The 288358-nt window shown below is 44.4% G+C and overlaps 5 protein-coding genes and 2 long non-coding RNA genes across 24 annotated transcripts in view; 4 read left to right on the forward strand and 3 right to left on the reverse strand.

Annotated features, from left to right (window-relative positions):
- The first annotated feature begins 4192 nt into the window (after positions 1 to 4192).
- NBEAL2 (neurobeachin like 2) lies at positions 4193 to 27444 on the forward strand. Of its 3 annotated transcripts, XM_032317919.1 has the most exons (55): positions 4195 to 5800; positions 6312 to 6400; positions 6482 to 6610; positions 6718 to 6799; positions 6893 to 7017; positions 7177 to 7259; positions 8883 to 8968; positions 9065 to 9347; positions 9528 to 9634; positions 10124 to 10204; positions 11600 to 11683; positions 12076 to 12174; positions 12657 to 13258; positions 13343 to 13475; positions 13565 to 13684; positions 13863 to 14184; positions 14405 to 14487; positions 14600 to 14692; positions 14924 to 15098; positions 15229 to 15362; positions 15735 to 15894; positions 16102 to 16204; positions 16362 to 16515; positions 16611 to 16769; positions 16928 to 17087; positions 17263 to 17348; positions 17508 to 18023; positions 18670 to 18848; positions 18944 to 19103; positions 19305 to 19442; positions 19534 to 19896; positions 19982 to 20131; positions 20251 to 20408; positions 20589 to 20713; positions 20803 to 20938; positions 21411 to 21571; positions 21671 to 21804; positions 21880 to 21987; positions 22091 to 22186; positions 22531 to 22655; positions 22751 to 22891; positions 23071 to 23201; positions 23319 to 23428; positions 23539 to 23656; positions 23760 to 23857; positions 23928 to 24044; positions 24689 to 24778; positions 24868 to 24977; positions 25150 to 25322; positions 25431 to 25525; positions 25760 to 25876; positions 25972 to 26130; positions 26207 to 26355; positions 26725 to 26860; positions 26956 to 27444. In XM_032317919.1, exons 1-55 carry the CDS (start codon positions 5450 to 5452, stop codon positions 27055 to 27057), a joined length of 8478 nt encoding a protein of 2825 aa, XP_032173810.1. In that variant the 5' UTR covers positions 4195 to 5449; the 3' UTR covers positions 27058 to 27444. The 3 variants fall into 3 exon arrangements, with proteins under 3 accessions (XP_032173805.1, XP_032173817.1, XP_032173810.1); XM_032317914.1 differs by having other exon boundaries at positions 4193 to 5800; positions 8883 to 9347; XM_032317926.1 differs by lacking the exon at positions 10124 to 10204 and having other exon boundaries at positions 4194 to 5800; positions 8883 to 9347.
- A 101-nt stretch (positions 27445 to 27545) lies between these two features.
- On the forward strand, positions 27546 to 31100 carry LOC116576175 (death domain-containing membrane protein NRADD-like). 2 transcript variants are annotated; one of them, XM_032318090.1, is made up of 5 exons: positions 27546 to 27936; positions 29130 to 29288; positions 29954 to 30137; positions 30252 to 30382; positions 30469 to 31100. In XM_032318090.1, exons 2-5 carry the CDS (start codon positions 29183 to 29185, stop codon positions 30786 to 30788), a joined length of 741 nt encoding a protein of 246 aa, XP_032173981.1. In that variant the 5' UTR covers positions 27546 to 27936; positions 29130 to 29182; the 3' UTR covers positions 30789 to 31100. The 2 variants fall into 2 exon arrangements, with proteins under 2 accessions (XP_032173981.1, XP_032173990.1); XM_032318099.1 differs by having other exon boundaries at positions 29207 to 29288.
- A 2408-nt stretch (positions 31101 to 33508) lies between these two features.
- Positions 33509 to 160869, reverse strand: SETD2 (SET domain containing 2, histone lysine methyltransferase). 5 transcript variants are annotated; one of them, XM_032317937.1, is made up of 21 exons: positions 160581 to 160869; positions 128784 to 128799; positions 122648 to 127008; positions 118990 to 119121; positions 117503 to 117631; positions 115769 to 115892; positions 114723 to 114800; positions 112155 to 112252; positions 109717 to 109843; positions 100715 to 100849; positions 99521 to 99640; positions 97479 to 98141; positions 73723 to 73771; positions 70844 to 71027; positions 62980 to 63649; positions 55521 to 55655; positions 52974 to 53113; positions 50219 to 50330; positions 36534 to 36614; positions 34663 to 34764; positions 33509 to 34339 (listed from the first exon to the last, which is right to left on the reverse strand). In XM_032317937.1, the coding sequence occupies exons 1-21, from the start codon at positions 160649 to 160651 to the stop codon at positions 34178 to 34180; spliced, it is 7689 nt and encodes a 2562-aa protein (XP_032173828.1). In that variant the 5' UTR covers positions 160652 to 160869; the 3' UTR covers positions 33509 to 34177. The 5 variants fall into 5 exon arrangements, with proteins under 5 accessions (XP_032173828.1, XP_032173834.1, XP_032173857.1 ...); XM_032317943.1 differs by lacking the exon at positions 160581 to 160869 and adding an exon at positions 134348 to 134437; XM_032317950.1 differs by lacking the exons at positions 33509 to 34339; positions 34663 to 34764; positions 36534 to 36614; ... (1 more) ...; positions 52974 to 53113; positions 160581 to 160869 and adding an exon at positions 62402 to 62464 and having other exon boundaries at positions 55567 to 55655; positions 128784 to 128823.
- Positions 151624 to 156597, reverse strand: LOC116576185. Its single transcript, XR_004280069.1, has 3 exons — positions 156587 to 156597; positions 155373 to 155376; positions 151624 to 152387 (listed from the first exon to the last, which is right to left on the reverse strand). It is a non-coding gene; the product is annotated as an uncharacterized LOC116576185 (long non-coding RNA).
- A 32794-nt stretch (positions 160870 to 193663) lies between the features above and the next one.
- Positions 193664 to 218798, forward strand: LOC116576181. The gene is made up of 2 exons (XR_004280068.1): positions 193664 to 196430; positions 217651 to 218798. It is a non-coding gene; the product is annotated as an uncharacterized LOC116576181 (long non-coding RNA).
- Positions 201025 to 251615, reverse strand: KIF9 (kinesin family member 9). 9 transcript variants are annotated; one of them, XM_032318017.1, is made up of 22 exons: positions 250857 to 251612; positions 250075 to 250274; positions 245687 to 245784; positions 243871 to 244036; positions 241878 to 241984; positions 239888 to 240112; positions 233081 to 233164; positions 232887 to 232979; positions 231691 to 231838; positions 230568 to 230632; positions 228116 to 228193; positions 221010 to 221078; positions 220188 to 220292; positions 218593 to 218648; positions 217747 to 217837; positions 217128 to 217261; positions 215586 to 215777; positions 213575 to 213789; positions 210209 to 210385; positions 209803 to 209918; positions 209300 to 209404; positions 201025 to 201126 (listed from the first exon to the last, which is right to left on the reverse strand). In XM_032318017.1, the coding sequence occupies exons 2-22, from the start codon at positions 250091 to 250093 to the stop codon at positions 201076 to 201078; spliced, it is 2394 nt and encodes a 797-aa protein (XP_032173908.1). In that variant the 5' UTR covers positions 250094 to 250274; positions 250857 to 251612; the 3' UTR covers positions 201025 to 201075. The 9 variants fall into 9 exon arrangements, 7 of the variants coding, with proteins under 7 accessions (XP_032173908.1, XP_032173871.1, XP_032173891.1 ...); XM_032317980.1 differs by having other exon boundaries at positions 250057 to 250274; XM_032318000.1 differs by having other exon boundaries at positions 250057 to 250295.
- A 112-nt stretch (positions 251616 to 251727) lies between these two features.
- Positions 251728 to 288358, forward strand: part of KLHL18 (kelch like family member 18) — a 54253-nt gene continuing 17622 nt past the window's right edge. Inside the window, exons 1-4 of one of the 3 annotated variants that reach the window (XM_032318066.1) lie at positions 251811 to 251896; positions 258107 to 258211; positions 283128 to 283258; positions 285631 to 285771. In XM_032318066.1, coding sequence (XP_032173957.1) covers positions 283194 to 283258; positions 285631 to 285771 — 206 coding nt within the window. In that variant the 5' untranslated portion in view covers positions 251811 to 251896; positions 258107 to 258211; positions 283128 to 283193. Of the gene's footprint in view, positions 251897 to 258106; positions 258212 to 283127; positions 283259 to 285630; positions 285772 to 288358 lie in introns of all 3 variants that reach the window. The other 2 variants (XM_032318076.1, XM_032318059.1) reach the window with 2 other exon arrangements.

Below are 288358 nucleotides of genomic sequence, written 5' to 3' on the forward strand. Positions count from 1 at the left end.
GCTTGTCTGGACCAGGGAAAGCTCCTGGCCCCCTGGGGTCCCCTCACTCAGGCCTCTCTGTCTACATCTCCAAGGGTTGGTCCTTGTGAAGAGAAAAGATTCAGAAGGAAACCTGCATCTGGCCCTTATGCCTCTGATTGCCCCAATGGCTGTGGGCAGATTCTTGGGCCTTGGTTTTGCCACCTGTGACGGGATGAAGGGGGGCATGAAGCGGGTAGTGAGTCTGAGGGATGTTAATGTTAGTGCTGTGGGGCGAAGGCCATCTAGGTGTGGTCTCCCAGGACTGGACCTCCAGTGGAGCGTGCTTGCCTCCTGCTGCCCCTTCTAGGCTGCGCTCTGCAGAAGGTCAGCGCCCCCATTCCCTCAGGAGGGGCTTAGCACCATTTCTGCCGAGTTCCCTCTACCGCCCCAGCTCCTCCCCTCACCAGGGCAGGTCTGGGGCACGGGCTGGCTGGCTGGAGCCCTAGAAGCCCGGGCAGTCAGGGGGCGGCCTAGGGCCTGGCAAACAAATCCAGGATGTGAGTGTGAACCGGAAGCTTCGGCCAATCTCCCAGCGCTGCCTTCCTGCCCGCTTGGTCCTGCTCCTGCTCCCGGAACAGGTCCCCACCCCTCCATGCTGGGCTCCCAGGGAGTGGTGCCTGTGCTACTTTGAGGCCTGCTAGGGACCTATTGTGTGTTGTGTGCTTGCGTGGGAGGGCGGGGGGGGGGGAGGCAAGGGAAGAGACTGAACTGATAGAGGGTGTTGAGAGACCCCTGAGCTGGCCAGCCACCCACCCAGCCAGAAGGTTCTCCCAACAACCGCGCCCCTCCCCTCCGCTGAGAGAGCTGACATCAGCTGGGAAACCTGTTTTCCCAGTTGTGGGTCTAGGCCCGCCCAAGGGAGCACCCCCTTTCTGCCCTTCCGTTCTCCTCACAGACCCCAGGTTCAGACCTGCCCTCCCCCCCTCCCTCAGTGGGCCCTACTCCGTTGGGAGTCACAAGTGGGGAAGGTGACGCCAGGTGGCTTCTGAGAGAGGAAGGAGGACCAGAGCATTCCCGGACATCACTTAGTCTGAACCCCTCAGGGCCTCGGTGGGGAAAGCAAGGCAGGGTCATACCAAGGTCATGGGACACGTTTGGGGTAGAGTCTGTCAGAGCTCCAATCCAGTCTTCCTCCTGTGTTCCTTTGCCCAGGAAAGATCTAGTCCTGTGGGCAGGAAGCCTCCGGTGGGTTCTGCACCCTAGGATGGCACAAGCTGTTTCCTCTGCGTGGAGCCTTCTCCCTTCTGCTTGAGCGGACATTTGTCCCCCTGTCCCCCTGACCAAGCCGGACCTCAGCGCAGGTCCCCATTTCACCCTCCCTGTGCTTGCTGCTTGGCAGTTTCCCTGCACCCCACACTTCGAGAGGCCCTCTGCATATCCACTGCAGGGTTGGCTGCAGGAGACAAGCCCCCCAGCAGTGACTGGTTGTCAGGGGGCGGAGTTTGGGCTCCCGGGGATGGGAGATGGGAAGATCAGAAGCAAGCACCTGGAGAGGCCAGGGGTCTGGAGTGAGAGGAAGGCCTGGGTGACGGGTGGGGCTTCCCCTGGAAGGTCCAGGATGGGGGCAAGGATCAGAGGCCTGGGGCTGGCCCTTGGGCGGCATATAAAAGTTATGCAAAATAACATGCAAATGAGCAACTCCTTTGGGCTGGAGCAAAGTGTAGCTCCACAGCCCCCCAGTGAAAGGGAGTGCTGGAGGGCCTGACATCTGGGGCACTCAGGGCCACAGAGGTCAGGACAGGACAGACATTCAGGTTCCAGGTGGGAGCCCAGGCTGAACTCTTCCGTGATGCCAGCGAGGACTCAGGGTCCAGAGTCAGAGAGAGGTCAGGACAGAGCTGGAGTTGACCTTGCTCTGTGCACCCCCCCTTGGTCCTTCACCCTGACTGATGAGATCTGTTGCCTCATGGAAACCTGGTCAGGCTCTCTGCTCCCTCTGGGACCTCAGCTGAGTCCTATGCCTCCCTATGCCTCAGTTTACCCTCTCAAACCGGGAAAAGGGAAGGTAGGCTAGTCTCCTTAGGGCAACCAGGGCTCCCCCTTCCCTGCATTTATTACCAAGGCAACTGAAGGGGGCCGGACTGAGGTGATGGGGAGAATACCACAGAGCCCAGACTTGGGGGGAGGGGCTGGTAATCCCTGGAGTTGTTATGGCAACTGGGGCGCTGATGTGGAAGTGTGGGGTCCCCATGGAAACGGGGTCGGTTACTATGGGGACCCTGAAAGGAAATTCTCGGTTTCCATAGTGATAGGACAAGGGGAAGGTTAAGCCCTGGGGGGCATTATGGAGACCAGAAGGTCTGCCCCTTGCAAGACCCCGTCCCCAGGTAATGGGGAGAGACTGGCCCAGCCACCTGGGCACTTGCACCACTGTGCCTCAGTTGTCCCTGCCTCTGGCAGAGTCCCCATCTTCTAGCTTCCTTCTTTGACTCAAGGTCCTCCAAGTCTGACCTTCAGGCATCCTGGTGTAGCCAGAAACCACCTTTGGCTTGACATTGCCATCTCTCTCCTGATGCTGAGTGGGGACCCCCCCCCAGGCCTGAAAGAGGTTATCCTGATCAGACCCCACCCCACTCTGTCCCGTTTCTGCTTGCCTGTCTGGAAATGGGGTACTCACTACCACCCAGGCAATTCTGACTAGGTGGGGTCACCCACTTTGGAGCTACAATCTTCTCTCCTTACCCTGCTCCTAGCTCTAACCTGGAGACCACCCACGCCATTCTACCTGCCTGGGCCAGACACCCAGGAGACCTTGGCTCTGCCAGTGAACCAAGGTCTGCTACTTATTGGTCACTGTTGGAAGTGCGTGGGGGAAAACATTAGTGTTTTATCTATCCCCCTAGATACCAGGGGCTTGGGAAGGCAGAGCCCCTGGATTTGGGGAGGGAGCTCCCCCTCACCTTCTCCCATGCTGGGGGGGGGGTGCGGTGTGGTTGGACAGGATTTACCTGTGAGTTATGGAGGGATGGGTTTCAAGGGGCAGCTGCAGTGCGGAGAGATGAATGGTGAGTAACAAGCTATGGAGTCTGAGAACCATGGCTGGACTCCAGAACCCGTGCTCTCAACCACTGGTCTGAGTTGGCAGCCCGACCTCCGAAGCACCAGCCAGGGCTGGGGCTCGAGAAAGGTGCCGGCTCTGGGGAGCATTCAGGCAGAGGAAGCACAGAGGGCAAAGTGCTTGTGGACCTGTGGGTATGGGGACAGCGAGGAATGCCCTCGGGCTGAGCCATCTGGAGGGTAGGGGCTGCTGGGCAGACAGGGGTGGTGATGTGTGTGTACTGGGGCACACGGGACGCCAGGTGGTGGTTAAGGACATTTCTGTGTATTGCACCATTATGAACTCCGAGAGGAGATGACGGGCTGGGATCGGGGTTTGAAGCAAGGTCTGGGTGTCCCCTCAGGGTGAGCCAGGTGGAGGGGCAGCACAATGTCCAGCAGCTCGGTCGTCCCTGTCCCCTGGCAGACAGCCCCCAGCCCCCTCCCCCCGTAAAATGCTACAGCCACCTGCCTTCAGCCATCCTGGGATACCTCAGAGTTCTATGGAAGCGGCAGTTCCATGCACCCCCAGTGACTTTTTGGGCCTAACTAGCCCTTGGGAGCCCTGCAGCCCCAGAACTGAGTGCCCTCAGGGCTGGCCACGATAGACAGAGGCCCACCCACCTTGGGGTCACTGACCTCCCTTTCCCCACAACTTGCTCCCCGGACCTCCAGGTCCTTAGTACCACTTACAGCTGAGCCTCAGGGCCTGAGGAGGAGTGTGGCTGCTCCTGCACTGCCTTCCTGAGGCCCTGGCCCCTTCGAGTTGGGGACTGGGCTGGCCTTGCCCAGCATTCCTGCTCCGAGCTGGAAAGGGAGGGAGGAGCTAGTTGAGGTCTCTCTGTGAAGTGTGGGAAGGCCGGGCACTATGGCCGCTTCTTCCAGCTCCAGACCCCCTGGCATGCTACATGGCCACCATGGCCCTGTGAGTCCCGACCCCGGCAGGCATATCTCCCAGCATGGCAGCCACAAGCCGTGGGTCCCAGGTCAGAGGCAGGACAGGCAGAGACCCCATCCCTCCCTAGTACCATGCTTTAGAGACCCCTTGTGCTCTCCCAGAGCCCAGAAGGCCACCTTGACCGCCTGAACCCTGAACCCAGGGCTACTCTTCAGGGGCAGCCCTGAACCCAGCCCAGCCTGGACCTGCTGAACAGGCCGTGGGTGTGGTTCTGGGGACAGAAAGTCAGGGTGTGCAGAGTGTTGAGGGGCCCACCCAAGTTCTGGAAGGGTCAAACCAGGTGATGGCCATGAAGAGGTACGGAGGCTCCTGCTTAAGTACCGAACGCCCAAAGCCACGGACGGCAGTGGGGCCTAGGATAGACAGAAGCCTGGACTAGAGGATGTGACTCAGATGGAGAGGCTGGAGAAGCAGCTGTGATCAGACTCGGGACCTGGAACGCCAAGCTCAGTTCAGGCCTTATCCTCAGGCCAGGGTGGAGGGACAAGGTCAAATCTGGGCTTTCAGGTACTCAGTAGAATGGCAGGGGGAGACAAAATGAACCTATATTTTAGGTGAGACATGTCTATGGCTTGACGGGGGTGGTTTGAGGGTAGAAGGGGGCAGATAGTGTTGGGCCATTTTTGAAGCTAGACCAGGATCTGTGGGGTCACTGAGGCAGAGGCCACGTGGTCAGCTCGGACTGGCTGGCCAGCAACCATGAGTGGCCCAGGCCTAAAACAAAGGTCTGGCTTTGTTTCAAATCTGGCACCTCCATGGCCCCAACCCTTCCCTCAGTTGCCTAGGCCTCCGATCTGTGACAAATGCACAAGGAAGGTGCCCAGCCGCAGGGTGAGGGGTGCTCTGCCTCGGTTTCTTGTGGACCTGGCCCTGTCTGCTGGGCTCTAACCCCTTCCCTGGGGCCCATTCAGTCCCTACCCTGAGGTCAGGAGCCTATAGGCAGCAGAGAGGAGCCAACCACCCAGGGTAGTTCTGGAAGACCTTGAGTCGAGGTGCACGGCACCGGGGACACGGCACCTATGATGTGTCCCTTAACCCCTCCGGCCTTCTGCAGTCTGGTCCCTGCCCCACCCCCGGCCCCTGGGAAAGAAATGTGCCTTTGGGGCTCAGCTGGTTTGGGGGAGCTGCAGATGAGGTCAGCAGGTAGGGAAGGAGGGCTGGGTGGGAGAAAGAGCCCCAGACCACCACCCACTCTGTGCTTACAGGGTAGAACAGACCGGGGCTAGGCTAGGATGTACTCAACTCTCTCCCGGGAGTAGAGACCAGTAGAGCCAAGCAGGGAGGCCAGGACACAGGGAAGGGGGGCCAGGGCAAAGGTATGACCGAGTCCTCCACATCGATGGTGTTCCCTAGGCCTGAGGCTTGGACTGGGGTCAGGGAGCTGTGGGTGCCTTGAACGAAGGGTTCTATAGCAGCAGGTGTGGGAACTCCAAGATGGAACCTCATGCCAGAAAAAACGAGTCTCTGGTCCACAGGCCCCACCCTGGGCAGTGTGGCCCTGCCCCTTTGCACTCCAGGCCCCGCCCCCGGTGCTGGGCCAGGTCCCTCACTGCTTCTCTTGAAGGGCCCTGGGTGCCCCGGTGGGGCTGGCCCCCCCACATCCCTGCGGTCTGCCGGGAGGAAGCAGCCCTCCTCCCCCACCGTGACTCTGCGCTTCCTGCCCCGGCGGGGCGGGAGGGGACGTTTCCCGTTCACACCAAAGTTTCCCTGGCGGCGGGGGCCCAAACTTGGGCTCAGCCGCTGCCCCTCTTGCCCATGGAACCAGCTTTGGGGCCTGGGGTCCAGGTAACCAGCCAGGGTGGGGCATTAGGTTCCCAGGGTGAGGTAGGGCATTCTGCCTGTTTGTGTGGGGAATGTGCATGTGCATGGGTCCTCCTGGCCCATGGTGTGCATGCAGCACGGTCTCCTGGAGGTGGTGGCTGCTGAGCTGGGAGAAGGCAGCCCAAGGCTTTGGATCCGGGTGGCTGGCGGGTGGAAAGCCTTCAGCCCCAGCATCAGTGTGGGCCATGGCCCCATCCCAGGAGTGTGCACACCAAAGCCCCATGTCAGGCTTGCCTGAATCCCCAAGGGTTAGGGAGGTGGGAGCAGAGACTGGGAGACTGGGAAAAGCAGACAGGGGTCCTGGGAGAGAGGTCAATGTGCAGGACAGCCCTCTCCGGCTGACCTTCCAACTTCCTGTCCTCTCTCCTCCCCTACCCACCCCTCCCTCTGTCCTCCCACACTGCCCTGCCTCCAAACCCTGTCCACGGCCCCCGGTCTGCCCCCACCCCCGTTGTCCCCCGCCCCTCCCCCACAGAAGGACCTGGGCTACCTGCAGCAGTGGCTGAAGACCTTCGTGGGTGCCTTCGAGAACAGCATCTCGCTGTCCTCTCTGGAGCCATGCAGGTGAGCCTGGATCTACCTGGAGGGCGGGGACCGGCGCTGGGAGACAGGGTCCGTGGTGCCCTAGCGACCCCCTCCCTGCAGGCCGGAGGAGGCGGGTGCCGAGGTACCGCTGCTGCCCCTGGACGCGCTGCATGTCCTGGCCGAGCAGCTGGACGCGGGGGACCCGGAGCAAGCCCTGCTGCTGCTCAGGCTCTTCATCGTCCTCTGCAGGTGGGTCCCTGCTTCCTGCTCTGGGGAGGGTGGGCAGCTGGGAGCGGGGTGGGGGCCGGAGGTGGGGCTGCTGTACCCCCGGGACCTCTCTCCCCATTCCCTCCCAGGAACCTGGAGAATGTAGAGGCCGGTTGGGGCCAGGTGCTACTGCCCCGGGTGCTGGCCTTGCTGACCCGGTTGATGGCAGAGGTGAGGTGGGCTCTAGCCTGGGGCGGGGGTGGGGCGTGGTAGGCGGTATCCGGGGCCCAGCGAACCCCCTCCGCCCTCTCCCCATGCCTCCAGCTGAAAGGAACCCCAGCATCACAGGAGGGCCGTGGGCTGCTGCTGGAGAACGTGGCCCTGCACGCCCTGCTTCTCTGTGAGGGCCTCTTTGACCCCTACCAGACCTGGCGGCGCCAGCACAGTGGGTGAGAGCCAGCCCACCTCAGAGGACCCACCGAGGGTGGCCTCTCTGGCCGGGGTCTGGAGGTGGCAGGGGGCCCAGCTGGTGCGGGAGGATGGCCAGGGCAAGGGTGCAGTGCCTGGCCTCACCCGGGCCCCTGCCCATTCCCCACCCCCACCCCCAGGGAAGTCATCAGTTCCAAGGAGAAGAGCAAATACAAGTTCCCTCCAGCGGCTTTGCCCTGTGAATTCAGCGCCTTTTTCCGAGGTCAGGCCCCGCCCCGGCCCCTTCGGGGGCCCCCACCTGGCCCCACCCCCAGACCTGAGCCCCTTCCTGCAGTTCCCCATCCCAGTGGCCACAGGGGCGGGATGCCCTTAGTGGTGGCAGCCAGCAGGGCTGGGAGCACCACGGAAAACTGACGAGGCCTCCAGGGGCGAGGGAGTTCGGGGCCAGAGAGGAAAGAAAGGGCAGGTCTGGGCGAAATGAGTGATTTCTCTTCCTGGCGGGAGTGAAGGCCTTCCATGAGGTGGGGGAGAGCAGTTTCCCTTCCCTCCCGCTTCCTGGGTCCGAGAAGCCCCTGGGATCGCATTCTGATCTGGACCTTCTTAAAACTCCCTGATCTGATCCCTTTACCGCTGGAGGCTGCACCCTTCCTTTAGACAATGTCTATACCGACTCTGCTTCCTGCTCCCGTGGTCTTGGACAAGCCGACCCCCAGGACATCTCTGGCCACCTCTGGCCCCTGGGGACCCTCTTCTCTCCGGTCCCCTCTTTCCCTCTCATCCGAGGGAGGCTGGCCAGGACTTTAGATGGGACAGGGCAGGATGACTGTGGACTGGGGCAGACCAGGCTTGGTGAGGCCACCGCCTGTTAGCACAGAAGGTGTGGAAGTGTCACTGGGCTGTGCCATGTTGCTGCAGGCCTGGGGTCTGGAGCAGGGGCCACGACTCCAAAAGGGGAGACACGCCCCCCACACACACACACCCCAGGAGCTCCTGCCTCTGTTCTCCCACAACCTGAGTGCTCTTTGCAGAATAGACTGGATTTTGTTCCTCTTGCTGTCAGTCCCTTTCCAGTCCTACTGGCCTCCCTTTCCAGTCCTACTCGCTCTCTGCACCCTGTCCTCTCCCTCCTGAAATGCACTGTTATTCCGTGACTTTCCCTACTGCTTCCTGTCCCTTCCCAGACCACCTGCATTCTTGGGCTTCAGCTCGGATGCCCTCTGCCCAAGGAGCTGGCTGTCCCAGCCCGTCCCACCCAAATCTAGTGAGCCCTGCTCTTGCCCCCATCCCCCACCATACACACCACTCATGTGACCCAGGGCTGGTCCCTTCTGCTCTGTGAGTTTCAGTCTGTGGCCTGGCATCCTGTCCAGCTTGGCTGGAGCAGAGCCAGGTGGATCTCCCACATGGGAGACTGTGAAAGCCCCTAGAAGTCCCCAGCGGGGGCATGGGTGGGGGTTGGGGGGGCATCTGTACGGTAGATACAGCGAGGTCCCCAGAACAGGTCACAGGAAGCTCCAACCGTCGCAGGGTAGCGGGAGCAGCTTTGTATCTGAGAAGCTCAACTCTGGCTTGCCGTGGGGAAGTGGGGTGGGGGTGTGTGTTGCCTACCCTGGGGTCCCCGCTTTGGAGGTTAAAGATCTGGGGGACTGGCTAGGCTTTCAGGGCAGGACCACAGGCCTTCCAGCTCCCCGAAGAAGGGCCATGTCTTCCCTAGACCTCCCTAGCAGAGAGCCGTGACATTTTAGACCCCCAAGGACAGAACGGGGTCTTTTCCCCTCACACGGGACATCCCAGTCCTCTCCCCCGACCCCAGGGCACCTCCCTCTTGGGTAGTCCCCCGCAAGCTTGGTGACGTCATCCTGTCCTGCCCACCCACCCTATCCAGAGAGCCTGCAGGGGGCAGATGGCTTGCCCCCCATGCTGCTGCTTCGCCTCGTCCACCTGTTCGGGGCTATCCTCGCGGGAGGGAAGGTAAGCCCGGAGGAGCCTGCGAACCAGAGGGCGGCCACCTCAGGGGCTCTGCTGCTCAAGCCCTTTGACCATTGCCGTCTCTGCCCACACCTGCAGGAGAACGGGCAGATGGCCGTGAGCGCTGGCTCCGTGCAGGGCCTGTTGGGTGTGGTACGGGGCTGGGACCATGGGCCGGCGCAGGACCCCCGCCTGGTGCCCCTGGCTCTGGAGGCGCTCGTGGGGGCCGTACATGTCTTGCATGCCAGCCGCACGCCCCCCCGTGGGCCAGAGCTCCGCACCCTGCTTGAGGGCTACTTCCGCATCCTTAATGCCGACTGGCCAGCGGGCCCAAGCCCAGGCCCCGAAGAGGCCCTTGTCGCCCTACGGGTCAGCATGCTCGGTGGGTATGGGCCCCCAGGCTCCTGGGGAGGTGGCTCGGCCGGGGAAGGTCCACGCGCAGATGGAAGGCAGGACCGGGCAGCGTGGGAAGAAGGCGAGAGGTTGAGTGGGTGGGGTCGCTGATGGGATGGAGCGGGGGGGGGGGGGGGGGGGGGGGGGCTGACCGGAGACCCGTCTGCAGACGCCATCCCCCGGATGCTGGCGTGCGAGGACCGGCCAGTGCTGCAGGCCACCTTCCTGAGCAACAATTGCTTCGAACACCTTACTCGCCTCATCCAGAACAGCAAGGTGGGTAGGGCCCAGAGGCTGGGGAATCCCTCGTGGGGGCTGCCCGTCCTGAGCTGGGCTGGGCTGGACTGGGCTGGGGCCGTCTGTGGCAAGCAGGGTGGCCTAAGGCTCGGGATGGCTCTGCACCCCATAGGAAGAGGGATGTGGCGGAAGGACAGGAGCTGCCCTGGCCCCTTGTCCCCCTTTCTCCCGCCCCAAGGCCAGGGGCAGGAGGAGGGCCCGCTGTTTTAGATATAGTCCCTGCTCCTGCCCACTTACCTGCCCTGCCCCCAGACCCAGGTCTGTTCTGAGCATGGGCAGCTCTCGGATCCCTGACTTCCTCAGTGCCTGGTGGGGCTCTCTGCCTGGGTGTCAGGGCACACATAGCCTTCCCACGGGGCAGAACCCTGGCAGCTGCCCCTGGTCCCGCTCTAACCCCCCCTCTCCCCATCTTCCTCCTCTTCTCTCTCCTCTGCCTCTTCCACCTTGTGCCCTCCCCCTTCCCCACAGCTGTACCTGCAGGCCCGGGCGCCCCCTGAGGGGGACAGTGACCTGGCTACCCGGTTACTGACCGAGCCCGATGTCCAGAAGGTACCACCTTGGGGCTGATCTGCTCAGGCACTCACCTCCTTGGGCACCCACCCCCTGCGGCTCCCTCTTTGAGCCCTTCCTGCCTGTGCAGGGGGAACGAGCAGATACGTGTAAGGCCTGCGGTGGCCTAGTAATGGGGCTGGATCCCCCATGCTGTTTCACCCACCTTCCAGACGCTGCTTCAAGGGAATGGGCAGGAGTGATCTGTGCCCTACCCAGTATTAGTATTGGGAGCTAGGGTTTGGCTTTGCCAGGCTGGAAGGAACCTTCGAAACTCAACCACCTACCCACCCCCCATTCCCAGAAGGGGAAACTGAAGTCCAGATACTAAGGGACACGACTGTGACAGAAAAGGAGGTTTCCACACATGGGTCCACTTCTTTCCATGGATCTTTGTGCCGGCCTTAAGCAGGTCCCTGGGAGTCCCTCATCCCCTTATGATGTCTCCCTGCCTCACCTGGCACGGGAGCTGGAAGAGGCAGCAAGCTGTCAGGGGCTCGCATGGCGAATCCTCTCTCGGGGGTTTACTGCCTGGGCCCCAACCCTGAGGGGCCTCTGGCTTTGTCCTCATGAGGCAGCCCCTGTGGCTGTTGCTTTAACCTGTTTTCTGAGAGCCTGCATATCTACTTTTCCACAAAGCAGACAAGGCGGGTGAGACCCCCTTGTTTTTACAGATAGGAAACTGAGGACTGGGGAGGGGAAGGAGGTTGTGCGAAGCCGCTGGGAGAGTCAGGCCCCATGGAGCCAGGGTACAGCCTAGCAGTCTGGCAGCTGGGGACACATTCTCGAAGCCCATTCCCAGGGGTGGGGCAGGGCAAGTGAATGGCTTGTTTCCAGCGATCAGGTTCAGCCAGGGTGAGCCTCAGTGCCCCCACCTGCATCTAGGGGCAAGGGGGAGGGTAGGACTCAAAGGTCTCGAAGGTTCTTCTGGTTCTAATCTCCTGTGATTGGCTGTCCCTCGATTCCCCCCCCCCCCCCACCGTCAATCATCATGGGTGATGGAGCACTTGCCTGCATGTGTGTGTCTAGCTTGGGTGGGGACGGGCGGGGAACTGAGGCCTGTAAGCCTGCCGAGCAGTGAGCGACAGAAGAGGTACAGTGAGAGGGTCCCCTGTTGATCTGTCATGGTGAGGGTCTTGGTTTCTTCCCTGGCCTCTTTGTCAAAGGGGATCTGGCCAAGCTACTCAGAGAGGGCCCTGGGGTCAGGGTGAGGGTCACAGTAGCACGGGCAAGGAGTAGAAGGCCCAGAACTCCACTCCCAAGGCTTCCAGCCAGCTCAGCAACGTGCCTTGGGGCACCTGCTCCTAGCCTTACACCAGGAGCAGGGGGCTGCCAGCTGTGACACATTGGTACCCCCTGCTGCTGACTCCCAACCCTACCTCACCCCACCCCAAGGTTCTGGACCAGGACACAGACGCCATCGTAGTACACGTGGTCCGAGTGCTGACCTCCATTATGAGCGGCTCCCCCTCAGCCAAGGTGAGGACATTGCAGTCTGGCTACCAGAGGGGTGTGGAGTGGGGGGTTAAACTGACCGCATGTCCCCCGAACAGCTCTGGCTGGTGGCTGTTAGAGCAACGGAGCTGAGGGGGCAGGCGTTTTGCCCTGTGGGGTGCAGGTCAGAGCTGGCAGCTGGATCTCTGGGGTCGGGGCTGGACTGGGGAGGATACTTGGGGGCTGACCACCATCTACAGCTTTCCAAGGGGACCCTTACCCCCGCAGCCATCCGAGAGCTCTTGCCCTCGCCAGCACTGCGACCCGGAGGCAGAGCCAGGTGGGGGAGCCCTGAAAGATGCTCCTTCTTCTGGGATTTCCATGGGGTTTGGGTTTGCCCTGGGGGCCCACCTATGTGCTCCCTTCCTCCTGCCCAGGAGGTGTTTAAGGAGCGCATTGGCTACCCACACCTGCTCGAGGTTCTGCAGAGCCATGGCCCCCCTACCCGCAGGCTGCTGCAGGAGCTCCTCAACATGGTGAGGTCCAAGGCGTGGGTTTGGGGTCCCAGGGGTGGTCAGCACCGAGTCAGGCTTCCCGTGGAGGGTGAGCCCTTCACCTTGGGGGCTCTGTTGGCCATGGGTGTTATGTAGTGGGACCCGTGGCCCGACCAAGGTGTCCGTGTCCCTGGGATGAAGATCCAGTGCAGGGGAGCGAGACACCCCCACCCCCCACCCCCAGATCATCCCGGAACAGGCCGTTGGGGTTGAGGCCACCCCAGACCCAAAGCCAGGGCTCAGGGGGTTAATGGTGCCAGAGGCCTGGTGTAAATAGTGCCACGTGCCCACGCGCCTCCGTCTCCCCCGAGCTGCGACCTGCATGAGCAGGACAGGGTGGCACACGTTGCCCTCCAGCACTGGAGGCCGACACCCTGAGCCATGGAAGTCCCGTGGCCAGCAGGGCAGCCCTTCCCGTCACCTACCAGCTGCCCCAGGAACCATCCCGTGCTCTCTACCCCCAGGCTGTGGAAGGTGACCACAGTGGATGTCCGCCGCCACCGATTGTCAATGAGCAGCCCGTGCTTCTGCTGATGCAGTGGCTGCCCGCCCTGCCCACGGCGGAGCTGCGGCTCTTCCTCGCGCAGCACCTCCGCTGGCTCTGTGACAGCTGCCCTGCCAGCCGGGGCACGTGTGTGCAGGCCGGTCTGGTGGGCCACCTGCTGGAGACCCTCACCGCCGGGGTCGCCTTGGGGGCCCACTGCCAAGAGCAGCTTCTGGCGTTGCTGCAAGCCTTGGGCCGAGTGTCCCTGAGGCCCTTGGAGCTGCGCCGTCTGCTGCGCCCGCCACCAGCGCTGGACTTGGAGCCCAGCGGGACAGAGGCTGGGAAGGCCAGACACGCGGGGGCCATCATCCGTGCATTGTCAGGCATGGCCCGGCGCCAGGGCCCCGCGAGAGCCCTGCACTACTTTGATCTTACGCCCAGCATGGCGGGGATTATGGTGCCCCCCGTGCAGCGCTGGCCGGGACCCGGCTTCACCTTCCATGCCTGGATCTGTCTGCACCCCGCAGCTGCGGCCCCTGCCCCAGCACCCTCCCGGCCACTCCAGCGAAAGCAGCTCTATAGGTGGGTGATAGCCAGGGAGCGGGGTACGGTACCATAGGGCCGAGCAGGAAAGCCGCAGGTTTAACTGGCACCGCCTGTCCCCAGCTTCTTCACCAGCAGCGGCTCAGGGTTCGAGGCCTTCTTCACGGCGGCTGGGACACTGGTGGTGGCCGTGTGCACCCGGAAGGAGTACTTGACCATGAGCTTGCCTGAAGTGTCCTTTGCTGACTCCACCTGGGTGAGCCTCTCCCTCATCCACTCGGATGGCCTGGGTGGGGGGTGGAGGAGACCCCAAGCACCAGCCTGATGCCGAGGCTTCTGTTCTAGCACTGCGTGGCCATTGTCCATGTGCCTGGGCGCCGGCCCTTCAGCCAGAACCTGGTCCATGTCTACAAAGACGGCCAGCTGGTCCAGACGGCAGCCCTTCGCTGCCCCTCCCTCAGTGAGGTGTGCCAGGCAGGGTTTGGGGAGGCCTGGGGTAGCTGGGGCATCTTGGATGCGGTGGGGCCTCGGACTCCAGCCTCTGGGGTCCGCGTGGCCACAGGGGTCCGTGTGAGGAACTGGATGCAGGCGGAACCCCGGGCTTCGCTGTGATCTGACCACTTGCCCAACCCCGGCCCCGCAGCCTTTCTCCTCCTGCTGTATTGGCTCCGCTGGGCACCGCACGACGACCACCACCACGGGGCTGCCTACGCCACCAGTCCCCACGGCCCTGGCGCCCCCTCACCCCTCCCTCTCCCGCTCACAGTCGGTCCCGGCCACTGCAGGGCTTGGCTGGGGGTCCGGGCTGGTGACCCCCTTGCAGGAGGGCAGCATCAGCTCCACCCTTGCAGGCACACAGGACACCCGGTGGGGCAGCCCTACGTCCCTGGAGGGTGAGCTGGGGGCCGTGGCCATCTTCCATGAAGCCCTGCCCATGTCGGCCCTGCGGGCCCTGTTCACCTTAGGTATGCAGCACCACCACCCACCCCACCCTACCCCCGCGCCCTGCCCCTGGCCCAGCTCCTACCTGGGGGGTGGGGGTTCCTACAGGGTCCAGGCTGGAAACTAGGGGTCCAGGAGGGAGAAGGCGTTCCTGGGGGTGTATGTCCTCTGACATATAGCAGGCTCTGGATGGCGTGGGGTGAGACACCCAGCCAGGTCTGAAGCCCCCTGGCCACCCCCCAGGGCCCAAGGAGATGGCACCCTTCAAGCCCGAGGGTGAGCTGCACGAGCTTAGCACCAAGCTGCTCCTCCATTACTCACCTCAGGTATTGGGTGGGGGGCAGTTGGCTCAGCCCTGCTACATTCCCCTGCCCCCCAACTCCTGTGCCACCTCCACTTCTAACTGACCCTGCCTCCCCGCCCACGCCTCGCCCCCAGGCCTGTAGGAACAACATCTGCCTGGACCTGTCCCCTGGCCATGGGCTGGATGGCCGCCTGACGGGCCACAGGGTGGAGACCTGGGATGTGAAGGTGCGTGTGCATCCGTGCACAGGCCAAGGGTGCCGGGGGCACTAGCACGGTCACGCGTGTGTGCAGGGTGGGCTGGGGAGCCACACTGTGCCCTGCAAGGTCGTTAGGGGAGGTCCGCTCAAGAGAACCAGAGTCCCCTGGACCCAGCTTCCCAGACTGGAAGGTCATCTGGGGTGGAGTGGGGCGGGAAGTGGCTGGGAACTGCCTTCCCACAGCCAGCCCTTCCCCTAGGATGTGGTGACTTGTGTGGGAGGCATGGCTGCCCTGCTGCCCCTGCTGGAGCGAGTGGCCTCCCAGCCCCAGGAGGCCGAGGCAGGTCCAGCTGAGACACATGACCTCGTGGGGCCTGAGCTGACCTCCGCCCACAATACCCAGGGCCTGCTTCTCCCACTGGGCAAGTCCTCAGGTAAAGTGGCCCTGGCGCCTGGGTTAGGGCGGTGAGGGACTCTTGGCTTGATAAGGAGGCTGGAGTGCCTATGGCCTCTGCTGCTGGCAGACCCTTGACATACTTCTGTCCCCCTCCTGGTGGCCGGTAGAGGTGCGCATGGAGAGGAATGCCGTGGCCGCCTTCCTGCTGATGCTGCGGAATTTCCTGCAGGGCCATGTGGGGAACCAGGAGAGCCTGGTGCAGTGCCAGGGGCCGGCCATCATTGGAGCCCTCCTGCGCAAGGTGGGGCAGGTGACGGGGGACAGGGGCGCGGCTGGCCCTATCTGGTGGAGGGGACAGCGTTGGGGGGCTAAGAAGGAGAACCTGATGTTGTCGGGGAGAGCCTCCTGGTGGAGGGGCTGGCATCTGAGCAGGGCCTTGCCAAGCTTGGCAGGGTTTGGCCAAAGAAGTACCAGCACCCCACTGGGGCAAGGGACCCACCCAGTAGGCTGGGGAGCTTGCCCCTCGGAGGCAGTGGGGAGCCACGAAAAGGCTTGGAACAGGCATGATGCTCCTTCCGTCTGCCTGTGCGGGGCAGGGTGGATGCTGGGGGGGGGGGGGCTCAGTGGCACCCATCCTGGGCCTGCCGCCTCACACTGCCTCCTTCCACTCCAGGTCCCCAGCTGGGCCATGGACATGAACGTGCTCATGTCTGCGCAGCTGCTGATGGAGCAGGTGGCTGCAGAGGGCGGTGGGCCCCTCCTCTACCTGCTCTACCAGCACGTGCTCTTCCACTTCCACCTCTGGAGCCCCAGTGACTTTGCTGTGCGCCTCGGTGGGTGTGGGGACTTGGGTGGGGGGATGCCAGCGGGCGCAGGTGGGGGTAGAGGTTCCAAGAAGTTAGAACCCCGCCTTGGGCCATCTGAGGGAACAGCTCGACCCTGGGGGATGTGGCAGGGACACAGCCCTGTCCTGAAGGAACAGCAGAAGGGGACCAGCTCAGGAGGGGGGGAGCCTGAGTCCTCCGATGACGCCCATCCAGGCCACATCCAGTACATGTCCAGCATCGTCCGGGAGCACAGACAGAAGCTACGGAAGAAGTACGGGGTCCAGTTCATCTTGGACGCGTTGCGCACCCATTACAGGTGAGGCCGGTGGGGGCGGACAAGCTGTGGGCCTGACACAGCAGCCTCTGGTCTTGGGGATGGGGTTCGGTCCCCGCAGCTCACCTGCCTGCTCTCTCCCCTCGGTTCCCCTGCGTTCTCCTGGCCCTGGCGGCTGCACCTGCTGGTACCGGCCCAGCCCGCCGCGGGAGCTCCCCCTAGTGGCCGACGACGTGCGCACAGTGCAGACTTTGCTCCTGGGCCTGGTGCGGGAGTTCCTGGTTCGGAGCTCAGCGGCGGAGGACATGCAGGTGGTGCTTAGCTTTCTGGTGGCCTCCACTGATGATGGTCAGGTAGGCTGGAGGCTTGGGGGGGGCTTGGGTGCGGGGTGGGCTGTGGACCGTGTCGAGGGGAGTGGCCCGTCCACAAGGAGACTTTGGATCCCCAGGTGGTGGGAGCCCTGGACCTGTTCCTGGCGCTGCTGCAGGGCTCGCCGGCGCAGGAGTCTCTGGCCGTCTTCCTCGTGGAGCCAGGGAATCTTGAGGTGCTGCTGGCTCTGCTGGTCCGGCCGAGGTCACTGCCCCTGGTGCCTGACCGGGTCTGCAAGGTACACCCGGCCTGCCCCTCGTGTTCCCTTTGCCATGGCCCCACCTACCAGGGAGGTAGAATAGGTCCCTTGGAGCCACAGACCGGCGTGGTGACTTCCCCTGCTCCAGTCACTCCTTCCCCATGAGGACAACCCTCTATGTCACCCCCCACCCCCAGATCCTGCGAAAACTGCAGCAGAACGAGCGCTTACCTGAGCGGAGCCGCCAGCGCCTCCGGCTACGAGAGTACGGTCTGCAGGGACTCGTCGCCTGCCTGCCGGAGGGGGCTGCTTCCCCCCAGCTCTGCCAGGGCCTCTACAGGCTATTCCTGGGGGCAGGTACCACCTGGGTAGGGCCAGGAGGCAGGTCAGGTGGAAGGGCGATACGGGACCAGGAAACAAGGCAGAAAGATAGAGGAAGGGCATGGGCACAGGGGCTGAGGCTGGGCCAGTGGGGAAGCGAGGTCCCCCGCCTGTGCTCAATCCCTCAGGGCCTCTCTGGCCATTCTTCCAGATTGCCTGAATCTCTCAGATCTGTTGGCTGTGGTACAGCTGTCCCTCCAGGCTGACCTCAGCGTCCGCCTGGACATTTGTCGTCAGGTGAGTATGGGGGGAGACAGCTTGAGGAGGATGGGGCTTCTACCATGGGGGCTTTGCTTTACCTGCCTGTGAGGGGGCTCCCTTGCAAAGGTCCTGGGGTGGGAGTCCAGGGGCAGAACGCTGGCCGCGTCCCTTACTGGCTGTGCCCTGGCCCGGCAGCTCTTCCACCTCATCTACGGACAGCCAGACATAGTGCGGCTGCTGGCCCGACAGGCTGGCTGGCAGGACGTGTTGACCCGGCTATACGTCCTGGAGGCGGCCACAGCTGGCAGTCCCCTGCCCTTCTCCCCAGAGCCACCCACCTCCCCAGACCCAGCCCTATGCCAGCCACCCACTGAGTCGCCTGAGACTTCGGACGTTTTCCTCCCCTCGGAGACCCCCAGCCCTGACCCTGATGCCTTCTACCACGCTCTCTCCCCATTTTGTACACCCTTTGACCTGGGCCTGGAACGGGCCAGCGTGGGGTCGTGCAACACCGGCGGCGGTGGCGGCAGTGGCAGCGGCACTCTTACTCCCGCCAGCCAGCCTGGCACCCCTTCCCCTCTGGATGGGCCCCGGCCCTTCCCTGTGGCCCACGGCCGCCACAGCTCCAGTCTCTCCAACGTACTAGAGGACGGCAGCCTCCCGGAGCCCACCATCAGTGGGGACGATACCTCAAACACCAGCAACCCTCAGGTGAGGCGGGCCCGCTCTGCCACTGCCGGGCTCTGAGGGACCCCTCTGGGACCCCAGGCAGGCAGTATAACCTTTCCAAAGGTGAGGGCCTATTAGACATCAGGGCTATAGCCGCCGGTCGGCCCCGCTGCTGCCCCCTCGGGAGCTCTCATCTGCAGCTGTGTTCCTGGTTGGGGTCCCAGAACAGGACAAATGATGCCAAGCCCGAGTGGGGGCACCAGCCAGGCTTTGGGGAGTCCCCAAGAGAGCCTGCAGGGCAGAGACTTCACAGAGCCCATGAGCAGCATCGCTCTAAGGGATCTGCCTTGTGTTTCCGGATTTGGGGATGGGTTTCTGCTTATACTGTGGCATTCTTCTAGAGGATTCCAGGACAGTTCTGGGGGCCAGTGAGAACTATGGGGTAATTTTGTGAACCATACCTTCTCTCCCCTGAGGAATCCCTGAGACCCCAGGGTCCTCCTTGGGATTCAGGCAGCAGCTAAGGCCCCTCCACCATTCTTCCAGGCCCCAGCCTGTCTGTTGGCTGAAGGCTGTCCCTCCTGGTAGGGACACCAGGGAGTGGTCGGCAAGGGGTGCTCAGCAAGGCTAGCGGGAGAGTCAGCAGTTCCCTTCCTCCCCGGCCCACACCCCCGACCTGTGCCCCCAGCAAACCTCCGAGGAGGAACTGTGCAACCTGCTCACCAATGTGCTGTTCTCGGTGACGTGGCGTGGCGTGGAAGGCAGCGACGAGGCCGCGTGGCGGGAGCGCGGCCAGGTCTTCTCAGTGCTCACCCAGCTGGGGGCCTCAGCCACGCTCGTGCGGCCGCCCGACTGCATCAAGCGCAGGTGAGGAGGCCAGTCGGGAGGGTGAGGGTTCTCCGGGAAGCCCACGGGTGAAGAAGGCAGTCAGACAGACGCCCAAGTCCATCATCCATCCCCAGCCTTCTGGAGATGATGCTGGAGTCAGCCCTGACCGACATCAAGGAGGCCCCCGTGGGGGTCCTGGCCAGCCTCACCCAGCAGGCGCTCTGGCTGCTACGCCTGCTGCAGGACTTCCTGTGTGCGGAGGGCCACGGGAACCAGGAGCTGTGGAGTGAGAAGGTGCGGTAGCTCCGAGGCCTGGGAGCCACACGTGAGCCCGTGGGCGTCTGGTCTGGGAGGGGGACGAGCGTGCGGGTGCTTCAGAATGCGGTCTGTGTCGGCAAACCCCACCTGGCGCCCAGCCTAAACCTTACCTTCCTCCTTCCCCACGGGCTGCTGGCCCGCTCTGCGGATGGCGGCCTGGAATACGCCCTGCTGCAGCTCTTCGAGGGCGTGTGCAGTCTGCTGGATCGCCTGGGGGCCTGGCCGCACCTGGCCAACAGCACGGCGGATCTCCGAGAGATGGCCCAGATTGGCCTGCGCCTAGTGCTTGGCTACATCCTGCTGGAGGACCCGCAGGTGAGCCCAGGGCCGGTTGGGGTGCGGCAGAGGCAGGTGTGGGGAGCCTGGGGAGTGGCTGGGGCCACCCACACCCCTTTCTGCTCCCCAGCTGCATGCCCAGGCCTACGTGAAGCTGCACTGGCTGCTGCAGACAGCGGCGGTGCCCATGCGGCGGGAGGAGGCCTGCTATGTGCTCTCCAAGCTGGAGGCGGCACTGGCACGGGCTTTGAACACCTCCCCGTCAAAAACGACCACCGAGGACACGGAGCCCACAGGGGCAGCGGCCGCAGCAACGGAACGCTGCTCGTGGCTGGTGCCCCTGGTGCGCACGCTGCTGGATCGGGCCTACGGGCTGCTGGGCCTCCAGTGGGGACTGCCTTCCTTGCCGCCGACCAACGGCAGCCCCACCTTCTTCGAGGACTTCCAGGCCTTCTGTGCCACACCTGAATGGCGTCACTTCATCGACAAGCAGGTGCCTGGAGGAGGGGGTGCGGGAGGAGAAATGGTGGGGGGAGCTGCGTGGAGCGCTGATCTCCTGTCCCTGCCCGGTCCTCCAGGTGCAGCCCACCATGTCGCAGTTCGAAATGGACACTTATGCAAAGAGCCACGACCTCATGTCGGGCTTCTGGAACGCCTGCTATGACATGCTCATGAGTAGTGGACAGCGGCGCCAGCGGGAGCGGGCACACAGCCGGCGGGCTTTCCAGGTGTGCAGACTGCGGCCAGGGTGGGGAGCTGCTCTACTCCTGTACCCAGAGGACGTCTGGTGGGAGGAGAAGCCTGCTGCAGGACTGACCCATTCCTCCACCCTGCCCTCACCCCGCAGGACCTGGTGCTGGAACCTGCGCAGAGGCGGGGACGCCTGGAAGGGCTGCGCTATGCAGCGGCACTGAAGCAGCAGTCCACGCAACACTCCACCGCTCTGCTGCACTGGGGGGCCCTGTGGCGGCAGCTCTCCAGCCCCTGTGGGGCCTGGGCCCTGAGGTGGGCGGGGCCCGGGCCCTGAGGTGGGCGGGGCCAGGGCGGAGCCTGGTGGTGGCGGGGCTTGGGAGGGCTGGAGGGTCCTGGGCCACCAGACTGTGTTTGGGATGAGACCGGCGAGGAATGGGGACTTTGGCGGTTGCACATGCCCACCCATGACCACCATCCCGGACGTATCCTCAGGGACCCACCTGTTCCACGCTGGAAGCTGTCCAGTGCCGAGACATACTCGCGCATGCGTCTGAAGCTAGTGCCCAACCATCACTTCAACCCTCATCTGGAAGCGAGCGCTCTGCGCGACAACCTGGGTGAGAAAGGGTGTCCAGAGCAGTATCTGCCCAAGCTCCTAGGCCCTGCCCTGCCCAGCTCTGGCTGAGCACCTCTGGGCCCTCTGCAGGTGAGGCCCCCCTGACCCCGACGGAGGAGGCCTCGCTGCCTCTAGCGGTGACCAAGGAGGCCAAAGTCAGTGCCCTCCCCGAGGAGCTGCAGGAAGACCAGTTGGGGGAAGATGAGCTGGCTGCGCTGGAGAAAGCGTGAGTGTGGCTGGGAGAGCCAGGACCGGGATCCGGGGAGCCGGTGGGGGGGCGGGGGCAGGGCGTGTGCCTCCCATGGGACTGACTCCTGAGCTACTTCGTCTTTGGTTATGGCGGTGAACACCCTGCAGGGACTGTCCAGAGTCAGGTGGGCAGTTGGGGAGAGCTGTCTAGCTGAATGGGCAGCTAGTGATGAGGCACCTCAGGGCAGGGCTGAGAAACACAGACCCACCCTGTGTGGGGGCCCAAGGGAGTGGAGAGGTGCTGAACAGGGGAAGCCAGGGATAGAAGCCCAGGTTTGGGGTGGGGACCAGGGTTGGTGGGCACTGCACCTTGGACGGTTCCTCCCTTTCCTGTGGGAAGCACAAGAGTCTGTACCCCGTGACTTGATGGCGCTAGGAGAGTGTGGTTCTTGGGCTTATCTGGAAGGGGGTCCCGGAGCCTGGAGCCTGAAGTGAGTGCCGGCCCCCAGGATGCAGGCGGCGGAACTGGACGAGCAGCATGAGAAGCTGGTGCTTTCCGCGGAGTGCCAGCTGGTCACAGTGGTGGCCGTGATCCCAGGGCTGCTGGAGATCACTACCCAGCACGTGTACTTCTATGATGGCAGCGCTGAGCGTGTGGAAACAGAGGAGGGTGCGTCCTCCTAGGGCTGCTGAGAAGGATGGCAGGGGGTGGATGGGGTCTGTTGGGGCCAGGGTGAGTGACTGCTGCCCCTGGTGTCCGTTGACATAGGCATTGGCCACGACTTCCGGCGCCCGCTCACCCAGCTGCGTGAGGTCCACCTGCGGCGTTTCAACCTGCGCCGCTCAGCACTTGAGCTCTTCTTCATTGATCAGGCGAACTACTTCCTCAACTTCCCCTGCAAGGTGGGCGGGACCATAGCCTCATCCCCTTGCCAGGCCCCCAGGCCCCAACCCTGACCCATCCCGCTCCACACCCAGGTACGGAACCAGGCATACTCGTTGCTCCTGCGCCTCCGACCCCCGAGCCAAGGCTACCTAAGCAGCCGCTCCCCACAAGAGATGCTGCGTGCCTCGGGCCTCATCCAGGTGAGAGGCCTCAAGTTGGGTTGGGGCAAGGCCAAGGCCCTGTGGTTGACAGGAGGGATGGACAGCCCAGTGGACTCATCTCTGGCCTGCCCTTGCCCCCCAGAAATGGGTCCAGCGTGAGATCTCCAACTTCGAGTACTTGATGCAACTCAACACCATTGCAGGGCGAACCTACAATGACCTGTCCCAGTATCCTGTGGTAAGGGTCCACTCCTTACCTCCACTCCTGCCCCTTTGCTCTGCTGGCCCTGGTTCAGCCCGATGTGGGCGCTGGTGGTGGGCCAGCTCTGAGCCAGGCCCGGGTAGGGGGTGGGTGCTGCCTAACACCTGCCTCTGTTCCCTGCCCCTACCCACCCCCTCCCTGAGCCCTATCCACCTCCTCCTCAAGCCTTACCCCCCTGCCCCCTGAAGAGAAACCTGTTCTGGCCCCCTCCCCCTGCTGCCTGTGGGCTCTGCCCATCTTCCTGAGAGTGAGGGCTGGGCAGACTGGGCAGGGAGGCCATCAGGACCCTCACACAGCTCCTTCCCTGGGTGGGTGGCCAGTTCCCCTGGGTCCTGCAGGACTACGTGTCTCCAACTTTGGACCTCAGCAACCCAGCCGTCTTCCGGGACCTGTCCAAGCCCATCGGTGTGGTGAACCCCAAGCATGCCCAGCTCGTGAGGGAGAAGTGAGCGAGTGGGCAAGGCTGGGCTTGGGGGCTGGGATGGGCGAGGGCAGGGCTTCTGCTGACTCCCCCCACCCCCACCCCGACTGTGGCTGCAGGTACGAGAGCTTCGAGGACCCGGCGGGCACCATCGACAAGTTCCACTACGGCACCCACTATTCCAACGCCGCAGGCGTGATGCACTACCTCATCCGTGTGGAACCCTTCACCTCCCTGCACGTCCAGCTGCAGAGTGGCCGGTGAGGCCCAGGGGCTGCCGGGCAGATGACAGGGGTGAGGGTGGATTGCCGCGGAGGAGGGAAAGAGGCAGGTCCTCTGGGCGTCCGGGGCCCCTGGGCTCCCTTCCTGCCCCCAGCTACAGCTCTCCCTCCTTGTCCCAGTTGTCCCCACCTCACTCTGGCCTGTGCCCCTCCCCCAGCTTTGACTGCTCCGACCGGCAGTTCCACTCAGTGGCGGCAGCCTGGCAGGCCCGCCTGGAGAGCCCTGCCGATGTGAAGGAGCTCATCCCGGAGTTCTTCTACTTCCCTGACTTCCTGGAGAACCAGAACGGTAGAAGCTGGCAGGGGGCACGGGGAGGCCCCAGGGCCAGAGCGCACAGGCCAGGCCTGGCCCGGGAAGTGGGTGGAGAGGGCACAGTGAGACCGCTGACCCCGTCCTCCGGGCCAGGCTTCGACCTGGGCTGCCTCCAGCTGACCAACGAGAAGGTGGGCGACGTGGTGCTGCCGCCGTGGGCCAGCTCCCCCGAGGACTTCATCCAGCAGCACCGCCAGGCCCTGGTGAGGAGATGAACACGGACAGGGTACAGGCGGACAGCCAGGGTTGAGGGGCGCCAGGGGGAGTGGGGTATCAGCCGTCCATGGACTAACTGGTGCCTCCCCGCCCCCAGGAGTCTGAGTACGTGTCTGCCCACCTGCATGAGTGGATTGACCTCATCTTTGGCTACAAGCAGCGGGGACCGGCCGCGGAGGAGGCCCTCAACGTCTTCTATTACTGCACCTACGAGGGTGGGTGGCACCCCGGACTCCTGCGGGGGCCAGGGCACAGCTGCGGGGGGCTGAGTGCGGAGAGCACAGAACAGGTCCTGACCGCTCTGCCTGCCTTACCCAGGGGCCGTGGACCTGGACCACGTGGTGGATGAGCGGGAACGGAAGGCTCTGGAGGGCATCATCAGTAATTTCGGGCAGACTCCTTGTCAGCTGCTGAAGGTGAGGCCAGCTCAAAGGATCGTGGTCAGGGATGCCCATGCCGCGGTGCTGACCAGTCACTCGTCCATAGGAGCCACATCCCGCTCGGCTCTCCGCCGGGGAAGCAGCCCAGCGCCTTGCACGTCTGGACACTAACTCACCTAGCATCTTCCAGCACCTGGACCAGCTCAAGGCCTTCTTTGCGGAGGTGAGGGGAGGCAGAGCTTTATCATCCCGCTCTGTGCAATGGGTTTACCACCACTGTCCCTTACCAACCTCTTGGGGGTAGATGGAAAACCTAAATCAAGGTCACTGATGTTAGACATCTTTGAAAAAGAGGTAACGGGAGAGGGATAGGGGAGCAGGGATGGGGGCGCCTTCTTTGCCGAGGCCGGGACAAGTTGTTGAGCCCCTAACCATCTCTGAAAACCTTAGGGAGACCAGAAGGAAGGCCGTCTGGCCGTGAATCATTTCCCTCAGAGTCCTCAGAGATGGACTCCCTCCATGAGAAGCCCCCGCCGCCCAGGCCTGACCTTTTTAGTTTCCCCTCCCCTCCTGCCAGCAGGCTGGGGGATGTGAAGTCAGAAGCTGGGAGGACCAAGGTCAAGACTGAGAGAGCTGCTGTCCTGCCCGTCCCAGCTTGTCACTCCCTCGCCTTTGGAGATGCCTTCCTGAAGGCCCAGTGAGCTCTCCCGACTGTGTCGCAGGGGGACCTCTGCCTCTGTGACCCCCTAGTCTGTGAGCACTGGGGATGAGAGGAGAGGAAAGAATGGTGCCCCAGGTGGCAGGCAGGAGAGTGGGGTTTCCGGCCGAGCACGGAGGCAGAGCCAGCTCTGTGCTCTGCTCCCGCAGGTCATCAGTGATGGCGTGCCCCTGGTGCTGGCCCTAGTCCCCCACCGGCAGTCCCACTCCTTCACCATCCAGGGCTCCTCAGACCTGTTGGTAAGTGCACCGCGCAGCCCCCAGCTCAGCTCCACTCCTGCTCCGACTCCGCCCTCCACCGCCCCACCTCTGCCCCCTCTGGCCCCCAGGTGACCGTGAGCGCCAGTGGGCTGCTGGGCATCCACAGCTGGCTGCCCTATGACCGGAACATAAACAACTACTTCAGCTTCAGCAAAGACGCCACCATAGGCAATCCCAAGTAGGACAGAGGGAAGTGGGCAAGGGTGGGCTCTCAATGCCCCATACCCCCGAGCTGGTGCCCCACCCGGTCAGGGACCAGCCGAGGTCTCTGAGGGCCCAGGTCTTCTACATCAGCCTGGTCTCACCTGCCCTGTTCCCCCTCTCCCCCCGCCCCCCCTGCACTGGGTCAGGATGCAACGACTGCTGAGCGGTCCGTGGGTGCCAGACCGTGGTGTGGATGGGCAAGCTCTGGCAGTGGCCCCCGATGGAAAGCTGCTGTTCAGTGGTGGCCACTGGGACGGCAGCCTGCGAGTGACCGCACTACCGAGGGGCAAGCTGCTGAAACAGCTCCACTGCCACCTGGGTACGCACAGCCCCGGAGCTGGGGGGCCGGGGGGGATGCAGGGCAGGCTGGTCGGCCAGGGAGGGGGTGACCGCTGCGTTCCGCTTGCCCCCTCCCCTCCCCATGCAGATGTAGTGACCTGCCTCGCACTGGACACCTGTGGCATCTACCTCATCTCAGGCTCCCGGGACACCACATGCATGGTGTGGCGGCTCCTGCAGGAGGTGGGCTGGTGGGCAGCCCCAGGGGCCCTCCCGTAGTCCGCACCTGCAGCCCCCATCCACCCCTCAGCTGACTGGCAGTCCTGCCCTTCTCTCTGCCACCACGAGCAAGGCTGGGGCTCCACAACCCTCCAGCGCTCTGGCTCTGCACAAGACCGTCACTTTCCGGAGCCTCAGCCTTCTCGGGCCAGGGCAGTGAGGTATCCCCAGTCCTGAGCTGGCCCTGGCTCCCCACAGGGTGGTTTCTCGGTGGGACTGGCATCAAAGCCTGTGCAGGTCCTCTACGGGCATGAGGCTGCTGTGAGCTGTGTGGCCATCAGTACCGAACTCGACATGGCTGTTTCTGGATCTGAGGTGCGTGTGTGTGCCTGCGCCCAGGGGAGGCTGAGTTTGTTAGGCAGTGCCTCCAGAGATTAGAGACCTATGCTCCGCACCCTGTCTTCCTGCAGGATGGAATTGTGATCATCCACACCGTACGTCGTGGCCAGTTTGTGGCAGCGCTGCGGCCCCCAGGGGCCATGTTGCCTGGACCTGTGTCCCATCTGGTGCTGGGGTCTGAGGGCCAGATTGTGGTACAGAGCTCAGCGTGGGAGCGTGTAGGGGCTCAGGTATGGAAAAGGGGTGCTCGGCCAAGAACAGGGTAGTTGGGATTTTGTCCTTGCGGACACATCTTGCTTTTTCCAGGTCACCTACTCCTTGCACCTGTACTCCGTGAATGGGAAGTTACGGGCTTCATTGCCCCTGGTCGAGCAGCCCACAGCCCTGGCAGTGACAGAGGACTTTGTTCTGCTGGGCACAGCCCAGTGCGCCCTGCACATCCTTCACCTGAACAAGTGAGTTCCGCTTTGTTGGAATTCATGGACCTGCAGGGTGGTAGTCATTGGCAGAGGATACTAGAAGGTGCTAGCCTCCCAGGCCCCCCTCCATCTCCCCACCCCTACCACAGTGGGCCTACCCATGGCCTTTATGGGCCCATGGGCACATTCTTCGGGGCCTGTCCCTTGTCCTCCAGTGGGTTGATCTTGCCCTGGGCCTCCCTTAGCCACACACCTGTGGGAGGTCCCTTTATGTCTTAGAGTTTCAGCTAAGCCGTCCCTCAAATGCAGAGAGGGTATGGGGGCTAGGGGTTGGGGAATTCGGGAGAAAGAAGACACAAAGCTCCTTGCAGCTGAGAGCTCAGACCCCTCCCTCCCACCCTGCAGGCTGCTCCCGGCTGCTCCTCCCCTACTCATGAAGGTGCCTATCCGCAGCGTGGCTGTGACCAAGGAGTGCAGCCACGTGCTCGTGGGCCTTGAGGACGGCAAGCTTATTGTGGTGGGCGCTGGGCAGCCCTCTGAGGTGAGGATAAGGGCAGGGCGGGCCTCGATCGGGGTGGGGAACGACGGTCCCGGCCCACCTCTCCCCAATCCTACATCCTCCCACCCCACCCCCAGGCGCGCAGCAGCCAGTTCGCGCGGAAGCTGTGGCGGTCCTCCAGGCGCATCTCACAGGTGTCCTCAGGGGAGACGGAGTACAACCCAGGAGAGGCGCGCTGACAGCCGCCCCGCCCCACCGCGCAGGCTCCGCCCCCAGCAGCCTCCGCCCGTGGAGGCCCCGCCCAGGAGTCGGCGGGAATCCGGAGGAGGAGACCACGCCGCGGCCCTCGGCCCGGCTCCGGGGGTGGGCGGGACCCCACCCCCGCCCAACTCAGGGATTGGTGGGCGGTTCACTCCAGGAAGTCCCGCCCCTCGCCGGCAGAGGGGCCGCCAGGAGTGTGGCACTGGCCTCCGCGGCCGCACAGCACTTTTTTGCACAGTGTGGGGAGGGAGCCCAGGCTCCCAAACCCCGCGTCCCCGTGGAGCAGGGGCCGGGCTGTGGCCTTAATCTCTAAAAGCGGCCCCCCGCGCTCCCGCTCTCGGCAATAAACCTGGCCTACTTTTGTAGCTGCTTCGCCTCCGAGTATGCGTGCGCGCGGCGTCTCCGCCTGCCCAGGCCCCCGGCCCGGGCTCGCCTTCCCTCGGCCCAGAAGCCCTTCCCGGGCGACTCGCCCCCTCCGCGTGGCCTCAGTTTCCCCAGCCGCGCCGCCCCCGTCCCCGGGGACCCCACCCGCGGATCCTCCCCGGCGGCTCGTTCTCTCGGTCCGAACGCTCCCTCGCGACACCTCCGCACGTGTGCGCGCCCCTGCGCGGGGTGGGGCCGCGGACGGCCGCGCCCCCCTGCGCGCCCCCGCGCTTCGGCCTAGGCCCCTCCTCCGTGGGCGCTCGGGCTGGCTCCCGGGACCGCCTGCCCCGCCCAGCTCCGCGCCTCGCCGGAGCTGGCCTCCCCAGGGACGGCACGCAGCCTTCCCGGCTGGCCCACTGGAGCCTGGCGGCGCAGAGGCGCGAGTCTCGCCAGCCTGAGTGGATCCTGGGAGACACGAGGGGCGGCTGCCGCAGGTCAGGAGGGGGTTGGGAACAGAGCCCGGGATCTTACCCCCGACCGAGAGGTGGGGGCTGCTTTTCTGTCCCCCCACCTCGAGGCCCGCGATCCTGCGGGTGTAGGCCGTCGTGGTGCGGGCGTCCGTGTTGGCACGCGTGGACGTATTTTGTGGCCCGGAGACGAGTGTGTGTGTATGTAGGCGGGAGTGGGGGTGGGGGCTTCAGCCCCGCAGCTCAGGGTGGGTCGGGCAGACGGAGGCCTGGCGTGGCTAGGCGCGCTGGTCACAGGCCCACCTGCCATCCAGGATCCAGGAAAGGGCCCCTTATGGGGTAAGTGATAAAAATGTATAACCCTAACTCGTGACAAGGACCACTGCAGTCTCTGTCCCAAACCCACTTGCTGACTGGGCAGGGAAGTGAGTTTGGAGACCAGACCAGGCCGGATGTGGTGGTGGATGTTGGGGAGTTAAAGGGCCTGCCCCCAGGTTTCTTTTTGGTGCCTTTCTGGGCAAGATCCATTCTCAGCCCAGATGGGGCTTCTCTTATCCAGGCCTTAGGAAGCAGATTCCAGCAGGATCAGCCCTGTAGGTCCAGGTGGGTCCTGGGACTAAGTAGTCCTGTCCTTTAGGTTTCTTGCCTCCAGGCCATCTGAATTCCTAGGTGAGAAGGGACCAGGGGGCTCTGGGCCACCAAGGAACTCTTCTGTCCAGTTTCTGGGCAGGAGGTGAGGGCTGGATCCTGACCCTGGAGGCAGGAGTGGGGCCGTAGTCACCGGAAGCCCTGCCTTAGAGACTTGGGTTCTGCTGGCTCATGCTGTGAAGTCTGGGGGAGCCCCCCACCCCACCCTGCCAGCAAGTCTCCAGCCTGGCTCTGGTTGAGGTGGGGATGGGAGTCTCTGTGGTCTTCCCGTGCCATCCCTGGACTCAGACCAGGGGTTTGCTAAGGTTTCCAAGCTGCTCTCCTCCATCCTGAGCTGCACCCTGGCTCCTCCAGCTTTGGCCTGTGGGGACTAGCTCTGTCTACCCCACCCCATCTCACATAGGAGGGAACTGGTCCAGGTTGGTGAATGGGGATATTGGAGAGGTGGGGTGGGTAACCAGCCCTGGAGTCAATCAGGATGGAGTGAGCCAGGAGACGGAGACAGACGACACCAACACCAAGGGACTCCCAGCATCTGGCCTGAAGAATTTTCCCCATCTCACTACACGTAGCGGATTTTGGACTCAGAGAAGACCTCTCCCAGCTCCCTTGCCTGAGTGTTGGCATGACACTCCAACCCCTTCTCCAGGAGATGCAGTCCCTGGGAGCCCTGCTGGCTGGCAGAGCCATGCTTCACAACTCCAGCCACAGGGAGGGCATGCTCCATGTGGGTAAGTGTCTTTTGATCCAGATTTGGGGCACTGGGTAGGTGGCTAGGTTCCACACAAGTCCAGTCACAAGCTTTAGAGTCTCTGTACCGTAAGCCCTGCCTGCGCTGGATCGTGGAGATAACTGGCTTCCAGGCAGAAGCAAGCAGCAGCATTCTTTTGCCTTCTAGCTCAGCTTTATTTTGCAAAACTTTACAAGGTCTCCTGTGCAGAAGCCCCCATGGGGACCAGCATGTATCAATTTGCTCTCACAGTCCAAACATGGTGGGAGACACAGGACACACTGTGATGCTGCCATAGACAGAGGAGGTACAGCAGGAGCCAGAAAAGGGAGAGACTGGGAGAGATCAAGGAAGCCTTCCCAGAGTAGGCAAGACCTGCCAGTTGGAGAAGAGCAAGAGCAGACGTCTGGACACCAGAGAGGAGAACCACCCCCCCACACACACACCCCGGGAAGGGCTAGGTGTCTAACAGTGGTGAGCAGAGAGGAGGAGGCTGTTGGAGACGAGGATGGGATAATGAGCCAATCTTGATGCTGTGGTATTTTTGATTCTGTGAAGTGGGGACACTTGGTTCAAACCTTTCTGGCAGCCAAGTCTAAGTGACCGCTACTTGGGGCCCTGGCCTTGTTTTCGTGCTCTTGATCCTATTTGTCCTTTTCTCTACAGATAAGACCCGGAGGGTACAGGACAGGGACAGGGAAGAGGTATGGGTAGGGGGAGCTCTGGCCCCCAATACCTCCTCCCCATTCCCCCCTGAGCCTCCAGGGGCCTCAGGCAGCATTATCCCTGTCTACTGTGCCCTCCTGGCCACGGTGGTCCTTGGTCTGCTTGCCTACGTGGCCTTCAAGTGGTAGGTACTGCGGGCACTGCCCTGTGGCGCACCCCTCCCCATCTGGACTCCCGGCCAGCTCCCTGTCTCAGTGAAGGCTGGAACAGGTTGGCGGGTCCCCCCTGCTCCCTACAGCTGGCGCTCACATAAACAAAGACAGCAGCTGGCCAAAGCTCGGACTGCAGAGCTGGGGGCCCTTGACAGGGACCAGAGGCATGGGGACAGCGTTGTCTTCCTGGACCATCCCCAGCTGCCCGGGAGCCAGGGTGAGCCTCCTTCCCCAATCTACAGACTTTCAGACCCTCTCAGCCATACCGCCCATCCCATCTGATCCTCTTGTCTCCCACCCCAGGGCCACATCCTGAACTTGGCTGCCGGCTCTACCTTCATCTCCCTCGGCAGCAGCAAGAGGAAGTGGAACGGCTCCTGGAAGTGTCCGGTGAACCTGACAAGGGCTGGCAGGGCCTGGCCAGCCGCCTGGGCTACCACGCAGACGCTGTGGAGATCATGGCCCAGGGCCAGGTGCCAGCCCACACCCTACTGAGGGACTGGGCCGTCAAAGAAGGCAGCGGGGCCACCCTCAGGGTGCTGGAGGACGCCCTGGCCGCCCTGGGCCGTGAAGATGTGGTCCGGCTTCTGAGCTCCCCAGCTGAGGGCTGCTCTGTGGTGTGAGCGATGCCTCCACAGCCTGGCCTCTCAGGGAACCTGCTTTGGTGCTTCCCCCCTACTCCACATACGCTTTTCCTTCCTTGAGCTTCCTGGCATTGGTGGCTTCAGCCTGCTCGGGTAGGAGGGAACAGAGAAGACCCGGCCACCACTCACCTCCCCTTGTCCTACATTCCTCCAGGACAGGGACCAGGACATGGGGGACTTAGCCGGGAGGAGTGGCCCTGCCCTCATCCTCCCCACTCCATCTCCTCTTATTTAGCCTCAGCTGGTTTTTCTACTTTTGTATCTCCTATTAAAGGCAACTTTGGACTACTGTGCCGCCTCTGACTCCTTGGGCCTGTGGGACAGTTGGGTGGCTGTGAGGCGGAGGCCCAGAAAAAGAAGAGGGTCCCTGGGATGTGGGAGGAGCGTGTGAGTGGCGGTGTGTCCCTGTAGAAGACGTGCTCGCTCTGGAGGCACCGGCTGGCATTCACGTCCTGCGCCTGCCGTGCCCTGGCTGCGCGTGGGAGCGAGCTGGTTTAGCTTTCTGAACCTCAGCTTCCCTCGCTGGAGGACAGTAACTGGGATGGCCCCCCCACCCCCCAACCCCTTACACTCTCAGATTGGTACCAAGAGGCCTTGGGCTTGAGACCATTTTTGTGACTTCTGCTGTGACCAGTACCAAGGGGGGGCTGGAGGCAGACGCCCTGGGCCGCAGGTCACCTCTAGGTGAGAAAAACAGGAGAAAGACTCTTAGAAGACTCACGCAAGTTCCAAACATGACTCCATAGCTGCTTCTGTGATTTTCACACAAGCCGAGGGCCCGCAGGTCAAACCCCCTGCCCAAGGGGCCTGCACCCCACGAGTCTGCCCACCCGGAAGAAGCAGGCAGGTCGGTTACTGCCTTCAGAAGGGGTTGCTGCAGCAGACAGGCCTCTGCCTAGGAAGAGTGGCCACCATCCTGGCAACCACAAGGGTCAGAGCACTGAAGCGACAGCCACCCGAGCTCAGGAGTCGTGGGGTTCAGTGGGGGCCCAGGGAGGCCTGGGCTTCATCCTATTCTGCTGTGCCGTGACAGGGAGCGGCTGTTCTGAGTGCCCAGCATCAGACCGCTGCTCCTCAGAAACCCTTCGCCAGGACTGCTTAACCCTGGAAACCTCATCCTTAAGGAAAGGCAGGTGAAGATGACTGTTGGGCAAAAACCTGGGAAACCCAGAAGGGAAAGCAGGAGGGGCTCAGCGTTCAGTTGGATGAAATTAGACCGGTCCCTGCTGGGAGAGCTCACACCTCGGGGGGCTGGGAGTCAGTCCCAGGGCTCCTGAGGACCGGACTGGCCCTGGATGTGCAAGCCGGTGCGGACCTTCTCCATTGGCTGGCAACCCTTGTCATAACTAAGGGGGAGTGGAGTCTCAAGGTGTCAAGAGATGGGGAATGTTTCCGAAAAAACTTCATAGGGAGCTAAGGTAACACAATCCCTCTCCAAAGGTGTCCTGTCTGAAACTCTGCAACTCCCTGGTCATGCCCCTTTAATGGAAGGCCACCTAAATGTCCTTGGAACATCTGAAACCTGGAGCCTCGGGTCAAACCATGAGTTTGACTTGGTTGGGAGCAGCAGCAGAGCGTAGAGCCGCAACCCTGCACCACAAACCCCCCCCAAAAGGGAGCCACTCCCTTTTCATGCGCACATTAACGGAGATATTCTCTGTAATAGCTCTCAAATGTTAAGAGGGTTGAATTAGAGTCCATCCACTTGAGATAATGTGCTTTAAATAGTTTTGAGAAGGCCGCAGTAGCCTGGGAAAACACTTTGGCTACATTATTAAATAGCATGCCTAATGAGCAGGACTTTAAAATAGGTGTTTTTCTCCTCTTTTAGCAATGAGGATATGAGTTCCTGAGCCTCTCTGAGCCTGAATCTCCTCCAAACAGTGCCAGCCCCCGTCCCCAGGGTTGTAAGGATCAAGCGAGTACAACCCGAGCTCCAAGTGCCAAGCACAGCACCTAGCAGGCGAGTGCTGACGGCCATCCACCCTACCCAAGACTGAGGGGGCCACAGCCCCTTCCCCAAGGGCGTGGCTGCAGGGAGCAAAACAGCCCTGGAGAGGAAGAGATGGGACCAATCTCTGCAAAGATGGCTCCAGACCAGCCTGCAGCCGGCGGTCCTCCTGAAGCCCAGGCAACTGGTCCATTAAAGTGGAGGGAGGGGGTGGGGGGACGACGACACTGAACCCCACCTCCTCCGGGTGTCCGCTTTTTAATCACAGCCTGGGCACTGTACTCCCTTACATGGGTCCTCCCTCTAGTGCCCAACCCCAGTGTCAGGGTGCCTGGTGGGGGAGGGCAGGGAACCTGCCCACCGAAGGAGCATTCCAGTGAGCCTGGGGACCTCAAGTTCTGGAGGGAAGAGGGTCAATGCATCTCTCCTCAGCTAGGAGGTGTAAAGGGGAAGACTCGTGCCCATCTCCTGCCTGACCTATGAACCAAAGTGAAGAAGCCACAGCCAATGAGGCCCTCGGGTCCGCTTCTTTTGCTCTGGAATACAGGTAGCACAAGCTGACTCCAGCCTGAACACACACATAAGATCCCAAGGCCACAAGTGTCAGTCACAGCGAGACCTGTGGAGAACTCCAAGCTCAAGGATTAACTCTGAACTTCAAACAACTACGGCCACCATCTCTCCTGTCTCCAGTGACACCACTATTTACAAATATGCCTAACTAGCTTTTAGGGAACACACATGCCAAGTTCTTTAATTGATTTTATTTTTTACATAAAAAGTTCAGTAAAAATTGGATAAAGTAAAGTGATTTTAAGCAGTAAATCAATCTTATCAACATAGCACAAGGCTGGCCGAAACCACAAGGCAGCCTGCTTTGGAATATTTACATGATAACAAATTAAACCTTGCAGGAGAACTTAAAACTGTCCTTACAAAGTCTTCCTGTGATCTAGCATGTAGAGGCTAAAAGCAAAATGAAAAACAAACGAAACCAGGAAAAAACAAATTATTTTCAATATATTCACATATACATTAAAATATTATACAGATCGTCAGGGTGAGGGGTCGTGGGTGGGGATGCGCATGGGTCTGTGCGCTGACAGCACCGCCAAGGAGGAGACCCAGGTTTGGGAGTGGGGCTAGGCCTGGCCAGGATCTTAGCGGGGTCCTTCCCTAAGCCCTTGCCTCTGATGGGCCTCCAACCACACCCCAACAGCTCATGACCAGGGATCGCTTGTTGTAGAGGGGGCTCGTTTTCGTGGCTTTCAGCTGAAATCTGCAGGTCTGAATTCCCCAGGGCGACGTGTCACCAGTAACACAGCCCTGACGGGGGGGGGGGGCAGCGGGCCCGCAGGGTTACTTCTGCCGAGTCTGTCCCACCTGCTCACCTGTCCTCCCACCCTGGCCCCACAAGTCACTCTAATTCAGTGTCCTCTTTGGGTTTGTAAACAGCCCCAAACTTCTGCATGTACTTCTTAATGTACTCCTTGGTTTTGTGTTTCACGTTCTCATTGCACTCCAGGTCCTCAGGGTTCTTACAGTACTTCAGCTCCTTGTTCATCACGCCATGGGTCAGCTGTCCAGGAAGAGAGACCAGAGTGGAAAGGATCTCAGGGGGTAAGGCCAGCCCAGTGCCACGGGGCCCTTCTCACCAAGACTGGGGTTGAGTAAAGAGACAGACTGGGGCCAGCTGGGGCGGGGGTCAGCAGAAAGGGGAGGCTAAGCTCGGCGAGTCCGTGAGAAGCCCACCAGCCCTACCCTCCAGCAGGGTGCCCTCCCTTCCCTAACCTTCCCTCCCTCTCCCTGGGTCCCCAGCCCCGGCCTCTGGCAAGGAAAACCCATTTTCTATGATGAAGGGTACACGGTTTGCCCAGAACATCATCTGGGCAGAGGGGATACCTTGCGAGCTAGGTGTTTGAAGTCTTCAGTTGTGGTGATCCTTCCCACTTTGCAGTCAGGTTTCCGGTAAGGGTTCAGGCACTGGACGATGAACTGCGACATCTGCAGGCAGGAGAAAGAGCACACGCTGCTCACAAATACAGAGAGGGCAAGGGGTTGCGCTGAGGACATAATGAGACAGCCAATACTTCCTGTTTCGCCACTCAGGTTGGCTGGTTTTGGATAGAAGAATGCTATGAGGCCAGTGGGGTAGAAGAGAAAAGGATCCTAGGTCAGCCCCAAGAGGGACAGAGCTGCCTTGGATAGACGAGCAAGCCGGACTTAGAGCAGAAGAAGCAGACCCGGGCAAGGGCCCCCACTGCTGAATCTCATGGCAGCCTCGGGTCTCCGCTAAAAAATCTCCCATCCTTGGCATAAGGAGAGACTACAGCCTTGGAGGCAGAGCAGAGAAAACATTCTGGTGCTACCAGCAGGCTCAGCCATGCCACGAACACAGGCATTTGTTGCAGAAGGTCACTTAGATCTGCTGTTACACGTCACCTGACCCCCACTGCAGCAACAGGAAGCACGTCAGGCCTGGTGAGCTAGCCAGTGCGAGAAGCCCGGGGCAGGACCCTTTCCCATACACAATGTCCAGTGTCCTCCTGAGCTGTCTCTACAGTGTCTATCCTACCAGAGGCTCTCAGAAGAGACCCCTGCACAGGACCTCTCAAAGCACCTGCGGTGCTAAGACCCCAGAGTACAAAGGAAGCAAAGAGGTCAGCGATCGCCACTTTGTCAGGGAGCACCATGAACAGGGTCTCCCCATCCCTGAAACTCCAGAATGCTCCCGACGTTCAAAGGATAAGGCTGTTATCACCAGGCAGGCACTGAACAAACAGCTGCCGGTTGGCTGAGCCGAAATACCAGTTCACACAGGGAGAACCACAAACTAAATTTTAGCTTTGGAAAGGGCTTTTACTCAGTTTTTCTATGGTCTTCTGGCCCCCATACTCTCTCACTTCAGTCCACTTCCCCAAATAGTCAGGGAATTCCTTCTTCCTGGCTTCCAGCCCTGCACGGGTGCCCCGTAACTGCCCAACACACAGGCCCTGGATGAAGCAGCCGCAGAGGCCGGCCTCATCCCCCAACACCCTGCACATGCCCTCCGCTACAGCCTGTCGACTACTTACAATTCCCTCGAAGGGAAGATGATTTCTTTTGCTACTGTGTGTTCTACTGCCTGAAGTTCCATCCCTCCCGATCCACCTGGTCCCTTCCTAAGCCCGACTCAACAGCCCTTCCTGACACCCCGAACAGTGGCCTCCAGCCCCCAGATGGCATGCTCGGCACACAGCGGCCATTCCTTATTCACAGGTCTGTTTCCTCCAACAGTCAGTGAATCAAGACTGGAGTTCAGAATCTAGATGCCCTGAGACAGACAAGGCTGGTGCTCTGATAGCTGGAGACACACACTGCCAGTAGCATGAAGAGGAGCTGCTTTCTCCCAATCCCCTGAGGATGAGGCAGCCACCAAATGAAAGGCTGCAGGAACAGAACTGGACTTTGAGCCAGAGGGCTGGAGTTCAGGTCTTCTGTCTAGAACTTATCTTCCCTGAACCTTAAGAGGTCCTCCACCTGCATAAGATGACAGTTCCTGACTTGCCTACCTCAGGAGCAGCTACAGGGATGAAATGACAATGGATATGAAAGTGTTAACCACCCACCTACAAAGGACCGTTCCGGCGGGTCCCCCTCACGTGGTGACCATACAGTCACACCACAAAAGCAAGGGAAGACCCAAATGCAGGGCAGCCTAACACTCAGGACAAGAAAGGAAAGGGCTCAGGCTTAAGCCTGTGGAGCTTAGGCCCACACCCACCAAACCTTACCTCTTTTCTGAATACTTCTTTGCTTTTCTTAGCCAGCTCACTGGAGGTGTCCGCTTCTGCTGTCTTGGGCTTTTTTGAGGTCTAGAAATGGAAAAGAAAACGTTAACAGTGCTGGCACAAGAGGTCAGGTCAGTGATGTCCTGATGTTCCAGAATGCTCCTTTCTTTCCCCCAGTTGGGATACCTGACTCGTAGTATTAAGATCCACTTAGAATCCTAAGCGAGCATGGCTGGGAGTCAGCTTGGCTGCTGTTACCCCCAGTCTCACCTCACGTTTCAATCCTGACACCTGGCTGTGGCCTCCTTCCTCTGAACCGCATTCTCTGCCCTAAGTTAAAGTTACATCCTTGATGTTCCTAGCATTTCCAGTTGTTTCAGAGTCACCCTCTCTGCAGAGGAACGTGTTGTTTGATGGACCTCTCAGGTTCCTGTTCTGAGCGTCAGGACGCACACTGTCAAGTGAGGCCTGGGCTCAGGGAGTTCCACTTCTCCCGGCTCTGACATTCTAGGATTCCAGGATAAGGGCAGAATGCTCTGTTCTGAAGACCTTTCACACGGAACTGGACAGTCAGACCACACCACGGTCCTCATCCAGGCCTCTCCGTTCCCCCTGGGTACATGTCCTCTTTCCTCCGAAGGCAGTATGGCTGCACTGTAGGGAAGAGTCTCAGCCCTCAGCAGAGGCTCCCTGCGGGCTGGTATCTCCAGCTCAGGAATGTGAAGACTAAAGACAGGTCACGGTCCGGGGGGCAGGGGTGGGCCAAGGAGACGAGGGCCGTCCAAGTAAGTGAACAGATTAATCGATGCGAAGACACAGAAAATACTCTGTCCCAAGCTGGTATGATGATAACAAACCTAAAAATACTCCTTCCCCGCTGTGCTAGAGAGGAGGCTGCCAAGCTCCTCCTCAGCAGCCACTGCCGAGAGGCCAGAGGCTGGCAGCCCTGGCATTCAGAGCACCTGCCACGCAGGGCCATCTCCCCACACCTCTGCCCACCAGCAACCATCAAGCCCCTCACTAGTAAACATAATTTTCCAGAGAAAAGATTTACGAGCATTCCCTTTGGAAAGCTTTCAGACGGACAGAGACACCGCAGTTGCTATTAGAGGTACTTCATGTTTCCACTAGCCACTGAGAGCAGAGAATTTCTCGACTCCCCTCCCATCCCCCAGTGCTGATTATCCCATTTCCATAAACAGTCTGAAGGCACTGGTGATGGAGGAGCTGTTCAGCTCCCTTTGCTCTGGACTGGCTCCAGAGAAAGGTGGCACTCCCTTGGCTTTGGGCTGCTACAAATCTGCTTTCTCTGATTTGTTATAAAAACCTCACATATTTGCCATTTTTCTACTTTCTGTGGCTGTGGGAGCAGCAAGGGGAGGGCAGAGTACATACAGATTCAGAACATAGAGATTCGACCTGTTTTCAGGAAACGGGACCAAAAAGCACACTGTAACTCTGTTTCCTAATGTTTTGCTTTGGGGTTTTGTGGTTATTTTTTCCAGTAGGGGAGTGGGCCGCTGTGCTTCACGGTAAGACCTCAGGTAGCAAGGGCTCAAGAAGGGCCTGAATAAGCCAAGGAAACTTCGACACACCCTCAGCTGCTCTCAGAAATGAGGAGCAACAGGAAGGCTTCCAGAAAGCCCCTGGAGGTAGGACAGCCGTCTCAAGGCTCCTGGCCCTAGAGGAGAGGCCAGGCTCTCAGTAAGGGCGCTGTGTAAAGAGGAGTGTTCGGCTTCCCTCTGAATGGGGTATGTGTTCAGAAAGCTAATAAGTAAGCCTAGTGCATATGTAACAGCTTTCTAATTTAATCTCTGACTTGGTGAGGGTGGTAGAGCATTAAAGACACAGTTACAGAGTGCAGCCCACTCAGTTCTGTCTAGCTCTTGTGGTCCTTTTGAGTGCTGAGCAACTGGGGCTGAGAAAAGAAAATGAAGGGTGCCTAGACTTACATCATGGAAATCATTACCCAAAGGAAGTGCTCAAGGGAGTACTTGAAATTCACGTATCCCTCCTTGGTCTGTGGTCTGCAAATGGCATGAGAGATGATTTCAGAAACCGGCTAACACTTCCTCAGGCCCAATGCCGAGCAACACCTGGAGCCAGAGTCCGAGTGAAGGACAGCACCTGACGGACATGGACATGAAAAACCTCCCCAACTCCAGGAAAGTCCCATTTAAAATGTCAGCCTCTCTATAATATGTAACTTTTAAAAACCAGTGTAGATAACCTTCTCAAATGCCTACTGCCAATTAAAAATCCTTCCACACCAGAAAAGACCGAATTAGCCTGGACCAATGGTCCCAGAAACATAACGAGCTCTCCCATGCGGCAGAGAACATCTAGCTGTCATGCAAGTGGTCTTCCTGAGATTCCAGGAATCCATCAGAGAGGGGGAAAGCACTCTGATAGGCAAAAAAACAAACAAAAAACCAACAAAACAAAAAAAAAAAACCCCACAATGTTTTCCCAGGGTTTCTGCAATAATCAGCTTGCCTTTTCCGCCCACTGGCTCATATGGGGCATTATCAGCCAATGGAGGATTCGGGCGGGAAACTATGAACAGCAGCCAGATGAGAGCACACAATGAAATGTGGGCGGAGGGCCTGGGAGACAGCCAGACCTTACTGCCTCTAGCAGCTCGCCCTGCTGTCAGCCTTCATCAGGGGTATATCTGGACTCCAGGGCATCTGGCTAGAATATGACCAGATATGAATATAACAGGGAAGGCCTAAGTATCTTCACACTACCCGAGGTGAGGTTTCAAGTCTTTCTAGATCAGAAAGGGAATGACTTTAAGCGTAATGGGTGGCTCTGGTAACCACCCACAGTTTGGCACAACAAACGCAAACTCCATCCTCTGTTATATAAGCAGAAATGACCATGTTCCAGAGCTCAAGTGCCTCAGAACTCAGGAACACAGGCTGGCTGGAAGGAGTCCTGACAAACAGAGCAGGATATACCAACCTAATGTTTCTCTCTCCCGGGATTTTAGTAAATGTCCTTTGGAACACAAAATGTAAAACATTATTCAAGGAGGAACTTTTGTATCTTTCAGGGCAGCATGAATCCAGAAGCAGAAGTTGAGCTTATCAGAAACACTATACAATTCAACCTAAACTCTGCAACATGTGAGCCTGTGTACATCAATTAAAAGGTGAAGTAAGAAGGAGCCTTGAAAATAATAAAAGCTCAGTATATTCTGTGTTGGAGTTGCGACCACCTCTGGTAGTAGAAAGAACAAAAATACTTATTTCAGTGTTAGTTCTAAATAAGGCACCACACTTCGTTCTGTCAAGAAAAAAAGGGTGGAGACTGGATAAGAACAGAAAGATCTCTAAAGTGGCTTCTAGAAAGAGTGTTTCAAAAGCCTGAATAAATTACACACAGGCCCCATCTACTTCCCTAAAAGTGGAGCTTATCAACCCGGAACGAAGGTCCTAAAGCCATCACTAAGAACCAGAAGGCCTCCTACTCCTTCCATCTGGCCTTGAGTGTAGTACAGTCCTGGGAGTTTCTCTCTGGTCCCCCAGCTATCAGGCAGGCTGTGCTTACTGGGCAACTTAACTATCTGGTCTGCAGAGATCTGGGCTCTGGTTTTTGACAATCCTCTCTCAAATATGATTTCCTGGATCCCTCTCCATTGCTGGGAAGTGATTTCATATGGAATCCTTTTGCAAATTACCCCAATGCCAAAGATGGGACCATTAATTGAAAAGACTCTTGGCCTCTGATCCCATCCTCTTCCGACTCCCTCAACCCAACAAACACTCCACATAGTTACACTTAGGACATCTACTACACTTGTGTCTGAATGTTCATTAAAAGCCAGAAAGCAGCAGTAAAAGCTGCTCTCAATCATGCAAGCAGTCAGGAATGATTCACGTCTGAGTCCTCAAAGGGAAGGCTTGACATTACACTCACCACATGATGGATGATGGAAGAGAGCACAAGATGACCAAGAGGAGGGAACAACACCGGAGGAAAACAGAGAAGGAGGGCTCTCACAGATGCTTAGTCTCAGCATCAAAAGCTTTCAAAACCAACCATCCAGCACCTCACAGCACTCCTTAAAGAATTCTCTGCCCATTACACACCTTACCCATATGGGTACCATATCCCCCTAATGTTTCAAAAAACCACCAATTTACTGATGACTCAAACCTAAACAGAACTGCCTACCAGCCATTTCTTATCCTGGATCCTGTAAGAAGCTCAAATTCCACACTGAACTTATTTCCAAACCTCCTCCTCATCTTTCCTTCATCCCCTAGACTGAATAATGAGATTTTACCTCCCCAAGCCATCGTTAGGCTATCCTTGCCTCTTCCATATCCTTGTTTGTGAAGCCTTGACCACGATGCATCTTAAACATCTTTGCATGAATCCCCAAAATCTCCATTCTTAACCCCCCACTTTGCCTAAGCTAATATAATACTCTCCAATCCGATCTCCCTGCTACCATTCTTACCTTTACAAGTGAGCCCATGAGCCCCCAAAATGTATTGCTCAAGGGAAACACATTTAACTGATTCCCCTGCTTTAAAAGCATTCACTGATTCCCAAGTACCTATCATACAGTAATCACATCAGTAGGACACCAAGATCTTAAGACAATTAAAATCTGACCTACATTTCCGTATTTTTGTCTTGCTCACTACCCCATATGCACCGAACTCTCATTGTACCAAATTATATTTCCTATATATACTCTGTCTTATCCTGACTTTATGCCTTTGCAAAAACTGCTTTATCTACCTAGAATGCTCTTTCCTGCCTACCTTGGCTACAGGTAAAATCATGTTTTCTCTGACATATCACTGATGCATCTTCTCAGACCATTAATCACTGTGCTCCCACAGCATTCTATACATATATTCTTTTTTATTTATTAAATTTGAATTAATAAATTAATTAAAAAGATTTTATTTATTTATTTGACAGACAGAGATCACAAGTAGGCAGAGAGAGGAAGGGAAGCAGGTTCTCTGCTGAGCAGAGAGCCCGACGTGGGGCTCGATCCCAGGACCCTGGGATCATGACCTGAGCCGAAGGCAGAGGCTTTAACCCACTGAGCCACCCAGGCGCCCCTCTCTTTTCTTTTTAAATATTTTATTTATTTATTTTAGAGAGACTGAGTGAGAGAGAGAACACAAGCAGGAGGAGCAGTAGAGGGAGAAGCAAGTGCAGGGCTCAATCCCAGGAGCCAGGATCATGACCCAGCTGAAGGCAGACACTTACTTAATGACTGAGTCACACAGGCGCCCCCACAATCAAATTCTTAAAAACCAATTATAAGGACAAAATTAAGGTTTTTCTCCACACAGACAGAAAGGGAACAAAGATATATATTTGGGGGAACAAAGATAAGTATAGTCTTATTAGAAACAACTGTTAAGGGGTGCCTGGGTGGCTCAGTGGGTTAAAGCCTCTGCTTTCGGCTCAGGTCATGATCCCAGAGTCCTGGGATCAAGCCCCGCATCGGGCTCTCCGCTCAGCAGGGAGCCTGCTTCCTCCTCTCTCTCTGCCTGCCTCTCTGCCTACTTGTGATCTCTCTCTGTCAAATAAATAAATAAAATCTTTAAAAAAAAAAAAAAAGAAACAACTGTTAAGCAAGGAAAAAATGGAGTAACACCTTTTAAAGTGATGAAAGAGGGAAATAAAGTATCAACTTAGAAGTCTCTACCCAGGAAAAAAAACCTTCAAAAATGAAGGTACTCTTGGGCGCCTGGGTGGCTCAGTGGGTTAAGCCGCTGCCTTCGGCTCAGGTCATGATCTCAGGGTCCTGGGATCGAGGCCCGCATCGGGCTCTCTGCTCAGCAGGGAGCCTGCTTCCCTCTCTCTCTCTGCCTGCCTCTCCATCTACTTGTGATTTCTCTCTGTCAAATAAATAAATAAATAAAATCTTTAAAATAAATAAATAAATAAATAAATAAATAAAGGTACTCTGGCAGTTTCTTACAAAACTGAACATACACTTATCATAGGATCCATACCTGTGATTCTCGGTATCTACCAAACGAATGGAAAATTTATGCCCATAAAAACTTCCACAAACTTGGAAGCAACCAAGATGTCCTTCAGTAGCTAGAGGACAAATACATAAACTGTGGTAGATCCAGACAGTGGAATATTGTTAAATGCTAAAAAGAAATGAGCTAGCAAGTCATGAAAAGACTTACTTGTATAATGAAGGAACTTTAAATGTATAATGCTAAGTGAATGAAATGAATTTGAAAAGGCAACATACTATGAGTCCAACTCTATGACATTCTGTAAAAAGCAAAATTAGAGAGACAGTAAAAAGATCAGTGGTTGTCAGGGATAGGAATGAGGGAGGTAGAAAAGGAGGGAGGGACGCACAGAAGGTACGTAGGGCAGTGAAACTATTCTGTTTGATACTATAATAGTGGATACATGCCATCACACGTTACCAAACCCACAGAGTGTTCGACATCAAGAATCCTAATGCAAACTACAGACTTTGGGGAACAATAATATGTCAAGGCAGGTTCACCGTAATAAACGGACCACTCTGGCAGACTGTTGATAGTGGGGGGAAGCCGCACATGTGCAGTGACAGGGAGGTGTTATATAGAAACTCTCTGTACTTTCCACTCAATTTTGACATGAACCTAAAACTGCTCTAAAAAATAGTCTATTAAAAAATAAAAGAAAACAGGAAAGACAAGAATCTTTTCAGACAAATGAAAATTGAGAGAACTCATCACCATTAGACCTGAAATATTAGAGGAAATATTAAAGGAAACTCTTCAGTCTAAAGGAAAAGGGTTCCAGAAAAAGCTCAAATCTACATGAAAGAATAAAGAGTATGAAAAATGGCAAATATGTGGTCAAAAAAAACCACTTTGCTCCCAAGTTTAAAAAATTTTCTTTAACCTATAATAAACTATTTAAAGCAAAAAATAATAAATTCTGGGGTTCATAGCATATGAAAGAATAAAAAAATATATGGCAACAACAGAACAATGGACAGGAGGGGGCAAAATGTAAGGAGGTTCTTAGAATTATCCATAAAATGGTATTTGATGTAACAGGACACTCTAGTAAGATAAATATTCATATTGTAAGCTACAGAGCAGTAGTTCTCAAACTTTTATGTCTCAGGATTCCTTTCTGCTCTTCAAATATTGAGGATCCCAGAGAGCTTTTGTTCATATGGGTTCTATCTAACCAAATTTACTGTATTAGAAATTAAATTCAGGGGCGCCTTGGTGGCTCAGTCGGTTAAGTGTCTGCCATGGGCTCCGGTCATGATCCCAGGGCCCTGTGATGGAGCCCCACATCAGGCTCCCTGCTTGGCGGGAACCCTCTGCCCCTCCCCCTCAACTTGTGTGCATGCTCTCTCTCTCAAATAAAATCTTTAAAAAAGGGGGGGAATTAAATTCAAACAGAAAAAAATATTCATTTCTTTTTAAACAACATTAACAAAACCATCATATGTGAATATAATTTTTTTGTGGAAAGATAACTTTCTTTTCCAAAACTAAAGAAACTGGTAAGAGTGGCACAGTTTTTTATATTTTGGAAATCTCTTTAAATGTCAGGCTTAACAGAAGACAGCTGGATTCTCACTTCCTTCTGTATTCAATCATGTCATGTATCTTTTGGAAAATTCCACGGTATACTTGTGAATGGATGAGAGTGGCAAAGGCTTATATTTTAGCATTATTATGAAAATAGTTTTGGCCTCATGGCTCCCTTGAAAGGGTCTTAAAATCCCTAAGGATTTATATAATCACTATACTCTGATAGCCACTCCCTAGAGCAGCTACTAAAAAATAAAAGAGGAATGGCTAATAAGCCAATAAAAAAGCCAGTGAACTATTTTAGGCAAAAATATAAATTTAATCCAAAAGAAAGCACACACACACACACCCACAGAAGACAGATGAAAAATTAGAAAATAGTAAGAGGGTAGATCTTAAACCCAACCTTACTGACACATTTACTAAATGTCCATAGATTAAACACACCAATCAAAAGGCAGAGACTGTCAGAGTCATGGGTAATGAAAAGGTATGTTGTAAAACCATTCATAAGAGTTTGAGTTTCTCTGCTTTGGTGCTTACAAATCCCTCTATCTGAAGCGTCATTCCGAACTTTAGGACTCTGACAAAAGCCCTGAGATATAAACATTGTAGACACTGAGGAGCCACTCAGCTACTCTCCTGAGAGATTCATTCAATCAATTTTTATTTTAAGTACCTCTAGGTCATAGATAAGCTGAATAAACCTCCTTTTATTCTTGATAGGTAAAACACCTAAAGCCAAAATCTGTACAAAACCTTCTTAAATCTTTAACCTGTGAAAATTTCATATATAGTTTATTTCTCCTCTGTGAGGAGATTTTAAAAAATCTCTGAAGAACAGCTCTCCTACCACCCAAAGTGCCTGCCCTTCACCAAGTAATGTAAATGTTCCTGAAGTCAGGCATCTCACCACATCACTGCCCATTCAAAGATTTCCCATATGGAGGGGGCAGCCTTCTGCGGCAGGTGATGGGCAGACTTCTCCCAGCTTCCACAGTCCACAGCACCTGAGTGGATTTCACAAGTATTCTCTTCTACCCTCTAGGTAGTGAACCAAAACAACGCCAAAAGAATTATGCATACTCAAAGATCACTAAACTCTAATTTCATAAGAGCTGAAGGTTCAGCTCCTGGCTATCCAGAAATTGATCTTACTGATTCTTTATGTGAATCACTAACTGAAAATCAAGGACAGTTAACACAGGAGTCGCAGGGATCACCCCATGAGCAGGCGAGCTGAGTGGTAGGGGCTCAGGGCACACCACCGTCATCCCTCACCCTCAACCACAGCACACAGCACTTTACACAGGACTCCTAACTACTATGAGCTGTTCTCCTTAAAAGAATTTCCACACTTGACACTTGCTGTGTTTACACACAAGACAGAAGCAGAATCAAAGACTGCAATAATCTTCGACTCCGAAGTTATACAGACCAGTATGTCTCTTTATGTTTATGCCGGCTTGAGCTGCATTTTTGTTATTTACAACTGAAAGAGCATTTGCAAATATAAAGGTGTAATATTAAAGATGCTGCAGGGGAGCCTGGGTGGCTCAGCGGGTTAAAGCCTCTGCCTTCAGCTTGGGTCATATCTCAGGGTCCTGGGATGGAGCCCCACATCGGGCTCTAAAAATTCAGAACGGCGCTACAGATAGAGGGATTTGTAAGCACCAAAGCAGAGCAACTCAAACTCTTATGAATGGTTTTATAACATATCTTTTCATTACCCATGACTCTCTGCTTAGCGGGAGCCTGCTTCCCCCTTCTCTCTCTCTACCTACCTCACTGCCTACTTGTGATCTCTGTCTGTCAAATAAATAAATAAAATCTTAAAAAAAAAAAAAAAGATGCTGCAAACAACAAAATATTTTATATGCAAGAATAGGGAGAAAAATTTTAGACAAAAGCAAATGGCCATAGAAAGACAGTTTGTTTTCCTTTCTTCTGAATTACATGGCTAAAGTGTTTTGAGCTGATTACGTAAATATGCCATTTACGTAAAATCTAACATTAGGTGTAAAACCTCAAATTGGTTTTTACCTTCTGCTCAGGTAGAAATGGTACACCTATTTCACGAACAGGCAAATGCACTCAAGAAACTGAAGTTATGTTATAAAAGTCCTGTTTTGGTCTGACTCTGATTCCATGTGGGAGAGAAAACATCTCTAACCTATCATTATCTGTTCACAATAAGAACTGTATTTGGGGGGCACCTGGGTGGCTCGGTGGGTTGAGCCTCTGCCTTCGGCTCAGGTCATGATCCCAGGATCCTGGGATCGAGCCCCGCATTGGGCTCTCTGCTCAGCGGGGAGCCTGCTTCCTCCTCTCTGTCTGCCTGCCTCTCTGCCTACTTGTGATCTCCATCTGTCAAATAAATGAATAAAATCTTAAAAAAAAAAAAAAACTGTATTTGGCAGCCTAATTACTTTGTGCACTCTCACTATGATCTGAATTCTCAGAGAGTGAGTTATGTATGTATTTGTACTAAGGCAAAGAAGAAGAATGGATCAGTTTCTCTCCTATTTTCTCTGAAAGGAGGTATCTTTGTATCTCTATTAGAGGTCTCACTCTGGGGACACCAGTGGCTAAGTCGGTTAAGTGTCTGCCTTTGGTTCAGGTCATGATCCCAGGGTCCTGGGTTTGAGTCTCACACTCCCTGCTCTGTGGAGAGTCTGCTTCTTCCTTTGCCTGCCGTGGCCCCAGTTGTAATCTTTAAAAAAAAAAAAAGAAGTCTCATTTGTAACCCCTCTCAGGCAATTAAGAGGTAGGTGGAATGTTTTCTCTTTCTAATTTCTCACTCCTCATCTTTACACATACATCATCCCCTTATCCTGACACACAGGGGGCACGGCGATACAGCAGAGTTATTTTTGAGTTAAATGCTGGACTTATATTTGCTTTTACAGACTCCTGAATGGGCTTCTTGTTGTCTGTTGCTTAACATTCCTGAAATAATTTAATGATATAATTGAAACAAATGTCAGGAGACTAGCCTTTAAGAAATGCTAGAGAAAGGCTACACTATGTGAATTGGAGAAAACTCTAGTACTCTTACAAGTATACATTTCAGTCCTTCAGTCAAACACCTCTCTGCTATAAATGCAAGTATGCTGATTTCTTAACTTTCCTGGTCTGTCCTTCTATAACAAATGAGGCACACTTTGAGGGATAAAATACATGCTCACATATTAAACAAAGTAACAAAAATAATAAACCAAATATAATAAACCAAAATATGATAATAAAAAAAATAATAAACAGAGTAACAGTATATAGTTAAAATAGATTATTCTTTCAGAAGCCTATTACCCGGCTTCAAAAAAAGTATTAAAAATACATAGAGTTCTTTGCAGTCTCTTACATTAGACCACTAATTTAAATTTAAGCTAATGAGTGGTGGGGTACCATTATTTAAAAACAAAATCTTCCCTCTCATCTCTGATATTTTATTTATTTGTTTATTTATTTATAGTGGGGAGAAGGAGAGAGAGAATCTTAAGCAGGCTCCCTCCCCAGTGCTTATGCAGGGCTTGATCTCACAACCCTGAGATCATGACCTAGATGAAATCAAGAGCCAGACGCTCAACCAACTGAGCCACCCAGGCACCCCTTATTGCTGACATTTTAGAAAATCACGAAGGAAAGCTCTTCCATTATTAGATAGGAGAAATTCCACCATTTTGGTCATTCCCAAGTGCAATTTCATCTTGGGGGTCATCTCATTATCTCACTGCACAATTAAAACAAAAATTACAATTTTTAGTTGGTGGCTTAAACCCCATAGAAAGCTATTTTCTTCCTTCTGAAGTCCTTAATCATAGTCAAGTTACATCCACCATACTCTGACCAATTTCCTGGCTGAGTTCTGGCCCTTCAAATTTCACACAGGCTTCACAACATAAGCATGCAGTAAGAGCTTCATATTTATAATTCATGAAAGGGATACATGCATCCCTACATGGTCCACCTGTGGACTATTCTCTCCCAACTTTCAAATCTGGTCAACCAAACGAACATGTGTTACTCTGCCATCTATTAAGAACAGTAGTAATTCTAATCCTAACTTTGAACTGATGCTCCAGTATGTTTATAGATTAGAACTGTTTTCCACTGAAACCTAATTATACAGCCACATATTTTTCCACAGTTGTCGCTGTGAATATCACACGAATTTAGAGTACTTTTCGGGAATTCAGTGTATGTATCTAGTGAAACTAATCTAGGGCAGGAGTTAAGAACCCACAGCCTTGACTGGAACAGGTTACTTAGTTTCTCTGTATGTTACCAGATACAACCTGATAAATACAGTCACTTTGAGTAATACGTATATAGTGAGCTTTTGCATTATGTATCTCCTACAATCAAATAGTATTCTACAGACCAAAAGACTGAATCATGATTAATAGTCAAGGTGCAAAAGGTAATGTCTCTTGATATGTTTCATAAACTTGGTCTCAAAGCTCAGCTGTATTTCTGCACCAGTGATCTCTTCTCAAACCTTCTGTTTATTTTTCAAAAGATATAACTAACAGAGCTACAGAAGTCTGGAAAGAGGGAGCTACTGTGGTTTCTTGTTAGTAAGCTTCTGGATACTTTCAATGGCAGCTGCCCAACAATCCTGTGCATATTCCTAAATGAGTCAAGAAAATGCGACAATACCATAGCTACAGTGATGAGGTTAAGTAACTCAAATGATTCTTTTGAAATTTAGTAAGCTCCACATGGATTTAACTTAAGTGCATACTTTTTTGGGCAAATGCCAAATATATGAAGAAAGAAAAACATTTCTCCCAAACTGAATAAAATGTGAAAGAAGGTATGTTGTTTCCATTTTACTCTCTCACTCCAGCTCCTTCCTTTCTGTCCCCTTCCCCCTCCCAGCCTCTCCAATGACTTAACTAGTTAAGAGACTCTTCTTGTTTGGGAAAAAAAAAAAAAAGGTACTTTCACATCTTAGGACACAGAAATATGGTCTTTGATTTCAGACACCTCACCCTAGGAGACAGTGAGTCCTGTTACAAATGGGAAAAAAAATGGTTGTAAGTCAGTCACTGAGTATTTAATTTACTTAATCTCTAATTGTATTTACTGTATTGTCAGAGAGAGAGATGAGGAATAAGCTTTTTGCCTTCTTTGTTCTAAAAATAGTATCTCCGTAGTAAAATATTCTGTTCCAACTCTTAAAAAAAAAAAGGGGGGGGTGGGAGGCATGTAGCATATTCCTTTGGTGAGGTTTTATGTAAACAGTTAACCTTTTTCGAGACCCATCAATCCAAAAATGGCAGGACACTGAACCACACCATCTATGTAAGATTTTAGTTAATGAGCTAAAACACATTTAGAAAGAAACACAGAGCATCAAAAAGAATGCAGCATATCTACAAGAGCTAAGATAGATAGATAGGTATTTTTAAGATTTTATTTTTAAGTAATCTCCACACCCAATATGGGGCTCAAATTCACAATCCCAAGATCAAGTGTCACATCCTCCACTGACTGAGCCAGTCAAGTGCCCAAAGAGCTAAAGGAGGTTAAAGGAGGTTATGATGGAGTACAAATACCATGATTGTATCTATGTGTTTAAAATGGAAGGAAGGAAGGAAGGGGAGAGATACCTGTGTGTGCTTTCCAGAAAGGTCTAGAAGAATATATGCCAAGGAAAGGTTTCATAACCTGGCACTACTGACATTGTGGGCCAGTTCTTTGTTGCGGAAAACTGTCCTAAGCACTGTAGGATATTTTATGACTTCCCTGGCCTCTACCCACTAGAAGCCAGTAGCATCCCCACAGCTGTAACAAACAAAAATTTCTCTAAATATTATTATCAAATGTCCTCTGGTGAGCAAAACTGCTCTCAGTTGAGAATTCCTGCACTACTTAACAGTATCTATCTCCACAGAGGGAAGTAAGACGACAAGAGAGCAACTGAAAAGAAATGAGGGCTTTTATTTTTTGCTCTACATACCATATTTCTGTACAGTCTGGATGTCTTAGTCCTCTCCAGCATTTATTACATGTGTTAATTCTCCAGAACAATGAGGAAAATAGAATCACAAGACCACATGGCTACTGGCCCTGCAAAACGACAGGACACAGACTCCCAATGATCAGAAAACACGTGTAAGCCACACTCACCTTCATGGGGTTTTCATCATATGTTGGGGTTCCCAGGTCCATCTCAGCTTCATGCTCAAGGCTGGCATCATCTCCTGGGCTTTCCCAAGTAGGAGGATCCCACTGAGTCTGCCTAGAAGAAGGTAAGAGCAGCCATGCTGTTATGGCCAGAAAGCAGAGAACTCTGGCACAGGTATCTCTGCTCATATACACATAAAACACAACATATATAATGAGACAGAATAAGTCAGCTTCGTAAGATAGAGACATTCTTTTGTTACCTCTCCAGCAGCATGATTCTATCCCAGAGACATACAGTGTTTAGCCCACTGTATTTCTCTAGCCAACGAAGTGGCAGTGTTTACTGGGTGTCAAAGACAGCAGTAATACCAAACATTCTATTTCTCACCTGGCTCTAATGTTCTGGAAAGAGGATTCGGCAAAACCTAAAAAGTACATGGAGTCAGTGCTTGCCTCTGCCTCCCCTCTGCAGGTGAGGAGATCAATAGTGACTGTACCTAGCATGTGCTTGGAGCAAAAAAAAAAGACTTGAGGTTAAAACCTTGTGCCCTGGGGTGCCTGGGTGGCTCAGTCGTTAAGCATCTGCCTTAGGCTCAAGGCATGATCCCAGGGTCCTGGGACTGAGCCCCACGCTGGGCTCCCTGTTTGGTGGGAAGCCTCCTTTCCCTCTCCTACTCCCCCTGCTTGTATTCCCTCTCTCGCTCTGTCAATTAAATAAATAAAATCTTGAAAAAAAAATCAAAACTTGTGCCCTTGGCTCAAAATATTCTCAACTGACTGCAAGAAGGGCTCTACCCTGTTAGCTCACTGCACGTTTATTAGTTGCTTTGAAAATAAGCAAGCATAGATTTTTTTTTTTTTTTTTTTTTTTTTAAGCTAGATTTGTGAGTTAACAACTGGAAGACAATTCATGTTCAGGAGTCTGAAGTCAGCTGCCACAGGGATGCTATAGGGAAAATCACTTAAAACGTCCAAAGCCTCAGAGAACTAGCAGCCTATCTGACAGGCCAGTCCTGCCATTGCAGTCTTCCTGTGCTCTCCAACCACTCTATCTTTAGTCAGCAACATCACACGCGCTTGATAAAGCATAAAGGAAACTATCTGTATAAAATTTTTAAACTCATAAGGCATTATAAACAAAGACATCTGCAATACTCTTGATAAAAAGACCTAACAATAATGACAGAGAACAGGGAGATGCTCCCAAACAAGTAATTCGCAAAAGATACAAGTGGCCAATAATTTACTTTAGATAGTCCATTTCAACAATAAAAGAATCAGAAATGAATATAAGCTCCCTCGCCTATTAGATTTACAAGAGTAGAAGAAATTACATTAAGACAAAGACAATACTGTATACTTTTTGTGGGAGTCTACAGTGGTATAATTTTTTTTAATGGTAAGCTGACAATAATTATCAATTTAAAATGTCAATTTCTTTTAACCAACAGCACAGTAAGATTAGTGTCTTTAAGGATATCCAGGGTTGGAGTTATATATAAAACAGTGAAAATCCAGCAATGATGGTGGGTTAAGTAAAATTTCGTACAGCCATACAAGAGAGTAGGAGTTGGCAAACTTTTTTTCTATAAATGATCAGGGAGTAAATCATCTCTGACTTTGCGGGCCATATGGTCTCTGTCACAACTACTCTACTCTGCCATTATAGTGTGAAAGCAGCCATAAATAACTCCTAAATAAATGGGGGTGGGTGTGTTCCCCCCAAAAACTTTATTTGCAAATTCAAGTGGCCTGTGGGCATAGTTTGCTGACCCCTGAAACAAAGTATAAGCATGCACTGAAAATGTAGTTCTATCTATCTGTAACTGACAAAGTCCTCTACAGATTGGTAAGAAGATTATAAAACATGTACCCCAACAACTCACATAAAATTATATACCAGTGAGTAAACACACACACACACACACACACACAGAAAGAGAGAGAGAGAGCACACATACATTCACATAAAACTATCTGTCTAAAAGATGTATTTTTTTAAACTTCTAGGTAAAAGATAAATTTGGCTTTTTGCATATAGCAGGGATCATCAAACTATGGCTCATAAACCAAATCTGGCCTCCTGCCTATTTTGTAAATCAAGTCTTATTGGACACAGAAGTGACCATTCATTTATATATGGCCTATGGGCCGTCTGCACAACAATGAGAGTTGAGTAGTTGTGACAGAGACTGGCTGGCTGGCAAAGCCTAAAATATTCATTATAACTGGGCTCTTAGAGAAAAGGTTTGCTTATGACCCCTCATACCTACACAATATTAGATGAAGTCATTATCTTTTTTTTAAGTTCTTTTTTTTGTTGTTGTTGTTGTTGACAGAGAAACACAATGAAAGAGGGAACACAAGTAGGAGGAGTGGGAGAGGGAGAAGCAGGCTTCCCACTGAGCAGGGAGCCCGATGTGGGGCTCAATCCCAGGACCCTGGGATCATGACCTGAGCCCAGAGCAGACGCTTAATGCCTGAGCCACCCAGGTGCCCCGTCATTATCTTTTTAAACTCCAGTTTTTTCCAAGAGTCTTGCAGATTAAAAATATACCAAAATATATCTCTAAAAAGGACCAAAGTCTATGGTCTGACATAACATTTAAGACATGATTCTAGAAATCTGGCCGCCCTCAAGCACAATGAACAACAGACAATGACATCAAGCCCACACCCATCAATCTCCTCTTCTGACGGCAGCTTCTTCCACCAACTGAAAGCTGACCTGGGATGCCCACACAGCCCTTCTTACCTTGTGATCACATGGTAGTAATAAATCTTCCCTTCTGGATCTCGGGCTGTCTTCCAGTTGGGAGGTAAGACGATGGTTTTGGGTTTGGGAGGAGAGGGGGGTGGCAGATCCAGAAGGTTATTTGTCACCACCATTTCAGGCTAAAAAGAAACACACACAAATTCTTGATCAGTGACATCTCTTCTAATCTAGCCGAAAAGGACAAAGTAGCCTACTTAATATGTAAAAACATATATCCTCCACCTCTTTTTGAGAAACAATAAAACAAAAGTCCAATCTGGGAAATGATCAGAGATGGCTCTATGAATAGCTTTAAGGATCTATCAGAAAACTGACAGTTGGCTCCAAGTTCACCATCCAACAGATCACCTTTAAAAATATTCAGCAGCTCATTATCTAGAGCAGTATCTTTCAACCTTGACAAAACCAATGCTAAATGACATATACCAACTTCAGGATACTAATTATATAGAGCTCACTCTCTCTTTTTTTTTAAGACAAAAACCTGAAAAGCAAGTATGACAGAATGTTAACATTTATCCATTATCTATTTTTCTGTATGTTCAAAACTTCATATTTATATCAAAAAATTTAATGTCACATTTTGAAAAACATAACAACTTCAGAATCACTGCTAGGGACTGAACTGTTTCCCCCAAATTCATACGTTGGAGACCTAACTCCCAATGTGACTATTTGGAGAAAGTGCCTTTAAAGAGGGAATTAAAGTTAAATGAGGTCATAAGGGTAGTGCCATAATCCAACAGGACTGGTACACACATAAGAGGAAGGGACATCAGGGAATGTGGGCCGAGAAAAGGCCATGTGAAGATACAATGAGAAGACAACCATTTATAAGCCAAGGAGAGGCCTCAGGAGACACGAAGCCTGTTGACAACTGATCTTACAGACTTCCAGCCTCTAGAACAGTAAGAAAATCAATTTCTGTTGTTTAAGTCACTCAGTTTGTGGCATTTTGTTACAGTAGCTCTGGAAGACTCGTAATAAACTGCTATAAGTATATATGCCCTAAACTGTCCATTTTATGTAAACCAGTTAACATAGAATCATTTTTCCAGCTTTACCTTTGCTTGAGCAATCAAAGAGGAACCCAAGATCCCAGGCTCAGGTAAAATGCAACCACTTTTTTCTTTTTTAAAAGATCACTTTTAAGCAAACACAAGTCTTGAAGCATCACTGCTTTGTGTATACCACTAATCCCTACTTCATGTAGCTGCTGTTTTTGGTGTCCTACTTCAGTTCCGCTTCATTCCTGTAGTTCTCTAGCCTATAAAGTGACCTCTTTTCCCTAAGCTTCTGTGTCACTTAAGAATACTTCAAATCCAGGGGCACCTGGGTGGCTCAGTTATTACGCGTCTGCCTTTGGCTCAGGTCATGATCCCAGGGTCCTGGGATTGAGCCCTGTGTCAGGGGAGCCTGTGTCAGTACTTACTGTGTCAGTAAGGAGCCTACTTCGCCCTCTCCCACTCCCCCTGCTTGTGTTCCCTCTCTCGCTATCTCTCTGTCAAATAAATAAATAAAATCTTTGCGGGAGGGAAAAAAGAATACTTCAAATTCAAAAACAAACAAACAAACAAACAAACAAAAAAACACTTAAAATCATTCAGAACTTAACCAAATTACTAATCCTTCCCAAACTTGGGAATGGTTCTTTCCCTCCTCAAACTAGCTGTACTTTTTTTGTGACACTAATTGTACTTTTTTATGATACTAACCTCTACTTTTAGGATTATTCATTGTGATCTTCAACTCTCTAAGTGGAATGTGAGCTTCTGAGAACAGGAATGGAAGCTTAGGTTTGTATTCAGAGTTCCTAGAAGGGCCCAACTCACAGCAAGCCCTCAAATATTCCAACATCTGCTGGAAGTGCAAACGGTCTCAGCCCCCAACTGTCTCAAACGCGGTCTTTACACTCCATCTCCACTCACTGTCCTACCCGCCAAAAGCCACCATCACTCCTGGGATCGCTGCAGGAGCCTTCTCTGAACTGTCAGAATTCCAAAGTGCTAATGGGTAAGTTACTCTGTTCGGCTGCTCAACTGCTTCCAATGCCAGCCTCCTAGTTCCCACTTCAAGATTTCCCTGTACCCTCCTCCATATGTGGAAGAATGCCATACTGTACAACGTGTACAGTGAAGTATATCACTTGTTTCTATACCCCCAGGCCACAGTGTCTAGTGTAGTATCATATTCTAGGGCTCCATAAAATAAAAATAGCGACTTGAGAAAACTGTTACATTAGAATTCCTACCAAAGTATAAAAATACAAGTCAGTTAAAATTACAAATAAAATGGGTAGCAGGAGCAAAATATGTATCTATCAACATCGCTGTAAATTTCACAGAATTTTTTAAAAAATGGTTGAGTAATGCTTCCTCTGGGACATAAGCACTTACGCGAAACTGGGGACTACAAAAGTTAAAAACAAAAAACAGAGTGGAAAACCAAACCAAACAAAAAAGTAAACCTTCTAAAGATGAGATATGCAGCCAATGAGCATTTTATCAACTGAAATATTTCTCTTACTGGCTGTAAGGGCTGAGGTTGCCCTGGTGCAACTATTGTCGTCACGGCCGCGGCTGGCTGGACCACCACCCCTTGTGGGTGAGCTGTGAAAATCTGCTGTCCCTGGATATACTGAAGACTTGGCTGGGCGTAATTCTAAAAGATAAAATGAAGAAATCCAAAATTTAGACTTTTCTAGCTCTAATACAGCAGTAATTAACTTTGAAGTTGGCATCACCTTATTGGAATCCATTAGTTTTTTAAAACTTTTAGTAAAGAATATTTGGATACAAATGTGTAAAAGTCTTCTGTTACAAACACATAAGATCTTTTTTTAAACAATTCCCTAGTCATTGACTTACCTTGGTTTTATCATAAAAAAAGAAAGAAAGAAAGAAAGAAAGAAAGAGAGGGAGGTAGGGAGGGAGGGGGGAAGGAAGACAAACAAACAAACTCACCAAAAAAACCCCAAAATGCTTGGGCAGGCTGTGGGTGGTGCTCCTAAGAGCTGTCCCAAGCCGCAGTACCAATGGTGTGTGGCACTTATGATATCCAAGAGATTGCTCCCCAGGACTCTTTGCAGAGAACCTTTATACCACCAACTCCTAAAAACTACCAGGTATTCTGGGCACCTGGGTGGGTCAGTGGGTTAAGCCTCTGCCTTTGGGGGCGCCTGGGTGGCTCAGTGGTTAAGCCGCTGCCTTCGGCTCAGGTCATGATCTCAGGGTCCTGGGATCGAGTCCCGCATCGGGCTCTCTGCTCGGCAGGGAGCCTGCTTCCTCCTCTCTCTCTCTCTGCCTACTTGTGATTTCTCTCTGTCAAATAAATAAATAAAAAATCTTTAAAAAAAAAAAAAAAAAAGCCTCTGCCTTTGGCTCAGGTCATGATCTCAGGGTCCTGGTATCGAGCCCCGCAACTGCTCTCCGCTCAGCAGGAAGCCTACTTCCCCCTATCTCTCTCTCTGCCTGCCTCTCTGCCTACATGTGATCTCTGTCAAATAAATAAATACAATCTTTAAAAACAACAACAACAACAACAAAAATCTACCAGGTGTTCTGACCAGAAAATGTCAGAGAGTGAGGTAGCAGAGGAAGTAATATGGTGATCAAATTTTAAACTTGTTTTTTTAGCTTTCTGTAGTCTTCAATAATACAACTCCTTCCAAGGAAGACAGCAGAATTCATTTGATCCAAAATTCTTACCACATACAGGTTCATACCGTGCTTTATGAAGCTTAGAAAGAACCCTTTCACATACATGGTCTCATTAAGTCCTGATCACCATCAGAGGTGGGTGTGTCCCACATGGAAGCAACCTAAGAAAGTGCCACAGCTGTAACTTACACCTAGTCTGGAATTAGTTCTCATCAACAGAAAAACTGCTTAAAGAAGAGGTGACGAACATATCCCGAAAAACAGCTCTGGTGTCTTAAGAGGTGATGAATACCAAGGAAAAATAGGTATCCTGTACTTAGGGACAGATTTTGATCCTACAGACTGAGATTATACCACATAAAATGATTTCAGAGGCATATATTACCAAACACCCAAAATATAAAATATAACCATTCCAAGTGATACCAGTAAAGAACCGAGGAGTCTGAAGAGGCCACTGGAACTAAAAGATTTCTGGATGAGGTAGTACTGAGAGGGCACCAAGAAAAAGAGAAGAGGAGTACGACACAGTTGACCCTTGAACAACACGGATTTAAACTGCATGGGGCCACTTATAAGATGGATTTTCCACAGTACAGTATTGTAAATGCATTTTCCTTATGATTTTCTCATTTTTTTTTCTCTAGCTTACTTTAAGAATACAGAACATAACGCATATAACATACAAAATATGTGTTAACTGATCATTTGCCATTAAGGCTTTCAGTCAACAGTAGTTAAGTTTTGGGGGAGTTAAACATCATATGCAGATTTTTGTTTGGGGGGAGTTGGTGCCCCTAACCCCTGAATTGTTCAAAGGTCAACAGTACTTGATTCAATATTCTGGAATAGCTTAATCTACAGAGAGAAACCAGACTCAATGTTAATTGTCACGGCAGAATTATTATCCAAATAATATCACAAAATAGAAATGCTTTCATCTCTAAGTATTTGGATACAAGATGGGAAACCTGCACAGCATCAAAGATTTTGTAGAAACAAGTATTATCTCCCAACCTAATTCTGGTAACGAAATCTGGTTAAACCAAAAGGACTTTTTAACGCTACTGCATACCCAGACAATACTGAATCAAGAGTTTAGTACAAAACGATGATCAGCAAAAAAGATGATCAAATACTATTCAAGAAATTTAAAAGTATACTCTTAAAAGTGAAGTATAAATAATTCTTTTAAGTTCGATTTCAACTTTGCTGAAAATAAGCCATAAAACAAAACATATCTAGCTGGGTTCTAGTCTATGATCACCACTTTACCCGGAAAGTGAACTTCCAAGAGCCCTGATGGCCAGCAGGAAGAATCTTGAAGAGTGGATATAAGAGGGAAATTACCGCGCATGTAGGCGGTTAATATATATGTGCTGGGAAATCTGATTCTGAGTAAAAACAGTTTCTGGGGGTGCGCCTGGGTATGTCAGTAGGTTAAGGGTCTGACTCTTGGGTTTGACTCAGGTCATGATCTCACGGGTGGTAAAGACCAAGCCCCACACTGGGCTCTGTACTCAGCGGGGAGTCTGCTCAGGCTTCTCTCCCTTTGACCCTGTCCCTACTCGCGCACACACATGTACGCACGCTTGGTCTCTTTCAAATAAATAAATAAATCTTAAAAAAAAAAGTTTCTGGGGGGCTGAAGAAGGCAGTAAACTGATAAACATGTTATCTCCAGAGTGATCAGGAGGTCAAGCACCCGAATCTACAACAGAAAAATGCTAATATTTTGGAGGCTAAAAATTCCTTTGACCTTCACTGAAACTTTGCTCCTGGAAAATCTGTCTGACAAGATCATAGTTAGTAAGTAAGGCTCATCAATGGAGACACTTGAAAGGACCTGATTAATGTAAAGTAATGAGGTAAAGCTATGGTTTCTTTAGCATGAAGACTCTCGCTCCAAATGCTGGCTGTGTGGTAACTTCTGAACTACAATGGCTTTATCGAGCTGAATCATTCTCTGTATTTGCCAGAGGAGGCTCCAGACAAATTTCACCTGTTTCTAAAAAGCAAATATATATTTAAAGGATGATACTTTATCATCAGGAGAGAATGGAACACTTACTGGAAATAACTTCCAAAGGAAATGCCAAAAATATCTGAACCATATCAGCCTTGCTAGACTAAAAAAAGTCACCCAAGACAGCAACAATCATTTAGAGGTACAGTCTTTATTTTATTTTTTTTTAAAGTTTTTTTAATTTTTATTTATTTGAAACAGAGAGAGAGAGATCACAAGTATGCAGAGAGGCAGAAGCAGGCATAGAGGAGAAAGCAGGCTCCCCGCTGAGCAGAGAGCCCGATGCGGGCCTCAATCCCAGGACCCTGAGATCATGACCTGAGCCGAAGGCAGAGGCTTAACCCACTGAGCCACCCAGGCGCCTGAGGTACAGTCTTTAAAACCCAGACTGTCAAAAAGAAAGAGGAAAATGAACATCCTTCAGGCTTCTATAGAAGCTATCCTAACCAACGGCCAAACACATGTCAATGCCAAAACTAACAACAGCAATAAAAAGGGAAAACAGGTTTGCAGTCCCACTGAGGTTCATATGGAAGATGTACACACTTGTGAGACACAAACAGCATATGCCGATCAAGTCTCTCTAGCTGCTGGGGGGCAATCTGTAGGAAACTGGCTCTCTCCTTCAAGAGACATAAAATTACATAAAAGCTAACTTTCTCAAACATCAATCCAGTCTACAAATATCTTTAAAATGGGACTTCCCATGGAATTTACAAGAGAAATCTAAAAATGTCTAAAATGTTATAAGAGGGAAAATATGATTATTCTGCCCCTACTTCTAGAGAGGGAAAAAAATCACTACTACTTTATATGAGTCACTTCACTTTGTAATGTGAAAAATTATAGTCGTTAGCACCGCATTCTTTGAGATGTGATTCAGTAGGCCACTTAGTAATGTCACAAAACCACTATAATCATGTGGTCTCTGTGGAAATAGGGCTTTTATGTTTAATAAGCAATTACAGCAAAAAAAATGAAAGTCACCTTCTGATCACACATCTGCTCCAAACGTCAAAGATATTGCAAATGTACACACACACAAACTTGTGTTATATCACCTACTACCTCCACTGTCAAAGTTATCGTATCTTGCAAACTCTCACTTTCACCTGTTTCTAAAAAGCAAATATATATTTAAAGGATGATAATTTATCATCAAAAGAGAATGGAACACATTCTCTCAGTAGCCCATGGTCGATACTATGCTCGAACACAAACCTCAAGGCCTCCTCCTGGAGGTCAGATCGTTAGACCAGACACTAGAAGATGACCCTGACTAGGAGGCTTTCACACCCCACTAACATCAATACTCTCAGTATTATTAAGGTAACTGAACAATAACTATAATTAAGCCTTCAAGGTACATCGTGCTTTAAATCTACCATTATTAGTATCCATTAGCTCATGCAAACCTCAACCACTATGAGGCATTCAGCTCATTTCATAGATAAGTAAAACTGAAGAATATAAATGAAGCACCTGTCTCCAAGACATACATGAAATGATGGACACGGACTCCAAACACACACTGACAACATTTCTATGATTCTCATCACCCAAAGCCCAGCATCATCTCTGATAACTAATCTTACAGAGAAAGAAAGAACAGTCTGGACCATCCAACTCCATTTACCTACCACTCTAGTACAAACAAAGTACATTAGGGAGCTAACACATGACTCCTTGGTAGAAAGGAAAGGAAAACTGCAAGCAAGCAAAATTGTAATGCTTGAGTCCTAAGGCTATGCCTAAACCTTCTGCTCAGTGGGATGGAAAAAACAGACTCCATTTCATAAGAATGGCCAAATGACCAGTTAACTCTCTCCTGGCGGGTCTTTAGTAAGTATCCTCCACTGCTGTTGTTTATGCTCTAAAACCTAGGTTAAGAACATACTTCAGGAATAGAAATGGGATAGCCGCAGACCATAATTCTTACATCTGATACACATTCTCAGGGAAAATCTCAAAATGAATGGCTTGGTCCAAGAAAGAATACGGTAAGAAAGCAGAAGTCAGAATCTAAGAAACTTGTTTAAGACGCTTAAAACATTCTGTAGGAGGCAAAATTAAACATACAAAAAGAAAGACAATAGTTAAAAAATTGATACCTAATGGCCAATAATACCCATTTTCTTTTCTTTTCTATTCTTTAAGATTTTTATTTATAAGGGGTGCCTGGGTGGCTCAGTTGGTTAAGTGTCTGCCTCCACTTCAGGTCATGATCCCAGCTGGGGTAGGGGAGAAGAAGTCTGCTTCTTCCTCTCCCCACTCCCTCCCACCCCCCCATCTCTCTCTCTCTCTCTCTCTCTAGTAAATGAATAGAATAAAAAAAGAAAAAAAAAGATTTTTATTTTTATTTTTTTTTTTTAAGATTTTTTTATTTATTCATTTGACAGAGAGAGATCACAAGTAGATGGAGAGGCAGGTAGAGAGAGAGAGAGGGAAGCAGGCTCCCCGCTGAGCAGAGAGCCCGATGCGGGACTCGATCCCAGGACCCCGAGATCATGACCCGAGCCGAAGGCAGCGGCCTAACCCACTGAGCCACCCAGGCGCCCCAAGATTTTTATTTTTAAGTAACCTCTAAATCCAACATGGGGCTTGAACTCACAACCTGGAGATCAAGAGTTATATGCTCCACCAACTGAACCAGCCAGGCACCCCAACACCCATTTTCTTATTAGCCTTATTTAGCACTACAATATTCATTGTATGCCAAACATGAAAGAAAAAAGCAAAAGAAACCTAAGAATGTTCAGTGAAGTGCTATTTCTAATTATGAGAAAAACTTTTAAATGACTATCCCCAGAAAAATGGGTAAGAAATTATTTGATAAGCAAATGGGATGTTATATAGCCATTAAAATGCATATGTGTATGTATATTCACATACGCATATATAAAAATACAGAGTAATTTGGGAAAATGGTTAAGAATCATGTTAAGTATAAACAATGGGATAGTTCCAAATCTTCAAAATTACAAACACATAAAATATATAAGCATGTGGATAAAGAGATCATTCAAAATGAACACAGTTAACACTTAAAATTTTAGGAATTAAAACTGGATACCTTGTCATGGCCTTACAAACTAAATTTTGACGCAGCTTCATCACAAAAATAGTGACAAATCACAGTATTGGTTAGTACTAAGTAATGTGTGCAGGAATTATCTTTGCGAATCTCCCCCATCCACAAAAATTCATCTTAAAGGAGTGATGTGAGAGACGTAGGAATGTGGTGAGGATGATGGTTTATACATTCTTTTTTGTTTTTTTTTTTTTAAGCTTAAAATGTACTGCTATATTCTACAGAAAAGAAACTTGATTTAAAAGTACAAAAATAGGGACAACTGGGCGGCTCAGTGGGTTAAGCCACTCACTGCCTTCGGCTCAGGCCGTGGTCTGGGGTCCTGGGATTGAGCCCTGCATCGGCTTCTCTGCTTGGTGGGGAGCCTGCTCCCCACCCCCACCCTACCCCCCACCCCCCACCCCCGCCTGCCTCTCTGCCTACTTGTGATCTCTCTGTCAAATAAATAAAATCTTAAAAAAAAAAAAAAGGCACAAAAATACACTTTGAAATATAAAATCAGTACACTCAGCTTTTAAATTTAACATTACTATTTCCTACTACAGTGATATCCCCAGGCTCAGTGCATCACAGACACTCTGGCAAAATTTGTGATGATAAACATGTAGGGGATAGAAAAAAATATACACACCAGGTCTCAGAAGAAAAGGACAAGCCATCTCCTGACTCAATTACCATGACAAAGGTTCTCCCACTGTAGCAATATAAAAGAATTAACTGTGTATTATTTACTGCCTATAAGCGAAAAGGAGAGAAGTATCCAAAATCTTCTCTCCATCTCTTGCTTTAGGGGAAGTCATCTGGACACTGTAAGAAGCCCTATAGAAAGGTCCATATGAAGACAGAAAACGGAGTTAACTACCATGTAAGTGAGCTTCAAAGTGAATCTTCCATCCTTTGCCTAACCTTCAGATGACTATAGCCCTGGTTAATAGTCGGACTCTAATTTCATGAAAGACTCTGAGTCCAAACCATCCATCCAGACAAGCTACTTCTGAATTCCTGACTCACAACAACTGTAAGATAATAATTACCAGTTGTCTTAAGCTGCTAAATTCTGGTGTAATTTGTTACACAGCAGGAGATAACTAATACATATGTAACTGATTGATATGTAAAAGTAATCAATGGCAGGACTCCCCCTTCACATCAGATTTAAAATCCCATAAACAGAACAAGACAGACAAGAGAGGTTCCGAAATTGGTTACCTGTACAATTGGTGGAGTTGTCTGTGAATAGGGTGATGTCACACCATAGACAGTTGGGCAAGTCTGTCCTTGATAATATATGGTTGCTTGAGACTGTGCAGGAGAATACTGCTGCTGGACACTGACTGACTGTTGGTTTGAATCCCAAACACCATAATTCTGTCCTTGGACTGGGCCTGGGGCTGGCACTGGCAAGACGGTGACGCTGGAGTCTTGATGTACCACACCTTCACTTTGGGCCACATACTGTGAACTGGAAACTTCCACAGGGGCTGCCACATGGGGCACCACTGGCACAGGTGGAGGGGCAGCAAGGGGTTCTGTAGAATGTCCCACCAAGGGCTGAGAATGATCGTAAGGAGCAGGAGAACACACGGGGTCCATGTTGGGTGTGGGAAGGAGCACCTTCCCAGCATTAGGGTTGCTGGGATCCACATAGGCCTGCATGGGATAACCTGGTGGGTAGCCGGCAAAGGGGTGATGAGGGGCATTGTAAGCAAGAGAGTCATAGGGCAGTGGAGACGTCATTCCCAGGGTCTGCATCTGCTGCTGCTGTTTCTGAGCCTCCCGCTGAGCCACCTCTTGCTCAAATAACTTCCGACGCTCCTCTGTAGAAAGTTTATTGCGGTCTTTAATTCGTACTTTCTTTTTAGAAGTTGGTGTATCATATCTAGAAAGAAAACAGAGCATCACAAATGTTTTTCCCTAAATCAAGGACATAATCAAAGCATTAATAAAGGTATGTCACTCAATACTAAACCATTAATCATGCCAAATCCAATTTGGCATTGGTTAAAAATCAGTCAAAATTACTTAAGGAATCCTGCAGATAGAAGAGAATCTCAAGAAAACATTTAGAAGAAAATAGTAACTTTTTTTAAAAAATATTTTATTTACTTATATTTAACAGAGAGAGATCACAAGTAGGCAGAGAGGCAGGCAGAGAGAAAGAAAGGGGGAAGTAGGCTCCCTGCTGAGCAGAGAGCCCGATGTGGGGCTTGATCCCAGGACCCTGGGATCATGACCTGAGTCGAAGGCAGAGAGGCTTTAACCCACTGAGCCATCTAGGCACCCTGAAAATAGTAACTTTTATCTTTTTTTTTTTTTTAAAGACTTTATTTACTTATTTGACAGAGAGACAGATCACAAGTAGGCAGAGAGGCAGGCAGAGAGAGAAGGGGACACAGGCTCCCTGCTGAGCAGAGAGCCAGCCCAATGGGGAGCTTGATCCCAGGACCCAGAGATCATGACCTGAGGGGCCAATAACCTCATCTTTATTCTCAGATTCTAGAACTCCAAATTAAATATACATATAATATTCTAAAAATATTCTTCTTTACACTTGCATAGTTCTCTATACAGTTCTAGGTTTATAAATTCTGAAATTAAAACAAAATACACTAACAAAAGCTACAGAATTCGATGTCTGTCTGACCACATGCATTCATGACAAATTCAACAGAGAGCAGTTCAGTGAAGGCTGAGAATGCACACAGAAGAGTACGGAGAGTTACATTCAGCTCCTCTTCTCTGTGCAATACCAAATATAATAGATTTTACTGCTAAGCCTAACGCCCTGTGATGGTTTTGACAAGGCCTCCTGGAAACCATCAGCTCTAACATTCAAAGAGAACTGAGGGCTTTTCTTTTATTTTTTTTTAAGATTTTTAAAATTTATTTATTTGACAGAGAGAGAGACACCGTGACAGAGGAACACAAGCAGGGTGAGTGGGAGAGGGAGAAGCAGGCTTCCTGCTGAGCAGGCAGCCCCATGTGGGGCTCAATCACAGAACCCTGGGATCATGACCCAAGCCAAAGGCAGACACTTATCAACTGAGCCACCCAGGTGCCCCAAGAACTGAAGGCTTAAAAGAGTTTGTTGTGAAGTTCTATGGAGTGAATCAAACTTCTGAGAAAGTGCTCCTTGCAAAAATTTAAAAACAACAACTAATTTCAAGAGGTTTCATTGCAAAAAAACATCTAAGAACAGCTTCACGGACAAGGGCAAAACATTTATCCAAACAACAAAAAACAAATGGTCTAAAAAACTCTTAAGCTGAAAGTTCCTTTAGAGTGTTAATGGGGGGTGCCTGGGTGGCTCAGTGGGCTAAGCCTCTGCCTTCGGCTCAGGTCATGGTCTCAGGGTCCTGGGATCGAGCCCACATTGGGCTCTCTGCTCAGCGGGGAGCCCGCTTCCCCCTCTCTCTCTCTACCTGCCTCTCTGCCTACTACTACTGATCTCTGTCTGTCAAATAAAAATCTTAAAAAATATATAATAAAGTGTTAATGGGATGGTAGTATCCTTAACTGCCTGGCAGAAACAAATGCAATTAGTCTACAGAAGAAAGCACCTTAAATCCAAAAATCTAGGCTTCAGTGAATTCCCATAGATCAAATTCTAAAGAACATGATGAGTTCATTAAAAAATAAAATTATAAAATTATACATATACCTATATAATCAAATGAGAGGAAGAAACCCACAAAAACTGGTACTGGAATTATCTGACACAGACTATAAGAGACATTTATGTTTAATGAAATAAGAGGCTATTAAAAATATTACTAAGGAATGGGACCATAAAAAACTATCAGGTAGACTTGAAAAACCACCTCATGAAACATCTAGAAAGGAAAAAGAGTGGAAATTAAAACTCAATTATCATATAAAACTGAGCATGCACATACCTGACAATTCAACAATTCTACTCATATTCCCAAGAGACCCTATTGCATATGTACCTCATAATTAGATAACAGCACTATACTTAACAGAAAAATCCAAATGCCTATCTACATTTTACAACAAAATGTTACGTACAACAATTAAACAATCCAAACAAAACAAAAACAATCCAAATGCCTATCTACATTTTACAACAAAATGTTACATACAACAATGAAAAGGAATAAACTGATACATACAATTGTGGATAAATCTTAGCAATACAACATCAAGTGAAAACAAAGTACCCTCAAATTAAACGCAGAAGAGCGGCCTTTTCATAAAGTTAAAAATATATTATTTTAAAATATATATTAGAGGACATAAAATGGTACTTTAAAAAAGGAAAGCCAGGGTATAATGAACACAGGAAAAAAAACAGAGGCATCTCAAGTAGTAAAGGCAGGGGATAGTATAGATACATGGTATGGTTAAGCAAGAGATCAGATCTGAAGAGAATTAGTAACAGAAGACAATCTTCAAATTCAAAAAGCTCAATGAATTTCAACCAGAGAGAAGAAGAAATTCTCATATAAACACAGGGTAGTGATACTGCAGAACACCAAATAAAAAGAGAACATCTTAAAAGCAGAACCAGAGAGGGGCGCCTGGCTGGCTCAGTGGGTTAAGCCTCTGCCTTTGGCTTGGGTCATGATCTCAGGGTCCTAGGATAGAGCCCCGCATGGTGGGGGGGTGTCTCTGCTCAGCGGGGAGCCTGCCTCCCCCCACCCCACCTGCCTCTCTGCCTACTTGTGATTTCTGTCAAATAAATAAATAAAATCTTTTTAAAAATAAAAAAATTTAAAGAAGAGAAAAACTTTAAACTCAACAAAACTTCCTTTTAAAAAATGAAGAGTCCAGGGCGCCTGGGTGCTCAGTGGGTTAACGCCTCTGCCTTCAGCTCAGGTCATGATCCCAGGGTCCTGGAATTGAACCCCGCGTTGGGCTCTCTGCTAGGCGGGGAACCTGCTTCCCTTCCTCTCTCTCTGCCTACCTCTCTGCCTACTTGTGCTCTCTGTCAAATAAATAAATAAAATCTTTTTGTGAAAATGAGAGTCCATGTTCACATAAAGACTCATACATGTATATGTCTTACACTTGTAATATTCACAACAGCCACCTGGAAACAATCCAAATGCCTATCCACTAAGGAATCTGTAAACAAACTCTGGTATACCTACCCGATGGACGACCACTTATTAATAAAAAGGAATTACTGGAACACATAAAAACATGAATGGATCTCAAACACAATCTGCTAAGGAAAGACACATCAAATACTATCTAGAGTATGATGTCATATATACATGACATTCTGGAAAAGACAAAACCAGTGGGTCAAAAAGCAGGGTAGTGGCTGGCTGCCAGGAACTATGGGTAGGAGAAAGGGACTGCCTACAAAGCACTCAAAAGAATTTTCTGAGGTGACAGAAATGTCTATATGATGACTGTGGGTGGTTACTTAATTGCATGCATTTGACAAAACACACTGAATTATATACTTAATACTTCTGTAAGTAATTTATACCTACTGATTAAGTAAAGCTGATTTTTAAAACTGAAGGTGAGCAATGCAAACAAGATTTTTTTGACAAAAACTGAAAAATAAGATGAACAAAAAGTCACTAAACAAAATCTTCTAAAGGAAGGTCTAAGGAGAAAGAATGGAGAACAAGGAAATTGACAAATGTAAACAAATTAGTAAGTTTGTGTACACATAAAAAACTGACAATAACGAATGGGACGAAGCAACAAGAAATTACAATGCTGGACAGCAGCAGCATATAAACTGAACGATCAGAGTATCCTAAAGTACAAACGTTGTCAGGATATTGGTTAGCTTTAGATTTTAAGTGAAACAACCAGTTAAAGAAATGCCACAAAGAATTAAAAAAAAAAAATCAATCATCCATAAAGCTATTTATCTATCAGACACAGAAAAGTTAAAAGTAAAAGGAAGGAAAAATACATTATCAGTTAAATCCTACCAACAGGAAGATAGCATACTTCTATTAACATCGATTAAATAGATTCTAAAGCAAGTCTCAATAAAATTCTAAGAGCTGGTATAATATAAACTGATTAATAGCAATTAATTTTGAGATTTAACAAAAATAAATTTAAACACATTGCAAACCATAACAGTATCTAGAACTAGGTTATGATAAAACTGCACTATCAGGGTACCTGAGTGGCTGGGCCATTAAGCGTCTGTCTGCCTTTGGCTCAGGTCATGATCCCAGGGTCCTGGGATGGAGCCCCACATTGGGCTCCCTGCTCAGTGGGAAGCCTGCTTCTCCCTCTCCCACTCCCCCTGTCTTTGTTCCCTTTCTCGCTGTGTCTCTCTCTATCAAATAAATAAATAAAATCTTTCAAACAAAACAAAACGAAATTGTGCTATCAAAAGAGTAGTTCAAATAGTACTTACGGAGAAATTTAAATCCTTCAACACTTTACTTTGAAGAGAAAAATGCTGAAAATTAATGAGCTAAAAAATCTCAATTATTCCAATTAAAAATTTATAAAATAATATAATAAGCCCAAAAAAGTGGAAGAAAATAAAACATGACTAGAAATCAATTACCCACTCCCCCCAAAAAACAAAACACTGTTATTCTGTGATTTGTACTGGAGGCACTGCTAGCAAAATAGCAAGAGCAAGGCAAAAGAACTAGAAAGGAAAAACAAAAATTTATATGATGGGGATTGTTGACAAATACAAAAACAAAAAGGGAAAAACCCCTATACTTTTGAAATATCTGTCAGTTTCTATGTGGTCACCAAACATGAGATCAATGTAACAAAAGTCAACTGCGCATCAACAAGCTGAAAATGTAACCAAAAATTAAGGTTCTCAGAAATGAATATACCAAGATACCTAAGTCTGCAGGAAACTATAAACAAATGAGATTAAACAAAAAACTCAATATTTAAAATATTAAAGAAGACCTAACTAGACAGAGCATATCTGAATACTCAGTTTGAATATAGGAACAGAAATACTCAAAAAACTGTTAAAGATGTCAAGTCTCCTCAGAATCACCTTGGTGAGGGGGCGGGGTGGAGAGAGTAGGAGAAATCTGACAAGCAGATTCTAAGGAGAACAAGTCTCAGAAAAAAGAGATGACATCCCAGAAGATCAAGCAGGGGTTTGCCCTACTTGCTATCAAGACTTAATATAAGCTACAGTCACATTATGAGCCCCAAAACAGATCCTTCCATATATAAAAAAGCTTATTAGAGAGAGACAGTGTTGCAGATCAAGGAGAAAGGACAGGCTTTCAAGTAAATGGTGCAGAGATAACTGGGTATTCACTTAGAAAAAAATGAAACTATATCCCTACCTCACAGCATACATAAAAATTAATTCCTAATAAATTAAGCACAAGAAAAGAAGAGAGTATCATCACCTCAAGGACAGGGAAGAATTTCTAAAACACAGCACTAACCATGAAGAAAACATACATGTGATATAGTCAATTACACCATAATTAATAAATTCTATATATCAAAAGACACAAAGGAGTCAAAATATAAGTTACAAACTGGGAAAAAATACTTGCAAAAATTATTACCAAAGCAGAATTATATTTAGAATATAAAGAACCCCTAAAAAGTAAATCCTAAACTCAAAAAGATAAAAACTAAACAAAGAGCACCTATTAAAAGACACTTCACATTAGAGGAAACAGGGATGACCAATAAATATATGACAAGATGTTCGATCTATTTAGCTATTAGGGTAATGCAAATTAAAATCACGATGAGAGGTGCCTGGGTGGCTCAGTGGGTTAAAGTCTCTGCCTTCAGCTCAGGTCATGATCCCAAAGTCCTGGGATTGAGCCCCACATCGGACTCTCTGCTCAGAGGGGAGCCTGCTTCCTCCTCTCTTTCTGCCTGCCTCTCTGCCTACTTGTGATCTATGTCTGTCAAAAAAAAAAAACCACGATGAATTTACTATTACAAACTCTGACAATCCCAAATTAAAAATTCTGACAACTGCATTATATGAATGCAATACTTCATGTTTTCAAAAAAATAAATTTAGGGCGCCTGGGTGGCTCAGTGGGTTAAGCCGCTGCCTTCGGCTCAGGTCATGATCTCAGAGTCCTGGGATCGAGTCCCACATTGGGCTCCCTGCTCAGCAGAGAGCCTGCTTCCCTCTCTCTCTCTCTGCCTGCCTCTCCATCTACTTGTGATTTCTCTCTGTCAAATAAATAAATATAATCTTTAAAAAAAAAAAAAAAAAAAAAAAAAAAAAAAAAATAAATTTAATTTTATTTTTAAAAGTTTTTTTATTGGGCGCCTGGGTGGCTCAGTGGGTTAAGCCGCTGCCTTCGGCTCAGGTCATGATCTCAGAGTCCTGGGATCGAGTCCCGCATCGGGCTCTCTACTCAGCGGAGAGCCTGCTTCCCTCTCTCTCTCTCTGCCTGCCTCTCCATCTACTTGTGATTTCTCTCTGTCAAATAAATAAATAAAATCTTTAAAAAAAAAAAAAAAGTTTTTTTATTATTTGAAAGAGAGAGGGAGGGAACACATAAGCAGCGGGAGGGGCAGAGGAAGAGGGAGAAGCAGACTCCCGGCTGAGCAGGATTAGAGTGAGGGACTGGATCCCAGGACCTTGAACCATGACCTGAGCTAAAACCAGACGCTTAATCAACTGAGCCACCCAGGCACCCCCCAAAATAAATTTAATTAAAAAAAAACTTCTCTGGAATAAATGTTTTTTAGTACCCAGTGGGTCACCATGTGGCTTGTTTTTCTACAAGCATGGCAAAGACAGCCTCTGACACAGGGATCAATCAGCATTTTGACTGATCCGCACAAGACTCGTTAGAAAACAAAGTTCTGGCTTTAGAAGAGTTACCATTATTCTTAAAGAGTTATCGCCAACCAATCTCCACTCCCCTTTAAAGAACCAATCTTTGGCTCCTCAAATAGCATTTCTATGTTATCAAGTAGAAACCCAGTCTTCACTGTCAAAAGAAACTCTATTTCAATATTTATCAGTAAAGTTTTATACTCACTCATCAAGAAAACATATTTATTCCAAAACCCCTTGGTGCCCAAAATCAGAAGTATTGACTTGGGAACTTTTTGACTGGCTCAGAAAAGAGAGTAACTCACACAGGCCACTTACCTGTCATCTGGCCTTTTTGTTCCCCGCTCATAGGCAGAAGAAGGTGGTGAGAGAGAGCCCCTTCGTTTCCTTTTCTCTTTATTTTGAGTTTGCTTGTCTGGGTCTCTCTCTCTTGACCTGTTAGGAGTCTTTGGGGCAGCTGTTTGATCTCTGAAGCCAACAGCATCCCTTCCTCGTTCAGTTACTAAGGGAAAAGGGTTTTTAAAAAATTTACTTGGCAGACTCGTCTCCATCATGATAGCATGTCAACTGCATAATACAATTTCTATCCAACAAATGGGTCTATGGACTCTCCTCCCTCAAAGGCCCATCCAGAATTTGGATGAGACAGAAGGTGTTGTGTGTGTGCACGCACTCTATCCTGCAAGTCTCTGCCATGAATTCACTTTTCCACCTTCCCCAACAAAACTCTCAGTCCAAGCCTTCAACATTTCTAACAAGTTCTGTGGAATAAACGCATGCAAAATGTTCCCATTACCTTTAACAGGTGAGTCTGCTTGCAGTTCAATATGTAAAAGCCTTCTACTGCCCCCGTAACTCTGCATATTTAGTTTATGGAAGAGCAGCCTGGCATGTTAAGCATAAAAACCTCAAATGGAAAAAATCTCTTCAATTAAAAAAAAAGGTGTGTGTGTTGGGGGGGAATTAGACAATTTTTTTTTTTTTTAACAACTACCATTTCAAAAGGAAAATATTTCAAACACAGGTGATGACAGGTGATAAATCAGGACATTATCCAAGCCAGAGAGCTACATCTTCCAAAAAAAAATGCCATTTTCCAACTGAAGGATACTACTATTAACCTTTTCTACTCAGCTTCTTTATCTAGAATGGTCCTCACTCAATTCCACTTACTTACTGTATTCCAAAATACAGTTGGGTCAATACTTACTGCTCCCAAAAGTTGTGATTTACTTTTCACTGACCTCACCTCTTACTTTCTTATCCCCTTACGAAGTCTAAATCCCACCACAGACTATTTCAATATAAATTAACTGGTACTACATGCTGCTGCTGTGTTAGCACTGCTACCCTGATTAATCAGATGCCTCTCTTCTTAAGAGAATTTCTTATAAAATACCTCTTACAGCACAAAGCAGATTCACAATAACCATTAACTGCTTTTTCTTTTCCTCACCTCAGAAAAACATGCTATTACTTGTTTTCTTCCCTAGTGGCAGGATTAGGTTTATATCTGCCATTCTTGTGGATCTTCTGTTGGTGAGCCCAAAGCTCCATTTATTTGCAAAAATGGTTAATCAGTGGCCATGTATGAGCATTTGTCAGTGAGAACAGAACTCACCTCCACACAATAGTAGAAAACGCTTACAATTAGAACAACTGTTGCAGCTCACGGGGTATTAGAGCACAACATCCTTTTGGGAAGTACTACTATCTAATTACTTCTGGGTCTGCCCATGACTACTCTATTTCCTTCTTAAAACAAGGTTCTTTGGGCTGGTATTAACTTTCTTAAAATGCAGCTATTTCTTCAGTATATCCTTATAAAGTAAGAAAAGGAATCATACTAACAGTTCATATTCTGACTCTGCATCCTAGAATATGTGAGGTAGAGAAATTGTTTCATTTATGCTGGCTGATTTTTTTTTTCATATTATAAAAGGAAAGTAAAGCTAGACTACATATTTCCCCCAAATATTTTACGGTTCTTGGGAATTTTAAAAGTTCTAAGCTCTTAATTGTTTGACATTGAGGGGTAACATAGAAGCCAGGCTTTAATTATAAGTATTTCTTATAAAATGCCTGAGACTGATCGGGGGCACATATGTGGAGGAGAGTAAAGTTGGCACACAAAAGGTGGCTTCCTGAAAAAATTAGTCATCGATTATAGACAATTTTCAGAAAGCATCTCTCAGAGGACACATCAGACTAGATATTTGCAAAATATTGGGGATAAACCCTCACGGATATTTAAGTTTTGCCCATCTTGCTAATGATTTCAACTCACTGAACCCAGAGAAGCTAGGCTCTGATGACCAAGTTTACAGTGCCACTGGTTTTGCCAACCAGCACTACTCAACCCTGCCTTCTTTCTTATGGGAGAAATTCTCTGTAGCCTTAAGCACGATGTTTGGCTATAAAGAAACTAAACCAATAGAGTTAAAAATATTCAAAACAAAAATAAAACCCCCACAATGATGCAAAGTACACCTCACAGGGCTTTAACCTATAAGATTATTTAACCAGTAAGATTAAAATTATAAAAAGTTTTTGATGCTAAAAATATAGAGAAAAGACCAAAAACAACACAAAACAAAAAAAGAAACAAGAAGGGAAAAAGCCAAAAATATGATCTTTTTTTCTTTTTAAGATTTTTAAGTAATTTTTAAGTAACCCAACGAAGGTCTCGAACCTACAACCTTGAGATCAAAAGTCGTATGTTCTAGTGAACTAACCTGTCAGGCACCCCTGTGATAATGATTCTTAACCTTGTAAGGGATCATTGACTTCCTGAGAATCTGATGAAAGTTCTCAATTTTCCCCAGAAAAAATTAATGTAAATAAAGGATCCTGCATATAAACATCTATAGGTAAAGACTTACAAAGACATTCAGGAATACAGGTCTAACAATGCCTGCTCTAGAGGAACAAACACATGAAAGAAAAGCAACTACAAGCCATGACTTCAAGGAAAGCAACAGCACAGGCAGTATAAAGGGACATCTCCTTTGGCAAAAATTCACTAAGAAAAAATAAAAAGGCAAGTTTCCGAACTTTTACACTAAATATCTCATTTACCTAATTACATACTATCCGGTTTCAAAAACAAAATAGCTGAAGTTCTTATCATTTACCTCTGCATATTTCCAAAAGAGTATTTGTAAAGCCATATACACAGAGTACCTCTGAATACCTACTTGTGTTCTCCTTTTCAGTTTGACTTTTCTTTGGAATTCGATATACCTCCTGCAAAAATAAACCAAAAGAAGGGTTGTTAGTATGGAGTGGAAGTGGTGATTGTGTTGAAGCTGATTAATTTCACATGGTGACAAAGAAATAGGAACAAGCTGGTATTTAATTACTCTCCAAAATTTGACTTACATTGAGCTTTAAACAAGGATACTGATCACTTAAAAACAAGTAAAAACTTGTAGCATTAAGCTACACATATCATACACACAAACATTATGTATAGTATGTTTCATTTTGTTTATTGAACATCTACCAAGAGGCTTATATGATCTCATTAGCCAAGTAGCAGAGTAAGTAACTGGGACATTATATTTCTGGAATATACTTCCGGATAATCTTCCTATCTATATGCTTTCTGCATATAAAATGAAGTCACCCATAGTTGCATTACTGAGAATATTCCTAAGAACAATTCTAACCTCTCACTTGCCATCCCTACTTAAGGGAAGAAGGATTTAATTAGTTAGTTACCCTAAGAACACCTCAGAAAAACTGTATGTATTAAAGACAATGTCTGTTGTTCATATTTTTCTATAAATGCAAAACCTATTTGGCTAATGGCCAATTGTAATATTTCCTTCATACTGTTATATTTCCTCTCATATTGTTATTTTAAAAAAGAAAAGCATTAGATCATTGTTGCTCTTGAAACAGCATCTAATAGCATAACAAAATTGTTCTTGACAAATGTAAACTAAGTTTTTAAGCCCTGAATACCTTTTCTTGATATAGAAATTTAAGGCTTAGAACATGTTCTGTTCCCTGACAATCCCTTGCTGTTCTAGTCAACAAGTAGCTCAACATTTCCTTATCCAGTCACCTTGGTAAGTGGGCAAATAGAAAATCCACACATTCTCAATGGTATATCACACGATACTCTCCCTTTAGAGTAATCTCATATTACTGACCATACCCCTATGACCTGGTAATTCCAATTTTTTAGCAATTGTACTCCAAGAAAATCAAAGAACTCCTCTTTCCACATGATTTTTGGTTCTAGCAGTATTTATGGAAAGTAATAAATAATCTAATACCACACAACTGAGGAAGGGTCAAGATTTAATATTCAGTTGCAACTGAAGATGATAAATACAGACCACAGACATTGGGCAATCTAAATGAACACCGATTTTTTAGGAAAAATCCTTCAACATTCCATGCATGCTGACAAATTACCTAATAAAGATGATGACTGCCACGATTAGATGTGTACCTATCCTGTGTGTCAGGTTATCATATAAAGCATTTCAAACGCATTATCTTTTTTGAGCTTCAAAACACCTCTATGAGGTAAGTACTATTATCTCCACTTTACAAATGAGAAAACCCACTTTAAAAACTCAGCAACCTGACCAAGGTTATGATGCTATCAGACAGTATGACTCACAGCAATGTTATCTTCTGCACGAGATGACACAGGATATGGCGGACAGTCAGCATTATCTGGGAAGGAGGACCACTTCAGGACTTGAGCATACATGCAGGCGGCATCCTCTATTCCCCCAGCCCCTCTTTCCTATGGAGGACTTCCACTAGAGCCGTGATTCTCAACTCTGGCTGCACAATTAGACCACTCCAGGAAACTTTCATAGAAATACTGTGCCAGACAAATAAAATCTGAAATTCTGAGCATGAGTTCTAGGCATCTACATCATTATTATTATTATTATTATTATTATTATTATTATTTTTGAAGCTCTCCACAGGATTCTGATGCCTACATGTAGAAGGCTGAGAACCACTGAACTACTAGCTTCTCCTAGCAGCCTTCACTCATTCCTCCTCACAAGGGAGAATTTGACAGAACAAACTGTGTATGGCTGTCCTCAGCTCAAAGCCACGGAGGGATGGCTCCGTGGAGGAATGTCTGGAGTTGTCCAGCTGTCATTGTCTAGCTGTGGGTAACAATGAGTCAGGGATAAATACAGTAAGGACAAAGCAGACACTCTTAGTTCTGACTCTTCTGTCCACCCCCAGGAGGTTACCAAACTTGGGGAAAAAGTAAGAATGCTACTTATTAGCACCTACCCACACCATAAGAAAAAACAGGTATTCTATTAATTTTTAAAGGCTTGAAACTGAATGTTGCATTCGATACTCTGTAAATTTAAGCACTCCAGAAGGCAACATGTTCATTCATAAAGGGTGCTTAGATACAGACACGCATGTCTGTGTCAACTAAGGATTATGCAATATTTCTTTTGCCTCGGGTCTTGGGTTCAAGACTTGGGTCAAGTGTTCATTACAAGCATTTATAGCAATTTATCACACAGACCTCAAGTTTAGAGCAAATGCTAAGTAGAAAATGTATTCCGAAGTTCACAAAATGGATGATCATTACTGACGTGTGACCAAAAGCTACTGACTTTTTACTCTGTGCCTAATACTATGGGGAACAAGTTAAATCAACATGCACCCAAGCACTGAGGAGCTATTAACTTTTCCTCCTCTTCATATAAATAAAGCTGTGTATAAAATTTAAACTGGAAACTCAAATTACCTACTTCAAGGCCCTGAATTTTTCCAAAGTCCCACAACAATGTAACCTGAAAAGGAAGCAGTCATGTGAAGATTACTGTAATAGTTCTTAAAATCATTATATGTTGTGGATAAACAGCAGTAAATTTAGCTTACATGACAGGGAACGCTGGAATAATGACATACACCTGCAGGCCACTGCCGAAAAATGTTTTTCTGAGTTGGCTTCACTCACATTAACCCTCCACGTAAAACCACTTTCCTCTGTTAAGGATTCTACTCAAGAGACTGGCATGTTATGAAAGAACACTCAATTGTGAGTAAGGAGGCCTGGGTTTTGGGACTATCCCTGCCCTCAGAGGGACCTAAAAGAATCTGGTTCCCCACCCTACCTAATATTCTTTACCTATCATGCTGTTTTATTTCTTTGGTGTCTAGGTGCTTCTCCTAAGTAACACACACTCACATGCACTCAAAGCTGTAATTCTTATTTTTTTAAAGTGATATTTTTGAAAAGATTTTATTTGTTTGTCAGAGAGAGAGTGTATGTGTGTGCAAGAGCAGGGGGAGTGGCAGGCAGAGGAAGAGGGAGAAGCAGGCTCCCTGCCAACCAAGGAGCCCTGTGTGGGACTCAATCCCAGGCCTCTGGGATCGTGACCTGAGCCAAAGGCTCAACCAACTGAGCCACCCAAGTGTCCCTCAAAGCTATAATTCTTAAGGGCTAAGACTGTCTTACTCTGCTGTATCTCTAGCACCAAGAAAATGTCTGACACACAGGCAACGCTCAACTACTTGTTCAGTGGACCAGTAAGTGAAATTCTACTCATAATTTGCAGAAATCACCACGAAGTGCTAAATAACTTCAAAGTACTACACAGCTTGCTTTTTAAAAATCACTACTTCTATACCTTCATTCTCTCATCCCTCGTAAGAATGCTGTTTACGGGCCTTTATATATAACCACAAACACGTTTGTGGGGTTGTATTTCCAGGATCAGATTAATACCTGTGCCTCTGCAACATTTTGAATTCTCATCAATGCTTAGAACAGCCCACCCTTGGTCAATTAATCATTCCTCTTCAAAGGCTCAAAATCAATCTTCAGAAATTATTTGATAAACACTGAATAGCTCATGCACAAGCAATGCATCCAATATCCCTTTATAAAAGTATGTAAATATATGTGGAGTTGTTTTTAATTTGTAGAGACAAAGACAGCACGAGTTCTTTGATGGTTATTTGTGGAAATCTGGTATGCTCATTTATATAACAAGTATTTAGGTACAAACTAGGTGTTAAACGCATATTATCAAGAGTCTCCTATTTTCGGGGCACCTGGGTGGCTCAGTGGGTTAGGCCACTGCCTTCGGCTCAGGTCATGATCTCGGGGTCCTGGGATCGAGTCCCGCATCGGGCTCTCTGCTCAGCAGGGAGCCTGCTTCTCTCTCTCTCTCTCTTTCTCTGCCTGCCTCTCTGCCTACTTGTGATCTCTCTCTGTCAAATAAATAAATAAAATCTTTAAAAAAAAAAAAAAAAAAAAAAAAAGAGTCTCCTATTTTCAAATACTGGAGATACCTAGGAACAGCCACTAAGAGGTTCACAGACCAACAATGGTGGCTGGCAATTCTTTTACTGTGTGCCATGTCCTTTAACTGCATTCTCATATACTCTTACACTGCTAAGGCTGACTTGAAAGAAAATAAAATTTAAAGGTGGAAGGTCTTTATACCTAATTCATACAGTAGGTTCTCTATTTTTTAATAAACACTTGCCAGCCATCCCACTTCTGAGCATATATACAAAAAGAATGAAAACAGGATCTCCAAGAGAGCTGCACTCCCATATTCATGGCAGCATCACTCACACTAGCCAAGATATGCAAACAACCGTCAACAGATGAGTGGAGAAGATGTACTGTACAAGTATATGACATGATATTATTCAGTCATGAGAAAAAAAGATATCTTGCCATTTATGACGACATGAACGAACCCCGAGGATATTATGCTAATGAAATGGTGAGGATGCAGAGAAACTGAAAACCTTATATGCCACTGAAAGGGATGTAAAATGGTACAGCTATCATGGAAAAGGGACTGGCAGTGCCTCAAACGTTAAATATGGAGTTACCACAATTCAAAAAATCCATTCCTAGATACATATCCAAGAGAAATGAAAACCAGTATTCACACAAAAGTTTGCACATAAATATTCATAACTGTATTATTCCTAACATTCAAAAAAGTAGAAACAACACAAATGTCTATCAGCTAACAAATGGATAACAAAATGGTTAAAAAATATCTATACAAGGGAATATTATTCAGCTATAAAATGAAATTAAGTACTGATAAATGCTACGACACAGATGAATCCTGAAAACATTACGCTAAATAAAAACCAAAAAGAAAAGGCCATTATTATAGGATTCCACTTATCCTTGTTCACAAACTGTGCAAATTCACCAACTCACTAAAACTTCTTTGTAATCCTCAAATCAACACGTCAGAAAAAACATCACTAATTCTTCCCCCCAAAGTTAAGACCATCACTTGTGTATTTTGATATACTTTTTCTAAATAATGCCTGATAACATGATGCAACACTTTATTCCCCAGTCTCTCAGAATCCTCTCATTACTCTTTTTGGAAAGGCTTCTAGTACACTCATACCCTTGTATATTTTCTTTCCAACTTTTTTAATATCATTTTCACTGACTTTATGAAATCAATGCATTTTTATTTTATAACAGCTCTATACTACATTTGTACTGCATTGCCCAATTTTTATAACAGTGAGACTTTAGCTAAGAAGGACAACACTTCAGATAAAGACAGATGCTAATGTTAACAGAGATGGGATATTTAGATGACAATTTTTTAGTGTTCAGCTCATCAATTAATGTTTTTTGTCATAATGTTTGTTTCTCTAAGCAATCTTGAAACTGAATATTAAGATACTGACAGAACACCATATATTTGTGTATCTGTGTGTACATATATGTGAATGTGGACTTACATATTTAATTACATGTGATGGAGCAGCTTTTCCAAGGTAAATGAATGAAAATGATTTCAAAAAACCCCATCAAGTGGCAGGATATAAAATCAATGCACAGAAATGAGCTGCATTTCTACACACCAACAAGAGGACAAAACAAGAGGAGACAATCCCATTTACAATTCCACACAAAACCAAAAGATGCCTAGGAATAAATCTAACCAAACAGGGGAAGAATCTGTACTCAGAAAACTATAGAATACTCATGAAAGAAATTGAGGAATACACAAAGAAATGGAAAACGTTCCATACTCATGGATTGGAAGAACAAATATTGTGAAAATGTATAGACTACCTAGAGCAATCTACACAGTTAATGCAATCCTTATCAAAATACCATCAACTTTTCTCACAGAAATGGAACAAATAATCCTAAAATTTGTACGGAACCAAAAAAGACCCTGAGTAGCCAGAGGAATGTTGAAAAAGAAAAGCAAAGCTGGTGGCATCACAATTCTGTACTTCAAGTTCTATTACAAAGATGTAATCCTCAGGACAGTATGGTATGGGCCAAAAACAGAACACAGATCAATGGAACAGAATAGAGAGCCCAGAAATGGATCCTCAACTCTATGGTCAACTTATCTTTTTTTTTTTTAGAAAAAGAAAAAAAAAGATTATTTATTTGAGAGACAGAGATCATAAGTAGGCAGAGAGGCAGGCAGAGAGAGAGAAAGGGAAGCAGGCTCCCCACTGAGCAGAGAGCCCGATGCGGGGCTCGATTCCAGGACCCTGGGATCGTGACCTGAGCCGAAGGCAGAGGCTTTAATCCACTGAGCCACCCAGGCACTCCCAGTCAACTTATCTTTGACAAAGCAGGAAAGAATGTCCAATGGAAAAAAGACAGTCTCTTCAACAAATAGTGCTGGGAAAATTGAACAACCATATGCAGAAGAATGAAACTGGACCATTTCCTTACACCACACACAAAAACAGACTCAAAATGGATGGAGACAGGAATCTACCAAAATTCTCAAAGAGAACACAGGCAGAAACCTCTTCAACTTCAGCCACAGAAACTTCTTCCTAGACACGTGGTCAAATGCAGGGGAGGCGAGAGCAAAAATGAACTACTAGGACTTCATCAAGATAAAGGGCTTTTTTGCACAACAAAGGAAACAGTCAACAAAATCAAAGAGAAGGTATTTGCAAATAACCTATCAGATAAAGGGCTAGTAGTATCCAAAATATACAAAGAACTTATCAATCTCAATACCCAAAGAACAAATAATCCAATCAAGAAATAGGCATAACACGTGAACAGACAATTCTGCAAAGAAAACATCCAAATGGCCAACAGACACATGAAATAGTCCTTAACATCACTTGGCATCAGGGAAATACAAATCAAAACCACAATGAGATACCACCTCACAGCGGTCAGAATGGCTAAAACTATCAAGTCAGGAAAAGACAGATGTTGGCGAGGATATGGAGAAAAGGGAATTCTCCTACAACTGTTGGTGGGAATGCAAGCTGGTGCAGCCACTCTGAAAAACAGTATGGAGGTTCCTCAAAAAGCTGAAGATAGACTACCCTACGATCCAACAACTGCACCACTAGGTATTTACCCCAAGATACAAATGTGATCCGAATAGGCAGGTGTACCCCAATGTTTATAGCAACAATGTCCACAACAGCCAAACTATGCAAAGAGCCTAGATGTCCATTGACAGATGAATGGATAAGGATGTGGTGTGTATATATACAACAGAATATTATGCAGCCATCAAAAATTGAAATCTTGCCATTTGCAACAACATGGATGGAACTAGAGGGTATTATGCTGAGCGAAATAAGTCAATCAGAGGAAGACAATTATCATATGATCTCATTAATATGTGGCATCTGAGAAACAAGGCAGAGGATCATACGGGAAGAGGAAAAAATGAAACAAGACAAAACCAGAGAGGGAGACAAACCATAAGAGACTCTTAATCTCAGGAAACAAACTAAGGGTTGCTAGAGTGGAGAGGGGTGGGAAGAAGGGGTGGCTGGGTGATGGACACTGGGGAGGGTATGTGCTATGGTGAGTGCTGTGAATTGTGTAAGACTGATGAATCACAGACCTGTACCCCTGAAACAAATACTACATTATATGTCAGTTAAGGAAACCCACCATATACCAGGATTTTAAGGCCTTCATGAAGCAAACATACCAAACATTTATCTGGATTTACTGAACACTGAAAATTTAGAAAAAGAGGTGAGAACTTAGAGAAACATACATTAAGAAACATACAACTGGGGCGCCTGGGTGGCTCAGTGGGTTAAGCCGCTGCCTTCGGCTCAGGTCACGATCTCAGGGTTCTGGGATCGAGTCCCACATCGGGCTCTCTGCTCAGCAGGGGGCCTGCTTCCCTTCCTCTCCTCTCTGTGATCTCTTTCCTTCCTCTCTCCTACTGTGATCTCTCTCTGTCAAATAAATAAATAAAATCTTAAAAAAAAAAAAAAAAAAAAAAACATGCAACTTTGGGTAAGACGATATGACCGTTTCATGGAATCTGATTCAAAATTCTATACACTAGTTTAAAGATTAAAAATCAGGGTGCCTGGGTGGCTCAGTCAGTTAAGCATCTGACTCTTAGTTTTGGCTCGGGTTGAGACCTTAGGAGTTGTGGGATCAAACCCTGCGTTGGGCTCCATGCTCAGCAGGTAGTCTGCTTGGGATTCTCTCTCTCCCTCTGTCCCTCCCCCTGCTTCTGCGGGCTCTCTCAAATAAATAAATAGATAGGTAGAAAATAAAGACTAAAAATCCATTTTCTCAACAACAAAATTTAAAAAATGAACATAAAACATGTTTATGGCCCTACGCCACCCTACGGCCCAAACAAAGAAAAAACATTACTGGAAAAATACTGCTGCTATGTACACTAGCTCTTGGGGAAAAAGGAGCCAGGGTACAAATCAGCACAAACTCTGTGAAAAACTTGCAGTGATAATGGCTCTATAACCAGATATAGCTTTCTTTAACAGAAGGAAGAACTGTTAACTCCTATCATGTCCTTGTACAGCATTTAAGAGTCTGTGGTTTTACCTCACAAACTATATTACAAATGGTAGCAGAGGGGTCTCCATTAGGTCACAGAGATCTTGAGATCTGACTACAAAGAAAATTTAGAGGAGAACATAAATGTCTGGAGATTTCATAAAATCACACACATAAGAGGGGCAGAAGAAGGGAGAGTGAAGAAAAAGTGGAGTAGAATAATTTTATTTATTCTTTGAAACCCCTGAAGATACTCTTCTAACTTCAGACAACTGTGCTCCCATGAAATCAAAGATGTTAAGACTGAATTTCTGTTTTCACCCCCTCAGACAAATGGGCAAAACATATGGTCACAGTTCTTAAAATAGGAAACAGAAATATAAAGATACTCAACATTTCATGCATAAGAGACATGCAAATTAAAACTACAATAATATTCTATTTCTATCAGTCCATCCAAGATAAAGTTAGACAATACTTGAGTTGGCCAGGGTGTAGTAAAATATGCACCCTTATGCATATACATTACTGATGAGAGTTAAATTGGTATAACTATAAAAATCAATTTGGAAGTAACTATTAACTACAGATAACACAGACCAGGACTCAGATATACCACTTTTAGTAATCTATCCAACATGTATATTCCAAACACTTGTATATGTGAATGTGTCTGAATGACCTACATAAAAGTTCCACACTAAGCTAAAGAAAGGAATCAATTACAATGGCCAAAGTAGAGACGGATAAATATGATTAACAGGAGACTGATTACGCCATATGTTTACAATAAAGTACCACGCAGCTATGAAAACTAAATTCTTTAAAGCCTGGTCTATAAAACAAACTTCATAATGTATTAAATAAAAAACAAGGAGCTCAATAGTGCTGCCAGCTTTAAAACAAAACAAAACAAACAAAAAACAACGACTAAATACATGCACACAGCATGCACAAATTATCTCTGGAAGGTTATACAAGAAGTTGGTTGTGCTGGCTGACTTCAGGGAACAAGACAGAGGGAAGGGCCAGGAGCAAAACATTTTATCTCTATGCTTTTTGAATTTTGTATCATGTACAGGAATAGCCTATTTAAAATTTTAAATGAGAAGAAGAAAAAAAGGTTAATATGCCTCAGAAGAAGCCCTCAACAAAGTACCAAAAGACTCAGCACATTATGGCTGTACTCATGGTAAAGAACAGTACCTGAGTGTTCTGAGGTCTCAGGCAGCAAGGCCTAAGAAATTGAAGACTCTGGGGCGCCTGGGTGGCTCAGTGGGTTAAAGCCTCTGCCTTCGGCTCAGGTCATGATCCCAGGGCCCTGGGACTGAGCCTCGCATCGGGCTATCTGCTTAACGGGGAGCCTGCTTCCCTTCCTCTCTCTCAGCCTGCCTCTCTGCCTACTTGTGATCTCTGTCAAATAAATAAATTTAAAAAAAGAAAAGAAACTGAAGACTCTCAAAACAACTTCTAAATGCTGCTCTTCAGCAAGTGCCATACTTTAAAAGCCCTCCTAGGTCACTGCCATTCACTTTAAACTTGTCCCCCCAGGCCCTCCTTCTTTTCCAGCTTGACTCTAATTCAAAGAATGTATCCTAACAATGCTTAGTTTTATTCAACATACACCTTAACATGCTGTGTTTACACTAAATACTATAGCACAAGGTGAACAGCAGAGCCAAGTTCCTGTTTTCAGGGCCTCCCTAGCCCAATAGCAAATGTGTGTGTAGAAAAATAAGTGTTTTCATGCTGATAAATAATAACTGAAGAATAATCAAGGTCATGGTGATTAAATGTTTCTCAATTTCAAAGTTCTGTTTTCCAGGCAAATTAATTCCAAATCTAAGATTTTTCTTTACACCTTTGAAATTTAACTACCTCTTCTGTAATCTTTCTAATTAAAACCTAAAAATCACCATAGCCCTCCAAATGACTGCTTGGAGTTCTGAGTTGCACTGGTCAATGCAGCACTGCAGTGAAGAGTACGTGGTCGTTATTTAACAAAGTAGTAGACGTCTCAGCCTCAGCAATCAGACAAGAGTAAGGAATGAAATGCATCCGAATTGGTGAGGAAGACATAAAACTTTCACTATACACAGATGACATGGTACTATATATAGAAAACTTTAAATACTTCACCAAAAAAAACTACTAGAATGATAAATGAATTCAGTAAGGCTGCAGGATACAAAATCAACATACAGAAATCTACAGCATTTTTACATACCAATAACGAAGCAACGGAAAGAGAAATTAATAAAGTAATCCCATTTATAACTGCACCAAAGAGAATAAAATACCCAGGAATAAACTTAATAACCAAGGAGGTAAAAGACCTGTACTCTGAAAACTGTAAAACATCCATGAAAGATATTGAAGACAACACAAACTAGTAGGTATTTTATGCTCACGGGCCAGAAGAACAAATACTGTTAAAATGTCCATACTACCAGCAGCGCCTGGGTGGTTCAGTGCATTAAAATGTCCATACTACCAAAAGCAATCTACAGATTTAATGTAATCTTTATCAAAATGCCAGCAACATTTTTCACAGAACTAGAACAATCCTAAAATTTGAATGGAACCAGAGAAGACTCTGAATAGCCAAAACAATCTTGGGGCGGGGGAAGGGAAACAAAGCTGGAAGTATCAGAATTCCAGATTTCAAGTTACAAGTCTGTAGTAATCAAAACAGTATGGTATTGGCACAAAAACAGGCACACAGATCAATGAAATAGAAAAGAAATCCCAGAAATAAACCCACATTTATATGGTTGATTAATTTTTAACAAAGGAGGAAAGAATACACAATGGGAAAAGATAGCCTCTCCAACAAATGGTATTGAGAGAACCAGACAGCTAAATGCAAAGTATTCAAACTGGACCACTGATTACACCACACACAAAGATAAATTCAAAATGGGTTAAGGACCTAAATGTGAGACCTGAAACCATAAAAATTCTAGAGGAAAACATAGGCAATAATTTCTCTGACACTAGTCGTAGCAACACTTTTCTAAATAGGTCCTCTCCTGAGGCAAACAAAAGCAAAAACAAAAAACAAGAGCAAAAGCAAACAAAAGCAAAAATTAACTACTGGGACTTCATCAAAACAAAAAACTGCACAGGGTGAAGGAAATAATCAACAAAACTAAAAGGCAACCTATGGAATGGAAGAAGATATTTGCAAATGACATATCCGTTAAAGGGTTAGTATCCAAAATATATTAAGCATTTATATAACTCAACACCACAAAAACAAATAATCAAGTTTAAAAATGGGCAGGGGCACCTGGGTGGCTCAGCTGGTTAAGCGATTGCCTTCAGCTTGGGTCATGATCCCAGAGTCCTGGGATCAAACCCATGTCAGGCTCTCTCCTCAGTGGGGAGCCTGCTTCTCCCTCTCCCTTTGCCTGCCACTCTGCCTTGTTTGTGCTCTCTCGCTCTATCTGTCAAATAAATAAATAAAATCTTTAAAAAAAAAAAAGTTTAAAAGGGGGCAGAAGACATGAACAGACATTTCTCCAAAGACATTACTCATCATCAGGGAAATGCAAATCAAAACCACAATGAGATATCACCTCACACCTGTCAGAAAAGCTAAAATAAAAAACACAAGAAATGAGTGTTGGTGGGGCACCTGGGTGGCTCAGTCAGTTAAGTGTCTGCCTTCAGCTCAGGTCATGATCTCAGAGTCCTGGGATCAAGCCCCACGTGGGGCTCCCTGCTCAGCAGGGAGTCTGCTTCTCACACACCCTGTGCCTCCCACTTATGCGCTCTTTCTCAAATAAATAAAGCCTTTAAAAAAAAAAGAAAGAAAGAAAAGAAAAGAAAGAAAGAAATGAGTGTTGGGGAGGATATGGGGAAAATAGGAACCCTCCTGCACTGTTGGTAAGAATGCAAACTGTTACAGCCACTGTGGAGACAGTACAGAGCTTCCTTAGAAAGTTAAAAATGAACTACCCTACAATCCAGCAATTGCACTACTGGGTATTACCCAACGAATACAAAAACACTAGTTTGAAGGGATATATAACCTCTATGTTTACAATTATGGAAGCAGCCCGCGTCAATCAACAGATGAATCGATAAAGAAGATGTAGTGTATATATACAATAGAATACTATTCAGTCATAAAAAAATAAAATCTTGCCATTTGCAACAACATGAATGGAGCTAGAGTACAATGCTAAGCGAAATAAGCTAGTCAGAGAAAGATAAAAACGGTATGATTTCACTTATATGTGGAATTTAAGAAACAAACAAATGAGCAAAGGAGAAAAAAAGTGGGGGAGAGAGAGACAGACCAAGAAACAGACTCTTTCTATAGAGAACAATCTGATGGATACCAGAAGGGTAGAGTAGGTAGGAGGATGGGTGAAATAGGTCATGGGGATTAAAGAGTACATTTACCATCATGAGCCCTGAGTATGGAAGTGTCCAATCACCGTACTGTATACCTGAAACTAATATAACACTGTAATGTTAACAACACTGGAGTTAAAATTAAAAACTTAAAAAAAAAATTTTTAAAAGGAGTAGGCTGTCAACCCAGCACTACAGTTAAGAGTAGGAACACCCCTCCCTTGGTGCCCAAATCATCTATCTAGAAAATACTTTTGGGACCACAGCTCATTCCTTCCCAACTTACACATATACACATCCCTGTTTGAAAAGCTACTCATATTTATGAGCCCCTGCCCCACAAAATCCCAGCTTTGCTTATAATTTCAGGGGTCCTGAAAATCCCGAATTTCAATCATAGATCACAGATTGACAACCTCTGCAGCACTGAGAAGAAAAAGATATTGAACAAAACACTAAAATGGTAGTTTCTATGATTTCAGAATGAATTTGAACTTATTACAGTTTCTAAATCAGAAGCAGATTAAGAGAAATCTGAAGTATTCACCAAAGATACATAATTATGTGAATTGCCTAGCAAGGATATAGAAATCACTACTCACTGAAACAGAAAAAGGAATGGAAAGAATATGGGATTTAAATCAGAAGACTTGAGTCAATTTTCAGCTCTCTCACTCAAAAGATAAGTCACAATCTCAGGGCATACAAACAGCACCATTTACTTCACAGGGTTATAAAAATCATATGACACGCACGCAAATGTTTTCTGATCACCTATCAAGTTAAATACACAAACCACGGATTCAATAAGCAGCCTGATACCATGGTAAAAGACTGACCCTCCTCACGTCTTCATTCAAAGATTTATGAAGTGCCGAAGGACATATCAGGCTCTCACAGTACCCTGGGGAAACCTGAGTGAACAAGACAGAAGTGTTCTCTGCCCTCACACTCTGTACTAGCATGAAATGTTACATGCTATGGCTGGAAAAGATGTTATGAGTGCGTATATAGAAAGGGCAGAATAATCTTAGAGGAATGAGAATGGCTTTCTGGGGGTAAAGGATGAAACTTTAACAAGAGACATCTAAACAAAAGTGTTTTCGGGTCGCCTGGGTTGCTCAGTGGCTTAAGGCCTCTGCCTTCAGCTCAGGACATGATCCCAGAGTCCTGGGATCAAGCCCCGCATCAGGCTCTCTGCTCAGCGGGAAGCCTGCTTCCCTTCCTCTCTCTCTGCCTATCTGTGATCTCTGTCAAATAAATAAATAAAATCTTTAAAAATACACATATATATTTTTATTTATTTTTTTTTTTTTTAAAGATTTTATTTATTTGACAGAGAGAAATCACAAGTAGATGGAGAGGCAGGCAGAGAGAGAGAGAGGGAAGCAGGCTCCCTGCTGAGCAGAGAGCCCGATGCGGGCCTCGATCCCAGGACCCTGAGATCATGACCTGAGCCGAAGGCAGCAGCTTAACCCACTGAGCCACCCAGGCGCCCACACATATATATTTTTAAAAAGACTGTTTTTCACAGCTGAGCAAATGTGTTTGTGTGTGTATGAACATTATTAGCACAGACCCACTGGTAGGTCAGAATGGCTTGAGGTGATATGGCGTAAATGAGTAACTATGCCATGGTATGCAAGCCTTGTAAGAAAAATGGACCTCATGGAGCAGTGTAATGAGGAACCATTTAAAAGCTTTAAATGGGACAGTGACATGAACAGATATGCAGTTCCGAAAGAAAAAAAAGTAGGGGGCATATAGTAGTCATTCACTATTATTAAGAGGTATTATTATAACCCCTATTTAAAGATACCATAATAAAAGTAACCCTTACTCTAAAAATCAAAAAATGGTCCCAGCCCTGGAAGATGTCAAGGTCCAGTGAGGGGAATAAGCATCTGAACAACTAACTTTAGTAGTACACACACACACAGAAAAGGACAAAGCATCACAAGGGGTGAACTGCAACTCCAGATAAAGGACAATTTTAAAAAGGAAAGAATGAAAAGAGATGATATTCCAAGCAAAAAGAACAGCATATACAAGGACACTGAAGGGTGAGTATGTATGAACAGCCTGATGTGACTCATGCACTGAATGTGTAAGAAACACTGCTGGGCACGAAAGTTAGATAAACACAGAAGTACCTCCCAAGCCATACACTAAAGGCTCTATAATTAACAGAAGCCTCTGTGATGCTACAAGAGGTTCCTACTGATCATATCTGTGTTTTTAAAAAGATAACATCGAAGTTTAATAAAGGATAACATGAAGAGGGAAAGAATGTAACAGGAGGTTGTTACAACCATTCTAGCAAGAAATGACAGGAGCTTGAATTAAAAATGGCTAAGAGGAGACACTGTGACCTATTTAACATATAGGACAAAAGAAATCTCAGGTGCTCCAAAAAATACCAGTTTTTTAAAAATTTAATTTTATTTATTTATTTGACAAGAGAGATAGAGCAAAAGTAGGCAGAGAGGCAGGCAGAGCTTGGAGAGGGAAAAGCAGGCTCTCCGCTGAGCAGGGAATTCCATGTGGGGCTCGATTCCAGGACCCTAGAAACATGATCTGAGCTAAAGGCAGATGCTTAACCGACTGTGCCACCCAGGCACGCTGAAATATCACCTTCTAAGGGAAGGCAGAATAAGAATGATCAGAAAGAGGCATGGGAAAATCAAATGATTCAGCAGAGGGTGTGGTCTCAGACTAACAGAAGGAAAGACAAGGAAATTTCAAGTACATGATCACACATTTACTCATATATAGAAAAACACACATACATATATACATGTAAATATATACATATGTATATGCATGGATCTATAAATACATGTGTGTATATTTATATACATGTATGTATATAAATATGGATGTATTTACAGTCTGCTGACAGCTCCTACAAGCCATGCCCCAGTAGCAAAGACGACTTCATCTAAAGCCCAGATTTGGTTTCTAAATATCATTTTCCATTACAGGAACCTGAGCTTCTTGGACAAATGGCCAATGCCAGGGTAAGGGAAAATATATGATAAGCCTGGAAAGGCATACTGTACCAGATTAAAAAAAACTAATGGCGACATATTGAAATCACACAGAAAAGAACTTAAAGGGTCTCACACTGGCCAAACGAGGACAATTTAAGCAAATACATAATGAAATTAATGGGTCACAATACACTGTATAAAACAAGAATCCATGAGGCTCTGCAGCATAACTTGGGTATTGGAGATGCTGTGGTTGTCACACTCTACAAGACAGGTTTCCCTGAAACTGCCAGTTCTTGGAGAACTCATCAAATTGAGGTTGCTCCAACCAGATCTGCAGTTGGTAGATTTAAAGCAAATCTTGTTTTTGAGGAGACTCAGAAGAAGCTTTAAGAGGAAGAGGAGCAATCTGGGAAGAAATTAGTGTTATTCTTGCCTTTAAGATGAAGGATGGCCCTGGGGGTAAAGAAACCACCAGCTCCATACCTATTGTGGGGCTTGAACTCTTGAACCTGAGATTGAGATTTGCATGCTCCACTGACTGAACCAGACTGGTGCCCTGAGATTTGTTTTTACATGGTTGTGACCAATTCTGTTCTTCCTAAATTCTGGGTGAACAGAGCCTAATGGTATATTACTGCTTTGATGAACTGCATACAACAGAGAATATTACAAAGCTAATACGGTAATTATGGTTTGGATTAAAATTGAGTTTCAGAATAAAACTGGGAGAAGCAAAATCTAAAAGCTATGTAAACAAAAGCTCTCAATTTGCTTATAAAGTATATTTAAGGATCATTCTGCTGAAGATTCAATTTAAGTTTTCCTTGAGAAAACTAGGGAAGAAACACCAGTAGCTGGCTGGTAATTAGCATGGTGCACTTAATGTTCTTCATCTACTCACCATTAATAGTTTTTTTAAAATTCTGTATTAAAATGTTTAGAAGTTGGGGCACCTGGGTGGCTCAGTGGGTTACGCCTCTGCCTCAGGTCACGGCTCAGGTCACAATCTCAGGGTCCTAGAATCAAGCCAGGCATTGGGCTCTGCTCAGCAGGAAGCCTGCTTACTGCCCTCCCCCACCATCCTTTGCCTACTTGTGATTTCTGTCAAATAAATAAATTAAATCTTAAAAAAAAAAAAAGATGTTTAAAAGAAAACCTTTAAATTTTGCATTACATGCCATCAAGTGGTATTTTCTTCCCAAATCAAAATAAATGTGATCAGAGTTTGGGGGGGAAATATCTATAGCTGAACACAGGCCTATTTTTAAAATAAAAAAAAATTTTTTTAATGGGTTTCCTTCTTGAAAAATCAGTGTAGTTTTGTTGTTAAAAATTAATGCACAGGGGTGCCTGAGTGGCTGAATTGGTTAAACATCCAACTCTCAATCTCAGCTGAGGTCTTGATCTCAGTGTTGCCAGTCTGAGCACCGCACCCCCCCCCCCGCGCCAAAATTAAATGAACAAAGAAAGTTTGCTCTGAGATCCACTTTTTAAATTATAATCTCATATTTAACTAAATGTGTAAAGCTCTCAGTCCTTTGTGATAATTTTCCTTCTTCATAAGTTTAATTATCCATATTTATCTTTCTTCCTAGTTCTAATGCTGATGTGATTCCTTTTATCAGTAAGATACAGGGTAAAATAATGCTTTTGGAATAATGTTTAATAGAAAACTAAAATAGCAACATACACACACACACACACACAAAACAAATAACCAAGAATCCATGAGTCTGAACTTAAATTAATCAACAAGTAAGAACCACATGGGAGAGCAGGAAAAGCTCTTGCTTACAAGAGGGTCAACCAAAACATACAGAAGTTAAAGTAAAGAGGGTTAGAAATCACCACTTGGCAACCATCATAGTTTTAAGTGATTCAGGCAAATTCACCAGACGTTGAAACTAATGAATAAATTTGATAAAAAACAGAATATTTACATACTTCCAAAGGTGTTCCTCTATGGTACTTTTTAATTATAAGGAGAAAAGAGTAACTTTACACTGGGAAAACCTGGCAGACACCATCTTAATGAAGTGATCAAAGCTGACAATGCCAATAATGGGACAAATCAACATCATATGGACACAATTCAATACTCCTCACAAAACGTATGACCTGAATCCAAAAGAAAACTTCAGATAAGCCCAAGCTGAAGAATATTCTAAAAAATTCAAAAATATTTTAAAAATTTGAAGTTTATAAAAAGCAAATAAAGACTGAGGAACTATTAAAGAGATACAACTCAATGTAACACTTTAGCCCAGATTCTGGATCAAACTTTTTTTTCTTTTTTTCTGCTATAGAACACATTAGGTATACAATTGGTAAAATCTGAATGAGATCTGCTGGTCAGATAATAGTATTAAGTCACTGTATTTTGCTGGTTTTGATAAATATATTGTAATCATAAAGAAAAATGTCCTTGTTTTTTTACAAAATATACACTAAAATATCTAGGGGCAATGGGCATCATATCTGTAACTTATTCCTTAAAGTTAAAAAAAAATTAAGAGAAAATGATGAAGAAATTTGGTAAAATGTTGACACTGGGGAATCTGAGTAAAGGGATAAGAGGAATTTTTAGCTGACTTTTTTCTGCATTTGTCCCTAAAATGTATATACCATGCAGAATACACAGAATAGTATTCTTACAGTTTTCCTGTAAGTCTGAAATTACACAAGTAAAAGTTAACAATATTAAGAAGGAAAATCTATACATTTTTATTATGGTTACATATAAGATTAGATTACACCAATTTATCTATACTCAGAAAGTCCCTTAAGTTTCCAACTAACCTGATCATGGTCCTGAGGAAAAAACAATACTCTTTAAAGGTCTCTTGGCCCAGTAGTTCTATCATATATATCCTCTCCCATTTCTCAGTCTTACATCCAAATCATTTAAAGTAACTTTCCCTAAACAGAGTCAAGACTTTTTTTAAAAAAATACTTCATGAGATATAGAAACATGATCATTATGTCTTTAGGGAAACAGAATTAAGACGTCATCTCAAAGGATAAACTGTCAAAATGACTTCACTCAAAATCAGAATGTTTTGGGGCGCCTGGGTGGCTCAGTCAGTTAAGCACCTGCCTTTGTCCTGGGATTAAGCCCCACATCAGGCTCCCTGCTAGCGGGGAGCCTGCTTCTCCCTCTCCCCCTGCTTGTGTGCTCTCACCCTCTCTCTGTCAAGTAAATAAATAAACTTTTTTTTTTTTTTTTTTAAACCAGAAGGTTTCAAAGCAGCCAGGCTCTGAACTTTACCGTTTAGATCACTTATTGGCAAACTTTTTCTGTAAAGGACAAGATAGTAAATATCTCAGGCTTTGTTGGCCATTCAGTCTCTGAGGCAACTACTCAACTCTACCCCTGCAGTGCAAAAGCAGCCATAGACAATATGAAAATAAATGAGTACGGCTCCGTTCCCAAAAAATTTTACAAAAACAAGCAGTAAGGCAGATGTGGCCAACCCCTGATTTAGATGAAAGGATTTATCTGATAATAACAAAAGGGACTACCAATAAGTTTTAGACCAGGTTGGTCTTTTACCAAGTCTGATACTTACAAAAAAATTTCAATGAAGTAGTATCAAAAACCATGTTCTTTAGGGGCAATTCTTTAGGGGCAAATTTTAAAAAGGATAATATTGATCCTTGCGGATACAGAATAATCTCAATGAAGGATTCTGAAATTTACTACAGAAATCCAGGGAACATAATTTCATTTTGAAATGTTGCATAGCAGATTCCACATACAATATTTGTTACAGACTAAGATCCCAGTAGTCACTCAAAACTTTTGCAACTCTGTATTTTATTTAAACTTTCTACAAAGAGTTTAATGTTTAACTTTCCTGGCAAATAATACGTTTGTTGAATTAAAGATAATGTCTTGAGATAAATATGAATAAAATAGGAGTAAGGATATCATTAAGGGCGCCTGGGTGGCTTAGTCAGTAAATTGTCTGCCTTCAGCTCAGGTCATGATCCCAGGACAGGGATCAAGTCCTGCATTGGGCTCCCTGCTCAGCAGGGAATCTTCTTCTCCCTCAACCCCTCTCCACTCCTTGTGACTTCTCTCTCTCTCAAATATATAAAATCTTAAAAAAAAAAAAAAGTATCATTAAGAATAGTGCAACTTGGGGCACCTGGGTGGCTCAGTCTGTTGAGCATCTGCCTTCAGCTTAGGTCATGATCCCAGAGCCCTGGGATCAAGCCCAGAGTTGGGTTCTCTGCTCAGTGGGGAGCCTGCTTCTCTCTCACCCTCTGCCTTCTACTCCCCCTGCTTGTGCTGTCAAATAAATTTGAAAAAAAAAGAATAGTCCAACTTATCGCATTTACAGAATGTTGCCGCTAAATCATCTAATCCAGGTGTATTATAACTACCCAGATCTCTTTATAAGGAGAAATGCACATCCTGTAATCTCAGTATTTACAAGAGAGGCTCTGGAATCACTAGCCATCATAATCTACTGGGTATTTAACGGAAACAAAAACTGCCAAATTCATGGGAACCTTACCTCTTCTTCTCATGATCCAAATGAATGAAGACTTTTCCAGTCAAATTATAATTAATCACCACTTAAAATCAGCTGTTTTGCCCTGTGAAGTCTAGGGTAGATTTTCAGCATGAGGGGTGATGTACAATAATTCCTTTTGCGAACAGAAATATATGCACATGTCCCTGCTGAAAATGTAGCCTGGTAAATCTGCATGTGAAAATGAATCCATGCTTATGTGTAGCAATGTGTTAGGTGATGTTTCTTGTTGAGGTCTACTTTAGGAGTCAAAATGTGTAAGCCCTGTGAAGCCAAGGCAGCAGTCCTGTGTATAGAGGTATAGAAAAAGTAGCTCACTTAATCCTTTCTCGCCAGGAGTCGGGATTTTCCCAGAACGACATCCATTGTCGGCAATGGACGCACCAAAATAACGCCGGCGCCAGTGAGTTAACCACCTCTGTCCTCTTTTCACCTATTATATTTTTCATGCATCATCCAACTTCCCAACCATCTTCCTGTTTCTTCACAGAATGCACGCTAGGTTCTTGTTTTTCTTCAGCACGAAGTTGAAAATGGAGTTGAGAAAAGGAGACACATGGTCAGCTGGTGATGTTAACAAGCTCCTTGCTGCCCTGAGAAGCTAGATGGAAATGGTTCAAGTTACAAGGGGGATCATCATCAGATCTGGGAGGACAAAGAGTAATTCATGAAGCTTCATTCCCTTCCCTCCCCCCCTCTCTCATTTACTGATGATCCCTATGGTCTGCCTTCACAGCAAAATCAAGATTAAGGATCTGAAGCAACCTCTTTCAGTTCTTCACTCCATCCAGTGTGTAGGAAGGCCAAGTGGAACACATGTCCAACAACGTTACAGTGGCCCCAGAAGGTCAGGGAAGCTTGGAGTGGCTAACCACAATCTTAGATCAATGCTTTTTAGTATGATCTTGGAATCAACATCAGCAACTAACACAGTGCTTGGCAACAGGTGCTTAACAAAGGTTGGTTGAGTAAGACATTTTCTTTTCTGCCAATGTCTACTTGAACACATAGGTGGAAGTCAGACAGAAGTAGTTAACTCTTTCAATGCCGGGATAGTATGAGTATATAGTAATCACATCAAGTCCATGTGTTTATCTAAGACATGTTCATATTACAGGTTTCTGATTTCAATGTTCTGGTTAAATGCTAGCTAAAATATTTTATTTAAGGACAACCACAATCAGAGTTTTGAAATTAGAACCATGGTAAATGTTAATTAGAATGATAGATGAATTAAGAGCCCCAGCACCAATGTGTAACAAAACATCACAGTTCAGTCAAGTAACCACCTCTTTCAGTATCCCAATTCTAGATGGGTAATGATTCCAGAGCAAAATAGAAGTGTGAAGAAGGAAAATCTTATTTAATGGCTTCTTTGATGCTAAGAATCAGATAAATCCAAAATATGAAGGTTAAGAAGGCTATATTTTAAAAGTATGAATAAAATTTTAAACCTCAAATCAAGAGGATCATCAAACTATGTAGTACTATGCAACTGCTTTGATCTTTCAGATAGGAGGAGGGAGGACGACAAGCAGGGGAAGGAATAACTTTGTAGGACTCAAAAATGTCTAGAGTGTGAGTTTAAATGACCAGTTATAGCTAACTGAGTTAAGGATATCCCAGAGAGCTATTCATACCACTACCATGACAATAAAAACTACCACACAGAGAAACAAAAGTACTTACTTCTCCTAGATTTTAAGACAGGTTTTTAAGAAATGATGATTATGTCTCATTTCTGAAAATTATGTCAACCAGAGACTTAGCAGGCAGAAGTGTACTATGGGTCTGCCCCCCACCCTTGCTATATAAAACCATGTCTGTAAGGTCTTTCTATGTCCACTCATGTTCATGTTTCCATTCCCACCTTCCTTATGAAGCCAGTCATGCCAGAGGCTCTACTAGCAGTCTCTGAACACAAGAGGGACTTTCTTCCAGCCTCCTGTGCCCTCACAAAGCAGGCCTTAAAGGAAGGTTCATCCAAACGACCATCCCAGCATCTCTTTCAATTTAACTGAAATTTTGGTTCCTGTAGTTCAAATGTCGTATCATTACCAGATTTACTATGAATCCTTCCTTTTACTAAAGTTTATAAAAAGGAAGAATTTCATAAGATTGAGTTAATGATAAACTATAAGTGGTGAGAAAGAGTAGCATGAATAGGTCAATGAGAGCTGAAACCACACAATACTTAAAGGGTCTCAACACAGCAAATTACAAATGCCAAAAGTAAGCACAGTGCACAACCAACCCACTACTCATTCTGCTCAGTATAAGGCCAGTTTCGTATGGGTCAAATTGCAGGATCTACTGGGTGAGCTTTGTAGTCATAATTGGGGACAGAGAGGATTCAGATGTCCATCTTGCTGCACATAAACCTGCACTGCTGGTTTATCTGGCTGCTTCACTTCTGGGAGAAGAGAGGAACAGAAAAACAGAAGATAGCAAGTAACCTGGTCCCACGGGGTCCTCAAGACCTGAACCCCAGATCCAGATCACTTACAATCAAAATGTAACACCTCTCTTCTAGGCTCATCCTGTTATCCACTTCTGTGTTTATCCAAGACCCAGCCTGGGATTTCTACAGAGCAAACCCTACACATCTTGCTACATTCTTTAACCAGAGATTATGTATGTATTAAGCGTTAAGGGGTTCCAGACCCCTCTATTTTGCCTCTAGGTCACATCTTTTGTACAAAGAAATAGGCATTTAAAAGGCAGGCCTATTTCAAAAACAACAGGGGAACTGAATACCAACTACCTCCATATAAAGTTATTTTACTGGAACAGAAATTTATGTTCAATCATTTTTGAGGAGAAGTTGCTAAATTACCTTGGTTTTCCATTTAACTTTTAATTTTAATTTCTAATTAATGCAATACATTAATTTCCAATCAACTTAAACATTCATTCTTTTTTTTTAACCTAGGACCTTACAAAGAACTTTCAAACATAGAATCATACATTTGTTCCTCAAAGGATTTCTGGCTTTGTTTTTAATGTAAAGAGCACTTGAAAAACTGAATTCACTGCTGTGATATGCTTTTCTAAATGAAGAAAAGGGGACATCTGTATATTAGTTTGGCTGCTATATCTCTTGCCAAGGTTTAAAAGATGTTTGAGACATTTATAATCAGCTGTCAGTAAAAGAGACGGCATTCCATTTTTCAAATAGATGTATAGCTAAAGAAGTAGGTAATTCAACGTAAGATTCGTGGAACTCTAGATGTGAGTAATTCAGGTTAAAATAAACAAAAATGTTTTCTTACCTTTAGGTCTTTCCAACTATCCAGGAGCTTGGTGGCCAAATCGCTTATATCTACTGTTTTATCTGGCTGTTCCTGGCTCCTCTCACTCTCCACATCAGATACACCCTCCTCTTCATCCTGGGACGGCGTTTCCTCAGCAATGGTTTCTTCCAGTTTCGGGCCATTGCCCTCTTTGGGCTCTATTTCAGTGTCAGCCTCTGGTTCAGATGTGGGTAGCTTACTGGCTTCCACAGTGATTTCACTCTCAACTTTAGATTCAGGTAGCTGTTGTGTGAGTAGCTGCTGTGACTGTAACTCTTCCTCTTCTTCCACAGGGACGTTTTCTAACTGGTCAAGGTCCTCTTTGCCGTCCTTGCCTTCCAACTCACTGGTAGCATCAGAGATAGCACTGTCCATGCTATTTTCACTTATAATTTTAAGTCTCCGAAACATGAGCTTCTTGGGGGTGTCTGTGTCAGCTTCGGTGCTCAGCTTGGCGGAAGGATCAGGTGTGTTGAGTGGTGTGTGAGCACGTGACGTATTCTCACTTGAATATCCATCTCCTTCACTCAACTGAGGAATGGCAGTTTTGGTCTGAGACCAGCGTTGAATAATTGGAAGTACTTTGCTTTCCTCCAACATATTTTTAGTAGGAATGGGTAAGTGTTCCAAAGTCTTTATAATCTGATTAAACAAATTAAAAAAAAAAGTCACATCACTCTACACAGTTGACTTTTCAAATCTCTGGCTGGGACTCAGATCATTTTTGAAAGACCTGTGGGTTTTCTTTACTGTCTTATCAAGACCTAAGTCTCTATAACTACAAAAGGGTTAAATGTTATAGTACTAGTTTCCTCTGGAAAGGAAGGAAAACTTTTTAAAGACTGACCAGCAAGAATAAAATGCAGAACAGGTAACTGCTCCCAATATCAAACAGGATCGATTAATATCTTCTACCAGTAGTTCTCAAACCTGTGTAGATCTTTCAAAATATATATACTAGTGGACCTTATCCTGGCTATGTTTTTCTAAAAAGTTTTCCAAGTGACTATGATATCGGCTTGGGAACTATGCAACAACATATATTTAAATGATATTTCATCCACAAAAAATGCAGCTATTACTTACCTCTTTTAGCCTCTGATAAACAGCTAACAAAGAAAGACTCTCTCTCCAGAGATAACCATCCCCTCCACTCTGAAATCCAAGAATTTCTTCCAAAGTACTCCCCAATGTAGATCTACAGAATCCCCAAAGTAAGTTGTTCCTCTCTACTTTCTAGATAGAATACTGCTGAATTCATTTAATCATTAATCACAGAATCATTTAATAAAGTCAACTAGATCTGTACAAAAAGGAATAGGGAGGGGCGGGAAAAAGGGAGAAAGGAAGGGAGGGAGGAAGAAACTCCAAATCTTCCTCAACTTCTACTTATTGACAAATCTCCTGGGAGGAAGAAGAGAGGGAAGACAACCACTTACTTGCTCACTCCTGTTTTGTTTTTAAAGTGCATTTTTAAATGACTTCGGTATTATATTAGAAACTATGATTAAAAAGAACTACATTTAAACTAGATTAAAAATATTATTTCATGGGAAGGTATAAATATCACAACTCCACTAATGACATTGCCAAGGAACATTTATTTAGATCTTAAAAAACTTACTGATTCCTCAAAATGTTCTTACTCTTGCCATTCCAGAATTCGCCTCTTCACCAATTTTTTAGAGCCCCCAAATGTAAGTTTCACATGGTTTCCCATTTAAAACTATGGCTTTAGCAACAAACTAGATCCTTCACTTAACTATGATGTGATATCTTGCTCTTGCACTTCCCAATTATGCAGTCTCAGCTACAGGGATACTTTAGGAAAAACCATGGGGCAAACTCACTACTAGCAAGGTCTACGTAAAAGGTTATAATTACAGGAATGACACTGAGATGATATTTATTTAATTCCAATGGTAACTATAATGGTAAATTCATTATTACTCATATTATCACTCAACCTAAGCACTCTATATGGAGGTTTTAAGAAATAAGCAAGTTGATTGTGAACTGACCTCTTCCTGAAGCTTCTGGTTACTTTCCCGGCCATCACCTAGCTCTGCCATCCAAATCCACAACAAAGACAGTCCATGACGTTCCAGAAAAGACTTCAGGCAAGACTGTGAATGTGTGTTCTTCCGTGGGGGAAGGGAAGCAGGATGCAGGGTATTGGGTTGGGGGTGGGTAATACCACACAGAACATTAAAAAGGGTCCACAGAGAGGAATAAAAAGTCTATTTATATTCACAAAACTTTACCTAGAAACTCTATTGTGATTAATGCGACTAAAAGTGTACAAATAACAAATGCTTTAAAGAAATTATAACTTTTTTTGATACCTAAATTGTATCCAGTCAACTTGGACTTTATATAAATAGACTTTACAGAAAAACAAACATCAATATGTCATTTACAATGAAATTCAAATCTGAAAGACCAAGAACCAAATTATATTCATTTTTATCGAAAAACCTAAAACTATAATAGTGTGAATCATTTTCATTTCTCTCTTCCCTTCAGATGTTTTTTCAAAAGGCTTTTTCTCTTAGTTTTCTTTTAAATCATCCTTTTTTTAAAATTATTCAACTTCTTGTGGCATACTTAATAAACTGGAGTAAACGAGATTATCATTAAAATTCCTTGCTTCAAGATCCTGTGGTAAAAATGGCCTTGACATACTAATAATCATGGGGGGACTATATCAAATGTCATGAATTGTTACACAAAAAAAATCCCACCATGCTCTTTGGCTAGAGAGAGAAAGCAAAAAAGATCTACTAAAAAACTAAATGATGCTGAACTTGACATTTTTAAGAGGACAAACTTTCAAAATCATATAGAATTTTCAAACCATTTTAAAAATAAGAGTAACTTTTGGGACGCCTGGGTGGCTCAGTTGGTTGGACGACTGCCTTCGGCTCAGGTCATGATCCCGGAGTCCCGGGATAGAGTCCCGCATCGGGCTCCCAGCTCCATGGGGCGTCTGCTTCTCCCTCTGACCTTCTCCTCGCTCATGCTCTCTCTCTCTCACTGTCTCTCTCTCAAATGAATAAATAAAATCTTTTTAAATAAATAAATAAATAAATAAATAAAAAATAAGAGTAACTTTTCTCAGAGTTATCCCTTCTCCTGTCATCATTCTAGACTGCACATTAGATGCCCCAACTCAAATTCAGAAACAAAAAATAAATTAATATCAAAGAACTCACCTGTATAAGCTCAAGACAGGTAAGTTTCTGTTCCAAGGTTTCAATTCTAACCATAAGCCGGGATAAGCTGAGCACCTGGTTTTTATCAGAGAGACCCTCACCATTCTCCAGCAGAGCTTCTAGCTCTCCATCCACCTGCCATAGCAAAGAAAAAGTATCTGGTTATAAAAACAACAACAAATGTGCCACTAATCTAAGAATCAACCTAAAAAGATGCTCAACCTTGCCAGTAATAAGGAAAACACAAATAGATCCACAGTGGGAAATCATGTCATATTTACTAGATTAATCTGGGGAAAAAATTAAGTCTGATAATGTCAAATCTAGGCAAAGATGTAGATCAAAAGGAATTTTACATGCTGTTGATGAAAGTAAAAATTGGATTTGCTTTCTTCTAATTTATTATCAGCGCATTCTAGAATTTATCATTTCAGGCCATACTGGTTTACTGCTGTCTTTATATCTCTTCTGTGTTAGTTGCTGTCTCGTGTAGATTTTATTCTGTTATTGCCGCACTACTTATTCTCAAATTCCATGTTGATCATATTATTCTCCTTTTTTGGGTTCAGTAATGGAGCTTTCTTGCTCATTCACATCAAATACAGATTCTTTTACGTAACACCTCCAGGATCTTCTGATCAAACACCAGCCTTCCTTTTGATGAGGTTTTTCTTATTTTCTTACTTCCTCACCATACCTTATCTGCTCCAGCCTGGCCAAGCTAGACACTATCACAATTTGAAAAGCATTTCATTCACTCATCAAATATTTACCAAGTACTTACTATATGTCAAGTATAATCCTAGTTGCTAAAGTCACTACAATGAACCAAAACGAACAAAAATCTACTCTTACAGGAGACAGAGCAAATTAATGGTGAAAAGTATGCCAAAAGAAATAAAGCACTGGCTTCAAAAATAAAATATCTGTATCCCCTATGCGTAGCACTGCACACCTAAGAATAAATCCTAAAGATATTTCTAGACACATGTTATACTAAGTTCACTGAATAACCACTGTAAAGTTCACTGTAATATCAAAGAACTATTAACAAATGTCTGTGGCCAGGTTATATAAATTAGCATTTTCATACAATGGATTATTATAGCACAGAAAAAGGAATCAAGTGCAGCCCAATGCAACAAGATTCATCAATCTTATGAACATGTTACATGAAAAAAGTTCCAGAAGATTATATGCTGTATGACTCTGATTATATAAACCTCAAAAACAAAATTTTCATAGATGCATGCCTAAAAAATCAATTTTAAAAAGACAATGGAGATACGACACAAAATTCAAAACAGTGGTATCCTCTAGGGGCTAAGCAGGGAGCACAAAGGAGAGAAGTGCTCACAAGTGGTTCTTTTATAATTATGCTTTGTAACATATATATTTTCTCTGGAAGTTTCAAATATTACATTTAAACAATGGGAAACAACAACAAAAAACCCACCAATAGTTGTTTTCCAGCTGTCTTACCAAAGATATAAAGATACCTTACAGAACTTATTATTGGGGAGATAAAATTAATTCATATGAAAACAAATAATGAAGCATTAATTGTAAAATGTTAGAAAACTATGAAGGAAGGGAGTGGTTAGAATGAGAGTCACCAGAAGCAGGGCTAGCAACAGGTAAGATAAAGGAGAGAATGAGTAAAATCTTGAGCATAGGGAAATGGAAAATTGTGATAGTGCCTAGCTTGGCCAGGCTGGAGCAGATAAGGTATGGTGAGGAAGTAAGAAAATAAGAAAAACCTCATCAAAAGGAAGGCTGGTGTTTGATCAGAAGATCCTGGAGGTGTTACGTAAAAGAATCTGTATTTGATGTGAATGAGCAAGAAAGCTCCATTACTGAACCCAAAAAAGGAGAATAATATGATCAACATGGAATTTGAGAATAAGTAGTGCGGCAATAACAGAATAAAATCTACACGAGACAGCAACTAACACAGAAGAGATATAAAGACAGCAGTAAACCAGTATGGCCTGAAATGATAAAATTCTAGAATGCACTGATAATAAATTAGAAGAAAGCAAATCCAAAAGACAAGAATCTTTTTTTTTTTCTTTAAAGACTTTATTTATTTATTTGACAGATGGAGATCACAAGTAGGCAGAGAGGCAGAGGAAGGGAAGCAGGCTCCCCGCTGAGCAGAGAGCCAGATGCAGGGGATCATGACCTGAGCAGAAGGCAGAGACTTAACCCACTGAGCCACCCAGGCGCCTCTAAAAGACAAGAATCTTAAGGAAATTTTCTTTTCCTTTTATTCAAATATTTTATTTATTTATTTGCCAGAGAGAGAGAGATTAAGAGCATGAGCAGGGAGGGTGGCAGGCAGAGGGAGAAGCAGACTCCCCACTGAGCAAGAAGCCCGACCAAGGACTTGATCCCAGGACACTGGGATCATAACCTGAGTGGAAGGCAGAGGCTTAACTGACTGAGTCACCCGGAATCCCTTAAGGAAATTTTCTGTTACTTAACTTTTTATCATCTCAACATAATTTTAGGCAAGGCACTAAACACTTCTATTTTATATTATACCACAAAACTCACATAACTCTAAGGAACAAAAACAAGAAAACATGAAATGCTACTTACAAGACTCTGAAGAAATGTAAACTCACTTTTTTCCTTCTAAAATGTACACTTAAGGCTCATTTCTTTTTTTTTTTTTTTAAAGATTTTTTAATTTATTTGTCAGAGAGAGAGAGAGAGGAAGAGAGAGCGAACACAGGCAGACAGAATGGCAGACAGAGGCAGAGGGAGAAGCAGACCCCCTGCCGAGCAAGGAGCCCGATGTGGGACTCGATCCCAGGACGCTGGGATCATGACCTGAGCCAAAGGCAGCTGCTTAACCAACTGAGCCACCCAGGCGTCCCAAGGCTCATTTCTTTTTCATTTCCAGTATCACTTATGTTTTGAAGAGATTAAGGACATATACAGAAAAACCAGTTTATGGTTAAACATTAATTCAGGACAATTTCTTTAATGATGGCTTTCCCCTGCATATCCTAAATGTAAAACCTCCTGTGTCTTAAATTCTAGAGGATTAAAATAGGAAAGACCAAGGGCTTTAAAATTCTACTTTTCCCCCAAGTGCAACAGTCAGAACCTCACTTTGGACAGAGTTTTGAGACACAAATACTACTAGGCTAAGAGATGGGGTTTTCTGGTGCACCTGGGTAGCTCAGTTAAGCCTCTGACTCTTGAATTTCAGCTTGGGTCATGATCTCAGGTCCTGGGATTGAGCCCCACATGGGGCTCTGCAACCAAGGCAGTCTGTTTGTCCCTGCCCCCACCAAAATAAATAAATCTTTTTAAAAGAAGAGAGAGAGGTGGGGTTTTCTTTTCATAATTAGCCAAGAAAGGCCTCTCTAACTCTGAAGACTTAAGAGATAAAACTGAGTTCTAAAAAAAAAAAAACTGAGTTCTTAAATTTTTCATTTAATAAACATTTATTGAATAGACACTACAGTATATAAAACTCCACTGGTAAATAAAAACAGTAGCATTCTTTCTTAAGGAAATAAACAGTAAACCTGCAGAAACTTAAGTAAAAATAACAAAATTTTGCAAACAAAATATAGAAAGTGAATAACCTTTGAACCTCCCACTACAATTACGAGCTTAGTGGTTGTACTGACATACATAAAAATTATCATGCCAATCCTATGTATGATACAGCGTCCATAATTTTGGGTACTCAAGTTGATAATCAATTGTGAATTGTGGGATTAATAGCTTTTAGGATACCTGGGAGGAAGGGAGCCAGGAGGCCAACTGATTGCTTTCATTAATTTACATTTACCAGAAGTACTTATTTTTAATTTATGCATCACCGCCTTCCCAAAAGGATCTAAAGTAACTAAAAATCAACATGAATGGGGTACCTGGGTGGCTCAGTGGGTTAGAGCCTGTGCCCTCAGCTCAGGTCATGATCCCAGGGTCCTGGGATCAAACCCTGCATTGGGCTCTCTGTACAGCAGGGAGCCTGGTTCCCCCCACCTCTGCCTGCCTCTCTGCCTACTCGTGATCTCTGTCAAATAAATAAATAAAATCTTTAAAAAAAAATCAATATCAATATGAAAGTATAAAAATGGTTAAGGTATATTTTAATTACTGGTACATGAACATTTATATATACAAAAATGCAAAATTCTATAGCATTTAAAAATTTATTCTGTTAAATGCTTAATCGGTCCAAGAAATTATTTACTTTTTTTTCTTAAAGATTTAATTTATTTGTCAGAGAGAGAGAGAATGAGCAGGGGAGGGGTAAGCAGAAGGAGAGAGAGAATCAGGCTCCCCATTGAGTAAGAAGCCCTGTACAGGGCTTGATCCCAGAACCCTGGGATCATGACCCGAGACAAAGTCAGATGCTTAAGCAACTAAGCCACCCAGGTACCCCTAATTTACCCTTTTTAAATACTTTAGTATTTTGGCCATCAACCATCTTTAATTGCTCTAAGCAGTATTTTTAATACTTCCTGATGAAATACAGTACACATAAAGTATATAAGTGATTTGTAAACAAGTAAGTTTAACAAACAAGTGAGCATTATCCGTAAAATCAACATGCATGTGATGAGAAGGCCGGGGGAGGACAACATTGCCAGCATCCCTGAAGTGCTCCATGTGCCCTTCCCTTCTTATAATACCTCCTCTTTGCTAACATCTCCTGACTTTTTTAGAAAATCATTCTTTTATTTTTAAAATAGGTTTATCATTTATACAAAAACCCTAAATATTATAATTTAATTTTATCTATTTTTTAAATCTTTCTGGAAATTATACTGGACAAAACTTTTGTCATGCTTGTGTTTCATCCTTACATTTTAGAAGTCCTCCGTTCTGTTGCATGCAGCCCTAGTCCTTCACTTTCATGACAAATTTTTAAGTCTAGGATTACATTATAAATTGTCTATATTAGTGTTAATGGAAATTTGTTTCTACTTTTTCTAATATAAGCAATGCTGCTGTGACTCTAGATACATATCCATTCACTTTCAGTAATTAATTCCAAAGTGTTTATAAAAGTGGTTGCACCCAGGGATGACGGGGTGGTTTAGTTAGTTAAGCCTCTGCCTTCAGCTCAGGTCATGATTCTGGGATCGGGTCCAGCATCAGGATCCTTGCTCTTTCTCCCTCTGCCTGCCACTCCCAGCCCTTGCATGCTCTACTCTCTCCCTCTCTTGGAAAAATAAAGAAAATCTAAAAAAAAAAAAAAAAAAAAAAAGGTGGCTGTACCCATTTACAACCCCCAAGCAGTGTAGGAGCTCGTGTTCTTACAAGTCATCAGACTTTTTACCAATCTGATAGGCATGTAAATGACACCTGATAGTTTTAACTGATACTGCCCTGATTCCTAATGAGGTTGAACATCTTCCTATGTTTATTGGTTATTTGGATTAGTAAAGTGTCTGGATGGTGTCTCTTTATTTTTCCTTTGTGCTCGCTTTTTCTTTATTAATTAGTAGGAATGCTCTATATACTTTAGATATTAATACTTGTTTTGTGTTCAAAGCAAGTATGTACCTTTTCACCCTCTTTATTGTGTAAATTAGTTATCATTAGTTTCACAAACTCAAAAGAGACTAAGAAGTTTCAGACTATTTCCTGCTTGTACTTTACAAACTACAAATATCATCAGGTTATAGGGACTTAATATATTTCCATCAGCTAAGTACTTAGTTACCTAGTAAATTACATTGGGTTATTAGTTACCTGGTTTGTGACATCCCCAAAAAAGACAACCAACTTCAATTGGAAGAGCTTTTAGCTTTGTTAAGGAGATGACTTAGGACAATCATAAGAGCAAGAAATAAAAAAAATGTTTACTGATCAAGGGCTGATATGGAGGTTGTAGGCTATAGTACTATTAATATACTCTTCTTAATAATTAAAATATGCAAAACTACATTTTAAACTGTCCTATCTTGTCCTCTCCATAGCATCCTCTACCCAAAAGAATTCCCAAGACTCTCAGCTATAGCTGACTAAAATTCAGAATCTAGGCATGCAAAAGGGAATTTCAGAGGGCAACAATCCAAGAAAAAGTAAACTAGAGTTCAACTCTTCATTATCGGCAGGGCAAATAACCCTCCTAGGAATCTAAAATCATTCTGGCTCATTCCTCTATCTGGCCAAAGTTTTATCTACAGCATTCTATTCCAGAATAACTTCAAATTCATACCTGGAGCAACCCATGATGACTGGATTCATGTTACACCTAATTTAGTCTATAATGCCAAAGCCTATACTGACACTGACACACCATAATCAGAATAAACACAAGCAAACAAAGGAATGCCTACACTTGGTGCACTGGGACTGTTCCTGAATCTTATCAGACAGAAAGCCATCTGGGGGCGCCTGGGTGGCTCAGTGGATTAAAGCCTCTGCCTTTGGCTCAGGTCATGATCTTAGGGTCCTGGGATCGAGCCCCACATTGGGCTCTCCACTCAGCGGGGAGCCTGCTTCCCTTCCTCTCTCTCTCTACCTGCCTCTCTGCCTACTTGATTTCTGTCAAATAAATAAAATCTTTTTAAAAATTTTTAAAAAAAAAAGAAAGAAAGCCATCTGGTAATGGTATGATGGAGTTATAACACTGCCTAAGAAACCATCACATTATAAGGATACTCCCCACCAATAATACAGTTTTTAAGAAATGTTTATTCTGTAAGCTTTGAGAGTAGGAGATAGCCAAAGGGAAGTTTTTATGGAGATTTTAGCATAGGTCAACATGTTTAATGACTATTTTGTGGCTATTCTGATAAACTATCAAAAAAAATGAGAGCTGGGGCGCCTGAGTAGCTCAGTTCTTTAGCATCTGCCTTCGGCTCAGGTCATGATCCCAGGGTCCTGGAATCGAGTCCCACATCAAGGACCCTGCTCAGCGGGAAGCCTGCTTCTTCCTCTCCCACTCCCCCTGCTTGTGTTCCCTCTCTTGGTGTCTCTCTCTATCAAATAAATAAAATCTTAAAAAAAAAAAAAGAAAAGAAAAGGAGAGTTAAAAATAAAAGCAATATTAATGGAGTTTAGAGAAAAATTTCCCGCAACAGTCAAAGTCAAGAAGGCTAACAGGCGGGGGGGGTGAAGGGGGGTGGCCTGGGTGGCTTAGTGGGTTAAGCCTCTGCCTTTGGCTCAGGTCATAATCTCAGGGTCCTAGAATCAAGTCCCGCATAGGCTCTCTGCTCAGCAGGGAGCCAGCTTCCCTCTTTCTCTCTGCCTGCTTCTCGGCCTACTTGTGATCTGTCAAATAAATAAATAAAATCTTTAAAAAAAAGAAAAAAGAAGGCTAACCAGCTAGGACCCAGTGACTCCACTTCCATGGATATGCCTTACAGAAACATGTACAGATGCTGTGACAGTAAGAGCAAAAGCTTAAAAACACTAGTGTTCGTTAGAAGGATTATATATAATAAACTCATATGATGAAAAACTTAATAGTAGTTAAAAATATGTTTACATATTTATCAATGTGGATCAAATTTTAAAATAAAGAGTAAAAAAAACAAATTGCAGAAATAAACATATACCATTTCTAAAACTCTAAACAAAACAATGTAATAGATTTTAAAATTTATTTTCTAGCACACAGAAACATTGGTTGTTATGACCACAACTGTCTGAGTTGGAAGAGGATGGAACTGCTCTCCACAATCTGCAATGCAACATAACGGTTAAGAGGAAAGACAAGAGCTAGTTCACTTCCATTACCTACTAGGTGATACCTTAATGTTCTCATCTGTTTAAAAAAAAAAATCCCTATACCTAATTTCAGGGCTTATTGTGAGCATTACATGAGTTAATGTGTCAAGTGCTTAGCAGAGTGCCTGGCAGAGCGTTATGGTACATATGCTCTCCAAAAAGGACAGCTAAAGCACACACAATACTTTAAAGAACGTGTTCATCTTGGGTGGTATTTGTTGAAACTTTCCTTTTGGTAATTTTCAAAAGTCCTTTTTAAATTTTTCAACTGCCCTTTCCAATGCTTTTTGCTATCTGTATCTCCTTACAGAATTCAGATGTTCCATAATTAATTCTCTCCAATTAACTTGGACTTACTGACATCACCTTTTAACCATTACACTTTTATCCCTTTGTCCCAATACATCTTCTATCTCCTCATCTAAACAGTAATTTATACTTAATCTATGCAGCCATTTATAAGAAAAGCCGTGGCATGAGCTAACTGCTAAAGAATCATAAGGGAATTTGCTGACTAACCCCCTTAGACCTCTAGCTCCTGCTCCTAGCCCTCCACCAGGATTCATAGGTCTGGGGATGGACCCAGGAATGTGCATTTTCATTACGGGCCCTGCCAGGTGGTTCTGAGGCTAAGAAATACTGTTTTGGTGTAGGGACTCTCAGAAAAAGGGAGGGGGGATTAAAAAAAACAAAAACAAAAACACAAAGTCCTTGTCCCAGGCAAGAGTCCCTTTATTAACAAGATAGCTCCTTCCTCCAGTATAACTGAGGTGAGCTGAGGTATAAAAAAGGCCATTAATTACTATGTTAATATAGTAAATGAAAAGACCACTTTCACCATTCCATTCTCACTCTTTGGTTGCCTGTCACATCTCAAAACTCACCTTATACTCCAAAGAGGGTTTTCAGAGATTATAAGAACACTTGCAAACTTTTAAGAGTTCCAAACAAAAAAACAAACCACTATGAAAAGATTAGGAATGTAGATCAGACTTAAGTAAGCTAGTGGATAAACGTTTTATTTGTACTTAGGATTAGAAGTTTTACAGGCCCCCAAAAAACTACTGGCCCATGTGTTTACAACATGACTTCAATAGTTCTCTGTACCTAATTCTAATCTCTATGAACTGGAAATAAAAATAGCAACCATACTTCTTTTCCTGATTATCTCATCTGATCCTGACTTTCTCTGATTGTAGTTTGACTTTTCAAATTTCAATCAGAAAAGCTACCTCCCTTCTTAAAACATACATGGTAAAAATTGAAAGAAAGAACAAAACACTTACTGAATCCTTCTTACGGGACCGCTCCTTCTTCATTTTTCCTCCTGCTGCTCTGATACTGACTCTGTTCTCTCCTCCCAGGTAACCTCGGCAATTAGCTGACCCACAGAAACATTTCTGAGCTTCTTTTCTGTTTAAAGGGCACAGGAAACATGTTATGTGAAAGTAAACCATGTAAAAATGTCAGCAATATAACAATCACATATGAAAGAGAAGTCTATTCAGCTTAAAACAAGTAATTATTTTAAGAGACTCCAACAAACCTGGTACTATTTAAAGGAAATGCCTGAAAATTGCTCTTAAAAAATATTTATTCTTTTTCCAACCTTCCCTTATTAAAATCAGCCAAGAAGTTAATGAGAAATTTCTTCATTTTGTGAGTACCTACTAATATATAAAAATAAAAGAGCATATACATATTTGAGCTGAGAACAAAACTGCTTAAATAGTTCAACATCTCTTATATGTAAATGTAACAGGCACACAGAATAAACAAAACATACTGTTATAAATACATATACACAGATATAAAATTCAGTATGTCCAGGTTATTTAAAAGGAAACATGTAAAAGTTACCACATAAGGATGAGATATTAATAAGAAACATTGTTAAGAAGTAACTACCACCACGGAGTCAAGGAAAAGTGGTGGACAAGCTTGGGTACAAACCATCACGGCCATTTATTCTGTGACTTGAGAAAAGCATGAAAACCTATATAAAGTAAACTGATAGATTCAGTTTATGACAGCAGTAATCAAAGGCATAAAAAGAAATTATTCAATAAATAGAGCAGGACATCACAAACACTTGATTTCTAGTACCCTTTCCTTCATAAGAGCAAACATAAGAGGAAAAAAAGACAGAGCCCTACATACAACCTGGTCTGGACTCATCCCGTGACTGCTAACACCACTGACTGCCTAGATCCATTAGTCCATGAGGTGCTGCAAAATGCTGATACTGTTACTACTTCATTTATTAGCTGAAATGACCTCCAAGAAAAGAACTTCTTCTCATCAACTATTTGGTTTAATCTAAAGCAGAATTCACTTGGGGAAGGCAGGATAAATGCTTGACTCTTTTTTTCCCCCCTTTTTTTAACTTTTAAACTACTTTTTAAAAATCATTAATTGATTGATTCACCAGTGTTCACTGCAGCATTATTCACAATAGCAAAAAAGTGGAAACCACCCAAATGTGCATTAACATATGAATGGAAAAACAAAATACGGTATATACATGCAGTGGAATATTATTTAGCCATTAAAAAGGAGTGAAATATTGGTATATGCTACAACATGAATGAACCTTGAAAACATTGAATGTTTTCTAAATGAAGTCACAAAGGACCACATTTGCATGATTCCACATATGTGAAACATCCAGAAAAATCCACAGATATAGAAAGTAGATTAGTGTTTGCCAGGGGCTAAGAAAAGGGGGAAATCGGGCATGAGAGCTTGTTAATACATATGGGATCTGCTTTTGGGGTGCTGAAAATGTTCTAGAACTAGACAGTGGTAATGGTTGTACAAAATATGACTGTACTACTAAACTGTATACTTTAAAAAGTTAAAAAGGTGAACTTAATGTTATGTGACATTTTCCACAATAAAAAATATCTAAAACATGGAAAAAAAATCATAAATTGGTTCCCTTCTATTATAACTAATGCAGTTTTATTTTTAAAGTATCATTAAATCTCATGGGTTTTACATAGTAAGTTTCAAATCACCATAGTTATTATCCTTATTGATGCTTAAGTGTTAATGAGAAGTCTCTCACTAATATGAGAGCCTATTCAAGCTACCTCCAAGTTCCTTTGACATGACTCTCACCTATTATAACTGGTTTTCTGACACAACAAAATAATCCAAGATCACCTTGTTCAATTTCTGTCTTAACCTGAAATCAACACTCCTCCAAGGAACCCTGTTCCTTTTAGTGGGGTTCTATGAAACCACAACATAGATGCTAGGGGTAGTCACTGCTACTTCATCAGTTATTATTTTGGCTAGAGAGAATAAGTAAATTATCTTTCACAGTACAATGAGTAGATATCAGAAAAAATTAGTCATGAGCTGGTAACAAAAAGATAAATGATAGATACATAGGGATTATATTATATTCTCCTTACATGCACACACACACAGACACTAGACATTTCCATAATAAAAAGGGTTTTTTTTAACATTACATATGGAACATAATTATATAAATAAGACAGCATGGAATTCAGAGGAAGATTACACAGTTCCTGCATAAATCCCTTAATGTCCTCAAATGTCATACAGTAGGAAAAACACACAAAACTGAAAGAGTAAAGACCTGGAGGCACATACAACTTTTTAGTAGTTCACATTAAAGTTTTATATCTCTATATCTGAACAGTCTATTGCCCCATCAGAAGCAGCAAAACAGAATCAAAACAATACTCACCCGTATCTTTGAAACTGATAGTCAAATGTTAACTCTGAGCCTGAAGTAACCAGTTTGGTGGTAAAAAACCCGACCCTCAGTTGTCCGTTCACAGTCCACTGAGATGTTGTTTTTAAAAGAAAAGAAATTAGTAACTGATTAATCTGTGTGTTTTTCTTTTTTCTTTTCTTTTTTTTTTTTTAAAGATTTTATTTATTTGTCAGAGAGAGAGAAAGAGAGAGCGAGCGCGCAGGCAGAAGAGTAGCAGGTAGAGGCAGAGGGAGAAGCAGGCTCCCTGCTGAGCAAGGAGCCCCTTGCGGGACTCCATCCCAGGACACTGGGATCATGACCAGAGCTGAAGGCAGCCACTCAACCGACTAAGCCACCCAGGTGTCCCAATCCGTGTGTTTTTCTTTAAAGATCCTCATCTGCCTTAATTATGTGTGTGCCTTTAGAAAATAAAAGCTTTTCCAATTAACAAATAGGGAACTTTCTTTTAAAATAAATGTATTTGTTACTCTTACTTAATACCATCATCTAAAATTCGTCTCTAATAAAAGCAACTGCTACTTTAATTTGTGTAATATACATTTCCACACAGTAAATATTCACTTGTACTAAAAATAGACAAATAGGGAATGCTTGGCATCACTGACTATAATTATAGGCAAATTGGTATTACCTTATGTTAAAAGTAACTGTATTCTAAGATAAAATGGAGCATGGAACCATGTAAATAATGATGCCAAATGTTTAATTTCAACAAAAACTGGTGGTCATAGGACTCAGTGTAGTGAAAGGGAAGGAAAGCATGAGAACAGCTGCATGAAACTCAAAAATTAAAATGGGATTAAATACACAGGGGTTAGAACTTGTAGTTCCAGAACATGTAAGATGTAAGTCAACTATAGAGCTCCTGTCCAGACCATGTGAACATGTTACTGATGAAAAAACCCAGACTTAAAGTGATAAAGGGACAGAATACACCTGGAGTCTCCACCAGCTACAGGCAAAACTAGAACCAGAATTTTGGTTAAATGATTATGGACTGGGTTCTCCTATTTATTATATGGCTTGGCTCTTAGAAGAGCCGTATCTAAGATCTATTAGTACACAGATTCAAAAGACAAAAAAATTTAAAAAACACTATTTTAATATGAAATGGAACCATTGATTGAGAACCATTAATATGAAGTGAGAACCATTACTTCTCTAGGGAGCAGGTCCATAGCCTTCTTAGTCTAAAAAAGAACCAATGTTCTAACATATATATTGTTTCATCTAAGCTCAAAAACAAATTCAATAAATGAATTTATCAAGTGTCAACTATGTGCCAGGCATAGGACATTGAGATGAGCAAGACCCAGAGCCTAGCCTTGTTGAGGAGAAGCAGTGTAACCACATGTGTATCACATATAATCCTTCTCATCTGTGGCTATTCAGCCCCTTAAGTTATTAAAACAGCCAAATTTGGCACCTGGATAAGAGCTGATAAAAATCTGAATATAATAGTACACGCTGGACTTCATCAAAATTAAAGTTCAGTTTGATACCTTGAAATAATAGCTAAAATTAGGGAGCCTAGGTGGCTCAGTTGCTAAGCGTCTGCTTTCAGCTCAGGTCATGATCTCAGGGTCCTGGGATTGAGCCCCACATTAGGCTCCCTGCTCGGTGGGAAGTCTGCTTCTCCCTCTCCCTCTTCCATTCCCTGTGCTAGTGTTCCCTCTCTTACTGTGTCCCTCTCTATCAAATAAATTAAATCTTTAAAAAAAAAAAAGATAAAAATTTATGGGCAAAGAGAAGTGACAATTAAATGCAATGGGAGGGCGCCTGGGTGGCTCAGTGGGTTAAAGCCTCTGCCTTCGGCTCAGGTCATGATCTGATCCCAGGGTCCTGGGATCGGGTCCCGCATCGGGCTCTCTGCTCAGCAGGGAGCCTGCTTCCTCCTCTCTCTCTGCCTGCCTCTCTGCCTACTTGTGATCTCTGTCAAATAAATAAATAAAATCTTTTAATAAATAAATAAATAAATAAATAAATGCAATGGGAGTTCCTGGATTGGCTCCTAGTCAAGAAAAATGACAAATAACAAAATCTGAATAAAGACTTTAGATTAGTTAACAGTTAATAGTATTTCTTGGATTGGGTACCTGTATAATGGTTATAAACAATGTGAGCATTTGGGGAAGCTAAGTGAAGCATATGGAACTCTATACTGTTTCTGCACTATTTTATATACTTAAACTTATTTCAAAATAAGATTTTTAACAAGAGTAGGAAAAAACAATTCAAATGATTGAAAAAATAAAATCCACAGGTACCCTTAATGTAGAACAGCAATTTTTTTTTTAAGATTTATATTTATTTATGACATAGAGAAATAGCGAGAGGGAATACAAGCATAGGGGAGTTGGAGAGGGGAAAGCAGGCTCCCTGCGGAGCAGGAATCCCAATGCAGGGCTTGATCCCAAGACCCTGGGATCATGATCTGAGCCTAAGGCAGGCAGATGCTTAACGACTGAGCCATCCAGGTGCCCCAAGAGAACAGCAATTTTGAACAAAATCCCAAACTCTAAATCTACCTCAACTTACTTTTTGAGTTTCACAGTTTGGCTCACAGCTGTGATTCATGAAACGAGAACAGTTTCCTTTCTGAGTGGCATCTATTATCTAGGGGAAAGGATCATTTTAAGAGTTAGAAATGAGACTTTAAAATACATGTATATTTTGTGAAGGAAAGGCATTAGGCAAATGTATGACCTATATTTCCAATCCCTCCTCCTCTTTTATGTATAGACACATCCAAGGGACAAATACCCAACGGCCTCCTCTAGGAGATCTGCTAACCATAAACATCTTACTTATAAGCAAAATTATCTCCGTATCTACCAATAATTCTTCCATTTACTTTTAGCTACTTCCTATATCCTCTTATATTACAATCTCATTTCTCATGTACAAAACTCCATTTTAAAGCGCATGTTATACTACAGTGCAGGAGCTCTCAAACTCCAGTGTCTATCTGAATTCCCAGAGAGCTTGTTAAAACTCCTGCTGGACCCACCCTCAGAGACAGATTCAACAGGTGCTGGGGTAGGACCTAGAATTAGGTTTTCCAGGACTGAATAAAGAATAAAGAATAAATAAAGAATAAAGATATGAGAATCTAGCTAAATTTTATTACACCAGACATTAAAGAGATTTGTAAAAATGTAAAACAATGTACTCATGTTTAAAACAAAAATCATTTGAAAATGCTTTATTTTCATAAAAACATTTATGTCAACGTATAATGGGCTTCTTGCTTTTCAGTGGTTTAGTAAGTATTTTTCCATTTCTCAGCTTTAATTTTTATTTAAGTATTGACAAATGTAACCCACATCAAAAAAAAAACAAAAAACCTCTTTGGAGATATCAGTCATTTTTAAGAGTTATAATATGAAGCATGTATGTTTACATTTACCTATATATGTAAATATCTCCCTCTCCCACTCTTTTTATAAACAAAAACTATATATACTATTCTGCTCCTCTTTTTTGTCACTTAATGTCTTTTGAAAAATCTGTCCGTTCAATGACCCTTTCAAACTCAACAATTTCCCGATCTGTTTCAAAGCAAACACATTCATGCTGCTCACCTCATCATTCTTCAGGGCCATGAAATAGTAGTGGATGTTTTTGTTCCGTGCATACTCCTTTACCCGGGCTTTAAACTCTTTATGATCAAGTACTTCTCCACAATATTCTAGCACAAAGGTGTTCCTGGCAAAACAAAGGGGAAACAATAGCACTTCCTGCCTAGGAGCTTTATGGAAAACATACATCCATGTAAAAATAATGGATTTAATAAAATACAAGTGGATAGGGGCGCCTGGGTGGCTCAGTGGGTTAGGCCGCTGCCTTCGGCTCAGGTCATGATCTCAGGGTCCTGGGATCGAGTCCCACATCGGGCTCTCTGCTCAGCAGGGAGCCTCCTTCCCTCTCTCTCTCTCTCTGCCTGCCTCTCCATCTACTTGTGATTTCTGTCAAATAAATACATAAAAAATCTTTAAAAAAAAAAAATACAAGTGGATAAATTTGGTATCATGCAAAATATATATAAAGTACCAAGCATCTAACTGAGGTTTTCTCCTTCCCAATATTTTTCAAAAAATGTTGATTATAAGACACTTTTACATTTATACATACTATCAAAATATGTATTCCTGATCTAACCAGATATTAAAACAAACACTCAAGTCTGGTTTATGATCACGAAAACAGTGATTTACAGCTGAGAAACAGCTCTGAAGAAATCAGGATGCACTGAAATATTAAAGGCTTTATGCTCTAAGAAAAAAGATGGCAATTTAAATATAGCGGCCCTTCTACTGCCTTTATTCAAAGGTCTCTGAAGATGTTAAAGGTCAAATAGACCTTTTCTCTCACAACATCCTCTGTGAGTTTTCTCTAGTATCTATCAATAATCACGATTAATCACTCTCCTTAGTGTCTCTCAGATACCTTCCAACCCTGACTGGGCTTTCCTTGTTATTTAGTATCTTCAGTACTGGAGAAGAAATGAGTATACTATACACAGGGAATGTCATGTTATTTAACAATTACTAACTAGCAGATTAGCTCCAAAGCCTTCCTCACCCTGTGCATATCTCACAATATGTCCTCTTCGATGGGAATGACCTACCAGTGAAGATCTAAACAGTTTGGAAATAAAGCATGAAAAACACTACCATCAGCATAGGGAAGTTATATGAGTAGGAAAATGTGGGAAACCTGGGAACATTCAGTGCTAGGGTATTTTACCAAAGCAGGGTTCTTTGTGAGAAGCTTAGAAAGGCTAAAGAGCTTTAGGAAACAACTGAAAATATTTTCTTTAAAAAAAAAAATTTTAGGGACACCTGGGTGGCTCAGTCGGTTGAGCAGCTGCCTTCGGCTCAGGTCATGATCCTGGCGTCCTGGGATCAAGTCCTGAATCGGGCTCCTTTGTCCAGCAGGGAGCCTGCTTCTTTCTCTGCCTCTGCCTGCCACTCTGCCTGCTTATGTGCTTTCTCTGACAAATAAATAAAATCTTTGTAAAAAATTTTTTTTATTTATTTACTCGTCAGAGAGAGAGAACACAAACAGGGGAAGCGGAAGGCAGAGGGAGAAGCAGACTCCCCACTGAGCAAGGAGCCCGACTCAGGACTTGATCCCTGGACCTGGGGATCATGACATGAGTCAAAGGCAGATGTTTAATCAACTGAGCCACCAAGGCAACCCCATAATAATCATTATTAAACTTCAGTGTAACAAACACATTATTTTCCTACAAAGTAGCTAACCAACTTCAACAATACAAAAATAAAGTGAAAGGGGATTAAGACATAACTTACGAAGGAAGGTCTTTGGCAGCTCTCAAGCCCCAGCCTTTCTTTTCTGTGAGTATGACTTCCACATCTGCATGCTGTTTTCTCTGAAATCGTCTATTGGAACAATAATCCCCATTTGGACACCGAGAAGAACTAAAATGAGATGTGGAGAAAATTAATCTCTAACGACACATAAGATGTGGATAAAAACGAACAAGTAACAAAAACAAAAACAAACAAGAGATACAACAATGGCACCTGCCTCGGTGCAGAAACAGGGAACAAGGCCCACTTGAGGAATGGAGAAAACAGCAGATGACTGATAAGAGAAGTGCGCTGCAGGAAGACTGAAGGGCAGGTCGTTGGTCTATTATGTAGAGTTATGAACACCAGCTTAAATTTGAACCTGATCCTGACAACTACTTTAAGTTTGACTGTGGTAAACACATAAAGAAAGGTATTCTATACTTCTCATCTCTTTAGCAAGGTTGGAAGGAAAAGTAAAAATGTGCAGAGGCCAGGGCAACAATGTCAAGTTAGGAGAATAGTGTTAACTCTTCTGTCTCCTCTTCTTACACATGTATGTCATCTCTACTTTCAGTTTAATAAAGGAATATCAAAGTGCTTTCTCTTTATTTTTCTGAGTAGGTTTTATTCTCTAACACTAGAACATGAGCAAAATAAAAAACTGAGTTTGAAAGAAAACACTTTATTAACACTAAGAACAAAATATCTACATTATAAATCACCTTCATATTCTCTTCATGTTAAAAAATGATACAATTTTTCATCAAATTGGTAAAAAAAATTAACCACACTTTTTTAAATGTAAAGATGCTTATGGCTTATAAGAAAAATATAGAAGAAAATTTCTTAAGAGGAGATAAATAATTATGAGTTAACTATAAACAGACTATATAAAGCAACCTAGAGAAGATTAAGATAGGTCTGTACACTTTGCTCTCAATAGGCATCCAAAACACATTTAATTATCTGATCATGTGTGTTTGGGCCAGGGTGAGGGGATAAAATTCAAAAAAAGTACATATGGTAAAGATTTCATTTCTATATGTAAAAAGTGGAAATATCTATGAATGTTAGTATAGGTATAAAAAGTACTGGCAAAGACCAGAAATAGAGGGATTGGGGTTTGGAAGACATTTTAATTTATGCACTTTTGAAATGCTAGGGTTTTATCTCATCTTATAGTAAAAGCTAAAAAAATACCAACATTTACCTCTCCAGACACAAACATTATAAGAGATAAAAGGTTATGACATTAGTTTTAGGGCTACTTTACAGAGCACTGTCAAAGTATACTATAATGTACAATGAAAGAAAAATCTACCGCCTTATAAACACTGTTATACATTGGAGATTTCATTGCTTATAAATACTCAACAACAGGTAGAAGGAGAAAGGTTAAATCTGATTCATCACTAATTCTTTCTACTATTTTGAGACATTTAATAGAACGATTGAGCAAAATCAGAACATCTTAATTTACTTACCATTCAATCATGAGGAGACGATTAAGACAATCTTCCCCGCATGCTATTTCACCTTGAGCTCTTTCATCTTTAGAAAGAGGTGTACACTCACACTGCATTCGCTTAATATCCCGATGGGATTTATTCTTCTTTCTATTAGGTAAAATTTCGTAAGAATTGGTTTAAAAAATCTGGCAATGATACAACATACACAATCAAATATGTGCTAAATCTCCTTAGTTTCACATTTAATGATTCTGGTTAAATCAAACATTCAAAAAGAAGAAAACATCTCCTCACTACTATCTGTGAGACTAAAAACACTAAGACTTATGCTGCAAAGAGAATGAGAGGAAACCTTCAGCCCCGACAAATGGAAGGATAGGGTAAGTTCAAGTCTATCATCTGTCATTTCCTAGTTCATTTCAGCTAAATCTCAAATTCTGAGCAATTTCAAGTGTTAATAGTTATATTTGGCTCAGGAAAAAAATGAGAATCAAAAGGTGACACAGTTGATTAAAATGAAGTTTAAGAATCAGTCCTGGGAATGTGTGGGGGCCTCAGTCGGTTGGGCATCTGCCTTTGGCTGGTTATGATTCTGGAGTCCTGGGATTGGGTCCTACATCAGGCTCCTTGCTTAGAGGGGAGGAGCCTGCTTCTCTCTGCCTGCTGCTCCCTCTGACAAATAAATAAATAAATAAATAAATAAATAAATAATCTTAAAAAATGAAAAGAATCAGTCCTCCTCGATGAGGTTGAGAAAAAAAGATACTTAATTTATAAAACACAGAGACTGAGGAAGGAAAGAAGTTGCTAAAAAAATAAATTAAAAAATAAGTTCTTTTTTCTTTAGAGAGAGCATGAGAGCATATGCACACACAAGCAATGGAGAAGGAACACAGGGAGAGGGAGAGAGAGAATCTTAAACAGGCTCCATGCCCAGATCAGAGCTCAATGCAGGGCTCTCTCTCACAACCCTGAAATCATGACCTGAACCAATATCAGAGTCAGACGATTAACAGACTAAGCCACCCAAGAACCCGTAAAAATAAGACTTTTATTAAGAGTTTAACTCAATAAATCTTTCGGAGAATCTTTCAGTAACAATGAATTTCTAAAAATCTTATTTAACAGAAAATTAAAATGATTAAAAAAAGAATGAAGTATAATTTACAAAAGTGTATAACAGAATAATAAGGCATTGCAGAATAATCAGAGGACTAAACTTTTTCAACACAGATTGATTTGGGGGTAAAAAGGGAAACTGTTCAAAACGGACTGGGTTCATAAATACCTACACCAGATATTGCAAAGAAAGTGAAAATGTGATTATTTCCTGGCTTTTATGTTGAACTTTCTTTCTGACCCTTGTCCAAAAGGAAGGAAAAAAAATCAAAGAAGTCTGAAGAAGATCGCCTTAAGATTAGGGCAGTCTGACTCCAACTATCAGACAGTGAAGAGCATAGCTGCTCTATGCAGCTGTCTTAATCTCCTAACTAATCTGCTTTCATCTTCAACATATGGTCTATTACAGTCCCAACTTAAAAAGTACCTGAAGAGTGTCCTGACAGCTTCAACTAAGTTTGAGTAACAGGAATGACTCAATCTGGATCAATTCAAGGTATCATTCATTAATAAGTGTACGACTATTCTCAGTCTGAAGAAACGGAACTAAAGATAAACCATATACCTATTTACAAGTACTTTAAGAACTGTAGTTTTGGGGGCACCTGGGTGGCTCAGTGGGTTAAAGCCTCTGCCTTCAGCTCAGGTCATGATCCCAGAATTCTGGGATTGAGCCCCGCATCGGGCTCTCTGCTCGGCAGGGAGTCTGCTTCCCTTCCTTTCTCTCTCTGCGTGCCTCTCTGCCTACTTGTCTATCAAATAAATTAAAAAAAAAAAAGAACTGTAGTTTTGAAAAATTGGCAAAAGCTTTATTTTGTATTGCTCTGTAAGGACTAATGGGCATGGATTCAGATAACCCTATTTTCATTAAACCTAAGATAATTTTTTCACTATACTCAAAACCATTGCAAAATTTGTGTTCTTGGTGGCTCCTAAAGGCCCAGCATATAAGAATAAGCACTTTAAAAATGCGGAATATGGGGCACCTGGGTGGCTCAGTGGGTTAAAGCCTCTGCCTTCGGCTCAGGTCATGATCCCAGGGTTCTGGGATTGAGCCCCGAATCGGGCTCTCTGCTCAGCGGGGAGCCTGCTTCCCCCTCTCTCTCCACCTGCTTGTTATCTCTGTCAAATAAATAAATAAAATCTTTTAAAAAAAAATGTTGGATATATATAAATGCTTCTCACTCCAAAAAAGCTCTCCAATGTTCCCACCAACCAGATCTATATATATGGTGTTACATGTATCTGGATCTCACTGCTGAGCAAATCCCAGAGGACTGGGTTGATTAGTTTTACTTTAGTCTTTTAAAGACCCTGTGCGTGAATACTCACGCAATTCCTAAAAACTACTACTTAAAATATTCAGTATTTTAAACTTAAACTTAATTTACTAGATGTAAATTATTACTGTAAGAGACTCTCTATATCATAAAAAGGTTTTTATTTTTCAAGATTTATTTATTTATTCAGAAAGAGAGAGGGAAAACGTGTGAGCAGAGAGAGGGGCAGAAGGAGAGAGAGAATCTCAAACAGACTCCAAGCCCATCACGAAGCCTGACACAGGGCTCGATCTCACAACCCTGAGATCATGACCTGCATTAAAACCAAGAGTCGGATGCTCAACTAACTGAACCCAGGAGCCCCAAAAAAGCTTTTTTGTTTAAATATGAAAAACTTATCATGAGACCTAATTTTAACTTTACCTTAACCACAGTGAAAAAAAATTACATTATAAAAAAAAATTTTAACACTTAAAAAGATGATGGCTAGGTAGAGTCTTACGTAGAAGAGAAATTTGCAAAAGGAAAGACTACAGGTTTTTTTGTTTAAAAAGGCACATTTAACACATATTCATATTGGGAAAACAAGAGGACTGTCGAGGAAACGTGAAAGAAAGCGGGCTGTGCAGCTCTGCTTTGGAGGACTATGTTTCATTACTCCTATTCTCATTATACTTGCTTCTTGTTAGGGATCTGTAGTAAACCATTTTATCATTTAACTCTAAAATAGTGGTTATGCTATTGCCAAATTTAATCATTTAATCTATTAGCAATAGACTTAAAAACCAGACAGAAAATGGTGTTCTAGTCTAGTTCCAGTTTTATGAAGTACCTTTTAAAGATACTTCATTCTGAGCATTTTTGAAAAGGAAAAAAAAAATCAAGCACAATTACTTTTTTCTTTTTCTAAGAGCAGACTATTTTGCTGAGATTTTGTTTCACTGTTCATCATAGTTACACATGTAAAAGGAATTTAAGAAAAATAGGGCTGGCCTAAATCACACTTCCAGAACCCAAAAGGTAATGAGACTCCCCCCTCAAATAAAAAATAGACATCCCCTTCCTAGGCAGTGGGGGATGGATACTAAGGGAAGCAACCTATGACATCAAATCTAAACAGGTAAATACTTTTTCAATTGTTTAATGTATATCTTATCACAAACCTGTATTTCATACAATTGACCTCATATAACGTGAATCATTGAAAGCTGTTTTGTTTTGTTTTTTAACAAAAAGAGTTTAAAATTTGCTGCACAAGCATTCAGCAAGCTTACCTTTCTGTTAAATAAACATTTTCTTCAATCAGATCGAAGTAACAAGGCATCTTCCCTTGCTTGGCATATTCCTTCCATCGCTGTGGGTCCCTGAAGTCCTCCATGACACAAGAAGGCCCAACCAGGGCTGAGCCCGGAGGCACTGCTGTTTCCCCTGGCTCTACCGCTACTCGAACTTTCTTTCTGTCCTGAAGTTCACCTTCACTTTCAGAATCACTCTCCAATTCCTGTCTCCTTTTTTTTGGAGGTCCTCTATCTTTCATATCATTTTTTTCTAAGTTTTTTGAAAGATCTTTCTTTTCATTCACAGTTAAAGAATCCTTAACGGAATTGCTGCTTATTTCAGGTGCTTGTACTGACCCCTTGTCCTTCTGAAGGGACAGAAAAAACTTACTGGACTGCGTTGAAAAATGAGATCCTCCACGTTGATCCCAATTCTCCTCCTCTTCACGGTCATCTGTTAAGGAATCTGGTACCTGCCCTTGAATTCGATCATACACAACCCCAGTTCCAGGAGGTCTACCTGCTGATCTTGGATCCCAGTAGCCATTGCCTTGCCAGTAATTACGTGTCCCACCATAATGCTCTGCACTTTGCTGATACTTGTGTCCACCACAGGCTCCATAGCTGCTGTCAGGTTGTTGATACGTGGTAGTAGGTTTTTCTTGTTGAGAGAATTCCCACCCTAGGTTTCGGAGCTCTTCTGATGAACGGAAACCATCCACTCGCTCACAAGAGGAAGAAAAACTCAACTCTGTTTTTCCCAGTCGACTATCCGGTCTGTTAGGGAAAGTGATCTGTTGCCGAGACTTACTTGGGACATCTTCAAAATCATCAGAAGAATAAACTGGCAGTTCTTCCTGCTGCCTAGAAGCTATTTTGGCTTTTGTGGTTTCCTCAGAATTTGGATGACCTAGAAAGTCAGATTTCACATCTGTATGACTTGTACTATCAACCCCATCACTCTGAGGATGAGCAATTTCAGATAGGTGGTTATCTATTTGTTTTCTGCTAGGCTGTGAGAAAGAAACTTCCAGATTCTTCTCTGTCCCTTTATGATGGAAGAACTTCTCGGTTTGAGAACAGGGTTTGCTTGCTACACTCTCGAATTTTTCCTCATATGAATGTCTCCTTGACTCTAATCTCTCATCTTCCCAGTGGTCAGAATAGTGTCTGTAACTCTGACTACTCCGAGAAGAACAAGGACTGGTTTCTTCCATGGGCAAAGTAGAATTCTTTGGCACTACCACAACAGACTGAAGACGGTTTCTTGGAATACTGCTATCATCAGAATCTGTATCTTCAGAGTCACTTTCATCACTTGAACTTTCAGAAGAACCTGAATAATCTTCATGGACAGTAGATACAATCTCTGAGGCATGCCCACTACTGTCACATTTTAAGGTGTATGTTACACCATCACTGTCTTCCATGGTTAAATTCAAGTCACAAGACGAAAATACGACTTCTGAATCATCAGAGGTATGCACATGTCCTCTTCCTCCTTCTTCATCTAAAGAGATTTCTGCTCTTCCTCTTCTATCAGGCAATACGGAATTCCCTTCTTCTTGAGCCTCTTGCACACATTTCCCAGACAACCCATTATTATGCCTATTTTCCCAAGAAGCAAATCCTCTTCCTGAATCAGGAAGGCCACTACCTACTTCTGCTGTTTCTTTCTCTGCATGCTTTAAAAACTCTGTGCTTTTACTCTTTAGCACAGCATCCAAAACCGGAGATGTGTTCTCTCCACACTGCAACAGAGTTAAACTGTCCACTTTTATTCCTGGTGGAAGACTCGGAAGAGATGAAGCAATGCCTGAACTCTCAATAGGTTGATATAAATCATCAAAATGGTTAACAGAAGCCGAACTAGTGCTACCAACATTCTGCTTATATTCTTCACATGCAAATTTTGAGTGCTGATCTGTCAGATTTCTATTATCACATATAACTGTTTTTGATTTCAAATGCACATTCATAAAGTTATTTGAAGAAATCTTCATAACTGAAGGCTCAATCTTTTCAGCTTCAGAATGATGCAATGAAGGGTTCTTGTCATTTGAAGTACAGCATATATCTGAATCTTTGGTTTTACAGCAAGAAACTGTCATATCGACTGGTTCTTTAATTACAGTTTTAGAATAATCTATAGTCATAACCGGCAAAGACATAAGTTTATCTTGGTGTGGTGACACCGGAGGTTCTGCTTCTCTGAATGGGCTTCCTGACTTACTATGCAGCATGCAACTATCATCTGAGTCTTTTTCTTTACATCTATTAACATTCTGAAATCCATTTGATGGAAGCATGCATCCTTTGACCAAAGGGGACACCTCCGATCCAGTCACACTATCATCAGAAGACATCAAAACAGTGTCAGCTTTAGAAGTGCAAAATGTTGCCAAATCAGATTCTGCCCCAGGAGATCCATTTATATTTAATTCTATGGGGCAATAACTTCTTAATTGATCATTCTTCACCTTAGATAAAGAGTCTAATTCCTTAATACTATCATGGCTATCATGTCCTATAAATTCAGATTTAAAAATAAGTGATTCATCTAGCTTTTTAAAAGTAGGTGAATCATTTAATCGATTTGATGGAGATGGAGACCCAGTCTTTTCTCTTTCAGGAATTTTACTAATCATTCTTAAATCACTACCTTTTGAACAAGGAGCCTGTAAATTAGAAGAATGAGACGGTTTGATTTCCTCATTTAATTCTGTACAACAGAAAGAATTTTTAAATTTATCAGACTTGGATATAGATTTTGAAAGGGTAGATTTGTAACGGGAAGCACTGTTATCATGCTTGGAATAGGATGACCCCCGTCGGAATACCAGTTCATTAGGGGGAGAACAACATCTTTTCATTGCTTCATTTTCTGAAGTCCTTTTTGATTCTCTTTCTAATTTGGAAGAATATTTTCCTCTCTTCTCCAACTCTAAGTAAGAGGACTCAGTTTTGCAGTCCCTATCAGATTTAGAATAGGATGATGATGTCCTTAGGTCTCTGTAAGAGAAGGAATGAGAGGAGGTACGCCTTGAGTAGGTCTTCTTATATTCCTCTTCTGAGTCAGAACTCTCTCGAGCTCTGTTATCTGTATATGGCCGAGAATAGCGTGCCCTCTCTCGATAAGGGGAACTCCGATGGTAGCGACGATCAGAGTCGTAATAATGGGATCGCTCCGACCGAGAATAGGATAAACTAGTTCTAGAGCTTCTGTCGGATCTGGAACGAGATCTGCTCCGCCTTCGCTCTCTCTCTGATCTACATCGAGAAGATATATACCGAGTATCTCTTTCAAGTTTTGAGTAGCTAAAATATTTATCATCTCTCTCTGTTTTAGACCGTGAAGATTTCCCTAAATCCTCGTTTTTTAAAGGTGCTAAGCTCTTTTTTGAATCTCTTTCCTTTTCAATGCTTGCTGAAAATTTTAAATCATGTGATCTTTGACTTGAGGAAGTCCGTACAGAATCTTCATCAGATTCTGAAGCAAGAAAGGTGCCTTCAGATTGCGAGGATTTCTTCTTAGAACCTGTTTTTTTGGAGCCCAGATTACTCTTAGAACTATCTGGAATTTCTTCTTCCTTCCCAATATGGGAATCCTCTTTTTGTGAGGCAATATCTACTTGCTCATTCAAATTTTGAGTTATGTGTTCTTCTGAACTATTAGATACAGCAGCCTCCTGCTTAGTGTCCACTTCTGAAGATTCTGGTACAGTTGTAACTGGTGGTTCCTTCAGTGCTCTAACTGCTACATCTACTGGTGCTGTCATCAGAACTGGGATTGGTGTGTGTGGCAAGGCCACTGGCTCTGTTACTGGTGCTGGTGGTGAGGGTGCTGTGGCCTGAGGAGGTGGAGGTGGTGGAGGTGGAGATGAGGGTGGCGAGTCTACAGTTGTTGATTCTGCTATGACTGCTGGTAATGGTGCTATGGGAGGAGGTGGAGAGCTCACTGCTGTGGCAGGAGTCAGCAGTGGTCTGGATGTCACATGAAGCAGATGTTTCTTAAAATGAATTTTGCCCAATTCTACCCTTGATTTTGATGGGGAAGAGTCTTCGGTAGTAGATAAGGTATCTGCAATGTCCATTTTAATTTTAGGGGTCAAGTCTACTTGAAGAGGTCCAGCTGAGGAGTTTGGAGTATCATTTTGCTTTTCATTGCCAAGTGCAGTCAGAAACCTGTTCTGCAAAGTTTTCTTTGTAAGGCTGAAACTGAAAGACACCTTCTGTCGTCCCTGTTCCTCCAAATTAACTTTAGTCTTGGTGCCTTTGGGTAAAAATCGACTAGAAGCAACACCTTTGAACATTGGTCCTTTGATGAAACCTGTTTTCTGCACATTTTCAATCTTTGCCTATAAATGAACAAAACAAGCAGTTACTACAACAATAAAGTTACTTTCAAATGACTAGTATCACAGTTTAAAATGTCAGAAAAATGAAAAGTCCTTTTTAAGGACAGTATGAATTTCACTAAGCTAGATAAGCACTTCTTTATTATAGAAAATTTCAAACATACTTAAAAGTATAGAGGATAGTATAAAAAATCCTAAGTACAACACCTCAGTTTCAACAATTACCCGTATTTTTCTATTCTTGTCTATTACACAAAGAATTTATCCATTTTATAACTTTTTCCCCCAGGCAGAATTTTCAACAAGAATGAAAAAAAAAAATCCTATGTAATTCAAGACACAACACAAAAAGACAAGCGGATAGAGAGCAATAACTAACAACTCAATGAGAACAGTCTAGTCCTATGTCATAACTGAGAAGAAACAGCAGAAGTCATTAAAACTAGTGGTCTCCTGACATCACACAGAATCACTTCGGTACTTGGTAAGAAAGCAACAAAATCTGCAACAAAACTCCAAGGAACAGCAATTCACTGGTTCTAAGGTAAGGCAAGAAAGTATGTTTTGTTTGGTTTTGTTTTGGGGAACTAAGCATGTGAGGCAATTCCAACAGACTTTCCAGATTTGAAAACCAATGGTCTATACCAGCAATCTCCCATCCTATTTTACAGATGAGGTAAGCAAATGAGGACCAGACTTTTCTGCTTCCTGTAAATTAATCCGTCCTTGCACATTACCACTGTCTCTGCCTGGGCCTCACATACTCAGGCCATGCTAATTTATAGTCCAATTCTACCGTATAAGTATGAACCACAAAGTATACATCTAAGAAGATTTTTCCCTCCCTTTTTTGCCAAACCACCAAAGGAAATAGTGGGCTTTAGAAGTTTAAGGCATAACCTAGGTAGTAGAGAGAACATCAGAAAACTCTATCACCCTCAAGCCTAGATTAAAGATGGTATACTGGCCATCTGCAACACTTTTCTAATTGATATTCTTTAATCAACTCTCACTGTTTAAGAGAACAAGCTTTCCCTTTCAATATAGTAAAATCTGAAATCAGTTTTCAATATTATACAGTAACATTTCAAATGGGAAAGTAAATGTTTCCTCACGCATTATCACAGAGCAGTGGTCTTCAAATACTTTTAGGAAACAGAGTCCACTTGACAAATGACATCTTACATTGTAGCTCAATACATAAAAACAGGGAAAATGCTGTCTCCAGATCTGCCAGTTTTCTCTGCCTTGCCTAAAGCTTCTGAAGCTCCAAAGTTTAAAAACCGTTTTCTCAAGATATAAAGCGTTCCTCACTGGATGAGTTACTACAGATCTTAAAATTCAGCAAAAACAATTACTTCATTTCACATTCAAAATGATAGCTAGGGTTGCCTGGCTGGTGCAGACAGTAGAGTGCTCAGCTCTTGGTCTCAGGGTTGTTGAATTTGAGCCCCACATTGGGTATACAGATAACTTTAAAAATAAAAACTTAAAAAAAAAAAAAAGGTAAATTCTGAGTTATTGTGGGTGGTTTTGTTTTTTGTTTGAGAAAGCAAATACACACACGAAAGCAGGGAGAGGGAGAGAAACCTTAAGCAGGGTCCATGTCCAGCTCCTCAGAGTCTGACATGGGGCTCTACCTCACAACCCAGAGATCATGACCCAAGCCAAAAATCAAGAGTCAGGTACTTAACCAACTGAGCCACCCAGGTGCCCCATCAATTCTGAATTTTTAATACAATAATTACTGAATAACTAGTTAAAATAATACTTACCTCATTTTCTTCTTCTCTATTGCCATCCAGCCAAGAAAGCATGCAAAAGAATAAACAGAAATCGTAAATACTTAAAACCAATTAAAATCAAAGTTGTTTTTTATTAAAACCTAGGATACTACAACCTATTCAATATGGTATTCGGTAAAGTTTCAATTACATTTGGTATAGCAAATATTTATTGAAGATAGCACCACGAACTGTGAAATAAAAAGGTGAATAAAGCAGAGTGCTTGCCCTTAAGAAGCCTACAGTATCCTATAAATACAAAATGTAATATTGTTACAAAAGTTAATTCCAACATAATAAAATATACAAGGATAGAAATATGTACAGTGTAACAGCAAAGAGGAAGATAGCTCAGTTTAGTAGAAAGATAGGAAAGCAAAGAATCCTTCCTAAAAGAAGAGTAGTTTCTCAAGATGAAACCAGAGATGGAGACAAACCATAACAGACTCTCTTAATCATACTAACCAAACTGAGGGTTGCTGGATGGGAGAGGGATGGGGTAAGTGGGGGATGGATATTGGGGAGGGTGTGTGTTGTTTGTAATGAGCATTGGTTATTATAGAAGACTGATGAAGCACAGACCTGTAACTCTAAAACCAGGTGATACATTATATGTTAATTAATTGAACTTAAGTTTAAAAAATAAAAATATAAATAAATAAATTTCAAAGATTTACAGAGAAAGAAAAAAAAAAAAAAAAAAAGAAGAGTAGTTTCTGAAGAATATACCTGTAGGGAGATTCTAAGCAGAGGGAGAGTCTCCACAAAGGCACAGAAATGAAAACATAGAACAACATGCACTAGAAAACTAGAAACAGTTCAACATTACCTGAGTATAAAGTAGAAGGCAGAAAGAAGCCAATAATTAGGTGAAGAAGGGGGCAGTAGCCAGGTCCAAAGGCCGGTTTCTCATGAGGCCAAATAGATTTTATCTTACAGATTAGGTGTTCTTAATCCTTTGTGGTGTCCATTCAACAGTCCCTTTGCTGATTACAAGGTATATACTCTATTCAAGGTCACAGTGTGTGGCTCTCTGAGCACACAGTTATGTTCTAACAAAGCTAACCACACTGTGCCCTGAGACTGTGGAATCAAAAGCCCTAAGTCTGGTATACACCAGTGCACCAAGGCATACTGGGGAAAGGGAAGCTACAAAAAGGGCTTTAGGTTATGACAGCCAGATTAGTACTTTAGGCAGGCCACTCTTTAGGCTATATGGCAAGACTGCAATGTAATAATCTGTTTTAAATGCCCCTTAAAAGAAATGTACAAAAATCCTGTCTCCAAATGTAGGCCTGACTCCATCATAATCCAGTCTATTCACCAATGTCTACATAGCCATACAAAACCCAAACAATGAAGGGGGAAAAAGTTGGCAATACATGGATGAGATCTGAATCAGAGTCAAGGTTAAACACTTTCTTCTACTCCAAAACCACTGAAAACTTCACAGATGCAATCTTAGAACAACTTATTTCATTAATTCTGTGATGTACATTTTCCCCACATATAATACTTCTGCATCACACCATCGATAACATCATAGTTTGACAGGCACCATTTTTTCCTTTCTTAGTGGTTCATAAGATAGTTGTGTCTTACAACCTACGACATTCTAGATTTGGGGACGCCTGGGTGGCTCAGTGGTTGGGGCATCTGCCTTCGGGCTCAGGTCATGATCCCAGGGTCCCAGGATAAGGCCAGGCGTCAGGCTCCCTGCTCAGTGGGGGGCCGGTTTTTCCCTCTTCCATTCCCCCTGCTTGTGTTCCCTCTCTCACTGCCTCTCTGTCAAATAAATAAAATCTTTTAAAAAGATTTGATTTAAATTAGTACCATGTGGAATTTTTTCAAAGAACATCAACGGTACCTGGACACACCCAAGCATTTGGAATGTCATTCATATTTGTACTCTCCTTTCCAGTGTACATTTAAGAATGTTCATGCTTGGGGCGCCTGGGTGGCTCAGTGGGTTAAAACCTCTGCCTTCAGCTCAGGTCATGATCCCAGGATCCTGGGATGGAGCCCTGAGTCAGGCTCTCTGCTCCACAGAGAGCCTGCTTCCTCCCCTTTCTCTCTCTGCCTGCCTCTCTGCCTACTTGTGATCTCTCTCTCTCTCTGTCAAATAAATAAAATCTTAAAAAAAAAAAAAAAAGAATGTTCATGCTTATCCCATGCTTGTATCCATCTATATCCATACAGGAGTGCTGGAAATATTGAGGTGACCAGAACTCTTTCCTAAGCCTCAGCAGTTCTACTTTGGACAAGCAAATGAACAGGATAATCCTGACTAACTATAATCAGCATCATCACATGATCAAAAGCTGGTGAAACATTACAGAAGTAGGATTCAGGGGTGGAGGGGGAATAATGATCCATTTCAGAAATCAGAGAATTGCTTAACAGAGATGGCAAGACATTTCCCAGAACATGATAATAAAATGTTTTATAATAATAATAATATAGGCATGTATAGAAAATATGGGGGACAATATAAAATTTTCTCACTTTAAAGGCATGTCGTGTTAATAGAGAAAGATCAAATTACAAATAAGCAAAAGGAAAAGTCCACAATCCAACATCCAGAGACAACTTCTATTAATACCTTGGTGCGAAAAGCCTTCCAATGTTTCTTCTGTGTATGTGATGGTGGTGGGGAGGAGAAGGATAAACAAAGATCTTTGTTTTCAAGTATAGCAATCATACCATACAAGCCATTCTGTGTCTTCCCTCCCTCCCTCATAATAAATAGAGCAGGGGAGCAAACAAGTTGTTTAGATCACAGAAAAAAATATGGAATCACTACAACAGACCAAAAGGAATGATCTTGAAAGAAGGAGATATAGATGAGTGAAGACATGGTTAAATTTTAAAAACAAAGCAAGCATATCCTTTTGGTTTCTATTTCTCTCTCACATCCTCACTTGAGCATTGAGAGAAGGAACAGAGCAAAACAGTTAAAATTCAAGTGTAAGTAACAGAAATGGAAGTGGACTATAATCTTCAATGTTGCTGCCCAAAGCTGGACATTATTAATTTATAATAGAGCTTGGAAGCACATTTATTCTACTTTTGCTGGCAGCATTATACTATCTAGAAGCAACTAAAGGAACAACTGGTAAATTACTCCAGAAAGTTGGGTGGGACAAGCGGGGTAGATGACAAGGAGATGAGAACTGAAGGCATTCCCAAGAATACATAAATGAGTGACCTAGTAACCCACAGATAACAGAAGAGAGTGAAATCTGAAAGCAGCTGATAAACTGAAAGAACAGGGCAGGGGCAAGATACTAGAATCTTCAAAGAGTAAATCTTCTGGAAACCAGAAAGAGAGGTAGGAAGGGTAAGGTGAAAGAATTGGAAATTATGGTCAGAGCACCAGAGTTGGGGTACATTTCCAGGAAATGACAACACCCAGCTGTGGCCACGGAAGCAGACTGCCATTGCAGTAAGACAAGACTTTTTTGAAGAAACAAAATTCTGAGCCCACAATAAGTAGCAAGAATCAGCCACAAATGTTTTCTAATAAAAGAACACTTGTTTTGGTAAACAGTATAAAATAATGATGAAGGAAGGTTGACAGAACTAGGGTATGGAAGCCAGAACTAGGAGTACAGAATCCCCAATATCCCTACCATGAAAAATAAACAGGCATGCAGACACAGCCATTTAATTCTCTAGCAAACAATCATGTTAGAATGGCCTTATTTCTTCTTTTGAAAAGCTAATATTGAAAAAAAAAAAAAAACCAGGAAGACTGAAGCCAGTTGTCTGTCAAAAACGTATAGTATAAGTATCTGCAGCTTGCTGAAGAGCTACCTTTAAAGAATGTTGATTAGTCCATGTCAGCACGGTGCCAGATCTCCACCAGGCCACAGGGTACATGTGGAAATGACTCAATTAAGAGATATAGTCATAGCAAGTTCAAAGAACCAATGAATTACATGACTATTAAAATCAACCAACTAGGGGCGCCTGGGTGGCTCAGTGGGTTAAGCCGCTGCCTTCAGCTCAGGTCATGGGATCGAGTCCCGCATCGGGCTCTCTGCTCAGCAGGGAGCCTGCTTCCCTTCCTCTCTCTCTGCCTGCCTCTCCATCTACTTGTGATTTCTCTCTGTCAAATAAATAAATAAAAATCTTAAAAAAAAAAATTTGTTAAAAAAAAAAAAAATCAACCAACTAACTACCCAATCTCTCTGGTTAGGACACAAAAACTTAAGTTTCCAAAGGGAAGCTTGGTATGGGAGATTTGGCCGTATCAAGAATATTCGCAGATGGGGACACCTGTGTCCTGAGACTGCTTGTGCTCCCTCTCTCGTGTGTGTGTCTCCCTCTGTAAAATAATAAATAAAATCTTTAAAAAAAAAAAAAAGAATATTCACAGATGAATACTCACAGCTGGATAGTAAGGAATCTATTCTGGATACCATGTCACATAAGAAATGATACAGTTAAAACAGAAGTTTGTTGTTTTTAAGATTTTATTTACTTGTCGAGAGTGAGAGAGAGCACAAGCAGGGGGAGCTGCAGGCAGAGGGAGAACCAGGCTCCCCGCTGACCAAGGAGCCCAACTCCAGACTCAATCCCAGGACCTGGGGATCATGACCTGAGCCAAAGGCAGATACTCAACCAACTAAGCCACCCACATATCCCAAACAGAAGTACTTTTATTACACCGGAAAAAAGACCACTTACAAGACCATAGTGATTTATTTTAAAATACCACAAAACTCAAAAGATAAAATACTCTTATTTTGCACAACTCCAGAAGTTGGAGCTGTGATGCACAGAATGACAGATTTTAGCTCATTTTAAGTCTGAATATTTTAAATTCATTTTCTTTCTTTGAAAAATACATGCACTTAGGGGGAAATTCATAATATAAAGAGATACACAACTCAAATTAGATCCCTTTCTCTACTGGCAACTAATGTTAAGTTCTTCACACCCTTCTGGAAATTGTGTGCATAAATGAGCATATATATCTCTTTTTAAGGAGAAAACACATACACGAAAGGAAACCTACCTTTCTATAACTTATTTTTCTCCATTTAAAGCCTTAGATATCATTATATATCAATACATATACATGTAGCTTCATTTTTAGTTCTACTATCGTAATAGCTTTTCATGTTTCTAAGTCACTGGTATTTTCTTTCTGCTGGGAAGTGCTTTTTCGAGTCCTCTGCCAATCAACTGAATTGTTGGTCTTTCTTACTGATTTATAAAAATAAGATGTGAGGGGACGCCTGGGTGGCTCAGTTGGTTAAGCAGCTGCCTTCGGCTCAGGTCATGATCCCAGCGTCCTAGGATCAAGTCCCACATCGGGCTCCTTGCTCAGCAGGGAGCCTGCTTCTCCCTCTGCCTCTGCCTGCCATTCTGTCTGCCTGTGCTCGCTCTCTCCCCGTCTCTCTCTCTGATAAATAAATTAAATCTTTAAAAAAAAAATAAAATAAAATAAGATGTGAGGCATTTGCAACTGGAATATGTCACTGTACAGGACACTGAAGTTTCCTTGTCATCAGAAAAGCTTAAGAAGAATCTGGATGAGAACTTACCTCAAATGAGACAGAATTCCTGTTCTAGATGTCAAGCTAAAAGTAAGGTCCTAGAAGGTCTCATTCCAGGCCTTCAGTTCACTGAGTCTCCTGAACCACAAATCAGAAGCAGCACTTAATTACTTTACCTTGATTTTAATAAGACTTTAAAGATGACATGGGGTGGGGGGCACCAGGGTGGCTCAGTGGGTTAAAGCCTCTGCCTTCAGCTCAGGTCATGATCCCAGAGTCCTGGGATTGAGCCCCACATTGGGTTCTGCTCAGCAGGTAGCCTGCTTCTCCCTCTCTCTCTGCCTGCCTCTCTGCCTACTTGTGATCTCTGTCTGTCAAATAAATAAACAAAATTTAAAAAAAAAAAGATGACATGGGAATGATAAAGGTTTCTCACTAAAATTCATATACTCAAATGCTCAAGGTTAGTGTACCTCACATTTGAGTGATAGAAATCAATCTATCACTTGATCGTATGTATGAGCCTCTGTCATGAGTCCCTTTTTTAAAGAGACAAAAAATTGTCAGATATTGAAGGCTAGATCTCAACTTAAGAGCACTGACTTAAGAATCTAAAATATTAAAATTTACTTTACTTGAAAATTACCACTGAAAAATGGTAGTTTTCAAGTGAAATAAATCTTAAAACCTCAAACTGGTCAAAATAATTTTTAAGGTGCGTGGGTTAGAAAGTAGTATTGTGTTGATGTTAGTAGTGTTGATGTTAATTTCTCAAAATTGATAACTACACAGTGATTATATAGGAGAATGCCTTTGTCTTTAGAAAATACACACTGGAGGATATGAGGATAAAAAGGCATCATGACTATAACTATCAAACATTTCAGAAAAAAAGTAATGTGTGCATGTGTGTATGCAGAAAGATAAATGATAAATGGTAAAATGTTCATACTGGGGTGAAGAAGGTATATAGGAAATCTCTGTATTATTTTTGACCATTCTGTAAGTCTAAAACTATTTCAAATCTAAAAAACTGTTTTTTTAACTTAAGATAATCAAACATGAAAAACTTTTAAATACCCTCACAAAATCTCCACCCCTTAAGAATCTAAGAAAAAGGCTATATGGACTCAGAGATCCTAGAGCCTCAGCTAGAGAAACATTACCTCTAAATTTTCCAAATTCCATATTCTGAAAGGCAGTGTTGAGAATAAGCTACATAAAAACTAGACCCTATGTTAGACTAAAATTCCAGATTTAGGATATTGTGAAGAGATAAAAACTCAAAAAGAGGTAAGACAAGAGAACTGTTGATAACAAAAGGAAGGAAGCCTCCAATGATAACCTGAAGAGTATTTCCCAACACTGCTTGGGGCAGGAGTTGGTTTATCTTGTTGACAGCGGCATTTAACTTATTTTATTTCTTCAAAGATTTTACTTCTTTGAGAGGGCACTCCCATGAGAAAGCGTGGGTTGGGGTGGGGGGACAAAAGAGAGAGGGAGGAACAGACTCCCAGCTGAACAGGGAGCCCAATGTGGGGCTCAATCCCAGGACCCTGGGATCATGACCGGAGCCAAAGGCAAGCACATAACTGACTGAGCCACCCAGGCGCCCCAAGAGTGGCATTTAAATGCCAAACACTACTCAGAACATAGGAAATAATAAATATCCACAACATCCCCAATTTCCTATGTAGCTAAGCTTGCTTTACACTAATCCCCAGAAGGAATTTCAATAGTTAAAATGATCTCCTCCAAATTCAAACATAGATCAGTCTCCACTTCAAGTAATTTTTCACACTGCCCTTCATTCTACCATCCTCCTCCCTCTCTCCCAGCCTCCATACACATATATCACCCACCCAAACCCCTCTTAATCCCCTCAGCCACTTCAATCTCACTTTCATTTACTTGGCAATTACCTAGTATGTACCCAGGACTATACTCCTGTTGCTAGCCTTTTCCCTACCATTCCAAACACTACTACTAAACTCAACCCCTATACCATGTACTTTGCAGAGTGATAATCACATCCAACCTTGACTTCTATTTACTGTTTCTGCCTTCCCAACTAGGGTTCAAGTTACAAAGAGACAAAAGTAACATCCTTGCCTTTATTGTGTTATCTGGGTTGACCTGGGTTGACCATTCCCATTCCTGGCATTAATTCTCATTACTTTTTGAAACAAAAAAATTCCTTAACAATAGTACCATGTTTTAACTTTCTCATTTCAAGCAATTCTCAAAGGAAAAGAAGGAAATACCTAAAAAGTGACCTGTAGGAAAAAACAAGCCATAGAGTCCATAAATTAATTTATAACATCTGCCATATTCTCTCATTCAAAACATAGGACTCAAGAGGACAAGCAAATTAAAACATCCATTAGAAATATACTTAATTTATGTAAACAATAAAGTCATGAATACCACCCTGCTTTTTTTTATGAAAGGCCTGAAAACTTTAGGCAAAGCACTTTGGGATGAATACGCTGACCTGAACCAGTGCCAGTGGAGCGGAGAAACAGAAGCACTATTTCTCACTTGCTTTACATCCACATCTTCAACTAGCATAGTATCTCAAACTTACAGAGAGCTCCTGACAGAGGCTCATACATACAGATCAAATCTAGAAAAAAATTAGTGAAATGTTATTAAAATTAAAGGCAAGAGTATTCTCAGAGGAAATAATTTAATCCAAACACTATCTCTGATACATACAGATCAAAATAACAACTCTCCCCCACAGTGTCATACTCATCAACCACTCTCATAGCCCAAGAACTGAAACTTTATTTTAACATAGTGTCTACATATGATACTGAGTAAAGCTAATAACTTATTTTCTTTAAACAAACAATCACTTTGTAAACAAACACAGATGATCTTAAATGTATCCTTGTGGAGTTCCACAGTCAGTGAGGAAAGGTAAGAATATCATCCCAAATGTTAACAATTACATATTTACTTGAAATGTTTCTAAATTTGTCTTCCAAATTGATTTGCAGGAACACCTGCATAAAGTGAATTATGTTCTCCCCTTCAAGCAATCTGCTTTTTCCAAAACCCATAAATCAGAATGTGTGGTGATCTAATTTGAACATTTTAGGGCCTATTATATACAAATCAGTTTCACTATTTATTTACTATTGGGAGTTAAATCTCTTAAATTACTGGTTTTATTTTCCTCGTTGGGTAGATGTGGGAGGGGGGTACCCATTACTAAATAACCTTCAAAAGACAGAAATGTGTAAATATTGAAATTCAATTTTAGTACCAGCCAATGAATCACAACAGAAAGAGTTGAGGATAAGTTCTTAGTGAGCTGGTCACATTATACTATTGTCTTATAGAGCCCATTACTAGACCACCATCACCACTATCAGCAGCTAACAGAGTATTTTCTATTTGGGGGATACCAGGTTATATGCTTTACAAACATCTAGTTCATCTGCAGTCCTCAAACTACCAAGGGTATACTATTTGTATTCCCATTTTGCAAATGAAGAAACCTAACATCACAGTAGCAAAGTGACAGAGCCAAGTATCCAGGCTTTTTGATGCAGAGCCCTTGCTCTTTAAATCAAATATTTATTAGCTATTACACAGAAATGGGAGCAAAGAGCAAAAAGTTTCAGAGAAACGTTACTGTGATTCAGTGTACTAGTAAATTATTTGCCTAGCAACAGAAGCAGTTGTATCATGAAATAGAGAGTTAACAGTCCTGCTGATCTTGTGTCTAAAGAAATTCCCAACCTATATGCAAGAAATCACTAGGTTTTGGGGTTTCTCCCCCCAAAACTTCAGACTAGATTCTTCTATGAAGAAATACTCTACTGAAAGCAATGTGGAATACTAAGTCTGAGGAAGAGGGCTTACTATAGACAGACTACAGGATATAAAGTAGTGAATGTTTAAAAAGCTATACCTACCCTGTATTTTACCAGACTGAATACTTAGCCTTCCAGTCCTACTTTTGCTTAACCACATTAAACAGAAACATGAAAATAGATGGCGGTCAGTTCCTTCATGTGGTTATAGACCCTGATGCAAATTAGCTTAAAACCCAGCTTCAAATTAAAACAATGAAAGGAAAACACGTGATGTGATGAAATCTACACACATGAGATAGAAGGTACTTCTCTTTTCATACACAAAGATAGTAATTCAGGATATTTCTCTTCCATAAACACCTGCTTTCTTTGGTGTTAATAATAAAAATGCTTCTGAAAATAATTTCATTCTTTCATGTTTCAGAAGCAAGTTTTTTGCTGTTATAACTGTAAAAAAAATCTACATGGGCTGGATTTTTATTTTGATAACACAAAGAACATAGCAACTCCTAAAGTTCCTAGAATAAATTACCACCAGACCAAAATCAAAACACACCAAAGAGGAATGAAACTCAGCTTAAAAAAAGAAAGAGAAACTCAGTTTTCTTCAGGAACAACAGCTTAAACACAGTAAGACAGCTATCATTTATTTTCTTTTTTTTTTTTAAGATTTTATTTATTTATTTGAAAGAGAGACAGTGAGAGAGAGCATGAGCGAGGAGAAGGTCAGAGAGCGAAGCAGACTCCCCATGGAGCTGGGAGCCTGATGCGGGACTCGATCCCGGGACTCCGGGATCATGACCTGAGCTGAAGGCAGTCGTCCAACCAACTGAGCCACCCAGGCGTCCCTATCACTTATTTTCTGATTGTTGTGAAGTTGAAGCATTTTCCCAAAAATAGCAAATTAATGTTCAAGGTGTGAAAGAGAAAGGTTTAAAGTCAACTAACACAAGCACAAGTATGACAACGATACCCACAACTCAAAACAAACAAATCCCGAAACTCTTATTTTTACAAGGCAAAGTCAACGATAATATAAGATTACTGTGAATTACAATGCACTGATTACACCATCCCTCACCATTTCATGCATGGAAAAAGAAGGTTAAAATAAAATGCAAAGGTTATCCATGTGATAGCAGAAGACTGGAACTAGCCTAAATCTTCATCAAAAGAGTGGCTGAGTAACAGTGGTATATCCGTTCAAAGAAGTAGTATATAGCAGGACAAAGCAAATGATGAAGAACTCTGTATACTGTGCTGGTATGATCTCCAGAATATATTGTTAAATGAAACAGCAAGACACAAAACAGTACATTTTGTATGCTTCCATTTTCAAAATCGAAAACTGAAGGCTCAACAAAAGTAAACCTATTAAAGGAAATGGTGAAAGAAGAACAGGAATGAAAGTCACTCCTCTTTGAACATTCTTTCATTGCAGTAACTTTGGAAACACGTAAAGCCTTGCATTTTAAAAAAATGAGAAAGTAAAAAAAAATAATTTCTAGAAACTCAAACTGTAAAAAAACTACACCAAATTGGTGACTGGCATAAACACAAAGAAAAGCTAAACTAAACTATTTTGACTACAAACACCTTACTGAAATATATCCTGAGGGTAAAAAAAAACAAAGCAATCTTAAACTGTTACTAGTCTTACTAGTCTTACTGTTATAATAATAGCAGTATTACTACCAAAACTGTCATATATAAATAGATAAAGCAAATAAGTTATTACATTAATGTCATTAGGAACTAAGATTTTCAACATAAAAGTGATAAAGTTTTAAAACAAAAACTCTTAAATATGAATTGGAAAAATCCATATGAACTGAAAAGTTTTGTTGTTCTTTTTTCCTACAAAATACATATATCTTGGGGCACCTGGGTGGCTCAGTGGGTTGAACCTCTGCCTTCAGCTTGGGTCATGGTCTCAGGGTCCTGGGATCGAGCCCCACACTGGGCTCTCTGCTCAGCAGGGGGCCTGCTTCACCCCCACCCCCCGCCTCTCTGCCTACTTGTGATCTCTGTCAGATAAATAAAATCTTTTATATATATATATATCTTAACTGTCCAATGATAAGACCTAAGCACTGACAACCCAGTAGCCATAAGTAGCACGACTAGCATCTAGATTATAGTCTCTAAGTACCATTTTCACTAAAAGGAACCAAGAAATGGTGGCTCCAGGACTGAGGTAAAAAGTGTATAAATGAGCTAGGGCCAAGGAATTTACTAAAGATTACCAGGATCATGCAAAAGGTCACAGAACCCAATCTGAAAAGACTTCCACTGGACAAAAATGAGGCAATTTGAGCAACATGAAGAACAAAAAACGAGTGCAATGCATCAAAGTATAAAGATAAACTCATAAAAAAAATAAGTCCCTATTGATCACCTTTGGAGGTTAAATTACCAATATGACATCCACTCGTTCTCTGAAAATTGACAAAGGAAAAGAATCAGTACTTGTCCTTTCTCATATGAACTGTATTTCAGCATAATCAGCAGAATTCTATCTAATAAATTCAACAATCATCAATGGCAGCTAAAATCAGTAGATGAAAGGTTGATGGGGAACTGTGTAATAGGCTATAGGATTGACTACAGGATTGACTACACCATAGTCAGGATTGACTACACCATAATTACTGGTTAAATTTGCTATCACTAAAATAAGAGAACCTGGTATTTCCCCCCTTACATGATGCAATAGGTAATCAATAAAAAACTGGAGTAGGAGTCTGATGTAACTACCAGTCTCCAAAAATTACAGGTAACAGAAAAACATGTTAAAGGACACCATAAGGATGCACAGAGCCGATAAATGCAATAAGGGTACTATTACAGATTGAGAGATTTGAAATCTGGTAATCACACGATTATTTAGATCCTAACTTAACAAAAAAAGAAACTGGGGCACCTGGGTGGCTCAGTGGGTTAAGCCGCTGCCTTCGGCTCAGGTCATGATCTCAGGGTCCTGGGATTGAGTCCCGCGTCGGGCTCTCTGCTCAGCAGGGAGCCTGCTTCCTCCTCTCTCTCTGCCTGCCTCTCTGCCTACTTGTGATCTCTGTCTGTCAAATAAATAAATAAAATCTTAAAAAAAAAAAAGAAACTAATTAACAGTAAAGAATTATTGCCATTGCACGAGGCATGACAATGTTGTTGTGGTTACATTTTTTTTTTTTTTTTAATTTCAAAGAGAGAGAGGGAGAGCAAATGCACAAGGAAGAGCTTCAGCGAGGGGAGAGGCAGAAGGAGAGGGAGAAGCAGGCTTCCCACTAACCAGGGAGCCCAATGTGGTCCTTGATCCTAAGACTGTGAGATCATGACCTGAGTTGAAGTCAAGAGTCCTAACAGACTGAACCACTCAGGCACCCCTACTATGGTTACTTTTTAAAAAACCTTTATCTCAGGGTGCCTGGGTGGTTCAGTCAGTTAAGCACCCAACTCTTGGTTTTAGTTCACATCATGATCTCATGGTTGCAGGATCGAGCCCCATGTTGGGCTCTGCACTCAGAGCAGAGTCTGCATCAGATTCTCTCTCCTGTTCCCCACCTCCCAATAAATAAATAAAATATTTGTTAAAATAAATAAAAATATAAATATCTCTTAAAGATATAAAAGCATGAAAAAATATCTGGGGTGCTTCAAAATATTCCAGTAACACTAACAAAAAAATGGGGATATGAAACCAAGATGGCAAAGTGTTAGTAACTATTAAAGAATATACTGGGCAGGGGCAGGTGGGGTATTCATTGTACTGTATATTCTCTCTCATATGAATGTTTGAAATTTTTCATAATAAAAAAATGTTAATGTTTAATTGGAACATAAGAGAGGACAACCAATCCCCAAATAAATAAACCTTAAGAGACCATGTGTCCACATACAGCAAGTTAAGGGTGGGTGGTTAGAAGCATACTGGCAAGTGCTCACTTCAGCAGCATGTATGCTTAAAAAAAATAGAAAATAAAAAATTAAAAAATATGCTGGCAAAAACTTACATATTCCTGTAACCATCCAATCACCAACCTACCCACAATCAGGGCCCACTCACCTGGTTGTGGCTAAGCATTAATCTCTTTATCCAAGCAAAAATAATCCAGGATTCACCCATCTGATTTAGACTTTATTTCTATGGTTGCACAGAATTTCATTCCCCAACAATAATAAAATATGTATCATAAATATATATGATTATGCTATGACGGAAAATATTTTCTATAAATTAACTTTTGACAAATAGCATTAACATACAGTTCTACTTTAGGGGTCATTTAATTTGCAAAAAGAAAATTGAGAAAATTTTTTAAAAAGCAAAAATTCAGCAACAGTAGATATAAAACTATTTTGTATTTGGGAAGGAGAATATTAATATTCTGAATATTTAAATCTATCTTCCACCCATGTGCCAATCCTTTAGGATAAGTCACCACAGTGCTGTATTTCTATTTCCTGAGAAAAATCTTTGAGTTCTCAAGGTAAACATAAAAACAATACAGTATTTTGCACATCATTTGGCAAAATAGAAATCTGGTTACAATTTCCACTTCTAGATACCAAATTCCAGATATATAAGATTAATAAAATAATGTAGAATATAAAGTTGGTCTGTTTCATCTATAAAACAATTGTATCAGAACTTCTATCCCATGGGTTTTTGTTTATGTCTCAAATGTCAAGTTACACTATACAAGAATTTAAGAAAATGCAGTTGGTCCACAACCCTAGCCAGTAAGTCCCTAGCAACTTAAAAATATTCCAGTAATCACAGAGATGTTAAGTGACATAAAAAGCTCACTAGAGGGGCACCTGGGTGGCTTAGTGGGTTAAGCCTCTACCTTCCACTTGGGTCACGGTCTCAGGGTCCTGGGATGGAGGCCCGAGTCAGGCTCTCTGCTCAGTGGGGGGCCTGCGCGTCCCCCCGCCCCGGCCCCACCTCTCTGCCTACTTGTGGTCTCTCTCTGTCAAATAAATAAATAACATCTTAGAAAGAAAAAAAGAAGCTCACTAGAAGAGGTCTAATCTTATTCTCTATGATAGAGAAACACTACAAATTGAACAAGGTAGATGTACCCCTCACAGAAAAAACCGAGGGTAAAATGACAGAAGGACCTGGACTTGGAATTAAAATACTAGCCAGTATCTTTTTCTTTTCTTTTCAAGTAGGCTCCATGCCCAAGGTGGGGCTTGAACTCATGACGCTGAGATCAAGAGTTACATGCTCTACCAACTGAGCCAGTCAGGCACCCCAACAGTAGCTAATATCATGCATGAAAGTCAAAGTAGGCAGCTGGTTTTCATATCTACATCTACACTGATGAGAGCAAGGAAAACCAAAACGGACACTGTAAACACTGTAAATAGTATGATGAAAAAACGCAGGAATGCCTGGGCAGCTTAGTCCATCAAGCATCTGACTCTTGGTTTTGGCTCAGGTCATGATCTCAGGATCCTATGATGGAAACCTACATTGGGCTCCATGGCCAGCACAGAGTCTGCTTGTCCCTCTCCCTCTGCTCCTCTCCCTGCTCGCTCACTCTCTCTCAAATAAATAAATACGATCTTTTAAAAAAAAGAAACAAAGAAAAAGACCTATTCAGCATAAGCTTTTCTCTCTAGGGCCTTTCTAGTACCTTCCTACCAGAAGGTATGTCCCAATTCCTTTTCTCCTCCATTATGTGTTTTCAAAATACCAGATGGGGAGGCATACAGTTTAAGAGGTTAATTTAAATGGTTAAAGCAAAACCCTGAAAGTTAGTCAACTTGGATCTGAATACCAACTCCAGTACTTTTTAACACTAAGAAAAATGGTAGCCAAAGAGTTTACCTATGAAACTGAAATAATAGTATGGTATTTACTTCAAATAGAGGCTCAAAGGAGAATATCCATTTTAAATCCTCTATATAGCACCTGGTATATAGTTTAGTACTCAATAAATGGGAACTGTTAGCAATTTGTATTACATATTTGTAAGATTCTTTCATTAGCAACAGTCTTTACTCATAATGTATAAAAATATGAATCACTATGAAATACATCTCAAACCAGTAAGATATTGCATATCAATTATACTTCAATTTTAAAAAGTAGCCACTTTTAGGAAATAAGCATAAATAGTAAGGAACTTGCTCACTTTTATATCCCCAGGTCTTGGCACTAAAGAGGTGCACAGTAAATAATTCTGAATAAATGAGCAGAGGTAGAAGATGAAGGATAGAGAATGAAGAGAATGGTAAAAATACAGAGAAGCTGCAGAAGGAAAACAGAGTTAACACTTCACTGTAGTCTTCTGGCCCGTGCCAACTGGCTAAGTTTGTTACACATCCACAAGTACAGAAATTGAGACTAGAGTTTGCAAACTTTTATAGCAATGTGACCTTGACCAGTGATCCGTAGGCTTATACTTTTTTAAGCATTTTATTTTGAAATAATTACAGATTGACAGGAAATTGCAAAAGTAGTACAGAGAGTTTCTGTACACTTCACCCAGCCCCCTCCCATGGTGACATTTTATGTACAATATAAAAACCAGAACATTACCGTTACCCACACTAGATATAATTCACTTTTCAACATTCTTCTCAACCTGTATTCATATTCATTTGTGTGTGCATGTAGTTCCATGCAAAGTTATTCCATACAGAGATTCATATAACCACCACCACAATGAATACATGTAACTGTTCGATCAGTGCTGGATTCTGAATGATTTCTCACTTCAGGGGCACCTGGATAGCTTAGTGGGAAGCCTGCTTCTTCCCTCTGTCTGCTGTTCCCCTTGGTTGTAACTCACTCTCTGTCAAATAAATAAATAAAATCTTTGGGTTTTTCTTACTACTTCATTTTTCTAGGACTTCGTTTTTATTGTATGGTGTTTTTTTTAAAGATTTTATTTATTCATTTGGCAGAGAGAAAGAGAGCACGTGTGCGCACAAGCAAGGGAAGCAGTAGGCAGAGAGAGAGGCAGAAGCAGGCTCCCCACTGAGCAAGACTTCCAGGCTCAATCCCAGGACCCTGGGATCAGAACTCAGCAGAAGGCAGATGCTTAACTGACTGAGCCACCCAGGTGCCATTTAGCCTATGTTTAAAATATACAATCCATGACAGACTAACAGTTAATTTGAGAAACCTAACTACAAGATGTACAAATTGGCTTTATACTATTTGGAACCCCTTATTTCCTAAATAATTGATAAATGGATTTATTTTTCTCCTGTCAGGTAGCAGACAATCAAAACTGAAACATATACAGAAAGTCCCCACTTTTTGTATATTGGGATTTTACTGCTATCTAACAAAGTTCAGATATTCTTCATTCCTCAGTCAGGATTTCGCCTTAAAACAATTCCTCCAAAAGAATGTAATGTGTGGGGTGCATGGGTGGCTCAGTTTGTTTAAGCACCTGCCTTTAGCTCGGCTCATGATCCCAGAGTTCCAAGCCTGAGTCCCTTGTCAGGCTCCCTGTTCAGCAAGTTATCTGCTTCTTCCTCTCCCTCGGCTCCTCTCCCCAACCCATGCTCTCTTGCTCTTACTCTCTCTCACTCGTGCTTCCTCTCAAATGTGGGAGGGGGAATATTAAAAAAAAAAAAAAGAAGAAGAAGAAGAAGAAGAAGAGAAGAAGAATGCAACATGTGGGGAATAAAAGACATGACCTAAAAAAAAGAAAAAAAAAAAAACACAAAAAACCAGAACTCCAGATGCTTCACAATCCTCATCCAAAATTCTTCCCATTGGATTTCTTTTTTACATTCCCAGATTCCTGAAAATACACTAGAATCATTTCTTACCTGGAGTTTGGAGAAATGTTTCTTTAAAAAAAAAAAAAAAAAGATGTATTTATCTGAGACAGAGAGAGCAGGATCAGTGGGGAGAGGCAGAGGGAGAAGACGACCCTCTGCTGAGCAGGGAGCCTGCCATGGGGCTCGATCCTAGGACATGAAAATCATGACCTAAGCCAAAGACAGACACTCAACCATCTGAGCCACCCAGGCACCCCTTGGAGAAATGTTTTGATATGTTTAGACCACCTGTCCTTTTTTTTTTTTTTTTAATTTTTTAATTTTTAAAGATTTTATTTATTTGACAAAGAGAGATCACAAGTAGGCAGAGAGGCAGATAGAGAAAGAGGGAGAAGCAGGCTCCCTGCTGAGCAGAGAGCCCGATGTGGGGCTCGGATCCCAGGACCCTGAGATCAGGACCTGAGCTGAAGGCAGAGGCTTAACCCACTAACCCACCCAGGCACCCCCAGACCACCTGTCATTTATTAAGGTATCTTCTTTTAGCTCCTAGCACACACTTTCCACACTCTTGTTTGTGACAGTATGATTAGGACTCTGTAAACTACATTTTTCCTCTAGCACAAATAGCTTGTGCTAGAAGACTGAAAGGCTGCGAGAGTAAGGGTGAATGTGCTCCCTCCTGTTGGTCACAGTTTCTACGAGTGCTAACCCACTAATATATTTTCATCCTGACGTTGATTCCAGTTTCTACCTTTTTTCCACAATTTCAGACCAGCCTTACTGCAACCCCTCAGATGCCAGCACCAGTTGTCAGGTACCCCCTCCTCAGAGGCCTCAGCTCCAGGGGGCCCTACCTACTCCAAGATTCTAGGTTTTGAGAACCACACCCCCTTCCTTTCTCCCTCCAGCCCTAGGATAGGCAGCTACTTCCTGCCTTTCTGCTGGTGTTACCTTCAGTGTCCCCTTTTGATTTTCTCAGTTTTCCAGCAGCCCTTTCAACCAATTCCTTACATTAAATTCTATCTTCTGACTGATAAGAGAAAAACAGCCTGAAAGCTTAAGAAGAATTAGAAGTATTATTCTAACATAACTATGAGATTCATCACTAATGCCACATTGGGGTACAGTGAGCTTCTTACCAAGCTACCCTAAAAAACATGAAACTAGGATGGGCCATGCCTTCCTGAAAATTTAATATACTTTAAAACTGTACATAAGCAATCTTGCAAATTAGACACTCAAGTGTAGGCAAATTTTCCATAAAGTCCCAGGAAGAAAATATTTCAGGCTTCACAGGTCATGCAGTCTGTCAGAACTACTCAACTTAGACATTTTTGTGGGAAAACATCCATATACAATAAGTGAATGAGCATGGCTGTGCTCCAGTAACTATTTACTGACACAAAAACTTCAATGTCGTATCATTTTCATATATCACAAAATACTATTCTTTTAGTGTTTTTAACCATTTTTTAAAAGATAAAAAATCAGGGGTGCCTGGGTGGCTCAGTGGTTTAGCCTCTGCTTTCAGCTCAGGTCATGATCCCAGGGTCCTGGGATAGAGCCCCCCATCAGGCTCTCTGCTCAGCAGGGAGCCTGCTTCCTCCTCTCCCTCTGCCTGCCTCTCTGCCTACTTGTGATCTGGCAAATAAATCAATAAATTCTTTAAAAAAAAAAAAGATATAAAATCATTCTTAATTCATAGGCTATACAGAAACATCCAGGCAGGCTGCATCTGGCCCACTGGCCAGTTTGCCAACCCCCATTCTAGACATTACTTATTACAAAAATCAAAGTGTGATGTTTACTGGTGGGCTCAAAAAACTGAGTTTAAACCTAGGCTTAAGCTATAATTAACCTTAAACCTCACAGAGACAAAACAATGTTACTTATGTTCTTCAAACTTTAAGATTTTATTTATTTGAGGGAGAGAGAGAAAGCATGAGCAGGGGGAGGGGCAGAGGGAGAAGCAGATGCCCCACTGAGCAGGGGGTCCCGACACAGGACTTGATCCTAGGACCCCAGGATCAAGACCTGAGCCTAAGGCAGACACAACCACTGAGCCACTCAGGCACCCCAAACTTTCTTTTGATGAAGACAAAAGATTTGAAAATTTACTAACCAGGAAATTTCAAAGTATGATCTAGGCTCAATTTAAACATTCACCAATTTTTATATCTTCTTTCTCCTTCTATAACACCATAAAAATAAGCACTGGTTTTTGTCTGTCTGGCCTGTCTGTATGTGGCTGTGTTCCTATATAACGTCGCTTAAGAGTAGTGAAATTTGAATTTCATATAGTTTTCATATGTCACAAAATATTCTTTTGAAGAAAATTAAAAATGTAAAAACCATTAAAAAATGTAAAAACCACTCTGAGCTCACAAATACAGGTGGTCAACCAGATTTGGCCTGTGGGCCACAGTTCAACAACCCCTGTTTTAGTTTTATTTATTTTGTTATTTATTTTTTTACTATTCATCTCCATGACTTAAGCACTGTTTTTATGGTGGTGGTTGTTTTTTGAGGTGGGTGTAGAGGTAGAAGGAGAGAGAAAATCTTAAGAAAACTCCACACCCAGCGTTGAGACACTCGACAGGGTTCAATATCACCATCCTGAGACTGTGACCTGTGCTAAAATCACGAGTCAGACCCTCAAGCAACTGAGCCACCCAGCATCGGTTTTTTAATTAACCTTGAGGGGTTCCTAGGTGGCTCAGTTGGTTGGGCAACTGCCTTCCGCTCAGTTCATGGTTCCAGAGTCCTGGGATTGAGTCCTGAATCAGGCTCTCGACTCCATGAGGAGTCTGCTTCTCCTTCTGACCTTCTCTGCTCTCATGCTCTCTCTCACTTTCTCTCTCAAATATATAAAAACTTTAAAAAAAAAATAATTAATTAACTTTGAATAATGCAAATTTCTGAATCAGAGAATCAGTAAGAAAGGGTCTTGATGTTCAACTTAGAAAAACTTAAGTTAGAGCAATATGGTCTCATTTCCAAAACAATTCAAACAGAAAAAATATTACAGACATCCAAGCAAGTTAGGTACAAGTTTATTTCAAAGTAACCATGATTACACAGCCTCTCCTATTAATCTACAGCTACTCTGATCAGCACCGAAGAATGATGTCTCTGGAATCTTATGCTCTCACAAATATGCTCATTATTGCTACTTGTGAGCTCTGTCCATTTGTCCAAAAACCGTGAGTTAAAGTCCTAAGAACCCCTGAACTAGAACTACCGCATCATGTGGACAGAGCATGAACTGGTAATAACAAAAAAAGCACAAGCAGCAGTGCAGTTTCATGCAGGACATGAAGAAAGGCAAAAATAAACATTAGCCCTGTTCACAAAAGTCAAGTGATCTGCCTATGTACCTCTCCTGGTTTCCTTAATATATGGAATGACAACAAACCAAGGCTGGCGTTTCACTTTAGTACAAGTTCCTAGAAGCTCATTTCCAATGAAGATTTCAGACTATTTAAGGCACTTGGCCAAAAAAGCAGATCTGGATGGTTTACATATCCAGTGTACCTTTTGCTGCAACAATATTCAGCCATCTAACCCTCCAGCATACATATTTGCAAAGTCAAAGAAAAGAAATAACTCAAGGAGGAAATTCTCCCCACCCTCCGAATTGAACTATTATAATTACAAGCACCTCAAGACTCCAGAAGACCCCCCAGGAAAACAAGTTAACTCAGAATACAGAAATCCAGTTGATTACTAATGGCTGCTATTATGTTATTCCTTAATTAGTATCATTAAAAAGTTAGTCTTGGAGCAGCTGGATGGCTCAGCTGGTTAAGCAACTGACTCTTGATTTCAGCTCAGGTCATGATCTCAGGGTCATGGGATCAAGCCCCTCCTAGGGCTCCAAGCCAGGCACGGAGCCTGCTAGAGAATCTCTCTCTCTCCCTCTGTCTCTCCACTCCCTCTTAAAAAAAAAAGAAGAAAAAAAAAAAAGGCAGTCTTTGACAAATTGGTAAATGAAAATACTCTTGCTCAAGTTGTGGTATCATCACTAGCTAGCAAGCATAGCTTGAACTTCTTTGGGTCTTCTTTTCCTACCTTATTCATAAAATCAGAGGCACTATCTTCCATGCCCTTTAAAATCACAGCCTTGGTAAACCATAATAATGAGTTAGGGGAGGAGGGAGTGGGAAGCCACAGTAAAGAGAAGTCATTAGTTAAGGTAATAAAGCCTCCCTCGATGAGATACCACTTAAGAGGCTCAGCAATTTACACTGGGGCAAATGCAGAGGAGTCTAACTGGAAATGGGCATAGGGACAATTTTCCCTTCAGTATGACCCTTGAGCACCCTCACTCACCCTTTTTGCCTAACTCCCATTCTTTAGGCTAAGTATACATCCTCTGGGCAGCCCTCCCTGCCTTACCCACCCCTCTACTCCACCAGTCTGGCTTAGCAGTCCCTGCTCTAGCTCACTGTACTCACTTCTGAATCCCTATCACAAGGCAGGAATTCAATATACGTTAGCTGAATAGCCAAGAGTTCAATCCAGCTAGTTTTTCTTTTTTTTTTTTTTTTAAGATTTTATTTATTTATTTGACAGATAAAGATCACAAGTAGGCTGAGAGGCAGGCAGTGAGAGAGAGGAGGAAGCAGGCTCCCTGCTGAGCAGATAGCCTGACGCGGGGCTCGATCCCACGATCTTGGGATCATGACCGGAGCCGAAGGCAGAGGCTTTAACCCACTGAGCCACCCCGGTGCCCCCAGCTAGTTTTTCTTAATCAACTGGATTTAAAAGGTTTGATTATAACGAAAAAAAAAAACTGAATAAAATTCATAATGATTTCATAGAATTTAAGGCTTAGCATTTAATTTTTTTTTCAGTTCTAAATATAAAAAGCATCAGCTTTTTATCACCAGAGAACAAAACCCTCAATTTTAGGGACGCTTGGGTGGTTCAGCCGTTAGGCATCTGCCTTTAGCTCAGGTCACGATGCCAGGGTCCTAGGATCGAGCCTCGCATTGGGCTCCCTGCTTGGTGGGAAGCCTGCTTCTCCCTCTCCCACTCCCTCTGCTTGTGTTCCCTCTCTGTCAAATAAATAAAACCTTTTAAAAAAAAAAGCCTTAATTTTAAATTATCAAGTCTTCTACCATTTTTCAGTGTCACAGCCTTATGGTATATCCCAAAACACCCCTTGATTTATCACTGCATCTGTAGTTGCCTCAATTCCTTTTGGCCCCTAATATTCACAGATAGATAAATGAGACTACTGATGGAAGGATCTGATCAGAAAGACAACTAAGCATGGGGAAAGGGGTATAATTTAAATAGATTATTCATCCTGGAAAAAACACAAATATACAAAACAACAACTAAAATGGCTGGGGGAAAAAAACTGGTCTAGCACAAAACACAATAGGCTATCCTACCTTAGGAAACATTCATGGTTCTCTCTCAGACCACCACTATGAGATATCCAATTATCATCAGTCTGTCTCCACAAGGACCAACAGAAGAAGCATAAAAACTTCTCTCAGCACTCATCATTCATTAGCCCAACTCATACACTCAATTCCCTGACTTTCTCTGTTCTAATGCAAGTTATTTAAGAATGTCTTACAAAAGATATGAGTAATTACTTTTTTAATATTTTATTTATTTATTTGAGAGAGAAGACACAGTGAGAGAGGGAACATAGGCAGGGGGAGTGGGAGAGGGAGAAGCAGGCTTCCCACCGAGCAGGGAGCCCAACGAGGAGCTTGATTTTAGGACCCTAGGATCATGCCCTAAACCAAAGGCAGACACCCAACAACTGAGCCACCCAGATGCCCCTATGCCTATTAATGCTGCTATTCACTCTATCAGAAAATCAGACTGACTGTTAAGAATCAGGTCAACTCAAACATTTATTAAGCACATACTATTATGCATCCAACTGCTAGTTACCAGGATTCCTCCATCTAAAACAGTAAGTCTCTATAACATATCTGTTATGTTCCCTGGATTTGGTAGTACATGGGACAAAATCCTTTAGGTCCTAGCAATAGACAGAACCAAAAAAGTCTGTGTGATCCAAGAGAATGGATGAATGCTTATACAGAGAGGCTCCAATAAAATGGTCAGCCTTCCTTGATGCTTCACATTAGTAACCACCTAAAGGATCTTAAAAGTTGGAGAATTATAAAAATACACATGCAGACAAATATATCTTATAAAATATTAATATGGGAAAACAGTAATTATGGAAATAAAAGTACTAAGCAAGAGGTACACATCAAAAAAAAAAAAAAAGCTAACAAATTTTGCAGCTATCATATGCACAGCAGAAAAATGTCAGGTTCCAACTCCTGCCCCAATTTTGTATCTCCTAACAGTATCATTATCTTCTCTAGTAAGTAAAAAAGGTAGTCAAAGAAAGATAGATGGACATCAAGTATTTCTTGGTAGTCTCACTGTCTCTCTAATGAACACAAGCAATGTAACTGGGGAAACACTGGTTTTATATTTAACTACCACTGTTTCAAAGTGTTAATATTCAGCTATTAACGTTACTTTCTTATACAAACTGCTATTAATCTGCCAGAAAGAATACATTATACTTTTCATGATTGTAGCAACTGGTTTCCTGAATAATTACAATAAATAGTTTTCTTTCTTTCTTTTTTTTAAGATTTTATTTATTTATCAGAGAGGGGGGGTGGAGAGAGCGAGCACAGGAAGACAGAATGGCAGGCAGAGGCAGAGGGAGAAGCAGGCTCCCTGATGAGCAAGGAGCCCGATGTGGGACTAGATCCCAGGGCGCTGGGATCATGACCTGAGCCGAAAGCAGCCACTTAACCAACTGAGCCACCCAGGCGTCCCAATAAATAGTTTTCTAATGGACATGGTAAACTTAAGCTAAAGAGCACACCTATTAAGGTTATCTTAGGGAAAACTTCAATAGTATATTTTCACCTATTTCTAACAAAATGTTTTATTGTACCTCAACAAAATTTACCTCTTTACTACAGATAATTTTCAGCATAGAAGAAATACCATAAAACGTGTAGCTTACGTTTTAGAGTTGAAATAGATACTCCAGTCTAGAACTGATAAAATAATGGAAGAGGTGTATTTTTAACCAAGTAATTTTAGAAAGTCTGTGTGAGTTCCAGATTAGAGTAAGTGGATTTCCATAGAAAGGGTCTGCAGCCATCTATGTAATTCATGAAAAATAATGTAGCTCTACTTTACATTCACACAAAATTCATTTAAATTTTAACCTTGGCATCATCTGCCTACTACAGTAAGAGTATGTAATTAAAAACTATTCACTAAGAGGCCAAATATTAGACAAAAGACTCAAAGTACAAGTTAGTCCATAGGTCTCCACAAAGAGCTAATCATGAAACAAATACTGGTGATTACTATACAACTAACCCTCCCCTAAGAGAGGACCTAACTGCACATGGCAGGAAGCGGGCAGCAGGAAGAGATATAGTCAGAAACCATCACTTGCTCCAGGTTCTTGCAAGCCCATAAGCAGTGCTCCCAGTAAACAGACCTCCCAGCCTCTGCCAGCAGGATCACACTTCTAGCAACACCCACACCATCCCAGGGATATTCTCACTTGTGAGATGTTAGCATCTGACAGAAAAAGCACTCTAAAATAAAAAGCATCTATAAAAATTTAGACCAACTTTAAAATTTTATCTCAATGACCAACATATTTGCTTAGCTGGAAAAGATACTGATGTAACCACTAGTTTGATTTAAAAAAAAAAAAAAAAGACTATCAAATTAAAATACATTGTACTTGAATTCCAAACCTAAGGGACTTGGATACAACATTCCACTAGCATACAATAACCAAAAATTACATGAGTTAAACTGCCTCTCATTTGAATCCATGAAAGCAGACTTTCAAATATACATCCATTATGAAAAACAACAAACCTACTGAATTTTCAGTTGGCCAGCTTGTTGGCCAGCTTCAAACCAACGATTTTCAAAAAACTGTACTTAAATGCCTTGAGTTTTCTTTTCAAAATAACCAAGCAACTAATCAAAGTAGGGCAGGAATAAAAACTACTTAATCTGGGGCAGCTGGCTGGCTCAGTCGATGGAGCATGTGACTTGATCTCTGGGTCATAAGTTCAAGCCCCACATTGGGCATAGAAATTACTTAAAAATCTTTAAAAAAATAAACAAAAACTACTTAATCCATCAGCACCAGACAGAGCCAACAGTAATATATATACAATGTATTTTTTAAAAGAAAAAAGTATAAAATTCAAAGTCTAAACAAAATCATGAAAACATTATTATAAATTAACCAGATATACTCACTCAGTGGGGAAACATTATTTGGAAGGACACCTACCATAGCACATGTCCTAAAGCCTTTTTAAACTGCTTCACATGACAACCAGACACCGTAATAAAGCAACTCAGTATTTCCTGTTAAAAATGAGTACATCTTATAAGTAAATGCAAATATGTAGAGGATACAGTATGTAGAAAAAAGGTAGAATGATGTATGTAGTATGATTCCACTTATATAAAAACAAACAAAAAAAGGAAAAGGTCTGGAAAGGTACACACTAAATTGTTAGTAGTGGTCACCCTCTTGGATAGGGGATTTGGAGAGGTGGAACAATGAGGAAATGTCAAGGGTGGATTTTTACTTTTTCCTCTATTAATATCTGTATTATCTTACCCCTCTGCCATAGGCCTTTATTGTTTAGGTAATTAAAAAAAGAAACCATTTAAAACATACTACCAGACACTGTTACTGTTCTTAAAATAGTACCCTTATGGTACATCCAGAGATAACAGTAATATACCTCCAAAGCTTGAATTTTAAAGCTCTATCCTCGGAGATTAAAGAGGACAAAGAGACATCACCATTATAATGCAAACTTAGACTGAAAGGAGAGGACACTGTTGAGACAACCGGTAAAATGTAAACATGAACAGTAAGAGTTAACAGTATGACTACAAATAGTAAATCGCCTGGTCATTGGTTATCCAAGAGAACACTTTTGCTTAAGTAATACTATGAAATATTTAGGGGTGAAGAGTCATGAGGTCTGCAACTTGATTGAGCCAAAAATAAAATCAGGTATATTCTTTTATATAGAAAGATAAACCAAACGTGACAAAATTTTCAATTACTGGTGAATGTAGATAAACAGTATGTGGAAATTCATTACGCTATTCCTGCAACTTCTGTTCAAGTTTGTTATTTTTTTTAATAAAATGCCTCCCCACACCCTGCTTTGGCTCTCGCCCCCCTCCTACCCTACCCCTTGCCCTGGATTTCTCTCAAAGAAGGAAGGATTCTAAACTTGATGCTTGGTAACTCCAGATGTAATGGTTCAGTTTCTAATATGAATGGTTTCTGAGGGCCTTACGATAATGGCTCTTAGTGCATTACAAAATAAGGTACTCTACAATACTCTGGAAGAATTAACAGAAACAAAGCTGGTCAACTTTTGATTCAGTAACCCAGGCTATTCATTCTTTGCCATCCAACATCTGACTATTCTAGCTTCTCTGCAAAAACTGGCAACGATCATGGAACACCACCAATTATCTAGTCAAGAAAAATTATAAATATGTTAAAGAGTAAATTATAAATTATAATACACTTCAATTTTTTTAAAGGGAATAGATTTAATCAGTCAGTACAGTGAAAAGTGGCAGAAAAGATTTGGAGATATCAAAGTTCCACTGAGGAAACTAAGAAAATATGGTCTACTAATGGGTTAAAAGTATGTACTGGCAGCTGGAGCTTTTCTTAGTAAAACACAACTGTATCAACAGTTGCTTGATACCTTTCTAAAGACATAATGTGTCAGTATTAAGAATGGTCGGCCTGAAATCTGGCAAAGAGCACAGAGGAACATAAATATTGTAGAGGTATACTCTCTCCTAAGTACGAGAATAGTTTATCAGGCTTTCTCGCCAGGAAACCCTCCCAGTGGTATTTCCTCTTAGTTGGCTTCCTATGGCATCTCCATTCCCACTGTTAACTAAGGTGAATTACAAGAATTCTATGAGAACTTGACCAACTTCACTGCTTTATATTTTATTAGAACATGTAGAAATATTTTTCCCAGTTCATAAACTTTATTTTGGCCAAATTCATCATGCTTTTCTTATCATGATGCCTTGTATTCTTTCTAGCTGCATCTTTCCATCCAGTACTAATAATAAAAGAGCTAACACTATCCTAATTCTTAAATTCTCATAAAACCCTTTGCAGAAAATACTATTATGATCCCCACTTTATAATGACACCAAAGCACAGAGTTTAATTATGAAACCTACTAAGGTTCATAAAGCTATTAAGTAAAAAAAAGAGGTGAGATTCTAAAACCTAGCTCCAAAGCCCAGGGTTTAACTTTTTTTGTGTGCTTTGGACAAAAAAATTTTGGCAGTCTGATAAAGCCTGTGGATTTCTTCTCAGCTTAATATTTTTAAATGCATAAAATAAAATACAAGGATTACAAATGAGACCAATTATGTTGAGGACAAAGACCCCAAATGTGTGGTACAGTAATACATACGCTTCTTAATGTAGTGGTAGATCTCTTCTCTACTATAATGTAGAGAGGTAATGATGTACATAATGTAATGCTTACATTACATCAATGTTTTGATGTAATAATAAACATTAATATTTTGAGGTATCTACAACCACAGCATATTATTAAAAATATTTTACTTGTACTAATAGTAAAATCACAAGTACTGTTGGTAGTCCTGTAGTTTGCTATTTACATTAGCAATTAAAAGAAATGCTAACTTCTAGTTAAAGGCTGGTGAAGAGGTAATTTTCCCAAGTTTAAGGATGCCATCCAAGTTAAGATCCCCCCTCCATTGCACACTATAATAAAAGCCTCTTAATACTGCAATTTAAAGGGATCACTCCCGGGTCCTTGTCTCTTTCTTCTCAGGCTCCATTGGTGATCTCTTCCAGTGCTGTGGTTGATGACCACAAAATGTATCTCTAGTAGTCCAGCCAGACCTTTCCCCTGAACTCCAGGGGACTATCAATTCAACCCCAATGTCTAACAGGCATTTCAAACTTAACCATGTCTAAAACTGAACTCCTAACCTACTTCCCAAACTTGTTCTTGTCACAATCATACCTGCTACCTTGGTTGATGGCAATTCCATCTTTCTAACTACTCAGCCAAAAAACCTTGGAATCATACTTGGCTCCTCTCTCACATGCCACATCTGATCAACAAATCATTCTGTTCATTCTTCAATGTATACCCAGAATCCAATCATTTCTCACCATCTCCTGGTTACCACTTTTACAAGTCACTAGCAGCTCTCTTCCAGATTGCTAACTTCATTACAAGTCTCCCTGCCTCTTCTGTTCTCCCCTGCAAAGGGGGTGATCCTTCTGAAGCTGAAAGCAGAGCATGTCACTTCTCTGTTGAAAACTCTGGACAAAGTCCTTGTGACTCTAGAAAGCAGTGTGAAATCTGCATCCCACCCTGACCCAAATTACTATTTATTGCTCTTTTTCATTCATTCCGTTTTAGCCATACCAGACAGAATTCACCAGGTTTGCCTTAGCACCTTGGAACTATTCCCTCTACCTGGAATGCTTTCACCCCAGGTACTAATGCAGTTAACTCCCCCTCTTTTGAGTCTTTGCCCAAGTATCATTCTCAAGAAGGTACACCCAGTCTACCTTATTTTAAAATGTCACATCTTCCCCAGAAATTCTGGACTCCCCCTTACCCTGCCCCATTTTTCAAAGCACTTTCCTTTGACTATTCTGTATTATTCATTACTACCCATCACCCAATTTTGCCCACAAGGGCAAAATTGTTTTGTACAACACTCACCTCTAGTGCACCTATGTTTGGCACAAAACAGACATGCATATGTTCAAAGAACAGCACTTCTACAGCTGTTAAATACTTGCCTCTCTTATCAGAAGAGTTCCTTAAAGACTTTAACTGGATCTAATTTGCAGTGTCCTCAACACCTGGCCCCAACAGCAGACACCTAATGCACAGATACTCAGGTGATTACAGCCATTTTCACCTGAAACACAATCCTATATGCCACAGGAAAAAAGGCCAGGTCTCACAGCTGTGACTGATTAAAGAGTGCAAGACAAACACAGAACATCAGGTTCCAACAGTTACTTCAATCAAACTGAATTTATGTTTCCTGCTTCAATTTTTTCACGTGTCTAAGAACCATTCCAAACTACTTAAAGTCTAAAAGGGGCACCTGGTCATTCTTTCTCCTGGGCACATCACCCCCTCAAGTCCACCTAATCTTTCCAAGCTTGACTTTAAATCCTACCTCTTAAGTTTTCCCTGATGACTCCAGCTAGAAGCATCTATACATGCCACACTCTGTGCCAAGGGCTTTTCATACATTCTTCTTTCTCATCCAGTCCTCCCCAAAGCCCTATGAGGTTTCTACCATCACAATCCCTATTTTGAAGATGGGAAAACCCAAGTCTAGAGAGATGGAGACATTTGTCCAAGGTTCAACTAGTTTTCAAACCCAGGGATGTCTGACTCTGAAATCTAAGTCCTTTAACCCTACACTGTACTGCTTTTCCCCCTTCTGTGGCATAGTGACTGACTAGCTTCTACATACTACCTCAGAGGGCCTCCTGTCACTTCATTTCTCTGGGTTTCAGTTCCTGTATCTGACAAACAGGTGATGTTGTTCAGGATGCCTACTAAGATCCCTTCTAGTTCTTACAATATTATAACAGAAAACGTGTTATAATTCTTTTTATACCCATGCAGATTAATACACACACACACACACACACACACACACACACTTTGGAACTTAAGTCACTTAAAAATGCAAAGCGGTGGCGACATAAAAGCAGTGGAAATAACTCCAAGACCTGTGTCAAACAATAAACATTCTTGATTCCTCCCGACTCAGGTCCATCAAAGATGCACTTCTGAGTCCATTTCCCACATTATGAAAAATTCTATTTTCCCCAAGAAGTGTAAGGATGTGACCCTTAAGGTTTCTGGACTTCACCACATAAACTGATAAAAAGAAAGGTAAGCAGGCACTTAGTCCAATCAGGGGCTAGCATGTTGTTTTGTACAGGACAACTGTTCAATAAGTGTTTATTAGATCATGATACAGAATGGTTTGAGGTTCTCCAAGTCTCATACCAAAAGCCTATATACAACATGAGCTTTGTAACCGGACTGACGATGGTGCAGTAAATTAAAACACTCTAATTGAGGTAATGTTAACCTAAAACCAAAGAACCCGAGAAAGGATAAAGCCATGTTGAGACAACTTACTATCAACTTACTAGACAAAGCTGGGTTTAGAATTATTTCTCTTTGTGTGCAGAAACCACCATCAATATCCCAATATCATCCTTCTGTGTTTCAAATGAATCTAAGAACTATCAAGTAAGATCCAGACATTACTGGACCAAGTGGAAAAGCTTTAGCAAAGGGTTAAAAAAAAAAAAAAAAAAGATAGCTGAGCTAATCAAATGTGTCAAAAGAGCAAATCTCTTGGAATCCTTCTGCACACAGAAGTGACAGTTTCATCTGAAATCCCTACCAACAGTTATGTTTAAAATGAGTCGTATATTCGTAGGTCTAGACTTCAACCAACACCAGCAAATGGAGTTTCAGATAGCTTTTTAAAACAATAGTCTTGTGAGGGCGTAAGGAAAGAAGTGAATCCAGGCTCTCGAGTGGAAGCTCTCCGAGGTATCAGATACAGTAGCAGATACAGCCCTACCCAGAAATTTAAAAAAAAAAAAAAAAAAAAATGTCCAACTCTGAAAAAATACTATCGGGCAAAACTGTATTTCAGGTCTCTAGACTGCTGTCTCTTCAGAGAATCCTCAAATGATCCTCGGTTTTTAAGTAAGTCTTTATGAGAAGTAGAAAGTCATCCATTTAGGGTAAAAGGGTCCTGTTATCGAGGAAGTTGTGTCCGAAAGTGTGCAAATCCCACAATCTGGAAGAGAACGTGTGCCCCTCCGAAGGCTTTCATTTTCGGGCGGAAAAACAAACCCGGTGTCACCTCAACATCGGGGCCACACAAATCTCGCCACCATTACAAAACCGAAGTGCCAGAGGTGCAGAAGCTGAAGCCGGAAGCACTGCGAGGCCAGGATCGAGTTCCAGGAGGGAAAAAAATCAAACCTGAGAGTGCAGCCCGGAGCCTCCGCGGCCCCAAGCCGAGGGAGGCACGCTAGGCCCTTCCGGTCCCAGCCACCGTCGCCGGGAGGCCGGGCGACAGGCCGGGCGACGGGCCGGGCTTCCACCCGAGCCCGGGGATTCGCGGCCTACCCTCGCCGGTGCCCTCTCGCTGACTCCGACACCGGCAGCTCCTCCGTCTCGGCCCCTCTGCCTGCGGCGCGGCCTGCGCGCACCGCGAGGAGCCTGAGGAGTCCGCCGAGCCTCGGGCCGGCCGGGTCGGTGCGGACGCGGCGGCGGAGGCCGTGGCCGCCCCTCCCCCACCGGCCCGGCCCAACCGCCGCTGCGACGCGAGCAGCCGCGCCAACGCCGGGCCCAACGGCCGACCCGCCGCGGCCCGGGCGAGAAGCCGCGGCTGCGGCGGCGCGGGCCTGCTCCCCACGCCGACCGCGCGAGTCCACCGCGGGCCCGTTACTCCTCGCGCCGGCCCGCGCCGCCGCCCGTCAGGACGCGCCGCCCTCGGGGCTCTGGCGGAGGGCGCCCGCGGCGGGCCGCGGAGCAGATACTTACTCAGGGGTCGGGTGCTCGGGGTCGTAGAAATCCCCCATCTTCGGAGGCGGCTGCGGCGGCAGCTGCTTCATCAGGAGCGGCTGGAAGCGGCGACGCGAGCCCCCTCCCCGCGGCAGGGCGACGCGCGGGAGGGGAGGGGAGGGGAGGAGGCCGCTGGTCCGACCGCGGCGGCGGCGGCGGCAGGGGCGGCCCGCGTCGCTTGCTCGCTCGTTCCCTCCCTCCCTCCAGCGCCCGCCCGCCGCTCTCTCCCCCACACACTCACACGGGGAGCGACGCGCACCCCGCCAGCCCCTCCGCTGCTCAGGCCCGGCCCCTTAAAGGGACACGCACGGGCCGCGCGTCCGCCGCCAGTCGGCGCTCCCGCAGCTGCCGGGCGACCCCAGGCGGGGGCGGGTCGGCGGGCCAGATCCTGCCCGCGGCTTCCCGGAACAATAAGCGCCGGACCCCGAGCGGCGAAGCCGCCGCGACCCCTCCTTCGGGCCCACCGAGGCGGCGGGGGGCTGAGGCGTGACCCGGCCCAGCCCAGGGCAGTTGGTTGGCAACGTCGGGGGAACCGCCCGAGCCCGCCGGGACTCTACCCTTCCTGCCCCGCCGCCTGGGAAGACCTGCCCCTCCGGAGCAGCGGAGCCCACCGAGGCGGCGTCAAGGGCCCGCCTCCCGGGCCTCCGAGCTCTGAGGTACCGGGTCGCCGCGCCTCCCGAGCCTCTCGCCCTTCTCTTTATTTCTCCTCCTCGCTTTCGCTCCCCCTTGCCTCTTCATCTCCCCCACCTCAGCAGGTATGGAAACGGAGCCAGGCCCGGGATTCGCCCGGAGACCGAGCTCCCGGGACGCCCGCTCCTCCTCCCCGCCTCCTTCTGGGTCTTCTGCCCCCACCCCAACTCTGCAAGGCCGCAGCGCCCGTCTTCCGCGGGGCTCTCAAGGCCTCGGAACAGACGTCCTCGTCCAAGGCTGTTGATCACGTTCCTGCGAAAATGAGGTGAGAGTTAACAGGACAGCTTGAAAGGGCTACGGTTTTTATTTTGGGGAGGAGAAACAAGAATGCACAAAGCCTTTAGGTAAACGTTCAGGACATTAAAGAGTTTATGGCAGTTGATCATTTTGGAAATTGGGACTTCATACGATCGACCAAGCTTCGGCGGGGTAGGGGTGGCGTGGGTCGCTATAAGTTCAAATAGGAATTTAATAGCAAGTAGTGGCTTGGGAGGATGTGTCGCAGACTGACTATGTGCCTCCCACCCGCCCAGTCTACGTTAAAAATCCTAACCTCCCGGGTTTTAGGAGGTGGGGCCTTAGGGTGATTAAGTCATAAGGGTGGAGCCCTCCTGAATGGGATTAGTGCCCTTATAAAAGAGACCCCATTGAACTCTTTCTGTCTGCCTCGTGTGGGAAGATAACCAGGAGAAAATAGCAGGCGGCTACAACCTCGAAGAGTTCTCCCACCAGAGTTCAGCCATGCCTGCACCCTGCTCTGGGATTTCTAGCCTCCAGAACTGTCAGAAATAAATGTCGGTTGTTTATAGCCACCCAGTCTGTATGGTATTCTGTTACAGCAGCCTGAACCAAGACAGTATGTGTCCTAATTACTGAAATGTGATCTTAGTGAACACACACCTTTTACCGGCTCTTTTTTATACCCTGTAAGTGTGTGCATGCACATATGCATATGCCGGCAGCCTCTACCAGCGTTTTATCATTTCTCACTTGGGGATTATGTTAGCATTTTTTTCTGTTGCCTTTAGGCACAGAATCCAGGTACAGGGCCCATCTGATTCCCTGGGTTCAAGTCTCTCATGACCCCTTCTTTACAGACCATGAATGTTACATAATTTCTCTGTGCTTTTTTTTTCTCATTGTAAGATGAGAATGTTAATGTGGACAGGTCCTGTCACTGTTGCAAGGATTAAAGGAGAGAATATTTGTGAAGCTCTAACTTCCAGTAAACGTCGAAAGTTAATCAGACCTTTTATTTTATTTAGTGCAGTGGTTAAGAGCTGACTCTGCTTTGCATCAGATACGAGCCCTGCCGCTTTTCCAGTATATGACACTGGGCCTGGTTACTTTTCATGCAAGATTGTTGGAAGATTGAATACTGTTAAATGCCCTCATCTGTTATTGTACCAGGGTTTTTGTGCACATATTTTAAATTCAAAGAGAATGCATCCTCAGAACATATTCTTGGGTCTGGCCTCTTGATCAAAGCCGTGGAATAATTTTGTCTTTAGCATTATTAAATAGTGACTGTCTCCTACTTTGTTACATAAAGCCTTCTGCAAATGTGTTTGAGAGAAGAATGTCAGAAGTCTTAAGGCAAAACATAAGAGGTACTAATTCCTAGAGTGCTGAAAATAAAAACCTTCCTAATTGTTCCTGCCATTACTGCTTCCTGTTGACCCAGACCATCCCATCCCAGGGTACCCTAGGGCAGCCTTTAGTGACCCTGAAACAAACTTGACTCTGGCATCTCTTGCCTTATGGGACCCTTTTGGCCCCAAGTTAGATAGTTGATCTCTTGAGCACAGTCTCCAAACTGCTACTTATAAAAATTTTTAAGGTAATATATTAACAAGACTGTTCTTAGGACCAACACCCACAAAAACCATACATTGAAGATAATGAGGTACTCTAAGGTGCCACCAGGTAGTACCTTTTTATTTTTTTCAGTGTACCCAGGCCAAAGCTATGCTACCTTAGTGGGAATGTGGCTAAAGCTCTAGGAGAGAGGGAAATAGTAGTTCCATCTTGAACCCACAGCTGGAGCTGAATGGGGAAGCCAGTCCTACCCACTTACTGTTGCTTCTTCCCATCCTACTCGTCTCTAACCAAATCTTTCCTCCAGATGGGGATTATCAGGGAACTGGTTGTACTCCTCAAGAGATGCCCTAGGCCTTCAGTCCTAGAACTCCTCAAAGTCCTTTGCTTTGCCGAGCGGAGGCGGGGTTGTCAGTGGCAACAAGGCCAACATTGGGAGTATGAGCAGGGCAGTGTGGGAAATTATATTTCTACCCACATGCTCCCTCAAAAACTCACCTTGGCAGAGGCAGGCCTATTCCTGGCAGCCGTAGATTGGAGTTAATAGTCATCTGCTGATACATAAAAGGTTGAATATAGTATGAAAGAGGCAGTTTGGGAGTATACATGAATAATAGACACAAGCTGGGTTTTATCAAAATCAAATGTTTGAAAGTTCAGGCTTGCCAGTATGAGACTGGAGTAAACCACAACAATTTGTGAGATACTAACTCAGTTTCCTTGACCATTTAAATATTATCTTGAATCTGTTCCCAGCCGTCAATGATCCTTATCATCTATTCGTTCTTTTCTGCCCCGGTGTACTTTTGAATAGAGGAATGGCCTGTATTACATATTCCAAAAATGTATTTTTCTTTGTTTGGTCTCTGGGAACCAAAAATTGCCTGATACTGTAAGTGTATATTAACCATAAAATCATATATACATACAGGTCCATCCTAGCATTAGAACAGAAACATGATTGGTTGTGGAGGCCACGTAAGGTTCTTTCTCTTCCCCCTCTGCTGCTCTTCTCCCCCCTTGCGCATGTGCGTGCTCCCAAAAAAAAAAAAGAAACATGAGTGGATATTTAGAAGCTGTTATATACAACTTTTAATGGTGTTTTACTGTTTCGTTTTAGTAGATCAAATTATTCTGTTATAACTGAAATGAATTAATTTCCATTAATTAAAAAATATGAGAGGGACGCCTGGGTGGCTCAGTTGGTTGGACGACTGCCTTCAGCTCAGGTCATGATCCTGGAGTCTGGGGATCGAGTCCCGCATCGGGCTCCCAGCTCCATGGGGAGTCTGCTTCTCCCTCTGACCTTCTCCTCGCTCATGCTCTCTCTCACTGTCTCTCTCTCTCAAATAAATAAATAAAATCTTTAAAAAAAAATCTTTAAAAATAATTTTAAAAAATATAAAAAATATGAGATAGTTTTTAGAACAATGTGTATTACTCTACAAATGAAAAACTTGGATCAAGTGGTTTAAATATATATTTACTTCTCTGTAGGATAGAAATCTATAAAACCAACATTTTGGCATTTAGGGAACATGAAATGTGATAATGTCTGAGAAAGAAAATTAGTACATGTAAACTAATAGCTATGCATTAAAAAGTTAGCTACCGGGGCACCTGGGTGGCTCAGGGGGTTAAAGCCTCTGCCTTCGGCTCAGGTCATGATCCCAGGGTCCTGGGATCGAGCCCTGCATCAGGCTCTGCATCAGGCTCTCTGCTCAGCAGGGAGCCTGCTTCTTCCTCTCTCTCTGCCTGCCTCTCTGCCTACTTGTAATCTCTGTCTGTCAAATGAATAAGTAAAATCTTAAAAAAAAAAAAACTAACAATTGGTTAAAAAAAAAAAAAGTTAGCTACCTTACAAATTTATATATTTTTCTAAGGCTCAACATACTTGCAAGTTATTTTAGATTTAGTCAGTAATCAAAAGAACGGTAGCATAATTTAGAATAATAGTTATTTTAGCTGTTCTGCACAAATCTTTGACACTCTTTGGCTCTGGAATTCCTTAGAGGGAAAAGGATAATTACAATTGATTTTTAATCATGTTCAATCTGCAGATCTCAACACAACTTAAGAGGAATCTAGAAAATGATACACAACCTATATTGAATCCTATCACATACATTATTTGTATCAAATTAGTACCTTCCTATATAGTAGTATTGTACTCTGTAGTTGTCTTTCTCTCTTTCGTACTTCTTTGTTAACTGACTTTCATTACATAAGTCTTACTTCCCAACTCATAAGTTCAATAATGACAGAAGCATTATTGTCTTTAATATTTTATAGTGTTTGGCCCTGTATATGCCAGGTGTTTAATGAATACTTACTTGGCTACTCTTTTAAAAGCCTTCCATTTTTAAAAAAAAATTTTCTTTTTCTTTTAGAAATTCTGAAGTGTTTATGTTGGATTTTTCTGTCAAGACTAGATTGTTGAGCAGCTGATAAGCTACTGACATCCAGGTAAGCACTGTCTTCTGTGAAGACTCCTTTGTAAGCTCCTAGGAGCCAACCATGTTATTGGTCTTGAAAGTGCTGACTTGAAAGAACCATACACTTAACCCTCAAGTACACAAGAACAGTATTAATTTCTTTTCATTGTGTATTAATCTTGTCTTCCCTACGAGAGTACCAGACATTCAGGCAAGTGATTGTAGTGTTTGTTTTGTTGTGTTTTGGATCTTGGCACCCTTCCAGAGAATTCATCTCAGGAGTTGCTTATTACATCTTCCTTCCCAGCTTTGTCTCTCCCAGGAAAGGATGAAACTCAGTTTCACAAATTAATAAACCAAAAACCGCAGAGGTTAAGGTACTTATCTAGGGTCACATGACTAAGAAAAGCAGAGCCAGGATTTGAACCTGGCTATCCAATTCAAGACATTTTCAGACAAAAAAATCTGGAGTTTACTACCAACAGAACATACTTCCTGATAGGAAAAGGAACAATAAGCAAAGAATTTGGTAAATAAGTGGTTAAAACCAAAAAAGTAACAAAGTAATAATAATAATAATTTGTGTGGTTAAAAGACTAAAGCAAGATAGAACTCATATCCTAGACAACAAAATCATAATTTGGAAGTGGGAAGGATGGGGTGATGATTGGAGTTAAAGTTTTCCGGCGTCCTTGTATTATTTGGGAAACAGGTAAAAATATGGATTGAGCTTTATTCTTTTAAGTACTCGAGTTAGAATATCTCATCTTTGGGGCACCTGGGTGGCTCAGTGGGTCAAGCCTCTGCCTTCATCTCAGGTCATGTTCTCAGGGTCCTGGGATCGAGCCTCACATCGGGCTCTCTGCTCAGCAGGGAGCCTGCTACCACCCCTCCCTATTTCTCTGCCTGCCTCTCTGCCTACTTGTGATCTCTTTCTGTCAAAAAAATTAAATAAATAAATAAATAAAATCTTTCAAATATCTCATCTTTTAAAATATCTTTTTTAAAAAATTATAATAAAACAGACAAGGAAACAGAATTCAACCATATGCTATTTCTGAGACATTCTTAAAACCAAACATAGAAAAATGTAAAAGGATGAAAAAACACATCAGGCTAATATATCAGTAGAAAGATGGTAACATCAGACTAAGAATAAGTGAAGAGGGGACGCCTGGGTGGTTCAGTTGGTTAAGCGGCTGCCTTCAGCTCAGGTCATGATCCCAGCGTCCTGGGATCAAGTCCCACATCCAGCTCCATGCTCGGCAGGAAGCCTGCTTCTCCCTCTGCCTCTGCCTATCACTCTGTCTGCCTGTGCTCGCTCGCTCGCTCTCTCTCTCTAACAAATAAATAAATTTAAAAAAAAAATAAATGAAGGGTACTAAATAATGTTAAGTTCAGGACCCTAGGACTTCAGAATTCCTTTTTTTTTTTTTTTAAGATTTTATTATTTGAGAGAGAGAGTGAGCCAGAAAGAGAGAAGGAGCCAGGGGAGGCAGAGGGAGAAGCAGGCTCCATGCTGAGCAGGGAGCCCAACATGGGGCTGGATCCCAGGACTCCAGGATCATAACTTGAGCCGAAAGCAGATGCTTAACCATTTGAGCCACCCAGGCGCCCCAGGACTTCAGAATTCTAAACATACATGCACATAATTACATGTCCTTAAGATACAAAAAGCAAAATTTGACAAAACTACAAGAATAATGAATGTCCCAGCATAGTGGAGTTTTTAACATACCTCAAAATAATGGATAGATATTATAGACAAGAATCAGAAGATATGAACAACATAATTAAAAAGATTGAATTAATAAACTTATCTAAACTGTTAAACTCAACAGAGCACTCATTTTTCTAAGGTACATGTGTGGGATGTTTATGAAAATTGATCACATACATGTAAGTCTATGTAGTAATTGTCAACAAATTTCAGATGATCGATGTTGCATAAGCCATATTCTCTGATAAATAAGCAGTTAAGTTAGAAATCACTAAGGAGGCGCCTGGTGGCTCAGTTGGTTGACTGTCTACCTTTGGCTCAGGGCATGATCCCAGGGTCCTGGGATCAAGCCCTGCACCAGGTTCCATACTCGTGGGGAGCCTGCTTCTCCCTCTACCTCTGCCATTCCCCCGCTTGTTCTCTCTGGCTCATTTTCTCCCTCTCTCTTTGTCTCTGTGTGTCAAATAAAAAAAATAAAATATTTTTAAAAAAGAGAGAGATAGGGACATCTCGGTGGTTCAGTGGGTTGAGCCTCTGCCTTCGGCTCAGGTCATGATCTAAAGGGGATTGAGCCCCATGTTGTGGCGGGAGGGGGGATGGTCTATGTCAGCGGGAAGCCTGCTTGCCCCCTCTCTTTCTGCCTGCCATTCTGCCTGCTTGTGATCTCTCTCTCTGTGTCAAATAAGTAAATAAAATCTTAAAAAAAAAAAAAAAAGAAAGAAATCACTAGGGGGAAAAGAACACTTGAATATTCAAAAGCATGCTTATAATCAGAAAAAATAAAAGCAATGGGAAGTAATCGCAACTAAATCACGAAGTAATCGCAACTAAAGAACAATGAAATGTAAATCCTGGATTATCATTACTAGGAAAAAAATTTTTCTTTTCTTTTCTTTTCTATATGAGAAGATGAGTTTTAGCAGAACCTACTGTAGTAATCAAAATATATGTAAATCCATCTTGCTATATGCCTTAAGCTTACATAGTGCTTTATGTCAATTATTTCTCAATAACACAAAAATAGTGAAACAAATAGCAAAGTCATAGAATATAGCTAAAGCACTAAGTAGAGAGGAGTTAAGAAAATACTTATGTTACAGGGGAAAAAAGACAAAATTGACAAATCACATATCAAACTCAAGAACTAAAGTAGAAGTATAGGAAAAGTGAGATGAGAGTACAAAATCAAAGAAATGGCATACAATGTAGAGGATGCACCAAGCCAATAATTATTTCTTTTAAGAGACTATAGAACAACTCCTGACAAATTGGGGAAAAAATAGAAGATACAAATAAATAATGTAAAGAAGAATAATGTAAAGAACATACAAATAAGGAAAAGAAGGACAAATTATGGAAACTACAGGGATTATAAAATTAACCCCCAAAATGAACAATTTGATACCAATAAATTTGAAAACTTAATTCAACTTGGACAACTTTCTGAAATACTGCAAAGTAGCAAAACTGACTCAATGAGAAATGGAAAACCTATCTGGTCCTAGAACCATTAAAAAATAAAATTAGTAGTCAATTTTCTCTTGAAAAGAAAAGAAGGGATGGATGAACAGATGGACAGACAGATCCAGGCAGGCAAGGATAGGACATGAAAGGAAAAGTTAGAAGCTATTCTCATTCTTGAACAAAGATGGAATAATCCTGAACAAGATATTAAAGCAAATCTAGCAATTTGTTAAAACGGATAAAAAGTCAGGACCAAGTTGAATTTCAGGAATGAAAGTTGGGGTTCAATATTACAAACTTTTTAAAGTAATTCACCATATTAACAAATTATGGTAGTGTGGTAGGCAGAATAGTTCCCCAGAGGTGTCCAACTTCCTAACCCCTGGAACCTGAGAATATGTTTCTTTGTGTGGCAGAAGGGACTTTGATGTAATCAAGTTCCAGACCTTAGGATGGAGAGGTTATCTTTGGATTATCTGCACACAATCTAATCACAAGTCCTTAAAAATGAAAGAGGAAGGCAAAAGTGTTGGTCAGAGATGAAAAGGACAAGGACTCAGTCTACCTGTTGCTGGTTTTGAAAATGGAGGAAAAGGGCGGTGAGGCAAGAAATGTGGCAGCCTCTGAAGATGAGAATGACCCTCGCTCATTTTACAGGCAGCAAGAAAACAGGGACTGGGGTCCTACAACTTCTAGGGACTGAATCCTGCCAATTACCCAGATGAGCAAGTAGATTTTCTCACAGAACCTCCGGAATGGAATGTAGCCTGACAACACTGTTCTTAGTTAAGTTAGATCCATACTGGACTTTTGGTGTGCAGAACTGTAAAAAAGTAAATGTGTGCTGTCTTAAGCTTCTAAGGTTGTAATAATTTGTTACAGCCACAATTGAAAGCTAATAAAGATGGTACAACCAAATACTTTTAGATGCAGCCAAAAATACTTGTTGAAATTCTGTAACTGTTATTAATTTTTTAAAAGATTTTATGAATTTATTTGAGAGAGAGAACAAGCAGGGGGGCTGGCAGGCAGAGGGAGAGGGAGAAGCAGGCTCCCCGCTGAGCAAGGAGTCCCTCCCGCCATGCAAGACTCGATCCCAGCACCTGGGATCATGCACCTGATCCCAGCACCTGCGACCTGAGCCAAAGGCAGACACTCAACTGACTGAGCCATTCAGGTGCCCCCATTCTTAATTTTAAAAAAAGAAAAGAAAGAGGAACAAAAAAACCTTTAACAAATCAGGAATAGAAAAAAATTTTCTTAACCTGATAAAGACCTCGAGCAATCATTATACATAATTATGAAATAAAGCATTTCTTTTGAAATTCAAAATAAAACAAAATATTTGCTGTCACCATTTCTATTCAACATTGAATTTAAGTCCTAGCTAGCAAAATAAAACAATGAAAGAAATAAAACATGTAAGGGGCTTCTGGGTGGCTCCGTTGATTAAACTTCCATCTCTTGGTTTGCTCAGGATCATGGAATCGAGCCCTGCATAGGGCTCTGCGCTCAGTGCAAAGTAGGCTGGAGATTCTCTCCTTCTCCCTTCTCTGTCTCTCAAATAAATAAATAAATAACATGTCTTTAAAAAAAAAAAAAAAGGAAATAAAGCATGTAAAGAATGAAAAGGCCAGTTGTTGTTACAGATGGTATGATTATCTACTTAGAAAACCCAAAATAATTTACACAATAATACTTAGAATGACAATTCTTCACGTTTTTCAGATTAAAAAAAAATCAACTGCATTTCCATAATCCAGCAAATAGAAAGCACAACCAAATAAATCATACCATTTACAAAAACAACATCAACACCAAACTATTAGAGCTGGGTTATCTTACTGCTTAACCATCTGGGAGAAAGTAAAAATGGGTCCTTATTTTGTATTTAACCCAAAAGTCAGTTCCGAGTGGATGGAAGACTTCAGTAGAAAAAGCAAAACATGAAAAGATTTAGAATAGAATATAGAATAATACAATATTTTTGGGACATGAACATGTGATAGAAAAAATGTTCTTAAAATTCAAAGTACAAGCCAAAGAAGTCAAAATTCAGCTCCCTTGAAACTTTGTCTTCAAAAGACAAAATGTGAAAGGAAAAATCATAAACTAGAGGAAAGATCTGCAACACATATAACAACAACAAAAGTACCTAGAGCTATACCCCAGTACAGTAGGTACTAACCATGTGTGGCTGTTGATTACTTAAAATGTAGGTAGGCCAAATGAAGATGTGCTGTAAGTATGAGATAGATTCCAGATTTCAAAGAGTGCCCCCAAAATTTTTTTATGTATTACATCTTGAAAAGATAATATTTTGGTAAGTAGCTTGTATTATTAAGTAAAAAAAAAATAATTTAAATTAATTTTGCCCAGGGATTCCTGGGTGGCTTAGTCGGCTAAGTGGCAGACTCTTGATTTCAGCTCTCGTGTTGATCCTTGGGGTCCTGGAATAGAGCCCCGCATCAGGCTCCCCACTGAGTGGGGAGACTGCTTCAGCATTCTCTCTCTCCCTCTGCCCCTTCCCCACTCTCTAGAGTAAATAAATAAATCTTTAAAAAATAAAATTAATTATTTTTGTTTCTTACCACTTTTTCAAATGTGGCTACTAAAACACTTTAAATTACATCTGTGACTTGCATTTTATTTCTATTGGACAGCACTGATCTAGAATATACAAAGAATTTGTGCAAATCGGAAAAAGGCAACCTAATTTTTTAAATTGGCAAATACCACTGAAGAGGAAAAACTAATGGCTAAGAAACATTTGAAAAGATGTTTCAGGGATATCAGACACAATCCAGTGTTAGGGGGGATGTTAATTGGTATAATGGCTTCGGAAAACAATTTGCCATTATGTTGTAAAGTTGAGTATGGGCATACCCCCATGGCCAACATCTACATTGTAGATATACAAACTACAGAAACTTGCACATGTACCCCAAAGGCCATGTTCAGGAATATCCATAGCAGTACTGGCAAATGTCCATACAACATAAATATATTTATATAATGAATGATTAAACAGCATTGAACATGAATGAACTTTTCAGCTCCATCTATCAAAATGGTTGAATCTCAGGAATATAATGACCAGGAAAAAAAGGATGTAAAAGAATATAAATATTTTTTCATTTATATGAAGTTTTACAAATCAAAACTAACAAATTATGCAGGGAATTGAGCATGATGAAACTAAAAAGGGAAAGTATAAAAAAAAAACAAACTCAGGTTTTTTTTTTTCCTAAAGGGGGAAAAGGAAACATGGGAGCACCAAGGAGGCTCCAGAGAATCACTAAAGCTCTATTCCTTAAACTAGGTGGTAAGTCCATAGTTATTTTACTGTTATTTTGTCTACCCTCTGCTTGATTAATAACTGTATCTATTTACTATTTAATAAAACTAGCATGTGTCCTTTGATCAGCAAATTCTATTTCTGAAATTCTAGTTTATAGAAATAAAAGTACTAGTACAAAGAATAAATATACAGATATATTAATTGTATCATTACTTTGTTGGGGGAAATAAAGAGAATGCTCATAAATAAGGGAATGGAGGAATACATTTTACAATATCCATGCTAAGGAATATTACACTGTCATTTAAAAGGATGAATTTTCACTATACTATATAATTCTGGAGGAGTTTCCATGAGGTTTTGGAGTTTGTTGAGTGGGAAAAACAAGACACTTAAACTTATATATACATGCATATATTTGTTTGATTTTATGAGTACAGGGAAAGATACGAGTAGATATATGCCATTTAGTTGAGTCTTGACTTGAGAGTGGGGAGAAATGAAGGAGGAAGTGACAGAAAAGAAGAAGAAGGCAGAGGGTGCCTGGGTGGCTCAGTCGGTTAAGCATCTACTAACTTTGGCTCAGGTCATGATCCTGGGACTGAGCCCCATGTCAGGATCAGAACTCAGTAGGGAGTCTGCTTCTCACCCTCTACCTCTCCCCCTGCCCCTCCCCCCATTCATGCATGTTCCCTCTCTCTTAAATAAATAAATAAATAAATAAACTATTTTTTAAAACAAAGAAAAGAAGAGGGGTACCTGGGTGGCTCAGTGGGTTAAAGCCTCTGCCTTCGGTTCAGGTCATGATCCCAGGGTCTTGGGATCGAGCCCTGCATCGGGCTCTATGCTTGGCAGGGAGCCTGCCTCCCCCACTCTCTCTGCCTGCCTCTCTGCCTACTTGTGACTTCTGTCAAATAAATAAAATAAAATAAAAAGGGAAAATTATCACCATACCCCAGTAAATATATTATGGTCCATGTATATATATAAACTACAGATGTTTGTATATATCTGGAGATCCATTAAGAAATTGGGAGAAGGAATGTGCTCAGCTGGTTAAGCAGCTGCCTTCGGCTTAGGTCATGATTCCAGGGTCCTGGGGTCGAGTCCCACATTGGCTTCCCTGCTCAGTGGGAGGCTGCTTCTCCCTCTCGCTGCCTGCTACTCCCTCTGCTTGTGCTCTCTCTCTCTCTCTGTCAAATAAATAAATAAATAAAAATCTCTGCCTGCCACTCCCCTATGAGTGTTCTCTCTCTCTCTCTTTCTCCCTCTCTGACAAATAAATAAATAAAATCTTTAGGAAAAAAAAATTTAAGTAAATTAAAAAGTGATTCTGGGGGCGCCTGGGTGGCTCAGTGGGTTGGGCCGCTGCCTTCGGCTCAGGTCATGATCTCAGAGTCCTGGGATCGAGTCCCGCGTCGGGCTCTCTGCTCGGCAGGGAGCCTGCTTCCTCCTCTCTCTCTCTCTGCCTGCCTCTCTGCCTACTTGTGATCTCTCTCTGTCAAATAAATAAATAAAATCTTTAAAAAAAAAAAAAAAAAAAAGTGATTCTGGTTTGAACATAGTAAGTTAAAGAATCCTGCTAAACATTTAAATGGAGATATGAAGTGATCAGTTCAAAATACCAGTCAGGGGGCCCCTGGGTGGCTCACTGGGTTAAGCGTCTGCCTTTGGCTCAGGTCATGTTCTCAGGGTCCTGGGATCGAGCCCCGCATCGGGCTCTCTGCTTGGCAGGGAGCCTGCTTCCTCCTCTTTCTCTGCCTGCCTCTCTGCCTACTTGTGATCTCTCTCTGTTAAATAAAGAAGTCTTAAACAAACAAACAAACAAAAAACAAACAGAATACCTGTCAGGAATTTAGAGAAATGCTATAGATAGAGACATAGATTTTGAAGTCACCAGAATACAAGTGTGCATGAGATCTCCTAGGGAGAAAGTACAGCTAGAGAAGAGGGCAAATAAAAGGACAGGGCCCAGGATTAAGCATTTGGGAACATTAGTATTTGCAGGTCATAAAGAATGATAAGCCAGCAAAGGGACAAAGGTGAAATTGAAAACAGAGAGTGTGTTCTCATGGAAGCCATAAGAAGAAGGCTTTTAAATGAACGGACAGAAATTCAGAAGCTATATGCTTCCCACTCTCAACTACTTTTCAGATTTATCTTTGTATCATTTATCAATTGGTACATAACGAAACAGTGATTTAAAATAAAAATAGTGGGGTGCTTTGGTGGCTCAGTCAGTTAAGCATCTGCCTTGGGCTCAGGTCATGATCCCAGCGTGCTGGGATGGAGCCCTGCAGCAGGCTCCTTGCTCATTAGGGAGTCTGCTTCTCCCTCTCCCTCTCCCTCTCCCCTTCCTTACCCTCCCCTTCCCCCGCTCATCCTCACTGTCTCTCTCTCCTCTCAAATAAATAATATCTTTTTAAAAAATTAAAAATAAAGCAAAAATAGTCATTGATTGTGCTCACAAATTTTCAATCTGGTCAGGACTCAGGCAGGGAAGGTTCATCTCTGTTCCATATGGGATCAGCAGACTGGTTTCCAAGGTGGCTCACACGTGTTGCTGGCGAGCTGGTACAGGCTGTTGGCTGGCAACTTAGCCAGGGCTAAGGACTGAGGCCCTTAGATCTTCCTGTTAGACCTCTTCATGTGGCCTGGGCTGTTTCATTAGTATAGTGGCTGTTTTTAACAGTGAAGAGAAGAGGCAAGTGAAAACAGCATTGCCTTTTGTGAACTAGCTTTAGAAGTCACACATAGCATTTACTTCTACTGTATTCTTTTAGTTGAAACAATCACAAGGCCCACCCAAGTTCAAGGGGAAGGAACATAACTCCACCTCTTAATGGGGGGAGCAGCAAGGTTTTGGAAGAGCACCTTTGATGGGAAATACTGTTGTTACTCTTTGGGCAAAATACCCAAACCTGGTCAGACATGATAGCTAAAAATCAGTGCCTAGAGATGTCTACACAGATGGGTACCAAATTTATTGACAGAATATGTTAAAAGAAATATTGCAACCAAGTGTATAAGAATCACATTTAATGTGGTACTTCAAAGTGTTCTGTTTGATACATATTTCATAATCAAAGGAGGAGAGCCTGGGTATAAGAAGAGGCATAGACTAAGCAGACGTGTGTTTAATGTTAAGGGACAATGACCACAACATTATTAATGTTAACAATTATCATTTAAATTTAGTATATCCATATAAAATCTTGTTTGGTATTCTGAGTTGTTCTTGGCTATTCATTTACATTTTTAAATTTTTTTAATGAAATAAAAAGTAGATAATGGATGATATTCTTGGAAAAATGAAAATCCCCAAACTTGAATCAAGAAAAATCAGAAAAGAAGAATAACCACAGAAGAAATAAAGGGCTGGGGCACCTGGGTGGCTCAGTCATTTAAGCCTCTGCCTTCAGCTCAGGTCATGATCCCAGGGTTCTGGGATCTAGTCCCACAACGGACTCCCTGCCCAGGGGGAGCCTGCTTCTCCCTCAGCCTCAACCTGCCACTCCTCCTGCTTGTGTGTCTGTGTATGCTTACTCTCTCGCTCGTGCTCTCTGACAAATAAATAAATAAATCTTAAGAAAAAAACCAAAAAACTGGATACGTAAGTATAGTGGTAGAATCATATAGAGGGCCTAACATTAAAGCCTATAAACAGGAACAGGAAAATATTACACATTTTCTGCAGACAATATGATCTAGAGCACTTAAGAAAATCAACTGGTAAACTATTAGCTCTCATAAAAATGTAATATCAATGTGGTTGGATATGAGATTAGTCTATTTTTTTAAGGTTTAGGAGTCCCATGACCATTCTCAAGTTAGCTGGTTTACTAGAACGATTCACAAGACTTACTAGCAGGTTGTACTCATAGCCAAGGCTTATTACTGCAAAAGATACAGAGTAAGAGCAACAGAACAAAAATATATATTGGGTGGAGTCCAGAGGACTCCCACATGGGCCTCCAAGTCATTCCCCTCCAGACCACACAAGATACACTCTAGCAGCAAACTGGAAGGACGTGTGACACGTCTCCCAAAGGAAGTTCACTCTGGTCCAGGGCTCCGAAGCTTTTATCAAAGGTTGGGGGCATGTAGGTAGCTATTCTGGCTTCACGACTGACCATCCATGGTAGCTGAAACTCTAGACCCTGACAGCAAAATGAGGCACATCATCAATAGTGATGTTTATGCAAAACAATCCTAATGAAGTGGTATGGCATCATCCATTGCCCTGAGCATACAGAATGTCATCAGAAACATAAAGAGCATTCTGAAGGCCATATTCTCGTGGTTGGCCAAGGGTTAACAGGGTTCCAGGCTTCCCAAAGACATACAACCAGACCGCCTGTATTAACTCTTCTCTTCACAAAAATTACAATATTAGCCAATTTTAAAATGTAAGAAAGAAAAAAAGAATCCCATCCCTAATGGCAACAAGTTATAAATAAGAAATAAGTGCACCCTATATTAAGAAAAGTTGAAGAGTAAAGTTTTAAGAAACAGAGAAATATATGTTGTACCTAGGAGGAAAGACAACATTGACTTCTGCTTCTGGATAAGGGTATAAACACACATCCTATTCCACTATAAACAGCAGCTAAAAAAACAAAAAAAAAAAACAAAAAAAAAAACACCCTGGACATTAAAAATAGAATAAACCAAAATGACTCTGGAATCTTACTGGCTTGGGACCTTGGGATCCCAAAACGACACAGTGATGAGATGCCTGGTTTTTCTCTCTTGTCTCCTGTACCCTAGACTGGGTGCTAGAGTAGCTTCCAACAGGAAAGCACCAAAATGCTCCCCAACCTGCTTCTCTATCTAATGACCCAAGAAACGTACAATCTACCAATAGGGAAATACACAACACTTCCCTATCCTACCAAACAACATGGAACAAAGCTATGGTCTCTCTTTACTCCTGTCAGCAGTACCTTGGGAATGGGGAGCCTAGAGTTCCACTCTGTCCCAGCTGTAATGTGGGTGCTATCAGAGAAGATTAAATGGGAAGTTGCCTAGTAGTACTGAGGCCCCTTTATAATATCATTGGAGGCCACATGGGGATTCTGGACTTCTCCCTACCATCTATGTAAAAGTACCCTTTATCCTTCAGTATCAGAGGAGGCTGAGTGTGAAGACAGAACTTTGACCAACACCGAGCAATAATGAGGCCTCTCCTATTACAGTATTGCAGGATCTAACAAGTCACCCCCACCTTCCCAACCAAGGTGATGTCAGGTGTGGGAGGCAAGATGTCCAGCTTCCATGCAAAGGAACAAGGCACCAAGGTATCACACTTCCCTCTGAGATGCCAAGAGAATTAAATGGGAAGTCCAGAATTTCACCCTCATCTGGCAGAAAGGAGGTGGGTACCCCATTCCTCTCTGGCATGGTGTCAGAAAGAACTTGCATTTGAAATAGAAGATTTATATAAGATCCAAAGTCTCATGTCTCTAAATGTCCAGGATACAAGTTTTTTTAAGGATTTTATTTATTTATTTGAGAGAGAACACGAGAGCAAGCAGAGGGAGGAGAGGGACAAGCAGACTCTGCACTGAACGTAGAACCTGATGCGGCGCTTCGATCTCAGGACCCTGAGATCACGACCTGAGCTAATATCAGGAGCCAGACACTTGGGACACCTGGGTGGCTCAGTCGTTAAGCATATGCCTTCTGCTCAGGTCATGATCCCAGGGTCCTGGGACCCAGCCCCCCATCAAGTTCCCTGCTTGGTGGGAAGCCTGCTTGTGCCTCTCCCACTCCGCTGCTTGTGTTCCCTCTCTTGCTGTGTCTCTCTCTGTCAAATAAATAGATAAAATCTTAAAAACAAAATTTTAAAAAGATAAAGTAAAATAAAATACAAAAAGAGTCAGACACTTGGGGTGTCTGGGTGGCTCAGTCAGTTAAGCGTCTACCTTTGGCTCAGGTCATGATCCCAGGGTACTGGGATCGAGCCCCGCATCAGGCTCCCTGCTCAGTGGGGAGCCTACTTCTTCCTCTTCCACTTCCCTCGCTTGTGTTCCTCTCTCGCTATGTCTATCTCTGTCAAATGAATAAATAAAATCTAAAAAAAAAAAAAAAGAGACAACTAACTGAGCCACCCAGGTGCCCCTGTCCAGGATACAATTTTTAAAAAATCACCCAAGAACCAGGAAGATTTCAACTTGAATGACAAAATAATAATTTTTAAAATGCTGACACCCAAATGAATCAGATGTCAGAATTATCTGACAAGGATTTTAAAGCAACCATCATAAAACTGCTTCATCAAACATTTATGATTCCATTTGAAACAAATACATTTAAAAAGTCTCGGTAAAGAAATAAAATATAAAGTAGAACTAAATGCAGATGTTCAATTCAGTGGGTGAACTCAACACCTGAAAGGAGAAGACAGAGGAAAGAACCAGTTAACTTGAAGATAAGATAGTACAGCCCAATTTAAACCACAAAGAGAAAATAAGCTGGAAAAATAAAAATGAACTGGTCCTCAGGAACCAGTGGAACTATAACAAAAGATAAACATTTGTGGAATCAGAGTCCCAAAAGAAGAGAAAGAGGGTGGGGTCGAAAAAGTATTCAAAGAAATAATGGCTGAGATTTTCCAAATTTGTCAAAATACATAACCCTATAGATTCAAGAAGCCAGACAAATCATAAAGTGGACAGACCCAAAGAAATCACCCCAAGATACATCATATTTAAACGTCCTAAAACTGGGGTGCGTGGGTGGCTCAGTCAGTTAGGCATATCTTTTTAAAGATTTTATTTATTTAGTTGACAGAGATCACAAGTAGGCAGAGAGAGGAGGAAGTAGGCTCCCCACTGAGCAGAGAGCCAGATGTGGGGCTCCATCCCAGGACCCTGAGACCATGACCCAAGCCAAAAGCAGAGGCTTAACCCACTGAGTCACCGAGGCACCCCAGACATATCTTTTTAAAAATAAATAAACTTCTTAAAGCTAAACAAAATCTTGAGAGCAATGACAGAGAAGTAACACCTATAGGGGAACTTTTTTTTTAATGACATCAGATTTCTCATGAGAAACCATGGAGGTCAAAAGAAAGTGGCCTGTTTTCCACATACTCAAGGAAAAGAACTGGCAACCCCAAATTCTATATCTAGTGAAATTATCCTACAAGAATGAAGGGAAACTACAGAAAACTTAAAAGAACTAAAAATTTGTCACTACTAAACCTACTGTAAAAATTGCTAAAGAATGTTCTTTTTTTTTTAAGATTTTTATTTATTTATTTGACAGACAGATCACAAGTAGGGAGAGAGACCGGCAGAGAGAGAGAGGAGGAAGCAGGCTTCCCACTGAGCAGAGAGCCCGACGCGGGGCTCGATCCCAGGACCCTGGGATCATGACCTGAGCCGAAGGCAGAGGCTTTAACCCACTGAGCCACCCAGGCGCCCCCTAAAGAATGTTCTTAAAATATAAGAAATAAAGGGGCATCTGGGTGGCTCAGTGGATTAAGCCTCTGCCTTCAGCTCAGGTCATGATCCCAGGGTCCTGGGATTGAGCCCCGCATTGGGCTCTCTGCTCAGCGAGGAGCCTGCTTCCCCCTCTCTCTCTGCCTGCGTCTCTGCCTACTTGTGATCTCTCTGTGTCAAATAAATAAATAAGTAAAATCTTAGGGAAAAAAATTATGTTTGACAGTTGAAGCCAAAAATATAACATTGTCTTACGTGGTTCTCAGTGTATGTAGAAGAAACATTTAAGATTTATAAATAGGGGAGGGTAAAAGGACTAAAAGGGAGATAAGGTCTTTATACTTCATTTGAACTAGCAAAATATTAAAACCAATAGACATAAGTAATGTATGTATGTATGATTTCTAGAGCAACTACCAAAAAAAACTATACAAAGAGACACACTCAAAAACATTATAGTTAAATAAAAATGGAATTCTTTTTTTTTTTTTTTCTTAATGCAGGGCTCAAACTCACAACCCTGAGGTCAAGACCTGAGCTGAGATCAAGAGTTGAGGTTTTTTTTTTTTTTCAGATTTTATTTATTTATTTGTCAGAGAGAGAGAGAGAGAACACTCATAGGGGAGTGGCAGGCAGAGGGATAAGCAGGCTTCCTGCTGACCAAAGAGCCCGTTCTGGATTTGATCCAGGACCCTGGGATCATGACCTGAGCTGAAAGCAGACCTTAACCAACTGAGCTACCCAGGTGCTCCACCAAAGTGGAATTTTTTTAAAAATACCAATTAACTCACAGAAAGGCAAGAAAAAGAAAAAGAGAAATTAAAAAGAGAAGGAATAAACAAAAAAGAAAAAGGCAGATTTAAGCTCCAATATTTCAGTGATTGCATTAAATAGAAATTCTCTAAATATAATAATTAAAAGGCAGATTACGAGAGTAAATTAATAACAATAACATAAAGATCAATAACCCAGTTTTTAAAAATGGGCAAAGAAGTTGTATGCTGACAGATGGTAGCTACATTTGTGGTGAGTTTAACATCACAAATAGAGTTGTCAAATCACTATGTTGCATACCCGAAACTAATGTAACATTGTGTGTCACCTATACCTCAATAAAAATTGCTAAGAGAATAATAAAATTTATATGGAGAATTTAAAAGCACAGGAAGAACCATGGTTTTAACTTTGTAACTATAATGTGTCAAATATTAATTTTAGAAGCTAAACTTCTTTTTAAAGCTTTGGGGTTTTTTCCTAAGTAATCTCCACACCCAACTTGGGACTTGAACTCACAACCCCAAGATCAAGAGTGACATGCTCCACTGACTGAGCCAGCCAGGCACCCCAGAAACTAAATAAACTTCCAAGTAATCTCTTCTCTGCAAAAATTATTAATTAGGGGACGCCTGGGTGGCTCAGTCAGTTAAACCACTGCCTTCGGCTCAGGTCGTGATCTCAGGGTCTTGGGATTGAGTCCCACATCGGGCTCCTTGCTTGGCAGGGAGCCTGCTTCTCTCTCCACCTCTGCCTGCCACTCCTCCTGCTTGTGCTCTCTCTTTCTGTGACAAATAAATAAATAAATAAAATATATTAAAAAAAGAAATCTCAAAAATCAACAGTAAGAAAACAACACAATTTTAATTATTTAAATATTTGAACAGGCACTTCATCAAAGAAGATATCCAGATGGTAAGAACATGAAAAGATGTTCAACATCATGCAAATTAATTATGCAAATTAAAAATGGAGCAAGAAACTACTACACAGCTATTAGAATAGCTAAAGTCAAAGAGACTGACCATACCAAATATTGGCAAGGATATATTATGCTTTCTTCTTAATGGTAGGAGGTACAGGGGCGCCTGGGTGGCTCAGTGGGTTAAGCCGCTGCCTTCGGCTCAGGTCATGATCTCAGGGTCCTGGGATCAAGTCCCCCATCGGGCTCTCTGCTCAGCGGGGGGTCTGCTTCCTCCTCTCTCTCTCTGCCTGCCTCTCTGCCTACTTGTGATCTCTGTCTGTCAAATACATAAATAAAATCTTAAAAAAAAAATGGTAGGAGGTACAGGATGCAATAATTTGTCTTTCATTGGAGGTGATGTCCCAGACTACTAGAGTCCTAAAAATTTCACTGAATATGATGGACACCTGAGTCTTCATTAGGATTCATCTCCCAGCCATTGTAGCACATGAGTCTCACCAAGGAGCTTACAGTGCTATCCATTTATTGCTTATTTTGTTCAATTAACATGACATCATCAATATGGAGAACCAACGTGATATTCTGACAGATGTCCAGATTGTTCAGATCTCTCCATTTTTTTTTTTTAAAGATTGTATTTATTTATTTGACAGAGGGAGACACAGTGAAAGAGGGAACACAAGCAGGGGCAGAGGGAGAGGGAGAATCAGGCTCCCCACCAAGCAGGGAGCCCGATATGGGACTTAATCCCAGGACCCTGGGATCATGACCTGAGCCGAAAGCAGACACTTAACAGCACCACCCAGTTGCCCCTAGATCTCTCCATTTTATAATTTGATAGAAGCCAGGAGAGTTAGGATAGCTTTGGGCCATTCCAAATGAATGTGAACTCTTTTTGAAATTAGAGATTGTTTAATATTTATAACTGCTACCTTTTAGCACTATTGTAATATGCACAGCTTTTGTCTGTTTAGTTCACATTTTGTAACCCTAGCATATGACTGAATATAATTCAACCAAGTGCCTCATATGGCAGAGATAATTCAGTGTCATTTTATCCCTCTGATACTCTAATTTCTGCCTCCCTAGACAATAGTCACAACTATTTGTATCTCAGAAAGAAAAATAATATGTACACTCTAAGGAAGTACAGTAATGTCCTGTGCTTTTTTTTTTTTTTAATCAAGAAATTGGTTTGTCTGATAAATGGTGCTCAACTCTTACTGGAAAAGGCTAATTTTTATTGAGTTACATAGATGTTACTTTTTTTTTTAATTGTTTTATCTAACCCAAGCTATTTCGACCCTACCATGAGAAACCCAAGCAAGTCAAAATTAATCCCAAGCTTGGAGCAATAAATTAGTAGATTCCTGCTTCTCTGTGTGTGAACATCTTTTATTTTTATTTTTCGGTTTCCCAGGTATAGTACCTGCCAGTAGAACTTTTCCAAAAAAGTGTTCTCTCACAGCAACTATTGAATGCTTTCTATGTGCCAGCTCCTGTGGGTAGAAATAGAGGATATGGAGATAAATGAGATCATCTCTGCCTTTGGGGAGCTCTCAAACTAACCGGGAAACACTTCTAAACAGTTAACATTTCCAGGCAGTGAATGTTAGCCCTGGTGAGTTTGTTAATAACTTTAGACCATACTTGAAGCCAAGAGCGTTGTTCTCTCATTTCCTACAGAGAACCAAAGCAGTAGTCAGCTTAATGTGCTAAGTTAGAGGTATCTGAATGTCAACATGGACTTTCAACAACGAAGCAGCAGGTAGCCCAGGCAGGGGCTGAGATGCAGTATTGCTCAAAATCATTCTTAAACACATGCTCATGTGAGAATGTCTGGCTCACCTGGCATGGCTGGCCCCCTAGGGTTTGTACTATGATGTAATATTATAGCCATTGGGAAAGAGCCTCCCACTCCCTTGGAATACATTTTCCACAGCTTCTTCATTTAATTCTTTACAAATCCACCAAGAATGAGGACTCCAATGCAATTTAGAGTTGAGCTCCTTGTTGCAGTGGGGGCTGATGTTTTTCCTCAAAGGACACTGAACAACTCTTAGTCATCGGGTCATCACAGCTGAATCCTGGCAAAGTAAAATTTTCAAAAAATTGAAAATATCGGGAAGCCTGGATGGCTCAGTTGTTTAAGCATCTGCCTTTGGCTCAGGTCATGATCCCAGGGTCTTGGGATCGAGTCCTGAGTCGGGCTCCCTGCTCAGTGGGGAGCCTGCTTCTCTGTCTTTCCCTGTTTGTGCACTCTCTCTCTCTCTGACAAATAAATACATGAAAAATCTTTTTTTATGATTATTTATTTATTTATTTGAGAGAGATAGAGCATGAGAGGGGACAGGTCAGAGGGAGAAACATATGCCCCACCAAGCAGGGAGCCCAATGTGGGACTTGGTCCCCAGACTCCAGGATCATGAGCTGAAGGTAGTTGCTTAACCAACTGAGTTACCCAGGCGCCCCATAACAATCTTAAAAAAATAAAGCCACCACCCTTTGGGGTGGCTGGGTGGCTTAGTCATTAAATGTCTGCCTTCAGCTCATGTCATGATCATGGGGTCCTGGGATTGAGCCCTCCCTCAGGCTCCCTGCTCGGCAGGAGGCCTGCTTCTCCCTCTCCTACTTCCCCTGCTTATGTTCCCCCTCTCACTGTCTGTCAAATAAATAAAATCTTTAAAATAAGTAAATACATTTTTAAAAATGTTTTTTAAAATTGAGGGGCGCCTGGGTGGCTCAGTGGGTTAAAGCCTCTGCCTTCAGCTCAGGTCATGATCCCAGGGTCCTGGGATCGAGTCCCACATCGGGCTTTCTGCTCAGCGGGGAGCCTGCTTCCCCCGCTCTCTCTGCCTGCTTCTCTGCCTACTTGTGATCTCTGTATGTCAAATAAATAGATAAAATAAAAATAAATAAAGTTGAAAACATGACTTATACAAATATAAGGGAACTAGTAAGATGTTAAAGCAGGTTCGAAGAGCATGTTGAGGAACTGGGTGTTCACAGACGTTTACAAAGGAATACTGGGAGAGAAAAAAAGGACGTTAGAATTAAAATGTTGGATAAATATAAAACTCATTCGTGTTGAGCAGAGCAATCAAACAGTTACCTTTGGGGTTATCTTTTCCACTGGATAATATTTAGCATCCAACTTTAGAGTAATTGATAGTAAATAACAAAGGCACATTCCTTTAAGATAGGTAATTAAATAACTCTTGGATGAAACCAACATCCCCCTTAATTCCCTAATTCCCAGTATGACATTGAAAGTACATGTCAATTACCTTTCTGCCTTTTTTTCCAAGTAATTTTTCTTAACAACTTCTTTATATTACTTCAGCAAGGTACCTGAGCCCTCTCTCAGCCACCTATCCAACCCAGCATGCCTTTATAAGTCCATCTTCCACCTACACCTTTCCCATACTCACCTATGTCAGAACAACTGCCCACCCTCCTATCAACCGAAGACCCTGTGGCTCATTGTCAGAGGCCACAGTACTACTTACCCCTCACGGGCAATGCAGCTGGCACCGCTACCCACTCCTCAGAATCAGTGCAGGAATGAATTGAATCCCCCTTGACACTATTCCAAATTACTTAGTACTGATCTTTCTTGGCTGGTATAAATTAAAGAAAAAGAGGTTTCATGGGATTTTACCATTTCATTTGCTTGGAACCTCTCTAGAGACAGCATGATGAAAAACTAAGTCTTCAACTATTAGGTATTTGGTCCTATTAAATTGGATTAGACAGCTTGGGCACACCTGCACAAAACCTTTCAAATGAAATGTGCATTTTGTTGCATGAGCCTAATTTAGAACTGACCCAAGGGGATATTTTGTACGATTGGTGGGAAATTTATGGTATCATGTTGAAACTTAACAATTTTCAGTTTTAACAATTTTGGTGAAAAAAAAAATCACAAAACCTTGGAAACTGGATCACAAAAAAAAAGAATTTAGACTGTTAACTCTGGCAGTTGATAAAGGGACAGTTACATATCTATAATCAAAAGAATGAATCTGATCTACCTCCTCACAGAATCAACTCAAAAGAACAAAAACTGTAAAACTCTTAGAAGAAAACATAGAAGTAAATCTTCATGACTAGGGATGTGGCAGTGGTTTCTTAGATACGATACAAAAAGCAAAAGTAACAACAAAAAAAGGGCAGGTGAATTGGCCTTCATCCAAATGGAAAACTTATGTGCTCTAAAGGACACCATAGCAGGTGCCTGGGTGGCCCAGCCGGTTAGGTGTCTGCCTTTGGCTCAGGTTATGATCCTGGGGTCCTGGGATCGAATGGTGCATCAAGCTCCCTCCTCAGTGAGGAGTCTGCTTCTACCTCTGTTGCTCTCTCTCCCTCTGTCAAATAAATAAATAAAATCTTTAAAAATAAGTAAATAAAGGACACCATGAAGAAAGGGAACCCACATAGGGCAATTATAATTTATAATATAATATCATATTTGCAAATTATATATCTGACAAGGAACATGTATCAGACTATATAAAGAACTCTTACAACTCAATAATAAAAAGTTAAATAACCCATTAAAAATGGACAAAGGATGAGATAGATATTTCTCCAAAGATAAACAAATGGTCAATAAGCACATGAAAAGATGCCCAGCATCATTAATCATTGAGATGCAAATCAAAACCACAATGAGATAGCACTTCACACCCAGTGGGATGGCTATAATAAAAAAGACAGATAATAACAAGCGTTGTTTAACATGTGGAGAAATTGGAACCCTTCAACACTGCTGGGGGATGATAAAATGGTAGAGCCACTTTGAAAAACAGTCTGGCAACTACTCAAAAGGTTAAACACAGAGCTACAATATGACCCAGCAATTCCACTCCTAGGCATATACCCCAAAGACATGAAAACATATGTCTACTCAAAAACTTGTACTTGGTTCATAACAGCACTATTCATAATAGCCCCAAAATGTAAGCAGTCCAGATATCAGCTGATGAGTGAATGAACAGTTGTGGTATGTCCTTACAATGGACTATAATTCAGCTATAAGAAGGAATGAAATGCTGACACAATGCGAAGTGACTGTATGATTCCATTTATTTGAAATCTCTCAAATGGGCAAATCTATAGACAGAATATAGATTGGTGGTTGCCTATGGCTGGGAAAGTAGCATGAGGAAATGAGGAGTGACTGCTAATAGATACAAGGTTTTTTAAGAGGTGACAAATGCTCTAAAATTAGATTGAGGGGATGATTGCACAACACTGAATATACTAAAAACAGAGTTGATCGTTGTGACAGAAAGTTACAGTCCACAAAGCCCAACATGCTTACTGTCTAGCCCTTTATAGAAAAGTTTGCCAATCTCTCCCTTATATTAACACTATATATAGTGTTTTAGATTGGGAAGTGTGGGTCCCCTAACTTTGTTCTTCTTTTGGCAGATGGTTTTGACTATCCTGGGTTCTTAGAATTTCCATATAAATTTTAGGATCAGCTTGTTGATTTTTGAAAAAAAAAAAATCCAGAAAACAAAACCCGGCTGGATTTTGATAGTAATTGTGTTAAATTTGCAGATTAAATTAGGAGATCATTTTTAAAAATTAATCTCAAATTATCTCAGATTTAACTAGTGAAACCTCTTCCACTGCCTTCTATGTCCTTTTGATAAAAACCATATCATTCTTTGAGCACTTCCTTGTTGTCTGGCATAAATTATTCCAAGCTTGTCTCATAATTTTCCTTGTCACACCCTAGGAATTCTTTTCATGGAGGGTGGTACTTGGAAGCCAAGATCTTGGTACTTGGTATTAGATCTGGCACATTGCTGTTGGAGGTGTTACTGCACCAAGGCCCCCTCAGTGCCCAGGGCTACAGAATATTTGCATGTAAATACATATATGCATACTGTATTAATCTATATTATATATGTATGTATGGTAGGATTGGATTGTCCACCACTTCGTGGCTAGCAGAGCTAGCCTCTCTTCTTTCCTCATGTACCAGTTGGGAACCCAAGAGGTCAAGGAACACTCCCAAGATCAAGCTATTAGTGATGGACACAGGCCTGGCTGAACACAGACCTCTCTAACCTCTGATGGGTTTGCTTGTTTCCTGTGATTCTGTAGCAAGCACAGGTCTGACTCCCAGTAGGAGGATATCTTAGCTTGGCTTCCCTTGAAACAGACTCTGAGCTACAGAGAATTTGTTCAGCAAATTCTGAATAGCCAGTTTGTTAGAGAGTGTACTCAGTAGACATAACTATAAGGGGAGGAGGGAGGCAGAACTGGGCGAAGGGAGAAGCTGGCCCCCAGTGAGGTTGCAGATGGGACTTCAGATAACCCTACAAGCAGATCTGGAGCTGGGGAAGTCCCTCAGAGTTGACTCAAATTGAGAGATGAGGAGCAGGCCGTTGGCTGTGAGCCTGGGCAGAGCCCGCATGGGCAGTTCCCTAGAGCTGAGGGCAGTTTCGGGTGAGGAGTGTAGCTATGAACCATCAGCTACGATTATTTCCAGCAGTAGAGCAGTGGGTGCATCACCTCTGAAGAGGGAATAGAATAGAGCCCCCCAGAATCCACTAGAGAGAAAGAGGTCCAGCCTGCAGGGAGTGGGTCAGACAAGCAAGCAGCGTTGCGCCATGGGTAGAGCTCAAGGAGCAGAACTGGAATAGGGCAGAGCAGCTGACGTTTTGGCCACCCGGTGTGAGGAGGCCCTAAGCTAGAACTTTTACCTCTGGCTTGTGTATTCAGGGGCTGGATAGTCTGAATTTAAAAAAAAAGAAAGAAAGAAAGAAAGGAAGGAAGGAAGGAAGGAAGGACGGACGGACCCACAGGGTCTCCCAAGTTGCTTCCTTCTAGACCATCAGCTTCAGGTGGCGGTTGTGATTCAGTGTTCAGTGTTGCCTTCCACCTTTCATAGTTGAACAGGAGACAGTTGATACATTGACCTTGTAAAAAAGGCATGAAAATCAACAGAAAAATTCTGAATCTTACAATGGAGTCTTAGTCTGAGACTGGTTATGACCCTTGGTTATGACCCCTGGTTATACTCCTGCCAGCCACATAATGACACCCTAAAATTGTCCTGATGCTTCCTTTTGGTCAGCTCAGCCCCTAGGGAAAGCCTAGGAGGAGGTGCTTTTCTGCTCTGGCCTGGAGACTTTGGTGTCTGGGCCTGTGGGATTTGTGCCTGTTCTCCCCGTCCCACTGTTAGCCCAGTCACCGCCACACTTCCAGCGTGATTACTGAGTGCTGCTCGGACTTTCTAAACGGCTGCTCTAGAGAGCCCAGGACTAGCTGCCCTCCCTGGGATTTCTCACCCAAACCCAGAACTCTTGCATCCTTCATGCATTTTGTCCTCTTATGTGCAACTCTGAGAAAAGTGTAGAAGTAGAATCTTACCTTGGACTTTTTTTCTTCCTTTTCCTCTCTTCCAAAAAATCATAAGAAAGTAAAAGTCACCCATTACCCCACCCTATAGAAATAGCTACTGATATTTGCATAATATTTTTATTTGTATGTGCATGTGTATTTGAAATGGAACACATTATATATGTTTTTTAATATTTTCATTCAATACCATATTTGTTTATCTTATTTTTAATGGCTGTGTACTCTTCCATAGTATAAATGTACAACTCATTTAATCAATGCCCTCTTCATTTTGGGTGCTAACAATTGTTCACTCTTTTATTTCTTTATTTATTTGACAGGGAGAGAGATACAGTGAGAGAGGAAACACAAGCAGGGGAAGCGACAGAGGGAGAGGGAGAAGCAGGCTGCCCACCGAGCAGGGAGCCTGATGTAGGGCTCGATCCCAGGACCCTAGGATCACAGCCTGGGCTGAAGGCAGACACTTACCAACTGAGCCACCCAGGTACCTCACAATTGTTCACTCTTAAACAATGGTACCATTGCAGATAAGTCTCTGTTCATCGCCATGATGTTTTCATTAGTAAATTCCTAGAATTACAATTTCTGAATCAAGGGATAAATAAGGGATAACATGCTCATTAGAAAACGTCTAGATTGGGACGCCTGGGTGGCTCAGTTGGTTAAGCAGCTGCCTTCGGCTCAGGTCATGATCCCAGCGTCCTGGGATCGAGTCCCACATTGGGCTCCTTTCTCTGCAGGGAGCCTGCTTCTCCCTCTGACTCTGCCTGCCACTCTGTCTGCTTGTGCTTGCGCTCACTCTACCTCTCTCTCTGACAAATAAATAAATAAAAATAAAATCTTTAAAAAAAAAAGAAAAGAAAACGTCTAGACAACATAGTAGTTTACACTGCTAACAGGTGTATATTCTTCCAGGCCTTTTTCTCTGCATGTTCATTCACATTTATGCACATGCAAACACGTTTATAAAAGGTAAAATGGTTTCATACTATGCCTTTTGTCCCACAGCTTGCTCTTTTAAAAAAAACTACAAGACATCATGACTATCCTTTAAGTCATTATAATTTTATCTCATTTTATGTAAGTTGCAAAGTATTCCAGAATAAAAGTGTACTATTTTTCATGAACCTTTCCTGTATGGACAGACACTTCATTGCAGGTAACTTCTCTCTCGTGGGAATCGTGTGGCACAAATATTGTTGTTTGTATACATTTGCACAGTTGTATGAGTAATTTGGTAGGATAAATTTCTAGAAGTGGATTGCTGGGTCAAAGGGTGTTAGAAATGTACTGAAGTTCAGTCTCAGTCTTGGCATCCTACCAAAATCTGATATTTGAGTTTGGCTTTACCTAAATAGCAAAATTCCTACCTCATAATCACGTCTGCCTTCTCTGACCTTGTCACCAGTGATCACATGGTAGCCCTGGACATCAACAAGTCCATCTAGTCAGCCAAGCTCCTCCTCCACGTGATAACTGTGATGGGTAGAATAATGCCTCTCCCCACAAAGATGTCCGTGTCCTAAGTCCTAATACCTGGAGCCTATGACGATGGCAGATTACATGGCAAAGGTGAATTAAGGTTGCAGATAGAGCCAAGTTTGCTAATCAGCTGGTTTTAGAAATAAAGAAGTCATCCTAGATTATCCTGATGGGGACAGTGTTATAACAATGGTCCTTAAAAGTGGAAGAAGAAAAGGATAGTCAGAGGAGACATGACTATGGAAGAATTGTCAGAGAGATGGCTTTGGGGGTGGAAGGGGGCCTGTGAAAATGAAGTGTAAACTTCCTTTAGTATGGGAGTTAGGAGGCCAGCAGGGGGAGCTTTCATGAGGAGTCCCTCGTTGTCAATTGCAGACCCATCAGGAAGAGATGCACTTGCAAGTACCTACTATTAGGGCTACTACTTTACTTCCCCAGCAGGAGGCTGAAAGGCTTTCCTCCTCCCCTGGCAACAGCCCAGCCAATGAGACAGTGTCACAGCTCAGCCAATGAAAAGCCGCTTTACTTTGGACTCCTGGTTTAGTCCAGTGGGCTTTCTGTTTATAACAACTTCCCCAACTTCTCCCTTCCCTCTACCTCTAACACAGGGTTCCCCTCCTTTGTTCTGCAGGACTTACCTAGGGTTCCTGCAGCCCACCTGTGCCAGATTGAAATTTTCTGCTTTTCCTAAACTTATTTTTGCCAGTAAAATAACTGGCAGTTTTATTTTGAAGGTTAACAGAGCCATGAGCCAAGAAATATAGGCATCCTGTAGAATCTGGAAAAGGCAAGGAAATGGGTTCTTCCCTGTCATCTTGATTTTAGCCCCATATCAAACTTCAAACTGTAAAATAATAAATTTGTATTGTTTCAAGTTACTAAATTGGTGGTAATGTATAATAGCAGCAATAGAAAACTAATACAGTCACAAGAGATTTCCAAGTCTAACAACAGAGTGAATCTGGCTAAGTAATATTTATGGGATGGAAAATCATGGTAAAGACCATGAGTGTTTTCGGAATCATACAAAGTTTTGTTCATACCCTTCAGATATTTGTTCAGACTGTCCCTTAAGTGCAGCAAGGTGTAACAGAATTACTGGTCAAAGGCAAAGAGTGGGCTGCTTTCACCATTTTTCTTCAGGCAGAGACATTACCTGACCTGTCAGAGATTTGGGAACTGCCTTGTCACACTTATACAAGTTGCTCAGGCAAGATGAAATGGCAGCCATTAGGTGTTAATGTACAAGACGACTTGTCACTGTTTTTTTAACAATAATACCAGCATAAGACTTATGAACAACCAGTGGTTGCTTACAACGAAAGTAGTTTGCAGGAACCTGATAAAGAGAACTAAAACCAACTTAATTTCCTGTCTCTAGGTTAAAAAATACCAAGCATACTTTCCTCTCCTTATATTAAATAATATTGGGAACAAGCAAAACTAGCTTAGCTATTTGCTCCAAGAAATACTTGATCCCAGAAAACTATGAACTAACAAAAAGAGCTTACTTATGGAAACTAAGTCATCAAGACTTGCTTAAAGATTGTTGCCTCACTGGGTATTATATGGAAGTGTTGAATCAGTAAATTCTACACCTAAAACTAATATATTACACAGTATGTTAATTAACTAGAATTTAAAAATTAAGAAAATGTCTTTTGTCCACTGTGCCTGCCAATCCAAAATCGTTGATATAAACTCTGCCTTCTCTCAATCAGTTTCCTGCTTTGCAAGTCCCTCCTTAAAATCATCCAGTTTAGGCCCTAACATCCTAGAAATATCCTCTTCTTAATTTCCCCTTCTGAGAAATTATTATGACTTTCTCAAGTTGGCATTCTTAATGCAGCAAGTTTAATAAATTTAGCTCTACTTGACAAATAGCTTTCAGGCAGTCTTTGGGAGAGTCCACACTCAATTGAAGTAACCTTGAGAGTGCTAGTGTGTCTCCTATGAAACGGGTATACAGATTCTCCAAATTTCCACTCCAGGGAAGATGCTAGAATTGGTGTGTATGCAATGGAAGCTGACTACCACATGGATACTTAAGGACAATTTTGTAAAACAACTTACACTGCTGCACAGCCACAGTTCGAGGTCCAAGGTCAAAGGATGGTATAATGGGAAACTATTAGGGAAAAAAAACAAAAACAAAAACAAAAACATAAGCGGAAGTAGCAATGTTGCACCTAATATTCAGTATGGGACCTCTCCAAGTAAAGCAGTCTGCAGTCTGTTTGTTTGCTTCGAAGAAATTGTATCCTCACCCTAACCTCAAGTTTAGGAATTATAGAGGAGATAAATCTTTACCCAAATACTGTTAGAGAGGAAGGAAACTTGAGTAACTTGATGACATCACTGTCGATTAAACCCTTTACTGCAGAACCTATGGAAATAAATCTGGCTCCTCCACTCACCTTTGTTGAAGGCCAAAAACAAAACAAAACAAAATTCAGCACAGTAAATTTGAGTATCTCATTGGCTTTATTCATTGATTCATGAATCAGGCAGCAGCACATTCAGCAAGTAGAAAGGAACTCCAAGGAGCTGCAAAATGGAAGTCTTTTGTTGACAGAAGGGCTGGAAAAGGAGTTTATAACAAAGAGTGGATTGTCTCAGACAAGGTTTCTTTGGGGAGGAGGGTCTCTCATGAAGATGACCTCACTGGTGCTGACCAGGTAGTCCCAGATGGACTGGTTAAAGGTCACATTCTGGGAGTGGCTGAAACTGCAGTTCGATCTTGGTTTGCTGTTGGGGACAAGTGACTTCTTTTGGGTGTCTGTTGTTCCTTTTTGAACAACATGGATGTCTTTTTAGTATCTCAGAGGTACACATAGCAGTTGAGCTGCCATAAGGTGCTTGGAAGTTACGGTGCCCGTAAGTATTAAAATGTTAAATTTTTACAAACTTGGCTACTAAAATAAGTTATAATTATTATATGTTATAATTAAAATATGTGTACAGTTAATTAAATTATATAATATATAATTACATGTCATGTATTATAATTATATCTCAATACTATATGCATTATTGTAATATATAATATGTAATTATAATAATAAATCATAATTCTTCTAAAATTAAATAATAATTAACATTTGCATTTGAGAAAAATGTATTTGTGGTATAACTCTGGTAGACACACAGTTTTTTTTTAAAGATTTTATTTATTTATTTGACAGAGAGACAGCTAGGAGGGAACACAAGCAGGGAGAGTGAGAGAGGGAGAAGCAGGCTTCCCACTGAGCAGGGAGCCTGATGCAGGCAGGGCTCAATCCCCAGGGCCGAGAGATCATGACCTGAGCTGAAGGCAGACGCTTAACTACTGAGCTACCCAGGTGCCACCACAATTAAGTTTTAAGGTATAGCCATATTTTTATCCCAAGTGTAGGTACTAATGCATACATGCAGTATGTGCCAATATGTATATATATATTTTTTAAAGATTTATTTATTTGACAGATAGAGATCACAAGTAGGCAGACAGGCAGACAGAGAGAGAGGAGGAAGCAGGCTCCCCACCAAGCAGAGAGCCCGATATGGGACTCGATCCCAGAACCCTGAGATCATGACCCGAGCCGAAGGCAGAGGCTTAACCCACTGAGCCACCCAGGTGGCTCTGGAGAGACCCTGCCTAATAGTCCTCCAGAAAACATGAGCCAGTTGATTCTCTCTCCAGCACTGAAGAATGCCCATTTATCTGTTGTTAGAGGAGAATTTTTCAAATAAGTTATAATCATATAATCAAGGTTATCATACACATATAAAATGAAGATGTGCCAAAGATTTTTTTAATTCATTGATTAATAAGGACATCACTAACATGTTACAGCTAGTCCAAAGGAGAATATAATCCATCCTCCTCTCCAATCAGCTGTCCATACTCCATCTGTCCATCCCTCCATCCATCCATTGATCTACTCCAATGGTTCTTAACCCAGGGTGATTCTGTCCCTAGAGAACATTTGGAAATGTCTGGAGACATTTTTGGCTGTATAACCGGGGGGATGCTTCTGGCATCTAGTGAGTAAAGGCCAGAGATGCTGCTAAACATCCTACAACACACAGGAGCACTCCCAACAAATCTGACCTAAAATGTCAGTAGTGCCAAGACCGAGAATCCCTGGATCCCCATACAACCACCCACCCATTCATACAACCATCCATTCATCCACACCCATCTATTTAAATGTTTATGGCGTACCTGCAACAATGCCTCTCAATCTTGACTGCAAATGAGAATCACCTGTGCAGCAGATAAAACATACACTGCCAAGGTATTACCTTTGAGTACTTGGACTTTTATAATCAGAAAATATGGAAATTTGTGAATTGTAAGTTAATCAGCAGAGAAGCTTCTGTGCTTGTTTCTAAGACAATATATGATATTAAATAACAGCTAATTAAGATTAATCAACAATTTATCACCATATTAGGTAAACAAGAGCATTCCAAAGGTGAAAAACAAATGTCCAGGTCTCCTACCAGGGCGGTCTCAACTCATTCTACACATTAGAATCACTGGGGAACTTTTAAAGATTACTGATCCCCAGATCTGAGGCTCTGATTTAATTGGTCTAGGATGTGGCCTAGGCCTCAGGATTTTATAAAAGCACCCTAGGTGATTATAATATGCAGCCAGGAATAAGAACAGCTGTGTCAGAATTCAAAAAAATACACTTCTCTTTTTCTATATTGGTTAATTTTTTTTTACATGTACAAACACTTTTTTCTTTTCCATTTTAGAGTCCAATCTTAAAATAATGCTTGAGGCAATAATCTGCATCTTTTTTGCCCTTGGAGTCTTGGTCTGCTTTATTTATTGTGTGTGTGTGTGGGATTGACCTAGAATCACAGGCCCCCAGGATCACCGGACTGCCAACCATCAAGGGAAGGGCTCCTAATCCATCTTCTGCCTCTAGAGCTTTTCAAGGAAGTGGCATTGGCAGAAGACCACAAGGCTTGTTTCAGGAGCTAATTATACATCTTGACTAATATTAGAATATTTGGACAGATGGTAACAAAATTTAGATGAAAAGACTTAAAGGGCTGGAAACACCTAAATACCATTAGATGTTCTTCTCACTAACATCCAATCATCCATCTGTGTTCAGGAGATCCTGGTTTCTTGTCCGGTTCGAATAAACTCACGGTTCATGTACAAAATATTTCTTAGACTTGGACACCACTGGCGCTGCCGCCACCACCACCACCACACCATGTTTTTCTATAGCTCTGGGAATTTTTAATGCTCTTACTGGGTGTCAAAACTCCCACTCTTTTCTGAGACTCTAACCCAACAGAAGAGATTCTTACCTAATATAGCTTCCTGCCATCCTGAGAGAACAGGAATAATGACATATTTATGGAAGGCTTTAGAAATTGTAAGGTCTTTGTAGACATTATCTCCTGTGATTCTCTTAGCATCCCTGTAGCGGAGAGGGTAGTGAGAGCGGCTACGTCCACTTTGCAGATGCAGAGATTGAGACTCAGAGAAAGGAGAGTACCCAAGGTCCTGGACTCTGAGTCGTGGTATCTCAACTTGGGAGGTCTCAGATCCTGTGTTCCTTTCTCATATACTTGGCGCCATTTGTGGCTGTGTTCTCTACATTCTCTGCCTCTCTGAGAGCCTTCCGGGTCGCTCCCTCAGCTTTCCCACCTTCCGCAGAAGGCCAGGGCACAGCCCCGTAGCACAGCAACCCCCAGTTTAAGAATAGCACTTGTCTGCGCCACACACGCAAAACCCCAGCCTCATAATGCCTTTTACAGCTTTTCTGGACAGAGAAGATTCTCCTTCAGGGGATTTGTAACAGGAAAATCCCACCTGCATCCAGAAATTCACTTCTTTTCTTTTTCCATTTCTTAACCAGCCACTTAGTCATCAAATCATACAATCATGGCCAGCCCCGAGGTAAACCCCTTCCCTATACGTAAGACCCCCTTCCAGCGTTTGCAGATACTGCAAACAGAGTGCCTCTCCCTTTATCGTTATAAAGCTGAGCTGCTCATTAGAACACTTTTTCTTATTACTCTCTAAATTTGATATTTCTGTTAATAAAAGGAATTAATATTTAATAAACTAAAAATTCAAAAGGAAAGGAAGTCCTTGTTTCATCCAGAAGCAACCACTGAGCTTTTGACATTTTAGTCTTTTTTGCTCAAATATGAATATGTCTACATATATGATGTGATTTTTGATTGATACAATTAAATAACTTTCTACAGCTGCTTTTGTAGAATCACAGAATTTAGATTTAAGGCCTCCCAAGTCCTCACTTCCTGGTTTGGGGATTTCTTTCACGTGGACCTTGACTGGGGCTGCCCAGACGCTGCTTGCATCCTCCAGGGACCAGGGGCCCAGTTTGCACCAAGACCATCCATTCCAGGTTTGGAAAACTCATCCTGTTTTTCCCTCCTGAAATGACAGAAAATCTGCACACCCCCCTTCACTTCTCAGATTAAATATCTCTAATTTCTGTGACTATTCCTTGCTTGACAGTTTTGGGGTTTTGTTTTCTTGTTTTTAATATTTATTTATTTATTTGAGAGACAGCACAAGAGGGAGGAGGGTCAGAGGGAAAAGCAGACTCCCCTGCTGAACAGGGAGCCTGATGCGGGACTCGATCCCAGGACTCTGGGATCATGACCTGAGCTGAAGGCAGCCACTTAGCTGAGCCACCCAGGCGCCCCAGCTTGAGTTTTTTCAGAGCCTCTCGTGATGCTTGTCACCCTCCCCTGGGGAGTCTGTCCTTCGAAAACTCTGCCTCCAGCCACCAACATGAAGTTCCAAGGCAGCCTGGCAGATGTGGTATATAGTCGGACTACTACTTCGCTGACCCAAGACACTTGACCTCCAGTAACACCGCCCAGGATGACACTGGGTATATTTTTAGCAGCTACTTCTCTGTACTTCAGCTTTTTGTCTTTAAAAATCACAGTCAGGCTTAATTAGGGAACAATAATGCCTGTCTGAATGCTGCCTTTTCAAATTCAGAATCCATTTTGGGGAGTGGAAAGGGAGCCTAACATTGGGGGCAGGGGTGTGTATGTTTACTGTCTATCAGACATAATGCGGGGCACTTTATTACTGTTATTGTTAATGTCATGGCAGTTTCAGTTGGTTGAAGCCCTGCTGTGCACTAGACATACACAGCCCCAGGGTTATTAATCATTATTTTATACATGAAAAAAGGCTGAGAAATTGGACAACTTGCCCAAGGTCCCACGCCATTAAGATATGGAGTCCCAATTTAAATTCGTATGTCTTGGCTTACCACTCTGTTGTACTGGCTCAGGAAAATGCAGCCCTCTCAAGTCAAGTGCAAAGTGAGACTCCCCGGGGCCAGCTGGTGGGGGTTGCAGGGGCAATTGGAACCTCCATTACAATGCCAGAGGAAACAGTAACAGAGGTGTCTGAACCCTCCAGATTCAAGATCATGAAGGACAGGGAGGACTACCCTGAGTTCTTTGTCCTCTTGAATCTCCAAAGAAACCTTGGGTGCTACATTGGTCCAATCTTAACCTTTTCATTATACTGTTAGATATGATTTAAAATTGTATCATTAGCTACTTTAAATATTTTGTGATATTATTTCGCTGATAATTCCACTAAATATAGCAACCATCTTTTTTTCCTTTGGTTCCATTCATCTGTGTGTGCATTTGTACTTTTATTGCGAAGTCCCAGGAAATAGCAAACATGCCTCAGAAATGTCGCATCCAGGTGAGAGGTTAGGATACTCATCCGCCAACTCAATGGCTGAGAGTTGCTCCTCAATGTTAACTCCGTGGCATTTGGGCCCCCTTTGCAGCAAATACATCCCTACAGTTGAGAAAGCCTTTATGTAGAAAGTTGCAGATCCTTTCAGTAGGAATCCACTTGCAGGAATGACAAGTGCAAGGGTCTATGATCAAGGGATGACAGTATCTGCTACAGAGGTTGACATTTAAGCATACTTGGAGGAAGTCAGAGTGAGCCATGTGGACATCTGGGAGAAGATTCCAAGCAGAAGAATCAGCAGGTACAAAGGTCCTGAGGCAGGAGCTGCCTGGCATGTCTGAGGAACAGGGAGGAGGACCACATGGCTGGAGCAGAGTGAGCGAGGGGGCAGAAGAGAGAACAGAGTAAAGTCACAGGAGGCAAGATCACGTAGGGCCTTCGAGCTGTTTTAAGGAACTGGGTTTCACTCTGAGAGAAACAGGAACCTGCAAAGTTCTGCAAAGTCTGCAAAGGCGTATGATGTGGTCTAACTTAGATTTCAAAAGGATCAACCAGGCAGCTGTTCTGGAAATGGACTACAGAAAATGAGGGAAAGAAAAGAGAACACGGGAAGTTGCTGAGATACCCAGGCAAGACAGAAAGTGGCTTAGATCAGAGTTGGGGCAATAGAAGCGGGGAGGAGGTCAGATTTTTAATGCAGTAGAAAGGTAAAGTCCACTGAATTTCTTGACAGATTTGACATGGGGTGTGAGAGGAAAAGAGGAGTTTAGTATAAAACTAAGGATTTAGCCTGAGCAATTGGGCTGAGATAAGGGAGATTGTGGTGGGGCATATTTGGACGACAATTAGGCATTTAGTTTTAAACACACTGATTTGTAGATGCCTTTTTTTTTTTTTTTTTTTTAATTTGAGACAGAGAAAATGAGAGAGAACACAAGCAAGGAGGAGGGTCAGAGGGAGAGGGAGAAGCAGACTCCCTGCTGTGCAGGGAGCCCAACATGGGGCTCAATCCCAAGACCCTGAGAACATGACCAGAGCCAAAGGCAAACACTTAACCGACTGAGCCACCCAGGAACCCCTGATTTGTAGATGTCTTTATAGACATTCAATCAGAGATTCCAGGTGAGCTGTGACTGTTACATACAGGTTTGGGTACAGGAGAGCAGCCTAGGCTAGCTGTAAGCGATTGACAATTGGCATATGAACAGACACTTAAAGCCAGGACACTGGATAAGCACACATGACAGATGTCCCTGGGATCACCTCTGGATCTGTGATTACATGGATCCTGGCGCTTCTCATTCTGTCCACCATGTCTCTCAGCCACACTTTGTTTTCTATCTTGCTTCTATTCCAAGTATCTTCTTCAGATCCAGCATCCAGGTCATTGATTCTCTCTTTTGCTGTTTCTAGTCTGTCATTTTAACTTTTAGAACATTTTTTCACCCCTAGACATTCTGCTTTTTAAAAAATCTGTGATCAGGGCGCCTGGGTGGCTCAGTCATTAAGCGGCTGCCTTCGGCTCAGGTTATGAGCCCAGGGTCCTGGGATCGAGCCCAAATCAGACTCTCCAAGCCTGTTTCTCCCTCTCCTTCTGCCACTCCCCGTGCTTGTACTCTCTCTCTGTCAAATAAAACCTTTAACAAATAATAAAAAATAAAAACTTCTACTTGAGCCAGCATTTCTGTTTGTAGCAAGAGTATTGTCAGGTTATCTTATCTGTCACATGATGAAATTGGAAGACCCCTCAGGGGTGATTTTAGGGGTCAGATTAGCTCCTCAGGAACTATTTTCTAGAACAACAAGCCCATTTGAGTGGACATGATGCCCCCTAGCTCCCACTCATGTTGGAAGCATCTGCTCCTGTGAGGAGTTCGAGTGAAGGGTGATCTACCAAGCGCGATCCTGGCTTATTCCTGTGGCTGGGCCCATGCTCATGACGACCTGTTTCACGTTGTGCCAAAGGGCATACAAGGTAATGAATGAGCTAAAGACGAATGTGCCCACTGCCATGACAAAGGCCCTGAGACTGGCCTGGTCTAGGAATCCTATGGAGTGATGTCCAGCACAGCGGTGCCATCAGGGAATGAGGGGAAGGGGGACTCGTTACGCCAAAAACAGTTGCTTCCGGTGGCCCCAACAAGATAATGTAACCTCTTTGTCGTGTCCTATTTCCCAAGATGTTCCAGAGACCTGGGAACCCCCAACAAGTCCTGGTTGGACAGGGACAGCCAAGGAAGGAAAGAACCAGAACTCTCTGCCTAAGGCCTCCACTAGCTGGGAGGGTAGGCAGAGCCTGGGCCAATTTGTCCATTTGGCCGCAATTGAAGGAAACATGAGGACAGACCAACAGGGCTGAGTGCACACCATTAGTTCTGGGCTGTGACAGTTCCCATGTGTGTCATCCAGGAGGATGAAGTTGGGGCACTGCTCCGCGAAGCCTTGGCGTAGTAGAGGTCTCTGAAAGCTCTTTTAGGATCATTGTGTATCAGTCAGTGAAAGAGAAAGGGGCTGACCTCAAGGATACCTTTCTACTTTCTTCTACAAACCCCCATCCATCTGCTCACTGACGGCTGAAGGCAGAGTCACAGGGTCTTTGGACCAGCACCATCCAGTTCAACCTTCTATGCAGTGCATGGTCTGTAACCTCCTTGCCAGAGAGCCTCCTACTGTGGGGCTCTTGCTGCTAACATCATGGTAAGATGGCTCTCATTTTAAGCCTCTTCTTATGTGAAATGAAAATCTGCCCTTCAGCCATTTTCACCAAGACCCATTCCTCTTCTGGTAGCTGAGGAAGAAGGGCCTCCTGCCTTCACTGGCTCAGGGAACCTACAGCCTGAAGGAGCTGTGAGAACCGGGGCTCCTTACAGCCAGCTCACCCCCAGGATGTCCATCCAGGGAGGGAAAGGCGCTGGCCGGTGGGAGAAAGCCATGCCAGCAGGAGGGCGGCTGAACTACTTTTTCACCTTCTTCCTGGAGACTCAGTTCTGACCCCACCTGTACACAGGGAAGACATCCTCCTGGACAGGAAATAAAAGCAAGTTTTTGAGTGAGCATCAAAAGTACAGACTAGAAAGTGATTTTATCCTGTCCCTGCATACAAGACAGTGAACTGAAACATTCTGTGAGGATGAGCAAGGGTGTCGGGTGAAGGATGTTGCCGTCAGAAGGCAGGCTATCGTGAGTTCTCTGCGCGGGGCCCCAGCCTCGGAGCAGAGCGTTTGGAGCTCCGGGCAGGTGGGTCAGCAGCGCCATGAGAGCAGGTGGGAGTTCCCAGGAATCTCGTCCTTTAAGGCACTGGCGATGAGTCCCTATTTCCTGTGTGCCTGCTGGAGGCCCATCATGGTTTTCAAGTAATTGCGCTGGACACAGAGAAGAGGAGAAAACGGGAATTGATTAGGAGGCATGGACTTAAGACCCCGAAGCCATGCCACTTACACCCACGCCCTCATTCTTTCTGCAAGCATCACACTCTGGGAACAAGGATGCCCTCTGACCAGCCCCAATTCTGTGAGAAATATGTTCCATTCATCCCCTTTCGTTCTTTTGTCCTAAAGAAAGTGTGTAAAACTGTTTTTAAAATGGTGTGGCAGGGGGCACCTGGGTGGCTCAGTTGGTTAAGCCTCTGCCTTTGGCTCAGGTCATAATCCCAGGATCCTGGGATCGAGTCCCATGTAGGGGTCTCTGCTCAATAGGAAGCCTGTTTCTCCCTCTCCCTGTGCCTGCCACTCCCCCTGCTTGTGCTCTCTCTCCCTCTTTCTTTCTCTCTCTGTCAAAGAAATAAAATCCTTTTTAAAATATGGTGTGGCAGGCACGTTTTTAATTTTTTGTTTTTAAATATTACTTGAGGGGCGCCTGGGTGGCTCAGTCATGGCTTAATCATGGCTTAATCGTGGGTTAAAGCCTCTGCCTTTGGCTCAGGTCATGGTCTCAGGGTCCTGGGATCAAGCCCCACATTGGGCTCCCTGCTCAGTGGGGAGCCTGCTTCCCCCACCTCGCCTGCCTCTCTGCCCACTTGTGATCTCTGTCTGTCAAATAAATAAATAAAATCTTTAAAAAATATATTATTTGAGAGAGAAGAGAGAGAACAAGAGGTATGGGGAGATGGGCAGGAGGAGAGGGAGAAGCAGACTCCACTGAGCAGGGAGGCCCACTCAGGGCTCCAACCCAGGACCCCGGGATCATGACCTGAGCCAAAGGCAGATGCTTAACTGACTGAGCCACCCAGATACCCCCAAAAATCAGGAGGCACTCAGGTTTAAAAAGACACACACATGTTCCAAGGGCCCACTTGAAAGTTTCTGGCAAGAATTAGGTTCAAAAAGAAAATAAGAGGTTTCTATCTCCAGAGGCATGGACACACATGCATCCACAAAGCATCTAAATGTTCAAAGATTCACTGCTGGGCTCTCAGAAAGCGGGCGGGAAGTGTGCGGATACAGAAACACTGGGCAGTAAACAAGCGAATGCAAAACCCAACCGGAAATGTGGGTATGAGTCCAGACCCCCCACAGCTCCTATGTTAACCTTTATTCTCTTGTTCGCCTTGGTGTTTTTATTGTGGCAAAAGACACATTACATAAAACATACCGTCTTAACCTTTTAAGTGTACAGCTCAGGAGTGTTAAATACATTCCTAATATGCAACCGTCCCCACCATCCATCCCCCTGACTCTTTTCCTCTTGCAACACTGAAACCTCGTGCCCATTAAGCACGAACTCCCCCATTCCCTACCTCCCCCAGCCCTTGGCAATCACTTTCTTTTTCCTGTCTCTGGTTTTGGCCACTCGAAGTACCTCATGTGAGTGGAATCCTATAGTGTTTGCCTTTTGGTGAGTGGCGCATTTCACTTACTGGCTGTACCACTGTACATTCTCACCCACAGCCTGCTCACCAGGGCTCCAATGTCACCATATCCTCACCAAACTTGTTATTCTCTGGCTTTTGGATGGTGGCCATCCTAACAGGTATGAGGTGAGGTATGAGGTATCAGGTATGAGGTAACAGGTATCCTGTAGCTTTGATTCACCTTTCCCTAATGAGTGGTGACCTTGAACGTCTATCTTTTCATGTGTGTACTCTCCATCTGTATATTTTCTTTCCAGCTATATCTATTCTTTGTCCTTTTAAAAAAAAAGATTTTATTTATTTATTTGACAGACAGAGATCACAAGTAGGCAGAGAGGCAGGCAGAGAGAGAGGAGGAAGCAGGCTCCCTACTGAGCAGAGAGCCCGATTTGGGGCTCAATCCCAGGACCCTGGGATCATGACCTGAGCTGAAGGCAGAGGCTTTAACCCACTGAGCCACCCAAGCACCCCTCTTTGCCTATTTCTGAGCTTTTTTTTTTTTTTAAGTATTTTATTTACTTATTTATTTGACAGAGAGAGAGAGAGAGATCACAAGTAGGCAGAGAGGCAGGCAGAGAGAGAGGGGAAAGCAGGCTCCCCGCCGAGCAGAGAGCCTGCTGTGGGGCTCGATCCCAGGACCCTGAGACCATGACCTGAGCTGAAGGCACAGGCTTAGCCCACTGAGCCACCCAGGTGCCCCTGCCCATTTTTGAGCTTTAAAAGTTCTCTGTATATTCTGGATATTAATTTCTTCTCAAGCTGTAATTTTTTTTTTTTTTTAAGTAAACTCTATACCACACATGGGGCTCGAACTCATGACCCCAAGATCAAGAGTTGCATAGTCTACCCACTGAGCCAGCCAGGCGTCCCTCACATTGGAATTTCTGGAGGAGGTTAAAATGGTCCTGCATTGGCAATGCCCCATGGCTAACTGCAGAAGCAAGTACAAACATTGTGTGTGGGGGGGGGGGGTGGAATGCACTAATGCCCTCGAGACTCCCACAGCTACAGACCAATCAACTAGGAACTTAAGATTTAAACACACACACACACACACACACACGAATAAAAGCCACCAAGAGAGAAATTCCACAAAATGGAAAAAGTTTTGACCTTTACAAATCTGATGCTGTCTGTCGGATGTGTAAAAATACACGGGACAAGTTTTAAAACAAATGTAAGATGGAATGACTCAAGGTCAACATGTGCGTATAAAGCGTGTTCATGGGCATGTCTTCAACAGAAGAAACGTCCAATGCAGAGAGTTCTAGAGATTCGGGGAGGATGGGAGAATATAACACTGACCACAGAAATTCAGGATTCCTCTGTTGAATGATTTAGAATTCAAATGTTTATCTGAGACTTTGGAAGTAATTCAAGAAAATGCAAGATTTGTCCAGAATATCAAGAGAGAAGTTCATGGTGGCAACCATGCAAATCACTTTGATTCGCCTTTTCTATGATCTTGAAATAATTTATGCCAGTCAAAACAAGTTTACAACAATTTACAATGAGGAATAAAATTCTGGAAGCCAAACCCAAAGACCTTTTGGTCCTCTTATTCAACGTACAGGGTGACTGTAACCTACTGATCAAAACTAACCTCACCAATAATGGGACAAAGCAACATCTTGTGCTTCCTGTTACAGACTGTTTATATTCCCTCAAAATACATTTGTTGAAGCCTTAATGGCCACTGTAATGGTATTAAGAGGTGGGGAACTTTGGGGAGGTAATGAGATCTAGATGACGTCATGAGCGTGGAGCTCCTCATGATGGTTTATTGTCCTTAGAAAAATAGGAACAGAGAGAGAAATAGCTCTCTCTATATATATACAAACACAGGCCTAGGAAAGCCATGTGAGCACACAGCAAAAAATATGGCCGTTTATGAGTCAGGAAGAAGGCCTTCACCAAGAAGCAAATCTGCCAACACCTTGATCTTGGACTTCCTAGACTCTAGAACCATGAGAAAGAAATGTCTGTTGTTTAAGACCCCAGCCTATGGTATTTTGTTATAGCATCCCAAGCTGACTGAGGCACCTCCTGATACAATGGACCATGAAGAACATAGCATCATTTCTGGGTATTCCTGCCCAAAATGCACAACTTGAATTGGAATCATGAGAAAATATCAGACAAACCTAAACTGAGGGACATTCAACTAAAAAAAAAATGGCCTGGACTCTTCAAAACATGAAACACAAGGAAAGACTGAGGAATTGTTCTAGATTAAAGGAGCCATGGCAACTAGATGTAAAGCATGATCGTAGACTGGATCCTGAACAGGGTGGGAAGGGAGAATAATTATAAAGGACATCATTAGGACAACTGCCAAAAGCTGAAATATGGATTTTGGATTAAATAATGTGAACTTTCTCACCCTGATGAAAGAAAGGTTCTCTGAAAAAACTTCATTTTCTTTTAAGTTTTTTAAATTTATTTAATCTCTACACCCTCTGCAGGGCTCAAACTCAACCCTGAGATCAAGAGTTGCATGCTCTTCTGAGCCAGCCAGGCACCCCCTAATAATGAACTTCAAAGTGTGCTATTCAAAGGGTGTTCCCTGGCCTAGCCACATAGGCACCATCTGGGAGTTTATTGGAAATGCAGAATCTCAGGCTCCACTCCAGGGCTGACGTATCAGACTCTGTATTCTAACAGCCTGGTGATTCATGTGCAGCAGAGTGAGAAATTCTACTCTAAGGATCTTTTTTTTTTTTCCCTCTAGGAAAACCCCACAGCTAACATCATACTTAAGAGTGAAAGAATGAATATCTACCTCCCATCAGGTCAGGAATAAGACAAAGATGGCAACCTTCACCTCTTATTTCAACCTTGTACTAGAGGTTCTAGCCATGCAAATTAGGCAAGAAGAGGTTATAAAAGGCATCAGATTGGAAAGGAAGAGGTAAAACTATCTGTATTTGTAGATGATATGATCTGGTATGTATAAAGTCCTAAGGAATCCACTAAGAAGCTATTAGAATTAATAAATGAATTTAGCAAGGTGATGGAATACCACATTGTTACACAAAAATCAACTGTATTTCTGTACATACAATGAACGGCAATCTAAGAATGAAATTGAAAATATAATTCCATTCATAATAGCATCAAAAATAATAAAATACTTAGGAATAAACTTTTTTAAATACAATACTTATACTCTGAAAAGTACAAAACTCCACTGAAAGAAATTAAACACCTAAATAAATAGAAAGATAGTCTATGTTCATAGATTTGAAGACTTAATATTGTTAAGATGGCACTATTCCCCAAATCAATCTGGAGATTCAACACAACCTCTGTCCCAGCTGGCTTCTCTGCATAAACTGACAAGCTGGTCTGCAAATCTGTATGGAAGTAGAACCCAGAACAGTCAAAACAATCTTGAAAAAGAAGAACGAAGATGGAAAATTCATACTTTGTAATTTCAAAACTAACTACAAGTTTATAGTAACCAAGACATTACAGTACTGGCATAAAGACAGACTTCCAGATCAGTGGAATAGAATTGAGAGTCCAAATATTAAACTCTCACATATATGGTTAACTGAATTTCAACAAGGGTAACAAGATCATTCAATGAAGAATCCTTTTTTTCAACAACTGGCACTGGGAAAACTGGATATCTGTCTGCAAAAAAATAAAGCTGGACCCCTGCTTCCTACCATGTGCCCCCTCCACCGAGTCCAGCAGGGGCAGGCCTCTTTGTAGCCAGAGAAGGAAGCCCCTACATGGCGGTCACAGTCAAATGATTTCTGAGGGTATGCTATCTAAGCCCACTTGCCCCTACTCCATTCTTTCCCCAGTCCTCTGGGAGAGTCCCATCTTCCCACAGAGAGATTTTCATGGACAACCCTGAGCAAGCTTTTTGGAGTCAGCCAGTGGGGTCCATGGGAGCAGCCTGGCCAGGGTTGCCTTCCTCAGCCAAGTGATTGGGTTCCAGCAAACCTTTCCAGAGAGACAGGGCCCTGCCCACTGATACGGGCCTCCCTACAGCCACTGGGGTTACTAAGGCTTGATGCTCACAGCCTAAGGCTATTTGGCTGCCTGATAAACCTATCCTCCCTCCTGCTGAAGGACTGGGGCCAGGCAGCTGGGCTGGGCAGGTGCCTCTCCACACCACTGCAAACTGATCAAGGAATGTATACTTAACCCAAGAAGAGTCAACTAGGCTTTCCCCCTGGAGAGACACAGAATAAGCAGTCAGGGGATACAGGGCATTGGAGCTGGGAAGTCTTAGAAAATGGAAGCATGACAGGGCAAAGACTGGGGCGAGAAATGAGAAGTGAAAGGAGTAGAACAGAGGAAGGAATAGACCTCAGGGAGAAGCTAAGTCCAGGTCTGGAGAGAGAAAGGCCTGGAGGCCTGGAGGGCCACTCGGAGTGTGGTCCTGAATGGCAGAACGACTATCACCTGAGCCTAGTTAGAAATACACAATCTTGGGTGCCTGGGTGGCTCAGAGGGTTAAGCCTCTGCCTTCGGCTCAGGTCATGGTCCCAGGGTTCTGGGATCAAGTCCCACATCGGGTTCTCTGCTCAACGGGAGCCTGCTTCTTTCTCTTCCTCTGCCTGTCATTTCCTCTGTTTGTGCTCTCTCTCTCTGGCAAATAAATAAATAAAATCTTAAAAAAAAAAAAAAAAAAAAAAGAAATGCACAATCTTGGGGCACCTGGATGCTCAGTAGGTTAAGTGTCCAAATCATGATTTCAACTTAGGTCAGGATCTCAGGGTCCTGGGATCAAGCCCCATGGTGTTGGGGTCCCTGCTCAGGGGGTTGTCCGCTTCTCCCCCCATCCCTCTGTCTGCCCCCCTCCCCCTGCTCATGTGTGCTCTCTCTCTCACTCAAATGATAAATAAAATCTTTTAAAAACCCAACAGAATAACTACAAAAAAAAACAGAGATAAACACAAAAGACAAATGACAAATAGGGAAAAATATTTGCAACTCATATCATGAAGAGCCAATCTCCCCAGTATATCAAGACCTCCTATAAGTTAATAAGAATAAAGACCAGAAAACAATAGAAAAATAGGCAAAAACAGGAATAGGCAATTTACAGGAAAAGAAATTAAAATGGCACTGAAGCATAGGAGAAGCCCAACTTCTACATAGTAACAGAAATGCAAATTAAAGCTCCCCTGCGAGACCTTTTTTCTCCTTTCAGATTGGAAAAAAACAAAAAGCAGGATAATACTTCTTGTGGTGAGGCTGTAGAAGTGTAGATCGGTCCGGCTCCAGGCAGGGGATCTGGCACCACCCACTAAAGCACACATGTCCTCGTGACCAAGAAATTCACTTCTATAAAAAAACTGAACTTTCACATATATTCACTCATATGTGAATGCGCATTTGTACGAGATTATCACAGTATCTGTATTGTAAAGCAGTGGAACCGCCCAAATGTTCCTCAGTATGAGGTGGGTTAAGTACCTTTTGATACCTCCTTACAATGGAGTACTAGTGTGCAGCTTTAAGAAGAAAAAAGAAAAGAAAACAGAAGCAACTGTGGGTTGACATGGAATGGTCTTCAGGATACACTATTTAGTGGGAAAGGCAAGATACAGCACAAAATGTTATGGGAACACAAGAAACAAGTGACAGGGGTTCCCTGTCAGAGAGGGTGGGGGACTAGGTATTTGTATTTATATTTATATTTTGTATTTATACTTTTAAAATGTGCTCGGTTGGGCAAACTCCCCGCGCACACCTGCTACCTGCTGTATAAGACCAGCCTGTGGGGGGCGCCTGGGTGGCTCAGTGGGGTAAGCATCTGCCTTAGGCTGAGGTCATGATCTCAGGGTCTGGGATCCAGCCCCGCATGGGGCTCCCTGCTCATCCGGGAGTCTGCTTCTACCTCTCCCTTTGCCTCTCCCCCAACCCCCATTCGTGCTCTCTCCCTTTTCTTTCTTTTTTTTTTTTTTTTTAAGATTTTATTTATTTATTTGACAGAGAGAAATCACAGGTAGTCGGAGAGGCAGGCAGAGAGAGAGAGGGAAGCAGGCTCCCTGCTGAGCAGAGAGCCCGATGCGGGACTCGATCCCAGGACCCTGAGATCATGACCTGAGCCGAAGGCAGCGGCCTAACCCACTGAGCCACCCAGGCGCCCCTCTCTCTTTTCTTTAAAAAAAAGAAAAAAGAAGACCCTATGTGCACAGAGAAGTTCATACCACAGGCCCTCTGTGTTCTGGCTCCAGACTGAGCCTCAGCAGAGCGAGCCCCGCTGCTCCAGGCCCACCTGCTGAGGGAGGAGAGAACAGGCCCAGCCTGTGGCCAACACCCTGTCTAGCTTTGCCTCAGCAGCATGTGGTCCTCTGTCCCCTGCCTCCTGTTCATGGTGGCCCCCACTGGAGAGGTTGTCCGCAACAGGCAGTGGTCTCAGAAGATTCCCAGACCCTGCTCTGCACTGTGACCCACACATGGTGCCAGCTTAGCTCCCAATAACCCTCTGCAGGCCTGGCTATGGTGTGTGAGACCCCTGCTGGATTTAACCCAATCTAGGACTCTGGAGTTGGCAAAAGACACCCACTGACTCTGGGTGACTCTGTGTTTCCCTCGGCTGCCACAGTCCTTCTTTGCCTCTCCAAAGTGGGAAGCGTGATCTTGGATGTCCTAATAAAGTGCTCCCTGAAGCCCCACCTTCCTGGAGACATAAGCCTCTCTCCCCCACACCAAGTTACCTTTTGTTCTGTCTTGACTTTGGCATTGTAGAAGGAGATGGAGTCCGGGCCCTCAGGCAGCACCCTCTGCTGCAGCTGGTTGAACTTGTCCTGGTCATCTTCTCCCTAGGGGAGGCTCAGCTCAGTCCCTTCTGCCTGCCAATGTTAGGATCTACCCTGACAGGGCCTGTGGGGGGCATCAGGGCAGCCACTCACAGGGTGTGCAAACCCCCACGCAGGGTAGCTCATAACCCCCAGCCCCATATTTTCCAGATACTCTGTAGCTGCCACCTGGCAGGATGAGCTCCCCCAGAAAAGTGGCAGCAGGAAGTGATGTCTTCTGTGTCCCCATCCTCCATAATGGGGGAGAGACCTGGACCTGTTCATTTGCCCAGGCCAGCTGCGGGAGAGTCTGGGAGCAGCCTATACACTGCCATCTTTGTGGAGAAAACAGAGGACAAAGGGTACTGCCCCCACACCCTGTGCTCACCCACGGTCCCCACCCCAGCCCCCGTGGCGCTCACCAGAGATACGAGCCTGCTGACAGGCACCAGGCCCGGCCGGATGCTGCTACCTGGCTTCAGGGACACTTGCATGTCCTCGGGGATGAAGAAGGATTCATTGTACCAGATATCAAATTCTGCAGGGAGGCGGGAAGGCAGCACTGTGAGGTGCTGGGGAGGCCCCGAGGAAACAGGTAAAGCCGTGTGTGTGCTTGCCACAGGCTAACCCTCTGTTCGCATCCTGCTCTAGGGTCTCACCCTTTCCTGTCTCCCTCTCCGGCTCTCAGAGTCCTGGGAACACTTCGGAAGCCCCTGCCCAGCCCCAGACTCTGTCAGAGAGACGCTCTGACATGGCTTCCAGAACCCAGGCCTGGCCCTCTGCCTCCCATGACCTCAGGTGGCCAGCCGGCCTTCCCAAATGGCACACCCGTGAGCAGGCGGTGACGACACTGGTCCACCAGGTGCTGGCAGTACTGGATCTCAGCCCTGAGGTCACGCAGGTCCTGATACTCAGCCCGGTACTGCTTCTTGAGGTCTTTGAGCTTCAGGATCAGCAGGAATTCCTCCTCGTCGATGATCATCAGCCCCTTGTTTTCATACTCGCCTGCAGGGACAGAGGAGGTCAGAGAACGAGGTGCTCACCTGGGGTGTGGGGAGGAAGGCGTTCTGGAAAGAAGGAACAAAGTGCTGGCACGAAGACCACAGACTAGAGGAAGGGCTGGGGTGTGGGGCGGGGGTGGGCAAAGCATGAGGAGGCCAGGCCACCAGGACATGTCTCACCAGAAGAGGGAGTTCAGCTCGGATGGGGACACACTGGCGACTTGAAGAACAGGACGAGTGGGCAGGGGAGAGGGTAGAGATGGCACATGTTTCACACTTATTTTGACCTTAAACCTCACTGGCCAAAGATAGTTCAGTAATCACCTCAACTGAATGGACATTTACGTTTTTTGTGAGTCATAGACACGAACTGCCACCACAGGCTAGCACCATAAGGCTCCTGGGCAAGGTTATTAATAACAGAGCGTGTGAATCTGTATCATGTCAAAAGGCTATCAGAGGCTCCAGGAGGAAAGGAGTCTGTTGTGCTGTTTTGTCATCTCATGGTGATTTTAAGGTCTGTCAGATGAGGGTTGCTGAGTTAAGACAAAATAATATGGTCTGTGAAGCCATGCACTCAGCCAGCCACTGCCCATGGGACCTTGAAATCTCAGCATAGGCATCAGGTCAACCCCATCAGGGCTGTGGGGCTCCCACCCCCAGGAAGCCTGGAGAGTGAGTCTTCTATGTGACTGAGGTAGGTGGCCAGGGGAGGGAGCCGGAAGCGTGAGGCAGTCTCCAGGTGTCCTTCCACTGATATTTCCTGGCGAAAAATTAAGTTACATATTCACTGACACCATTTATGGAGAAGCACTTAGGAATCTTGAATTGGTCCCAATTCAAGAAGTCTAGAGTTGGGAGGGGATACAGAGTGCTCCCCTGCTAAGGTCCCTCCCCTTCAGTGCAGAGTGGCCTGGTCTGTGTGCTGTGGGCAGTCCCCAGTGTGGTCACTGTGACAGACATAAGTCCTTCACTGAGTAAAGTCTTTACAGTATTCTGCTGACATGGGGAGGGACCGTGAACACTTCGTGTCCCACAGGGCAGGAGCGGGGGCGGTTTCTCTGATTATCGCCAAGGAAAAAAACTTCAAAGAGTTGAACCTAAAATGATTTTTCATTTTTCTTTCACAAAACACTAATTAACATGCCAAATTTGCTGACCTTTCTGGGTCAATAAGTGGCTATCAATCAAAATGAATCAAAAAACATATTTTCGTGATCTATTCCCTCAAGATAAAAGTATTTTATTTGGTATTTTAATAATCAATGGAAAAACAACTGATGTTGGTGGGGAAAGAGCAAAAATGTGGTTTTTTTGACGCCTGGGTGGCTCAGTCAGTTAAGCCACTACTTTTAGCTCAGGTCATGATCCCATGGTCCTGGGATTGAGTCCCACGTCAGGCTCCCTACTCAGTGGGGAACCTGCTTCTCCCTCTCCCTCTGCTCCCCACTTGTGCTCTCTCTCCCTTAAATAAATAAATAAAATCTTTTTAAAAATGTTTTTATACTGATAGATAAAGTTTTAAATATTTTAAGTTTTTATTTATTTGAGTATCTCTACACCCAACACAGAGCTCGAACTCACAACCCTGAGATCAAGTCACACGCTCTTCCAACTGAGCCAACCAGGCGCCCCCAAATTTTCACTATTTTAAAATAGTGTTTATTGGGATACCTGGATGGCTCAGTCGGTTAAGCCACTGCCTTCGGCTCAGGTCATGATCCCAGGGTCCTAGGATTGAGTCCCACATCAGGCTCTTTGCAAAGTGGGGAGCCTGTTTCTCTCTTTGCCTCTGCCTGCCACTCTGCCTGCTTGTGCTCTCTCTCTCTCTGACAAATAAATAAAATCTTCTTAAAAATAAAATAAAAATGTTTATTTAATCTTCATCTCATTCCTTAAAAATATCTGTTTTCAGGTATATTTAGGCATAAATGATATGTCAGCATAGCATGAATATATATTATCTAAGATATGTAAATAAGTAATAAGAAGTTGCAGTCAAAGAAGGTGTGGGCAGAAGGGACAAAGAAGTCGTTGGTCCTGTAAGATCTTCACCCTGGAGGTTCTGGCCATTGCCAGCCCTCCCCCGTGCCCAGACCCATGGAGGCTTAGCCCTCTGGAGCAGTGTGTCACTGTTGGTCTGTAGGGTATAAGCAGAGTGGCCTGAAGTATTTGGAGCTGCCCTCTGAGAAGTAAACGAGTAAAGCGCACATCCCACTGTGAGATGATCCGCCTGGACCGCCGAAATAAAACAAACAACATCTGGAGATGCCCCAACACCTTGCCGCCTGGGTGGCCCACCTGGAACAGGGCTGTGACTTAGCCAGGGGAAGCCCTCTAACCTCCGGTTTGCCTCGTCGGGAGAAGGACAATGGGACCAGGACTGTGAACAAGAATGTGGTTTCTGAACCTCTGGCCTCCGAGTCGGGATGGTTACTCATTAAAATGCAGTTCTGGGCCTTGCTCCAGATCTCCCGAGTTAGCCAGTAGTCAGGGCCTGGGAGTCTGTGTTTGATTGGCCCTCCCCGATGAGTCCTCTGCACACTCAAGGTGGGAGGGCACCCCAGGGCAGGGGTGAGCACGGTCCCTCATTGGGACAAGGGCACTAGGGTCAGGGTCACCAGGTAAGCACCCTCGCCACACTGAGGTCCCTCCTCTCTGAGCCTGAGGGCCCCCCAGACACCACCTGCCTTAGGAGACGAGACTGCCAGGCCAGCATGGGTGGTGAGGGATGGGCATGAGGAATGGTCTCAGTGACAATGGCTCCTTAAGCTCTCTCTTTCCCTCCTCAGTTTCTTGTCTTCACCAGCACCCTCACGCCAATCAGATCACCCTGGGCAGTGAGACCACACCAGGACCCGTATACGGCCCTTGTGGGGGTCACCAGCTGCCCATCCCTCTGGGGAAGTGTGTATAGGACCAAAGGCCTGCTTCTCCACTGGGAGCAGCACACACCAGGTAGAAGGCCCAGTACCTAGGTTTGAGATAACAAAATAGCGGGAGATCCACAGGCAAAGTCTGCCTGATACGGAAGGAGCTTGTGACTCCCCGGGGCTGAATAGACCCACACGACGACCCAGGCGTGAAGAACACAGCCCCCTCCTGTTTCCGTCCTCTGGTGCCCAAGGCTGCCCGGTTTAGAGCAGGATGACTCAGCTCCCACCACCACCCGCCACCTTCCCACCACATTCACCTTGCTTCTCCCGGATTGATTTCTGAAAATTTAGTGCCTCCTTGGTCAGGTCCATCTCCCGCTTGATGGCATTGATGCGCTGCGTGGTCTCGCTGGCCCTTTTCCTCCGCTCATTCAAGATGGATTTGTTCTCTTTGAAGATGCGGTTGATCTCACTGCCCCGTTCGTTCTTAAAGTCCTCGAAGGCCACAGGTTTGGGGGGTGGGGTACTGGGCCTGAAGACAGAAGGGGAGGGGAAGGGGAGCCAGAGCCACTAGGCACTTTGCCCCTCTTCCTGGGGTGGTTGGTGGGGGTCTTCTGTGGGCAGGCGACCAGAAGTCCCAGGCACCCTGTGCAGGAACCACGCCCCCGTGTCTGTCTCTGACTCCCCCCGCCCCCCCACAGCAAGGGCACGTGACCATCGCAGCAAGTGAGGACAGCAAGGAAAAGTGTAAAAAACAGAAAACAAAGCAAAAAACCACTCACTACCTATTGGCAACTACGCTTTGGTGTATCTCCTTCAGGGATTTCTTTGATTCATTATTTAATGTTTGATGTCATGCAGCAGATATCATTTTACATCTTGTGTTTTTCACAGAGGCATTCCTTCACACTGTGAGGATGTGAGGTGAAGTGTTGAGGTAGGGAATGTGGACTGTCTGCAGCTTCCTCTGAAATGCATCAGGGGGCGCTGGGGTGGCTTGGTCCCTTGAATGGGGCCTGGGATTGAGAGTCCCTGATTCTTCCTCTCCCTCTGCCCCTCCCCTCTGCTTGTGTTCTCTCTCAGATAAATAAATAAAAATCTTAAAAAATAAATAAATTTTTTAAAAGTTAAAAAAATGCAATAAATAAATAAAATGCTAAAAAAGGGGGGGGGTGCCTGGGTGGCTCAGTGGGTTAAAGCCTCTGCCTTCAGCTCAGGTCATGATCTCAGGGTCCGAGGATTGAGCCCCACAACGGGCTCTCTGCTCCGCAGGGAGCCTGCTTCCCTTCCTCTCTCTCTGCCTGCCTCTCTGCCTACTTGTGGTCTCTGTCAAATAAATAAAATATTTTTTTAAAAAGTTAAAAAAATGCATTGAAAAAATAAGAGGGATGAAGAGAAAGACGGATGTGTGATGAAGGAAGCAATGTGTTCAATGCAGAACCAAGAGGGTGTCGGCTGTACAGCACTTTCAACTTCTCTGAGTTCTTGGAAATGTTCATCTGCTAAGGAAAGAATTCTTCACACACATCCTTGTACATCCCAAGGGCAGAGACAATCATTCACTTAGTACCTTTTCAGTAACATTAGCTACTGAAGGTGTTTCCAAAACTCGTTTTTGGCTTTTTATTTTTTTATTTTTTATTTTTTATTTTTTTTAAAGATTTTATTTATCTATTTGACAGACTGAGATCCAAGTAGGCAGAGAGGCAGGCAGAGAGAGAGGAGGAAGCAGGCTCCCCACTGAGCAGAGAACCCGATGCGGGGCTCGATCCCAGGACCCTGAGATCATGACCTGAGCTGAAGGCAGGGCATTAACCCACTGAGCCAGCCAGGCGCCCCCGTTTTTGGCTTTTTAAATGAATGATGCTATGAACATCTGTTTGCATAAATCTCTGTCCACAGCTCTAATCATTTCCTCAGGCTCCACTGCTGAACACTCGATTACTGGCTCACCAGGGAGAGGAACCGTGTAGCTAGAGGAAGGGGTCTCATACCTTAAAAAGATAGGGCCTTTTGAATTAGTTATTTTTAAGTTAGTTAATTTTTTAATATAAATACATTAGTTTTTTTTTTAAATGTAAACATAATTCTTTAAATGACTACTCTCTGAAGAATCTAAAATGATTCTACATATAACTGTGTATCTTGGAGGGCTCCTGAGGCAGGACCGGTTCGCGTGTGGCTCAGCCATCACATTGCTTCTTTCCGGACTGTGCTCCTGGCCTTTGCCTATTACCCCCTCTTTTACTTCTCATTTCTCTGTAGGCACTCTTGACATGACCACACTCTGGTTTTGAGTGGTCTGGTGAACTGGCCTGAGGTGCTTACCTGGGTGGGCGCCACTCCTCCTTTGGGGAGTCTAAGGGAAGGGGCTCAGAGCTGGAGGTCTCCCGGTCCCGCAGGGGCAAGTCTTTGACATCCCCCTCCTTGGACGATGGGGTCGCCTGGGTCTTGGAAATGGAGACCTCCAAATCCTTGCCACTCACAGGGCTGCCGGCACCTTCCTTTCTTCCTGAGGAGCTGGAAGGAGAAGGCAGGGAGGCCCCAGGGCTCAGTCATAGGCAGTAAGGTATCTCTGGTACTTAGGGGCGTGACATTTCCAAACCCACAGACAGCAAAAGCCCCATCCCATGCAGTCCTAGCTGGATCATACTCCTAGGCCGAAGGGCAAAGGGTATGACCCTAAGCCACGCCGACGGGCATTCTTCTCCTCCTCATCAGAATGAGGAGCCCTCCCTTAGCTGTCCCTGGCAGGAGACACCTGGGGAAACTAGGCAGTCTCTAGGTCTGAAAGCGGCTGGGCCTGTGAGGAGGGCCACAGGCTCCCGGGAGCATCCGGGCTGCGGAGGTCTTCATCACACAGCCATCCTGGGAAGGCAGAGCCGCCACCCCACATAGGTCTGTCTGGGGACCAAAGATAAAGCAAGACATGTCTGCCCTGCTGCCCTGATCAGTCCACAACCCACTCTCCCACCTCAACGAATGCCCACAGCCACTCCCAGAAAAGTAGCTGCCCTCTCTCTCCAAGTGATGGCACCCAGGGTCCTCCTCCTCCTCAGAGAGGCACATGTGAGCAGGCCTGAGCTGTCAGGAGGAGACCAGGGGCCTCAGCAACCCCTGCTACTCAACTACACATGGAACAGTTTTCTACAATCAGCTCCGGCCCGTGTCCTCTGACAGACGATAATATAGCAACACCCATTAGCATGGTGTACGTTCTAGGTACGGGGACTGCCTTCACCGTTTATCTTTCCAACAACCCTCCTGACTTTGAAGCTACTATTATGATTCCCCAATTTAGGGAGAAGAAAACGGAAGCCCAGAGAGGCTGCCATGCCTCACACAAGGTGACCCCTTCTGTGAGAGAAGCCTCCTAGAGCCCGTGTTCATGTCCACAGCTACCAGCACCTTCCAGGGAGGGCATCTCATTTAGTGAGCCTTGACACTTCTCTCGCCTGGTGCACACAAACGATTCTTGTCTGGAAGGTGAACTGGGGCATTCAGGTGACATGAGTACCAAGGAGTAGGTCACAGGACTCCAGTTAGGGGTGGTTTCCACAGGTAATACCTGGGTGATACCCGGCTTCTCTATTCTACTCTATCACTCGTCAGTGGTGTGAACTTGGAAGTGACTTCCCCTCTCCAAGCCTTGGTTTCTACATTAGTAAAATGGAGCCATGATCTCCTACCTCCTGGGGTTGTGGACAAGAGGTAACCAGCGCAGCCTGGACCCCACAGATGTTGCTAGTATTCTCAGCAATACGAGCAATGGGGACCACCCAGTAGCGAAGACACTAGCTTGTGTCCTCTCTTTCACCAGCTGAGGAGGGCCAAGTCGTGAGCAGGTAAAGCAACAGGAAGGTTCCTCACCCGAGCTGTTCTTTGAACATCTTCTTGGACTTGGGTTTCTTCCCAGGTTTGGTAGAGAAAGGCGTGACCCCGAGTCCGAAGCTTTGTCCATCAGGCTCACCCACGAGGTGGCCCTCAACATCCATAAGCCCTGCCTGGATAGAGGCCAGCCACAGGGCCGAGGGTTAGATTAAGGGTTTTGGCCTGTGGGGGACCCAAGTAACTCTTATGCTTAGGTGGGTATATTCACCCCACATGCCAAGATGGCGGGCCCAGGTTGCTAGCTTGAGGCTGTCTCCAACAGCACTGTCTCTCACCACCAATGTCCACACTCCACATCAACTTCACTCAATGGTCTGGTGTCTCGTGCCAACCCTTGAGGATCTTAAGGCCTGTTTCTAGCCTAATTCCATGAACTGGTCTTGTTTATGGTCATGTTTATGGTCATGACTCCAATCCTGGAGACCATTCTGAATTCATATCCGGTTTACTCTTGCATGGGTCACACTCATCCTGGTGTTCCCTTTATCTGTTGCAACCCTAGATCTGCTCGGATGTAGAACCCCTGCTGCTTCTGGAAAGGTCTGGGGATGGAAAAAATCTGACATGAATGCTGTCAACAGGAAGCAACCGCGCATACCTTCTGGACGGCGGAGATGGCGGCAAAGTCATTCTTGTCTATAAGGGTATACTTCCTGCGCAAAGTGGACTCCACTTCCTGCTCCTGTTGGCTTGAGAGAGAGGAGAGAACACCTTGCACCTTGGAGCTAGGCTGAACCTTCCAGATCGAAAACCAAGTATGAGAACTAGAAGTCATTTGGGTGTGGCCCCTTGTGATGGAGCCACACCCTCATGGTGAACCAGACAAAACAAGCCCATTCCACACCCCGATTCCTCAGACCACATACCACCTGTTCACCCCTCGAATTGGCAGTGGCCACCCTTGTATGCCAGGGACTTCTGCTCCAAGGAAACTAACAAGGACTGTAAGCCTGCCTCAGGACCATGGTTTCCCACCTAGGTTCTATCTTTAAAAGGCCCCAGGGAAACATATGACCCACGCCTGTGCTACCACCCAGCACAAGCTGTTCACTGTACAGGTATGTCTGCACCCCAATACATCACAAATGCCTCCTGAGATGGGGGCGGGGCACAGGGCATATTCATGATGCCCTGCTCTGGCCACACTCAGGGCTGGCACTCCAGAAGGACCTCCCGTCTAATTCATGAACTCAGGAAACACCCACCAGGGATCACTTCTTCTCTGAGTTGTCCTTGAACAGACAGCTCTCCTCCCGGCTTCCCCCAGAGGAGGGGGAGGGCTGGAGGTTCTGAGAGCTCAGGGGCCTGGGCACACCCCAAGGACTCTGAGCTGGCTTCTCATCCATGAGAGACAAGGCCGTGTGCTGAGAGCCACACCCTGGCCATGGGAAATGAAAACGGCAGCCTGATGTAGGAGTCCGATGGGCGGGTGAGGGTCCCTTACCTCAGCACCACCCGGAACTGGTTGAACACCTCCTGGATCTGTCTGAGGTTGATGATCTGGAGGCAAGACAGCAAGGCAGAGGTTGGGCCTCAGGCCGCACAGGGCTGAAGGTGTGTCTACACTTAGAAGAGAAACCAGGACTCCTTGGCTAACCCTTTAATCATGTATGTCTTGAGAATGGAACATCAGGAACCTCCTCAAGAACAGAGAAACAGGGGCGCCTGGGTGGCTCAGCTGTTGGGGATCTGCCTTTAGCTCAGGTCAAGATCTCCAGGTCCTGGGATCAAATCCCTGCGTCGGGCTCCCAGCTCAGCGGGGAGTCTGCGTCTCCCTCTCCCTCTGCCTCTCCCCCTGCTTGTGCACGCGCTCTCTCTCTCTCAAATGAATGAATACAATCTTTTAAAAAAATGAGCAGAGAAACACAACTGATTCATAGTTTTCAAACTAAGTAAATACTGAGGCTATAAAAATGACCTTCCGTGGAGTGCCTGGGTGGTGTAGACAGTTAAGCAGCTGACTCTTGATTTCTGCTCAGGTTGTGATCTCAGAGTCATGAGTTGCAGCCCTGCACTGGGCTTCATGCTCAGCAGGGAGTATGCTTGAGATTCTCTCTCTCTCTCCCTCTGCCCCTTCCCCTGCCATGCTTGCGACCTCATGCTCTCTCAGATAAATGAGTCCTTAAAAATTACCTTTTCTAAGTGAAGGTCTCTATAAAATTGACTCTAGTTCTTGAAAATACTAAGAAAAAAATTTTAATAAAATTTACTGTCTTCAGCTCCCTCCTGTTTCTACAAGGTTCCATCATGAACTCTCTGTGTAGCATATACACATCTGTGGCTCGAGGAAGGCCACTGGCTTCCCTCTTGGCCCTACAGACCACAAGCATTACCCTTGACAGAGGGTCATTCTGGGAATAACCCTGCTCCAAGGCCAGAAGAGCCCACCCCTCAGTTGTTCCAGGCCTGTCAGAGCTGCCACAGTAAGAAGCCCAGGGTGGCGGGGACAGGGTTGGAGGGCTGCCATGTAGCTCCCCGTTGAGGGGAGCATCCTTCCCCCTGAGGACCCTTCCTGTGTGGCTGCTGTCTCTTCCTCCCTAGCTTACTTCAACACAGGCCCTGCATGTCTGCCCTGTCAGCCCACGTGACGGCTACCCTTGAATGGCCTCACTCTGCCCGGCACAGTTGAGATCCTGAGTTAATTCCACTTTGATTTCCCTCTCACTCTACAGGTGTGGCCACCCAAGTACACGAGGTTGAGCATTTTGCTGAAGTCACGCAGCAAGGAGACATCGGAGCTAGGATGTGATCCAGGGCAGCCTGGCTCCAGGGACCACCCTGTTCCCACAGTAATGGGCCACCCCCTGTGTGGTCAAGGCTATTCAAGGATGCTGGCCACTCTGAGGGGCACACCCATCCTTGTAACCCTAAACATGGATGCTGAGGCCTCAGTAGGCTGTAGAGCCCAAGGCCAGGGGTCTAGCACCACCCACCCCATACCCACTGCACCCATTCAGTGTGAGGTTCCAAGGCCAGCCCAGCACAAATGGGGGGATGCCCAGGATAGGGAGGGCATGGTCCCGAGGAGAGGCTCCTTACGTCAATCTCGTCCAGCGTCCCCTCCAGGTACCTCCGCACCTGGGAGTTGATCTCAGCAATCTGGATTTCATCCATGGGATCGTAGTTCACAAGGGTGCGGTTGGCCTTGAAGGAAGATGAAGAACATGTCAACAAGCTCCAAACACCTGAGCCCAACAGGGGCAGCAGGGGTCGTTCTGACAACCAAGGTAGGGAGGTTGGACAGAGGTCCTGGCCAACTAAGCCAGCTCCATTCCCTTGACCATGCTGGCTAGGTTCTGGGGTCACAGAGGGACAACTAGGTCTTGAGAGCCGCCTGACATGGGCTTGCCACTCCAAGCAAGGGGGCTGAGACTCAGCAGACTCTGTCCCATGAGGGCTGTGGCGGGGGTGGTGGTTGCCTCTGCCTAGAGACCCTCCCTGGACCGTAAGTAGGCCCAGGCAAGCCGTCAGAGGTCTCCAGTTTCCACCCTCTGCCCTTAGGGCACTCTGTTGCTGCCCCTCTCCCACTGCCCAAACTGTCCCACCTCCCTGACCTTGACCCCCATGCTGTCTGCCCCTGCCCTACCTGCCTGCCACCTGCCCCTCATTTTCCTGTCAACTGTCTGCCTCTGCTCCCTGGTATCTGAAATCCCTGCCCACATCCTCCTGGTCTTCTAGTATCCCTAGCTTCCAGGCATCCCTGTTCCCCAGCCCCCTTCCCTACGTCTCCCTACCTACTTGGCTTGCCTACCCATCTGGCCCCTGTCCACCCAGTCCCTCTGCCCACCTGGTACCCTGACCTCACCCCCTCTAGCAGTCCAGCCAACCCCTCACCCCAGACCCCTGCCGCTAGCCCCTTACCAGGCTGTCATGGATGGCCAGCTCCTGCTTGAGCAGTGCCAGCTCCTTCTCCAGGTTCTTCACCATTCGCTGCCAGGAAACATAGTTTGGGGTGGGGCAGGGAGAACCATTAGAGAGAACACCCTGCCTCTCCCACAACAAGCCCACAATTCCCTAATCTATGCCTGGACCTCCAGGCACCTCCTGGAAACCCGTGGGGTGTGATGTCAGCATCTGGACAGCTCCCTCCCAATCAGTGACTTTTCCCCAACTGGGGTGAGTTTAGGGTCTCCGGGGGCCTCAGCAGTCCCCTGGCCTCTGCCTCTTAGAGCAGAGGAGACAGAACACAGTGAGCACAGGCACCCACAGGGCAACCACATACCCCGACTCCCAGGAGCTTCAGATTTCTGGTCTACCAGGGTGGTGTCCCTCTCAGTGCAGCCCACTGCCTCCAAGCACAGTTGTACCTTTTACCCTCATCCTTCCTGACCATTGCACAGACATATCGCCATTCCCTACTGATAATCAGGTACATCACCTCTAATATTTTTGCTGCTTCAAACACTGCACAACATTTTTGTCCTTAGATCTTTGGGTCTTTCTAGGTTTCTGTTGGGTAACGTCGGCCCTTTGTGATCTGCCCCCATTACTTCTTCCCTGCTGTTTCCCCCAAGCTCACTCCAGCCCTACCAAATTATTTGGCACACTCCCGCCTCTGCCCTACCTGTCCCCTCTGCCTGGGACACTCTTCCCCCAAGTACTGCCCTGGCTCACCCCCACACCTCCTTCAAGTCTTTGTTCAAGAGCTTCTAAATTAAGAAAACTTCAATCACCCCGCGGAAAACTGCAATGCCCTCCCCACGCCCACATCACTCTTTTTTTGCAAATCTTGCTCTAATTTTTTTCATAGCACCTATCACCAACATACCCCAGAGCAATGCTGTTTCACAGAACTTTCTGTAATGATGGAAACGGTCTTTATCTGTGCCATGAGCTACATGTAGCTGTGGAACACTTGAAATGTCACTAGTGTGACCCAGAAAGTGAACTTTAATTTTAACTAATTTAAATAGCCCCAAGCAAGCAGAGCTAATGTACTGAGTGGTGGAACTCTAGAATTTATCTATTTCTTTCTTTTTTTCCCCGCTAACATTTAAAAAAATTGTTCAAGAGAAATTGTAGGCAGGCATACCTCATTTCATTGCACTTTGCTTTATTGAACTTCCCAGATACTGCACTTTTTACAGATTGAAGGTTTGTAGCAACCCTGTGTCAGGCAACTCTGTTTTGTACCATTTTCCCAATAGCATTTGCTCACCTCATGTCTCTGCATCACATTTTGGTGATTTTCGCAATATTTCAAACCTTTTCATTATTCTTGTATTTATTATGTGACCTGTGATCAGTGATTACAACTTGCTGAAAGCTCAGACGATGGTTAGCATTTATTAGCAATAAAATATTTTTAACAGTTATTTACTTATTATTATTATTATTATTTTGCGTAGGCTCCCCAACCAGCATGGAGCCCAACAGGGGGCTTGAACTCACAACCCTGAGGTCAAGGCTGGAGCTGAGATCAAGAGCTGGATGCTGGGTGCCTGGATGGCTCAGTGGTTAAGGCCTCTGCCTTCAGCTCAGGTCATTATCCCAAGGTCCTGGGATCAAGCCCTGCATTGGTCTCTCTGCTCAGCAGGAAGCCTGCTTCCCCCCTCTCTCTGCCTGCCTCTCTGCCTACTTGTGATCTCTGTCTGTCAAACAAATAAATAAGATCTAAAAAAAAATAAGATCTTAAAAAAAAAAAAAAAGAGTTGGATGCTCAACCAACTGAGTCAGCCAAGAACCCCACTGAAAAACCATTTTTAAATTAAGGTATATATATTTTTTTAAGACGCGATGCTACTGCACATTTAGCAGACTACAGTATGGTGTAAACATGACTTTTACAGGCACTGGGAAACCAAAAAATTCATTTGACTCACTTTATTGTAATAGAAGGTATAGTATAGTGATCTGGAGGTATGAATATTTATGAATATTTAAGGTGTACAACAGCATATACATATATATAGTAAAATGACTGCAACAGCAAGTTAATTAACATATCTATCTCCTCACCTAGCGACCGTTTCTGTGTGTGCTAAGAGCCTCTGAGACCTACTCTCTTAGCAAATTTCCAGTATACAATACTATTAACTATGGTCACCATGTTGTATATCAGATCCCAGAACTTACCCATTACATAATGAGAATTTGTGCCCTTTGACCATCATCTCTCCTTTCCTCGGCCCCTGCCCCTATTCTTGGTAACCACCACTCTACTCCCTGCTTCTATTAATTTGACCTTTTAATTTTTCTTTCTGTATATGGTTTATTTCACTTGGCATAATGTCCTTCAGGGCTATCCATGTTGTTGCAAAAAGCAAGATCTAGACTCACTTCCTGTTTTTTTTTTTTTTTTAATAGTTTATTCATTTAAGTAATCTCTACACCCATCATAGGGCTCGAACTCACAACCCAAAGATCAAGAGTCACATGCTCGGGGCACCTGGGTGGCTCAGTTATTAAGTGTCTGCCTTGGGCTCAGGTCAGGATCCCAGGGTCCTGGGATTGAGCCCTGCATCGGGCTCCCTGCTCGGCGGGAAACCTGCTTTTCCCTCCCGCTCCCCCTGCTTGTGTTCCCTCTCTCGCTGTGTGTCTCTCTGCATCAATTAAACAAATAAATAAAAATGAGACACAGTGAGAGAGGGAATACAAGCAGAGGGAGTGAGAGAGGAGAAGCAGGCTTCCCATTAAGCAGGGAGCCCAATGCGGGGCTCGATCTCATCATGGCTTGAGCCAAAGGCAGACGCTTAACGACTGAGACACCCAGGCACCCCAATAAATAAAAATCTTTTAAAAAAATAGTCACATGCTCTCCCAACTGAGCCAGCCAGGTGCCCCTAGACTCACTTATTTCTTATATTTATTATCTTTCTCTCCCACCCGCAACAGACCATCAGCTCTTTGGGGACAGAGACATGTGTTTATTTGCATACTAATATTCCAAGTGCTTCAAAAAGTGTCTGGCACATGGTAAGTGTTCCGTAGACTTTAGGTAAATGGACAAATGATATATTTCTAGAAACAGAACTGCTGAGTCATTTTTACAGTTGATAGATGAGAGGCACAGGGATTTTACGCTGAGAACCGTCACTGTGAACAGGGCTTCCTTCAGTTGTCGAAAAATGGCCACTGGAGGGAGCCCCTGACAACTAGATCCTACGACTGTTGACCAACGCTGTGACCAGTCCGCAGCTAGGGGCGACAGAACCCTGGCATCCTGGTGGCTCTGTGGCAGTTCAGAGCACAAAGCCTGGGACTCAAAGTGCATGACCAGGGTCCAAATCTGGCTCTGCCCCTCGGGGAAGCCCCAAGATGGTCTCTTTCAGTAGACTTCCTATGAGGTCAACAGGAGAGGCTTGGTGGCCAGCCCGTCCTCTCAGCTAAAGGATCTCTGCTCTGGAAAAGACGTCATGCCCCAGCTAGAGAAAGTCTGTTGCATTGCAACACTGAGGGCCTCCAGTGGGGTGACTGTCCAGTGTGGCAGGGGGAGCCAGGCTTAGATCTCTGGGCCAGTTAGGTGATGTGGTGAGATGCACCCCCGCTCCCAGGGGAACCAGCCTCCATGTCACATCCTGAGAGCATTGGAGCTGCTTCTCCTAATGCTTGGCAGTCTGACTGGAGAGAATCTGCTTGGAAACACAGGGCGGGAGCAGCGGGCCCCACAGAACAGGACCTGGCAGCACCTCCTAGCTGACGGACTCCTTTTTTTTTTTTTTTTTTTGGTACCTCAGGTGGAACACAAAACCTGACCAAGTCCTTTAAAGCTAAGGGCCATTTTCTGGATGGAATCAGCACAGACTCACATAAGTTTTCTGATGGTCAGGGGTTTTCAACATAAGCGTAATGAGGCTAATTCAGAAAGTTCTGCTTAAGGAGCACAGCAGGCTATGAGCGGCTCTCCACCCAGGAAGATTCCCTTGTTAACCCCCACCCCTCATGGCCTGCCGGTGCTCTCTTTTCTCAGCAGAAGAGAACAACAAGTGTCGCTCTGCTGCCTGTTTATGCCCGAGGCTCGCAGCCTTTACACCCCCTCACAGCATCACAAACTCACAGAGTGAGAGGGTCACGGGAGTTCATCAGTCTCACCCTGAGTTCAAGGGTGAAAACCCCAAGGCTCAGAGACAGCTGGTGGCAGAGGTGGATCAGGAACTCAGCCTCCTGCCTTATGGTCGGCTGAGGTAATGCCACGGAAGCTACCCCACCGCCTCGAAAAGAGGCATCTATGCTGAAGATGGTGCTAGAAATAACACTGGCAGGCTGGCTGTGGTCCAGGGAAAGGGGCAACTAAAGGAATTCCTCAGGTCTCAGGAATTTTTGCTTATAAATGCTGATCATAAAGATCATACACACAGCCGGGGCGCCTGGGTGGCTCAGTGGGTTAAGCCTCTGCCTTCAGCTCAGTCATGATCTCAGGGTCCTGGGATCGAGTCCCACATCGGGCTCTCTGCTCAGCAGGGAGCCTGCTTCCCTCTCTCTCTCTCTGCCTGCCTCTCTGTCTACTTGTGATTTTTGTCTGTCAAATAAATAAATAAAATCTTTAAAAAAAAAAAATTAAAAAAAAAAAAAAAAAGATCATACACACGGCCATGCTGGGTGACACGGAGACTTGGTTGGCCAGGAACAACCATGCCGATTTCGGAACAAAAATTACACGGAAGGAAAAAAAAAAAATTACATGGAAGGGCATGGAAGTGCTTGCTGTCCGGCGCACGGCCTACCCAGCCAGGTTCGCACGTGGCAATGCAGGGTTCCCGAGTTCAGAGGACACCGGATGAGGAAATTAACAAAAATAAATTAAATTCCTCAACTACAGAAAAGCATAGCAAATAATGCCATGAAACCCGGGAAGACCACCCCAAAACTGGACTTGAACAGCCAGCCGGATGTCCTATTGGGTTCAATTTTTGTTTTTGTTTTTCATTTTAAGAGATAAAACATGGCAGGGTGCCTGGGTGGCCTTCAGCTCAAGTCATGATCCCAGGGTCCTGGGATCGAGTCCCGAATCGGGCTCTCTGCTCAGAGGGGAGCCTGCTTCTCCATCTTTCTCTGCCTGCCTCTCTGCCTACTTGTGAACTCTGTCTGTCAAATAAATAAATAAAATCTTTAAAAAAGAGAGAGAAAGAGAGAGAGATAAAACATGGCAGATAGGGGCGCCTGGGTGGCTCAGTGGGTTAAGCCGCTGCCTTCGGCTCAGGTCATGATCTCAGGGTCCTGGGATGGAGTCCCACATTGGGCTCTCTGCTCAGCAGGGAGCCTGCTTCCTCCTCTCTCTCTCTGCCTGCCTCTCTGCCTACTTGTGATTTCTCTCTGTCAAATAAATAAATAAAATCTTTAAAAAAAAAAAAAAAAAAAAAACATGGCAGATAAATGTGAAGCCACTATGAGCCTCACTCCAAGTCCATACCCTCCGACATCCTAGAGGGAAACCCCAACCTCTGTGTGGTCTTCCCACTCCCACGCTTTTTTCTTTGACTGCCCTCACATCTATCCATTCATGATCTTCAGCTTTGCTGTGCACATTTTTAGACTCGGTGGAAACGACAGACGCTAACGTTTGGCCCACTGTGGTCCCACTTAAGGTTATCCAGACACACAACTCGAGCCTGGACTCCCTCCCTCTGTAGCTCACTTAGCTAATCTCCTGTTAATTAAAGGCTACTGATCCAATGAGCAGTGGGAGCCCCGTTCTGTCCCGAGGCCATTCACACAGGTATGCGAAGAACGCTTCTAGACTGTCCACCCAGAAAGGGACCCTGCTGACCTGTACGAGTGAGTAGGGGACTAGCTAACATTTACTGAGCTTTTACTCCACGACAGCACTGTGTTAAGGGGTTTCTTCCCCGTGAGCTTATTCTTCACCACATCTCTTTGAGAGTGGATTCTGCTACTTCTCCAGTTCACAGTCAAGGACACTGAGGCTTAGGAAGGGTAAGCATCTCACTGAGGCTGGGCAGCTGAAGGAAGGAAAGAGCAGGTCACCACACCACGACAGTCCACTGTGGGGACCATGGCTCTTGACTACTGTGCCAGTGGTTCTCAAGTGTGGCCCCAGAATAGCAGCAGCAGCATCGGGGAACTTACTAGAAATGTAAATCCTTAAGCCACACCCCTCCACCAATGGATACAGGAACTCTGTGAATGGGTCCAGTGACTTGCTATTCCGGAAGCCTGCCCAGGGTTCAGATACCTGTGCGTGTTTGAGAGCCACAGCTCTAACCAACCCAATACCTTCCTCTGCCTCCAAGCCATGGGTTAGCTCTAGGGAGCCACAGGGACCATTATTTTCCATCAGGATTTAGACTCTGGAAGGTCTAATTAACTGCTTTGCCATGAGCTTAGGGCATGCATATGCTCCTGTCTCTGGTAACCGTGATTCTACAAGCATCCTAAAGGAAAGCCAAGTTACCAGTAAAATGAGTTTTGATTTGGCGAGATGTTGCCAGCATGCTCTCCACAGCAGCTGGATGGACGACACTCTGGCCAGAGACAGACACACGCCCTTGTCTCTGTACATCCCACCATCATTCTCCATCATCAGAACAATTCTAGTTTGGGCTGGTCTGAGGGTGGAATTCCACTAAGCTTTCAATCTGCATTTCCCTGGGCAGTGGTGATGCTGAGCGTGACTTCTGGATGGTCAGCTCTGCTTGTTTAAAGGGATCACACAGGCTGGGACGAAAGAGCTTCTGTGGTGACATAACCAGATTAGTCTGAGAGTCTGTCCACACTTACTTCACTTCGAAACAGTTAGCTCTAAGGAACTCTCACCAAGAAGCCCCAAAGCCTCACACATGAGCTGGATGGTAACCTGACCTGGCCCTTTCATCTGGGTGCTGGCCCCCTAGGGGGTCTCCAGGGCCTCTGAAGACCCTGGTCTGCCCCAGGGTGTAAAAGGACAGACCCAAGATTGCATGAGGATCTTCAGGTGAGGCAGAAAGGGAAGTGAGGCTTGTGTGACCCAGGCAGCACACACCCACACACCTTCCCCACAGTGAGACACCTGCCCACAAGCCCCTTAGTACCTCAGCATCATACTTCTCGTTGATGGCGGGCTCTGTGGTGACCAGCTTCATCCTGCTGGCGAACCGCAGTGAAGACAGCTGAAAAACAGATCAGACAGACCTCTGTGTCTTTAGCCAATGGTTCGTGAGTGGAGATATTTGCAAAGGAGGTCCAAGGAGCCCACCAGAAAAGATGAATCTCTGCATATAGACATACTCCATAGTGAAGGGTGGGGTCTCCTTCTTGGGGAGAAGGGAGGGGCAGCCAGGCAGGGGTAATTACTGCTGGAGGCCCATGAGGCAGCCACGTAAGCAGGCACTTGAGAAACGGCCCCAACGCGCTGCTCCACAGCACTGTTGTTGCATGAGAGGTGGAGGGCTGCTCCCTGGCAGTGAGGTACAGCCAGTGGTAGCACAGGGCGGGCCCCGAGATCCCAGCCTCACACCATGCCGGGCTGACTCGGGGCCCTAAAACAGGGTGCAGACTTGGGGGGGGGTGGGGTCACCCAGGAGTGGCCCAGAAGAAGGCCCGAAAGGGCTCCTCCTTCAAGCAGTCTGGTCTAGTGGTTAAGAACTCTGCCCTGACCAATCATGCAGCCTCTGACAGGCTTTGGAGCTTCTCTGTAAGATTGGGAAGAGTTGCCTCCCAGGGCCCGAGAGGCTTGGTGAAGAGGTCTGTAACATGCTCTCTACACGACTGGCCCACAGCAAGCCTTTGGGAGGAGGCCCCGTCCCTGCAGCTCGAGAAGCTTCTGTGTGGGCTGGAATCAGGCTCTCTTGCTTTGCGCACAGCAGCAAGTGTGGCCAGGGCGCCCTCGCTGTATCTACTCCCACACGTTACAAGCAGTGTCACTGAATAAAACAATATGATCCTTGACAGGAATAGGGTGGAAGGCTTAAAGCACTTGAAAAAGAGAATCATTCGCTTCCACACCCCAATATGCCTTTGTCCCAAACCCCCGAGGCCCTTCCAACAGCAGCTCCGGGCTCCATGAGCTGTGTCCTGGGTCACAAGGCTCTGGGGATGCCAGGTACCAGGTGAGCTGCTTCCTCTGCGGTGACGATCTCAGGGGTGGGGATAAGGAGAGAGGGGGGCCTGTCTCAGAGGGCATTTCCTCAGCAAGGCAGTCAGGAGGCCCGATTTTCATATGGCTCCTCTTGGGGTTCGCCCGTGCTTTGTCATGCTGAGACTGGGAGGTTCCTGAAGCCTTCCTCTGGGGATGCTGCCTGCACGTCAGCAGGAGCTCCCTCCTGGCCTCCCAAGTCCCAGGGCACCCTCTCTGGACGCAGGCTGGTCCCTAATGCAAGAAACTGGGAGGCCCTGCAGTGTGCCTGGAAAGGATCTATTTCGCGTAAGTGGATTCTCCAGATGACTGAAGCTTGCCCTAACCGTCCACCCTTGACAAAACAAAATGCCTACAGAGAGCTTCCCAAATCTGCCTGATTATGATAAGTGACCCTTCAGAGGAAGACCGCTGCCGGGGTGCCCAGCTGCATGAGCTTACCCGTGTCACTGCCTCAGCCATTATGGCCTCTATGACTGCCTCTGGTTCTCCTAAGCTTGTCTCCTCCCAGGTCACCTGGGTCCTGCAGCTGGGTTAATCTCCCTGAGCCACAACGTTGGCCACAGCCCTCCCCTACTCAAACACCATGACAGCCCAGCAACCGGCAGAACAGCGAAAGCATCAGCCTGGCCACCAGTGCCCGTGTAGCCTCTGCAGTTTTTTCTCCCCTTCTTCTTCCCAGGCCCTCCCCTGCAGTGGCCAGATGTTCCTGGCACGGCCCACACCTTCGGGCCCACAGTGTCCTCTGCCAGGAGCACCTCAGCTTTCTGTACGACACATCCTTTAACCGCAGCCGGCTCGGTGCCCACCTTCCTCACCCCAGTTTCAGGAAAAGTCCCGTTTCCTCTGAAGGGCTCCTTCATCTGGGCCTCTCACGTTACCGAGGGCCATGGCAAGGAACCTTGAGGCCTCAGGCCACAGGCACCTCACCTCTCCCAAGCTGCTCTTCCCAGCACATCCCTACCACGCTACACATAGCGCACATGCTTAATGCCTGTCAGTTCACACAGGCCTTATATCCACAGCCCAGAATCTGTGGTACTTCTAAGATTTTTAAGTGTGTAATTATGAAGAACAAGAAATCCGCTGTCCTAGATCCCAGTTCACAGGAGCAGCACCCCAGGGAGCACAGTCCTTTCCCCCTGCGAAACTCTCATCACAGAGGCCCCCACCCTGTGCCTGCTTCCTGCCTTGTCTCCTCAACACAGCCTCTGCCCCTTGGTACTTGGTATGTGGATCTTGCCTGGGCCTCCTGCAGCAATTTTGGCTGATTCATCCCCTGGATCCCTTCCCTTTTGACAATGTCTGTGGCTAAGTATGCCAGCTTAGCCAGCCCAGAGCCAGCCTTACCCAGCCCTGGAATCCGTGAGAAGGATTCCAAGTAGGCCGTGTGGGCTGTCTTTACATACCGTCTCTTCTAACTGGGCAGCTTCTCCATAGATGTTCGTCAGGAGGACCATATTGCAATTTCCCCCTGCAGAAAGCAGGACACAGAAGCGCCATGAACCATGTGGGTTTTCTGCCAAGAGATTGCTTTAAGGCTGATGGGGGTCTGTTATGGATTGAGTGTCTGTGTCCTGTCAAAATTCCTATGTTGAAGTCCTATCCCCCAATGTGATCGCATCCAGAGAGGGGGCTTGTGGGAAGTAATGAGGTTTAGATGAGGTCCTGAGGACAGAGCCCCCATAGTGGGATTAGTGGCCCTATAAGAAAGAGAGAGAGACCAGAACTCTTTCTAGTCCCTCTCTTGTTTCTTTCTTTCTCTTGGCCACGTGAAGGCACGGCAAGAAAGCAGCCGTCTACAAGCCAGAAACAGAGTCCTCACCAGGAACCATCCAGGCTGAACCTTGATCTGGGACTTGCAGCCTCCAGAGCCGTCAGAGATAAACGTCTGTTGTGTGGGCGCCCCCCAGTCTGTTTTAGCCGCCCGAGTTGACTCAGACAGGGTTACAGGGGACACATCCAAGCATGTTTGAGGCTGGAGGAGGGAGGGGAAGGGGAGAGGCCACAGGATGTACCTAAAAGAGGAGCAGGAGCAGGAGAGCAGAGGAGACTGGCATGGGGCTGCGGGCCAGGGTTTCGCTACTGGTGGCACTCCACCAATAATCAGACACCCATGACTGCGCCATCAGGCCCAACACGAAAGCCTGGAGACGTGAGGATGCAAAGACACAGCCCCTGCTCCTCTGTTAGAGAGGCCGTAGGGGAAGAGAAGGCAGCGTAGGGAGAGGCCCACCACGGTCTTGAGGGCCATGAAGGATTCTTCCAGGTTTAGAGATGAGGGGAAAGGAGACGGTATTCCCAGCAGAGGGAAAAGCTGCCACCAAGGTTCTGCGGGAATAGCATGGCACGCTGTGGGTGACAGACAAGGATACCACTCATGCTTCTGCCTCTTCCGCTGTGTCTGCGTCTGGGGTCACGGAGAAGAGGCCGCAGGGAAGCGCAGGCCAGCGGAAGGGAGCAATTCCGTGATCACCAGTGGCAGCGAGGCCCAGTCTGTCCCTCCTGCCGGGGTACCACCCGCACCCTCACCTAATGAGTCCTTCAGGGCGTGGGTGAGCTTGCTTTGGCGGAAGGGGATGTGGTCCCGCTTCTGGTCCCCGAGGGCAATGATGGCCTGCTCCAGGAATGACAGCGACTTGTTGATGTAGGTGGCTTCTTTCAGCATGCGGCCCTCAGACTACAAACCAAAAGTCACATTCACTTCACACCAAGTGGGAGACAGCCCCACGGAGAACTCTGCGGGTGGGTGGCCAGGCCAGAGCCTCCTTCCCAGAGCCCGCCATCCCCCCAGTGTCACGGGACTGTATCCCACCTTGGGCTAATACTAATACTCCCAGGAATGTTCCTGCAAATATTTATGGGGGCGTTCACGTGCGTATGAATACGTACATGAATATTCCTAGGCAGACTCACTTAAGAGTCACACCGGCATGAATCCGCCCAGGAATGTGTGTGCAGATACGTGAGCACATCACCCTGAGGCTATCATACGCATAAAAACACATAGACAAATGCACACAGGAGCGCGCCTGGGAGGCTCAGTCAGTGAAGTGTCTGACTGTAGATTTCCAGTCAGGTCATGATCTCAGGGTTGTGGGATTGAGCCCTGTGTCCCCACCTGTGCTCAGCATGGAGTCTGCCTGTCCCTCCCCCTCTGCTCCGCCCCACCTGTGCGCATGCTCCCTCTCACTCTCTATCCCCGCCCTGTTCTCTAGCTCTAAAATAAATAAATAAAATCTTTTTAAAAATGCACATAGAATCGCTTCTCGGCCTTTTGGCTAAGATCAAGTGTAAAAATGCATGTAGAAATGCATTCAGAGAATCCTGTGAATTCTTATGCTACTACTCAAACTCATATGAGTGTCTAAGATGAAATGCGGCAAGACTCATGGGGGCACCCCTCTCCCCATACACAGAGAAAGGCTAATACTAGCACAAAGCATTTACTGAGCACTTCCTGAGGGCTGGCACCTTGCTAAGAATTTGGGGCCATCATCTCAATGTTCACAAAAATCCCATTAGGTAGGAACTACAACTATGCTGCTGCTGGTTCATCTCTACGATACCAGATCCCCCAGCTCCACAGGGTCAAGCCCACATGCTCTAGCGGGTCTAGCTGAGGGCTGGGCTCTCAAAAACCCCCTGAGGGACAGCCCATGTGCACAAGCTCAATGCCTGAAACAGGCTGTGGCTTGCTGAGAAGGCACCTCCTGTTTCCCACTTACCCCAGACTTCCCCAGCCTTTCTGAGCCCGCTAGATCCACCAGGTTAATTTTGGAAGTGACGTACTTTTCATCTGATAAAGTCCGTGAATGGGCCTATGAAACATCCAAACAGATGTTAGACATCACAGGGAGAAGTTTCTGACAGAGCAGGTCCCCGGGACTTGGCCGGGGTTCTTCAAAGAGCTCACGCTCACCTCCACATAGATGGTGAAAATGCAGTGTGACCTGGATGAGTTTTTGTTCATTGTGTGAGAGGCTATAATCCTGTTGGTCTCTCCCTGAAAAGGAGGGGGAACATAGACAGCATTTTGAAAAATTAAAATAGTAAGATATTTGGCTCATTTTTAACTAACAGCTAATACCAACAGCTACACAAGTGATTTCATGTTACTGCCATCAGACCTTCCAGAGATATCTCATTTATAAACTAGTAGAATGGGAGACCAACCCGGAGTCCAAACCTAGACCTTCACCCTCCACCTAGGTGTGTGAATCTGTAGAGCATTCTGAAAAGCAAAGTAGCAATAAATATAAAGAGTTTTAGAGGACACCTAGGTGGCTTAGTCGGTTAAGCATCTGTCTTTGGCTCTGGTCATGATCCCAGGGTCCTGGGATCCAGCCCCACATTGGGCTCCCTGCCCATCAGGGAGTCTGTTTCTCCTTCTCCCTCCTGCTCATGCTCTCTCTCTAATAAGTAAAATCTTTAATAAAAAAAAAATGAAGAGTCTTAGAAATGTTCACAAATACTGACTCACAATCAACCTACATATTCAGTGATTAGGGAATGATCTGTCTGTACAATGGAATGTGACACAGCCAGGAAAATGTTGACAAATATTTTTAAAAATTTTTTTTATTTATTTGACAGACAGAGATCACAAGTAGGCAGAGAGGCAGGCAGAGAGAGGAGGAAGCAGGCTCTCCGCTGAGCAGAGAGCCCGACACAGGACTCGATCCCAGGACCCTGGGATCATGACCTGAGCTGAAGGCAGAGGCTTTAAACCACTGAACCACCCAGGCACCCCAACAAATATTTTTTAATCATAGAGAAACACAGACTCCAAAATCATAGCAAACTAACATCAATGGCACATTAAAAGGATCATACACCAGGATGATGGGGGACTAAACCCTGGGATGCAAAGATGGTTCAGCACATGCCAATCGATCAATGGGGTGCACCACATCAACCGAATGAAGGGTGAAATCATATGGCAGGGCAATCTAAGGAACACAAAAGCACTCCTACAAGAAAGAATACACAGATGCTTCCAATAAGATGTTCAGAATGGTCACTTCTGGGTTGGGGTTTAGAGGTCATCTCTTTATTTTTTCATTTTTTAAAAAGATTTTATTTTTAAGTAATCTCCACACCCAATGTGGGGCTCGAACTCACAGCCCTGAGACCAAGAGCAGCATGCTCCACGAACTGAGCCAGCCAGGTGCTCCCATGTGTTCTTTTTTATATATGTTTGCGCGTTTTCATGTTTTTACAGTGAACATGTTGTTACTTTTTTTTCTGAAGATTTTTTATTTATTTGAGAGAGAGCACACACGTGCGTGTGTGCACACAGAGATGGGGGGGAACAGCAGAGGGAGAAGCACACTCCCCGCTGAGCAGAGAGCCTAACATGTGGCTCATCCCAGGACCCTGAGATCATGACCTGAGCCGAAGGCAGAGAGTTAAACCCACTGAGCCACCCAGGCACCCCCCCCCCTTTTTTTTTTAAAGATTAGTAACTTGTATTTTTTAAAAAATATTTTATTTATTTATTTGTCAGAGAGAGAGAGAGAGCACACACAAGCAGGCAGAGTGGTAGGCAGAGGTAAGAGGGAGAAGCAGGCTCCCCACTGAGCAAGGAGTCCGATGTGGGACTCGATCCCAGACCCTAGGATCACAACCTGAGCTGAAGGCAGAGGCTTAACTGACTGAGACACCCAGGCATCCTGTAACTTGTATTTTTAAAGGGACAATAGGCCCTTGCCTCTAATTCACAGAATTGGGCCCTATGATCAGAATACACCTAAAGACGTGGCAGAAACAGCTGTTCTTAGGAGAAAAAGGACCTGTGGGAGAGACCCCTGTCCCCTTAAAGGCCCCAGAGAAATACTCTGAACAAGGCCCAAAGCAGTGGTAACAAGGTCCCCTGGGGAGAGGAAGGGAAGCCCTAAGCCATGGAGAAGACCTGGCTGACCTCCTCGCTGACCCCCATGGCCATGTCTCCACAGTTTCTCACTTTTGCCTGTCCCACAAATTCAGTGGCATTCGCCAAAAGCATAAGGGTCACTACACCTTCATCCTTCTGTCCCCTCTTTGTGAAGTGCTCTCTCCCTTTGTCTTTCTGGCTTCCACCAGGCAAGCTCTGATGGCCTGAGAACTATACTTCCCTCCATGAAGAGTCCTGTGCTAACTGCTCCCGAGCTTTCCTTACACAGCATAGCAATCTAGAAACTTCCACCTGACCTTCCCTCCCTTCACCTGAGGCTTGCATCATGGTTTGACAGCTGATCAATCTTACCCAGTTCCCTCCCTGCTTCCTTGATACAGGAACTTCCCCTCATAAAATCTGCATATTTAATCCCATCTTGGCCTTTGCTTCTCAGAGAATCCAGACTAACACACTTTGAAAAGACTGTTGAATAGACTGACAGTTGGCTTCTCACTACTAACGATGGAAAACGTAACTTTGCAATGATATCTTTTATTTTCCCCTTAATATTTTAGTTATTTATTTGACAGAGCGAGATCACAAGTAGGCAGGGGGGGTGGGAGGAGGAAGCAGGCTCCCTGCCGAGCAGAGAGCCCAATGCGGGACTCGATTCCAGGACTCTGGGATCATGACCTGAGCCGAAGGCAGAGGCTCAACCCACTGAGCCACCCAGGTGCCCCTGCAATGATATCTTTAATATGGTAGAAGCGAGGGGCGCCTGGGTGGCTCAGTGGGTTAAGCCGCTGCCTTCGACTCAGGTCATGATCCCAGGGTCCTGGGATCGAGCCCCGCATCGGGCTCTCTGCTCAGCTGGGAGCCTGCTTCCTTCTCTCTCTCTCTGCCTGCCTCTCTGCCTGCTTGGGATCTCTCTCTGTCAAACAAATAAATAAAATCTTAAAAAAAAAATTTTTTTTTAAAAATATGGTAGAAGCGAACAAATGCCAAAATAGAATTTTATACCCAGCAAAACTATCTTTTGAGATTTAGGATAAAATGAGGACATTTCAAAATACAAGAAACTCTTTGTTGCCAGCACACTCACTGTAAAGGAGGTATAACAGAAAGAAAGAAAACATCCTCCAGTGGAAGGTTCTGGAGAAAAGAAAGTGGTAAATATGAGGGTAAATGTAAAAGAATGCAGACTATATAAAACATTAATAATGATTCCCTTGCGGAGTCAAAAAACAAAAATGTAAAAGACAAGGCAACAATCCTATGGTTCTTACAGAATCCAGGAGGAGGGAGAGGTTTTCATGAACTTTAGATTTTGAGAGGTTTTATTTTATTTTATTTTTTAAAGATTTCATTTATTCATTTGACAGAGATCACAAGCAGGCAGAGAGAGAGAGGGAAGCAGGCCCCCTGCTGAGCAGAAAGCCCAATGCGTGGCTCGATTCCAGGACCCTGGTATCGTGACCTGAGCTGAAGGCAGAGGCTTTAACCCACTGAGCCATCCAGACACCCCAGTGATGTGTCAGAAGTGGGATACGAAATGAGAGGTTTTATTTTAAAATAATTGTTAACATGATTAAAATGGCAATGTTATAGATAAACATGATGTTGGGAATAAAATGACATTTTATTTTGATCCACAAGAAGTTTCAAAGAAATGTACAGGCAGGTCCTCTGTACCCTTCACTCAGCCTCTCCCTGTGCTGATATCTTGCAAAACTATAGCACAACATCAAAGCCAAGAAGATGACACTGGTATAATCCACAGAGCTAATTCAGATTTCAATAGATAGGTATGTTCATTCGGGTATGTACACATTAACTAAATGTGCAAGTTGTTATTTCTAGGATAAAATGAGAAGGTGAGAGAATATAAATATGAATGAACATTTAACCTCTAAATTAGTAAAGGGGGCAAAAAGGACAATAAGAAATTAAATATTCAATTAAAAAGAAGGCAGGGGGAGTGCCCGGGTGGCTCAGTCAGCTGGGTGTCTGCTTTTGGCGAGGAAGATGGTTGTGGGGTCCTGGAATCAAGTTCCACATCAGGCTCCCTGCTCAGCGGGAAGTCTGCTTCTCCCTCTGCCCCTCCCCCTGCTCATGCTTTCTATCTCTCACTCTCTCTCTCAAATAGGTAAATAAAAATCTTAAAAAAAAAAAAAAAAAGGAGGTTAGGAGCACCTGGGTGGCTTAGTCAGTTAGACATCTGCCTTTGGCTCAGGTCATGATCATTGGGTCCTGGGACTAGTTGAGTCCCACATCAGGCTCCCTGCTCATCAGGAAACCTGCTTCTCCCTCTCCCATTTCCCCTGTTTGTGTTCCCTCTCTCGCTGTGTCTCTCTCTGTCCAATAAATAAATAAAATCTTTAAATAATAGTAATAATAAATAATAAATTCAAAAAAAAATTTGAACTATGCTGTTGGAGGAAACACAGGTGATAAACCTATAAAGAAGACCAAAGAAATGATCATAAGTCAGGAGAGTGGTTATTACCAAGGGAATGAATAAACACTTATTCATGATAAAAACCCTTCCCAAACTTGGACCTTCTTTAACCTGAAGCCACCAAAAACCTACAGCAAACATCCTTCGTCACGGTGAAATGTTAGGAGCAACAAGAGGACAAGAAAGCCCGTACGCTGCCTCCTGGGATGCTACCTTCCCTGTAGATGCAAGGGCTCCACGTATAAATCACCCCAGAGGACACCTAGGTGACTTTTTAAAAAATATTTTATTGACACATAATTTAAATAGCATAAAATTCTCTGTTTTAAAGATAGGATTCAGTGACTGTTTTTAGCAAAATTTACAAAGTTGTGCAACCATCACCACAATCCTGTTTTAGAAATGTTGTGTAACTCCGAAAAGTTCCCTGGGCCCATCTGCAACCATTTCCCACTCCTTCCCCCAAGCAACCGCTAATCTGCCTTCTATCTGTAAAGATGTGTCCACTGGGACATTTCAAATGAATGGAATTATACAGGATAGATCTTTTGTGTTTCTCTTACTGAGCATTTTCTTGAGATTCGCCCATATTGTACCATCTATTGCTACTCCATTTCTTTTTTTTTTAAGATGTTTTTTAAAGATTATTTATTTATTTGACAGACAGAGATCACAAGGAGGCAGCGTCAGGCAGAGAGAGAGGAGGAAGCAGGCTTCCTGCTGCACAGAGAGCCCGATGTGGGGCTCAATCCCAGGACCCTGAGACCATGACCTGAGCCGAAGGCAGAGGCTTTAACCCACTGAGCCACCCAGGCACCCCTCCATTTCTTTTTTATTGCTGAATAGTTTTCCATCATATGATTGTAACACATTTGTTTTCCCATTTATCAGGTGATGGATATTTTGATTATTTCCAGTCTTTGGCTATTATGAATGATGCTGTTATAATATTTGCCTACAAGTCTTCGTGTGAACACAGCTTCTCATTTCTATTGGGAAAATACCTAGGAGCAGAATTGCTAGGTCCTATGATAAAATTAATGTTTACCTTTTTAGGAAATAGCCAAAATGGCTGCACCATTGTACATTTCAGCAACAAAGTATAAGAATTCCAACCTAGTGGTGCCTAGGTGGCTCAGTCGATTAACTATCTGCCTTCAGCTCAAGTCATGATCTCAGGGTCCTAGGACTGAGCCCCAGAACCTAGCTCCCCGCTCAGTGGAGAGTCTGCTTCTCTTTCCCTTTTCCCCTCCCCCCATGCTTATTATCTCTCAAATAAATAAATAAAATCTTTTTTAAAAAAAGAGTTCCAGGGACGCCTGGGTGGCTCAGTTGGTTAAGCAGCTGCCTTCGGCTCAGGTCATGATCCCAGCGTCCTGGGATCGAGTCCCACATCGGGCTCCTTGCTCTGCAGGGAGCCTGCTTCTCCCTCTGACTCTGCCTTCCACTCTGTCTGCCTGTGCTCGCTCTCGCTCTCTCTCTCTGACAAATAAATAAAATCTTTAAAAAAAATAAATAAATAAATAAAAATTAAAAAAGAGTTCCAACCTATATGCCTTTTAAAAAAATAGCATGCATTGAGGAGTTTATAGATTTGTAAGAGCTCTTACATACTAAGGATGCTAATCCTTATTTTTTTCTACATTATAAATGCCCATGATTTAATGTTAGCTGAAAAAAAGGACAATCTTGACTATGTTAAGAAAAAATTGCACAGGGAAAAAAATACTAGAGGAAAATAAGCCAAAATAAACATTATTGTTGCTGTATATAGGAAACAGACAAGTGAATTCTTTTTCTTGTTCCTGTATTTTTTTAAATTTTTTTAAAAGATTTTATTTATTTATTTTTTTTTGATAGAGATCACAAGTAGGCACAGAGGCAGGCAGAGAGAGAGGGGGAAGCAGGCTCCCTGCTGAGCAGAGAGCCCAATGCGGGGCTCGATCCCAGGACCCTGAGATCATGACCTGAGCCGAAGGCAGAGGCTTAAACCACTGAGCCACCCAGGCGCCCCTCCTGTATTTTTTCTTTACTATCTGAACTTGCTAAATGAACATATATTAATATTCATTCCGATTATCAAAGTAAGTGAAAAACTAAGGAGGAGGGAGGGAGCAAAGTAAAAAAGGGAAGAGGGATGCCTGGGTGGCTCAGTCCATTAAGCATCTGCCTTCAGCAGGGTCCTGGGATCAAGTCCTGCATTGGGCTCCTTGTTCAGTGGGAAGCCTGCTTCTCCCTCTGCCTGTGGCTCCCTCTGCTCTTGCTCTCTATGACAAATACATTAATAAAATCTTTAATAAGTAAATATAAAAATATAAAAAAGGGAAAGGAAAGAAGAAGGAAGGGAGGAAGGAGAGAAGGAAGGAAGGGGCCCTTAGACTTGGTCATCTCACCTCAAAAAGGAGGCTGAAGGCATCCTCCTCTTGATTTGTAAGGTGGACCGACAAGCCCTTAATGAAGACCCCTTGAGGGTTTTCCACGATGGTCATTGGTGTGACTGACGGCCCAACATAGGGCAGAGTAGACAGGAGATCAAACAGACTCTCATTGTAGATTTCCAGGTAGGAAACACGCACAGTGATGGCATGTGTGGGGCGTTCTTCGATCATCCTAAAAACCTAGATGGGGGATTGGACAGCAGTCACCAAGAGCAAAACTCCAATTATCAGCCCATGTTAGAAGGATTCTGGCCTCAGCAGGGTACATCAAAAAGTACAATAAAAAAAACTTTGTCCTAAAAGAATTTATAGTCTAGCTGGCATGATGGTCATCATCAACAATTACTACGATCAGTCTATTGAGTGATAATTATTATCATGTAGTTTTTTGAGGCCGGGCTTAACAGATTGAAAAGCCCCATGACATGATGAATGGAAAAGACTCTGGAGTGAAGATCCCTTATTTTATGGGGTCTCAACATATAGATGCCTCTTTCACATCCATTATTTAATTCCATGCTCACAACTCCCCTGTGACTGAAGCAAGGCAGGGGCAATGCCCACCTGTGGCAAGGTCCATGCAATGAAATTATTTGTCTATGGTCACTTAGCTCCTGAGAGAAGCCAAGCCCAAACTCAGTCTTCCCAGCTCCAAATACCTTCCCTGGTACCTATGGGCAAATGACTTTGGGCTGGTCTTTTCCTCTCTCTGGACCTTAACTTTCTTTACTGTCAAATGGGCAGTGGGGGTTGGGCTAAATGATCCCTTAGGCCCCCACCTTGCTCTAGGTCTAGGTCTATGCTGTCCAACACGGTAGACACCAGTCCCAAGTGGCTGCTGAGAACTTGAAATGTGGCTGACGCAAATGAGAGACGGAATTTCAAATTTTATTTAATTGTAACTAATTTGAATTTTAATTTCAAAGCAGCTCCTAAATTCAGTTACTGGTAAACTTTTCAGTATGTTTGGAACAAATTGGGTTAATAAATCTACCTCTTCAACAGTAAGTTTTATGAAATGTAAATACAGATCAAGTAGTCCTGATGAGTATTTAGTGTCTAAACGGAAATGGGCCATAAGCATAAAACACACACCACGAAGACTTGGTGTGAGAAAAATAATGTAAAATATCTCAAGAGTTTTCACATCGACGTATGATGTGGAGATTATATTTTGCATATACTGACATAAAATATATCAAAATCACCTTTGTCTGTTTACTTTTTAAACTGTGGTTATGGGAAAACCCCAAATTGCATGTGTGGCTTCCGTTATATTTTTCTGGGCAACACTACTGAAGCTGAAGATGCTGAGATCTTGAAGCTTTGACAGCAAGGCATGAAGGAGACTTCTTCACCAATGAGAGCCGGGCAGTCTATATAGGGTCCTTTCCATTCTTACAGGATAGGGCTAGAAAACCTCAAGATGCTTTTGGGAAAAAGCTGCTTTGCCGCCTACCTCCCAAAAGAGGGTCCTCACAGGACTCCACAGAAAGGCCCCTCTATGCTGCGTTCAGAGTTCTCAGACCCCCCAAGGCTGACTCAGTCCTGCATGTTCATATTGTGCCTGCTTCTTCCCTTTGCTCTTTCTGGGGCAATGGTGGTGGTAGAAGCCAGAGCAGGCCAGTAAGGCAGCTCTCTAAGAGTCCATATCCCCCTCATTAGAACAAGGAAGGAACATGATTAGGACCTCCAAATCCTTAATTACAGGATCACAGACCAGTGCGGGAGCCAAGAGGCCGGTTGACACGTCCTCACAAATGAGGAAACTGGCTCTGTGTGGGCTTGGGTCAAACTCTGAAACCCGAACTCCCCGTTTTCTGAGGCCTCTGCACCCCTACCCCCTAAATGTGCATCCTGTGTCTGGTAGCAGGCCTAGGGTCAGCAACAGCTGTGGTAAGAGGAGGGACCCGTGCGGCACCCCACCTGTGGGCCCACTGCCTACCTGCTGTAGGGCACGAGGAAGGATCCCCCGGTGCTTGTAATTCTCAGTTGCCCCTGTCATGGTGTATGTCTTGCCAGCTCCTGTCTGCCCATAACACATGATGGTACCTGCAAATATTTGGAAGCATGTCCAGGAAAAGAGCTCCAAGGATAGCTCTTTCTATTTTTTTTTTTAAGATTTTATTTATTTATTTGACAGAGAGACACAGTGAGAGAGGGAACACAGTAGGGGAAGTGGGAGAGGGAGAAGCAGGCTTCCTGCCAAAGAGGGAGCCCGATGTGGGGCTCGATCCCAGGACCCCGGGATCTAAGCCAAAGGCAGATGCTTAACAACTGAGCCACCCAGGTGCCCCTGAGGATAGCTTTCTTATCCGCCAGAATGCCTGGTGCCAGCCTGGACCCGGGCATGGAGGTGGTCATCAGGAGCAGCCGTGGACATGAGGAACTCGTGCTATAGGGAGGATGGGTGGGCAGGGAAATGGGGACATAAATGGTCAAAACACAGACTGCTATTCTGAATCTGGCCCATATGGCTCCCTGTGCCAAGAGAAGATCCCACCGTCAGGCTTCTGAGCAGAGCAGATGATATCAAGGAACAGAGAAACTGGGAATTTTCCTAGACAGGTGAGGAGGGAGACAGGAACATTGAACTCTAGCCCTTCTTTAGCAAAGCTATGAACTGCCAGTCTCAGGCATAGCCTCCATGGAGCTGGCCAGGCTGGAGGCAAGAAGAGCTTTCAAAAGCCCAGGAAGAAAGGTGTATAGACTGCAAGTTTCCACAGGATCAATCAGGGCTGCTAGTTGGTCCCCTGCCACTTCCCGAAACAGACCACCATGACAAGTCCTGACCTGGCCCCAATGTCTTCTCAGCGAAGACTTCTGTTTGTACCTGTCACGTCTGTGAGATTTACCACCCATCACCACCAGGCTCTGGTGCTCCTGTTCCCATCTGCCCTTCCTCCTGGCATGGCCAGTTTGAGCCAGACCCATCCCAAACGTTGCTTCAGGGCGACACGGGGCCATGGAAATCAGCGTCTGCCTTCCCCACAGCCAATGCTCTAGTTCCTGGGATTGGTAGGTTTTACACAAGGGGCTCTAACTCAGCGTGGGAGCCAAGGTTAGAAACAGTATCTACTAACTTAAGTGTGCAGGAAGGAGTCACAGCAGATAGGACTCAGAGCCCATTTGTGATTCCACAGTACCCAGAGCCCAAGACTATTAACCTCCTAGACCTTCTTGGTTCCTTGGGGCCAAATCCCCTGAGGGTCAATGAAGACCATACCTATGTGTCACAAGTAGGATACATTACAATGCATGGGCCTCAACACTAAACAGACTTTTAAACCAAAGACCTTAAACTTGCAGACAGGGAACATTCCAGTCACATGGACAAAGTTTACAAATGGTGATACATTCTTTCTAAAGATTTTCAAATCTTTAGATTTTCAAGCATCTTAGATTAAACTAGCTGTTAAAACCTTCCCAATAAAGCTGCTTTTAATTTGTTAAGACAATCAAACTCCACTCCATTTTTTTTTTTTTTTTTTTTGGTGCTGTATGTAAATAATCCTACACTAGAATAGGAAGAGTAGACTGATTTTGCTGGTAGAATGAATGGAAGTAGCTCCTAGCAGGTAACCAAGAGAAAAGTATTTGGACTCAGTCAAATTTATAAGGACATTATCTTCCAAGCTAATATTTGAGAGATCTGAAACAGGATAATAGTTCAATCCCCATGACCTATAAAGAGCCACAGCCTTTGAATCTTCCTATGAAGGTAGGATCCCAGAACTTTGGATCAAGTCATACCCACAGTATCACCAAGCAAATAACTAGTTTTCCACCATAAGAAAATGGAGATGGACAAAGAAGCAAACAGGAGTTAGCATATAAGGTTATCTTTTCTTTCATCCACCGTAAAATACTTGCATCTCTTCCTCCAGCAAGGGTTCTGTGGGTTCTTATGTAAAACAACTGACAATTAACTAAATTACCATTGTATCCATCGAGGGCCTGAGCAACCAAGTCCTTTGCGACTGTCTCATAAACCAAGTCCTGGGAGGCATTGTGGAGAACTCCATCCAGCTTGAACGACCAGTCTGTCTGCTTGTTATTGACAACCCCTCGCTGAAGATCTTTTTTTAAGTGAATATCAATGCTCTAGGAAGAGAGGAAGAGAGAGAGTATTTAGGAAACCGGTATGAAAAACTCACTGTTAGCTAAGGCCTAACCTGGAGAAAATAGAGGAAGTGAACTTTAGGAGGCACAGGGACTCCCACGAGTGGCCAATATTTCAGTGAGTTCTTGGGGATGGGAGAAGGAAATCTCCTGCAGGAAGATCACACAACCCTTAAGGTGGAAGGATCGGGAGACTAGAGCATGTCATAGTTTCAGGACTTTTCACCCTAGGTTACTGGGTGCTGTTTGCCTTGGTTCCCCCATCTATGATATTGAGTCCAGCACATTTTTCCTATTTCTATTAACCAAGCTTTAGACACATTCACTAAGCACAGGGAGGCCTTGAATTAGGCCAGAGAGAAAAGTGGGCTTGGTGACAGATGCCTGGGCTTGAGCTGTATCTCTTACATGCTATGGGCCTTTGTGAGGAATGAAGAATTAACAGCCACAGAAAAGGCTCTTCTTGGTTTCTCATAGTTCCTCACTGGTGTTACAGCAAATCCAAGGTGCCTACATACTTGTAATTAGCATATTTTTAGATGCACAGATTTCTTAAAAAAAAAAAAAAAATTAGATGCTCTATGGAAGAGCTGAGTTAGGAACCCATTGCATTAGGTCAATGGTAAATTCCAAGTCTTCACTATGGGGACTTCTGATGTAAAGAGCCTCTTGTTGGGGCGCCTGGGTGGCTCAGTGGGTTAAGCCGCTGCCTTCGGCTCAGGTCATGATCTCAGGGTCCTGGGATCAAGTCCCGCATTGGGCTCTCTGCTCAGCAGGGAGCCTGCTTCCCTCTCTTTCTCTCTGCCTGCCTCTCTGCCTACTTGTGATCTCTGTCTGTCAAATAAACAAATAAAATCTTAAAAAAAAAAAAAAAAAGAGCCTCTTGTTGGATTTTTGTCCTGGTTGCCCTAATCCAGGAGCCAAGACACAGTCACATGCAGAAAAGGTTAAGATCAAGAAAGAGAGGCTCGGTCCGTTCACACATTAAATGTTCTGTGCTTCCATGTTCGTTGAAACTGTGCCCAGTGTGAGCTTTTTTTCTGACTGCCAAGACTTGCAAAGCTTGGAGAGTTTGCCCTTGAATTCCTCCCTTAAAGAACATCTCAGTGCTGCCCAGAGTGGATGCACAGTTGTTTGCTGAATGAAAACACAGGACTCTCTCAACCTGTCCCAAGCCTCTCATGGGCTTCAGAAAGACGGTCATGACAGTGTTAAAGGCATGGGGACAGATAACTCTTTCCAGTTATCTCAGTAAGAGTTGCTTCCACTGCTTTGGTAAGTTTAACAGTTATCAACTTAAGACATTCTACCTGGACCCCCGGGGAGATCATTTAACAGCAGATCTGATCACCAGAAAATTTTATGAGTGTGCACAAATGTCAGATTTTCTGTATAAGATACAAGGATGAAGGTAAACGTATTAAGCAAAAACACAATTTAAAATGGGAGTTTCAAGGGTTTCCTCATCAAAAGCGATTCAGGGGAGTGGTTTGGACTTGTTGGTCTCTGGAGTCCATCTGAACTTTTGTCAATTCTGTCTTTGTCCTTACAGGCTGTTTGGAAATAGGGTCATGTTGTAGCAAGAAGGGGACAGAGGGACCAGACCCATGACGGCAAGTGCGTTCCACTTACTTTGTTGTCATCTCCATATTTGATCATTTCGTGAGCAAAGTCGTCGGTGGGTTTGACACGGACAAACGCATGAACCTTTTTCCTAGTGCCCATTCCAGCTAAAAACGAAAAAACAGTGCAACTTTCAGTGGTCGTCATCAAATGACCATCATGGGGGGGGGGTGCTGTCGCTTACAAAGAAGAGTAGAACACAGTGACATGCAGTCTGTGTTTTCCTATCCTCAAGAGCCAGTTTTCCTTTTAACCCCTTAAACTGTCAGTGCTCTACTCAGGGACACTGCTCAACATACACAGGCACTTCCTGCTATAAAGGCCGACTCATCATTTTCCACCCATGGCCCCCTAAGAGACAGACACAGAAGGCAAGAAGAATGTTCCCTTGAGTGGCCTAATCTTAGATGTGTCTCCTAAAAATATTCTGTAATGCAGTCCACTTACGCTTTGCCTCATTCATTATATTTTCCTCTAAAATACTTAGGACATGCATTTAAACTAATTTTCTTTTCTTCACTAGCATACATTACTGCAAATGCCACATCTCCTCCTCTACCTCCATGTGACTGACTTAGACCAGAAAAACGATGCCCTAGGAATATATTTAATCTAGCCCATAATCAAATATTCTTTCTTCTCTGGCAGTCCATTGAGAAAAAAATCAGACAGCCCTCTACCTCCTCTTCCTCTCTCAAACCTAACTCTATTTTCTTTCAGGTAGACACACTTACATTTGTATTTCTTTATTTATACTAGTGTGAATAATACAATGTGTAATAAAATGTTAAAATAAAACCTTAGGGTAGCTTCATGGAATAGGATGTAAGGTTATAGGCATAAGGATTAGGGAGGCAGATTCAGGTAAGTGACCTTCCTACTATATAGAACTGTCCTATAAATGGAAAAAACTCAAGCAAAGTCAAGATGCCAGCTAACAGAGATGCCACCAAAGGGACTGTTGCATTGAGGGGAGAGTTAATTAATCTCTTAGATTCTGTCTAACTGAAGTATTTTATAAAAACATTTTTAAAGGGTGCCTGGGTGGCTCAGTTGTTAAGCGTCTGCCTTCAGCTCAGGTCATGATCCCAGAGTCCACGGATCAAGTCCCGCATCCGGGTCCCTGCTCAGCGGGAAGCCTCCTTCTCCCACCCACTCCTCCTGTTGTGCTCCCTTTCTTGCTGTGTCTCTCTGTGTCAAATAAATAAATAAAATCTTTAAAAAAAATTTTTTTTTTAAATCAAGGGCACCTGGATGACTCAGTTGGTCAAGGGTCCAACTCTTGGTTTCAGCTCAGGTCAAGATCTCAGGGTCGTGAGACAGAGCCCCACAACTGACTCCACTCTCAGGGAGGAATTTACTTGAAATTCTTTCCCTCTCCCTTTGCTCCTCCCTCTAGTTGCATGCTTTCACTCTCTGTCAAATAAATAAATGAAATATTAAAAAAATTTTTTTAAATTGAATTACACAACCAAATGATAACTACTAAAATCTATTTCTTTTTTAAAAAGATTTTATTTATTTATTTAACACAGCAATAGAGAGAGCGCACAAGTGGGCAGAACCGTAGGTAGAGAAAGCAGGCTCTCCGCCAAGCAGGGAGCCCTATGCAAGGCTCGATTCCAGGACCTGGGATCATGCCCTGAGCCAAAGGCAGATGCTTAACTGACTAAGCCACCCAGGTGCCCTTAAATCTCCTATTTCATCGGCTATCAGTCTCATTGGTGAAATCACATGAGGCCCTCTCTTGACAGTGACTGTGTAAAAATATTTAATACTAATTAGACAGAAAATTTTGGTTCCAGCATCTCCACTCCACAGAGAGGAGAAGCAAAGACGGTTATTAAACAGAAGGAACGATTGTGCTATTTTTATTGCTTTGAGGGGAACTTAAAACTTAGCTCTTGAGATACCTCTCATATACTGATGACAAATGATTAAATATTGAGAAAAAATATCAAGAGCTCTAAGGAAAGCTAAGGAAAAATCAATCTCTAATCATCATCAATTGCATTAAATCTGGTTAAGGAATTCTAGAAAACAAGATGAAAGTCTATGAAAATATATTAAACTTCACTGTTTGAAACTACTGGGGAAATTAACATAATTTTAAGTTGTCCAAAGAGGAAACATTTCTAATTTTACGTATAAGTTTTCCTAATACTGATCTAATTTTTTTTTATTTCCTTCTTTTTCAAATAATGTGAATATATCATCAAGTAGTCTATGGTCATGTAGTCCTAACACTGGGCTCTCACATTTCGATAATTTTACTTTTATGGAACTATGCATATAAAGAAAGAATGTTAAAAACTCATTTAGAGTTCATGCTCCAAATGTACAAAACACATTTGGAATAGAGACAAGGCCCAAGAGTCTGGATGTGTGCTACATGGTAAGCTTCTCTTCTGACTTCCCTCTCGGGCTTAAACCAGTTCAAGAAGAAACGAGGCATTTACCACTAAAATAACCTGTACCTTCAAGGGGCAGGAAAGGGGAGTTGAAGCCAAAGAAATCTCCTGGGTATTTTTAGAAAACAAAACAAACACAAAAAACAACCAGCAAAGGATTTGTTGAATTCACGAGGAGTTAGAGAAACATGAGACACAGAAGAAGCTGATTCAATTTTATATTCAAACTGGAAAATAGCCAAAACATGGTGATTAAGGAAAAAAATAGTTTGCTTGAACTATTGCAAAGAACTCTACAAATAAATAAAATTAATTGTTAAGACCTTTACTGTAAAGAAAAAGTCATACATGACAGGGATTTCTTCTCTGGATTATAATTATTTCACTTTTTGTTTAAAAAGATTTTCACATATTTATTTGAGAGAGAGAGCATAGAGGGAGTTAGAGGGAGAAGCAGACTCCCCACTGAGCAGAGTCTGATGCGGGGCTTGATCCCAGGACCCTGAGATCATGACCTGAACCAAAAGCAGGCGCCCAACCGACTGGGCCACCCAGGTACCCCTCATTATTTCATTTTTAAAATTTATTTTTTATTTTTTAAATATTTTTTTTAATTTATTGGACAGACAGAGATTACAAGTAGTCAGAGAGGCAGGCGGGGGTGGGGGGAAGCAGGATCCCCACTGAGCAGAGAGCCCAATGTGGGGCTTGATCCCAGGACCCTGGGATCACAACCTGAGCTGAAGGCAGGGGCTTTAACAGACTGAGCCACCCAGGTTCCCCTATTTCACTTTTTTTTTTTTAAAGCACATTAAATAAAGAATATATGTATAATACAAGAGAGGTTCAATGAATGTTACCTGATAAAAAAAGATTGCAGATTTTAAAAATATTAATGTCTCCCTATATTTCTAAATACAACTTGCAATGACCACTAAATCTAGTGACTATTACAATTATGTTAATTGTCATCAATGGCATAACATATCTCTACAGAAGCAATTAAATAGGCCCTCCCCTTTGTTCACAGTTTCAGTGGTGTCAACAAATAAAACTCCAATCCCTGTTACAAGGTCTTCAGATGTCAAATCAAATAAGCAAACATGTCACTCTTATATTTGCCTACTGCAGATCTGTGTCCACTTACTACATTCCTCAAGTAATTATTTCATGGAAGTCTTTTCCCAGCCACTATGGAACCATTCAGACATTTTCATTTTTAGAAAATGGATCTGAAAGGTATTCAGGTGATCAAGGGTGCTGGCTTATCCAATTTCAGTCCTAAAATTTTCGTCTGCAAAATTGAGCTCAAGAAATACAAAGCCATAAATGGCTCTAACGTGGATCCCAAATTGAGGAAATTGAAGAGGAAAATCTCAATCTCAAAATGATCTAAGCTATTGGGAAGTTGAGAGTGGAGGAAGGTGTGTTTTGACACAAGCAAACTTACCCTCAGTTTCTAAAGCTCTGGGAACCACTGCTCACACCAGTCTGAGGGCCTGGCCTCCGGCCCTGGGTGCCCTCTGAATGGAACCAGCGCAGGTGGCAGGTGCCCAGGCCTCTCTCCTGGAAGCCCCCACCCACCCAGCACAAGAACAGCACAGGAAAGCCCAAGCATGCCCTCCCCTCAGAGTGGGGCATGCAACTTGCACATGCACATGCCCATGCAGTCCCCCTATCTTCCCAAGGCCCACCCCACACTCACATCCACAGCTCCAAGTATGTCAGGAGCTATATCCACCTGAGGCAAGCCTTCTCTATTTTATTTAAGATCTTATTTTTTTAAGTAATCTCTACACCCAACATGGGGCTTGAACTCCCAGCCCCAAGATCAAGAGTTGCATGTTCTAAGGACTGAGCCAGCCAGCATCCCCCCACCCCCTTCTGTCTTAACCCATCCTGTAAGGCTGCTGACCAGCAGACACTCAACTCCCAGACATTTGAGACCCCATGCCATCTTGCACTTACTGAAATAATGCTTGTTACCATTCTTACGCCGCATCATTTGAGTGGGTTTCCGGTCCCAAATTAAATTACAAGTTGCTTGAGGGACAGAACTGTGCTTTAATCTCTTTTGAATCCCCCCTCAAAGTCCAGAACAGTGCCCAGCACAGAGCAGGAACTGGAGAAATGGTGGTTGGTAGTGATGGTCATGGCTGGAAGTCAGAGGACGGCTGAATCTCCACCTGTGGGTTCATCTTCCGTCACTACTGAGAGAGTCCCAAGGGGCATATGTCACTCCCCCTCCCACACCACCTTCAATCCCTGAGCCCACAGCCTTTCCAGGACACTTAGTTTCCAGGCACCACTTGCAAGAAGCCATATTCAGCCCCTCACCATGCCCTCTCTTTTAGCAGTGTCTCCCCCCTCCCCCCTCCCCCGCCACCCCAGTACCTTGTGGGGAAAGTGTCTCTCTCATGGGCACCACCCTTAGATAGTTCTGGTGTAAATAAGTGAACCTCTGAGTGGTCACCAGGAGACCTCTCTGAAAGGCACGTGGTTTCCTTACTTGTTTTAAGGGTTTAAGGGTGGAAATGAACAGAATTGTTACCAAGCACTGCTGAAGGCTGGATAAAAGGAGAGGGAGCGTCTGCTGGGACGAGTCCCTAGCTTCCAGCGCTCCTGCCCAGACCAGGCGCTCTCAATACGGAACCCTCATAGTTGTCAGATTGGCGGCAGCATCTGAACCCCAAAACAACAGGGTCCAAACGCACCCGGCCTCAATTCCAGGCAGATCGGGCCTCCTCCCTTTTCCTCATCCAACATACCAGACCCCTGCGTGGAGTGTGGGTGGCAGTTGGCCTTGGGGCCATTCCTGTCCCTCTCTGGAGCGGTTTCCTCATCTGTAAAGCGAGCGGGTCGACCTGGAGATCCCGAAGCCCCCTCCAGTTCGAAAACTGACGAATACAGAAGGGCCCAGAAGACCTCTGGTCCCCCACTTCGCGCCCTCTCAACCTCGGCAGCGACGCAGAACCCTCGTGGGGCCAGGGAACGTTAGATTCGAAGACCCTAAGCCGGAGCCAGCTCGAAAGGGCGCCCACGATGCCGCGACCCCTCCTCCGCTCGGGTTTCACAGATCAGCGAGCTAAGCCTGGGGACTCCCGGGTGGAGAGGTCTTCGGATCCCGGTCGCTGCCAGCCGCCTCAGCGTACACTCCCCTCTCCAGCCTGCTTCTCCCCACCCGGGCGGCGCGTGAATCCGTTCACTGCCCCGGAGGCAGTGGTCCTCCCGCCGCCCGACCGCTGCAGGTGCAGCGACTGCAAGCCGAATCTCGCCGCCGCAGAACTGTGTACATAGCCGCCATGGCAACGGATCGTTTCCGCAGATTCCGGAAGTACCAAGGTAGTGGCGGAAATGAAGTCCGCGGCCCTGGGTCGAGCTACGATATAGGTCAGGGCCGAATCGGAAAGACGGGAGATGGGACCGGCTAATCTAGGAAGACTGAGGCAGCTGCAGGCGTGAAAGCACGGTAGGGAAAGCGAGGGAACGAAGACTAGGCTTGCACCAGGAAACGGGGCAGCCGGGCTTCCGGCGCGGAGCGCCCTGAGACTACGGCGGCCGGGCAGGCCCTTCTGTTCCAGCCCTGCGCTCCCGGCGGCGGTTCGCGCGCGCCCTCGCTCCGCCCCGTTGAGTATCGAGCCGGCCGGCCAGGCCTGCGCAGTCGCGGCGGCCGGGGAAGATGGTGGAGGACGGCGCGGAGGAGCTGGAGGATCTGGTGCACTTCTCCGTGTCCGAGTTGCCTAGTCGCGGCTACGGCGTCATGGAGGAGATCCGGCGGCAAGGAAAGCTGTGCGACGTGACGCTCAAGGTACCGAAGACTGGGCAGCGTGAGGCTGAGGGATAAGGAACCGAGTGGGAAGGAAAGAGGGGCGGAGGGTAGGGAAAGAGAGGAGGTCTAGTGGGCAGAGTGGTAGGACAGGGAGATTGGAGAGAGACCGAGTAGGGGAGAGAGGGGTGCGGAGTGGGAGAGAGGAATTGGGGCTGAGTGGGGAGACGGACAGGGACAGCCCCTCAGCCCTTAGAAGGACAGGCGGGGAGGTGTGTGGCTGAGGCCCTCGGGGTGGGAGACATTGGGGTACTCGCCTCGCTTTTCTGTCACACAGACGGGAGAAAATGAACTTGCAACCCCTCTGGAGAGGAGGGGGCGGTGGCCGCCTCTACATTCTGATGGGCACCCTCTCTTGTCACCGTAGACATTTCTTGGTGGTCCTCGAAGTTAGCTGTGCCGTTGTAAGGCGCAGCCTTCTCCTTAGTAGTCATTGCTTGTCCTTGATTGTTAGATCAGAGCTTTTAAAATCGGATCTGGACACCTTTTGAAGTGGGCATCTACTCTGTTCCTCACTGAAAGGTGCACCATCTCTACTACCTCCACAAAGGTCTCGGAGGATGGACTGGGTCCGCGTGGGGGAGAGGGATCCCTTAACCACCTGTTCCCTACTGGCATCCTGGACCCAAGAGCCAGACTTCCTCCCGTGCTTTGTATCCATTCCTGCTGGAGAGGCACGCACCGCTGCTCCTTGGCCTAACCCTCTGAGCCCTCTGGAGCCCTCCACGTGGGAATGTGCTGCTGTGAACTGTGCTCCCTGTTGGGCTTTGGCTGAAAGGCTCTCAGCATCTCTGCGGGATCCCATGAAATATATATACACACATGCAGAGATCTTTTCACCCTGCTTATTTTCTACAGAATTAAGGAAACTTTTCTTCTTCCCATAGTTGAGTCAGACCTCTGGAGACAGGAGAGTAGAATGGTTAAGAGTGTGGAGATAGAAGGATTTGGATTAAAATCCTAGTGGTAACCTTGGGCAAGTTTCTTAATCCCTCTAAGCTTCAGTTTTCCAAATGTAAAAACCAGGATGATTCCTAATTCTCAGTATTAGTGTGAGGATTCAGTGAGAAAATGTGTAGTATTCTTTGCATGATGCCTCGCTTAAGGAGGTTGGTTTTCCAGGAGCGGGGGTGAAGTGGCCTCAAGAGGGAAAAGGATCTTCGGTGGGGAGCCAAGGGGTTTGAGAAAAATGAACTGGACTAAAGGAGGCTGAGGAAGTAAATATAAACAGGAGATTTTTGTCCATGGTGATTACATGGTAGAAGATGTCAAGGCTACTAGAGGTTTGTAAGCAGAAGAATGATCTGGTCATGGCAGTAACACTTGGGGTGAGTAGAGACTGGTGAAAAGCAGTAATGGGGAGAATTTTGGGGTTAAGAGTTAGGCTGTAAGGAAGAGGCAGGGAAAGTTTGTGAGACAAAGAGAAGCAAAAGGGTATGATAGAGGGGAATGGTTACAGATATTGCTACATAAATTGAAGCACTGCCTTTTGCCTCTGCATTTCATGCAAATACAGAATATAACAACCTTTAGCATAACAATGCCTGAAGGATTTTTTTCCATTACTATGCTTTTTGTTCATTCAAAGGGACAAGAAAATTATTAGAGGTAGTTCCAACCGAGATTGTTGGTCTCTCTCTCTCTCTCTCTCTCTCTTTCTCTCAGGATAGAGTCTTTCCTGAAACTTCTAATGTTTCCAGACTGTCTCCCAAATAAATAGGTACTGAAAAGTCAGTTGGACCTTTTCGCTGTGGGATGGAATTTATTGACTAGTGGGCCTCCTTGCAGGGCAGTGCTTCTCAAGCTTTGCCAAGTATTAGAATCACCTGGTGGCCTGTTCACACACTGGTTGTTGGACCTCATCCGGGAATTTTTTATTCAGTACATCTGGCATGGGCCTGAGAATTTACATTTCTGACAAATTCCCCAGTGATGCTACTCCTGCCCTGGGGCCACATCCTTAGAGCCAAAACTGTAGGGTGATGGGCCTCCCCTTTTCCATGTAGTATGTTCAGAGCCCATGGACCTTCATTCAGGCTTCTGCCTAAGTGGAATAAGTTGGCTGTTCCCATTCTAGGAACCTTATGATGGGAGGGTACTGGGGGCTCTTGCCTCTGTATGCAGACTTTCACTTAATCCCTGAATGGTGCCACTTCTTTGTCTTTAGTGGTTGGTTCCCTGGTTGCCCAAGTCTGGAGTCTCTGGTTCATCCTGTCCAGATGATAAACCTCCAGTCTTCTGCTGGGGTGGTGACCACTCCTGTCTGATTTCAGCCTCCCTTATGCTCACACCTACAGAGGAAACCTGAGTCTCCAGCAGTCGAGGTTTGGAAGGGACTCCGAAGTGACTTGCCATGTGCAGTGCTCATTGTTCTGCATAGAAGTCAGTCACTACTCACCTTCCAAAGTTTGGTGATATATTTGATCTGCTCTCTTCCAGCTGCTTTTTCCTTGGGAGCTTTGCTGTTCCCAAATTGTCAGTCGGAGAAATGGTATAGCACAGACTCAAGCCAGACTGCCTGGGTTAGAATCCTGGCTCTGCCACCTATTAGCTGTGGAAACTTAGGCAAGTTCCTTAAACACTAGGGACTCAGTTCCTTCATCTGTAAAATGGGCGTCATCACCTACCTAATAAGAGTGTTAGGGATTCCATTAGTTAATGGACTTAAAACAATCATGTAGTAAATGTTCAGTCGCAGCAGATATTTATGAATAATGACATAATTATGAATAATAATGGTGGGGTTTCTAGAGAGAAAAGAAATAAATGGGTATGTTCAACCTGCCATTTTGAATTTGTTTAGCTTCTGATGAATTTTGGGTGATTTTATCTAAACATAACATTCATTGTCTTAAGAGTATGCAGACCGCTGCTCTGCTCTAGTAGCCTACATTTTACAGATGAGGACCCAAGCCCAAAGGAAGGGACTTGTTCAAAATCACAGCTTGAGATAGGCAGAGCTAGGACTAGAGACTGGACTCCTGGTCACTGTTCTCCTGGCCAAATGTCCTTCCTGCTCTCCTGTTGCATCTTCTATCACTGGCAGTGATGGAACTGAATTCCAGCTGCTACCTGAATTAATTTACCCCAGGTCAGTTGTACTCACTGTTAACAACAGGTCATCTTTTCTATCTTGTTGAGCTTTAGGGAGTGTCTGAAAGTTAGCGTTAGCTGGTATGATGTATTCTCAAAATTCACTGCCAACTCTCAAGCCTTACTTAATTTTGTTTTTGGAAATATTTGAAATTTGAATTCCTTGGGCACCTTTTGGATAATTAAGAAGAGGCAGAACAGAGAGGGTAATAATACTAGATTTTAAAAATCATATTCTATGTCTATGTTGACATGTTTTTTAAAAAACTGAAAACGGGGCACCTGGGTGGCTCAATTGGTTAAGCAACTGCCTTCGGCTTAGGTCATGATCCCGGAGTCCCAGAATCGGAGTCCTGAATCAGGCTCCCAGCTCCACAGGGAGTCTACTTCTCCCTCTGACCTTCCCCCATCTCATGCTCTCTCTCACTGTCCCTCTTTCAAATAAATAAAGAAAAATCTTTAAAAAAAACCCTGAAAATGATGAGCCCTCTCCCCAGAAAGATGCACATACTTAACATACATGCAAAATTTTGTGTTCAAGCTTAAGAGCAATTCCCCTGAGGCCCGTTTCTGGCTCATGGGTTATGAATCCAGCTGAGTATCTTTTTCCTATCAGAAAAAGCCCATGGTCCGTCTACATGACAAATAATTTTCTCTTAAAGGTTAGGAGGGTAGCAGTGCAAGACTTCTGGGCAACCTATAACATCGGGCTTTGTCTGGGCAGAGAGGTTTGCTTCCACCTCGGTCCCCATCCCCTCTTCCCATCAGCCTGTATCCTTTCCTTTCTTCTGGGCTGCCAGTTGCCCAATGCTCAGGCCTCATTTGTCAGGTTCACTGGGGTCCTGTGAGTTAGGCAGACTCCCCAGATTCAGTGAATATTCACAATTTGTTATTCATTAATAAGATCTAGACCCACCTCTTGAACATTTTTCTGATCTCCCCTCACCTCACATTCTCCTTTTTCTTATTTGTGAGAGCAGAAGAGGGTCACCAAACCTGCATATTATTCACTGATCCATAACCTTAGGAGAGAAGCTTCCTTCTCTCTCATTGCTCAATTGCTCTTTCTCTCTCTGTTCTGCAGCCACTAATGAACTTCACCAATAAGCTGGCATTGGTCTTCTAGCATTTTCCCAAGGCCCCTGCTAAGGTTTTGAACCCAGATCTGATAATTTGTCCTCCAGAAAGAAATGCCTTTTCCATGGGTAAAAGGCATAGTATTAGAAATTCATTTTCCTTTGACCCACTAAATCCAGGTACACAATTCTCATTGAGACTGGCTTCAAGAGCCACACATTTGAGTCTGGAATCTTGCCTCATTTCCTCTCACACTGATTTGGTGATGAAAGAGTTTGGAAAAGGCTATCAGGAAGTGAAGTAAGGACTTGTTGATACATGCCATTTTGATGTTCTGTGTGGTATAGTGAGTTACACAAGTTTAATTATAGAGTGGGAGAATCCTACGAAAAGAAGCCATAGAGGTCCTCTATCAAAGCCATTCATTTTAGAGATTAAAAAACCCTGAGGCTTAGAGATATTAAGGGATTGCCCAAGGGACAAAGCTTTATTATCTGGGATCCAGCCTAGCTGTTGGTCGAAGGAATGCTTTTGCATCCTCTTCCCATTACTCACCTGCCCTCCTGATGTTAGGAAGAAGAGCAGGGAACACACACCATCTGCAGGGTCATTTTCAAGCACGGAGGACAGCGATGTCTGTGTCCTGATGCACCACCGTTACTCTGTTTCAGGAGAGAGGAAAGATGCAGGCTTTATCAGCTAGTCTTTTGCACATTTGAATTCTGGACTCTCTTGATTTTGAAATGGCACCACATTGGAAAACTTATGCTTCTGAGTATTGTTCATTTCTGGTGTTTTCTACTGACTTTCCCCAAGCATTTGTGTTCATTTCCAGCCTTGCCTTTTCTTAGTGAACAAACAGAACCGAGCAGAAGGATATGCTCCTGGAGAGCAGAGGTGCACTTAGGTATGAATGTATGTTTCTCGAAAAGTCGGTTTTGCTTTCTTCCTCAAGTTATGTTGTAGTTCATGCTGTTACATTTGGACGCCAGTCAGAGGAGGAGAGAGCTTGCCGCTGCCTGATGTGTGGGTAGGGAAAGGGAGCTGGAGGCATCCTGGAAAATCAGTTACCACTGAAGCAGCATTTAGGGAGTTCACTCTGAGGCTTCTGCGTAAATTTAAGAAGCCTGTGTTTGGGGATGCTTCTCACAGCGGGCGGTTCCTTTACAGTTTTGTACAGGAGACTCCATTGTTTGCCTCTTGGCCACACCTGGTTCAGCTTAGAGGCGGGTTGACGGCAGATGAGATCACATTTTTCTAAAGGTGTGTCCTTAGCCCCTTCTAAATTTCAAGCCTGGAGTCACCCATCCGACTTTGGATTTGTGGAGTGTTGGCATTGCTGTCGCCTCTTTGTTCTAGAGCCAGCCGGTTTCCCCAGCTTAGGAAGGCCTCTTCCACACGAACAGCTGACCTCTTCAGCACTTGTCTCCAGCTGGGGAGAAGAGAGTGAACCAAGATGTGTGAACCAGGAGTTGGCAAGCATTTTCTGTAAAGAGCCAGATAGTAAATATTTTAGGATTTGTGGGTCATACAGATTCAGTTGCAACTGCTCAACTCTGATGTCGTGGCACCCAAGCAGCCGTACAGAACACATACATGAATGGGTTTGGCTCTGTCCCATTAAAACTTGATCTACGAAAACAGGTAGAGGCCAAACCCGTTGGCTGTGGCTGGCGGACTCCTGTTGTATAGAAATATGCCTCTGGCAAATTTAAGGCCTTGGAAGTAGGTTACACTTGCCTTATGGCCCTGGTATACACTTCTGTCATTCCCATACAGCATCTAGCAGGCGGAAGCATCTCTTATTAAAGAGTGCAGATGAACCAGAAGTGAAGATCTCTTTCCAGCTCACTGCTGGTGATCACGGGACTGTCCTGGTTGGTGACTGTGAATAACTGACATAGGAGAAGTTACTGGTAAATTTTGCATCTCATCTTTGAAAGTCTTGTAGCTCTGCTAGAGCTTGAAGCAGACTGTTTCCGAAGCATTAACTAAAGACACCATGCTCCCTTTCTGTCTCAGTTGAAGCTGAGGATGCTTAGCTGCTTGCAGAATGGCAGGCCAGAGGAGACCGTGTTGGCTCCTGTGTTCCAGTGGACCTGACCGGCTGTGTTCAGGGCCGTGAAGGTAAGGGCCAGAGTTGGGGCTTCTGGCAGGCAAAGTAGATAGTTTACCAGTGGTCCAGTACATCTGGGCAGAGTGTGCTGCATATCTGATCAGAACACAAAAATGCTTTTCAAAAAAACAACCTCAAGATTAGATATTTGTATATATTCATAGCAGAATTGCTCACAATAGCCAAAAGATGGAAGTAACACAAGGTGTACCAACAGTTAACTGGATAAACAAAATGTACTCCATTTTGTTGAAAGGCATACAGTAGAATATTATGCAGCCTTAAAAATGAAAGAAATTCGGGGTGCCCAGCTGGCTTAGTCGGTAGAGAGGCACTGGCCTTGATCTCAGAATCGTGAGTACAAACCACACATTGGGTGTGGAGCCTACTTGATTAAAAAAAAAAAAAAGAAAGAAAGAAAGAAAGAAATTCTGACACCTGCTCCAACGTGGGTGAACCTTAAAGACTTTATGCTGAGTGAAGTAAGTCTGTCATAAAGGGACACTCTATGATTCCACTTAAAGGAAGTAACCAGAGTACACAAAGAGAGTAGAATGGCGGTTACTCAGAGACGGGGAGCTGGAGGGAATGGAGAGTTAGTGTTTAATGGGGACAGGGTTTTAGTTTGGGAAGATGAAAAAGTTCTGGAGACAGATGGTCGGGATGGTCGCACAACAGCGTGAATGTACTTAATATTGCCAAACTGTATGCTGAAAAATGGGTAAAATGGTAAATTTTGTTATGTGTATGTTACCACAATTTTTTTAAAAAGCTGGTAAGCTCAAGATGGGCAAGTGGGATTGCTTATAGTGCTGTGATTGCAGAGACCCTGAAAGCAGGAGCTCACTCTCTGTCCAAACCCACTGATGAGAAACACGGGACACTAAGGAATAACCTTCCCTGTTCTTTCACTTTCATAGTGTGCTGCCTCAGCTCTCGGGAGCCAGATTTTATCAGCTCAGCCCTGTAGCTGCTCTTCCAATGGTCACTTAAAAGGAATCGATTTCTAGGAGAGACATATTTAAATGACATATGCGTGTTGTAAGCTTATTTTTTCTGTGCCAATTAGTAAAGTCTAAGTGTCCCATAACCTTGACAGAGCTGTCCTGAGGACCAGTGAAACATACTAGACTGACCTGTCTTCCAAGTAAAGGTTTGTTGGCATGGTCTCTAAATTACAAATGGCTTTTACATCTATGTTTGTCTTGTTTATTTTGCTCCTAAATACTAGACCTACATTTCATTTGTCCTGTTGATCCTTATGCTAATTAATATCTCAAATGAAGGCTCTTTCCCTCCTAAACCATCGCCGCTTTTGTTGATTTTGTGCCTGGATGACATACGGTCCATATAGGCAGGATTGAAACTCTGGAATCAGCTTTAGCTCATCCTGTCTCTTTCCTGTGTATTTTGTGTCATTTATCACAATGACAATGACATAATTATTTTCTGGAGTTCGTGAAGAGAGCACAGGATTTCACCTGGACTTTTCCTAGGAGACATGGTGCTAATGGCCAGAGCTAGAGAGACCAGTTGTGGCTTGTTCTTGAAGTCACTTCTGTTTGCACCACAGAGAGAATCAGAGGTGAGAGATTTGTCAGGCCAGCAGGAAGTAGACCTGGGCTGCTCAGCTCTTGGTGGTTTAAAAGATGCTCATACTCATGTTGGGGATAACTTGTCTTCTTTCCCCTGTCCGTAGGCTATCCCTTTAAGTGAGCATGGCTTCTGGAGAGAGCCGCTGGGCTGTGGGAGTGCCGGAGCAGCAGGTGTGGGCTGGTTTTCGGAAGGATTAAAGGAAAGGCTGCTGATTTAACTGCATCTCTGATTATTCTAAGCTCCTCACAGAAATCGGTTACTGCGTCACTGCATCCGGGAGACAGACGTAAGAGAGAGTTTAAGCTTGTCCTGTTGGAGCTGACCGCGGCTCTTGGTTGACTTTTCTAGGACACCCGGTCCTGTTCTTGATATTCAGGATCCTCCCAACCCGGCCCCTCTTTCTTCTCCCCTAGTTGCCCACAGACTCCTCCAGATGGCTGTGTCTTCATGACCCGTGGTCTCCAACTCCTGAGCCCTGGCTCTCGCGTTCTCTGGCTTGGAGGTCGCTCACCTCTACCAGCAATCTTACCTGTGCTCCAAAACTGCTTTCATTTCCATTTTTTTCCTCAGGGGTAAAGAAATGGCCAGACACTCCTTCCTCTCTTCTGCTGAGGCACTTTGCATTGTGTCTGTTCAGCATTGTCTTGTGGTCACAAGCCACACACCTGTCTGCTTCTAGGAAGCACAGACCTGAGCCGCCATCTTTCTTTCGTGCTACCCTGTTACAGTGGGGTGTGGTGTGAAATCCCATCTCTTGAGGAATCTTCTCATGTCCCTCCCAGTGCACTCAATCCTTCCCTCTTCCTGTGGACCTTGACCCTTCGTTCCTTAGAGTATCGTTCCTTGAGTATCATACAGCCCATTTGGAATGCAGGCTCTCCGCCCCGCATCAGACCTATTGAACCACAATCTGGTGACTCTTGAACCCTCTGCTCTTGAAGATTTGAGAAGCATTGCCTTCACGCTTTGCACCTACTCCCCTTACCTTACTGAACAGTGTGGAAGTGCTTGCTTATTCACTCTTGCTGTCCAGATGTCGATCTCCTGCAGCCTGTGAAGCGTCCATTATCCGGCACAGTTCTTGGCGTGTTTTAGGTGCTCAAAAGTGTTTGCTGTGTTGCCCGAAAGGGCCCCTGGTATTATATTTGAGATGCTCCTTCAGTCAGCCTGTTAATGAAGTACATAACTGCTCAAAGCTTTGCTAGGTGCATGAGGCACCCTGCTGTGGAGTGGGCATCGGCCCCTATCTTTGGCATTTCCAGATCAATTGGTGGGGGAGATGGATGCCCATAATTAAATATGAGAGGCAGGGTCTGATCCATCCTGTAACCGTACAACTATTCCCAGAGGCCTAAGGGAACACCAAAGGAATGGAAGTCATTTCCAATTCATAGGATTTGTGATGGTTTCACCGAGAGGATGGTGTCTGATTGGTGCCCGGAAGGATGAATAGGACTTTGACAAACAGACACTGTGGGAGGAGGCATTCCTGGCTGGGGTAAGCCTGTTCTCGGGCCCAGGCGTGAAAGTGCACAGACAGGATGTTTCTTGAACAAGTAAGAGATTGAGATGGAAAGTGTGATTGGGGAGGTGGGTGAGTGTAGACTGAACTTGAATTCTTGTGATGTGGAGTCTAGACTGGTAAGGAATATCTGTAAATCACATGCTGCTGGTCTAGCTCATACGTGTGGTTTCTGTGGACTCTGCCCTCCTATCTCCCTCTCCCCTTTTATTCTACCTTGCGGGACATGGGCGGGAGGCAGGGGGTGCATTTGGGAAGGATGGGAAGGTCTGAATGTTTTAGCCGGCTCTTGACTGGCTTGGTATGAGACCATGGCCCACGTCTTTTTTTAGTCCTAGCTGGTCAGCCACTTCCTCTCTCACCCCCTTCCGGAGTCGCTTACCCAGCGGGGCCCCCTAAAAGCAGAGAGATCTAAAGCTCCATCAATAGAGGGTTTCACACAGTGTGCTTTAAAATGCCATCAAAACTCCACACTGAACCCAGTATGTTTTATTGTACTTGCTGTCTGGTTCTCAGCCCCATGGGTTTGTGAGATTAATCATTTATGCTTTTAGTGGAATGGACTAGCTTCCCTCTGCCCATGTTGTGGACTGTGGACAGGCCATCCAGCATTCAAGATGAAAGGACGCTCCACTTTCCTTATATGCCAGCTTGTTGGAAATGCACCTGAACAAGGCTACCATGGTGTGGCTTGTTTATTTCTTCTGCTGTTGGGAATACACTGTCAGCCTGGATGCCAGGTCCTCCTCAAGTCGTCCCTAACCCTTACCATCTTTTTCTTGAGCCTCTTCAGCTAACCGAATTTCCAGATAATGTTAGATAGTCACCCTCTTGATGTGTCAGTGTCTTCTTCCCACCAGCTCAATCAGTCCCGAGCCAGAAGATCAAGGTTAAAAAGAAGAGATGAAACTCATCAGAAGTTTTATTATATATTTGTATCTCCGATGAAAGACTGAGAGCTATCCCTTAGATGAAATGGGTTCTAGGATTCATTAAGTACCCATGCAATGAAGCACTGTGTTAAGTACTTTATTTCTGTGGGGAAAACACACATTCTGGAGGGGGAGACCTTCTTTAGGGAAAACATAATTTATGCTATAATGTATGCTGGAGGCTTGTACCAGGCTCTACAGGATGGAGAGCAGACTGCCTGGGAGTCTGGGAGGTCCCTCAGAAGAGGGAGCATTTGAGCTGGATACTCATGAATGAGCAGAAAAATAAGGGATAAGGATCCAAGTAGAGGAAATAGGGTGATGTAGGGGAATTGCCAACAACTGAGAAGAAAGACATGGTGGCAGATGACGCTGGTTGGGGTAGATGGAAGCCAGTTTAGGATTTGACTCTGACTTGTAAGCAGTGGGGAGCCCAACAAAATGGGGACTGACATGACAGACTCAATTATATTTTGGGTTGATTCATTCAGAAATTTGACTCATTCAACAAATACTACGTGTTCATTGCTAGACTATCGCAGGAAACACACAAAGATTGCTCCATTGGTGGAACTCGTGTGTTAGTAAGATAATTAAGTCACGTCGGTCCGCCACCATTGACACTTGTCAAGGTTACATGTGACCTCCACATCCAGAAGACCTCCACAATATAGAACTATTCTGTACCCATGAAGATCTTCCCTGTGCTGCCCCTTTATAGTCACACCCATCCCCCTCCCACCCTCCATCCCTTGTCTCTGACCGCAACTAATTTGTTCTCCATCTCTCACTTCAAGAATGCTATATAAATGGAATTATAAAGTATGTGACCTTTCGAGATTGGCTTTCTGTACTCAGCAGAATGCCTTTGAGAGCATTCTCAGAGTTGTTAAATGTATTGATAGTTTTTTCCTTAATGTCTCCAACTAGTATGCTGGGATATGGATGTACCACATTTTGTTTAATCGTTTAAGACATTTAGGTTTCTTCCAGTCTGGGGCTACAAATAAGACTGCTATGAATATTCATTTATTTGATTTTGCATGAAGATAGGTTTTCATTTTCTCTGGGATAGATGCCCAAGAGCACAATTGCTGGGTCATCCAGTGAATTGATTTTTAGTTGTTTTTGTTTTTAAGATTTTATTTATTTATTTGAGAGAGAAAGCACGAGTGGGAGAGGCAGAGGGAGAGGAGGAGAGAGAGAATCTTTTTTTTTTTTACTTTTTTTTTTTTTTTTTTTTTTGACAGAGAAGAAGAGACATCTAGAGAGGGAATGCAAGTGGGGAGTGGGAGAGGGAGAAGCAGGCTTCCCGCTGAGCCAGGAGCCCGATGCGGGACTCGATCCCAGGACCCTGGACCATGACCTGAGCTGAAGGCAGATGCTTAACAACCGAGCCACTCAGGCGCCCCGGAGAGAGAGAATCTTAAGCGGACTCCATGCTGAGTGCAGAGCCCAACACAGGTCTCAATCCCACAACCATGGGATCCTGACTGAGCCGAAACCAAGAGTCAGAGACTTAACCGGCTGTGCCACCTAGGCACCCCTGATTTTTAGTTTTAGCAGACATTGCCAAACTGGTTTCCAGAATGGCTGTACCATTTTACATTCTTACCAGCATGTATGAATGCAATGGTTAATTTTATGGATCGAGTTGACTAGGCACTGGTTTCCAGTTGTTTGGTCAAACAACAGTCTAGATGTTGCTTGTGAAGGTGTTTTTAAGATGTGGTTAACATTTAAATTAGTATATTGAGGTTACCTTCCATAGGGCACCTGGGTGGCTCAGTGGGTTAAGCCTCTGCCTTCTGCTCGGGTCATGATCTCAGAGCCCTGGGATCGAGCCCCACATCCGGCTCTCTGCTCATTGGGGAGCCTGCTTCCTCCTCTCTCTCTCTGCCTGCCTCTCTGCCTACTTGGGATCTCTGTCTGTCAAATAAATAAATAAATAAATCTTTAGATTACCTTCCATAATGTGGTGGGCGTCATATAATTTTTGAAGGCCTCACCCCCCAAAATTGAGGTGTCCTGAAGAAACAATTCTTTGAAAATATAACAGGGACACCCTATCTAATTTTCCCACTTGGGGGGCCTGCCCTGCAGATTTCAGACTCTAAAATACAACATCAAATCTTACCTGAATCTCCATCTGTCAACCCACCCTGTAGATTTCAGACTTGCCAGCCACCATAATTGTGTGAGCCTATTCCTTAAAACCAGCCCCCGTCCCTCCTACCCTCCTTTCTCTCGCTCCCTCTCCATATGTGTACACACATACCACTTCCGTTTCTCGGGAGAACCCTGACTAATACAGTGTTCTACATCCTCACCAGCAACTGCTGTCGCTACTGTTTTTTCTATTTTAGCCATTTTGGCTACAACAGATTTGGCTACAAATAGCCATTTTCTGTTTGTAGCCAAATCTGTAGTGATATCTAATTAGGATTTTAAGTTGCATTTCCCTAATGGGTAGTAGTGTTGTTGAACATTGCATGTGTTTGTTATTTGCCATCTGGATATCCTTTCTAATGAAATGTCTTTTCCTGTCTTTTGCCCATTTTCTCATTGGATTGTTTTTCTTTGTTTACTATTGAATTTTCAGAGTTCTTTATATATTATGGATAGAAGTCCTTTGCCAGATGGACTCATATTTGGCAAATATGTCAAAAATATACTACTAACTAGTATCAAGTCCTGTTATTAAATAGTATTGTTTGCAAGTAATAATACAAATTTATAAGTATAATTTGCAAATAATGATACTTTTGTTTTTATTTCTTTTTTTTTTTAAGATTTATTTATTTGACAGAGATCACAAGTAGGCAGAGAGGCAGGAAGAGAGAGAGGGAAGCAGGCTCCCTGCTGAACAGAGAGCCTGATACAGGGCTTGATCCCAGGGCCCTGGGATCATGACCTGAGCTGAAGGCAGAAGCTTTAACCCACTGAACCACCCAGGTGCCCCATTTTTGTTTTTATTTCATCACACACCTCTCAGAGTGTGTATTGGGAGGATTTCTACAGTAGCCTGGCCTACCATTGTGATGAATCTGGGAATCTGCCGCCCATTCAGTTCTGGGGAAGCCTGTTCCTGCCATTCAGAAAGCATAGTCTTTGCTGATCCCCTGTCCTTAGATTCTTGCAGAGAAAGGACAGGATCTAAGATCTGAGCTCTTGAGATCCTGCTGAGTGTCTTTTTAATTTAAAAGACCTTTTCATTTCTCTTCTATCATTTAATCTTGAAAAAAAAATCTTTTTTCCTTTGAAAAAAAGATTTTCTTACGGTCAATATAATTCTCCCCATTTCAAGCAGACAAAGTTGAAACCCAAAGAAACCAGGCTTATATTTAATTTGAAAATAAAATCTAATTATTTATTTTGCAAGTTTGCAAATATTTCTCCCAGTTTGTGAATTGTCTTTTAATTCTCTTAACAGGATCTTTCACTGAGCAGTGTTTTTTAAATTGTGATTTAGTCTAATTGATCAAATCTTTCTTTATGGACTGTAGTTTTGGTCTCATATCAGAACTCTTTACCATGCCCTGGGTCTTAAAGATTTCCTCCAGTGTTTTCTTTTAAAAGTTCTATTTTTTTTTCCCCAAGATTTATTTATTATGAGAGAGAGAAAGAGCATGCATGGGCATGTGCGTGGGTGGAAGAGGGGCAAAGGGAGAGAATCCTCCCACAGATTCCACACTGAGCGCCCAGAGCCTGAGGCAGGCCCCAGTTCTACAACCTTGAGATCGTGACTTGAGCCAAAATCAACCTACTGAACCACCCAGGTGCCCCTAAAAATTTTTAAGTTTTACATTTAAAAATCTGTGATCCGTATCTAGTTAATTTTTATATAAACAGGTATAAGTTGAAGTCTTTCTTTTGCCTGTGGATATGCATTCGCTCCAGTCCTATTTACTCAAAAGACTTCCCTTTCTTCCATTTGAGGTACAGATGCTTTTGTACCTTTGTCAAAAATCAGTTGGCCATACTTGTGTGGGGCTACTTCTGGATTCTCGGTTCTGTTCTTCTGGTCAAGGTCTGTATCCCTGCACCAGTACCACGCAGTTTTGCATATTATGGCTGTAGTAAATCTTGAAATGGGGAGACTGATTACTCTCACTTTATTCTTCCATTACACTATTTAAATAATAATAATAATAATATATTAATATATAGTAATATAATGTATATAATTTTATACATAATATATATGTATAATATTATTATTACTATTTTACCTTTTAAACCATTTTTAAGTGTATAATTCATTTGTCAAATGATGGCAGCAAGCTGGGTCCAGGGACCCAGAGGATGGATGGAAATCCAATGCAAGCCAGCAGGAGGTAAAAGCGGAATTTATTGCAGGTATAGAGCAAGTGCAGGTACAGACAGAGTGTCTAGGAGACTCATCTTTATATGGGGTCTGGGAGTTTTATTGAAGAAGGTGGTCTGGTGTATGTGTCCCCTCAGGCATCTAGGAACTGATTGGAACAAGGATGAGGGCTCAGATGCTGTTCCTTGGAGCCATAGGGCCTGGGCGTCTAGATGTCCAGGTCTGAAATGTGCACATGATGGCTTCTGGTCATTCTCACCTGGTCCTTCCTTAAATGTTATCTATTCTAAAGAAATCATTGGTTCCTTGCCCCTTCCTTACATGGAGGACATAAACTATTTACATTATGCAGGATTTGTAAAGTGGGGTGGGGGTGCAGGTACTAGCAAGAATAGAAGCAAGAAAAGGAGCAAAAAGCAGATTTTTATGGAGTCCTTTAGTCTCCCTGAGTCAATTAAATGCATTTACAATGTTGTGTAACCATTACCCACAGTCTATTACAAAACATTTTCATCACGCAAAGCAGAGCCTTATAACCATTGAGCAATAAGTCTCCATCACCCCTTCCCCTGGCCCCTTGTAATCTCTTTTCTATCTCTGATTTTGCCTCTTCTAGACCCTTCCTATAAGTAGAATCCTACAATATCGGTCTTTTGTGTCTGGTTGATTTCGCTTAGTATAATGTTTTCAAGGTTCATCCACATTTTAGTATATATTAGAATTTCATTCCTTTAAAAAAAAAAAAAAAAAAAGGCCTAGAGTGCCTGGCTGGCTCAGTTGGTAGAGCATGGGACTCTTAATCTTGGGGTCGTGAGTTCAAGCACCATGTTGGGGGTAGAGTTTCCTGAAATTAAAAGAAAAAAAGCCTCTGGGACACCTGGGTTGCTCAGTTGGTTTAGCTGCTGCCTTTGGCTCAGGTCAGGATCCCAGAGTCCTGGGATCCAGTCCTGCATCAGGCTCCTTACTCAGCAGGGAGCCTGTTTCTCCCTCCGCCTGCTCTGCCCGCAGCTCTCCCTGCTTCTGTGCTCTCTCTCTGACAAATACATAAATAAACTCTTTTAAAAAAAAAAGAAAGGAAGAAAGAAAGCTTTTGTTTTTTAGAGTAGTTTTAGGTTCATAGTAAAGTTGAGCGGAAGATGCAGAGATTTCCCATAAAGCCCCTAACCCCGCAACACACACAGCACCCCCCACTAACAATTCCTGCACCAGAGTGGTACATTTGTTATAATCGAATTCAGATGGAACACATCATTATCACCCAAAACCTAGTTTCCATTAGGGTTCACTCTTAGTGTCATATGTTCTGTGGTTTTTGACCTATATAATGACATGTAAGCAGCATTATTGTAACATACAGAAGAAGTTTCACTGCCTTAAAATTCATCTGTGCTCCTCCTATTCATCCCTCCCTCACCACAACCCCTGGCAACTGCTGATCCTTCCATTGTCCCAGATGTTGGAATCATGCCGTATGTAGCCTTTTCAAATTGGTTTCTTTCACTTAGTAATATACATTTAAAGTTTTCCATGTCTTTTCCTAGCTTGACAGCTCATTTCTTTTTGTGCTTTATGATGCTCCGCTGTCTGGGTGGACCACAGCTCATTTACCCATTCAACTCCTGAGGGACATCTTGGTTGCTTTTAACTTTTGCCAATTGTGGATACAGCTGCTGTAAATATTCATGTTCAGGTTTTTGTGTGGACATGGGTTTTTAACTCCTTTGGGAAGATCTCAGGGAGTGTAATTGCTAGGTTGTATGGTAAGAATGTGTTGAGTTTTGTAAGAAAATGCCAGACTGTCTTCCAGAGTGGCTATACCATTTTACATTCCCACCAGCAATCAGTGAGAGTTCCCTGTATTCCACATCTTTACCAGCATTTGGTGTTGTCAGTGTTTTGGATTTTGGCCATTCGAATAGATAATCTTGTTTTAATTTGCATTTCCCCATGACATGATATGGAACATCTTTTCATATACTTACTTGCCATTTGTGTATCATCTTTGCTGAGGTATCTGTTAGTCTTTTGCCTATTTTTAAAATTCACTTGTCTTCTTACTGTTAGGTTTTAAGAGTTCTTTGTAGGTTTTGAGTAACAGCCCATTATCAGATAGGTCTTTTGCAAATATTTTTCTCCCTGTCTGTGGCTTATTTTCTCATTCTCTTGATTCCATTCTTTTTTAAGGCTACATAATCTGTTGTGTAATAGATCACATTTTGTATATCCATTCATCTGTTGGTGGGCACTTGGGTTCTTTCCCCCTTTTAGGTATTATGAATAATGCTGCTGTGAATATGTGAACACACAAATATCTCTTCAAGACTCTGCTTTCAGTTCTTCTGGTTATATACCTAGGAGCAGAATTGCTGTGTCATACTATTATTCTTTGTTCTCCAAACTTTTCTGCAGTGGCTGCACCATTTTATATTCCCACCAGCAGTGCAAGCAGTGCCCTCCCTGCTTCAAGGCTTCAAGTTTCTCCGCTTCTTCACCAACACTTGTTATTTTCTGGGTTTTATTGTTGTTGTTTTTTTGGTTTGGTTGGTCTTTTTGCTGATAGCTAGCTATGGTCTGTATAAAATGGTATCTTACTCTAGTTTTGATTTGCATTTCTCTGATGACTCATGATGTTAAACATCTTTTCGTGTGCTTATTGGCCATTTGCACTTTATTACTCAAAATTGTTCCACCTATTTTAGTTCCTTGGCCTGAAGAGCCTTGTCTGTATCTATAAAAATAATCTTGCTTTGGTCTTGATAGGAGTTACATCATATTTGCACAGCAGAAATGACCTCTTTACTGTGTCCAGTGTTCTAATCCTTTAAGCCCGGACTGGTGAGCAGAATGGGGGCCTTGAGGCACTGTAAGGGCCCATTCAGAGCTAAAGCCACCTTTAGATGCAGCCCATCTACTAAAGCCAGGAAGGAGGCTCCCCCTCTTCTATTTCCCCCAGGGCTTTCTCTGGACCATGTGCTCAGAACTCTGGCTCCTAATAGCAGAACTACCCTCAGCAAGACCAACCATTTATTGGTTTATGTAGTCAAACTGCAGGAAAGACAGTGTTGATGGGGGCTCAGGGACTGAAATGCTGCCAAGACACTTTCCCTCTGTGGTCAGCACCCTCCTCCCCGTGCAGACTGGTCTTTCATATGTGGGGGTGGTGAGTATCTGATGGCTCCTTGCTATCCTCAGGGGATTGTCCCTCTTCTTTCTCATTTGAAAAGTCTTGAGGAAATGTCTCATTGGTAGGGCTTAGATCATGTGTTATGTAGTGTGGTTGGAAGGAAGATGAATGATCCCAGGAGGTAAGGAGCACTAGACAGAGCTGATAGGAGATGGAGTCTATAGCTAGTCGTGTTTTTGGAAGATTTTTAGTGGCATGTGTTGAACCACCTTCAACACATTAACCTTCAAGTAACCTAAAATAGTTCAGTAATGGATCATCATCATTATATTATAGGTAATGATAGTTAATGTATTATACATTGTTAACATATAGTTAATAGCTTTACCTATATTACATAGCAATTTAGAGAGATCTATCTGGTTAATGGCAAGTGATAGTAATAGATTATAATAGTAGCCCTCAAGTGTTACAGTTATTGGAAGATTTACTGTATTTATTTAAATATGTAAGAAAAATTTGAAGGACATGGGTAGAAAGTCCTAAGGCCCCCCCTGCTTAATCTTCATTATGCTTTTCTAAATTTAACCAAGAGGTCGTGCTGTCCGTCTTTACATAACCTTCGGTGAAACTGCCATTCTTCTCCAGGGTTAATTTATTTTCACAGGGAATTGTTGACTTTCTGGGCTGCTATTGAGGATAGAGTTGGTATTTTAATTTCCGTGACTATTTACTGAGCTATGTAAGGGGTATACAAAACCCTTAATCCCCTCAGGGAGTCTGAAGTCCACCGGAATGGGTGAGAACAGAAAAATACGGTGCTTGTGACGGAGGCTTGACATCTGCAACAGGGAATACCCTACTCAGCTAACCTCTGAATCAGATTTTGTTTGGAGGGTGGAGCGCTGGCTTGAGCTGGCTTTGTGCGTGACGCTTGCTCTGTAAGGTGGGGCCATGGTTGACACCTGAGGTAGGAAAGTGGATGCTTCTAGGCATCTCCAGGCAGTTCACCTCTTACATTTCTGATGGACAAGGCTGCTTTATTGCTGAGCCTAATTAGCATTGAAACTCCCTGGGGGTAAGGGTGGGGGGCAGAAAGAGAATAATTGTGTAACTATGGTTAAGAAACTAAGTTCAAAAAAAAAAAAAAAAAAGACACATTGGTGGTGGGCAGGCCTGTACAGACCATTAATGGCTCCAGTGTGAGTGGCTCTATTTCAAGTTTAGCTCATTTCATTTTTAAAAGGAGTATTTTGTATAAGACACTTTATCTCCCTGGTGGAGTCCACAGTTCCTAATAGTTCAGCAGGAGGAGTTGTGAATAGCAACAGATCAGGTGTGATAGGGGGGGTCTTAAGTGATCATCTTCTTTCTAGAGAATGTATTTACATCCCTTTTCGTAATATGTGTTCCCTCTGACTCTAGAGCAGAGGTCAGCAAACTCTTTCCATGAAGAGGCAGATAGTAAATATTTTTGGCGTTGCAGGCCACCAATCACTGTCACAGCTTCTCAAATTTGCCATGGTAGGGACATGTCTGTGTTCCAATAAAATTTTGTATGTGGACACTGAAATTTGGATTCCATGATTTTTACATGTCATGAAGTATTAGTCTTCTTTTGAATTTTTCCCCAAAAAACATATACAAAAATTTGAAAACAATGCTTCCCTCATACCACACGAAAACAAGAGGTAGGGGGGCACTTGGGTGGCCCAGTTGTTAAGCATCTGCCTTTGGTTCAGGTCATGATCCAAGGGTCCTCGGATCAAGCCCCACATAGAGCTCCTTGCTCAGCGGGAAGCCTGGTTCTCTCTCCCACTCACCCTGCTTGTGTTCTCTCTCTCGATATGTCTCTCTCTGTCAAATAAATAAATAAAATCTAAAAAAAAAAAAAAGCAAAATACAAAACAAGAGGTAGGCTGCATTTGGGCAGGTAGACTGTAGTTTGCCAACCCCTTTTCTAAAGATCTTAAAAGTAACTTCTAGGGGTGCCTGGGTGGCTCAGTGGGTTAAAGCCTCTGCCTTTGGCTCAGGACATGATCCCAGGGTCCTGGGATCAAGCCCCACATCGGGCTCTCTGCTCAGCAGGGAGCCTGCTTCCCCCTCTCTCTCTGCCTGCCTCTCTGCCTACTTGGGATCTCTGTTTGTCAAATAAATAATAAATAAAATCTTTAAAAAAAAAAAAAGGTAACTTCTATAGTTTTAAATTTGAGGACATTTTATTTATTTAATAAGCAATTTTGTCATACTTCATATGTGCTGTGCACTGTTTTAAATGCCTTACAGATGTTAGCTAACTTAATCTTCACAATGACCCCATGAGAGAGGTACTGTTTAACCCCGTTTTGCAGTTGTGTGAATTGAGGCAAAGAGCATAATCTAGATTTGAACCCAGGTCATCTAGCTCCAGGGTACTTGCTCTTTGTTTTAAGATTTTATTTGTTTATTTGACAGAGAGAGAACATAAGCAGGGGGAGTGGCAGGCGGAGGGAGAAGCAGGGAGCCCGATATAGGGCTTGATCCCAGAACACTGGGATCATGACCTGAACCAAAGGCAGACACTTAACTGACCTAGCCACCCAGGTGCCCCCAGAGTACTTATTCTTATCTACAATGATATGCTGTCTATCTTAAAAGATTTGTAATTAATGATTTTCGAGGCTAAAGGAATTTTAGAGGTTAATCCATCCCTGCCACTTGTCCATTTCATAGACACAGTCTCACACACACCAGCTTCATAGCCTTTATGATTCAAATTTATGCCTCAGTAAAATTATGGATTACCATTATGCACTTTCAGCATCTCTTGTGACTGTCTGAAAGCTTAGTCTTAAATCCCACTTATCCCAAGGGTAATCTGTCTGTACAGGCTGGGCACTTAACTGTTCACTTAGTGTTTTATTTATATTTATTGTCAGATGCTTGAAAGTAGGAGCAATAGTATCAAAATGTTTTCCATCAAAGAGAAATCTATTCTGGGTGTATCTTTTGCTTTCTTTGGGAACACCTGTCTCAGATTACTGCCAACTCAGATTTTGCCCTGCTGCTTTTCCTGCTTGAATAAGCAGCTGGTTGAATCTTGAGCCCCAACTGCCTGTTGATAGGGAACAGAATTTGTGGTGTCATGCTACACTGTCCTTGTTGATCTAATGATACCGCCAAACCAGGGCTGTGATGGAAAATTTCCCAGTCTTTTCAGGGAAGAACATGGAAGCTAGGTGTGCATGCGTGTGCACACACATGTGCATGTATGTTAAGGCAAGTCAAAACTTAGGTGGACGAAGAGGTGGTCAGGATTTCTGGTTCCTTTTGCTTATAGTTTCAGACTCAACTAACCAGGAGGGCCCTTGAGAACCTCTGGTACAGAGGTTTCTGTGCCCCAGGGCAGAGTTATTGCCAGGGGCCCTCATATCCACGCGTACACCAATCTGTTGGCCAGAGAAATGATGTCTTTAAGATGTGTGTATAATTACTCTTTGCATGTATGTAGATGCCATCATGATCAAAAGGCAAAGCTTTACCAAATCCATGTTAGACTACTGTTTCAAATATAATGACTACCTGTTAAGAAACCTGACCCAGTTAGAGCCCCTTATGAAGAAACGGAGGCTCAGGGGTGAAGAGAAAAGATTTGCCTGGATCATTACAGAAAGAATGGCTGGCCTGGAAGCTGGTGTGATACATCTGTGCCATATAGCTTGTGGTCTCTGTCTCCCCTGGGATGAGCAGATAAGAGAGTTGGGCATGTATTTTGACCTTTAATGCAGTACTTTCTAATACTGTCTGATAGCCTGGTTGATCACAGCAACATTTACCAGTATTTATAGTGCTTCTCTTGAGAATCTCTAATTTTTTTTTTACTATACTCCTTGCTATACTGCCATAAGTAATACTCCTACCTAGAAATCCAGTCCAACCTGGGAACAGACCATAGTAAAACTGGGCAGCTTCCTTCTGTCTGTAGTAGAGCTGGCTCTGAAACTCCGGAGTTTTAATCTCTGTGAATCCGACTGAACTCGTGAGGATTTCAGTTATTTATATCTTAGTCTCACAGAAGGCTAAATAGGGCTGTAGCTCTCAGCTGGGTGCAAAACAATATTTTTGTTAAATCTCTGCTAAGCACCTGACACATGCTAGGGTATTTGCATGTGTATCATATATCACTTAATTTAAATAGCCTAGCGTTGCAATTAGGAGGCCCCACTCAGGAAAAGCTAAGTAGCTTCAACCTTCTCCAGAGTCCGTGCGGCTGGTTATTTATTCATCTGTGTCCCATTGTGGAGTACCTCCGTCAGGTTTGTAAATGTGCCCTTGAGTCCTATCCCATTGGTGACCCAGCTGGGACAAATAAGCACAAATCCATCCCTCCAAACAGGACCCAGGATTGGCAGCAACATCAGCATGGTCTGCACAGGTCTGCACACCTTTTTCCCCACTGGAATTTCAGGAAATTGGGATGACCGTGGTGATTAGGTCAAATGACATTCATAGCAACCATTTTCATACTCCTTTATATTTGATCTTCTTTAAAACTCCCGAGAAGTCAGAGGAATAGGAATGACGTCATAAGTTGGGAAGCCAAGGACAGAAGAGACCTGTATGAGGTGACCTTGCTGGTACCTGCTGGTACGGGGCTTCTGGCTTCCGTGTGCACCACACCGCCTGTCTGGCGGCGGTGCGCACCACCCCAGCTCCCAGCCCTTCTCTTCCTCCCGGTGTCCCCTTGCTTCTCTTCCTTTCTGTACTTTCCTTGCCTTGCTCTGGCATCTTCTTCTAGATGAGCTTTAAATGTTAGAATTCCTCTTAAACCCTCTTCGGTCTCTGAGCTCTCTCCCTCAGTGATCTCTTCTGGTCTGAACCTGACAACTCCCAAAGGTGTCATTTGAGCCTAGTCTCCCATCTCTCTGTGTTCCAGACGTACCCGTCTACTTCCTACACAGTATCTCTGCTTGGATGCCTCCCAGGCACGTGGTGGCATCTTGTCCAAAACTTGACTCGATCTTCTACCCCCAAGCTAGCCCCTCTCTGTCATTTGTGACCTAAGTGAATGGCAGCTCCCAGTTCATGCTCTCCCCGCAGAGTGGCCCCGTTGCTTTGGAGACCCTTCCTTAGTACTGTTGCCTGGTTTCCTAATACTCTTAAAGCAAAACTTAGAGTTCTTGAGTACCGTATCTACTTTTCCAGCTTCACATCACATCACTTTCCTTTTCATATCTATCCTTGCATCATGGAGGCCACTTTGATTTTTAACATTTATCGAGGAATAGTGTGTGTTCCGTGATTTTTTAAAAAGCAAATATAGAGAAGTTGAAGCACATGTGCATTTAAGCTACCCATTGACTTTTTTCTTTTTTTTTTTTTTAAAGATTTTATTTATTTATTTATTTGACAGACAGAGATCACAAGTAGGCAGAGAGGCAGGCAGAGAGAGAGGAAGAAGCAGGGTCCTACTCAGCAGGGAGCCCAATGCGGGGCTGGATCCTAGGAACCTGAGATCATGACCTGAGCTGAAGTCAGAGGCTTTAACCCACTGAGCCACCCAGGCGCCCCCACGGGCTTCATAATTTAAAAAATATATGGAGGAGCCCTATAGGTGAGCAGGAATGCTTCAGTCTCCTCTTCAGATCCTACTGTGCAGAGCCCCTGATTAGAAAGAGGTTTTGCATCCACTCTTTGTAGAATCCAAGTGGCATGAGTGCTGAGTCTTTGCTGCAGTTTTAGTGGAGGCTGTTTGGGCTCTTGGCTGGAGTTGTTTGTTTTTCCCCTTGGAAGCAGATTTGGAGGTGTTTATGTACCCAGGAAGTCCTGTGATTGCCCCTAATTTGCTTTGTAGAGGCTAGTCATTGCATATCGTCCCCCAGTGGTTAAGTGGCTGGTGCTGGTACACAATGCTTACAAAGTGGCAGTGTGAGCACAGGCACCAGGTATCTGCCGCGTGCACAGAGACCTGATGCCCTGATCCAGCCCAGGCAGCTTCTGTATGTGGTCATGAGTTGAACTTGTTCAGCTCAAAGTGTTTCATTATACCAGATTCACTTCTTTCCTTCTGCCCTAGCTTGGACTTGGTACCTGACTCTTTCCAATACTTGAAATGTACGGTCTGATTCCATTCTAAGGGTAATACTTTTATAACAGGTATTGTCTGAGGGTGGACATAGCAGAATGTGATTAAAGGTAGGGATGTGTTCCAAGTAGTATTGCCCTTTCTGAGCAGCCGATTATATGTTGCTCATTAATTATTTTTCTGTAAATTCTGTTGCATCATTTCACATTTCTTTGCCACCTTAGGAATGGAGAATTGAGGAGATTTGAGGTAACAGTATAATTGCAGATCTATTACTGGAGAAAGTAGCCTTTGCATGAGCCTGTGTAATTCAAGATGTTAAAATAGGGACCACACGTGTCCTCCTATGTAGGTCATAATTTATAGTATTTAATCAGTAATAAAAGAATGTTTCTATTTCCCATTTTCTTGGTCCCCCTTTTAGTTTATTTTTTATTTATCTGTGTTTTTTTAAAGATTTATTTAATTATTTATTTATTTTGAGAGAGAGAGAGAGAGAGAACATACAAGTGAGAGGAGCAGAGAGAGAGAGAGAGAGAGAGAATCTCAAAGCAGACTCTGCTTTGATTACGGGTCTTAATCTCACAACCCTGAAATTGCTACCTGGGCCGAAACCAAGAGTCAGATGCTCAACCAACTGTGCCACCCAGGGGCCCCTGTCCCTTTTTTTAAGTGAACTTTTTACTTTGAGATAATTTGTAGATTCACATGTAGTTATTTGAAATAATAGCAGTGAGAGCCTGTGTACCCTTTGCCCAGTTTCCCCCATGGTAATGGCTTATAAAACTGTAGTACAACATCACAACTAGGGTATTGATACTAATTTAATCCACCACTCTTATTCAGATTTCCCCAGCTTTACTTTTATTCACTGGCGTATATGTGTGTATTTAATTCTGTATAATTTTTATCGTGTGTAGGTTTTTTATTATTTCAAAAATTTCCCAATTGGCTGAGAACTTGAGCAGGGAGGAGGCGTGTTATTTACTGGATCCCTCTCAAGCTTCACTAGTAAACAGCTCAAGCATAAATCCTTCTCTTTCACATAAAAGGCAAGTTATGTAACTTCAAAATCTTGATTTCTTCTTCTACAAAACAAAATTCACAGCAGCTACTTAATGTAGAAGGTTGCCATGAGGACTAAAATGAGAAAAGAATGCATAATGGATACTTAGGAAAAAAAGAACTCAATAAATGATCATCTTTTTTGAGTGACTTTTTAAACTGAGATTATAAATGAGAGTATTTGGGTTTTTTAATTTTTTTTTATTTTGTTTTTATTTTATTTATTTATTTGACAGAGGTCACAAGTAAGCAGAGAGGCAGGCAGAGAGAGAGAGGGAGCAGGCTCCCTGCTGAACAGAGAACCCGATGCGATGCGGGGCTCTATATGATGCGGGGCTCGATCCCAGGACCCTGGGAACATGACCCGAGCCGAAGGCAGAGGCTTTAACCCACTGACCCACCCAGGCGCCCCAGTATTTGTTTTTTTTTTAAACTTTTCACAAAAATGTGATATCCTAGGATTATAGAATTGGTAGGTCCCTTAATAGTTTTGGAACTGTAAAGGACATCCCTAAACATTCTTAGATGACAGGTTCTTCTTAATCTTTATAATAAACTAAAGTCTGCCCCCCTATCACATCTAGATCTGCCCTCATCCATGTGATGACCCTTTTAGGGTTTGAGGACAGCTACTGTATCTCCCCTCCCCCATTACATTTTACAAATAAGCTCTCCTTAACCATTCCTCTTAAGATGTAGCTTCCAGACCTTTTCCTACCTTGGTCTCCCTCTTGTAGATAAAGACAAATTTGTTCTTCCCTTTAACAGAATGCAGAATCCAGTTGTAATCTGGCTAGCATATCCCAAGATAGGTCTGCCCTCTCTTTAGCTGAGCTTTTTGGGGAAACCAGGTCACCTAGTTTATGCATGTATAGTTTGTTCTTTTGTCTTCTCCTTTCCAGATGAAAAATAAATGCATGACAATTTAACACAACTAATCGAACACACATTTTAAGCCCTGTGCCATTAAAATGATAGTAAGAGGGAGAGGAGATGTCAGCAAATGATAGATCAATAGAATGTTGAAGCCAGAAAGTCTGAAGTGTGATGAACTTTGAGGGCCAGAGGAACTGAAAGTGCCTGCTGGGGGAGAAATAAAGAAGAAAGAGGACTTATAATGCAGAACCCTGGAATAACTCCAAAATTGGAGAAGCAAAATACTGAAAACAGGAAGATTAGTTGAAAGTCTGTGTGAAAAGCAATTAGTTGCCTACAGCTCCTCCCCCACTTTGCCAGGAGACAGGAGTTTTAGTCTTCCATATTGAACCGAGGGTATACCAAGCATAGAAGAGAGGAAATAGACTATGGAGCAGAACTTAAGGGCTTTAAGGCAAAGTCTAAATAGTGAATGGAAGGACCATCCCCCTCTCTCACCCAGTTTCCAGAATACCTACAGGCAGGCACTCCCATGCAAGAGATTGGAAGATCTGTCTCTGATAAGTGTGCCCCAGAGAAAAAGTCCCAAAGATACTGCTTTCAGCAGTCCTCAGCAAAATGGCAGGTTCTTGCTTGATCACCCTGATGTGAAGTCCACAAGTTGATGAGCCTAGCCACCCCCTCAAAAACTTTCAACTTCTAAAAATATGAACAGATAGCCAAGTGTCACAAGGCATTTAAAGCGAGCCGCTAGAATAAAAGACAGAGACTAAAACAAATGGGGAAAAAGAACTCAGAGGAAACAGTAAAAGCAGGGAGAAGGAGAAAAAGATGAAAAAATTTAACTGTAATATCTTGACAAAAACAAATGTGGGGGAAGGAACCCAGAGGAAAAGGAAACTCAGGAACTCAGGAAACTCAGGAAAAGGAACTCAGAGGAACGAAAAACCAAGGAGGAGGAGGAGAAAAAGGAAAAAAAAAATAATATCTTGAGAGAGGTTAGAGAAAATACAGCATCCATGAAAGAGAAATAAGAGTCTTTCAATAAAAAGTGGGGTGGGACACCTTCAGAAAACAAGAAGGACCTCTTGGAAGTTAAAAATACCATAGCCTTATAAAAAGCTACAACACAGAGATATTGAAAGATAAAGTTGAAGAATCCCAGGAGATAGACCCAATAAGAGGTGGGAAATGGGGAACAGGTGAAAAAATGCAAGATTGTTCCAAGAGGCCTAACACCTGACTCATGGAAATTTCAGAAGAGAAAAAATAGACAATAGAGAGGAGGAAATTATCAAAGAAATAAGATGGAAAAGCATTCCCAGAACTAAAATAAAGTCTATAGGTTGAGACAGCACAATGAATGAAAGTATTACCCCGTGAATGAAGGTATTACCCCATGAGAGTTCAGAACTCTGAAGATAAAGATAAAGAGAAAGCACTAGAAGCTTCTAGAGAGAACAGTCACATACTAAGTGTTAATGTTCAGAACGGCATTAAATTTCTCAAAAGCAGCAAAGTAGAAGACAGTAGAGTAATACCTCAGAATTCTGATATAAGAACTATCCCCCAACTTAGAATTTTATAGCCAGCTAAACTATCATCCAGGTTGAAGGCTAACAAAGACATTTTCAGACATATTGTGTATATGCCTTTTGATTGTGTGTTACAGTAAGAATGTATTTGGAGGACACCCGGGTGGCTCATACAGGTGATCTCCTGCCTTTAGCTCAGGCTGTGATCCCCTGCTCAGCGGGGAGCCTGCTGTCCCTCCGCCTCTGCCCCTACCCTCTGCTTGTGCGTGCATGCACCTCTCTCTCTCTCAAATAAATAAAATCTAAAAAAAAAAAAAAAAGAAGAACAAAGCACAAAACAGTTCTTTGAGGGAAAAAAAATATGTATTTGGTTTTTTTCCCTGGTTCCTGGCACAGAACTTCTAAAACCCTTGGAATTTCCTGAGTGGTAGGGGTGATAAGAGCATCTTTTATTATAATATTTGGTCTTTGTTCCCAGTTCCCGACAAAAGAGCTTCTAAAACCCTTGGAATTTCCTGAGTGAGAGGTGCCTTCTTTGTTTTTCATAACAAACCTCTTTCAACCACACCTGAGTTTATGCTAATAAGGTGACTCTCTGTGGACCCCTGGAAAACTTCAGGATAAGGGTGGTTGCCAGAGGGGGCAACCATGTGATTAGAGGGTTGGAACTTCAGTCCCACCCTTTGACCTCTGGGGAGCTTCCAGGTTGGTGAACATAGCCACGAGTGGGGAGGGTGGCACACCTCAGTTCCACAGGGACAGAAGATCCTGTGCTCAGGACCCTTCTAGACCCTGCCCTATGTACCTCTTTAGCTGCCTGTTCTTTTGTATCCTTTGTGATAAACCAGTAACAGTAAGTAAACTATTTTCCCTGAAGTTCATTGAGCCATTTTACCAAATTATCACACCTGAGGAGGGAGTTGTGGGGAATACTCTTATCCCCACCCCTTCCCTGACTTTATAGCCAATTGCTCAGTAGTACAAGTGGCTCAGGCTTGCAGTTGGTGTCTGAAGCAGGGGTGGTCTTGTGAGACTGAGCCCTTAACCTGCACTAACTCCAAGTAGTTCATGCTAGATTCGAATTATAAGGATACCAATTGGTGTCTGGAGAGTTGGAAAATTGGTTTTTGTGTGTCAGAGTGCTGTGAGTAAAAACAGTTTGTAGGATACCTTTTCTTAGGCAGCTCTGCTAGAAGATGCTTTTCATCAGAACAGGGAATAAATCAAGAAGAGGACTCAATGGGCTTCAGGAAACGGGTTTTAGTGTAGATGAAGTGAAAGGGATTCCTATAAGGACAGAGTTCTGGTAGGGATGCCTCCAGGACAACCAGGAACATACTGCTAGGGTGCCGGATTGAATGTATTAAAAGGAGTTCTATACTTCCTTTTTATCTCCAGGGGAAAAAATTATACAAGAAAAGAAATGTAATCATAGCATACATCATGGCTTGGCTACAAATAATATTCACATAGACCTAATAATGCAACCCTTAATTTAACCAAATGCAGACATAATTATATTGGAAAGACAGAGGAAGTAAGTGGAGTTTTATGTGAAGAGAATGTTAGAACAAAATCCTGATCTTCCATCACAGAAATTAAGTAGCTAATATAATAGTTATCTTTTGCTGTCTAACCAAAAATTACTCCAAAACTTAGTGACTTAAAACAATTAATATTTATTATCTCACAGCTTCTGACTTCAGAAGTAGCCTGCAGTCTGAGTGCCACCTTGGGCTACATTCATCTGAAGGCTTGACTAGAGCTGGAGGGGCCTCTTCTAGGCTCACTCAGGTAGCGGTAGGAAGAAGCCTCAGTTCCTTTTCACATGGCTCTCCTCAGGTTATGTTGTTTTCTGGCTCCCCCAAGAGCGAGTGATCTGGGAGAGACAGTAAAAGGAATGTGCAGTTGCCTGTGTATTTATTTACTTATTTTAAAGATTTTATTTACTTATTCGAGAGAGATTGAGACGGGGACCAAGAGAGCACGAGCAGAGGAAAGAGGCAGAGGGAGAAGCAGGCTTCCCACTGAGCAGGGAGCCTGATGTGGGACTCAGTCCCAGGACCCTGGGATCATGACCTGAGCCGAAGGCAGATGCTAAACCGACTGAGCCACCCAGGCGCCCCATGCAGTGCCTTTTATGACCCAGCCACGAATGTAACATGCATTCAAGTGACACCATCACTTCTGTGTATTCTGTCAGCCGCACTGACCAACCCCGAGACAGTGTGCAAGGGGATCGCCCAGTGGGGTGAGGGCCAGGAGGCAGGGATCATTCAGGGCTCTTTGGAGACATGCTACCACAAGTCATAACCAGAAGTGAAAATTCAAGAACTACTATTCTAGGCACATTGCTTAGAAAGATGGAGATGGGGATGCACGTGTGCCTCAGTCGATTAAGCCTCCAGCTCTTGATTTTGGCTCAAGTCGTGATCTCAGAGTCATGGGATGAAGCTCTGCCCACCGCAGGGAGTCAGCTTGAAGATTCTCTCCCTCTGCCCCTTCGCCTTCCTCCCCCTGCTTACTCATGCTCACTCTCCCTCTCAAAGAGATAAATAAATCTCATTAAAAAAGAAAAAAAAAGGAAAGAAAGAAAGGTGGAGATATATACCAGAAGAAAGAGGTGGCCCCTGAGAGCAGCAATCAGGGAAACTGCTGGTTTTAGAAACTTAGTGGAACAACTTTAAGAAATAGTTCTGTGTTTTACTATGATTTTTTTTTTAATTATGAAAACCTCCAAAGCACACAGCCATTTCATGTCCCCAACACCGGTAGATGAGCCACACATGGATTTTGTGAGGAACTCATCGAATCTGAGTCAGTCTTCATCGAGCCTTTGGTATTTGAAAGATTGTGTGATCTTGAAGGACAGCTTACAGATAATAATCAGAAAGTGATGAAAAAGAGACCTTAGTGACAGGACCTGAACTAGAATCCTTGAGTAAATGTGACCAAGAAGAGCTGGTATCAGGTAGTGAGGTGCTCTGGCATTTTACTAATGTGGAATCTGGGGGGTGGAAGGAGACTGTTTTGTTCTTTCTGAAGACTAGAAAGTTCTTAAGTGGAAATGTTTACATGGCTGGAAGCTATAAATGGCAAAGCTTGTTAAAAGGACTATCCTTTTGGCAGACAGTTGGAAAGCACATTATGGGACTCCCCAGGCTAAGTATGTGTCTGTTGGGAGGGTTCGATACAAGTTGGAGGGAATCTGCCTCTGTCCCCATGTGACCTGAGACCTGTGGACTGTGCGTGTGTGGGGCACCAGTAGTACACAGTACCAGTCATTTGAGCTGCTTGCTGCTGGGGCCATTTTCCTAAGAGGAACTCTGGCCTCCTTGTAGCAGCCCGCAGCCCGGTTGTTGACCCCGGACCCCCCAACACTTGTGCCCACCATGCCCGCTCTGTCCTTCAGTGCCCCTATTCAAGTCTGGTCTTGTTTCTTCTTTTTCTTCCTGTCACTGTGTATTTACTCTTCTGGAGGAGCCTACTGTCAGGAGTTCCTGGGCTCATGGACAGTTTGTCTCCTCCATCTGCCTTTAATAAAACTGGGATTGGGATCATGTGTTAGAGATGTCAGGTCTCTGAGTTGGTGGGGAGTCAGGAATAGGGCAGTGAGACTGCATATAAGTAAAAACTAGCAGTGGAAGCATTCGGGCTTTCTTTCTTTTTCTTTTTTTTTTTTTTTAACCATTTTAACGCCCATGAAACTGTGTTGTTTGCATTCTTCCCCTGTCACCGAGTATGTGGAACTGATCAGCTCAGCTGTCATGTACTGGGATGCCTCTGGTGCCATTGCGACAGGCAGGGGCTTAGCGGGGCAAAGGGCCGGTCAGGTTTTGTATTTGCAATACTCAGTATCTCTCTTTGTATTTCTCTTTGCCCACAGATTGGAGACCACAAATTTAGTGCCCACCGGATCGTCTTGGCAGCTTCTATCCCGTACTTCCACGCTATGTTTACAAATGACATGATGGAGTGCAAGCAGGACGAGATTGTAATGCAAGGAATGGACCCCAGGTACTCAGCTTCTCCACTGGGTCTCTCGGTCTTCAGGTTCCCAGGCTCAGCTTCAGCCCCGTGCATGATGCTGTTGGCGGGCCCGTGGCGGGACATAGCACTGTTGGAGCGACACGTTTAATAGGAGCTAGCACCAAGATATTTTTTTATAACGAGGACTGGGTACAAATGGGGTGAGACGTTATCCTTTGCCCTTTTCTGTGCTAACCGTTCTAGCTGATGAAATAGTTTTCCAAACGAGGGTCTTCATTCTGTATTCTCCCCAGCTGTCTCATACAGTGTTGGCCATTAGAACTTCCGGCACTGATGGGAATGTTGCATTTTTACTCTCCAGAATGGTGACCACTATATGTAGCTATATGTAGCTACTGAGCATTTGAATTTTAACTAGTGGGATTAAATAAATGAATTCTACATTTTACTTAATTTTAAAATTAACTTTAGCTTAATTTGAAATTGCCGTGTATGGCTCGTAGCTGCTATATGGGATAACACAGATTCAGAAAATGGCAAAATCGTGGTTATTGAATGGTTGAGAAAATTGAAGCCCAAAGAGGGGAAGCCCAAAAGTTATCTCATCTAAATGCCTTTCAGTGTCCAAGACAGCCCTCCCTAGCAGGCAGTTCCAGGCCCCAAACATCAGTGCTGCCAAAGCTGAGATAGTCTGCCCTAGATGAATTTTAGAGGCAGGAGGCAATACCATAACCGCTGAAATCATGTCATCAGGCACTTACTTAACGTTGTCCTGACATGCAAAGTCACTTACTAATGGATGCTGTTCGTGGAAATACCTTGCTAATTACTGTATGAAGACTTTATATAAACATATTTCATAGTATGCCTTTTGGGGCCTTGAAAGGGAGAAGGATGTTTATGTGACTGATTCTGTGTTTGATTTTGTGGCAAGTCTATGAACTGAGGCTGTATGTTTATAACCTAGGCTCTATCCAAGGGTCTGCTGTACCCCTACTTATGTGCCTGGCACTGTTCGGAGGTCTGGGAATGCAGTAGCCGACGAGACACCCAGGGTGACTCAGGGCAATGACATTCTTGTTGGAGGAGAAACAATAAAGCAATGATTCCGTGACATCAGCCAGTAACCTGTCATTTGTTTGCTGCCTTCTTAATCTCACCATGGTGGGAACTGGGGGTGAAGGAGCTGGGAAACTGTAGTAACCTCTGGATGATTGCAGTGACCTGCCTCAGCACGTGGAGGCATTTTATATCCCCACTGCAAGGCAGAAATCTCAGGCCAGCTACTTCTAAGGAAAGACGCAGAAGGAGGTCTGCAAGGACACTTGTGCGCTCTCTTCTCTGAGGTCTGTGTCTGAAGGAGCTGTGCTCATCGTTATGCACAGTCCAAGTGCTTCATTTTTCAGAGGTAGACTGAGCACCTGTCATGTGTGCGGCTGTAAGCACTGAGCTATAGCACAGAGAAAACAGTGCCTCTGAGTGTGCCTCTAGTCCTGGGGATCGGGCTATAACCATAACCGCACATGTGCAGGATAGGGCTGGCAAATGAGACCAGGTTGAGAAAAGTAAAGTGAATGATGGTGGAGGTCTGTGCTATTCCAGGGTGATAAAGGAAGGCCTCTGTGATGAGGTGACATTTGAGCCGAGACCTTCATTAAAGTGAGGGAGTGAGCCGCCTGGTGACAGAGCCCTCCAGACGGAGCAGACGGTACAGAGACCCTGCGGTGAGAATGTATTCGGCATGTTGGTCTAGAGTGAGGGCTAGGAGTGGAAGGCGTTGAGGTCAGAGCCGGAGAGGGGCCAGACCACATACAGCCGAGACGGAACTGGGAGTTCTTTTCCAGTGGGAATTCAAAGGCAGAAAAATTTGTCGGCCTCTCATTCTGGAAATGTATCCCAAAGAAATAATAAAAACACTATTTATGACGGCAGTAAGAAGTTGCTAGCTACGAGGCCTACCTGTAAAGGAAATAAATTAGGGCGTGTTTACATGTTGAAATACTGTATAGCAGCCACTAAAAATGATAAATGTGAAGACAGCGTAGCAGCATGGGAAAGGACTCAATAAGTATTGTGTGATTATCTGCGTACCATTTGTGCATGCAGGCAAATAATGAATGAACCCAAGAAAGTAACCACGGTTGACTCATTCAGTAGTGAGATTGTGGGTACTTGCTTTCTCATTTTAGAATTTTCTGTAATAAGATTATTTGGGCAATGAAGATGGCTTAAGAAGTAGAATGAGTCTTCGGCTCTGGGGAAGTCATTATTCCTGTCAGATTCTCGAAGGGCCTGGGCACTCAGTGGATGTTAGAGCAGGGCCCACACATTCCCCAGGTAGGCATGTCAGCTCAGCGAGGGCCAGAGTCTCTGAAGCGGCTCTTTCCTCTTTTCTCTAGCGCCCTGGAGGCTCTGATCAACTTCGCCTACAACGGCCACCTTGCCATTGACCAGCAGAACGTGCAGTCTTTGCTGATGGGCGCGAGCTTCCTGCAGCTGCAGAGCATCAAGGACGCCTGCTGCACATTCCTCCGAGAACGGTGAGGCCCCGCACCCGGCCCATGGCAGGGAGCGCACCCAGGTCAGTCCTGGAAGCCCCTGCCAACTCGCTCCGTGAGGGAGTGAGCCTGAGAGCTGACTCTTCAGATCGCAGCCGAGCGGTGCCCGGTTCTTTGGGGTGAACCTTTAAGGAACATATTTATGGACCCCTGCCTCTGCCCTCTCCTGGCCTGACATGTACCTCTTCTTCTGGTCCTCCAGTCTGACCAGGAGCGGACTTAGCTGGCTGTTCTCACCAAACCGACGGATTCTGTGCTGCTCACTCTTCCATAGCCCATCTCCTTTGTGTGGATCCGTTCCCCTCCTTGAATATCTTGACTTCTTTTTCCTTCAGCTCTTTAGAGAGCCACCCAAATTTCACCTTCTGGAACTCTGTCCCCCTAAATCTTCTGGAAGCAGTCACTCTGTGCTCTTTTAGGGTAAGGACCACGTAGTATATCCCTACCTAGGTCCAGCATTCAGCAATGCCCCTTTGATGACTGAGCTGATAAGAAGGCTCTTTTTCCCCCTGAAGAGGGAGAGCTCTTAGCCATGAGGTCAAAGCTGCCCCTTAACCACTAGAGACGTGGGGGTGCAGGGTAGTGCTGGGCTTCACAGTCTCTGTCTGTGGTGCTCTCTGAGGCCCGGCCTCCACCTGAGCTTCTGTGATCCGAGGGTCCCTGGCCTGAAGACCAGCATTTTTCTTGTCTCAGATCTGCCCTCCTGAACCTCATTTCTTCTTAGAGCTGATGTTTCCCTGTCCCGGTCCAGCTCCATCAGTCCAGCTCCCTTATCAGCTCTGTGGACCCCACCTGCTGTCCCTATCCTGCTCCCATGATGCTCATGGACATCACCGAGCACTGCTGTGTGTGCAGCTAGTCTTAAAAACCGTGGGTATGATGCTTAGCACACGGGGCAGTCTCTGCTGGGTGCAGGGTGAGTGGTTTCATCGTGAGATAGGTAGTCTTGTTTCAGGTTTTACAGATGAGACCACATAAAGACAGCATAGCCCCAGAGCCTGCCTTGACCCTGTGCTGGGATGGCTTCTGGGTCAGGCTGGACGATGCATGTGGGGGTATGAGGCACCCTGGCTCTCCTACTCACTCGTGAGCTGCTTAAGGATGTAGACCAGTCTTGGTTTGTCTCTCTGTCCCCACAGAGCTCAGAATGATTAAGTCGGCATTCTGGAAAGGATGCAGTTGGCCACTCTCACAAGGGGACAACAGCTCCACCTAGGGGCTTTCGAGGTCATCACTCAACACTGGACCCAGCTTTTGTTACAAAGCAGTGTCAACCAAAACGTGCTTAGAAAATTGATTTTTAGACCAGTGGAGTTTTTACATGCATCAGTGACATTTTAGGAAGACGCACTTAAGCACAAAGCCTGACATTATGAGTCTGTCCTTGACATTTTCCCATTCAGCCCTGCAAGATCCCTTCTGAAGCCTCACTTCACACCTTATTCCTGTCTTCATTCCTTCCCACAGGCCCCAGAGACTTGACCTGCTTTCTGTTTTCCTTCCAGTAGTTACCATCACTTCCTCTGTTCCTTGGGGTGGTTCTCCCTGAGCCCGGCTGCAGAGTGTGTTAGGGCCCCCACCCCACCTGTCCCCATCCCATGTGCCCCTATTCAAAGATAAGCATGTGGGCCCTTCATTGTCAAGCTGTGATTACTAACGACTTGAGAGAAACCGTTCTGAGCAATAGTGGGAAAGACAGGATTTCCCAGAGCACAGAGAAGCTGTAAAGCTGTCAGAGTTGTCCATGAGGTTGGAGTTGATTTTTTTTTTTTTCTTATGGTCCCTTTCCAAGTGTTCAGATGTATGGGCCTCCTTGTTTTTAGGTGAGCACTGGAGCTATGTATTCTCCAAAACTCTTCTCTCAGAATTGAATCAGAACCTCGGATGCATCAGTGAACCAAGCCAGTAACTTACTTAATTCAGGTCACTGCTTCCTGCCTCTGATAAAGCATTACCTCTTACTGCTAACAGAGTCAAGCTGTGCTGCAAGGAAGGTGGTTGCTGGTTGTGAGGTGGCTAATGAAAGATGGGGGTCTGTCTCCGCCCTTGGGGTTCATTTTCCCCCTTCTCTTCCTCCTGCTCCTGAATGGGGCCCTCTCCTTCCCCACCAGCTGCCTCACATGCAGCTTCTCACATCTCATCAACATGAAAGCCCAGTTCAGTTGAAGGTGGGTTTTGCTCTCCTTATTAGAGAGCCAAAGGCGAGGTACAGGAGTCCTAACCTGAGAGGGAGCAGATGGAAATGTGCACCAGGCAGCTACTTGGCCATCTTTCCCCACGGCTCTGGACTCTAACCAGTTCCCAGTCCATAGCACTGAAGCCTCCTCTTGAGCTGATGTTGCTGTGGCTGGGGTCAGCGAAGCACGTGGTGTAGAGGCCCAGGGAAGGTGGAGACTCACCTCGGCCATATGTGTGTTAAGGCCTTTAAACCAGTCTCATTCAGTCCCTGTAAGTGCTCCAGGAGAAGGGTGGTATTTGATGACTGAGCTGACCTTCTGACCTTGAGCCCTGTGTTCCTCACTGGCTCAGCGGCCTTGCCTAGGTGTTAGTCAGTGCTCATGCTTCCTGG

The sequence above is a fragment of the Mustela erminea genome, chromosome 1 (assembly GCF_009829155.1).
Source record: "Mustela erminea isolate mMusErm1 chromosome 1, mMusErm1.Pri, whole genome shotgun sequence".
NCBI classification, from domain to species: domain Eukaryota; kingdom Metazoa; phylum Chordata; class Mammalia; order Carnivora; family Mustelidae; genus Mustela; species Mustela erminea.

What these genes read in the sequence shown, in the direction of transcription:
- NBEAL2 (XM_032317914.1), top strand. Translation starts at nt 5,450, where the DNA reads ATGGAACCTCATGCCAGAAAAAACGAGTCTCTGGTCCACAGGCCCCAC. An exon ending in TGACCCGGTTGATGGCAGAG is followed by an intron (nt 6,800 to 6,892) that starts GTGAGGTGGGCT and finishes CCATGCCTCCAG; the next exon opens with CTGAAAGGAACCCCAGCATC. An exon ending in TGGCTGTTTCTGGATCTGAG is followed by an intron (nt 25,877 to 25,971) that starts GTGCGTGTGTGT and finishes GTCTTCCTGCAG; the next exon opens with GATGGAATTGTGATCATCCA.
- LOC116576175 (XM_032318090.1), top strand. Translation starts at nt 29,183, where the DNA reads ATGACACTCCAACCCCTTCTCCAGGAGATGCAGTCCCTGGGAGCCCTG. An exon ending in GGAGGGCATGCTCCATGTGG is followed by an intron (nt 29,289 to 29,953) that starts GTAAGTGTCTTT and finishes TTTTCTCTACAG; the next exon opens with ATAAGACCCGGAGGGTACAG. An exon ending in GCCTACGTGGCCTTCAAGTG is followed by an intron (nt 30,138 to 30,251) that starts GTAGGTACTGCG and finishes TGCTCCCTACAG; the next exon opens with CTGGCGCTCACATAAACAAA.
- KIF9 (XM_032317980.1), bottom strand. Translation starts at nt 250,093, where the DNA reads ATGATGCGGCGTAAGAATGGTAACAAGCATTATTTCA. An exon ending in TGGCCATCCATGACAGCCTG is followed by an intron (nt 220,293 to 221,009) that starts GTAAGGGGCTAG and finishes TCTTCCTTCAAG; the next exon opens with GCCAACCGCACCCTTGTGAA. An exon ending in GAGGAGTGGCGCCCACCCAG is followed by an intron (nt 213,790 to 215,585) that starts GTAAGCACCTCA and finishes TTCTGTCTTCAG; the next exon opens with GCCCAGTACCCCACCCCCCA.
- SETD2 (XM_032317937.1), bottom strand. Translation starts at nt 160,651, where the DNA reads ATGAAGCAGCTGCCGCCGCAGCCGCCTCCGAAGATGGGGGATTTCTAC. An exon ending in GGTCCCGTAAGAAGGATTCA is followed by an intron (nt 100,850 to 109,716) that starts GTAAGTGTTTTG and finishes TTGCTATGGCAG; the next exon opens with GTGGATGGAGAGCTAGAAGC. An exon ending in ATAGTTGGAAAGACCTAAAG is followed by an intron (nt 73,772 to 97,478) that starts GTAAGAAAACAT and finishes TTATTTTTGCAG; the next exon opens with GAGGTATATCGAATTCCAAA.